General features: G+C 46.1%; 1 protein-coding gene across 1 annotated transcript; it reads right to left on the bottom strand.

Annotated features, from left to right (window-relative positions):
• Positions 1-33,486: 33,486 nt before the first annotated feature.
• LOC147706599 (cell adhesion molecule CEACAM6-like) lies at positions 33,487-245,631 on the bottom strand. The gene is made up of 11 exons (XM_086933093.1): positions 244,952-245,631; positions 208,227-208,420; positions 158,632-158,982; positions 102,293-102,568; positions 101,943-102,200; positions 74,464-74,604; positions 74,272-74,360; positions 64,695-64,727; positions 62,925-62,968; positions 34,629-35,642; positions 33,487-34,550 (listed from the first exon to the last, which is right to left on the bottom strand). The coding sequence occupies exons 2-10, from the start codon at positions 208,294-208,296 to the stop codon at positions 35,636-35,638; spliced, it is 1,269 nt and encodes a 422-aa protein (XP_086789219.1). The 5' UTR covers positions 208,297-208,420; positions 244,952-245,631; the 3' UTR covers positions 33,487-34,550; positions 34,629-35,635.
• Positions 245,632-246,047: the final 416 nt, after the last annotated feature.

Here is a 246,047-nt window from a genome sequence, read left to right as displayed (position 1 = left end):
CAACCTCGCCCTTGCCGCCATCCTACGCATCCACAGGACCTCCAACGGGGGGAGATCCTTCTCCTAACTCACGGTCAAGACAAGGAACACCCTCCCCACACAGCTGCAATTGACCCAGGACCTGCTGACTTTCAGGAGACTACTCAAGACCTGGATGTTCGAGCAGTAGCTGCACCCCCTCCCCCTCTCAGTGCCTAGAGACCCTAATGGATGATTAGTGCACTCTACAAATATATGATTTATTGATTGCAGCCGCAGCCTCACCAGCTATCTGGCTCCCCTCCTGAGACATGATGTGTGGTTTAAAGATTACTCAACAATAGAACCAACAATTCAAAACAATATGTTGTTGCATCATGGTCTGCGATCAGTTTATGATGTACACCAATTACTGTCAGTGATTTTGCACACACACATTTCAATTACGTTAGGATCATATCCCACCGCTCTGCCGCCAAATGTTGAAAGCCGGAGTCCCAGTCCTGAACCGCTGTCACCAAATGCGAGACCTGGGACTACTCACTCATTGTTAGGCCAATTAAGGACACCGTTTGAGATAGCTCTGCTCACCCCCTTAGTAGCTTGGCACGAGCAGCCAGGCCTATATCCAAGGCACGAGTGTACAGTATGTGCAACCACACTCACAACAACCCACTGGTGACATCACGAATAGACTCCAAAGAAATGTGATAAAACGAGTTGAAACTTTATATAAAAATATATACGATCAGACCACACGATACAAAAGCCAACTTATAATAAAGAGTATTATTTGTACCAGCTGGCTGGTACGTTCAAATCCCAACCACTGCTTTCCAAATGCTATGTTGATCCTAATGCTAGAATCACAAATGTTGCAATGTACAAACAATAGTGTATTGCGTAACGATACAATCCTGTGCTTGGCAAAGGAGAAATAATACAATGCGTTATGATACACCCCGGTACCTTGTAATGGGAGAAATAATGCAATGCGTACCGCTACAATCATGTACTGTGCAATGAAGGAATAATGCAATGCGTCACACCCCAATCACGTACTTTGCAATGAAGAAATAATGCAATGTGCACCGCTACAGAATTTACTTTACAATGAAGGAATAATGTAATGTGGGGCGCTACAATCCTGTACTTTGCAATTGAGAAATAATGCAATGCGTATCGCTACAATTGTGTACTTCATTATGCAGAAATAATGTCAGCCGTCATAAGACAGTCCAGCAGTTTGTTAGCAGCAATTTTGACAATGTGTGTTACGACAATTAGCCTTTTTGATAACAGTTGCCCCTACACGTATCAACAATGACATAGAGTACAGCTTCTAACTCTGGCCCCTGTACGGCCACTCCTTTGGTCAGTATGGGTCCCAATCTGAGCCGAAGCAAAGGCTCACGTCACCAGAGGGAATGAGAGGCTGAGAGAGTGTTCCTCTGAGCCCACACCCCACCCAGGTAGTGATCCACTTTTCCTGGGGGCTCGACCCCACTCTCCTCTTCTCCTAAAGTGAACTGGGCCTTCTGTGCAGAACTTTCTCAATGGGTCTCAGCGGCTCAGCCTGGCAGCTCGGCTCCACCGGGGCAACTGGTCCTGGCTGCGACTGTTAGGAAGGTCTCATGCGGCCGCATGCACACATACCCCACGCCTCTGAGATTACTTACTCTGGGTGAACATTCACCACATCACCCTCTGGGCCTCCTCTGGCACACACAATGCTGATGGGACTTCATTTATACTCTGAGTGCACGTTCACCAGGTTCTCCTTCCTGCGGTCTCAGTTGGCACCAAGACATGCCCACTTTCTTCCGGTGCACATGATGATCAGCCGATCACCTCCGCAGTCCCAGGTTGCAGCAAAGCACGCACACTGAGACTTACTCCAACTCCGGTGCTCCGATATCCAGGCTCTCTTCACCAACACCTTCAGGCACACCACGACACACACACTCACCGTGTCCAAGCCTCACTTATCCTTCGGTGCACTCAATGATCAGGTGCCCATCACCAGCGCCTCTGGTGCACCCGGATACGCACCCTGTGCGTCTGAGACTCACTCCACTTCCCAAGCACAAGTTGGCCAGGCGCTCCTCACCATTGCCTCCTGTGCACCACGAAAAGCACCCTGCGCATCCAAGACTCCCTTCACCTCCGATGAACACACTGACCAGGTGCTCTTCACCAGCACCTGCGGTGCACCACGAAACACACCCTGCGCGTCCGAGTCTCACTTCACATTTGATGCAGACATTGACTAGGCGCTCTTCACTAACGCCTCCTGTGCACCACAACACGCACCCAGCACATCCGAGTCTCACTTCTTCTTCATGTGTCCAAGATCTCAGGGCACACCTTCTGAGGGTTTCAAGCTGCCACAACACGCACCCACCGCGTGAGGCAGACAAAATATCGATTTTTAAATATTGACATACAATATTGTCGATGTTTAAATATCGAAGGGACAGAATATAGAAGGTAAGTATTATCGATATTTTTAAAATCGATGGGACAGAATTTCAAAGATAAGTAATATCGATTTTGTTAATATCGATGTTAGTAAAATCGATGTTACTAATATCGATGTTAGTAATATTGATGTTACTCATATCGATTTTTATATGATTTTTTACGATAATATTATGTATTTAATACGTATATTTTTAGGAATTATAAATGTATTTTAAATAATTGGTAATTTATTTTTATTAATTGGTAATTAATTTTAATTAATTGGTTAATTGATAATTATGTTCTGTAGCGGGTTATGGGTTTATAGGGGAATCGGCTGATTTGCTTATGGCTATGTCTGAACTGGGGTGGTGTGGAGTGCAAAAAAACGATGGATTTAGGCCCAGATCTCTGTACTGGGGTGAATGTATGACATTGTTCTGCATTCTGTCCATCAACTGTGTTTTTTGCATTTGATATTGTACGCATGCGCAACATTCCTAATTCACGGTGGTAGGCATTTACTCTAACCCTTCACATACTCTCTAACACCTATGTAGTCTTTCCGCCTTGGGTGTGTGCTGTCCCTTTCTATTTCGCTGGAGGAGGGGTTTGCTTCTTGGCTATAGCTACCTGCCTTGAATCAATAGGAAGCAGACTCGAATCTCGGCTTCAGCCCAAGATCGATATGCTCTGATTCTGGACAACTTATTGTGCCCCTCATTTGGAAATAACTTTTGTGCCCAGATTTCTTCAGGTTCCACGGAAGCCATGGAACGGGACCCTGCAGGGGTGGCGCACTCGCCGGAGCTTTTTTCACCCGACCGCACGTCCTCACGGGCGTGGTAGGTTGGGCAGCAGCTATGCACGGGCCCTACTACAGTGGGCAGAGAGCAGTAGCTCCGCCCAGAATCGGCCTGCTGGAACCAGCACGCGGATGAGGCTGTCGCATCCTGGACGTGCAGCTGGGGTATCTGAAGGTGGCAAACGGCGCTGTTTGGGAGCCCCCTCTTTCATTGGGTTTCTCTTTGTGGGCTCCAGTTCAGGTCGGGCTGATGGGTCCGCTAGGCTTTGGGGAGAGAGGGGGCGGGCCAACACAGGCGGTGGGTGCGACGGTTTCCATACGGATCTGCTTGGGTGGCTTCGGGGGTAGAGTGTTAGTGTTATGTTTATAATGGTAGGCCCGCGCCAGCAGCCATAATTCCGCACAAAGTGGGAGTCCCAGGTCTCTGCCCTCGACCAAGTTCGAAACCGTGGAATTACCCCCCACCCCCACCTTGAAAGGGTGTTACTCCAGGGGCCGCGAGTCTGGACCCAGCAGGCCTTCATTGGCCAGTCGCGCTTACATATAACTAGAGCATTCTGGGAGTTGTAGTAGTGATTAATTTCAATTGTTCTAATACAAGTGAAAACACTACTCTGTAAAGTGAATACCTGGGAGGGGGAGACACTGGTCCCGGTGACACAGAGTCAGGCCTAGATGTATCAAGCCTTTTGCGATTCGCAAAGGCCAAAATTCGCCGAAATCCGGCCTTTGCGAATCGTAAAGGTCTTTTTGCATGTTTTGAGATGCATTAAAAAATCGCAAAATAAAGAAAAGCAAACATTTGTCATTCTTTATTTTGCTATCGCATTTAAGGAATCGCAATTTTGCGATTCCTTAAATGCTATGTATGAAACTTTAAAATTTTGTGATTTTGGGTTAAGAAATCGCAAATTACCACCAACTTGAAGTTGGTGGTAATTTGCGAAATCTTAAAATAATCCCGAATGTTGCATTTTTTTAGGTTGGCATATGACGCACATACATGCCCATAGGGCATGTATGAGCGCCATATGCACACAAATGCTGATTTCAGGGGTAAAGCAGGGTGTCCTATAGACACCCCTGCACCCTTGAAATCATTCTCATTTTGCGATTAGCAAATTGCAAATCGAAAAATGAGATGTATTTCACAATAATTCCTATGGGCCTCCTGGCCCATAGTAATGAACGGGAAATTATTCCTTATTTGCGAATTCGCAAATAAAGAATATTAAGAAATCGCAAAAAAGTAGCGGTTTTAAACCTACATCCCATTTTGCGATTTCTAAATAGCGATTCGCTAAAAATCGCAATTAAGAAATCACAAATAGGAACGATGATACATCTAGGCCTCAGTCTTTACTGTGGTAGCCTGGTGTGCGTGTGTGTGTGGTTGGGATAGATCTGTGTTGTGATCCAGGGAGAGGTGGCCCTGTCAGCGGGGCACCGAGCCAGTACTAGTGCTCTTTCCAGACCTGCCCAGCCCGCGCCCCGCCGGTGGATGTTATAAATTGAAGTTGGATCCTTTCTGTGACGTGGTCGAAGACGGGTTACTCCTGGCTGGCATATCATTAGCGCCTCCGAGTCCTTGTCAGGCTCCAGGGGACGCACTTGGCAGACCCCGGCTCCAATCCTCAAACAGTAGTAGTGTAGTGCTTTCTGTCACTCCAGTGCTGGCACATGCTGCTGTGCCAGTGCGCCTCAGTACAGCCATCAAGCGCCTTCTACCGCCCCAGTACTGAGACACGCATGACCCAACTGCTACCCCCAGTGCTCGCTGCTATTACACTTCTGAGATGTACAGCTCTGTCAGTGCACCTAAGTACTCCAGCACTAACATGCAGTTGCTGCCCTGCAGTACTCACTGCTATTGCAGTACTGAGAAGCACAGGTCTGTCGATGCACCTGACCTAAGCCCTCCAGTACTGACACACAGCTTCTGCCCCGCATTACTTGCTGCTGCTTTCACGTGCTCTTCTGCTCACAAGTGCCTCCCGCGGGCTCCTTTGTTCTGGTCTGTACGCGGGATTATAGTTGTCAATGGAAATAGAAATTTTCTTTTTAGCTTGTCTTCGGTATTATTCTGTTCTGTTTGGTATTATTCTTAATTTGTGTTCATATTTTAGAAATATAAAACATTTTTGCAATATGTTAGTTCTAGCGTGTTAATGCATAGTATTTATCAACGTGTGAAATGTATTTTGAACAGATTTTCACCAGTACTCATGTTCGTACTCTCTTCAGAGGAGTGGTTTGGCTCACTGGTTAGAGGCGGCAGACCCGTAAGCAGAGGACGGCCCGGGACCAGGGTTCGATTCCCGACGCGGCAGGGTCGTGGACCATGGTCAGCGGGCTCGATAATTCTCGCCTCGGTGCCTACTCCAGTCAGGGACCACACTCGGCAACTCTGGGCATTAGCTTGCCTCATCTTCACAACGGCCCCCCCAGACCGCCGGGGATGCTTGGTCGCACCTTAGAGATACCCATTAGGGACCATCTCTCAGGGTGAGCCAGGACGGGTTCCCCAGCGGTCGAAGCGCGGAGATACTCCTCCGGGAGTCGATTCCTAGTGCTATATAAACCCACAATTCAGAGAGTTATTCACAATTTACATAAGGGCTCTACTGGCACAATCGGTTAGCGCTCAGTATTCTTACAGAGGTACTTACCAAGTTGTGAGTTCGAGTCTCACCTGCAGCATGACATTTTGCATTAAAACACGCTAAGAAATAAGAACTCTTTACTAATTTTAAAATGGATGTATATGTATATTTGTTATTCCATCAGACGGTGAAGATCATGTCTGCCAAATCTAAGCCCCCTCCGGCGCAGGGACTCTCTGCCCTGTCGAGCTATGTGGTCGGCTTTGCATACGTTCCCATTCTGCAGTTACTAAATACTGTAAATAAGAACTGCAAGCACTGTATTTGCATCTGTAATATGCAAATTAATTGAAGTAAAAAAAGAGCAGTGGCAAGTCACCAGCATGCCACAACTCTGCAACGTCATTTACTAACTGTCAGGTTTGTCAATACTTACATGGTCCCAAGGCCGAGACGATTTGCAACCTCTCTCCTGCAACACTCCTACCACTGGGGAATCCGTTTTTTCCTGAAACCGCAGGGTGTCCGCACAGCCTTGCGTGACAAGTGCAATTTAAGATAGTTTCTGACCTGGCTGGTCAGTCGTGCTGTTGGGCGATTGTTGATGCTGCCATGGTCGCGGGTTCGCACGTGGGCACTCCTCTCTCAGTGACGCATTGATTTTGCCATTAAGGTTTGAAGTTACTTCTCGTCAAGTAACTACAGGCTCCCTCAGTGTCGATTTTAGCACAGTTTCCTGTGTGTATGTTGTCAATGAACCTGTGAGGGGGCTCCAAGTTGAGAGCTGGCTGCATATAAACACCAAACGCCCTGATATTATAATGAAAATAGAGCTTTGGACTATACCATTTCCGACTAAAAGTCAATATTTCTCTCCATGTGTTCCCACACCTGGCATGTCACACAGTTTGGTGCTTACTTTCCCTCCGTGTTAAAGAACAGTAGATGTTTCAGCACCCAGGCTAGGGTACTGCATAGCTAAATACATATCAGGTCCCAAAGGCGAGACTGTTTGCATTGCAAATGCTTGTTATTAATTGGTAATTAATTTGTATTAATTGATTAATTGATAATTATGTTCTGTGGTGGGTTATGAGTTTATAGGGGAGTAGGGTGGAAAGTAATTTAAATGTAATTGAGTAATAATTTATTTTCATTAATTATTTTTGCTAATTATATTATTGTTAATTAATTATTATTTGGTAATTAATTATTATTAATTGGTATTTATTATTAATTTATTTTTTCCTAATTATTTATTGGTAATTATATTTTTAATAATTATGTATTGGTATTTGTAAATAGTTTAGATTTATTTCATAATTCATTTTTTGTAAGATTTTAAAATAGTAATTTATTTATAAGTATGTTATTTTTAACTTCTACGCTAGCCAACACTTTCCCTACTGTTGCACTCTCTGGAGTTGGAATAGTAATTTTTACCCCTACGCTATCCAACACTTTCCCTACTGTTGCACTCTCTGGAATTGGAATAGTAATTGTTACCGCTACACTATCCAACACTTTCCCTACTGTTGCACTCTCTGGAGTTGGAATAGTAGTTTTTACCCCTACGCTATCCAACACTTTCCCTACTGTTGCACTCTCTGGAGTTGGAATAGTAATTGTTACCGCTACCTTATCCAACGCTTTCCCTACTGTTGCACTCTCTGGAGTGGGAATAGTCATTTTTACCCCTATGCTATCCAACACTTTCCCTACTGTTGCACTATTGCACCATTTAGGTGGGTGCTCGTAGGAAGGCCAACGTAAGAACTCTATGGTGGCAGAAAACCAGTAAATGGTCAGAAGACAATGCCACTATTCACTGCTGACTATGTAAGAGTACCCATGAGCAATGGTTAGTCGTTCCCCTAATTTCAGCTGACAGCTGCGTATGTTGCAAATGGATTTCACCCATTTAGTCGACCAGTAATTTTCTCTTCTGATCACATGGTTTTTGCACCTTTACTCTAGGTGTGTCTCACTATCTGATTGTCGTTCACAATAATTGAAACGAGCAAGTTACCCACTGGGGTATGCCTTTGGATTTTCCGTTAGTGATTGAATGGCCTGTCTTTTCTTTTGAGTGAAGTTGGTGGTTTTAGGTTTCAGTGTTTTGAAGATTTTTATGATGTCTTTTTCCACTACTTTTTCAAAAGCGTCTATGATTTTGTGACTAGTGGGAGGTTGGTATTTGCTGGGATTTCTTAATCCTAGTAGGATATCTGATTTTTTGATGATAGGTTCCTGGGGTTCCACAACATTGGTGAAAAAGTGTTTTAATCGTAGATTCCTAAGAAATTTGTACATGCAAATTTGTGTTTCCAGTAGGTTGGAGTGAAATGTGGGAACATAGGATGTCCCTTTCTGAAGTGTTTGTATTTGAAAATCCGTAATTGGTTGTTTAGATATGTTGATAATTAGGTTCTGTGGCTCCTCATGTTTTTGGAGACCGGTTCTTGTACAGATCCTCGTCTTCTTCCCTTGCTTCCCCCTCCTGGTTCTTCCTGGGGTCCTCAACGTTTTTCTAAAAAAGGGTCCGATGTTGTACCTCTACGTTCCTCATTTGTACGTCTTTCTTCCTGTGGTTGTTTTTCACTTCTTGCTGTAGTAGGACCTTTTTTATTAGATTGTGAATCTTTGGATGATGGGTCATCAGAGGTTCTAGATTGAGGCGATTTTTGTTGTCTTCTTCGGGCATGTCTATCTGCCCAGGTGTAGACTTCTCCCGTTCGATAGTCTGTGGAATCCCTCTTGATTGAACTGCACACTGCCTGATCCTCTGAAAGCACTGGAATGCTCCGATTTGATGTATAATTTCATGTATAAATTGACAACAACAGTGTGATTGATACCATCACTCCTTACTAAAGCTTGTATATTCTGGATTAATTTGCAGAATTAAGACCCCTGAAGAAGGGCCACAGCCCGAAATGCATTGGGCGAAAAAATCGATATGTTATGAAAAATGAATAATGTATTGAAGAGATACGTATGAATATCAACATGAAAATGAAAATAAATACCAATTATTGAATGGAAAAAGAGCAATAAGAATTGTTTCATGAAATCTTTTATGAGTGCGCCAAAGGGACACTACACGCGTTACGTGTAATGCACATTTGAATCTACTTATACCTTGGGCCCAGAAGGTTCACTTTGGCAGCACCAACCACTCCAAACTTAAGTAGGAAAACAACAAACGACCGAATTTATAAACAAGAGTGCATCTACCACCAACCACTAGCTGGATTTTCACATTAATTTAAGCTTTTCATCCATCACTTTTTTGTACACTTTGGCATTTTTTATCCTTATCGGTTTGTGTCTGCATGCTGTATCCTGGGTCACATGACTAGGTGTAGATGGCAGTTGGCCTTTATGTTTATTCTCCCAGACAGTGAGACAACGGGGGACTAGAAGTTGTCAGGATGGGCCATTCTGGCAGGACGCAAGAGGTGGAGCTGTTCTGGGCCAGTTCCATTTCAAAGGAGCTGCCTCAGCGCACTTACAAAGAACTTGACACCAGGCGATTGTCACATCAAATCACTTGGAGCCTGGGAAGGGGAGGGATAGAAATATCAGAACCAGATGTGGTGAGGATGTCTAGACGTTTCTCTCACTTCAAAGCTAGCTCCAGGTATAAATATTGGACACTCAGGCCAATGATTCAGTACACACCAGCACCTGTGGACTGGACAGTAGGTGTCTGATTTCATTGTCGATGCAGGGTCAAAAATATAGTAGCATAAGTTATAAATGGAAAGAAAGAACTACTAAAATACCTTTAAAATATATTGGTAGAGGTCCTTCAAATTTGAAAACATTTCTGGAAAAATGTTTCCATTAAATTATAAAGTGAGAAGTTAGATGTATTAACACATGACACAATTCATCTCAACTTGTTAGCTAGACTCAATGTTGGGAAACAAGTATCTTACCAAAATATGCATTTTCTTTCCAGTCATTGACAATTATACCCCATGCTCTACTTAGTTTAGCTCAGTATTTATTAATCATCCGTCCAATTGTCAATTCTAGACACTGAAATAACATGAAAAAATAGTAGTGCCCTGATGCGGTCAACAGATTACAATTTATTTCTGGCATCTAATTCCTCAACACATGCATATTTACAAATATTAATGTGAATTATTCCTTAATAATCAATGTTACCCAAAGATGTAAGATAGCTACAGGTACACCTGGCAGCACTGGAGTGCTGTATTACTGGTACAGCTGGTAGCCCCAGGGTGGTACAGTCACATAAACTATCCCTTACATAACTTGCAGATCTTGCTGATCAGTTCCAGTTTCTCTTACCTATGAGGATCCATCCACGGAAGCTTTGTTTACGTCTAGGAGAGCCCTCGGATGAGAAGATGCCCAACATCTCTGATGGAAAGTCACTGTCCTTCACTGATGCAAGCCTCTCTTTCTTGAGTGAGGATGCAGTGGTGCACTCAAAGCAGAGCCTTGTGGAGCACAGGCAAGGTAAGCAGTGTCCCTCTGGGTTTCTGGAAATTCAAAATATTGGATTGGAGAAAATGGCACACTATAGGGATATTGCAAGTCACAGAGGAGTTCACTGTTGATGCAGAGATTCAAGGGCCACAGAACTGAGAGGCAACATTCAAAATCATTCCAGGTACAACTGAGGTGATTCATATCTTTGTAATTGTCAGCACTGCTGCTTCAGCTGCTGCCCTGTTATCCCACTCCTTCCACAGTTTAACCACTGCACACTGGGTTGAATTAACTTAGAATTAAACACATTTTGACTTGTGCCCTCTTGTCAGCCATGACACAGTACGTTCAGCACCTTCTTTGCATGTGCTTGTGTATGTGGTGAGCACCACATGAGAGGAGAGGTGCACATGGTCCATTTGCTCAAAGCATGTAGATGAGTTGGGACATAACTACCCCTGAGGTGCTGCTGAATGGAATAGAACTTAAATCAAGATCCAAAGCCTCCATCTAATGGCATGAGAAGGAATAGAATAAAACATTACACTCAGTGGACAACTCTTTCACATCAGTGCCTTCACCTACCATGAGAGCATCCATGTGGACCTCTAGGAAAGCTCGCATGTTAACCGGAACACTAAAATATTCAATATTATATTGCTAACAGGTGTGGGTAAAGGCAATAGGTTTTCAGTGCCTCACAACACATGCATCATGTGCATCCATGTGAGCACATAGAGGCCATATTAGACTTGTTTTGCTCTTCCAAAATAGCCACTGCGTGATCACATGTGCACAATGCAAGTGTGACTCACTGGGGGCTATCGGGTCTATTTTTTAATGTATTGTTCCAAAGTAACCGATAGCCTTTAAAGAACAGTAAAATAAAGAAAGTAGGGGCATATTTAGAACACACCTATCGCCATGGAAATGTCACTGCCTTGTAAATAAGTCCCTCTTTCATGCTATGCTTAGCATGAAAGGGGAGGGCAGTGGCTGTTGCAGTGGGGGTACCTCCGCAACACCCATTGAGTTTGACGCTTCCCCCTATTTACAAGGGCAGCGTAAATAGGAGGCAGCGCCATAATTGAGACCAGGGAAAACCTGGTCTTAACTTGGTGAAATGGGGAGAAATGCTGTATTTCTCCTCGTTTTTGCCTTTTCCTTGTTTGCTGCCTTGTGCAGCACACGTGGAAAAAGCAAAACACCTCTGATTGTTTATTTTCGGGAAGGTGATGCTTCCTGCACATAAACAATCTTTAAAAAAATGACATTTTGGATCTTCCATGTGTGCTGCATTAAGCAGCACATATAGACATGACAAAATGGCATTTCAAGATTGTTTATGTGCAGCAAGGGGGACCTTCCCCTGCATTCAGACACCCTTGCACTATGGTGGCGCTGCACTGCTAAGCTAAGCACTAGCGCAGGGGGATATGCAGGCCTGCACCATATTCTTGAAAATATGGTGCAGATCAGGGCCGGACTGAGAACCAAAACCAGCCCTGGCAAAGTGCTCGGTGGGCCCCCTGGGGGTGCCGCCGAGCGCTTTGCTAGGGTAGTTTTTTGGCCGATTTTGTTACAGGGTCGCTTTTGCCCAAAACCGGCCCCCACCCTTGCGGCGCACCGGGGGATTGCCCCGTGCCCGCAACGGCCAATCCGGGCCTGGTGCAGACTTGTGTTTCTGAAGTAGCAGAGTGAGGCCTTAAGCCATGACGGGTATTGCTTCCCTCCGCCTCTTCTTTGTAAATATCACCAAAAAAGGAAGCAAGTGGATCCCTAGCATTTAAAATATGTTAGGTCATAGAAAAATCCCAGCGTGCAGAACAGGTAGGGTACGGGCACACCAGGGAGCAACAGCGAAGCTGAGTCATAAAGGAACTTCAATAGCATACGCTCTTTGCAGACTCAACTCAAAGCTCTACCGCCCTTGCACAGATTCGATCCTGAGCATAATGAATTCATTCAATGGCCCATGGTCATCTATGTTTTCCAGGTCATGTCACCTGCATGTTAGACCTTACACAGTACAACACATTTTGAAGGATGTTTCATCTTCCTCAGAGTTGCTCCCGCTCACAAATTCAAATGCTATTTGGCCTAGTTTGACAAGACCTTGCCTCTAAGATAAACCTTTTAGCATACTGCTCCACTGCTCTCTGATTAGAAAGCAAAGTCAGTAACGTTAAAAGCTGCCATTAGGCCCCTTCTGCTAAGTGATGGCCCCTCTACAAACTCATGGGCTAAGTATCTGTGCACTTCTGTCAAGGACCGGGAGGCACAGTCAATTTGGGAAAATGATCTCCTGCATGCTGCCCTCAGATTCGCATATGATTCTTGTAGGAAAGGGCCCCTTTTTGACATGGTCACCCCCACTCTTTGCCTAGTATCTGATACAATTTTGACAGAAGTGAACTGGGTTCCTGCTAACCAGATCCAGAGTGCCAGGTCTCTTCGCCTAAACTGTGCAATTCTTCCTCCCAACTGGCAATACCTTTAGATCCCTTTGTAAGTCCCTAGTAAGTGGTACCCCTGGTATCAAGGTCATGATGTACTAAAAAGGGTTTCTGGAAATGCAAAATATAGGGCTGCAGCATGTATTGTGCCACCCTAAGAGATGCCTCAGCACCAACATACAAACTGCCATTGCAGGCTGATGCAGAGAAATGACATGGCACACCTCCCCTGTGCCATGCCTGCAGACACTGCATGCAGTATTGGTAAGCAACCCCTAAAATAGGCCATTCAGCCCTATGGCAGGGTGCACTATACTACATGTGTGGACATATCTACCTGAGCAGATAAGTCCCTGTGATATCTAAGTCCATTCTTAGCTATTGCAAATGAACAGGAAAGCCATTTTAAATACATGTGCTGGACACTGGTAATTACGAGTACCCCAGCCACACGATGGATTCACTGATAACAAAGATGCTTGGTATCAAACACCTTTTATTAATAAAGCCACACTGATCCCAGTAATGGATTTATTATTACATGCGCCTAGAGGGCACCTTAGAGGTGTCTCCTGAAAACCTACTGACTATTAGTGTGCTGGCTAACTGGTCTTGACTAGCCTGCCACCACAGATGTGTTTCTGACCCCCGGGAGGTGAGAGATGGCACTCTCTGAGGTCAGAAACAAAGTCTGCTCTGGGAGTATTATCACCTCCGCCAGAATAGGATGGTTAGTATCATCGTACCAGGTTGGGAAGTTTCAAAGGCTTCTACTGCCGTTGATATGCGGACCCTGCTTTCCACAGACAGGGTAAATACCAACACCTTCCCTGAGCCTATTTGTCTCCCTGATGGGTGGTAAAATTAGCCAGTTATGAGGCTTGTTCACTATCAAGCTATAGTACCACCCTAAGGTGGGCTATCTGATGTGAAAACCAAAAACAGGATTCCACCATCTTGATTCCTGGTGGAATTAGGCTCACTAGGCCATGGTTATGCCCACCTTCCACAGGAAGTGACCATATAGAGGGTGTAGTCACCCTAAATGTAAGTAGCCCATTGGCTGCTACCTGTCACTCCCCTTAACACCCCTAAATTCAGTAAATAGATGGCAACCCTGATACCTGGAACTCAGATTCAATGGATCAAGATGACAAGGACAAGAAAAGCTGCGAGTAAAGTGAGAACTGAAGAGTTTCAGTGTACTTCAGGCACAAAACCCTTCCTGCCTGCACAAAGTCTCGACAATCGTGTCCAGCGAATCATCCTACAGCTGACGAGCTTCCAAGAACCCTGGGAGATTTCCAGCCTTTTGTAAATTGCCAACAATCTCCCTGCAGTCCGCTGGCACCAAAGAGCAAAGTCCTGCTCAACGTGAAGCAGCACACCAGCCAGCACAATGCTGCAGCGCCCGGGAAGAGGTACCAGTGCTCCTGAAGGACAGATGTGCCCTCTAAGTGGGAGGAGACCAGGACCCACCGGAGCTGCACAAGACCAATACCCGGGGTACTGCACCCATTGCAGCAAACAAAGACCTGCTGAGGGTATCCAGATTAAAGGCATCCATGGTGCACCAAGCAAAGGTTTAGGGCACTTACATTTCGAAAAAGGGGGAAAAGCCAATAAAAAACTAAGGACGGCAAAGAGACGTAGAAATGATCCTAAAATTGCGGATGGTAGTGGACACCAAACCACTGTAAAGCACTGCACACACACAAATCCTATCCTACCACTGATCACCAATGTTAGACATTGGGGTTCTGATTGGAAGCGGTATTCACCCTGTCCAAGCAGGAACCACAATCCTAGTCGGGGTAAGTCAGATATACACCATAAATTAAACTTTACCCACCCTCTGGAAGCTTGGCACAGAGCAGGCAGGCTCAATTTAAGAGGGAATGTGTAAAGTTTTTGTGCAACACCTAATACAGTAAAACAGTGAAAAGCACTACCCAAAAATAGAGAAGTTAATTTAATGAACAAAACAAGACTGAAATAACTAATACCTGATATGTAGAACTGGAGTTACAAATGTTTAAAGGATATCTTGAGATATACAGCCTGATTCATCAAGCTTTTTTGCGCTCGCAAAGGGCCAGATTCTGAGAATCCGGCCCTTTGCGAGAGCGATTTTTGCATTTGGGATTCAGCATCCCAAATGTAAAAATCGCTAATTGCGATCTCGCAATTTTGCGAGGAATGACATTTAAGGAATCTCTATTTGAGATTCCATAAATGCAATTCAACATCCTATTTAAATTTGCGAATTCGCAATTTCCAGGCGCAATTTACCGCGAGGTCAGACCTCGCTGTAAATTGCGAAAACTCCGAAAAATGCATTTAAATGCATTTTTCTGAGTTGCATGTTACACGCACACATGTCCTTTGGACATGTGTGTGTGCAACACCTGTGTCACAGATCATTTGAGGGGTGCTACAGGGTGTCCTTTGGACACCCCTGGCACCCTCCAAATCGCTATCTTATTTCCGATTGCTAATCGCAAATAAGGAATACTCACCATTCATTCCTATGGGCCTTTTGGCCCATAGGAATGCATGGGGAGTTTTTCCTTATTTGCGATTAGCAATTTGCTAATCGCAAATAAAGAATGTGTAGGAATCGCAAAAAATATTGCGATTCCTACATGAATCCCGTTTTGCGAGTCCTTAATAGCGATTCGCTATGAATCGCTATTAGGGCCTCGCAAAACGGGAGAATGATGAATCTGGCGGATAGTGTATAGAAACATAAATCACTAGCCGGAGCTATCTGGTCATGTTGGACCGGGTCAACTCTGAATAGTTAAGCCGAGGCGATAGAGCACGGATCAGATTCAGGAACCACGCAGGGCCAGCTGCAAACACTACCTTCAATCAGAGTTGGATTGGGATAAAAATCGGCCCGGGCACGCCCAAAAAAAGTGTCCCACATTTGCATATTGCTTTTCCGCAAAACATTGCTTCAGCAAAGTTTTATGAAAAGAGAAGGGCTGGGGGGAATGTTTTATTAACTTCAGTTAGATAAAAAAAAATGCACGGATGAGTGAGACCACCTCTGCTCAGGCCCCTGCCCATGCTCAATCAGCATACATTGATGGTCTGGCATACTGAAAGAAAAGGAGTGATACCTCTGCCCATCTGCCTCTAGAAAGGCCACTCAGGCCCCCACTCTCCCGCTGGCGGCATCCAAACAGCAAAAACAGTTCCTAGGTTGCCCAAAAATGCAGTCCACAGCTGGAACTTGGCTACCGGCCCTTCAGCCATTTCCTGAGTGCCTGCATTACCAATCCAACCCTGCCTTCACAGAGGAAGTGTCAATGTCGATGAGCAAGCTGCAAGGAGTGGTCGAAGGTGGTGCATCGGTCCTAAGGATGTAGGAAATGTGATGGTTTTGACTCATGCAGTGGAGATATGCATCGTCATCAAACTCCAGATGATAAAGGCAATGCATTGCCTGTGGTGTCATTGAAGGGCTAATGGTCGGCATGAAATAAAATGCGCTGGTTCTGACTGGAACAAAGTCAGTACTGCATAAGTATGGCTGACTCCTATGCCCTTGATGGAGCAAGGTTTCATATGTAAAAAAACTTGCTCGGATTAAATCCTCTTGAAATAACATGTAACTTATTAATCAACATGTTTTGTATTAGTAACAAATGCATTACACAACATTTCTAGCATCTAGGGGAAGCTTGCGTATGTGCTTTTTCTAACAGTAACCTGAATGCATTAAAATGGCCACCGCAAACACGAGAACTCTTCTGCTCATGCGTCTACAACATCTACGTGGTGTGACGTCTTTCTGCTTTTGGTGGGAAATCTTTGCAGATGCGCACTAGTGCCACGATGGCAGCTTCATGTCTCACACATTAATGCACCTGCTACTGCTTGATTTAAACTTTGTTCATTCTGCTTAACCATTAATGCTATAGTTAAATTAAATTGATGGGAATAGAGTAGAAACAATGGGTATACAGTGAATTCATTTATTCTCGCATTTTTATGTATCTTTCTTTGACTTTATCATTAGCTCGTATTAGCGCCTGAAGAATAACTTGCAACGCCATGTTGAGAGCTGCACGGTGCATGAGTCAAAGTACCGAGAGTCCTCGAGGAGTGGTATTGAACTAATGCCAATGACAGTCTTGCCTGCGATGCGCCTGGGAACCCGACCCCCTGAACTTCCAAGAGGAAGAGACTATATGATTTGCTACAGAAATGCTGGGTGGAATAAACTCATGGGAAAGTAAATTATGGGCAAGAACATTGATCCATGTTATTGAATGGAAATTATGTCATACTGGTATGGTGTGATGACCTCTCCTCGCCTTTTTGACCAATCAAATCAAGGGAATACACAAGTTTGCAACACTGGGGGGTGGTACATGCCCTGGAAAATGGTATAACTAAGGTAGGATTAGTCAGTTAGATTGTCCTGCTTGTCAGAGACCTGTCAATGACCCAACGTATGCTGAAGGTGATCGAGAGCAGAGGTGCTAGCCGAGCACTCTGTCAGAAGAATTGGGAATTGCTGAGGGAGAAGATTCGATGACCCAGTCTCGGTCCGAGTTTTAGCCGCAGAGAGAGAGGGGTTTGACGCTGGCGTTGCACTTAGCTGAGGTCCTGTCCTGATCTGCACCTGTCCTGTCCAGATCTGCACCTGTCCTGTCCTGATTACACCTGTTCCATCCTATTGGCACTGGATTTGTCGGGAGCCTTGTCTTTGTTCCAGCCCGTGGCCATGGTTGGTCTTCACACCATTCTAGGTAAATATAATCTGTGTGGTATGTAATTGTACTGTTTCCCTTTCTCACCCTCCCCCGGTATCAATGTCTAAAAGAAATCTTGCAATATTCCTAATAATTATTTATTTAATTATCATTTTCTTACTTGAAAAGGCTTTGATTGCACTTGTACGGACTCTGACATTTAAAACTTTGCATAGATAAAGTGTTTTAAAACGTTCCAGAGTCTGTGGTTATTTTATGAAGGTAAATGTTATTATCTACCTATTATTCTAACTCCCTTTGATCCCTTTAGGACTTTAAGCACAGGTGACAAGGAATGGTAAGTCAAGGTATAGTTAAAGTCCTAAATTAATAAAAATTCTGATAGGCAGGTAGGTAAAAATAAAAAAAAGCAGGATTAGCGGTTCATTGTGTGTATGTTATGGGCAGAGGTGAGTATGATAAATTGAGCTGGTAATCCCACGCACCATCACCCTTCTTATCCATACTTGCTCCCACCTAGATCTTTCCTTCCCCAGTAGGGTCCACTATTTCCTAAAGACAGGGGTCTTCCTTAGACGTTTAAATTGGTTTGTGTACTATGTATTTCCGCATTGTATGACTTCCATGGCCTTCGCAGGAAATCTATTTTTGTCATATTGCGTCTTGGATTAGCATCAGATCACATACCTGTTTATATATTCTTTTCCATACAATTGCCTCAATAAATAGATACATGTTGCAAAAAGAAAAAAAGTCTGTAAATTAGCAAGTGGAAAATTATAATAAAACATAAAGTCAGAGAATACTCCAACACCTTTCCGGCATGTGCCAGAAGCTGACACAAAAAATGTAGTGGCATATTAGTAAGTAAAATTATCGCTGTTTTAGCGATAGGAAATTGCTGCTAAAACGGCGATAATGGGCTTGCCATTATGCATTGTAGAATTCCAATAGAAGCACAGGTAAGATGTCCTGCACATAATTTTAAGAGGTTCTTGCTAATATGCCCCGTAGTATTGTAGGGAAATCTTAAAACTTGAACATTCTATCACATTTATAAAGCACATTCGTTGACCCCCCAAAAGCTAGAGCTGGTAAGTTAGGAATTAGTTTCAGGTAAATTTATCAGCGTATCAATGGTCATTTAGAATGTGTTCTTCCAAAATGCACTATGACCCATGCTTGTCTTGGTACATTATTTATGTGATAAAGTTCTCTGTGACATATTGAAGCCAGCAAGAAGCACCGTGACCATAGGATGGGGAGGAAGGCTGAGTTCTTTTATATGGTCATGATCTCTAAGGTCACTTGAAATATCCTAAAATGTACAGCAGGGAGTGATTTATTTCTTATAATACATGTTCCTACCATATTCCTTTCCATAAACCACATAAATTCTTGGCCGCCATATTCATATGAAGGAGGTAGTGTGGTTGGAAACATAAATAATAAAAGCACGATTTGGTGTGAAATTAAACTCACCAAAACCTACTAGTAATGACGATATTAGCATTTGTTTAATGTGGAAAAGATTAAAAGTTATGTGGCTCGAAATATGCAGAAAAAAGGCAGATCTATTCTGTTATTCCTGTAATGTCTTTTAGTTTGCAAAAACTAAAGTTTGCGATAAAAATCTCCTTTCTGCTCATCACTGTTTCATTTAGAAAAACAAATCATAGGAATGAATAGTCAGTTTTCGGCCAGTGTTTGAACTGCAGCTGTAATTATGTTCCGTGGCCTGTCTTTCACATCAGCTGCTGGCTCTGGCTGAAGGCATTGTGGTGCTAGAGCTCAACTGTAATAGCTTATTACAGTTCAGCGGCTATGTCATTTCTTTATTACAGGTGACTGGGACATGGCAACTCAACTGTCGTAAGGAAATTAGCTATAGGATTTCATACGGAGATTGCAGGCTTCCATACATTATATATAGGATAAAGTAACCCCTGCCATACATTATCAGGATATTTAAAGAGGAATGAGGCCCCTGGCCAAGTTACTTTATAAGGCCAAGGAACATCGAGGTGCCTTACAATATTCTTATAATGTGCGGCAAGGGGGACTTTATTCCTTATAATACATGGTCACACTATCACCCTGTCCACAAACCTTTTGTATCCTTGGTGTGTTGCTCTTCTGTATGAAAGGGATAGGATGGTTGTGGACATGAAGAATAACAGTAGAAGCTCTGGCACGAAATAAACACAAATAGCAGCTAGAGACTAGATTCAGTTAAACAAAAGTCAGATAAAAATCACTGTAGTTCAGAATGTGTAGAAACAGGCAAAGCGAATTTACCATTCCACATGCTGCCATAAAAGTCTTCTCTCTGCTTATCACTGCTCATCTATTAAAACAGAGCAGAAGAAAAAGTCATGCTCCTTTTTTGCTGTTTAAACTGCAGCTTTAATCATGCTCATTGTCCTGCATTTCACCTTGGCTTCTGGCCCTGGCAGCAGACCTTGTGAGGTCAGAGCACAACTGTAATGTGTCAGCATATTATATATTGGGGATTGAGTCTGTCTCTGTCACTTACCAAGTCTCTGTCCCTTCTGACTGGGAGTGGCGCTGTCCCTTCTGGCCGGGAGTGGCTCTGTCCCTTCTGGCTGGGACTGGGAGTGGCTCTGTCCCTTCTGGCTGGGACTGGGAGTGGCTCTGTCTCTTCTGGCTGGGAGTGGCTCTGTCGCTTGCAGTTGATGGAAGCTCTGTCCCTTGTGTCTTGGGGGGCCTGTGTCCCTCCTGAAGCCCCTCTGATGGAGTCTCCTCTGCTCGGGGCTCTGCAGTGTCTCTGGTGAGTGTCTCTCAGGCTGCGAGGCTCTGATGACTTGTCTCGGGTGAAGGACCCCAGAGTCCTGACGGCTGCCCCCGGCTGCCACCGCTGCAGGATAGGGGAATAAAGAACCAGGGACTTCCCGGTCCTTGAGCCAAACCTGCTAGAACTATTTAAGAGGGCGGAAGCCTGTGACGACTGAGGATAAATAAGGTGAACTCAGCACTTGGAGAAGAAAGAACCCGTCTTGCTTCAGACAGAAGCAAAGGACGCCACTTCTGGCGTAATCCAGTGGTGTCTGCCGCCTCCCTCCTCCCTCCATCTTCCTCTTTTCACGTGGGAGCCTCAGGCTAGTAAGATGCGTACCCAGCACAGGCCTCCGCAAATGCTGGGTTCGCTCATTAAAAAAGTAAAGGACAGCATTGCTCGTTATATATTTATATATAAAAGTGCTTCATTCGACTGTTCCTAAGCGATGTAAATAACAGATGTTTCATTTCCTTTGGACACTTTGCGTTTTTTCCAAATATAATATAAAATGAATCTGCCTATAAACTGATTCTATAAAAAAGGTACAAAATATGTGTGGCGATGAATCGAACCAGTGAAGTGTGTTCAGGGCCTTTGTTCACCTTTGATGACAGGTTCCTCTCCCCCCCCCCCCCCCCCCCCCCGGAAGCGAACGGTTTTGTGGATTACTCGGTCAACAAAGCCAAATATAGACAGGCTGCTGTGAGCCCACGAAGCGCCGTTTACATAAACAAATAAAGTGCCGCATAAGGTGAGAAGGTTCCAAAATGAAGGTAATCCAATGAAGAGACCAAGAGGTGAGTTTAAAGTTAAAGATGTTTATTCAGACTCTGCGCAAGACTCGGGAGTGCATCTGTATCCAACGAGGCCTGGACTGGAAATCTAAGGGCTCACAGTCGGGGTGCTGCCTTGAGGGACAGAAACACGAGCGATGCACTTTCAAACATAAACTTTCATGAGGGTGCGCATGGATGAGAATGGAGAACGCATGGCAACTTGAAAGACATAAAAGAAATGTTAAACAAGGGAAAAGAATGTCAACATATCGTAATGCAGCTCTTTACATAAGGCAAGTGTGTATACAGCCCATGGCATAAATCACCTCTGAAGAACAGACACGAATAGAGCAAGGCGGGCCAACACAGACGCCAATCAATCAATCAATCAATCAGTACATTTATAGAGCGCACTACACACCTGCGCGGATCTCAAGGTGCTGAGGGGGGAGGGGGAGGGGGGGGACTAGGCCCTGCTACTTCTCAAAGAGTCAGGTCTTGAGAAGTCTCCTGAAGGCTAATAGGTCCTGAGTCTGTCGCAGGTGGAAGGGGAGGGTGTTGCAGGTCTTGGTGGCGAGGTGGGAGAACGATCTGCCCCCGATGGTTGTTCTTCGGATGCAGGGGATGGCGGCGAGGGTGAGGTTGGCAGAGCGGAGCTGGCGGTTCGGGGAGTAGAAGGTGAGACGTCTGTTGAGGTATATTGGTCCGGTGTTGTGGAGTGCCTTGTGGTCGTGGGTGAGGAGTTTGAAAGTGATCCTCTTGTTGACAGGGAGCCAGTGCAGGTCTCTCAGGTGGGATGTGATGTGGCTGTGGCGGGGTATGTCGAGGATGTGTCGAGTAGAGGCGTTCTGTATCTGGTGTAGTCGTTTCAGGAGTTTGGTCCTTCGTAGAGGGCATTGCCATAGTTCAGTCTACTGCTGACAAGGGCCTTGTGACCGTCCTTCGGGTCTTGGTGGAGATCCATCTGTAGATCTTGCGGAGCATGCAGAGGGTGTTGAAGCAGGAGGATGAGATGACGTTGACCTGCTTGGTCATGGAGAGCGATGCGTCGAGGATGAACACCAGGTTGCGTGCGTGGTCGGTGGGTGTTGGTGCAATTCCTAGTGTTGTCGGCCACCAGGAGTCATCCCAGGCAGAGGGGGTGGAGCCGAGGATGAGGACCTCCGTCTTGCTTGAGTTCAGTTTCAGACAGCTGTTCTTCATCCACTCGGCACCGGCTTTCATTTATTCGTGGATGTTGGTTCTGGCGGTGGAAGGGTCCTTGGTGAGGGAGAGGATCAACTGGGTGTCGTCGGCGTAGGAGATGATGTTGAGGTCATGTGATCGGACGATGTTGGCCAGTGGTGCCATGTAGATGTTGAAGAGGGTTGGGCTGAGGGATGATCCTTGGGGTACACCGCAGATTATCTTGGTGGGTTGGGATTGGAATGGCAGGAGGAGGAAGCTCTGGGTTCTGCCGTAGAGGAAGTAGGTGGTCCAGTCCAGGGCTTTTGTCACGGATTCCTGCGTTGTGGAGGCGTTTGCATTGGGTGTGGTGGCACACGGTGTCGAAGGCCGCTGAGCGGTCCACGACGATGAGGGCTGCGGTTTCTTTGTTGTCCGGGATGGCTCTGATGTCGGTGGCGGCGATGAGGGCAGTTTCGGTGCTGTGGTTTTTGCGTAATCCGGACTGGGATGGGTCCAGGATGTTGTCGTCCTCGAGGTAGCGGGTTAGTTGTTTGTTGACGATCTTCTCAATGACCTTTGCCGGGAACGGGAGCAGGGAGATGGGCCGGAAGTTCTTGAGGTCTCTTGGGTTTGCCTTGGATTTTTTGAGCAGGGCTTTGATCTCAGCATGCTTCCAGCTCTCTGGAAGATGGCAGTCTCGAAAGAGGTGTTTATGATCTTGTAGAGATGGGGCGCGATGGTGGGGCTGGCTTTGTTGAAGATGTGGTGTGGGCATAGGTCTGACAGAGAGCCGGAATGGATGGTGTTCATGGTTTTGATGGTGTTGTCGTCGTTCATTTGAGTCCCGGTGAGTAGGGTGTTGGTTTGGGTGGTGAGCAGTGGTTCTGAGGTATCGTTGGCCTTCTGGGAGGTCTGGTTTTTGAAGCTGTCGTGGATGTCAACGATCTTCTGATGGAAGTAGGTGGCTATGGTTTTGTATGAGTGAAATGTCCAACTAACTATAACACCTCTGAAACCTAAGGCTTTTTCTGTGAATTTCAAAGCTTTTTTAAATGCTAATTTCTAACTATAACGTCTCTGAAAGCTATGGTTTTTTCAGTGATAATCAAAGGTTTTTTAAATGCTAATAGTAATAGTAGTTATGCCTATTTTTTTGTACTGGTTTTCTACAGTTTTTTAACTGTTAATTTTTAAATATTTTATTCAATAAATAGTATTATATATTTTTCTGAAAATTGCAAAAAACATTTTTTTTAAAGTAAAACTGAAATATTGTTTAATTTTTTTGTTTCAATTTTGTATTTTAATATATTCATATAATATTTTTTTTCTATTTTTTTTTCGGAGTCCGCACCCAAAGCGTTCACATCACGGTGGGTGCGCGGATTCTAGCCACTATTTTAGAAAAGTCGTGAAGGATCCGCGTACGGTGTGCGACGGCTGCGTGTTTTTCAGTTGCAGTAAAAAGAAGGAAGGTACCCTTATAATGAATACAGGGAGGGGGTGTACGAAAGTAGAAAGGACCTAAACCTGTTTGTAAAACGCCTAATTGCACTTCAGTGCCTGCATATCACTGTTAAAAATCCCATTAGGGAATTACTATAACCCAACAGGTTCCTACAAACTCTGCACTATACCACCAGCAATAGCCAATCACAATGTTAGGGATGTCACAATATATTACACAAATGTAAATGTAAATGTATTGCGATTTATATAGCGCACGTATCACCCGAAGGCTTCAAGGCGCTTGCCTTGGGAACCCGTCCTGGTATTCCCCTGTGAGATAACCCCAGCAGGGTATCCACAAGGTGAAAGCCAGGCATCCCGCCGCGAGGGGCCGTAGTGGAGATTAAGCAAGCTATTGCCCAGAGTCGCAGAGTGTGAACCCGTGAGTCGAGTAGGCACCAGAACGAGAATTATCGAGTCCATGAAATTTTTGAGCCCAAGATCCACCGAGGCGGGGAATTGAACCCTGGTCCAGGACCGATCTCAGCTTCCGGGTCTGCCGCCTCTAACCCCTGAGCCACACTTCTCCACTGAGCCACACTTCTCCACTCCAAATGCATGTACAACAAGTAGTTTACCATAAAATAAAAAATTTTATTCATATAAAACCATGTAGGCACCTCCCCAGGGGTTACAATCTAAAAAAGAATATAGGGCTAGGTCCTTTCTACTGTTTTTCAGTTATATCATATACATTTAATATTACGTGATGTGTGCAATTGGTAAGCGACCAGTCTGCGACTCATGCTCCCGCGCATTCACGACACATGCGCTTTACAGTACGCGAAGCTTGTGCGGTGGAGGGTCCCGCGTGACATCATATGTGCTGGGGCGCGCTTGGTGCGCAACTCCCACAAATTTTTTTTATGTTCTAAAATAATATGTATGAGTCTTTAATATACATATTAGGGCAAGAGATTATCTAAGATATTCATAAAAATAATATATTTGTACTTAAAATAAACTTATATTATTTTAAATATATTTTCACGAAGTCGCGTTGGGTGTTTGCTTTGTGAGCGCAGAGTGCGCGGATCCCATGTGACCTCTAAAAAAAAGATTTAATTGGTTCATAACATTTCCCACTGTAACTATTGAAGGGCCCCACCCATTTTAATAATTCTTTGTTGGAGTATCTTTAGAGAGACATCTCTTTTCCTACAAGAACCCTTTTTGCTTGGTTTTTTTGGTGTTTTCAAAAAATATCAAACAAAATGACACCTGGACAGCAGCAGCAGCAGGAGGAAGTATCTTCTGAAGACGAATTCTTGCAGGAGGCACCACGTCCACAGAGGTCGGAATCTGTAGTGTGGAAATTCTTCACTTTTCCACCTGGAGGGAAGATAGTAAATGCGAGAAAGGTGACGTGCAAAATTTGAGCCTGAGTCCTGTCAAGAGGCAGTGAAAAAAAATGCTCTTGTGGCACTGCTTCTATGTACAAGCATCTCTGGACCACACATCCTCTCAATCTTGCTCGGGAGGAAATGAGGCGAGCTGCTTTGAACCCCGCACCTGCTGTGGCAAGTACATCTGGAGCATCCTCAGGAACACCTGCAATGGGCATTAGGACAGAATTCGCCTTTTTCGAGCAACACTGTGTGAATTGTAAGAAACCTATATGCTTCTGTGAGCAGTCGGTATATGCAGTTTGTGCTGCGCAACGCAACCATCGTTTTTTTGTTTATTTTTGGAATGATAAGTAATCCCAAAAGATTCCTGTTTTATTCGTTCTTTTTGTTGTTCATTTTTTGAAAAAAACACCCCCAAAGAAAAATTGTTCAAAAAATAAAATAAAATACAAAAGAAAAAAAGAAGAAAAAAAAGTTCTTATCAGAACTACCTCATCTGGTTAATGAAAGAACTATAATTGCAAGGTAATATGTGAAAGTTTGGTTGAATATATGTATTCAGCATGATTGACTGAAAGAATGCATTAGCAGTGTATGGTGAATTTATAGGTGAAGGATGTACTGTAGCGTGACACTGCAAGCTCTTTAGCTGCACTGCACTGTGACACTTCCGAAGCACAGGGATGTGACATATGTACATGAATATGTTGCAACTTTGTGCTTCCCTCTGCACTGCCGCACAAACTGCAGCCATGCGGTGACACTGGCACCCTTGCACCATGGTGCAATGATGTCTGTGTCGTGCGGAGATTGTTTTTGTGCAGGAAGGGACACCTTCCTTTACAAAAACAATCAGTAAAGGCATTTTCCTCTTCCAATGTATGCTGTGGAGTGCAGCACGCATTGAAAGAGGAAAGAATGAGGAGAAATCAAAACAATTCTCCTTGTTGCCCCTTGATACACCAACTCTAGGATGGCGCAGCATTCACACACATCTCCAGATTTACGATTTCTCATAAATCTGGAGATGTGTCTTGTTCTATGGGTGTTGCGTGGGAACACCTACAGGAAAACCTATGGAACGCCCCTTCAACGCAAAGTTCTGTGTATGAAGGGGTCGTATTTACAAGGAGAGGAAAAACCACGCAGGGTGGTTTTTTCGCTCCTTGTAAATATGAAGGAGTGCCAGGCACCATCACTACGTTACAAAAAGTGACATACTGGTGGCGCAGGGTGCTTGCACATCTGCCCCATAAGTGCTTAGGTATTGGCAGACTGATACAATCAGAGCATAGTGCTGGATGGGTGATTGAAGAATTGCAGTAGACTGACAGGAGGTATCCTACGCTGCATGGGTACTACTTCAGTATTTAATGGAGTGGACCAATAGTATGCATCTGCTTAGAGATTTGCAGGGATTATACACAGAATATTTCATGTGTACTTGTGTTGGTGCCTAGGTCTTTTATAAGAATACCACTAGTAACTGGAATGATGACAGTGCTGCAAACAGAGTGAACTCTTAATTTATAAGTGCTTACGTATTGGTGGAGTGATAGGATTAGTAGATAGTGGTAGATAAGTGATTAAAGAAGTGCACGGGACAGACTAGACGATTCCTATACTGCATGCGTACTAACTGGGTATTTAGAAGAGTGTATCAATAGTATGTAGCTAGTTAGAGGTCTGCTTGGATAGTGCACAGAATATTATAGCTGTACTTGTGTTAGTAGCTAGGCCATTCCATAAGTTCATGACTAGTAACTAGAATAATTATAGTATTACAAACAGAGTGTATAGTGAATTTATAAGTGCTTAGGTATTGGTGGAGTAATAGGATAAGTAGATAGTGCTGGATGGGTGATTAGAGAAATGCATGGGACAGACAGGAGGATTCCTACACTGCATAGGTACTAACTGGGTATTTAGAAGAGCATATCATTAGTATGTAGCTTATTAGAGGTTTGCATGCATAGTGTACAAAATATTGTACCTGCACTTGTGTTAGTGACTACGCCATTCCTTAAGTGTACGACTAGTAACTGGAGTAGTTTCAGTGTTGCAAAGAAAGTGCATGTTGAATTTATAAGTGCTTAGGTATTGGTGGATTGATAGGGTATGCAGATAGTGCTGATGGGTAAATGGAGAAGTGAATGGGACAGACAGAATGATTCCTATACTGCATAGGTACTAACTGGGTATTTAGAAGAGTGTATCAATAGTATGTAGCTGATTAGAGGTCTGCATGCATAGTGTACAAAATATTGTACCTGCGTTAGTGGCTAGGCCATTCCTTAAGTATATGACAAATAACTGGGGTAATTTTAATGCTGCAAAGAGAGTGGATGTTAAATTTATGTATCTCAGCCTCCCTCTCCTCCTGTAGCAGGGCCAGGTTGCTTTTCACAAACTTCTCCATAGTGGTTCTACCAGCACATTGTGTCCTTACTGCCGCATTCGCATGTCCAGAGTTATGAGCGGAACTGGGTATGGATTTCTCCTGGACGCTATCTGACAGCAGAGGCGCCCACAGAGGAGAGAGAAGGCCAGGAGCACCAGCACTGTTCAGGCTTTGTGTGCAGTTTTGGCAGCTATCGGGGATGGATTCGCCAATTATCTTTTCCATGCTAACCAAGGGATAATAAATGCTACTTTACAAAGTAAATGCCTCAAGGATCGCCGTTCTTCTAAAACAGACACCTCATACGGACTCACTGCCACATTAATATCTCTATAGCTATAACCGCCAGACCATCTCGATATGATTCTTTGTCAACGTAAACTGTAATTTCACGCTGTAGAATGAAAAGGGGAGAAACTTGTTAACGATTTTATTTGCACAGATCGCCAAAAGAGGTGCCCTTAGGGCGTGGTGTCTGTTCTCCCGAAGGCGCTGCGGGGGCCTGTGTTACGCCCCTGATGAGGACATATTTTCTGAGTTTTTAAATAGCGACAAAGCACTTTTTAATTATTTGTTATCATTATGTTTTTTTACCCATTTGACCACTTGATTAAATGTTGCCCTTAGGGGAGAGGATGTGGTGTTACTTCCAGAGCTGCAGACATTGCAACTGGGGAACCAGGTTGGAGTTTCTGCTTCAGCTCGACATTCTGTGATTCTGGTCAAATCACTTAATCTCCCTATGTCTACAACCAAAAATGAATTTGTTCTTGAGTGATGTAAGCAATGCTCATTTAAAGCACTCAATATCTGACAAGTCTGCACTATATAAAACTGCAAAAACACAAAAAATAAAGCGTGTTTTGCACACTTCTGTCATTGGGCTACATGTGGGCTACATCTGGGTGAAATTTGTGCTACATTTGGGCTCTTTTGTCTCTGGTGGCCATCTTGGGAGATTTATTTGTTATTAAGTTTGCTAATTTCCTCATTTACTGCAGTCTCCTCAGTAGGAAATGCTTTCAGTTTTTTACTTTGATTCCATCAAGAAGGTATTCAGATATGTCACACATTTGCCATAATTTCTGAATGTTAGCACTCTAGTTGCTCATTAGATCACTGTAGTAACGGTACTGCTCACCACGGAAGTCTGCTGCTGGTATTAAAAGTACATGTTTCAGTCTGCAGATCAGAATTTTTTAATGAAATAGAACAGGATTTGAGAAGTCAAAATGTGCCCTGATTTTTCTTTCTGCCGCACGAATCATAATTTCTATGGCAACATGAACCCCCTCATTTTGTAAATTAAATGTTTTAAGTGTTACCACTTTATTCCAATCAAGATGGCTTCAGGTGTTCCATACTTTTGTCATAGGTAAGACGGTTAGCGCTCCAGTTGTTCTTCAGAACACTCTGGGAAGCTGCTGTAGAACACCAAGGAATGTTTTACTGAGAATGTCAGACTTCATTCTCACATGACTGAGAAAGATAATGTGAATTTACAGAAAATATGCTCTCAGTTTAGCTTATAGATCACCTTCCAAACCTCTGTGGAAAAAGCATGAGAACATAGATTTCTCTCAAACATGATTCATGATATCCCAGCAGAAGGTAAAATCACCTTAGAACACACCACAATTCCTAAAGTGAGTATGGTACCCTCAACAAATGATTTATAATGTAACTAAAGTCTTAAAACCTTCTATTAACTGCAATGCTTTTTATTGAGGAGCTATCATGTATATTGTTCCCAAGATGGCTGCCAACACTTCTTGGATGAAGTGCTGACAGCCAATCAGATCTCACGATGAGATGTGTGTTTAGGCTCCGCCCAGATATATATATTTTGCCATTAATATTTTAAAAAACTACTGAACAGATTTACACCATTTAACAAAAAGAGTTCTTTCCGAAACAAGGGCTAAATTTTTGCCAAATTTGGTGTAATTTCGTACAGCAGTACGGGCTGTAGCCATGTCTAAAGTTTCCTATGGGAATTAACATGGAGTAAACACATTTTAGGACCCCCCCCTTTTTTTTCTCGGCTCCCGCTTGCTGAATCACCCCAAAACTTTCAACATAGGAGCAAACCAGAGCATGCCATAAATTTTGAACATTTTACGAAGATTCGTCAACCGGCGCTAAACTTATTTGGAAAAGAATGTTACGATTTTCCTATGAAAACTAGGTCCTAACTATAACTACCTACTACTATATATATATACTAGCAGCCCATCCCGACGTTGTCCGGGTATGAATTGCTGCTGGCCAGTAGTATATTGATTTGTAGGATTTCGTTTAGATAGCATTTCTTATCTGTGACAGGCCTGTGAAAACGCTCCGCTTCACAGTGCACTGCTGATGCACTTAAGAGTGCGCGTTCAGTAGTGTGTGAACTTGAGTTTCCCTACTTTATTTTTCCTTGCAATATTATATACCGCAAACTCGACAACATGGCATGAGCACTATTTACATTACAGAAGAACACATTAATTTGTGGTAGGCACGGGGAGACAAAGCGGTTTGCCTGGAATCACAGGATGTTGAGCTGATGCCGAGATTCGAACGTAGCTCCCCAGCTCTAAAGTTCGCAATTCTAGAACTTGTGGCAGGAGGTGTGTCTAAAAGTGTATGTCTGTGCTGGCCATCAATGAGAGAGACCTGTGCATTTTTCAAATGGGTGGTGAAAAAATATGAGTATGTTGCTGGAGATGTGGGCCGCAGTGCCACCAATGTACTTACCGGGGGAGGGTAAACACCCATTATTCGGCATCTTTCTTTCCGCATACCATCATTATGAAAGTACCATGACTCCGCAATGCCATTATAACGCATGGCATTACATTTTATATGCTTTTACCACGCATACATTTACAACGAAATTCGTTGTAAATGCATGAATGGTAAAAGCATGTTTTTTTTTAATGTTTGGATAAGGTAAGTATGGGTATAGGGGTATATGTTTTGGGGTACTGAGGTATATGTTTTGGGGTGTTTGGGTATTTTAAGGGTTCAGATGTAGTTCTGGGTTATGGGGTACAGGGGTAGTTTTAGGGTTTAGGGATAGGTATGGGTTTTGGGGTACAGCAGTATTTTTAGGGTTCAGGGCTAGGTTTGGGTTTTGGGGTACAGGGTATAGTTATAGGGTTAATATGGGTTAGTGTTTAAGGGTGTTGGGGTATTTTAAGGAGTAAGGGTGGGTTATGATTATGGGGTGCAGGGGTATTTAAAGGGAGCAGGGTGGGATTAGCACACGATATGAGACATGGCATGAAGGACGGAACGTACCACACGCCCCCAGCATTTTTCAAGCCCCCAGCACAAGCCCACAGCACAACGCGGACTACTTTGCTGGCACGGTTCTTTTACCTTTTAAATGTATATGGTGGGCGTCTGCATAGCCTATGTCCTTCTGCTGCAACTGCCCTTTCCAACGCTGTATTGGGTGTTGTGATTGGTGCTGTGGTTCCTGAGATTACCCGCCTCAAATGTTTTGGCTCTCTCTTTATTATATTAGTATGGATATATACTACCTACATCTATTCTTGTTTGTAATCCGAAATTCTTCTAAAAGATTGAGGCAGATACCACCAGCAGATTTCACTATCTCAATGTATTCAAGCTTTGTCCGCCATAACGCGTTTCGACCGACTCACCAGTCTTGATCTCATGAGATGCCCACGCATCAAACTTTCTTTATATGTCCTGATATTACAAGCAGAGGTAAACAAAAAAGAAAGTTTCCCATGTCGTGATTGAACGTAAATTTCATGCAAAGTTTTACATGTTGTGAATGAAAAACTTTTTTCCCCAACACAAATCAACATTAATGTATTACATTAAAAATCATTTCTTTACATGATTCTTAATACTTTCAATTTGCTCATAATGCTAAATTGTACTACATGTTCATTTGTGAATTTTCATTTTTGCCCATAATTAATACATCAGCTGACCAACAAACCAGTCATTATATCATAGTAGCTTAACTTACAATTATAATCAATTCACTGAAATACATTACATTTTTCTAAATGTATCTTTGCCTAGTGCTCCATATCATACATGAAATGTATTACACCATAGTGGTTTTCTGTGAAAAATATTTACATCTCAATAATGCAATGCATCAGTTCTTAAAGAAAATTATTTGAACTCGATTGTAACTGCAGCTTCATGTAATACACAAAAATACATTTCAAAATTTGGAAAACCACAAAAACCTTTGGGAATCATTGAGTAATCATGACAATTAAAGCACCATCTCTTATTAAAAGTTGACTGAATCCAATAACTTGTATCCATTCCTGATAACTCAAAGTTCGGAGCTAACTGATTGTTTACAAACTTGAATGTAACTCCTCATCCATGTTTAAACCTTTCAGGGCTTTACAATCCAATGTTTGATCTATTTCATTTCTAGTGCTTTCAATTGTTTCTCCTGATCCCCTCCTTGCCTATTTGGTGGTATTGCATCAATTACAAAATAAGTGATCTTAATCGGGTCTTTGTTGTGGTCTTGCATGTGCTAAGTAATTATTTTATACACTGGCAAGGTAGTGCTCCCGATGTATCTCAGTCAACATGTATAAGTAAGAACATAAACAGAATATTCTGTTCTACAATGGAATGACCCTTTGATGCAAAAATCTTGATTATATATATACATATATATATATATATATATATATATATATATATATATATATATATATATATATATATATATATATATATATATATATATATATATATGCGAGGGTTTTATTCATACAAAACCAGTACAATTCAGCAGTTATAGTTAGCTGAGCTAGCTATAAGTCATGCCCCCACAATGCACTGGTTATGACCTTGTATAGTACATCACTCATGACATGGTGAGTGACATTTGATATGTGAGGTCAAAAGCAGCGCATGCGGGGGTGCGAGTTATAATTTCACTGGTTTTGTATAAGGGAAACCTGAGTCTAACTATAACGTCCCTGTAAATATGTTTTTTTCAGTAAATTTCTAAGGTTATTTTTATTCCATGTCCTAACTGTAATGTCCCTGTAACCTCTGGTCTTTTTAGTGAATTTCTATGGTTTTTTAAGCAGTAATGGCATTTGAAGAGTGGTGAAGAAAGGGGGCAGGACCTCTGACCAGCTTTCAGGAATCCTGCTGTGTAGGACTTACAAAAAGTACAAGGAGGGCTTCTTGGCCCCCAAGGTCCTTCAGCATCCAAGAGGACTTCATTCCCCAACCAGTAGTGTGCCAGAAGACGCATTTGCAGAGTGGTAGAGAAAGGGGGCAGGCCTCTCTGCAATCCTGCAGTATGGGACTTACTGAAGGTAACAGGAGGGGTAGTTGGCCCACAAGGAAGTCCTTGGGAACTACAACTCCTCCTGTTACCTCCAGTAAGTCTGACACAGTGCAATTGCTTAGAAGAGGTCTTCGGAGGCCACACAACCTTCCTCCATCACTCTGCCAACATACCAACTGGCACTCTGATGGTTGGGGGATAAAGGTCCCTTGGCTCCAGAGGGAGTGTGGGGGCTAACAAGCCTCCTGTTACCCCCAGTAAGGCCCAAACAGTGGGAACGCTGAGACGTCTTCGGGGGCCACACCAACCTCTCATGTTCCTACCAACGTACATCTTCTGCCACCTTACAATAAATACCTGTGCCGGACTTGAAACAATAACCCAGATTTCCACCACATTAAGTGACAAAGTCTTAAATATTTTAAAGTGAAATTTGAGGGAGTGGTCAAGGGAGGGGGATAGTGGCTAGAAGAGAGCATCAAGGCATATTGAGTCACCCCACAAAGAGCACCTAGTATAAGGCAAGCCTGGTTCCATGACATGCCATAAACATCCAGCCATCCAGAGTGCTCTTAAAAGATGAAGGGTTTCAGAACACAGGTTACTTCATAAGAAGGAGACAGTATCAGCAGCACATGTCACTTTGGGATTAGAACAGCATGAAAGATATCCCAGGTTGGGTGGATTATTTGTATTTACAGTTTATGGAAAACTTCTAACTTTATTAAAACACTAAGCAACAGGACAATTCTAGAATCACACTCTGCTATCACAAAGCTGCATTGTCTTTCTGGCAGCCTGCACCCTGGGGGCTCACAGTCATTGCTGGTGATCCTCTGTGGAGTTTTTTTTAAATTTTATTTTTAAATCTTTTTATTGCAGTTCAGCAGAAAACAAGATACAATAACAAACGATTCAATCGGCACATGTTCACACTTTACATGCCTTACATACATTAGGACAGTCGTCTACTATCAATATAGTGTTGAGCTGCTTGCCCCTCATCTCTCTTATATATAATCAAAGTTTGTCTGTTTTATATTTTACATTGTCCCTAGTACTTCCCGGATGGGGGATTATTGCTGACAGGAGTACTACTGGCTCCTCACTTTCCCATGGCTGTCAAGACTTACAGAATGGCATATACATTGTAGGATAGCTATCAGGCATCATATCTCTGCTTTATGTTTTCAAACTAAAGGTGACATTTCTGCTCCATTCACTAATACATAAAAGTAACCCAAACAATATCTGTTTCACTTTTATATGCAGATTAAGAAAATAAGCAGCGCCTCATAAACTGGTCATAAAATGCTTCAGTTTTTGAAAAGACATTTTTCTTTCTAAAAAACCCTTTCCAGACTGTTTAAGAATTTGTGCACCACAGGATGCAACAGCCCTCTATTAGGCCACACCCTTCATTACTGAGGCCACACCCCTTTAAACAAGCTCTAGTTGTTTTATGGCCATGTCCCTACATTTTCCATCACACCATTAATAAGAAGACAAGTGAAGGGCCTTATGCCTTCTAATGGAGATGTCACATGATTAACAGAGGATGGGTGGGCCCTGTTTGACGGCTCATCCAATAGTGGTGGTCCGCAGTAGCATCTACTAATATGAGGGTGCTCGAAGGTCAGCACAGGCATTTCTGAGGAACTCTGCATGCTTAAAACAGGGCACAAGCTAAGGGCATCTGTGGGGCGACCAGGGAGAGATGCACACACAATGGGATTGTAGCTTTATCATGGGTTCCCTTTCACATCACTGATATCAGGGTTTAACAGAGGGTCCATATTAGGTGAAGTGTGTGGGAACCCTCCAACTGCCAGTAGGAGTGCAGTACGCCTACTCTTTTTGTTTGGCTGATCAAATTGTGTAAACATGGCTCCCAGCATGTATGTGAAGCCAAAGGCCCTCTGCTGGCAATTCTCAGAAGCTGTCTATCAAGCCAGACCATAAAAAGCTGGCAATAAAGACGCTGATATTCTTGCTGCTGGACATGAGGCTTTTTAAAACTGCGCAGTGAGTTAAAATATGGATCCTGGACGACAGGTCTATTCTTTATCAACAGGACGGATGTAGGGCGCGATGCAACACTATGGACCGGGGATTCTACCCAGTGGCATTTGGCAAACGCGGCATTAGGCAAATGGCTGTTTCTTCCTTGATGTCTGTGCTGTTTTTGATGAGGTGGAGATGGCAACACGTACGTCCAGTTGGAAAACAAGAGGAGCCAATGACATTTCCTCCACTCAGAATAGTTGGTACAGTTGGACATTGAAAGATGTGCCCTGTAACCAAACTAATCTAGTTACAGTCTTTTAAAGTACTATGTCTATGTTCTCCTCTTCTTATAATGCTTATGTCTCCATTGTTTCATCTTCTCCTTTATGTACTGCCCATGGTTTCTTTATAGGATAAATCATCATTTGTTGAAATTGTTGCAATTTTATTTCAATACACCATTAATTGTGTTTTTATTTTAGCATATTAGAATAGATCTGTTACATAAATTAAACATGTTATTTTCAGTCTTAAAAGAAAAATATATTCAATTTAATGTTTAAGTACAAAATATACCTGCTTCTGTAACAAAATTAATAATTTTTACATGTCATAGAAATTAACAGAAATTAGTCTGGATAGAAGTGGTCACATTTGAAGCACTTATCAAACAAAATCATTTGAAGCCGAAAACATTGTTACTAAAACATTTTCAATTATTAGCTACTTTGTTCTGTACATTGATGTAAGCGGTGTTCTTCTGGTTATTATTACCATTAAAGTTTCTTCTCCAGCACAGAGTCCTCTCAGCCAAAGCATCAGGGCCTAAAATGAGAAAACAATTATAGATTAACATTTTCAAATGGCAAACTTGTGATCTTCAATCTCGAGTAAGACTCCCGATGATGGAAACTGTAGTCTATCATTTCTTTCATTTCTTGACCCCATGTTAAATGCAGCTTTTCTGGACTAATAATGACTACTACTACTACTACCACTGCTACTGCTACTCCTCCTACTTCGACTCCGCTCCTCCTCCTCCTCCCCTCCCTCTCCTCCTTCTCCTCCTACTCCTACTCCCCTTTCCTCCTCCTCCTACTTTTACTCCCCTCCTCCTCCTCCTCCTCCTCCTACTATTCCTATGCCTCCTCCTCCTCCTGCCACTAATAATAATAATAATAATAATCATACTCATAACCATTATCATAATCATAACAATGCCTAAAATGGGTGGGTTGCCTGAAGCTCAATTCACAATCTGAATCAGCTTGTAATTAGCATCATTAGAGTGTTCAAGGGGTCGGCCTCCTTCAGTCATCAGCTTTGGTGCTAATACCATTCACTATTTCCATCCGTCCTTTGGCGTGTCAGGGTACATGTATAAATGAACATTTTCCTGCTGACGGGTGCTCTGCAATTTTATGAGCTCTAAGAAAGTCGCCTAAAGGATACCTCTGCAACGATAAATGCCTTGACTTGGCAATGAGATACAATGGAGATACAACTGGACCTTATCGGTACCAAGGCACAGTGCTTTCTTTGTAAAATAAAGTAAGTCCCAGGGCCCTTGTAGGGATGCCATTGCAGCTATCACTACCCATTGGCCATGCCAGCGCTGCCAATGACAGTGCCTGCACAACTTCGAACCATCACACGCCTACAAGTGTGACAATTCAGACTATGTGAGGCATGCAAAGCAATGAGAATGGCTTACTGGCAGATGCTTACTTTCATTTAATGTACATTGAATGAATACACAGCTGTTGTTCTGCTCATCTCTGAATTATACAAACAGTGCCCCGATGCGGCAGCTGTCATCAGAGTCGGAGTTGACAAATAGGTGCCAGTGCCAAGCACCGGAAACCACCGGCTCGAACTAAGCACTGACCTGGCAACATCTAAAACTAAATTGGAGTGCGAATTGGACTCGTTGGACCCAGGTGAACAACGTACCAGATCGCTTGGGAAGGGTTAACCTATCTCTTCTTGCCTCCCATTAGTAGAAAAACTGGGTATGCTATCTGAGGTCCTTACCACCATGATTTCAGAGTGGAAACAGGCCTTCCATCGGCCAGTCAAGTCAGACACTGAACCTTCACATCTAGAGTTTGATGACTCTGCAACCATGTTAGTGGCAGCCGTACCAGCGTACCACCAAGTCGAGGCAAATCCATCATCAGAGAGCTACTTATTCTGATGGGTTGCGCAAGCCCATACCCTTCGACATCGGTTTTAGACAATCAGCGTAGACATTCCCAGTGTGAATCTATTGGACTACAACCCCCTTGTAATGGAAATTAGTGGTGGCCAATCTCGGAGTGGCACTCAAGGTACCGTAAGAGAGCAGCTTGCCTCGCCACACTTGCTATATCAACCTGGTTTGATTACAACTGCTGTAATCAGGATACTCCAACAAGCTGGGAACACACTTCGACCAGTAACTGAACTAATTTCAACCATCACACAACAGCAATTAACGGCAGTGAATCCTCATGTAGCCCACAAGACCTGGCAGCACAGCAGGAACACAAATAGCCCTGGCAGCTCTAGGACAAAAACAAGGACAAGACTGAAAAAAGCTCAAAACAAAGCTATAAAACAGTCGTCAGCATACTTTACACCTAACACTCCCACTTCAGGCAAAAACATCATGTAATAACTTGGCGGCCCTGTACCCATCTTTAAGGGCATCAATGCCCCCAAAAAAGGAAACAAACACTGAGGAATCAAATTCATGACCAACAAGAAGCACAATATTGGTTTAGACATTTCTGCCAGCTTCTTCAATTGCCCAAAGGTATTAGAAGACCCTTCAGCATTGTAACCCCAGTTCAGGGATGAACAACCTAGAAATCCGCACTGTGGGCAAGGTTTGGCAACCCTTCAGCAGCCTTCAACTGTGCCCCAAACCCAGCTCAATCCCACTCATCCAACAAAGATCCAAACCAGGCCAGATCCAGGAATTCAGTTAACTCAGTCATCAATCTCAGTAGTAATACTAAGCACTCTGGTGACTCGTCCTTTTGATAACTCCAATATCAGCTCTAAGTTGCCTAAGTAAGATGCACCAGAAGCCGTTTAGGAGAACCATCATCTACAAAAGCCCACCATGAGCTAGGCTCCGAAACGTAGACATGTTCCTTAAATGTGCCATAAACCCAGCTTAGTGCCTCTCACCTCAAACCTGGTGGGGACCCGGAACTGAGTAACTGACTCCATTAGTCGTACAAAATATTAAGGGACCTCCCCTGGCCAACTCTAGTATCAGCCTCAACTGGCCCACAATAGATAACTCGCGGGGAAACCACGCTACTAATGATGACAACAGTAACAGCACTCAAATGGAGGCCAGAGCTGAACAAGTATCGACTATACTGATTTTGAACAGCCATTACCAGTCTGAGGGTCAATCTTAAATAGATCAAATTTGCCGAGGCTGCCAACAATTTCCCAAATTTACCTAATGCAAGCTTGGAAAACATTCTAGGAGTCGAATTTAAAACCTTGGTCACCATAGCGGCAGAGAATTAAAAATACTAATGCTCAAATCTTCATTATTAGCAGAACAAATCCTGACCAATGAGAAGACTTTTGAGAAGTGGGGGATTGAACTCACAATACCAGCAGCTCCCAAATATCCTCACCTACTGATGACCTCAGGAGAACAGTTAAGCTCAGAGACACACTCTTACAGTATTCTGAAAGGGGCCAGAAACGTCCAACTCAACCTGTCCTACAATAAAGAGCTAATATCATACTTCAATTCCAATGAAAAGTTTCTGCAAGGAGAAAAGCCCCAGAGACCAATGACAGTATAGAAATAATTGGATCTGGCTGTCAGCTACACTTTTGAGCAATACCAAATATTATTCCTGGCTCACGCAGTGACCTGCACCAGGTAAACCTCAAGAGGAACCCAGCCATAAGCCTGATATGAAACGTGGTGAAGTTATCAAAGCTACTTGAATCTCCAGTCGCTCATTCAGACGGCAGACCTCTGCTTTCAGGAAACATGAGCAGTACGTCCCATCACAATCCCAGCAGTCTTAGGACTGTACCAAGCCACCACATGTTAAAATATAGGTGGAAGACCCTCAGTTGGCCTCTCAACCTATGCATATTTGGGCTTGCATTTGAATATTAAACTCCCCCGAAAGCCAAGACAAAATGTTCCAGTTAGCAATTGTGGAATGTATGTGCATCAAAGGCCAGCCCTAAGAACCTTGCGGATGAATGTATATTTTAATGGTTTTGGCGCAAATCGCACAAATCGGCAGCTACAATTTTGTGACTCTCTTGAATCTGTGCTTGTGGAAATACATTTCTTGAAGTCATAACTTAAAATCGATCCAGGGTTTTATGGAAAGTCCCCCATCGGCGCCAATTTCCAGGAGTCATTTGAGGAAATCAACATTTTGGATTAACTATTCAGCATATCAAAAATCTTAGAGGCCCGGGAGAACTTTGAGATCCTGACCCGTTTTGAGAGTGATCACTTCCCTCTTGTCACATAAAGGTTAGCTCCAAAAGGTTTGGAGAACCTTAGGTCAGTTGCAGACTCAACGGGTGAAGAAAGCAGGCACTTAATTTGAAGGATAAAATGGGGTCAACTGAACTGACGGGAACTCAATATGTGTGAATCCTGGAGGAGCCTGCTTGTCAAGAACATGAATGAAGAACTCCTTGTGGCCGAGTGAGCCCTAACCCTTTATAAAATACACCAAGACCCCTATTATGAGTACGGCGATCCATAAGACCGCCCTAACTGTGGTGGCTGTCGGACGACAACCACACTGCAGGACCGCCTGCAGTATTATGACTGCGGCTGGCAGGACCGTCACTAGACCGCCAGCACCACTTGGATCAAAGATCGAGCGGGATCTGAAGTATTTCACCAGCAGGAAAATGCTGGTGGTGCTGCGGCCAGCACCGCTGAGCATATACTGAGTTGCCTTTTCACTGTTTTTTTTCATGGCGCTGAACCCACCATGAAAAGAGTGTTGAAATAGCAACAAAGGGGACCCTAACAGGGCCCCCTGCCAGTTTTGGAACTGGGGGTGCATGTGGGGGGAACATGTAGAGCCCCCTGGATGTACAACCCCCATCTTCCAATGTGTGTTATGTATGCCACACCGTGCAGGAAGATGAAGTCGGTGCTCCTGACTGTGTGGCGGTCTGCTTGATAGGCTCTTATATTAGCCAAGCAGATCGCTACCGTCAAACTGCCACAGGACCGCATGCTAGAACAGGATTTAACTCCCAATCAGGTGCGCCATCACACCACAGCTTTGGTGGTCTTACAGCAGATGGTGCGTTGCACCATCCACTGTAGGACCACCAAAGTCCTAATCAGGTCCTAAATCTTTGGAAATAATCCTCTCTCTTACAGATCAACTGCCAACATCTCACAGATAATAAAAAAAACACATATAACTGCCAGTAACATGAAGATTTGCAGACTCCAAAAAACTTGTCAAAAAGAACATGAAAAAAAAAGAGAAGCGCTAAACGGTCAATTCTATATCCTAAATAAATAGCATAAGTGTTATAATCCTTAAATTTATATATGTCATATATAGATTATTAAATAATCAGTTAATGTAGAATGTACCCTGTCAGGCACTATAACTGGTTATCATAGGTGTTATGTTATATTATATTATCCACCACTTGGTACCTTTCTCCACCCCTCCCCTTCCTTCCCCATTGCAACATTCCTTGTCCCTGAAGGCTTCTTTAGAATGTTCACAGTGAGGCAGACTGCACTTGAAGAGAGCGATGCTTTGAAGTGTCACAGAACTAATATGGCGTGTTGACTGAACCCCACTGCGAACGGACGGTATATTGCAGCTCTAATACCGGTAATAAAAGAAAAGTGACTCTGGCGATTTCCACTCCAGTCCGTTTTCTTGTGACTAGAGAAAGCGGCCATCTGTATACCTTTAGAGGCTCTTTGGACTTCACTAATCATTTTGACAGTAGGAGCCTTAAGTCCTGATTTGCTATTTAGCAGTACATCTGAACAAGCTCTTCGTTCGTTCTTTTACAAAACGGTTGGAGCACACTAATTACGACGGATTATCATTAGCCCATGTCCTGATGAGGCCCGTAGTCAATGGGCTGAAACGCGTCGACACCCACGAGAAGACACCAGTTAAAAAATCTAACGTTGTATAAATATATATTAAAAGAGTACTACAAGAAGATAGGTCAAAACAATATAGACCTTCCATGTAATTTTGATTTCTGGTTAGATCTTGTTTTAATGGAATGCTTAACTGTACATATATATAGCATCCTCTTTGCAAAAAAATTTTTGGGCTAACATACTTTAAAAAGATACAAAAAAGTCAATATAAGTGTATATATATGTGTAAAAAGTAATGTGTTGTTTATATATGTTTAGTTTGTCAATGTCTCCAAATATTGGTTTGTAAAATAACAATCCTTTGTGAGCTCAGAAGAGGCCATTAGCAAATTATACGGGTTGGCAATCCCAAGGTTTATGGAGGTGGATGCACTGCTAAACGCACCAAGAACCCCGGAATACAATGAGAAACTGGGTGACATCCACCAGGGTCTTGTAAGAGATTTGGCTGAGGTATTCCACCCGCTGGTGCCAAATAGAAAGAAAAAGACCCATGTTCCCACCTGGTATACCTCCTCTTGTAGGGCAGCAAAGTCTGAGCTCATTGCTGCAATAAAAGAGGGGTCAAACAAGGCCGAGGTGCGTGCCCATAGGAAACACTATAAAACAGTGATGGCGTCTGCCAGGACCGAGTGGGACTGGAACCACTGGCATGATCTTTGTGATGCCCTAAAAGTTAGGGACTCCCGTAAATTCTGGGCTCTTGTTAATAATGGCACAGGGGAACTCAAAAACGCAGTAGAACCCAATATTGCCCCCGAGGTCTGGGAGGCCCATTTCGGGGAACTCTATAAAGAAACCAATCCTTGTCCTGTCACAGCTCTGGATGCGCCTTCTGGCATGCAGGACCGTGAACTGGAATTATCCCTGGGGGAAGTGGAGGCAGCCCTGAAGCAACTACCAGCGGGGAAGGCGCCGGGTCTAGACAGGCTACCTGGGGATTTGTTTAGGCACCACCTGGACATCTGGGGCCCATACCTCCTTGTTCTTTTTAATGCCATCATAGGAGGTATGTCAATCCCCGGGTCGTGGCTGGGGGCAGAGATTGTTCCGATCCATAAGAAGGGATCTACTCTGCTCCCCGCCAACTACAGGCCCATTAGCCTAATAGATGTCCCCCAAAAGCTTTTTGCACGCCTCATCCTTAATCACCTCCTGGACTGGGTGGAGGAAAATGACATCATGACCCCCCTTCAGGCTGGCTTCAGAAAGAACACGTCGACCATGGATCAGATCTTCCGCCTTCTTCTCCTATATTGGAAGACTGTCACCATAGAGGGTGGAAGACTGTACATGGTCTTCGTGGATCTGAGGTCAGCCTTTGACCTAGTCCCTAGAGGGAAACTTTGGGAGGTTTTGCATCAGCTAGGAGTGCCCCCACACCTTCTTAGTACTATCATCAGGCTTCACGAGAACAACTATGCCCAAGTAAGGTGTGGGAGGGATGGTAAGCTTTCGGGCAAATTCCCTGTCCTTAGAGGAGTCAGACAGGGCTGTGTCCTGGCGCCAACCCTTTTCTGCCTGTTCATTAACAGTGTCATTCAACATCTTGACACTGTCGAGGACAATGATGCCCCGGTTTTGGCAGGCAGGAGGGTTCCGGCAATCATGTTTGCTGATGATACCCTCCTGCTTTCCAAATCCCCCATGGGGATCCAGAGGATTGTAAATGGTTTTGGCCTTTTTTGTCGGCAACACGGGTTGGAGGTCAACACAGAAAAGACTAAGTTTATGATCTTTAATCCCCCAGCCAGAACCAGACCCAACCCAAAACTGGGGGAAGTTAGCCTTGAGAGGGTCTCGACCTTTGTCTATCTGGGGGTAACATTACAAGAAAACCTGGCCTGGGACTGCCAGATAGCGAGATCAAGGTTGAAGCTATCCCAGCTAGCGGGCGCACTCCTGAAGGTGGCAAATAAATCCACCTTTAAGCCTGTAAGCCCGGCTCTTGAAACCTATAGAACTCAAGCGAAGGCAGCAGCCATGTATGGCAGCGAGCTGTGGGGGTTCAAAGCAGGGAAGGCATTGTTAGCGGTGGAAAATACATTTTTGAGACGCCTGCTTGCTCTCCCGCAGGGAACGCCACTGCTCCCCCTAAGATTGGATTTGGGCCTATACTCCATCGCTGAAGATCTTTTATCCAAACCCGTGAAGTTCTGGCATCGGATATGGTCCACTGAGGAACTGCATCATTATAGGCAGGACCTTATCCATGTACTGAGGTTGAATGGCAGTAACAAAATCCCCTGGCTGGCTTTTATTAAATCAGAATTGTCCAGTTTGAACTTGCCAGACCTCTGGGATGATCCAGTTCAGGGTTGCCAAAGGATCACACGCAAAACTCTTGCCCTGCTATACAAAAACAAAAATTTGGCTGACATGGATAAGGCTCATAGCACCGGCACCCTTACGAGTCGTTTTATGGAGTCCAAAAATTCTTACCTCTTTGAACCTTTTATGGATTTTATCTTTCCTCTTTTGGCGAGGAAATTGTTCCTGCAATGGAGGTTTGGCACACTCCCCACTAAAGTATTTACTCACAAATGGCGCACTGGGGGTGACAAACTCTGTCCTTGTTGTAAAACCAAGAATGAAGATGACTTGCACATAATGTTTGTTTGCCACGCATACCGGAATCCCAGGAAGCGTTGGATTGCTCCGCTGTGCCGGAACCTGGGTTTTCGGGAATACCTACAAGCATACAGGGTTATGAAAACCAATACCCTGGGACATATTGTCTTTGCGGTATCAAAATTCCTAATGGCAGCTTGGTTAATAAGGAAGAAAATGTCCCCCTGAATTGGTGCCATTGTGTTCCGTACCCCATGCAGATCCTCTAGCCTTTTTATATGTAAATATTCTGTAACATATGCATTCCATTTTACTGTGTATTTATGTACTGTATTTTACTGTATCTTTTATGGCCCATGCGGCCGAAATAAAGAATTTTTGGAATTGGAATTGGATTATTAAATAATCAGTTAATGTAGAATGTACCCTGTCAGGCACTATAACTGGTTATCATAGGTGTTATGTTATATTATATTATCCACCACTTGGTACCTTTCTCCACCCCTCCCCTTCCTTCCCCATTGCAACATTCCTTGTCCCTGAAGGCTTCTTTAGAATGTTCACAGTGAGGCAGACTGCACTTGAAGAGAGCGATGCTTTGAAGTGTCACAGAACTAATATGGCGTGTTGACTGAACCCCACTGCGAACGGACGGTATATTGCAGCTCTAATACCGGTAATAAAAGAAAAGTGACTCTGGCGATTTCCACTCCAGTCCGTTTTCTTGTGACTAGAGAAAGCGGCCATCTGTATACCTTTAGAGGCTCTTTGGACTTCACTAATCATTTTGACAGTAGGAGCCTTAAGTCCTGATTTGCTATTTAGCAGTACATCTGAACAAGCTCTTCGTTCGTTCTTTTACAAAACGGTTGGAGCACACTAATTACGACGGATTATCATTAGCCCATGTCCTGATGAGGCCCGTAGTCAATGGGCTGAAACGCGTCGACACCCACGAGAAGACACCAGTTAAAAAATCTAACGTTGTATAAATATATATTAAAAGAGTACTACAAGAAGATAGGTCAAAACAATATAGACCTTCCATGTAATTTTGATTTCTGGTTAGATCTTGTTTTAATGGAATGCTTAACTGTACATATATATAGCATCCTCTTTGCAAAAAAATTTTTGGGCTAACATACTTTAAAAAGATACAAAAAAGTCAATATAAGTGTATATATATGTGTAAAAAGTAATGTGTTGTTTATATATGTTTAGTTTGTCAATGTCTCCAAATATTGGTTTGTAAAATAACAATCCTTTGTGGTAAAAAAAATTCTAATTGAGGTAAAAATAAAATACCATTTAGAATTCTGTGCTATGTTCTCGATCAGGTTTGGAGGTGTATAAATGAGTTAGAATTTGCTTTGTTAATATGATTTGCATCATTTAGGAGGAGACCATTTATGTTGCTCTTTCAGAAATAGACTGTTGTAATTAGACCTAAGGCATCACTGTTTTGGACTAATATGTTACTTACCCAGATGCCAATGGCTTACCAGGTTCCCCCTTGTTTGTGTTAGTACTATTAACCAGGTGGCACTGTGGAGGCCGTGATTAAAGAAGGAGTTTACTCAGCTTCTCCTTCGCGTATTCCTTATAACACTGGCGACGACTTGTCTGCATGAGGGAGCAGAGTGGCCATCCTTCCCTCTTGTGTCATACACCAGCTAAACCTTGTGGCCCACAAGGTTAAGGTACCCTTTTTCAACATAGTCAACGGATTTCACCTTCTTCAGCTGGCTAACATAGAGGACCCAGCAGCAACAGCGCTCTCGTTTAAATTTAATGTGTAAGTTTCAGTGGCGTATTTATTGACATTGACTTTAGGGAAATTTCTTCTGTCAGTTCACTAGACAGACTTTGGGAATTCCTATTCAATCTGCCAGTGTCCTCATTATTTATTCAGGACTAACGCAATACAACCTAATTTCCCTCAAGTTATTAAGCCTGGAATGTGGGGAATGTTCACGTGAATCACGATGTAGGAAGTGTCCTCTTCCACTTATTGTCAATTAAATTCCATCAAAGCATTTCCTCAAAAGTGCTGCGGTTGAGGAGCTACGCAGCTGATCATTACCGGGCTCACTAATAAGAGAGTGCACCATCCAGTACTAACCACAGAGGGGCTGAGATCTTTCATTCCTGTCAGCCGAGGAGGGTGCGATAGCGCATCTCTCGCGCTAGAGGGCATATGCTTTCCATGTTAGATACTCTCTGCACGCTGACAGGCGAGTGTTTGACAACTATTAATCAGCTGTGGAGTCCGGAGTGACACCTATTTGATACGCCTTGCGCGCTGACTGGCACAGCATTTCCTATTACTCTCAGCCGGTCTTGTTGTTAAGCAGTGTTTGTCAACAGTAGCCAGCTGGGAGCCATTACGTGACATGCGCCATAGGGGCCAAGCGCTTCATATTCCAGTCAGCTGAGGAGAAGCTCTAGCGCACTCTTGCCCTCATAGGCATTTCCCTATCCAGAAGATTTGGCGCAGTCACGCACTTGAGGGCTGTTCTCTACTCTGAAACGTCAGCGCATTCATGCGCTTGAGGGAATTTCTCTATGCACCATTTTGACGTCCAAAGCGCTGACAGGCACAGCATTTCATTGTAAATTAAGCCTGTCTGGGTGTCTTGGCAGTCAGAATTTCGACGTCCATAACGCTGACAGGCACAGCAATTCATTCAAAATTAAGCCTGTCTGGTCATTTTAGCAGTAATTTGACTACAGATATTCATCTGTGGAGTCTGGAGTGTAATCCATGTAATCCATTCAATGTCACTAGAGGGCAGCGTTTAGTTATGATATATATGTGTATGTGATTACTACCACTGTTGGCGTTTCCAGCTCCTCCACAGCACTCTAAAGCCTTAATATTAAAGATTCCTTGTCATCTTATTCCGTTGATAGGCACAGCTATTAGGTGCCACATCATTGCGCTGATGTGCACAGCCATGATTATTGCTACCAGTTCATGGGGAGGATGTTATAAGGTCTTATAACATTGACCTAATGCCATTCACGCCATTGTTATTCTTCATTCGTGTGCTTTTTCTTATTCTAATGTTAAAGTTCTACTATAGAGCTGTATTTAAGGAGATTGTACTTTCTGTTTTTGTAACAACGTTATGGTTAAATATCTATTTAGGACAGGTTGTGTCATATTATGCTATCAGAAGTAAATTGCTGCATTACAATTATTAGGTTCCTAGAAATAATCTGGTGGTAAACGTTGTGCATTTAGTTTCATCACCATTATGGCTGCATCAAATATGTCACAACCCACACCTTTTTTAAATGATTGTGGGGAACCCAACCTACCATGGAAAGAATGGGTGAGAGTGTTTGAGTCATATCTCATTGCTATTGGGGGAGAGAAATTCAGTGTGTTTAGTGGGCAACATGTCCTCCTCCACAACCTAGGCAACCAGGGTAGGAAGATATTTGGCACATTGCCAGAACCAGAGTTGGATGAGGCATCACATATTTACGAAGTATCATTAATTAAACTGGGAATTCATTTTGGTGACAAGATTAACATTGTACTTGAACGCCACAATTTTTTTTGTAGAGTCCAGGGGAAAGATGAAAGTATTGCTAGCTATATGGCAGTTTTGAGAGGTCTAAGTATTCACTGCCAATTTTAATGATTCCCTCTTTAGAGACCAGATGGTAAGGTGCACTAGCAATAGCAGAATTCAAGAAAAATTACTCCAAAAGCAACCTGACCTCAATGAAGCTATAGATATAGCCAAGTCCATCGAACATACAGCTAAGTGCATGAAAGAAATAAGACCTACATCAAATCACGGGGAACATACCAATGCTGAAAGCAATTTAGTATCAGAAATTGAGGAACCCTCAGAGGAGGGAGAAGTACTAAAATTCAAAGGGGAGAAGCACTCCAAGGCAGACAAATCCAAACCTACTACTACTAACAAACTCAAATGTTTTCGTTGTGGTAGCAATAACCATCTGGCCAATAATCCTACATGTCCTGCAATTTCAGCTATGTGCAAGAAATGTAATAAAAAGGGCCATTTATCTAGGCTTTGCCATAGTCCTAGTCTGAGGTATTTTTCCCCTTCTAGTTCTCAGGAGAGTAAAGTGCAATCCATAAATAAAATTGTATTCCAAATAAGAGAGTCTGAAGTAATCGATCACATAGATTATCCCCAATGTGAGGTCAGTATTGAAGGGAAATTGGTCAAAATGTATGCAGACTCTTGTTCAGAGGCCGTTCTCCCATGGGGGCGTTTGGGCGCCGCCCCCCCTGCTTTCTCGCCATGCGAGAAGGCAGAACAATGGTAGTTATCATATTCTATAACTACCATTGTTTCTGCCTTCTCGCACGGCGAGAAAGCAGAACTTCCTGGTTAGAGTTACTCGACGGCAGGGGGGAGTGGCTTGGGGGAGTGGCTTGCCCATTGTTCTTAATACTGACTGTATGGGCAGCCTGAGGCTGCCCAAACAGACAGTATTACCAACAGTGGGAAAGCCACTCCCCCAAGCCACTCCCCCCTGCCCTCGAGTAACTCTCCCTGTTCTCTGTGTATGCTGCAGCAGCAGCATACACAGAGAAAATGACGTAGCCTGGGGCAGCCGGCCGCACCAATGAAAAATGCGGCAGTGGAGAGGGAGGCTGCCTGCTGCGCCGCCTTCCTAATGACGTGCTGGTGTTGCCTGCAGGACTTGAAAGCGAGGACGGCGGGAATCGGTACGAAGTCTCTGGAGTCTGCTGGACGATAAGCTAAGTTTATTTAACTTATTTATATTTGTATTAATGTATTTGTGTATTACTGTATTGTGTTAATGTCATGTTTCCAAACCCCTCCCGCCTCCCCCCTCATCCCCTCAGGTCGTCGCGACCAAAGCTGGTGCCGCCATTGGTGGGAAATTTCCACCCAGGGCCCCCGCAGGTGTGCTTGATTGATAGATGCCCCTGCCTACTGTTTTTCTCTGTGGTGTCATAGACCCTCTATTAAAGGTTCCTCGAAACTGCAAAGTGCCCATCACTTGCGCAGTTTCTTGTCTTGTTTGATCTGTTGAAGGGCTTTGTCAGCCACCGGACTGAACAAGTATTTCCCATTAAAGGCCATGTTACTCACTGATACCAGTACCTTTGGCTTGAAAGCTGACACTGAGCCAGGTGTGTAATCCTCCTTTGTATTGTGCATGTGCAAACCTGTCTGCTTCGGTGTCAGCTGCTGCATTGTCCGCCTATTTGAGGAAGGTGTTTGCAATGGTATTGCCCTTCAGAATCACTGCCTTTGTCCTATTCTGCGATTGTTTGGGAGGTGCTGCATCATCGGTTTGATCTCCTCCCACTGTTGACGGCCATAGATATTGAGGAGTGCGCTGGCATTAGTGATCCTCCACTTGGTCGCTGCCCCTCTCCATTTTTCTTCTGACCACCTTCCCCTTCTTACCTTTCCCGTCTGGGGGGTTGCCTGTGGACATGGGGTTCTCTGCGTCTCCGTGACTGTGGAGACTATTAGTGAATCAGCCTCTACGTAGTGCCTGATGAACAACTGATCTTATGTCAAGTGTTTAAGTGTATTTTCGATACGAGGGGTGATAGCCGCTGAGGAAGCAGACTCTTGAAAAGCCTCCTTTCTCTAGTACAATATACTTGGCAGCAACAGGAGAATAAAGGTTCTTTGTCGGGCTCGGTGTAATCACCTTTAGAAGGAAGCACAACCATGTCTCCTCTTCCTCGAGATATACTCCATATTTGGTTGCCAGTGGCAACCAAATATGGAGTATATGGAGGGTGCGCTATCCATGTTTGCGGTGAGGCATACCTTCAAATTTGTATGCTTGGTCCGGTACACAGACAAAATATCGATTTTTAAATATCGATATACAAAAATATCGAAGTTTAAATATTGATGGGACAAAATATCGAAGGTAAGTAATATCTACAGTCTTAATATCGATATTGGTATGATATCAGTAATATCGAAGTTGTAAATATCGATGTCAATAATATCGAAATTAATAACTTTGATGTTACTAATATCAATTTTTAAATAAATTTAGTGTATATTATATTGTATTTATTATGTTTTATTATTTATTTTTAATGTAATTTAATTAAATATTGTCTTTTACTACTGTAGCGGGTTGTGGGTTTATAGGGGAATAGGGTGGGAAGTAATTTAATTATGTTAAATTAATTATTAATTAGTAGGAATTATTAATTAATTAATTGAGAAATAATTTTTAATTATTTTTAATTAATTGATTAATTGATAAATATGTTCTGTAGCGGGTTGTGGGTTAATAAGGGAATAGGGTGGGAAGTAATTTAATAATAATTAATTAATTGATATATGTTTGTACATATTTTAATGAATAATTAATTGGTATTTAATTTCTATTAATTAGTTAATTAATTAATATAATTTTTGACATATTTATAATTATTAATTAGTTGGTAATTAATTAATACTAATTATTTAATTACATTAATTATAGGATGTTTTTATATATAATTTATTGTTTTTCTTAATTAATTAATTGGGAAAAATAATATTAATTATTCAATTAAATTAATTACAGCAAATGTGATAATATATTTACTTTATTGTTATTGTTAATTAATAATTAATTGGTAATTAAATAATATTAATTAATTTTGGGTAAAGGAGTATTTTTAGGGTTCTGGGTCAGTTTTCAGTTTTTGGGTAAAGGGGTATTTTTAGGGTTCTGGGTCAGTTTTCAGTTCATGGGTAAAGGGGTATTTTTAGGGTTCAGGGTCAGTTTTCAGTTTTTGGGTAAAGGGGTATTTTTAGGGTTTAGGGTCAGTTTTCAGTTTTTGGGTAAAGGGGTATTTTTAGGGTTCAGGGTCAGTTTTCAGTTTTTGGGTAAAGGGGTATTTTAAGGGATCAATCAATCAATCAGTGACACTTATAAAGCGCGCTACATACCCGTGGGGTCTCAAGGCGCTGGGGGGGGGGGAGCCGCTACTGCTCGAACAGCCAGGTCTTCAGCTTCTTCCTGAAGGAGAGGTGGTCTTGGGTCAGGCGCAGGTCGGTCGGGAGGGAGTTCCAGGTCTTGGCGGCCAGGTGGGAGAAGGACCTTCCTCCTGTAGTCGCTCTTCGGATGCGGGGGACGGCGGCGAGGGCGTGGTTGGCTGATCGGAGGTGGCGTTTGGGAGCGTAGAAGTTGACTCGGCTGTTGAGGTAGCTCGGGCCTTGGTCGTGTAGGGCTTTGTGTGCGTGGGTGAGGAGGCGGAAGGTGATTCTTTTGTTGACGGGGAGCCAGTGAAGGTCTCGCAGATGTCCGGAGATGTGGCTGGTTCGTGGGATGTCGAGGATGAGTCTGGCTGAGGCGTTCTGGATCCGCTGGAGTCTCTTCTGGAGCTTGGCGGTGGTCCCGGCGTAGAGGGCGTTGCCGTAGTCCAGTCGGCTGGTGACGAGGGCCTGGGTGACGGTCTTCCTGGTCTCGGTGGGGATCCACCAGAAGATCTTCCGTAGCATGCGTAGGATGTTGAAGCATGCCGAGGAGACGTTGTTGACTTGCCTGGTCATGGAGAGGGAGGAGTCCAGGATGAAGCCCAGGTTGCGTGCATGGTCTGTCGGTTTGGGTGCGGTGCCCAGGGCGGGAGGCCACCAGGAGTCGTCCCAGGCGGAGGGAGAGGGGCCCAGGATGAGGACCTCCGTCTTGTCCGAGTTCAGTTTCAGGCGGCTGGTCGTCATCCACTCGGCTACCTCTTTCATCCCTTCGTGCAGGTTGGCTCTGGCGGCGGCGGGGTCGTTGGTCAGGGAGAGGATCAGCTGGGTGTCGTCGGCGTAGGAGATTATGCTGAGGTTGTGTTTGCGTACGATGGCCGCGAGGGGGCTCATGTAGACGTTGAAGAGGGTGGGGCTCAGAGATGATCCTTGGGGGACGCCGCAGATGACTTCGGTGGCCTCTGACTTGTACGGTGGTAGGCGGACTCTCTGTGTTCTCCCGTCGAGGAAGGAGGTGATCCACTCCAGCGCCTTGTCCTGGATTCCGACGTTGCTGAGGCGCTGCACTAGGGTGCGGTGGCAGACCGTGTCGAATGCCGCGGAGAGGTCTAGGAGGATGAGGGCCGCTGTTTCTCCATTGTCCATCAGGGCTCGGATGTCGTCGGTGGCGGCGATGAGGGCGGTCTCGGTGCTGTGGTTGGCTCGGAAGCCGGACTGTGAGGGGTCGAGGGATCCGTTCGTCTCGAGGAAAGCGGCCATCTGCTTGTTGACGGTCTTCTCGATGACTTTGGCTGGAAACGGGAGGAGCGAGATGGGGCGGTAGTTCTTGAGGTCGGTGGGGTCCGCTGTTGGTTTCTTGAGTAGGGCGCTGAGTTCGGCGTGTTTCCAGCTCTCGGGGAAGATGGTGGTGTCGAGGGATGTGTTGATGATGTCTCGCAGGTGGGGTGCGATGACAGCGTCGGCTTTGTTGAAGACGTGGTGAGGGCAGGGGTCGGTCGGTGATCCGGAGTGGATGGAGTTCATCGTGCGGATGGTGTCTTCGGTGCTGATCGGGGTCCAGGCGTGGAGGGTGGTGGTGGGGGGTGGTTGTTCGGTCATGGTGTGCGTTGGTTGGTTGTTGAAGCTGTTGTGTATGTCCGCGATCTTGTTGTGGAAGTATGAAGCCAGGGAGTTGCAGAGGTCTTGCGATGGGGTGATGTCGTTGTTTCCTGCGCTGGGGTTGGAAAGCTCTTTGACGATGTTGAAGAGTTCCTTGCAGTTGTGTGCGTTGTTGTCCAACCGGTCCTTGAATGCTGTTTTCTTGGCGGCGCGGATCAGCTGGTGGTGTTTCCGGGTGGCAAGTTTGAAGGAGGTCCTGTTGTCCGGTGTCGGTTCCCTTCTCCAGACTTTCTCGAGGGCTCGGCAGTTCTTCTTGGAGCTCTTGAGTTCGTCGGTGAACCATGGGGCTTTCTTGCTGCCGGGTCTGCTGGGCGGGGTCCTCAGTGGGGCGAGTTCGTCCGCGCAGTTGCTGATCCACTTCGTGAGGTTGTCGGCGGCCTGGCTGGGGTTCGCTGAGCTGGCAGGAGGGTGCTGGCTCAGGGAGGTGGCGAGCTGGTCTCCTGTGATCTTGTTCCAGCTTCTGCGGGCGGTCTGTTGCTGGTGGTGGTGGGTCGTTGTTTTCTTGAAGGTGAAGTGGACGCAGCTGTGGTCCGTCCATTAAAGCTCTGTGGTGTGGCTGAAGTTGATGTCCTTGCTGGATGAGAAGACAGCGTCGAGTGTGTGTCCGGCGAGGTGGGTGGGGGTGGACACCAGTTGCTTGAGTCCCAGGTTGGTGAGGTTGTCGAGCAGGGTGCTGGTGTTGCGGTCGTTGTTGTTCTCCAGATGGAAGTTGAGGTCTCCCAGGAGGATGTAGTCAGCGGAGGGGAGGGCATGTGGGCTGACGAAGTCGGCGATGTCCTCGCTGAATTGTGTGCGTGGTCCAGGGGGTCGGTAGATCAGGGTGCCTCTGAGGGTGGTGTTCGGGTTGGTGTGGATCTGGAAATGCAGGTGTTCGGCGGTGGTCAGGGAGTTGTCGGTGCTGGTCGTGAGACGGATGGTGCTCCTGTGGATGATGGCGATGCCTCCTCCCATCTGGTTGGCGTTTCGGTCCCTCCGGACGATCTTGTAGCCCTCTGGGATGGCGATGGCGATGTCGGGAGCTGAAGAGGCGTTCATCCAGGTCTCCGTGAGGAAGGCAACGTCTGGAGCTGTGGTGTCGAGGAGGTTCCAGAGTTCGATGGCATGTCTGTGGATGGAGCGGGTGTTGAGCAGGATGCACTTGAGGTGGGTACTGCTGGTGTTCGGCTTGGTGGGTGCTGGTGCGAGGCAGGTCCGGATGCAGGTGAACTTGCAGGCGTGGCAGCTGAAGGGTCCGTGGGTACGTCGTGGAGAGGCTTGATGGCATTCTGGGAGTCGGCCGGTGTTGAGAGCGGTGAGGGTGGCGGCGGAGTACGTCAGGCGGGTCGGTCGGGGTCTTCGGGGGCCAGGGGTCCTGGCGCTGGTCGCGATCCGGTCGCGGACGGGCGTAGACGGGCTTACCTTTGGCGCGCCTTCGGCGCACAATCGGCGCGCCCGCTGCGCGTGACCGCTGCGCGTCCGCACGGTCGCCATTTAAGGCGAAGTGCGCGGGTGGGCGGAGCAGCTGGGAGGCGGGAGCGGGGAGGGAACAGAAGAGAAAAAGGGGCGGGGCCAATGTCGGTGGCGGGAAGCGAGAGCGGAGGGCGGCGAGGTAGGCGGCCAATCAGGAAGGAAACTGGACACGGCACAGGGGATACAAAGAAATTAACAGGCACAAATTTAGGGCAAAACAAATAAAAACGGCAAAATACGCGAGCAGACGGCAGAAACAGACAAGCACAAATTTAGGGCAAAACGAGGAAAAACAGCAAAATACGCGAGCAGACGGCAGAAACAGACAAGCACAAATTACGGGCAAAACAAGGAAAAACAGCAAAATACGCGAGCAGACGGCAGAAACAGACAAGCACAAATTTAGGGCAAAACAACTGGGAAACCAGAGGGGAGCGACCACGGCGTCAGCGAGGCCGGCGGCGAGGCAGAAGGCAGGCAGAGGGGAACACACGCAGCAGCTGGTGGCCGTGCGGCGCGGGGGTGTCCCACAAGTGGGTCAGTTTTCAGTTTTTGGGTAAAGGGGTATTTTTAGGTTTCAGGGTCAGTTTTGGGTTTTTGGGGTACAGGGATATTTTTAGGGTTCAGGGTCAGTTTTGGGTTTTTGGGGTACAGGCGTACAGGGTAAAAACAAAAAAAATTACATTAAATCAAATAAGTTACATGAAAAAAATTAAAATTACTTTAAATTATTAAGTGTTTTATTTATTTTAAATGTATATGTATTAGTTTTAATTGTGTTTTAATATTTTTATTTAATAGTTGTAAAATTATATGTATTTTAAATTTATTTTTACATTATTGTTAATACATTTTAAAAAAACGATATTTTTGATTCCGATATTTTTGTACTTCGATATTATTTTTTCGATATTTTTGTACTTACCTTAATGAAGATAGGATTCCGATATTTTTGTTGTCGATATTTTTGCTCCGATATTTTTGCATATCGATATTCTGTCTGTCGATATTATGTCAGACATTCGCTTGGTCCAAATGACAGGTGTACCTGATTTTTTACGCCCTGCCACTTTCAAATGTCACCAGCCGCCACTGCTCTTGTTCACCATTTACCTTGATGAATATCTCAGACTTTAAAAATATTAATGTATGTAACGAAAAAGATTTATTGGGAGCGGATATCAATCCCCGTAGCTACACTAAAGAACCTATTCCTATCAAGGGTATGATGAACTCCCACATCACCTTTAAAGACAATTCCATCCTAGGCAAGGTATATATTGTAGAGGAGGGCTCTAACCTACTGGGGTGGCAACACCAAAATGAACTGGGCGTAATACTTAATCCCAACGGCCTTGAGCAAGTTCTTTCCATGGACTCGCCCAGTTCTAGTGACAAGTGGGTTAAGGATTTTCCGGAAGTATTTTCATCAGAATTGGGGCTCCATAAAAACTTCCAACACAAGATTAAACCCAAGCCCAATGCTAAACCCATCACCCACAAAACTAGGCCCATACCACACGTAATGAGTGAACCTTTGAAGATAGAGCTGGACAGTCTGCAAAAGCTAGGAGTTATCAGGCCTGTAGACTGCAATGAAAGGGTTTCTCCAGTGGTTATTGCTAAGAAGGCTGATAAAAATGGGATAAGATTATGCATAGACCTCAGAGATCTCAATGACAACATTATAGTGGAAAGATTCCCACTTCCCCGCATTCACGAAGCATTAAGCACCATGGGGAGGCAAGTTGCTTTTGTGTTCTAGACTTATCAAGCGCCTATCACTAGGTGGAACTTCATCCAGAGTCTAGGGAACTCACGACTTTCACCACTCCTTTAGGATTATTCATGTTCCTCCGTATCTGTGCAACTTTGATCCCTCAAGAAAACTACAATCACCAGGGATGCCAGTAATAAAGGGTTAGGTGCTACCCTGTCCCAAGTCATCGGAGGCAAAGAAAGAATAAATGCTTTCGCCTCTCGTACCCTGAGCAGTGCAGAAAAAAACTATTCAGTAATAGAAAAGGAGGCACTTGCCTGTTTCTGGGCCGTGAGACACTTCAAATTCTACCTATGGGGCATCAAATTCACCATTCGAACTGATCACAAACCCCTGGTGTACATTTTCAGTTCGAAGGGAGCTTCCAGTTGCACACCCAGGATTGCGAAATGGGTGTTAGGATTAGAAAGTTTTATCTTCAAAGTGGAGTTCGTTGCTGGAGACCATAACAAGGCAGCAGACTTCCTATCATGAGCACCATTGGACAGAGTGGAGCAATTTGAGGTTCATGAATTTCCCATTTTACAAGTAGATTCAAGTACCATTAGCAAGGAGGAGTGGGCTGAAAGTATGAACAATCACCAAACTATCAGCAAGTTGAAGGATCTAACTATAAATGGGTGGCCTGAGAATCGCAAAGATGTCGATGATGAATTGAGCAAATTCTGGGAAGTGAAACATGAAATTAGTGTCAATGAGGATTTACTCTGGAGAAAAGACAAGATAATACCCCCAAAGACCTTAGTAGATAAACTGATCGATCTAGTCCATGAAGGACACTTAGGAAGAAGCCTTAAAAAGAACAGACTCAGAGAGCACTACTGGTTTCCTGGCATGGATTCATGGGTGAAAAGCAAAGTGAAGAACTGCTAAGCTTGCACAAACAGCGACAAATCCAAACATATTCAGAAGGCCCCATAATGCAGTTCAGTTCAAACGTCTTTATTTCGATTTTTAGACCATAAAAGACTATATAAACATTACATACATAATTCATAAAATACAATACATTATAAAATTTCCACAATTTCACCATTATCGCCAGTGTCAATTCCGAGTAAACCATGCTCAGAAGAAGGAAGCCGAGTACCACATTCTTCCCTTCATGGATAGGAGGTGGAGAATGTTCTGATCATTCGTTTGAAGAAGTTAGAGAAAGAGTAGAATCTCATCAGAACAAATATAAAGAACAGTATGTTTTAGCATCATATTGTTCTTTATATTTGTTCTGATGAGACTCTACTCTTTCTCTAACTTCTTCAAACAAATGATCAGAACATTCTCCACCTCAGCTTCTGCTTCAAGTATTCTTTATAACAATAAGCAAATGGTATGGGGAGCAAAACGGGAGCAGTTGTAAATTGAATCAATGCAAGTACATACATTGATGAGTAAACAGGGACAAGGTGAGCTAAGGAGATTCCTCAAGAATAAAACTAGCCTCCCAACAGATATAATCAATGTAATCACAGAACAGCACTAGACCCTACTTGTATAAAATCTATATGTGTTAACAAATTCTACTGACACTAAATCAGATGCATCAAATACCTGCTTAAAAGTACAAGACTGAGGGGAGGTGATCACAAAAAATATTGTTTGTAAAATCCTGAAGAAGACCAGAGCGCCACGGTCTTCAAGGGAGATCCAAACCTCTGGTCTGCCATCTTAAGATCACCCTATCAATCCTGTTTTGTGACCAAGCAAGTACTTGAGAGCTCGAGGGGCTGAAGGATAGCAGGAGCATTCCACATAAATATCACCTCATCTCGCTCCTGGGTATCGAAGCCAATGTGTACACCTCTGTCTTACTGAAAGACCTGGAACGCTTGGCCAAAGCAAACAATATAATACTGCCTAGTCTAACGGGATTCAGAGCTGACTCCTCCACGCTCGGTAATGCAATGGCCCTACCTTACCTAATCCACTTAAGAAACAACTCCCCTCTTTGTCTGCTTTGTAGAGTATTCATCAGCTTTCGACCTGGTTGACAAGAATAGGCTTTGGAGAAAGATTAGAGATTGGGACATAACTAACAACCTCCTCTAGCCCATCATATTCCTATACACCTCTACTTGGGTTTGGGTCAAGCTGACACAGACAGCGGTTAGCAAGAAAATCCAGACAGACAACAGCCTCATACAAGGCTGCGTGTTAGAACCCTTGCTATTTACCCTTTACTCTGCAGAGATGGGCGCAGATTTAAAACATGGGAATTGTATCTGTCAGAAAATTGGAAGTACTAAGGTCCCATTACTTCAATATGCTGATAACATTATCCCTCTGGACGACTCAAGAGTTGGCCTACAAAGGCCCTTAATGCCTTGCACATGTAAAGTCAGGATAACAAAATTGTGGATAATGGTAATTCAACCAAAAGTTCCAATTTTATCTGGGGCATGGGCTCACTAAAAATTAAAAAGGCGGATAGATACAACTTCCTAGATATTTGTTTTTCAGCCGAAAGAGGAGCCAGAAAGCATCTTACACACACTGTAACAAAGGCAGAAGTAATTATAATCGGAATGTGCAAACTAAACAATGCCTTAGTTAATGTGGACGAAGTATTGAGCTAAAAACATCGAGTTGAAAAAATATTAAGGGGAACATTCACAGAAAACTGACCCATCTGTAAAGATGCGTCAGTTTCCCTGCGCTCGGCTGCAAAACCCTTGCGTCACCGTGGATGCGCCGTATTTACAATATGGTGCACCATGGCGCAAGGATTAACAGATGCGTCAGAAATTCTGACACATCTGGTGGCCCAAAAGTCTCGCATTGCTGGAGTCGTGTCGCAAGCACAACGCAACTCCAGCAATGCATGTTGAGGCCTATACTTACTGTACTGCTTCACTCCTTATGCCTGCTTCGAGCAGGCATAAGGCTTTGACGCAATGGCATCCTAGAAGGGGTGCAGTGAAATCTTGTAGACTTCACGGCATCACTTTTACAAGGCTAATATGATGATACAGAAATATTGTGTGCAAGAATATTGTTGACAAAAATATTGATTTTATGAGGTAAAAACATTGCGTTTTACTTTTCTTTATGTGTTTGAATAAAATTTAAATTCTATGGGATTTATATTGTTTGTGTAATTGTTGGTAATGTTTTTAAATATAGTTTGTAATTTTAAGCTATTTTTTTTTTATTCATTGGAAAATAATAATGTATTATTTTGTAGCAAGTTGTGCGGTTTGTAGGGGTACAGGTTGGGAAGTAAATTAAGTATATTTAATGTATGTGTATTGTTAATTATTATTAATTATTTATTTGCTTATTAAAAATGTAAATTATGTCAATAATATTTTTCTTTAGTACAAACTGTAGTTGTGGTTTGTTGGGTTTGTAGGGGTACAAGGTGGGAAGTTAATTAAATAACAATTGATTAATTTATAATTATTGATACAATATTTATTCATTGTTAATTGATTTATGCAAATTATGTTACATCATTTTTATTTATACTTTAGGTGTGGGTTGTTGGGTTTGTAGGGGTATAGGGTGGGAAGGTAATTAAGTACTAGTTTATTAATTATTGATAAATTATTATTTTAATTGGTAACTTATTATGTAAATTGTGTAATTTTTATAGTTTTTTAATTTGCATTTTAGGAGCGGGTTGTTGGGTTTGCAGGGTTATATGGTTGAAAGGTAATTAAATGATAATTGAATTATTACCTGGGAATAGTGAATTTTACCCCTCATGAGTCCAACACTTTCCCTACGGTTGCACTGACTGGGGTAGTGTTAGTTAATTTTACCCCTTCCTGAGTCCAACGCTTTCGCTACTGTGGCACAACAGGAGTGGGACTAGTGAATTGTACTGTTCCTGAGTCCAACACTTTCCCTACTGTTGCACAGACTGGAGTGAGAATAGTGGATTTTACCCCTCCTGAGTCCAAAGCATTCCCTACTGTTGCAGAGACTGACGTGGGAACAGTATATGTATTAATCCTAGAAACGTATAGTAATGTTTATTTTGTTTAAAATTATATTATTATAATGTGTCTGTATATTTTAAATTATATTATCTAAATTAGTAATATTTGTAATATATATTATATTTTTTGTAAAGTATATTTTTTATGTTGTTTATTTTTAATGTGTACTTAAATTAGTATGTTTTTTTTTTAAATCCCAGTTTATTTGACATGGTGTTTCATTTATTATACATACATTTGTTACATCTATACTACTATTATAAAGAGAGAACTTGCACCTTTTGGCCAGGTAAACTCGGGAACCACAGCGCCAATCTACACACCGGATACATCTATGAAAATGTCAGGGTGTGTAGATGGACATAGGCTATATAAATAAAAATAAAAAAGTAAATAAAAAAAATTAAGTTTGTAAACAAAGTAGTCCCCTGAAAGTAGCGCCGGCCGGGACCTAGCGCTGGGCACGACGCGACGTGCGTGATGACGACAAGGAGGAGGGCGGTGCAGTGACGAGCGGCTGTGCAGTGAGGAGGCGGCACAGGTAAGGAGGAAGCAGTAAATGAAAATGTCGGGGCGGGAGGGGGGCGCGAGTGAGTCTGGGACAGAGGGGGGCAAGAGTGAATCTGGGCGGGAGGGGGGCGCGAGTGAGTCTGGGCAATGACAAACTCTGCAGAGCCGGTGCTAAATGTGGATTAAAGCAAACCCAAAGAACATGGATTCAGAAGCAAAAAAATTTAAATTGCAACGCCTTGTGGTCTGCAGGGGCTTGCTGATGACACGCTGCTGCCTGTTAATGTCGCTGTTATTCTTCAACTTGCTCCAGTTGTGCAAAACTAGACAGGTGAGGGGGGGTGAACTCAACTCAAGGATGACAGCAGTGGTTCCCTTCCTCCTTGTTCCCACATAACTCACTTGCTTCTCACTGTGCACAACCTTGTCTGGAAATAAAATGTATGTCTCGATAAATCGCTGATCTTTGAAAGCTGCGGTTGACAGAATAATAAATGTATGCATTACATCTAGACAGAACAAGCATTGGCAAATCCAACAGGCATGGTTTTTGAATATTGAAAGGTTTTTGCATTCTGCTGTAAATGCTCTTGGGGGTTGGGTGGGGCGGTAATGTGTCCTTTAGAGACGAAGGGGAGAAAGATTACATCTAATGGATATTCGGGGTGAGGCGGATAACATGCGCTCTGGAGGCTGGGATTAGGCACAGTGGAGCAAAGATGTGAAAGGATACAGGGAGCATTAAATACTGGTTCTAGGGAAGACTTAAAAACTTTTTACTCTCACAATATGCTCACTATTAGAGATATAAAGGTAAATAAAACGGGAATTTCGGTTGACAAGGAAGAAAACGAATTAAGGCTAAAAAGGCAGTGTTAAGTATTTCTTTTCGGGCTATTTCTCTGCCTTCAGTAAACAGAAAACTAGGCTGTGCTCCAAAGCACTCCAAAACAGACGCGCCCTTGAACTTTTGAATGGTTTGAATAAGAGACCAAATCGGAACACTGCCGTGCACGCGCTGGTAGGTTTCTGTAGCACTTTTGCAGTGATAGCACATTTCAGAACAACTCCCCCAAATGTGGTGCTGTCCAGCTGCGTGCGCAGTGGGTGGGAGCCAGGGGGCGCTGTGTGGCTCGTGGGAGTGGGGGTGCGCTGGGTGGGGCCAGTGAATGGGGCGCTGATAATATTTGTCAACAGAAAGAGTAGAAGTAATTGCACAGAGCAGCAGAAATGTGGAAAAAACTCATCATTTCTAAAAACGTCTGAGAAACAAAAAGAACGGTAGAAAGGATGAACCAAGTAGAACGTGTGACTTCAGAGGTGACGGACGGGTGTGGGTGATGGGTGAGTCGGGCAGTTCCTACGTAATTGTAATTGCATTTATATAGCGCTTACTACCCCTGATGAGGCGTCAAAGCACTTTTCGGCGAGTAGCACTGCTACTCCGGAAACCAAAAAGGCTTAGTGGTGAATTAGTATAGGGGTATATGAAAATATTTTGAGCAGTGAACATGTGAGTTTGTTATTTGGAGTGAAAAAGGATAGTGGGGGAATAGAGAGGGAAGGGTGTGCTTTATATGACACTTGCTACCCCTGATGAGGTCAATTGAATAGGGTTGAGTTCTGACTGCAACACCCAGAGAGGATGGAAACAAAAGAGAACATAGGAGGCCGGAGACGTCCAGCCACCCTGGCAGGCAGGAGTACCCGCCTCCAAGTAAGCTGCATTTATCAAACTAAACACTTGATCTGCCCCGGCACATCTGCTGCAGGCGAGGGCCAGGGCACGAGGAAAGTTGCAATTAGGATTTGGGAAGACATTTTATTATCTGAGATTTGAAATAAGTTTTCAGGACTAATCCTGCCTTCTTTCCACTCGGATATGTTGACAGAGCCTTCTGTCCGTGGACTTACTCCAGCTTAAGTGGTAAACGCCAAGGTCGGTGCCAAGGCTTAATGCCTTTCAGAGGGCGAGGACTGGTCAGAGGAAGGATGCCGAGGCCGACATCGGTCGCTGTAAAAAATAAAAATATATAAATTGGTGTCCCTGTTGAACTTGGAAAGATACACGCTCGGGAAATAGGCTTTGGCGCCAGGTCCCCTTTTTTTTAGGTCTCAGGAAGAAGTGAACAACATGTTTGTGTGGGAAGAAAGGGAAACCAGCCATCACCTTGCACCCTATTGATAAACACATTTCAACTGCAGCCCTCCTCCTCTGACATATACAAAGTGGCACAGGTGCAACCGGCGCGAGGCTTCTGTCTTTGGAGCACGTGTTCGTCCACCGAGGGCCTGGTTATCAAAAAGCTCTGCCGAAGATGGAAAATAGGATAGCCGTCTTGGTCAAGCTAACAGTAACTTCTCAAACTTAAGGAATATTTATTTGTTTTTCAAATAAATATTGAATGATAGCAAATATGTATTTCTTATTTGTGCGAACTCCATTGTGTTTTTTTCTGCATTTCTTACTGGCTGTTCACAGAGACATCGAGGACCCCAAAGCCATTAACTGAAGCATATGTCGGGGCGGGAGGAAGTCGGTGTGGGAGGGGGTCGGGCGGGAGCGGGTGTACTGCCCCCAGCCCCTTTATGCCCCAGGCAACGCTGGGGCGGGCTGCTAGTATATGTATATAGCCCTCCAGACGCACCCCCAGTCAGACCTTCACTGGGTCATAATGAATGCCTCCAGACTTCGCTGTCACTCAGAGGATGTGGCAGCACCAGGAAGAGAAGTGAACCAATTACCAATCAGCAGAGTCAAGGCCCCTGCATCTTTGTTTTCAAAAACGAAATCCTGCTTTTAGAGTTTATAATGGAAAGCAAAAAAAATTGTCAAGTTAAACAAAAACAACATTGTCTCTTGTTCAACAAAGCTTCACTACAACCACACCACCAACAGATGCATTGAAGGCCGTAAGAGCCCCGCTAAGCAGGCAGAGTAGGCAGTGATCTTCTAACAGCACAGCAGCCACCCTGCCCGGTCAAAGGGTTTAAATGACCCCCGGCGACCTGCTTCATTATATTAACCAGACCTTGCTTAGGATAAAGAAACAATAATACATTGAAATGGAATATTTCATCTTTTACCTTTTTATCTGCTCGTAGGTTGCTTGGTCACCATGTTTCAACTCCTGGAAATCAAAGAATCAAGTATTAGAAATTAAAATATTTGAATAGATTCCCTTTGTTCACGGCCAGCATCAGATGTTTATATAATTCATTCATAATAGAGGTCACAGTCTGGTATTAAAATGGCACAGCTAGGAAAAGCTGTATGTACTAGTAACTGGTGGATAACTCATCCACATTATTCATGGTTCCCCGTCTCATGTAGAGGCGTGAACGCAAAATCATCAGTTGGCTCAGACGTCAAAACCTTGTGTGCCAGACTCTATGGATCTGGGACAAACTATGGGGCAGATGTATCATCACCATCCTTTGCGATTCCCAAATAGCGATTTTTTAGAAATCGCTATTTGGGAATTGCAAATTGGGAGGTATGTAGAAATTCGCTATTTTTTATCGATTTCTTAAAATTCCTTAATTGCGATTAGCAAATTGCTAATCGCAATTAAAGAATAATTTCCCATTCATTTCTTTGGGCCAGGAAGCCCAAAGGAATGAATGGAAAGTTATTCTCAATTTGCGATTCGCAATTTGCTAATCGCAAATTGAGAATAATTTCAAGGAGGCAGGTGTGTCCAAAGGACACCCTGTTGCACCCCTGAAATATGCATGGGTGCACATGTGGCGCACATACATGCCCTAAGGGCATGTATGTGCGTCACATGGCACTTTGAAAAATGCAAAAATTTGCATTTTTCAAGGAATTCACAACTTACCACCATCTAGATGTTGCTTGTAATTTGCGATTCCTTAAGGGCATTTTGCTATATTTTTTTGCTACATACATTGCATTTAAGGAATCGCAAAATTTGCGATTCCTTAAATGCAATTTCAAAATAAGGAATCGCAAATTTTGCGATTCCGCATTTTGCACCAGATTTTGCTTCATACATTCCATTTAGCAAATTCACATTCGCAAAGGCCGAAATTCTGAGAATTTTGGCCTTCGTGAATGTGAATTTGCTTGATACATCTGGCCCTATGTTCCCTACGCCAGAAGCATAGCAAGGATGCCATGGACCCTGGTGCAAGCAAGGAAGTTGCGCCCTTAAACTGCTGTTAGAGTAGTAAAATACAGCATTGTCAGGGATCATTGAACCTCTTGGAGCTCTGGGCCCTGGTGCCACTGTACCTGATGCATCAGTGGTAGCTACACCCCCTGCCCTATGAATTTGTGAGAAAGCCCCCAGTGTGCCAGGAACATTCAAGTTTTTGTTTTCCAAAACTTTAAAAGAAACACCTGACACGATGACACGACGGACCGGTCCTCATTGAGCGGCGACTGTGGTGCTCACTAGCCGTCCGTCGGGTGAACACTCTCCATCAGTGTTCAGTAAATCTGATGACTATGAATTATTAGGTTTTACCTTTTTATTTACTGACTCCTACAGTTCCTGACTTTGAATTCAGAAAAGTCTACAATTTATCTTTCCTACACCCATAATTAGTTTGAATCAGCTCCTGATCTACGCTCTGCTGATGGTCTCCTCCCTGAGACTCCTCATCTCCCTCTGAAACCTTCAAAGTTGAGGACCAAGAACATCTGCCCTGCCTCTGTTTCCTGTTTCTCTGTCCCTCAGGCAGACAAGTCTCCTCCTCACAGGAAAGGCATCACCACTTCTTGTGCCAGGGATCTGCTTCCTGTCTCTAAGGTTAAATACAATAACGACTCTAAGGTATAAGTCTTGTGATGTCACAAGGTTTGATCCTTGTACTGTGTTATGTACCTACCATGTACGCTGGGTCTGCAGCGGAGCCGGGATTCTGGAACAAAGAGAAGGAAAAGACTTAGCACATTTAAAGATTTAAGTATAAAACAGGAAGAGAGCATCTGACATCAATAGAGCCTCCTGTCCTGGCGGTCCTACGGCTGGAAGGATGGTACAAGAATGACTGACCCCTGCATCATCAATTATAACTCGCTGAGGGGGAGCAGCTCTGGCTTTTGTTCTGGTACCTCACTGCATCCTTGAGACTTTTCTCTGCTTGCTGTTGTTTCCAACCCTTGTTCACACTCCACCCTCTCAACACCTTCTTATTTGCTTTCGTTCTCTTCTCACATATCCAGGCCACTGGAGAGGAAGGGAAAGCGAAAGGGTAAAGTGGAACCTGCCATTATCCTGAGGCACGGGCCCCTGCAGCCGTCTCTTCTTAAACTTTGTTCCACAGGACTGCATCCTTTAGACAGGAGCTCTATTATGAGATTGACTCACTCCCTGGTGCAGAGATGAGCACATTCTCAAATCCTCCTCTCCGTAGAGGGGGCACCTTAGAGAACGTCATCCTCTTCAGCCCCTAATTCACTTGCCACAGTGGCCTTAGCTCAAATAATAATTCAGTTTTTTTGCATTGTAGGCATTGGGAGAGAACCATTGAGCAGTGATAAAGGTGATTTTTAAAGAGTGCAAAAACATAATGACAGTGTTTACACACATAAATTAACATATGACCTTTGTGAGTTCACAAATCAGTACCAGTTCAAGCAGAGACTGTAGTGCAGTTCCTATAATACCCTTATGCAGGACCTGCACTTTTCGATAACATATACTGTGGGCTTGTTGGCAGACTGATTCTGAGCAGCCCCACCGCATATGATAGCCTGTTTGCATTAGTTAGCTCACAGTGCCACTAGAATATACTTGTTATCAGAGAGATTAGTTTCTGGCAACCTCAGAACACGACAAACCCTGATTTCTCAGACTTGTGGAAACAATGTACTACTTTTCGCTCAGTCACTCGTGCTTGTTAATTCAGTCTCAGAGAGATATATAGAAAAAACTGTTGAGCGTGCTTACAATGAGTATTTATTGCACAGTTGTTCTTCTTGTGTAAAATATATGTGCTGCGACAACTGTTAAACAGTAGCAGAGTAGCAGAGATATAAAACCAGCAGTACAGTGAATTAAAAGGGATAGTACAGTTCTACCATGTTGCCATAGTCATGAACACAAACATGAATATAAAATGCATTTATAAAATAAAGCGCATACTCCTACAATGCCTGTCTAGATGTACATAAGTGTACCTAGCATGTGAGTAGGTGCGAAAGAAGCCAAGACTCCCACTAGGATTTAGTCGAACCCCATTACCTTAGTCAAGAGAGAGTGGGACCTCGTCCTGGTCTCGAGTTGGACACCAGGCAAGGGATGGTTAGACCACTGTCAGCTGGAGCGACTGCATGCAGCGTCTCTGGCCAGTGTGCCGGCCTGGAAGTCTCGGTTCCCTCTGTCTCATGCTAGCAAGAGGTGCTGTATTTATACTAAAAGCATAGAGTCCCTTTGTCTTATGTTATCTGTTGTTGGCAGTGAGGATGACGTATGGGATGAACCGTTTATGTAGATATTAGGAAGGTGGTGTGGAGGGGGGTGTGTAGCCCATGCCAGGTTTCCAAGTATCCTTAAGAATTATTCATACTAGATGAGCGCATTGAAGATTATTACAGGAGCCCTATTGTTTGGGAAAAACCCTTCTTTTGCACCTAAGCCACAGACTCTAGAACCTTCCTTAATATCATTTACTTGGCTTCTAAGTTCAACTCCCCCTAAGCTGCCATCACTCTTGATGCTGAAAAGGGTTTCGATAGGTGAATAGGGGGTTCATTTTTGGAGCATTGAAGTGGCATGATTTCAGTCCCCATATCCTTCAATATATTCGGATACTATACTCTGAAACCTCCACTTCTATATCGGTCAATGGAATGCAATCCAGTTCCTTTTTTCTCCACACAGGGCCTAGACAAGTTTGCCCTTTATCTCCCCTTTTATTTATTTTTCTTTAGAACCCTTCTGAGGTTTTGTAAATTACGAATTCGTTCGTGCTCAGCCTCATTTTGTAGTCGCCGCCATTTTATGTTACCCTCACTCAGGCAGCGCGGCGAACGCAATGTTTTTGTCGTTTCTGCATTTACGTGTCAGGTGGCTTCCTTGCCTATGTTTACTAACGAGTGTCAGGGACTGGCCGAGTACACTAATTCCTGTCTGAGCTGATTAATCCCCGTCCGGACTATTTGTTGGTTCACACCATAGTTTCCTCTAAGTTATCTTATCTGCTGTCCTTCGCTACATGTCTCATGCATTCTCCTGTTTCACGACTGTCCTTCTACAACATGCAGCTGTGTTTTCTCTACTTGTAAATCGTTATTGTGTGGATTCATTTGTAATTTGCTTAAGGGGTCGAGTGACAAACATAACCGGGAACTTGAGTTGCTTTGGACTTAAAAAACATTGTCTATAACGTTTGCCTATAGCTCATGCTCTTGTGTGATTGTATTTTGCATTGTATTGTATCGTATATAAACCTGTGCGCCACGGAGTTAAGTGAACCTCGCTGTACTAACGACTTCTAAGACCACTGTACTAGCTGCAGCTAATAAATACCATTTCCTACCCCAGACGAAGAGTCTGTGTCTCTGTTTCTGACAAGGCAGGTGAATCCCGGGGATTTCAGGCGTACAATCCGCCGCCGGGCCTTAAGGCTGCGGTTCTCCACTTCTTAGAAAAAATCCGCCGACCCTCAAGTTTCACAGGCTTCCAATTTCAGAACATGTATATAAAATGTACTGCATATGCAGATGATATTTTGCTATAATTATCCAACCCTAGCACATCAAAACCTGAGTTGTTTTCATTATTAAACTACTAATCTTTAGTTTCTGGTTATAAGCTTAATATAGGTGAATCAGAGGTCCTGTACCTAAATAAATACTGCCTCCCAGATATGTTTAAGGATACTGGTTTCACATGGAATTCAAAAAGCATTAAGTGTCTAGCTATCCTATATTCAAACAATATCAAAGGAACCATTCAAATTAACCTCAATGAAATCATCAAAAAATGAGTCATTGATGGAACGGTGGTCTCCTCTATTTGTGTCTTGATGGGATAGGATAGCAACAATTAAAATGATGCTGTTAACAATAGCTAATTTCTATTTCTCTTTGTTGCGAATTACCCTTCCACACTAAAGACACTTGAGGGGTTAACTTTCCTAATCTTAACACATTTGGACTTCCCTTTGAACGGATCCTCATGAAATATTAACAATTTGGGGTCAACTGGAGCAGGCTCAATGTACACCTGTTTCTTTCATTGAGACGGTTTATATCTCTCAGCCCCCCAGTGCTTTTTCCTCGCCTATACTTACCCATTCTATAGCCATTGCTAAACCTTTAATTACCTCCTCTATTTCATGTGTTGACATTATTTCACAAACTCCTATTTAGCATTATAAGCATGTAAAATTGAATGATAGAGCTCTCTATTGGAAGGAGTGGATTTACAAAGGAATTATAACCATTGGTCATATACTTTCAGACAGATCTATTTTTGATTTTTCTGAGATTCAGAAAAAATATGAGATATCCTCTTATTACCTGCATCTAAATAATCCTCTTCTTCTATTTCTCTCTCAGAACTCTAATTCTGTCCCACACAATCAGACTTCCTTCTTACGTTGGACTTCTCCTATTGAATGAAGGCAGCTGAAATTGATAAGATTTTGTCTTGTTTCTCCAATATCAGAACAAAATGCAAGGTAGAGCTCTTGTGGGAGACTGATCTTCAACAGGAGTTTTCTTTTCAGATCTGGGGATCCATGTGGGCCAAGATTCATACTTCCTCTCGCTCAGCAAGCGTGACCCAAACATTATATTACTTTTATAATAGACTATACCTGACCCCTGAGGACCTGTATAGATTTAAACTTACTAATGATGCAAGGTGTTGGTCTTGTTCTAATGTTAAATGTTATATTTTACACATGTTCTTTTTTTGTCCAATTGTAAAAAAGCTTGTTACTCATATGGGATAAACTGAATAAAATATTGTCCAGGTCTATCACTTTTGATATCTCTTTTTTAAATGGCTCCTCTCCCTTATGGTGCTCTCGGGGTATGGTAGGAAGGTTTATTGATTTGACTGTTGAAATTGCTTTACAGAATATTACCACACATTGGAAAGATGCCACTAAAATTACTTTTCATAGTTGGTGGAATCTTTTATGTCACCATCACCGATTGGACCGATCATATGCAACATCTATTCCTTTAATGATCAAAAAAGATTTATTATGGTAACCACTCACCTCCATCGTATCTAAGCAATCTGTTTAATCTACATGTAATGTTACCAGTTATAATCTTACATACATTTGGGAAGATTACATAGTTGAAATCATTATTATTGCATTACAGTTAAAGTTTATTTTGCTTCCCTTCTTTTCTTTCTTTTCCTCTTCTTCTCTCTTCTCTTGTATTTCTCTTTTTTCTTAAAAATTGTTAAAATGCATATGGTTTAATAATGTATTTTTTTAATATTTCTCAATTCAGGCTCCTTGATCTCTGATCTCTGATGTTAATTTATCACTTTATGTATTATTATCTGCGGTTGGATTGTATTTGCCTTTTCTTGTTCATAAGCCCTAGCAAGTGTTCATATTTCATTCTATCGTTCCCCTTGAGTGGTTTGAATTGCTTGTGTATTACTCTTCATAATTTAATTGTATTTGTTTTTTTCACATATTATCAATAAAGCATTGTAAACATTAAAAAGGGGTCTAGGTGCTCAGATATGTCCTTTTTGTGGATGCTATGCTGTACCTATAGTGTCAAGGTACATATGTGTGTAGTTATAAATTATAAATCTATACCTACCTATATATATTTACCTTCACAATACTGTGGTAGTATTTTGGCTAAGATGTTTTTGTAGCACAATATTTTATCTATGATATTCTCTACAATAGTACTTTTGAAAGCGGAACCTCTAGCAGTTAACCCTTAGGTAATGCATACAGATGTGCCTTTGATGCCCTGAAACAAAACAACCACTTCCAATAGTTCCACATGAGTGAGGAAACTGGTTGCCTGTCTGTAGAGCCACGGTTACAGTGTTTAAATGTTCAATTTGTTCTCCCTTATTCCACAATCCGTTGCCATTTGTAACAAAGCTGGAAGGTTATGTTAGGGACGGATACACCTCTGATAGGTTCCTGGGGGGGGAGCAGCATAGCAAGAAAGGCAGAGTCAGGGTGGAAGATATGAAGGAAGATCACAGGGGCAATAAAGGCACCATTCAAAGGATGCGATGTACCTCTACTTTAAGGAGGAAAAAGGAAGAGAGCAGAGACATAAGTAAGGCCCCCACTGCCCCACAGTGTGGGGGCCCGAGCTCCAGGGGCCGCCTTTAGTACAGCACCTTGGCCGGAGCGCTCCTGAGTAGGCCAGGTGTGGGGGGACCTCCATGTAATTTGCAGAAGCAGGAAGGGGAGAGGAGAGGAGAAGAGAGGAGAGGAGAGGAGGGTAGGGGAGGGGAGGGGAGCGGAGGGGAGGGGAGGGGAGGAGAGGAGAGGAGAGGAGAGGAGAGGAGAGGAGAGGGGAGAAGAGGGGAGAGGAGAGGAGAGGAGGGGAGAGGAGAGGAGAGGAGAGGAGAGGAGAGGAGAGGAGAGGAGAGGAGAGGAGAGGAGAGGAGAGGAGAGGAGAGGAGAGCAGAGCAGAGCAGAGAAGAGCAGAGCAGAGAAGAGCAGAGCAGAGCAGAGATAGGAGCTATCATCAAGTCTGTCCAACCATTTTATGTCTTGCAAAGAAAAAGAAAATCAGGTTGATCCTACTCTGAACATTTTTTAGTGCCTGAAAAAAAACTTCAGCAGATGCACACAGCTTAGGTATCTGTCTTAGGAGCACCGTGCCCAGCTGCAGTTTACCTCTAGAGGCTTTCAAGCTTCAAAAAAAGAGACTATCTTCAGGTCTGTAGCCAGTATATTTTTAGGAAGACATGGCCCTCAGCCATAACCAAACATTACAGCTGTGCTCTGTGGATGTGTTCTTTCCCACATACTGCTTGTACTACTAAATAGCGACTCTCAGAATATCTTGGCACAAGAATATTGAGGACAGGATATTAGGTGTGAATATTGTTTATTTAAAACATTCTAGGCATGCAAAAATGGTGAAAACGAAATAGCATTTAAATGCCATTTTCCAGGGGAAGTTGAAATGGTTCCACAATATATTTCACTGTAAGATTGTGACAAAAGATGAATAGTTCAGTTGCATTTCATCAAAAGCACCAATCCCAATTGCATGGACTTGAAGCAGGCTCCGATATTGACATACACCCCTCATAGCTACAGGCAGATTCTGTGTTGTGTTGTACAAAGGAAGACCTTTGTTAGAAATCGACCAGTAAGGCAGGTAGGCATGGAAAATTATAGGTGATTCTGTGAGCCCAGGAAGGGTTCATTTGAGTACCATGGCCTGACTGAGGACACTAGTACGGATGGATGTAACTCACATAATGTCCAAAGAATTCTGTGAGATTACAATTGAATTACATGAGAAGAGTAAGTCTGCATTTAGAGCTAATTCGTAGCACAGAAATGACCCCTCATGTCCAAAATGGATAAAAGGATGATTTTGCGCTAAGAGATAATGAAAAAGGAAAGCGAGCAGCCACAAGAACTCGTTTATTGTGTTTTTGGCAAGGAATAAACCCCCAACATTTAGCAGTATTTTCTTAGTAGAAAATGCACCCTTATGTGCAAATTGGACACAAGGGTGCATTCTGTGCTTGGAAACAGCGCCAAATGCAACAAAACACGATTAACAAGTGCTAAATATGATCATGCATTTGGATTTTTCTGCCAAATTACTTCTAATTATGCAAGGAGGATTAGGCCTAACTTAGATGCAATGTGTAAAGTATGTGTGCAACTCTTCAAACCATAATAAAGTGACCGGTATCAGACAAAAGGATCCCACGCCAGATGAGAATAGTAGAGATTTCTTTAATATACAAAAACACCCTAAAAAAATCTAATCAGTAGAACTGGAGATATGCAAATGTAAATTTTTTTGTGAAAATAGTGCCAGAAAAGAACAAAGTACCAACAGTGGATATCTGGTTGCTACTGACTGAGACAAAGTCACAGTTTCAGGCCGACTGCAATGGAGCGCAGGCCAGCAGAACAAATTATATTAAATCCAGGTTTGCGGCAAAGTTGCACCGAAGATATACCACCGAAGCAATGCATTGATTAGGAGATGTAGCAAGGCTGCAATTGGAGGTCTTGCATTGTCATCGAGGATCCCGTCAACAAGGACTTGCCATGCAAAGTCTGGCATCAAGGATGCGTTGGGTTCCCGTGGAGATGAAAGGCTACAATGCGCTGCTGACATTGTGGTAAGGCTGTCGTCGATGAGGGATGCAAGGGGTGCCCCAAGGATGCGTGCTGCGGTGGTTCCAAATAGTGTGCTTGCTGCAGAAGCTATGCAGGTCTCTGTAAAGGATCCAATCCATGAAGCAGCAGGGATGTGTGGGTTCTGAACGGGACTGGCCACTATAAAGACTGGCAGAGCACCTTAGGCCCACTTCCAAGGGTCCAGGACTGGTGTGCCATCACTTGGCTGGGTAGACTTACAGATGTCAGTGTACAAGTGCTAGGGTGGAGGTTGTTGGAGCCTTCTGTTCTTGAGGCTCAAGTCTGGAGGCCAACCACCTAACCTTTGGAGTCACTCAGGTGGTCCTGGATAACACATATGCGGGTCCAGTCCTTCTAGTAAGGCAAGAGGGCAGCAGGCCGTAGGTCAGAACAGCAGGGCAACAGTCCTTAAGAGCAACATTCAAGCAGAGTTTCCGTCCTTTCAGCAGCACAGTCCTTCTTCCTGGCAGAATATCCAGAGGTCCAGAAGTGTACTGAAGAGATGGTGTCTTAAGTCCAGCTTTTTTACCCATTTGTGCCTTTGAAGTGGGAGAAGCAGGTATGGCTTTGAAGTGCACAGGGGGCCTGCCTTCCTGGCCCCGGATCCAGAATGACTATATCGGGTAGGCAGCCTTTTATGTGGAGGCACGATAAAGCCTATTCAAGTGTAAGAGGTACTGTTCCCAGCTCCTCTCTCCCATCCTGCCAGAGATGGCCCATCCAGGAACACCTAGGCTATGTATCGTGTGTGGTTGTCTAGGAGGAATAAACAAAGCCCAACTGCCAACTATACCTAGTCATGTCACCCAGAGACATGCTGCAGGTACCAAATGGCTAAGGTAGGAAAATCCTAACTTTCCAAATGTGGCATTTTCAAAAAAACAATTTTAAATCCTACTTCACCATTAATCTGGATTTTTCATTACAACTCCAAATACAACAAAAATAAACTAATTACCTGCTCCCATGTGGTAATTACTGATTATTAAATTAAATAGGGTAACTCCAATGTTATTGCGAGAGGTAGGCCTTGAAGTAGTGAAAAATTAATTGAAAGAGTTGTTCACTACTAGGACATGTAAAACTTGAAAACAGATTTCCTACTTTTTTAATACATTGCACCCTCCCCTCTGGGCTGTCCAGATTGTGGATTTATTACTTAGATAGAACTCAAATTCCCCCAACTAATAACAAACTTTCTTATGCTAATCATTCAATTTGGAGCTGTCTTACTTGCAGGATGTTCCCCTTGTGGAAGCATATGGTAAAATAGTTCTGGATTTCAAAATACAAAGGTACTCTTCTGTAAATTAAGTCTAAAATACTATTGTACATAGACTTTTTGTTCTTGAAACCCCAGCCCTCCCTTCATTTTATGATCCCCATGTCTGTTCTAAATAGGATGCAGGTCGTGTCCCACTTGTATTTGTTATTTGATCCTTTTGTTAAAACACTTATTAATGAATAAATACTGTCCGGCTGAACAAAGAACATATTGTCTATTGAGCGTATGTTAACCGAGTGCTCTTTAAAACTCTTTCCTGTCTAGGGACCACTGTCCTAAGTAAAAATCTGCTTACCCGAGGTCCCTAACTCATTGCCTTTGGGTCCCCTTGTCTTGTTTAAATAGGAGACTAGGTATGTGGGCACTGACAACGTATGTAAAGAGCTATAATGCCAGTCTCATGTAGACACCAAGGCCAGGCTGCGGTTGCACCCTCAGGCCCAGTGCAGGGAGCTCATCTACATTTTCTAAAATTACATGTACTAAAGTGATAAGAAACGCTGCCCCTAATGAAGGAAGTAAGGTTTCCTGCAGCATCTTCAGCTAACAGTACCCACTCCCAGACTGTCGCAGCAGGGCACCTCATGGTCACTCTAAAAAGTTGGAGGCAGTTTTTCTGCCAGACACAGCTTGCAGTCTATTGTGTGAAGGGATCAAAAGAACCCCCAAAAGCAATGCTCTTTCTGCAGAGAGTGAAAGGTCTATGCACTTTGTTTCATACAGTATGAAAATTAAAAACAAAAACAATACAAATACATTTGATTTGTTCATATGAGACACTATTTACATTTTTCTTGAACCGTGACTTCATCACTGCCAGCTACTCACCGCTGACTGACCATCGCGCCCTTTCTTCACGTTCTCATAGGGGGTATCAGCGTTTTTGATAACACTGGGATTCTGATACATGTTTTCATCTGAGGCAGAGAGTGATGGAAGCATTACTGTTGTGTCACATATACAGAATATAGTATATAATATACAGAGAGATACATTAAGGGCCAAGTTATGGACTTTTACCTTTGTTTGTGTCCTTTTGTTTCAGGCGTCTCTCATAATGAACCGCCATCCCAACCACAATGATTGCAGCACCGAGGACAACGCCGCAGGCCACGCCAAGAGTGGTCTGCCAGCAGGAGCCAGGAGTGGGGCAAGGACTGCCTGTGGGAGGGAGCAGAATGAAAGCAGCCAGTGAGAGCCTGGATTATATATACTGGATCTGAGCACACGCAGTGGAGCTGCAATAGCTTTTAGAGTGGGAGTGCTGGCCAATAATGCCACCTCACTAAGACTTAAGGGATGTCCTAGAAGAGGGAGTGAACTAAATGGACATACATGAGCATGAGAATATGTGTATTGCAAAGAGGTGAGAGGTACATTTTGAAATACATTTTCATAAATATATGACTATCTTGAATGGTAGGGTAATTCCAGTCTTTCTGCATCTACCAGAAACAACTACTGAGCATGCAACTGAATATTGATATGGGAAGAGTTAGTTATTAATCTCAACGCCATTACCTTTGTGCAGCCGTCCTGCAGTCACCTTTGTATCAGATGGTCTATCTCATATTATCTCAATCAGGGTTTTAACCATTAAACTATTAGTTGTAGTATGGTGTTCCCACAACATGTCTCCCAGCGCCCTGTGAACTGCCTGATGTAACCACCATTTCCCTGGTGCCCTTAACTAATCAAATTATTCTCTTCCCCTGCGCATTAACTATTGTATTGTACAAAGAGGTGTGTGTATGACAAATTCCACATCCTTCCTAAAATGTTCTTAATTTCCAAAGTGGACTAGCCATGACAGGATTCCGTCCTTACAAAAGGTTGCCCTCCATGCCCCAATGCAGATCAACAACCACTTCTGCATATCTTGAAAGATCTCGTAAGGACCATAAAAAGGATCAATAAATTGAAACATATTTTGTCTCATGACAATCGTAGATCATCTATATGTTGGTCATGATTTACAGTACCCAAACCAACCTACAAACCCTTCTCCACTCCCTCACACACCTCACACTTTAACATCCATTCCTTTGCCTGATCTGTCAACCCACTCAACCCTCTCCTTGACATGGTTGAAATTCATGGCGTTCCCAAGGTACAAATTGTTCTCCCTGCATCATCGTATTCCCATTACTCATTGTTAATGATTCCAGAATGCTGAAACAAGGTTGGTCACTCTCTGGAACTGTTGTCTCGCTTCAAGACTCTTTCTCTATGAACACAACCACTGCTTTCAAAGCATTGCCATTTTTCATAGCTACCATCCAATCCTCCCTGGATGGAGTACTTCCAACACCCTCCATTACATCACATACATTTGCTACTGCTTCTCCTTTCTCTGTCTCATAAGCACCCCTGACACATCTGGCAAGCGATACAGTCAGAGATACAGTTCTTTCATCCGGGAACATCTTCAATGATGCAAATGTAAAATTGCATCTTGGCCGCTTGTCTAGCCGAGCATTCACTCACCCCTACCGACTGCACAATGTTGAGTATTGGATTATGATCAGTCTTTAAAATCACCTTAACGCCCCAAACATATCTGCAAAAACAAAGAGTCAGAAAGTTGCTAATGTCTCCCATTCAATTACCAAGCAAATCTTAACCCTGCTAGACAAAGAGCGGCTGGCAAAAGTGACTGCTTCCTCTCTTCCCTCACATACCTGCAAGAGAGCATCCCCGTAGGCTCATGGCACTGGCATCCACTGTGCAATAACTTTTAATCTAACATCAAACATAAACTCTACACCTGGTCCAGCAGTAGCTCCTTTTACATCCTCACACAATTTGTTCATCCTCACCCCACAAATATAGATTCTCCGTTATTAATAAAAGTCTCAAACATTGAATTTTATCTGAATAACCCAACACAAATTAAGACCAATGAAAGAGCTAAACCGGTCATTATCAATTGGAATTGTTGCATTGATAATGATTTATTTCTAATTCAGATATCGGCCTCACCCCTGCTCCTGGAAATAAATCTCCTGCTCCAAAAATTGGGATTTAATTTATGGAGGGTTTATGCATAGATGAATAACCTGTCTAAAACTTGCTCAAGCCTCTCAGTAATCTGTTTAACCAACTCTCCAAAAACTAGCATTCACTGGTTTTCATACCTGATGTTATCTGATCTGATGGTAAGTACTTCTCACATATAACTTTGAGAAGTCAATACCACCTGCCAACATCAAGACCATGTTGTTCCTGCTAGGAAGAGGGAAACGGTCTGTAGTTATATCATCATTGTCAGACTCCCATTGGATTATTTTGTGAAGACTACAGCATCCAACCAATGCAGACGCAGGGATCATTATGATGTTCAATATGAGACACAAGTCAAGTCTATAACACACATCCTTTAGAAGTGAGTCAATATGGCGTGTAATGACTGGTTGGACTACATGTCCCAGCATCTACCATAGCCAGGCATTAGTGACCAATCCACATACATGAGAGATGATTACGGGACACAGATAAAAACTATAACACACCCTCAAACATATAAAGCAAAGTTAATCCTAGGGAAAGAATGTTATCTCATGAAATAGCAATAAATGTCCCCTCACTTTGCAGGTACTACAGTGGACAGCGAGGAGACAACACGTACTGAGACCCATTTCTACTTAGTATGACGTATGCTGACAAACTACACATCCTAGCAGTCATTGAATACTAAAACAGAGCGAATGACCAATGGCGAATGAGGACAACTGGAGGGAGCCGGGATGCTGCCATCGAATGGAATAGGGAGACATCGAACATGGACTAAGCAACTGGATCAGTGTCTTTGGAAAGCAGGAGGGTGTATGCAACCAACCAAAACATACTTATGCAAAAGGTCAACTAAGGAACATGGTAAAGCTGCAGTTTGAGCAAGGAGTTAACGAAAAGCAGGACGATGCTTGCTTCTACGCTTGTCACACCCATGCTACAGTGCGTCTGATAAACTAGGTCAGGCTGTACCAGTGAAGTGCCCACTTGTGGTCAGTCCAGCAGAGATCAAAACATATAGGGTTAAATGTGGAGTACATTGGTGGCATTTATGTGGGCTTTTAATTAACATAATTCAAGCTGAAGTCAACTCAATTATTTGTCACTGTGGGAGTACCCCTGCATGGCATTACAGCATGTGAACTCTTTTTCAATATACAAATGCCTATCATGGAATTCATGCACATTTAAGTCATGAGTTGATTAATTGTTTAAATGCTATCAAATATGTGCCTGTGACATTTTGTTTGTATTTCTCAAACAATTGTGCATAATTTACACGTGTTTATTGATCTGTATTTGATCTTCTTGATATATATCAATGAGTATCTCTAGTTGATAACCTGGCATTGTTTTAAGGAATGTAATTAACTGTGATCAATAAATAAGTATTAGCAACATGATGAATAAAGTCTGCATGTTGCTCACTGATATAAATCAATTTGTAATGTATGGTGAGTGAGAATGCATCATATTTTGATGACTCCGGGAGACAGCCACTTAGCTTTTTCTACTGGTCCCATGACTCCTTCAGTGACCATCTGGTCTAATGAAACTTTCACTTCGGTTCTTATGACCACTGGAATTCTCCTAACCTTGTGCCCAAAAGGCAAGGCTCTATTTTTTAAATAACATTTTGTGAACATCCTCCTGAGCCAAACCAAACCTGTCCTCAAATTCCTTAGTAAGTTTCTGAAAAACCTCTTCCAACTCTGCATCTTCTACAATAATCACCAGATCAGTTGTTCTGAGTTTATTATTGATTCCAAGTCATATTTATTTATCCATCCTAATATTGATTGGCCACTCTTAGACACAGAAGAGGCTATTCACAAAATTAGACTTACACATGAGTAAATCTATCCATGTAAGTTTACTCTACTTTCAGCAATTCACCATTTACGGGTGTAAATTAGCGGCAAACTTTAGAGTTACAAGTCTCCACACCATAAATTCAGTAGGCGGAGGCTAATTTACAAGTTTAAAGTTACTACTACTAACTAACTTTACACACGTAGGGGTAGGTTTCTGTCTGCCACCAGGGTGGAAATCTCCCTTTGGTAATGTATTTGGGAGAAGTTACAAAGCATATTAGGAATCTCATTATGATGCGGTTCAGACCGCAACCAACAGCTTGTTGGTTGCGGTTGGAACCACATATATTGTTGCGGTCTGACCTTCGCGTTAGGATGCGTGCAGTGAGAAGCAGCAGTCGGAGGGACAGAACCGACACAATCCAACAGGCTCATGGAATTCGTCAGTCAGAAGCTCGTCATAATCCCTTAAGGACAGTGTTTCCACTGTTGGGATTAGGATGTCGGTTCCATGTCGGCCTTTCTGACATGAAAAGACTATCAGAAAGCGACTTTTGGGGCCTCTAGCATGGCCCCTAGGCCCTCTGCATGTGGCCCTTGGGGTAATCTATGGTGCCCCCTTAACATCCCAGCCCTGTGTAGCAGGAACAGTGAATTCCCTGCCACACAGTGCAGGGATGTTTAAAAACGTACATTTATCAATGGGAGCTTGAGTTGTGGGCGGTTTTGGTCCACCGCACAAGCTCCCATTGAGAAATGTAAATTTGTGACCACACCATGGGGCATATTTAAAAGGGCTCTATCTCCACATTTTTGGCTTAAAAAGCCAAAAAAGCGGAGATAAAACTATCGCCCTATTTACAAGAGTGTGCTAACATGCCTAATCGCATGTTAGCACCCTTTTTCCCAACGACTCCCTTTGCATCTTTAATTAGATGCAAAGTGGGCGTCACTAGGCATACCCCGGATGGACTACCTTGCAAATATCGCTGATGTTCACATCGCGATATTTGCAAGGCAGCCCACAGGATTTTAGCACACGTTAGTTTATGGAGAAAACTGCTGTTTTCTCCATAATAATAATAATAATAATAAAGGGATCTTGTCATGCGCGGACTTAGCCCAATGGGCATCAAGGCGCCTAATTCCAAAAACAGCACATAACAAAGGAGCTCTGCAGCTCAACCTGTATAGGCTCTAGAGAAACACCATGTTTTTAGGGCCTTTTTGAACAGCGCCAGAGAGGATAGCGTCTTAATCTCTGTCGGCAGGATGTTCCAAAGCTGTGGAGCAGCGACGGAAAAGGCCCTAGCTCCCCATCTGGAGAGCTTAAAACGGGGAACGGTAAGTTGGAGTTGTCCAGAAGAGCGTAAACACCTTGAAGGGTGATAGCGGGTAAGCAGGGAGCTGATAGCGCCTTTAGGTCCATCCTCGAGAGCTCTGTAGGTCAGACACAGAATTTTAAAATAAATTCTGTGCTGGATGGGCAGCCAGTGAAGGTCTCTCCTCGCAGCAGTAGCAGAGGAAGACCTGGGAAGATCAAGGACAAAACGTGCGGCAGCGCTCTGCACTACTTGCAGTCGATGTATAAGGCCCTTGTTGGCTTCCATGTAGAGAGAGTTACAGTAATCCAACCTGGAACCAACAAGGGCAACTGCAATCTGCTTACGTGCTTGAGGAGACAAGTAGCTGCGAATTCTGTTGAGTGTCCTGATCACGCCCCAGCAGGTCGAGACAGTCCGATTCACCTGTAGAGACATCGAGAGTGATGTATCAAACACCACACCCAGATTTTTGGCGGATTGAACGGGAGTGGGGCAAGTACCAAGAGAGGGAGGCCACCACTCACTCGACCAGATATCTTGGTCCTTCCCGAAGACCAAAACCTCAGTCTTGTCGCCATTTAGCTTCAGGGAGTTGGTGACCATCCAATCTGCAACATGTTGCATACAGGACCTGAAGCTAGAGGCAGATGTTATGACAGAGGACTGGGTGAGTGATATCATAATCTGGGTGTCGTCGGCGTATGATACCACCTCCATCCCCAGCGATCTTACAAGCCTAGCAAGGGGGGCCACGTAGATGTTGAATAGGGTCGGACTTAATGCCGACCCCTGTGGCACCCCACATTGCAAAGACTTTGCTGGGGAGAGGTGGTTGCCGAGCATCACTCTCTGTTCCCTATCTAGGAGAAAGGAATTGAGGAGACTCAGGGCCGAACCAGTGACACCTGCCTCCCTAAGCCGAGATGTTAAAATGGCGGGAGACAGAGTGTCAAACGCGGCCGTGAGGTCCAGTAGCACCAGAACAGTTGTTTGTCCAACATCAACCTTGCGTCGGATGTTGTCGACTACGAAGGTGAGGGCAGATTCTGTGCTATGATGTTTTCGGAATCCATGCTGGGTAATGTCCAGGTACTCTGAAGCTTCGAGGAAGGAAGATAGGTGGCGATTCAGATGAGCTTCTAAAATTTTTGCAGGTGCAGGGAGCAGGGAAATGGGTCTAACATTTTTCAGTAGACCAGGATCAAGTGAAGGCTTCTTGAGAAGCGGCTTCACAATTGCCTTCTTCCATACTAATGGAAAAGTGCCTTGGGCAATTGCCTTATTCATCACCTCAAGTAAAAGGGGAAGGAGGCTGTTCCTACACTCCTTTAGTTTTTTAAGAGGCAGTGGGTCAAGAGGGGAGGAGGATTTGATCTTGTCTAGGAGAAGATTTAACCCCTCCAGAGATATAAGCGGGAAATCGGACAGAGAGCTGGAAGGGGCTATATCAAGTGACTCCAGGAGGCTAATGCCTAGGGGGTTGTTTTCAGTCAGGGAGAGACGTTGTACTTCTAAGGAAGTATGAATATCAAAGATCTTTTTATGAAAAAAGTCTGCAATATCGTCACACAGACGTTGAGAGCTGACTACGGGGTCTGGAAGTTGGAGGGAGCAAAATGAGTCCGCAATTTTAAAAAGCTCCCTGGAGGAAGTGAGTGAGCTAGTAAGATTGGCGAAGTATTTCTGCTTCTCCAGTATCACTTTCTGCTTATACTCCCGTAGAGCAGACTTGTGAGCCTCCCTATCAATTGGATCCCAGGATTTCCTCCACCTCCTCTCACTGCTTCTGCAACCCTGTCTTAATCATCTAAGATGGTCCGAGAACCATGGAGCTGATGGTTTCCTCCGGGCTACATACCGCAGAGATGCGGGGGCAAGTTTTTCCACAGCATTCAAGATGGAATCATGCACAGCTCGTGCTGCCACATCCGCGTCTTTTAAGGAAAGAGCCTCAGGTGTAGGGACAAAAGGAGCAAAAGCATCGTTGGTGAGATTTCTGAGATTTCTCCTAGAAACGAAAGAGGTAGTCCCCTTCTTAGTGGAATTGGAAGTGGAGAAAGCTAAATGAAGAGGAACCGCAAAATGATCAGTCCACACCAGCGGTAGAGGAGTGCCGCTGGAAAGCCTTGGGTCATTAGAGAATACCCCGTCAAGAATGTGACCTGCTGAGTGGGTAGCACTAGTGACAAGCTGGCTAAGATCGCAGGATCCAAGTGAATCAACCAGTGACTGAGTGTCCTTAGAATGTAGCTCATCAAGATGGAAATTGAGGTCACCTAGAATGGTGATAGAGGGTTTTCCAAAATAGGGTTCAAGGATTCTCAGAATGTTCGAAACGAAATTAGCTCTGGAACCAGGTGGCCTATAAATCAATATACCTGTGAAAGAGACTGAAGGGGCACAAGTAATACAAAAGTATAAGGCTTCAAAGCGATCTTGGGGTGAGGAGAGAGGGTTAACCATAAACTAACGTCTGCTAAAATGCAGACTTACCTATCCCTGACATTGGGGTGGATTATGCTGACATGACCCTGTGGGTCGTATCAGTAAGGTTATCGCCGTTTTGCAGGGAACATCGCTGCAAAACGGCAATTTTACTGCTATCTCTGAATTTTTATCGCCCTGGAGTAAAGCGTTGTTAATAACGCGTAACTAGGGCGCAAACTTCCAGAGTTAAATGGCGATAAATAACAAAGCGCTAAGCGCTGTTTGCGTTTATTTATTGCCGTCCTTGTAGATATGCCCCTAAGTCTGGTCACATTCGAATTGCGTGCTCGGAACCGCTGCTCTGAGGCCAGTCGGTTCCCAATTTGCAGCAACCGACATCGTAATTAGGGCTTAGATGTTTCAAATAAATTGAAAAATATTCTAATGTTACATTTTAATGATAATTTAAATTATATATCACTAGCAGCCTGCCCCAGCGTTGCCTGGGTCAGAAAGGGGCTGGGGGCAGCATTTCCAGATTGCCGCAGCGTTGCCCGGGGCAGAAGGGGGCTGGGGGCAACATTTCAGGCTTGGGTGCAATCCTGCCCCAACATTGCCAAGACCGCCTCCCGCCTCCCTCCCGCTTTCTGCCTCCCTCCCGCCTCCCTCCTGCCTCCCGCCTCCTGCCTCCCGCCTCCTGCCTCCCGCCTCCCTCCCGCCTCGCCTTTGCCTTACCTGAGCCGTCGCTCTTCCCCCGCGCTCCGGACTTCACCGCTCCTCCCCGCCTGTCGTCATCACGCACGTTGCGGACATCGCTAGGTCGCGGCCAGCGCTACATCGCAGCCGGCGCTACTTTTAGGGGACTACTTTGTTTTTAAAGTTTAATTTTTTAATTTACGTTTTTATTTTATTTTATGCAGCCTATATCCATCCACACACCCTGAGGATTACAACAATGTATTGGGTGTGTGGATTGGCGCTGTGGTTCCCGAGTTTACCTTGCCAAAAGGTTTCTGTTCTCTCTTTATATTAGTAGTATAGATAGATAGATATATTTCATATATTTCTATTTTTGAGCCTGGATATGAAACTTGCAGTTACATTATTTTCTCAGGTTAACCTTTTGTTCTCTTCCTCTTTTCTGGTGACATAATCACAGTTTCCTTTATTATGAAATAGATGTTTCAGTTTACCATTCTCTACCATACATGTTGACTATATTCCTACAACCATCAGTTGTTGATTTTTTCCTGGGCTTCTCTCATCATTCTTTTCTAGGAATGCAAAAGAGACTTTAGTACTATTATTCTTTCTGATGAATGTGTGCAGAGTGCTCTGGACTCCTTTCCATCCTCTGTTCCCCATGAGTTCCATTTTACCATCCTGAACACTCATCGCAGTTACGTTTGTCTGGCTGCCCCGGCCCCATTCCATCCTTTAAGCCAAGGCATTAGTGCAATGATTTCATTTTTCAGATATCTTCATCCTACATTTTAACCAATCCTCTTGCAAAAACTGCTCTATACTCTAAAGCTGCTACATCAAAACAATTCTTCCCCTTGTGAAGAATTTTTCACTTATGAGCTCTCTTGTACATTAACCCTAATGTATTTGAAGATTTATGATAGTGTACCTAGAGTTGGAGGCTAATTTTCTGGCTTTTTATCATGTGCAAGACAGATGGTTAAATTGTCAATGAACTGCACTGTAAAAAAATCTTTTTAAAATATTCTCTCCCAAGCTTGGTTGCAGCCCGCCAGGGGCTGGCAGAGTCTTTTTTGTTTGCGGCTAAGCATCATGTAGGTCTGAAGCTTTGAGGTGTTTGCGCATAATTTGTCAATGTTCCTTTTCCTAGCACTCACCCTGCCGCTCGTGCCTCAGGGCGTCCTCCGGCTGCCAGCCCTGTCACTCGGGCAGCTTCGGGGAGGAAACAGGCTCGCTCTTTCACTCCTGGTCCTGGCCTGGGACCTGAACTTCGGCAAAAGACATAACTCCGAATGGAGGCCGGTTTACTGATCTGAATGGAATTCGATCATGACATCACCCATGTTCTCAAATCTCGGCGTTATGAATTTTCGTGGACTTTCAGGTTTGGCTCCGGGGCTGCGGCAGTTACTCATGTCCGGTGTTCAGCGGTGGAAGCCGCTGGTTTTTGGCCGCATCCCCAGACTCTGAGATCAGACCGAGCCACTGCCGATGTATTGATCGCTCCAGGACTCCGGGACAAGGCTGCGGTGATTACGTATTTTGGCTTCGAGTGATCTCACGAGAAAACCATTGCATCATGGTTGCCATTAAGAAAAAAAACTTGTGTACTTTATAAAAATAGAAGCGAAACCGGATAGCCACAATGCTTTTGCTCTTAAATTTCACGTTTCAGTCCAACAGGTTGAATTATTATAGATGTAGTCACTAAGCTTCTTTGCAACACGTACAGGCACAATCTATACTGATCCTCGGACGCCGCTCCTCCCCGTGCTCCAGACGTTAGCACGCACGTCGCGGCCGGTGCTAATTTGGGGGGACTACTTTTTATAAAAAATATAAATATTGTAAATAACGTTTATTTTTTTCATTTATGCAGCCTATAACCATCTACACACTCTGAGGATTACAACAATGTATTGGGTGTGTGGATTGGCGCTGTGACTCCCGAGTTTACCTTGCCGAAAGGTTTCTGTTCTCTGTTTATAATAGTAGTATAGATTTTAAATGTAAAATACTATAATGAAAATTTTACAGTATTAAATCCATAAAGTAAATAACAAATGCAATCATTTTGATAATATTACAAAAGAGAAATGTATGTTTTTGAACTCTATACTAATATAATAAAGAGAGAGCACAAACCTTTGAGGCTGGTAATCTCAAGAACCACAGCACTAATCACAACACCCAATACAGCGTTGGAAAGGGCAGTTGCAGCTGAAGGACATAGGCTATGCAGACGCCCACCATATACATTTAAAAGGTAAAATAACCATGCCAGCAAAGTAGTCCCTTGTGGGCGTGTCTGTGTTGTGCTGTGGGCGGGTGCTGGGGGCGTGACAAACGCTGGGGCTTGTGGTACGTTCCACCCTTCAAGCCATGTCTCATATCGTGTGCTGTGGGCGTGTGCTGGGGGTGTCGGCGTGTGCGGGGCACGGGATTACAGAAAAAAAGAGAGCGTTGTGCCCAATATTTCATTGTTTTTTCTTCCCAGGTTCTGTACTTTTCAGCTCCGGGTGTCCACCCTGCTCCCTTTAAAAACCCATGCACCCCATAATCATAACCCACCTTTACTCCTTAAAATACCCCAACACCCTTAAACACTAACCCATCTTAACCCTATAAATATACCCTGTACCCCAAAACCCAAACCTATCCCTAATCCCTAAAAATACCCCTGTACCCCAAAACGCAAACTTAGCCATGAACCCTATCAATACCCCTATACCACAAAAAACAAACCTATCCCTGAACCCTAAAAATACCCCTGTACCTCAAAACCCAAACCTAGCCATGAAACCTTAAAATACCCCGGTACCCCAAAACCCAAACCTACTCCTGAACCCTAAAATACCCCTGTACCCCAAAACCCAAACCTAGCCCTGAACCCTTAAAATACCCCTGTACCCCAAAACCCAAACCTACCCCATAACCCTAAAAATACCCCTGTACCCCAAACCCAACCCTAGCCCTGAACAATCAAAATAACCCTGTACCCCAAAACCCAAACCTACCCCTGAACCCTAAAATACCCCTGTACCCCAAAGCCCAAACCTAGCCCGGAACCCTAAATATACCCCTGTACCCCAAAACCCAAACCTGGCCCTGAACCCTTAAAATACCCCTGTACCCCAAAACCCAAACCTACCCATGAACCCTAAAAATACCCCTATACCCCAAAACCCAAACCTAGCCCTGAACCCTAAAATACCCCTTTACCCCAAAACCCATACCTATCCCTAAAACTACCCCTGTACCCCATAACCCAAAACTATATCTGAACCCTTGAAATACCCAAACACCCCAAAACATATACCTCAGTACCCCAAAACATATACCCCTATACCCATACTTACTCTATCCAAACATTTTAAAAAAACATGCTTTTACCATTCATGCATTTACAACGAATTTCGTTGTAAATGTATGCGTGGTAAAAGCATATAAAATGTAATGCCATGCATTATATTGGCATTGCGGAGTCATGGTACTTTCGTAATGAAAGTATGCGGAGTGATGGTATGCGGAAAGAAAGTTGCGGAATAATGGGTGTTTACCCTCCCCCGGTAAGTACATTGGTGGCACGGCGGCCCACATCTCCAGCAACATACTCATATTTTTTCACCACTGATTTGAAAAATGCACAGGTCTCTCTCACTGATGCAGACTATACAGTTTGAGAATAAGCAATAGGTCTATGTTTTTGTGGGTGGGTGCATGTCCCTCCCTAAACCCCACCCTAAGCTACTAACTCCCTCCTTAGTCCTCTTTAAACTCTTCGTCTTTAGTCATAAGTATATCCCCTTCTCTATCCATTCCTCTCTGTCTCTCCAATATTTTCTGCGGAAATCTCCACAAATAGGGGAGAGATCTCCTCAAATGTAAGATAGGAGAGGTGGGGCCCTCCCCATATAAGCATGTGACTACCAGTTTGCAGTACGTTGGAAGTGCTGTTTCAGTAGTTCTAAATGTACTACAAAATACAGCTTTGAATAGCTTCCATAGAGTTTCTCTATTTTCTCAATCCTAAAACTGTCCTGCACAAGTATTGGGTCCATAATTGTCTCCTTAGTGGGAACTATGTACCCGATCGTAGAACTTCCCCCTCTCAGGGTAGTGAAGCACCAGAGATTATGAGGTTGTCTGTAAGATAAGCAGGGGTGTGGGTCGCCATCTCAAAACTGTCTGTGAAATATCATGTAGCTAATCTAAGCAAGTCTTATGATTCGCCCAAGTGAACTCATTCCCAAATTAACCATTTCTGACACTAATAGATTTAGAGCTGCTGATGGTCAGTTATTCAAGCTGAAATCAATATTGAGAAGTCTCTCTTTGTAGGTCACTAGAGTTCCCTCATCCCATAGAACAATGTGCTACCTTCTGCATCCCAAAACCTCAAATAAACCAGCTCTCAAATGTTCCTGTTATCATGTAAAATCCATTCACCAAAGGCATCTCACATACATCCAATACATGCAACATCATCTTAGTAATGAATATTATACTGCAGGAAATCTATCCTCAATACTGACTCTCCTGTGTGTCCAAACAGCATCACTCGCTCTTCTGAACTCTTTTTCCCTACCAGTCATATAAAATAGTTTTAAAACATACAGCTAAATCATGAGGCCAAATTGCTATCGCCATTGCTACGAATTAGCAATTGCGATCGCAATTTCTGTGGAAGCAATTCATGATAGGGAAAAAAGCTAAGTAGCGAAATCGCAAAAAAAAAATTGCGAGTTCACAAATAAATTCGCCGAATCCTAGAACAAGCCCATTTGCGATTCTGAAATAGCAAGAAACCATGGATTCTGCGAAAACATTAGCGAAGTCACAAAATAATCGCAATCGGCATTCATGAAAAATCGCAGATTGCGAAAAACCCGAAAATCGCTTTTAGCGACGCGCAATTTAAGAAGAACCCAAACCAGGTGGTAACCAGTAAAAAAAAAAAGTATTTGAAAAAAACTTTAGAAAACTACCAACAGGTGCAGGCCTGACCAAACACACTTAAGGACATGCAGCTGGAGCCTGAGGACTCTCACAAAGCCAGGACTCTACATGGTGGTCAGGTGGCAAAGGCTACAGCGAGCAGCACGGAACAGACGTCGTATCCAGGAGCGGATATTCCGTCAGCGGGTCACCCTACTGGGCCAAACCAGGGAGCAAATCTACGCCAAGTACCGCCTAAATGGGCAATGATCATCAAGCTGATCCGGGACCTAGACGCCCTCCTGCAGCACCCAACAAGGAGGACCAATGCCGTTCCCTCCCATGTGCAAGTATTGTGCAGCCTGCACCTACTGGCCTCCGGAAGCTTCCAGGGTATAGTCGCAGTTGCAGGGACGATATCCCAGCCCACCATGTCCTGCTGCCTAAGGAGTTTCCTGGAGGCCATGCTGACCCGCCTACACCACTACATCTCATTCCCCACCAGCCAACAGGACTTGAATGACACCAAGCTGCAATTTTACAATGTAGCACAATTCCCACATATAATAGGATGCATTGACTGTACCCACATCCACATCTGCCCACCAGCACAAACGAATACCTGTATCGCAACCGCAAGTCCTACCACTCCCTCAATATCCAGATGGTGTGAAATGCAAAGACAATCATCACGGACATAGTGGCACAGTACCCGGGGAGCACACATGACTCCTTCATATTCCGGCACAGTGGCATTCACACATGACTGGCCAGGGGAGACTTTGGTGAAGGACACCTACTGGGTAAGTACACATGCCACACAACAGTACCATGTGATAATGATGCTGCGCAGCACAGGCACTCACCCTCTGCTCCTATCATTCAGGTGACAGTGGCTACGCTCTCCATGAGTACCTCCTCACACCATACCTCAACACTGCAACACCACAGCAACGGCGTTACAATGCAGCACACATACGCACGAGAAATTGCATTGAGAGGACATTTGGCCTTTTGAAGAGCAGATTCCGCATACTGCACAAGACTGGTGGGGCCATCAAATACGAGCCAGAAGTCTGCTGCCACATGGTGGCCGTGTGTGCTATCCTCCACAACATTGCTACCAAGCGCAGGATACCTGTAGACATCTCTGGCAGTGAGTCGGAAGGGGACAATCGACCACCTGAACATGTGCATCACGCACGCAGTGAGAATCCTGCAGAAGGACACAGGCGACGCAACCAAATCTGCATGAACTATTTCTAGTGCATCCACTCCCCACATCCATTACTCAACTCATGCATGACAACAGAAATAATGACATGAGTCAGATTAAGTTAGTCAGAATTTTTGTAATTGTTACTGCACAACAAACTGGGCATTCTGCTAACTGGAACTTAAATGACATATTGCGTCATATGTCTGTTTGTCTGTAGGGCATGCTTGTAGCGTCAGCATGTACCCTCATGCTAATGTTCAACAGTTCAGTGGCGCCTCCGGGTAGTTGCCCCTGACCTCCTCTCAACGTCCTCCTCCTGATTTTGCCGTGAGGAGCAGAGGCCTGCTGCTGCGGCGGGGTGCTACAATCGGTGGAATGGACTGGCTGCTATGGCTTGATGTAGCCTCACTGGTGTCGTCAGCCCCCCCGCCTGGCCATGGCTGATAGCCTGCATGCCCTGCACAGCTGTTGACACCTGCTCCAGGGCTCTCGCGACGTCCTGGCAGCACTGGACCATTTGGACCTGCATGGCCAGGGAGCGTCGCGAGAGCTGGGAGGTGGCGTTCCCAATTATATAGTTGGACCACGTGTACGCTGACAGGTGGGTCAGCAGTTGGCGGTGTCTGCTGCGATTGAGATCCCGCTGGCTGAACACGGCCTGTGTGTTGGCCTCCAGAGCTGCTGTCATCCTGTCCATACGGTCTGACATGTGTGCTACATTACGTGCAGTCTTGTCCAGTTGGAGGTGGATGGCCGCAAGACGACGGGCCTGGGTTTGGTGCACAAGTAGCATTCTGCGCTCAATGGAGAGCCCACCTGGACTCACGTTTCGGCCCCTGCCAGTGCGGGAAGTGTTGTTGTACTGCTCCCTCACCAGTCCGCTTGTCTGGCTCCTCACAGCCACAGGGCGGCGGGTTGGTTGGCGAACTGCTGCTTGTATTGCAGGCCCCACTGTTGGTTGTGTGACGCGCGGTGGTACAGCAGCGCCTGTTGGCACAGGGGTGGCACTGGCCACAGGGGCAGGTGGTGGGATGACCGCTGGTGTGGCAGCTTGCCCTGATGGTCCGGGCTGTGGGGTTTGCTGTGTGTCTCCCTCTGTGTTCTCCGTGATGTCCTCAATTACCAGGGCCTCGCTGTCTGTGCTGCGGACATCAGCGCCACCTGTGATGTAAAGTGGAAGTTGATTAGTGACATGTTTCTTACACATTTAGGCTTGCTACATGCATGCAGACTACTGTTCCCTGACTCGCTGCAGGATTGACTCTCACTGAACATGTCTGGCTTAATGGTGCAGGATGGTAATTGTGGTCAGATTACATGTCCCACAATGCAATAGCGCTTTCGTGGTGTGCTTTGGCTGCATGACTGGGGTTTGATATGGGATGCACTGGAGTCATGGACATCGTTAGGGGACAGGGGGTCGCAGTCGCATGGCACTTACCTGGTGTGTCTTGGGTGGGTCGGGAGGAGTCAAGCTGGATCACACCCACGCAGGCCTGTGGATTGATGGTGTCCTGCACTCAGTCCTCCAGTGGTGTGTTTGGTGGGACAGTGAGCTCCCCTCTACCTGTTGCCACATGCTCCCCCAGCCTCTCCGCAATCTTTTCCTTTGCCCGCCCTCTGAGGTCATACCATCGCTTTTTGAGCTCGTCCACCGAGCGCTGGGTCACCCCCACGGAGTTCACTTTAGCGCGGATGCGCAACCATATGCGCCTTTTGTCGGCCTCAGGCACCCTTCGGGAGTCTTTGCCAAAAAAACGATTGTGGTCTGTGGTAAATAAAATTACCGGGACTATTTTTCTATACATACATTAAATGACAATAAGAATAGCTCAATAAATGAGAGGCAGAGTCCGTGGTATCTGAGTCATACGGGTTTTAATTAAGTGGCTCGATACACTGGACATTGGGTTCCATCACCACTAAGGTTCAGGAAGGGATATTCAACATTTTATTAACATCACACAATATATATAGTAAAACTGAACAGTTGCATTGAATACAGTAGGCGTAACAAGTGAAAAGAAGAGAGATAAGAACATATGGGCGTAAAAGAAGGCGTGTACAGGGCGTACACGGAGGTGTGTGCTAGATACGTCACAGAAGTGTCATAGATGGGTGGATGCATAGAGAAAATCTGCAGGGTCAGCAGAAACCTTTACCATATATGCGCGCGCAACTGAGCATGACGTGGTATTGACGTGTAACTGGGGAGAGCTGGGGGACTTGACTTTAGCACTAGTAGAGGAGACTGATGTCTGGGATGTCAGAACGACCTGCACCTATAGCATATCTGATATCTGGTGTTTGGAGGATGTGTTGTCTGAAGCAAAAGGTCTCTCGGGCAGAGGCCATTCATCACTGAATGCTAGTGGGTGCATACGTGTCTTCGTGCAATGCACGGGGCCATGGGCCTACTATGGCAACGGGTGCAGTAAATTACTTGTAAGGAGACAGGAAGGCCGGGCCCTTTGCTCTGCAGCCGGGAATATGTTTACCTATTTCACTAGACTGGAATGTGTTTTTGCGGAGGCTGAGCAGATAACTGTAGGCAGAATACCGTCTTGGCAGGCAGGCCAGGCTGAGCCGGGCACCGCTTGCCGGGACAGGAAGTAAGGTAGAGGTCAGGGATGCATACCTAAACTGCAGCTTTCTGCGACAGAAGAGGTTCGGAGCCAGAATTCAGGGCCTGGCTCGGCTGAGCCAGAAAACGTGTGCTTCTCGATGTTAAAACGTATGCCATGTAAGTGCATTGGCAACATAGGTTTTAAGGCTGAATTATCGTTTCATTCATGGAGGATCTGGTAGATGACATGTTAATGTTGGACGCAAATGCATATGCGTCTTCATATCGGCCATGGAGGGAAAATGCATGGATGTCATGCACATACATTGAACGTTGGGGTACACGATAGGGAACATACTTGGTCATGTAAAATTCAATTTTCCTCAGGTCCTTTGATACTCCTTCGATTAAGTATTCGAGCTCTTGCTCAGAACATTTTATTTTCCGCTTCCTCCCACTGGTAGATCCACCTGCTGCATCCTGTGACATGCTTGCCACTGTGGTGTCTCCTGCTTTACTCCTGTAGGCACACTGGAGGGGAGCTCTGATACTGCTGCTTGTACTTCAGCCTCTCACTGCTGAATGAGGGTGGAACCTGCCTACTTCCTGGTTGTGATGTCATCACTGTGCTCAGGATGCGACTTCCCATTTTTGTGATCTCGCAGTTAGCGAGATCGGTAATTGCGAGATCGCAATTTCAACATGGGTATCGGCAGATTCTGCAATTTTTTACCGATTTCTGGGGACTCGCTATCGCCGATTGCGGCCGGTTGAGAATCGCATTTTTTTCCCACAAATATTCATGAATGCCGTTCTGCGATTTCTACATTGCGATTCGCTTTTTCTCGCAATTTAGAAATCGCAGAATTTGACATTAATGAATCTGGCTGATAGAGACTACCTCTAACCATCCTGTGACCATTGCCTATTTTTCTCACAGATGTAATCAACCAACTTGCTTCAATTAGATTTTTTGCTTGTATGGTTGGATAATGAAATATTCCAGACAAAAAATTGGTTGTAAGTATATCTGCAAAAGAAATATTGAGGACTCAGATATCGATGTTAGATACTTTGGGGCTAATTTATCATGGTTTTGTGTCACCCTTTCAACATGCAAGGTGACGCAAGGGTGACACAAAACCTAGAATGTATAAACAGAGGGAAAAGGAGGTACTAAAGAGCAGGTCGTCCTCCTAAAAGGTCATATGAAGAAAATGAGCCCAGATTCTGGGTTCGGAGACCTGTCTCGTTTTTAGGCTATCTTAAACAAGTTTATTAAGTGTAGCCGAAAAAAGAAAGAAAAAATGTCTTTCTTTTAGTCCCCTCACTCACCGGAGTTTCCTCACGGTGACATGCTTCATCATTGGGGCCATCCCAGTTCTCTACGAAAAGGGGCGTGCTGCGACTTGCGAACTACATAGGAGCACTGTAGTAGTGAAGGACTATGTGTGGTGCAAAAAAAAGAAAAAGTGAGGTGGAGTGGATGAGTGTATAAATTAAAAATACCATTCTAGTGGGCCTCAATGTTTTATTTTGCTCCTAGACTGGTATGTTTTAAAAGTGGGGTTATATTGATAACCAACCAACCAAAGATGTAACCACACAAACACATTACATTAATAACATAATTGAATAATAAAACATGATATTTAAAACCATAACAACACTCTAAAATTAGTTATTGTACATAAAACCCTATAGAAAAATATTCAAATATATACAAACAATTAGTCATAGCAATCAATATCCTATGTGAATAATTAATATATATATAATTAATTAACAACTTATCTATTTCAGAATTTTAAAGATACTTCCATAATTTATTATGAAATTAACAAATTAACATGTATCATGTTAAACTCAAAGATAAACACTTTCCACCCTATTCCCCTACAAAGCCCACTACCGCCAAAATAAATTACAATCAAAGTAACCCTTAAAATGTATTACCAACTTATAACAATAAATATAAAAATAATATTTACAACGATATTTTAAAAAATATAAAATACTTAAAAAACAATATTATTGCCTTCTACATTCTGTCACATGATATTTTTTACAATACCTTTTTTGGACATGTCATGTATGGCTCACAATATTTTGGCAGAATATGTGGTGTAGTTAGATGAAACATATTTATTTTGACAATTGCTCTTTTCCTTTCTCTCAGTTTGATGCCTCACAACGCACAGGCCCTGCAGATGGAGAGATGCTGAATGAAAGGTACTTAGAGAAAGGGTTCAATGTCATATTTGGGAAACTGGAGGAGATAAAGACTATGGAGGAGGAAGGAAGTTGAAAGATGATGAATTCACATCTCCAGTTTCAGGATTGGTTTAGACCTGAACAATGTAACATTTACAATTATGGAGACAGAAGCCTTCGCAGTTATACTGGTGTCCATGTTGTGAGTCACACACACTTGTAGTTGCCAATATCTTGTTAAGATAACTTGTAGTGAGGAGGTACCCCAGGTAGGTTGTCATTAATGATGTTTTATTCATGAAGATAACAAGTAGTAAAGTTCAGAACATCAAGTTGTTGCGTTGTAAATCAGAGCCCCACCAGGAGCTGCCTGTCAGCTGCTCAGCTCATGACCAACTGTCACTCCACCTCTCTGAGTCCCAACATTCGGAGGCATCTTCAGACTCCAACATTCCAATGAGTCAGAGCACAGGGACTGGCTGAGCAGGGGTGGTAAACACCTTACAATATAAATGCAGGATACTGCACAACTTCTCAATGGTGCATCAAAAACCATGGGAGTTACAAAGAAACACCCACCACGCAACACATGTGAAACGCCTCTCTACCGCAGAGTATGACGCAACACCTGTGAAACGCCTCTCTGACCGTAGAGTATGACAAGAAAGCCATTTGCACTGCATTGCTTTATTTCAGATTTATGGAGCCACTCAGGGCCATGCAAAGTGGCCTTGTGTAGCTTCATTGATCACATTTAAGGCTTCTCTTGCACATGTACCACGTTGCATGGTACGAGAGCGACACAAACTGGCTCACAAATGTGCCTCTCAATCTCCTTGTCCTCCATAGCACTCAACGGCAGGCTCCGTGCTCATACATGACAGTATGACAAGAAGTGGGGGTGCCTTCCTTTCAGTTACGCTGCACATTTTTTTATATTTTTGTGTTCACTGTACTGATAATGCACAAACCGTGTCAAAGCAAGCCTACCTTTTGAGCTCTTATTTCCAACACAATAGAGTAACACATGAATTATAAAACAAACAAAAAATAAAAAGCAGACAAAATTTAAGTAAACAGAAAATGTATACACCAGACCTGCCTGCTGGTCTTAACATGTAGTGCCTGGTGAATGCCACAATACCTGTTCACAGTTCTTTATTAGAGATTTCAGGAGTCTGGTGCCACATCTGCCATGTGATAGACCACTGAAGGTCATATTTATGACCCCAGGTGTGTTGCTCTTGCACAACACAACATGGTGCAAGAGCGACACAATTCAATGAGATGTATGAAGCCACACAAGGCCACCCTGCCTGGCTCTGAGTGGCTTCATAGATCTCGAGTGAAGCAATGCAGTGCAAATGGCTGCGTTGTCATACTCTGCACATGAGAGGTGTTCACACACGACTCCCATGGTTTTTGGCCCATTCTAAGATTTAAAAGAACTGGTAAATCTGGGAATGCGCCACAAAGATATGCCTGCCCAGGAGAGGCGTAACGAGGAGAAATGTATTCATTTCTCCTTATTACTTCCTCTTTATATGTGTGCAGCACATCACACATAGATAGTGGAATATGCCTCTCTGGAGTGTTTATGTGCAGGAAAGTTTCCGCTTCCTGCACAACAACAATTCTGCATGCAGCACAGGTACCCATGCATCCCGGTGCAAGGGTGCCTGCATTGGCGCTAGGCAGCCACAAAGGCGTCTGAGCAGGGAAGAGGCAAGAATGTGGCGCATTCTTTTAAATACAGCGCATTCCTGCCGTTTTACTGTCACACAGTGCAACACAGCTCCGTACCTGGCTTCACTGCACTGCGTGACAATTCTCTTAAATATGCCCCTGAGGATTTTGCAAATGTAGTGCTTCTCAAAAAATATTTTATTCACATTTCATTATGTATTAATAAGTTTAATAGCACAAACTCCACCAAACCGTGTTTCAGAGCACTCAAAAGGAGGGCTGATATTTCCATAGGCTTAAGTACTGAGGGAATAACAGGGATGTAAAAAGTAGTTGTGTTCCAGTGGCTCACAGCACACATCCATATCTACAAGGCCAGGTAAAGCCATCCTGCGTAGCTTTTCATGGCCTTATAGATATGGAGTGAGGCAACACAGTGCAAGTCGCTGTGTGCCTTACTGTATGATGGGTAGGCGTGCCATGGGGATTACTGTGGGTGTTCCCACGTGACAGCCATGGCATTTGACACATTCCCAGAATTACAACAAGATTTAAACCTGGGAATGCATCAAAAGCCTTCACCTCCCCACGGGTGGCGTAGGAAAGTCGCAACGAGGAAAAATACATTATCTCGAGGAGAAATACATTATCTCTCCTCGTCTTTTCCTCATTCTATGTGTGCTGCATTCAGCAGCAGACATAGAAATATAGTGCAGGAAGGTGTCACTTGACCCACAAAAACAATCATCCCTACAATGCAGACACCCTTGCACCCTAGTGCAAGGGTGCCCGCATTTGCACATGGCAGCCATTTGTGTGCCAGGGCTGTGGAAGATGGCAAAAAACACAGTTGATGTACAGAATGCAGAACAATATCTTACATTCAACCCCAGTACAAAGATCTGGGCCTAAATCCATCGTTTTTTTGCACTCCACACCACCCTAGGTCAGACAATGGCTATATGCAAATCAGCCATGACCCTGTGCCTCATGGGAACAGTCCAGCCCGAACTACCAAGCCATGTCTTTCCTAGACCGGAATCAAGCATCCAAGGACCGGTTTCTGGCTATCAGCCTTCTTCAGCCTGGATAGCTTGACTCCAGTGATGTGGGGAGCCTGGGACTCACGTCTGAGCATCCCCAGCCCACTCGGGGTAAAAATTGCAAAAAAACACAGTTGATGGACAGAATGAGGAACAATGTCTTACATTCACCCCAGTACAAAGATCTGGGCCTAAAACCATTGTTTTCTTTTGCACTCCACACCACCCTAGGTCCTACAATGGCTATATGCAAATCAGCCTTGACCCTGTGCTTCATGGGAACAGTCCAGCCCGAACTACCAAGCCATGTCTTTCCTAGACCGGAATCAAGCATCCAAGGACCGGTTTCTGGCTATCAGCCTTCTTCAGCCTGGATAGCTTGACTCCAGTGATGTGGAGAGCCTGGGACTCACGTCTGAGCATACCCAGCCCACTCGGGGTGAAAATTGCAAAAAACACAGTTGATGGACAGAATGAGGAACAATGTCTTACATTCACCCCAGTACAAAGATCTGGGCCTAAAACCATTGTTTTCTTTTGCACTCCACACCACCCTAGGTCCTACAATGGCTATATGCAAATCAGCCTTGACCCTGTGCTTCATGGGAACAGTCCAGCCCGAACTACCAAGCCATGTCTTTCCTAGACCGGAATCAAGCATCCAAGGACCGGTTTCTGGCTATCAGCCTTCTTCAGCCTGGATAGCTTGACTCCAGTGATGTGGAGAGCCTGGGACTCACGTCTGAGCATACCCAGCCCACTCGGGGTGAAAATTGCAAAAAACACAGTTGATGGACAGAATGAGGAACAATGTCTTACATTCACCCCAGTACAAAGATCTGGGCCTAAAACCATCGTTTTCTTTTGCACTCCACACCACCCTAGGTCAGACAATGGCTATATGCAAATCAGCCTTGACCCTGTGCCTCATGGGAACAGTCCAGCCCGAACTACCAAGCCATGTCTTTCCTAGACCGGAATCAAGCATCCAAGGACCGGTTTCTCGCTATCAGCCTTCTTCAGCCTGGATAGCTTGACTCCAGTGATGTGGAGAGCCTGGGACTCACGTCTGAGCATACCCAGCCCACTCGGCTGTGGAAGACGGCAGGAATGCACCATATCTCATAAATACAGCGCCTTCCTTCCCTTTTCTTTTGACACAGAGCAGTGCAGCTGGAAGGCTTGCAGTGCTGCCCTACGCCAAAATATTGGAAATGAGGACCAATGTGTTCAATGTTCATAATATGTCATAATTACAGAGCATTGAGGAAACAACTAAAAGAGAGTTTAGAGGAAAGATCTAAACAATAGGTTAATTAATCACAACTAGACAGAGTTAAGAGTGTGGTGGAGTAACAAGAGACAAAGCAGCCAGGGCAGATAGTGGGGCATAGTCAATGCTCATCTGTCAAATTACTTATAAGTGTAGCAGGTCACAGCTCAAGGGCATCAAAGAGCTATGGCAGAGAGCAAATGTGTAGGTCACGGATAGCTACATCATCAAACATGCGTGGACATAGTTACAACAGGTAACTGAATAATTGATACAAAGCACTTGGTAGCCGACATTTAAGTGGCTAACGTTATGTAACTAGGGCCTCATTACGATGGTGTTGGACCACCACCATCAGGTCATTGGTGGCGGTCCCACCGCCATCACACCCTGCGGGGCCGCCCACTGCACTATGATTGCAGGTGAATGGAGAGCGGACAGAGAGACAGACTGCCATCCATCCGACTAGCTCAATGAGCCCATTGAAGGGACTGCGATCCCTACAACAGTGGCAGTGCCAGCTCAGGCACTGCCGTAGGGATTACAATGTCCCTTTCCGCCGGTCGTTTCATGGCGGTTAACCCGCCATGAAAAGGAAGTCGGAAATGGACTTGCTTGCCCGTAGCAGACCCCCCTAAATCCCTTGCTCTCGGATATGAGCCCTGGGGGTCCCCTATTGTGCCTCCCTATATATCCCTGCACCATGTGGCAGGCACCGCATGGCGCCTGCCACATAATGCAGGGATATATCAGATGTGTTTTTTTGCTTTGCAGCGTGTGCTGCAGTGCGCACACGGTGCAAAAAAAAAATACACAATGCGACCACCATGAAGGCGGTCGGTCACATTGTATTGCGGCAAGGGAGCTCCAACTCGTAGTCAGGGTTATGTGCTCCTACACACATTTAAAATGATCAAATAAATTCAGTAAGTATGCCAAATTGTCGGTTAGATGTCAATACAATTAATTAAAGTTTAAGGGGAATACACATACTCTATCAGCAGATAAAGTCAATGTTTAAGCCCAAATCGAGTGACATAGTACAGCTGTCAATACATCAAATACTTTATTCGGTTTCAGTTATTAAAACCATAAAATTCAAAATACAGAAAACAAAACAGGACACAAACAAATCAGTAGTACAGCAGTCACTTTCCATCTCTTGGGTGGCTGAGTAAGTCAAATCTTAACATGCATAATCTCCATGAGGCGCTTCGGCCAAAACAAACGGGCATATTATCAAGATAGCGCCTTACATTATTGCCGCTTTTATCGGCAGGAAACTGCCGATAAAGCGGCAATAATGGGCTTGATAATATGCTCTATGAATTCCTATCGATGCCCATGTTACATGTCTTCACATCTAACATGGGCTTCGATTGAAATTCATAGAGCATATTATCAAGCCCATTATCGCCGCTTTATCGGCAGTTTCCTGCCGATAAAAGCAGCGATAATGTAACTCCCTTTCTTGATAATATGCCCCATAGTCTTTCAGCGCTAAAGGCCACTTTCTTTCAAATGCCTTTCCAAACTCCTTATCGCAGCAAGTGCCTTGGTCTGAGAGAGAGAAAGTGACTGCGGTACTACTGGTTTGGTCTGTATATTGTTGTTTCTTTTTTTTCTGTATTTTGAATTGTATGGTTTTAATATCTGAAATGTACTAATCCCAGCTGATCTGGAGCCATCATCTTTTGGATGGCAGCTTGTGGTATCTGGACTTATATGTTATGCCTTCCCTCTCTGTGGTTTACTCATGTGATGTCACTTCATAGAATGTTGGGAGTCAGATAGCCACAGTTGGCGGGGCTGAGCAGCATGCTGGCAGCTCCTGGTGGGGTCTCTCTCTCTATGTCACCTGGAATAAACTATCTCTGTACTACATCATCACTTGTGGACATTTGATCATTACACAGCCACCTCTCGAATCTGAGATTGGGCTTTATTTTTATAGGCTCGGGGACCCCAACTATTTTAGGAGGGTAGGCTTTAAAATAATACGTTATATCATTTATATTTGATGGGGATTTGCGCTAAATACTCAATAGCTTTTTTGAAGAATGATACACCACTTTGGGAGAATCCCGCTTTTCCCCCAACCTTTCATGTTTCGGTCTGTAGGGTCTGGGCATGGCATGGGGTTTCAACGCTGGGACAGCTGTACACCCTGCATGTTTTGTTTTCCTTTTCAGGATTGCAAGATAAGTATGAACTCCCTCATCACATTTTTCTACAAGTATTTGCTAATTAGGGACTATCTATTCTCAGGATGTGAATTCCTGTTTGATACGGAAGGCTCAGAACTGATGTTGAATTATTATAAATCGACCTGAAAACCATTGATTAGTATGTTGTACCTAGACTTCTGGCGATATGTTTTGGATGATACTGCCTCGTTCACTATAAAAAGGAACCGTCCTCTTGCATCTGAGATTCTACTCTCAGAGATTCGGAGCGCATTAGACATACTTGATCTATCTATACACTCTACAAATTTAAAACTACAACAGCTTCAGACAATGTGTCTTCTATATTATACCCCAGGTGAAATTTCTCACTGGGGAGTGAATTCTACCTTAGGACGAAGGGTCTGATTATGATGTCAGTCGAAATTGCCTCCAACCAGCATAGTCACGGATGCTGAACCGACCTACCTGTGGTCAGCGGACCCTGCACCGCAATTAGGATGGGACCGCACATGGTACGGTCGCAAACTTCCATTTTACAATGGGAGCTTGTGCAGCAGCCCGAAACGGTCCACAGCACAAGCTTCCATTGTACAATGAAAGTTTTTGCACATCCCTGCACCATGTCGCACCACAGTGCTGGGATGTGAAGGGGCAGACTAGGTGCCCCTCAGGACCACAATCGGAGGACCAAGGAAAAAGGCAGCCCTGCTAGGAGCCCCCAAAATTGCTTTCCAAAAGGCTTTCCCTGTCAGAAATACCGACATGGAAAGGCTGTCAGAAACCGACATCATAATTCCAACGGCGGAAACACTGCACTTAAGGTATTATGAGCGTTTTCTGACGGGCTCCGACCGTCGACATTGTAATGAGGCCCTTAATGTCCTAAATGTAATCTACCAGTGGCAGGCATGGTACATATGTCTGTGTTATGCCCTATCTTACAACAATTCGGGATGGGGTAACTAAGTTTATGTCAGACAATCTGGGCCATCGAGTCTTACTATCTACTAAGGCGATAATGCTGGGCGTTAAGTCTGACAACGAGGGTGGCTTATGGTGCTTAACCACCAGTGGTGTAACAAACCTTGAGTAGGACCACTGCAAACTACATAGAGGAGGCCCCCAAGCTCCAGACACAGTAAGGATCTCTCAAGCCAGGGGCCCATGCTGTCTCGAAGGGGCCCCTGGAGCTGTGGGGGCTATTGTTATGCGACTGTTAATAACTGTAAGGTTAGTTTGTGCACAGATTTGCATAGCAAAATCTTGGGTTTCTTCGGCGCCACCAAATGTGATTGAGTGGTGTGCCCTCAGTCAACAGATTCATGATTCTGAGTTAGCTCTGGCAACAGCTAGAGGTCATCCTTCTTTGGAAACATTTTTAAAAATGTGGATTCATTTCAGCTGGGAGCCTTCTTTTTCAAATTCAAATCATGAATATTACTGTAAATCCTCTTTTCTTCTCATTCATTGTATGTACTCTGTTGGTATTTGCTTCTCCAGTTATGGTCTGTGGTTTGTCTCTATTTTTTTATGTTGAACAATCTGGCTTGAAAAAATAAAAAATAATTAATAGTAAAAAAAAGATTTGACATCTCGGCAGGCACACATGAGAGCTGGCTTCGAGGGTAAACACAGGAAAGAGCTGGCAGAAGAAGCAGAGGAACCAGAAACAAGATAGATGATATATGATGTACATTATAACAGGGGCGGCTCTAGGCTCATGGTGGCCCTGGGCAGGGAGCGTAGGTAGGGGGCCTCGGAAGACGGCCCTGGAAGAGGAGGTCCCGGAAGAGGCGCAGAGGCCAGTGAGGAGGGGGGGGGGGGGGGGGGTCAGGGTGTTTGGAAGTGAAACAGAGCCGAAGGCCACCAAATCCCTGCCACAGGGCCGCCACGCAAATATGTATCCATCCCCAGAGGATTATTATGTTAAGGATATATATTGGCGTGGTGGCCCCTGGGGTTTGGCGGCCCTGTGCAGGTGCACAGCTTGCACATGCCTAAGGCCGGCCCTGATTATAGGATCTTGAAAGAACACCTTTCACCACTAGATTGAGTGTGGTGTAAATTCTCTGATTACTAACAACTTACCCGTCACATCAACAGAGACAGACGCCTTCGCAGACAGGCCGGTGACCGTGTTCTCAGCCACACACGTGTAGATGCCGCTATCTCGAAAGGACACCAGAACTGTCAATGTGCCTTCAGTGCTCATTAGTTCCGTTCCGTTCAGACTCCACTGGTACCGCAGGTCTGGGAAAGACTCTGCGGTGCATTTTAAAGAGAGTTGTGTCCCGATCTGCACGGAGAGAGGTCCTGGGGGCACAATCTTCACGTTCTCCGGCCCATCTGGAAGGGAACAGAGGAGAGGGTCTGTGAGATCTGCGGGTCAGAGAGGAAGTGATGAGTAACAGGAGGGGGTGGGCTGTGGGGCTACTTACAGGCGACAGTCAGGGTCTGGGGGTCACTGGCGCTGCTGCTGACGGGGTTCCTGGCCTCGCACTGGTAGGTCCCTGAATCCCCCTGGGACACGTTGGCGATTCTCAGGGTTCTGTTATTTGAAGACGGAAGGATATTTGCAGGTAGATCCGGGCTGGCATTGAAGGACCAGAGGATTGTGACAGCCGCGCTCGAGGTGACACAGGCTATCTCCGCCGGACCCCGGTTCTCCACCAGCTCCGAGGGCTCAGAAGTCACTGTGGGTTTAGTCACCGGCTCTGCAACCAAAAAAAAAGAGACAGGATTATATGGTCAGCAGTGTGTTATGTATCTCTTTAAGGATAAATCAGGAGATGGACAGTAAAGAGCAAATGGGGGACGCACATCTCTCTGCCCGGGGGTTTCTCACAATCTCACAGGGGTGCTGTGCTTGTATATTAATGGCGATAGAATCTCCAGAATAGGGTGACCACCTCTCCGTAGGTTAAAAGGAGCCTTCATAGCCCAATGTATCTTATCTATAACTACACTTGTAATAGACACCTTTAATTTCAATGATGCCAGCCACGAGTCTCTGAGGTCTATTTGAACCCCTGGATTCCAGGAAATGTTTTCCCAGTTCTGCCAACATTCACCTCCTCTTTCATGTTTTCTTTTACTGTCTCATGTCCTTAATTATCATTACTCTTCATAATGTGCTTTTCTTGCCTCTTATTGTGCATGTCTCACTCTCTTCTTATTGTGCAGGTTTCACTCTCTTCTTATAGTGCATGTCTCACTCTCTTCTTACGGTGCTCGTCTCACTCTCTTCTTATTGTGCTTGTCTCACTCTCTTCTTACGGTGCTCGTCTCACTCTCTTCTTATTGTGCATGTCTCACTCTCTTCTTATTGTGCTCGTCTCACTCTCTTCTTATTGTGCACGTTTCACTCTCTTCTTATTGTGCGCGGTGCACTCTGTTTTGATTGTGCACATCGCACTCTCTTCTTATTGTGCACATCACGCTTTCTTCTTATTGTGCAGATTTTACTCTCTTCTTATTGTGCTTGTCTCACTCTCTTCTTATTGTGCACGTCTCACTCTCTTCTCATTGTGCGCGTCTCACTCTCTTCTCATTGTGCACGTCTCACTCTCTTCTTATTGTGCAGGTCTCACTCTCTTCTTATGGTGCTCGTCTCACTCTCTTCTTATTGTGCTCGTCTCACTCTCTTCTTATTGTGAAGGTCACGTCTCACTCTCTTCTCATTGTGCACGTCTCACTCTCTTCTTATTGTGCTCGTCTCACTCTCTTCTTATTGTGCAGGTCTCACTCTCTTCTTATTGTGCACGTCTCACTCTCTTCTTATTGTGCTCGTCTCACTCTCTTCTTATTGTGCTCGTCTCACTCTCTTCTCATTGTGCTTGTCTCACTCTCTTCTTATTGTGCACGTCTCACTCTCTTCTTATTGTGCTCGTCTCACTCTCTTCTTATTGTGCTCGTCTCACTCTCTTCTCATTGTGCATGTCTCACTCTCTTCTTATTGTGCAGGTCTCACTCTCTTCTTATTGTGTTCGTCTCACTCTCTTCTTATTGTGCACGTCTCACTCTTCTTATTGTGCACTTCTCACTCTCTTCTTATTGTGCACTTCTCACTCTCTTCTTATTGTGCATGCCTCACTCTCTTCTTATTGTGCAAGGCTCACTCTCTTCTCATTGTGCATGTCTCACTCTGTTTTTTATTGTGCAGGTCTCACTCTCTTCTTATTGTGCACTTCTCACTCTCTTCTTATTGTGCACTTCTCACTCTCTTCTTATTGTGCACTTCTCACTCTCTTCTTATTGTGCACGCCTCACTCTCTTCTCATTGTGCACGTCTCACTCTGTTTTTATTGTGCAGGTCTCACTCTCTTCTTATTGTGCACGTCTCACTCTCTTCTTATTGTGCACTTCTCACTCTCTTCTCATTGTGCATGTCTCACTCTCTTCTTATTGTGCAGGTCTCACTCTCTTCTTATTGTGCTCGTCTCACTCTCTTCTTATTGTGCAGGTCTCACTCTCTTCTTATTGTGCACGTCTCACTCTCTTCTTATTGTGCACTTCTCACTCTCTTCTTATTGTGCATGCCTCACTCTCTTCTTATTGTGCACTTCTCACTCTCTTCTTACTGTGCACTTCTCACTCTCTTCTTATTGTGCACTTCTCACTCTCTTCTTATTGTGCACGCCTCACTCTCTTCTCATTGTGCTTGTCTCACTCTCTTCTTATTGTGCAGGTCTCACTCTCTTCTTATGTGCACGTCTCACTCTCTTCTTATTGTGCACTTCTCACTCTCTTTTTATTGTGCACGCCTCACTCTCTTCTCATTGTGCATGTCTCACTCTCTTCTTATTGTGCAGGTCTCACTCTCTTCTTATTGTGCACGTCTCACTCTCTTCTTATTGTGCATATCTCACTCTCTTTTTATAGTGCACTTCTCACTCTCTTCTTATTGTACACGTCTCACTCTCTTCTTATTGCGCACGTCTCACTCTCTTCTTATTGTGCACGTCTCACTCTCTTCTTATTGTGCTCGTAGCACTCTCTTCTTATTGTGCACTTCTCACTCTCTTTTTATTGTACACGTTGCACTCTCTTCTTATTGTGCACTTCTCACTCTCTTCTTATTGTTCACATCTCTCTCTCTTCTAATTGTGCAGATTTTACTCTCTTCTTATTGTGCACATTGCACTCTCTTCTTATTGTGCAGGTCTCACTCTCTTCTTATTGTGCACGGTGCACTCTCTTCTTATTGTGCACGTCTCACTCTCTTCTTATTGTGCACGTCTCACTCTTCTTATTGTGCTCGTTGCACTCTCTTTTTATTGTGCACGTCTCACTCTCTTCTTATTGTGAAGGTCTCACTCTCTTCTTAATGTGCAGGTCTCACTCTCTTCTTATTGTGCACGGCTCACTCTCTTCTTATTGTGCAGGTCTCACTCTCTTCCTTTTGTGCACATATCACTCACTTCTTATTGTGCACGCCTCACTCTACTTATTGTGCAGGTCTCACTCTCTTCCTATTGTGCACATATCACTCTATTCTTATTGTGCAGGTCTCACTCTATTCCTATTGTGCACGTCTCACTCTCCTCTTAAGGTGCTCGTCTCACTATCTTCTTACTGTGCAGGTCTCACTCTCTTCTTATTGTGCACTTCTTACTCTCTTCTTATTGTGCATATCTCACTCTCTTCTTATTGTGCACATCTTACTCTCTTCTTATTGTGCATGTCTCGCTCTATTCTTATTGTGCACATCTTACTCTCTTCTTATTGTGCACGTCTCACTCTCTTCTGATTGTGCACATCTCACTCTCTTCTTATTGTGCAGGTTGCACTATTCTTATTGTGCATGTCTCACTCTCTTCTTATTGTGCACGTTGCACTGTCTACTTATTGTGCACGTCTCACTCTCTTCTTATTTTACACGTTGCACTCTCTTTTGATTGCGCACATCGCACTCTCTTCTTAGAGTGCATGTCTCACTCTATTCCTATTGTGCACGTCACACTCTCTTCCTATTGTGCAAATCACGCTCTCTTCTTATTGTTCACATCTCACTCTCTTTTTATTGTGCAGGTTTTACTCTCTTCTTATTGTGCACATTGCACTCTCTTCTTATTGTGCAGGTCTCACTCTCTTCTTATTGTGCATGTCTCACTCTCTTCTTATTGTGCTCGTCTCACTCTCTTCTTATTGTGCAGGTCTCACTCTTTTCTTATTGTGCACGTCTCACTCTCTTCTTATTGTGCACTTCTCACTCTCTTCTTATTGTGCACGTCTCACTCTCTTCTTATTGTGCACTTCTCACTCTCTTCTGATTGTGCATGCCTCACTCTCTTCTTATTGTGCACTTCTCACTCTCTTCTTATTGTGCACTTCTCACTCTCTTCTTATTGTGCACTTCTCACTCTCTTCTTATTGTGCACGCCTCACTCTCTTCTCATTGTGCATGTCTCACTCTCTTCTTATTGTGCAGGTCTCACTCTCTTCTTATTGTGCACGTCTCACTCTCTTCTTATTGTGCACTTCTCACTCTCTTCTTATTGTCCACGCCTCACTCTCTTCTCATTGTGCATGTCTCACTCTCTTCTTATTGTGCAGGTCTCACTCTCTTCTTATTGTGCACGTCTCACTCTCTTCTTATTGTGCATATCTCACTCTCTTTTTATAGTGCACTTCTCACTCTCTTCTTATTGTGCACGTCTCACTCTCTTCTTATTGCGCACGTCTCACTCTCTTCTTATTGTGCACGTCTCACTCTCTTCTTATTGTGCATATCTCACTCTCTTTTTATAGTGCACTTCTCACTCTCTTCTTATTGTGCACGTCTCACTCTCTTCTTATTGTGCACTTCTCACTCTCTTCTTATTGTACACGTTGCACTCTCTTCTTATTGTGCACTTCTCACTCTCTTCTTATTGTTCACATCTCACTCTCTTCTAATTGTACAGATTTTACTCTCTTCTTATTGTGCACATTGCACTCTCTTATTGTGCAGGTCTCACTCTCTTCTTATTGTGCACGTTGCACTCTCTTCTTATTGTGCACGTCTCACTCTCTTCTTATTGTGCACGTCTCACTCTTCTTATTGTGCTCGTTGCACTCTCTTTATATTGTGCACGTCTCACTCTCTTCTTATTGTGAAGGTCTCACTCTCTTCTTAATGTGCAGGTCACTCTCTTCTTATTGTGCACGGCTCACTCTCTTCTTATTGTGCAGGTCTCACTCTCTTCCTTTTGTGCACATATCACTCACTTCTTATTGTGCACGCCTCACTCTTTCTTATTGTGCAGGTGTCACTCTCTTCCTATTGTGCACATATCACTCTATTCTTATTTGATATTTGATATTTTTGGGTATTTGTAGAGCGCAGACATACGCTCCAGAAGGAGCATCTTGGCGCTAAGTTAGCAAGCAGCGGGAACAAAAGAGATGGAGTGTGGTGAGGAGACTAGAACTAGATGGCTGCCAATACAGAGGTATCTGATTGTTGGTAGACCCAGGTCTTTAGGAGTTTTCTGAAGGTGTTCTCCTTGTCGGTTAATCTGAGATTGACAGGAAGATTGTTCCATGCCCTAGCTGCGAGGACGGTAAAGGTCCTCCCGCCCCTGGTTTTGAATTTGAATCTTGGAATGGTGATGAGATTTGTACCTGATGATCTCAGAACTCGCGAGGGGTTGTAGCGTGTAAAACGCTTTGCAAAGTAGTGGGGCTTTGAGTTTTTCATAGTTTTAAAAACAGTAAGGAGAAGTTTAAAAAGAATCCTTTTGTGTAACGGTAGCCAATGGAGAGTGTTCAACGCCGTTGAAGCTGATGACCTTCTAGGAAGTCCCAACACCAATCTGGCGGCTGCATGTTGGACGCTCTGCAGCTTTTTAAGGGTGGACTTTTTTACTCCCGCCATTAAACCATTACAATAATCAAGTCGGGAGAGTATTAGAGCTACCGCGACTGATTTTCGGGCTGCAATGGTGAGGAAGTCAAAGAATTTTTTCAAAGACTTGATGAGTCCAAAACAGCGGCCAGCAGTGATCCTGACGTGGTCATCGAAGGAGAGGGACGAATCGAATTGCACGCCCAGGTTCCGTGCCGAGTGTACAGCGCTAGGTGGGGCCTCAGAGCCTGAGGGCCACCAATCCTTCGGGCAGAAGTATATATCTTTGCTCAGCAGTATGATTTCGGTCTTGGCACTATTGCATCTTAGATGGTTGTTGTTAAGCCACTGGAAGACATCAGAGAGACAATTTTGGAGGCGCCGATCTGCGCTCGGACACTTTTTGTCGATAGTAACGACAAGCTGTGTGTCGTCAGCGTATGACGTGACGAGGATCCCGTGGGATTCTATCACAGCGAGGAGGGGGGCCATATAGATATTGAAAAAGAGGGGACTTAATATGGACCCCTGGGGCACTCCTGATGTTATAGGTTTCTCGCTGGATAGATAGGGACCCAAGGACACAGTTTGGGACCTATTAGACAGGAAAGATTTGACCCATGCCAAAGCTGTGTCTGTCACGCCGATCTCTCGCAGTCTGTTGATCAGGATGACATGCGAGATAGTGCCGAACGCCGCTGTAAGGTCAAGCAGGATGAGGACGGCCTGCCTGCCCTCATCCTGCAGGAACTTGATAGAATCAGCTAGTTCGATCAGAGCTGTTTCTGTGGAATGGCCAGATCGAAATCCCGACTGCTGTGGATTCAGGATGTTGTTAGTCTCTACGAAGGTTTTCAACTCTTCATGTACCAGCTGTTCTGTGATTTTACCAAGGACAGGTAGTAATGAGATGGGGCGCATATTGGTAAGATCAGTGGGGGATTTGTTAGGCTTCTTCATCAGAGGCTTATTGTGCAGGTCTCACTCTATTCCTATTGTGCACGTCTCACTCTCTTCTTAAGGTGCTCGTCTCACTCTCTTCTTACTGTGCAGGTCTCACTCTCTTCTTATTGTGCACTTCTTACTCTCGTCTTATTGTGCATATCTCACTCTCTTCTTATTGTGCACATCTTACTCTCTTCTTATTGTGCATGTCTCGCTCTATTCTTATTGTGCACATCTTACTCTCTTCTTATTGTGCACGTCTCACTCTCTTCTGATTGTGCACATCTCACTCTCTTCTTATTGTGCAGGTTGCACTATTCTTATTGTGCATGTCTCACTCTCTTCTTGTTGTGCACGTTGCACTCTCTTTTGATTGTGCACATCGCACTCTCTTCTTAGAGTGCATGTCTCACTCTATTCCTATTGTGCACGTCACACTCTCTTCCTATTGTGCAAATCACGCTCTCTTCTTATTGTTCACATCTCACTCTCTTTTTATTGTGCAGGTTTTACTCTCTTCTTATTGTGCACATTGCACTCTCTTCTTATTGTGCAGGTCTCACTCTCTTCTTATTGTGCATGTCTCACTCTCTTCCTATTGTGCACGTTGCACACTCTACTTATTGTGCGCGTCTCACTCTCTTCTTATTGTACACGTTGCACTCTCTTTTGATTGTGCACATCGCACTCTCTTCTTAGAGTGCGTGTCTCACTCTATTCCTATTGCGCACGTCACACTCTCTTCTTATTGTGCACGTCACGCTCTCTTCTTATTGTTTACATCTCACTCTCTTCTTATTGTGCAGGTTTTACTCTCTTCTTATTGTGCACATTGCACTCTCTTCTTATTGTGCAGGTCTCACTCTCTTCTTATTGTGCACGTTGCACTCTCTTCTTATTGTGCACGTCTCACTCTCTTCTTATTGTGCACGTCTCACTCTCTTCTTATTGTGCACATTGCACTCTCTTCTTATTGTGCACGTCTCACTCTCTTCTTATTGTGAAGGTCTCACTGTTATGTTATGTTATGTTATGTTAAATTAATTTATTGAGCGCGCTAACACCATTAGGTTTCTTGGCGCTATACAGAGGGAGCAGGAAGGAGAGACAGAAAATAACATAACACAGAATGACGGCTAGTGATAAGCTACAGTGAAAAGGTGAGTTTTGAGGGAGGATCTGAATGTGGTGTAGGGGGAGGGCAACCTAAGAGAAAGAGGTAAGGTGTTCCAAAAAGACGGGGCTAAGAAAGAAAACCTGAGGCCACCGTGTTTCTTCCGCTTGAATCTGGGGACAGAAAGTAAGGCCAATTGAGATGACCGAAGAGTGCGGGAGGGAACATAGGGATGAAGCAAAGAAGAAATGAAGGAGGGACCATGACCAGTGAGGGATTTGAAAATGATGCAACCAAGCTTAAAGTTGCAGCGGGCAGAAACCGGAAGCCAGTGGAGACTTTTTAGGAGAGGTTGGACGTGCTGATCTCTAGGTTGATGATAAATCAAGCGGGCAGCTTGATTTTGGATCAGCTGGAGTCTCCTAAGTTGGTATGCAGGAATGCCTACGTAAAGTGCATTTGCGTAGTCAAGCCTAGACATGACTAACGCAAGCAGGGCCAAAGTAAGGGCATCGGTGGTAAGTAGGCGGGAGATTTTGCGTATTTTCCTGAGCTGGAAATGGCTGGAGGAGACTACAGCGCTGATCTGGGGTGTCATAGATAGGTCGTTGCTTATGACAACTCCCAGACTTTTTGCTGAGTTGACAGGACAAGGGGGGCTGCCAAGACTGGCAGGCCAAAAGGAAGAGTGCCAGGGATTAGAGGGCCCCCCGACAAGCACCAGCTCAGTCTTGTCGGGGTTAAGTTTCAGATGGTTTGTGCCCATCCAATCACTGATGAAGCAAAGGGTGTTTTGGAAAGTGGAGATGGATTGGTCACTGGAGTCGATAGTAAAGACCAGTTGAATGTCATCCGCGTAGTTGAACGCGGAGACATTGAACTGGCGGAGGGAACGGATAAGCGGGGCTAGGTATAAATTAAAAAGGAGAGGGGATAAGGAGGATCCCTGCGGGACACCACAGGTCAGCTCGACTTGAGAGGCAGAAAACTGGGACAGTCTGACAGCTTGATGGCGGTGAGTCAGAAAAGAGCGCACCCAATCCAGGGCAGTGCCCTGGATGCCAGCCTCTCTGACACGGTCGACCAAAATATCGTGGTCGACCGTGTCAAAGGCGGCCGACAGATCTAGAAGAACCAGGGCCAGACAGGTGTTAGAGTCGGCGCCCCTGCGTAGTTCGTCCATCACAGAGAGGATGACTGCTTCTGTGGAATGCGCAGGTCTGAACCCAGCCTGCTGGGGGTCCAAAACACAAGAGTCCTCAATAAAAGAAGTAAGGGTTTGAGTGACATGGGACTCCAGGACCTTGCTAAGGAAGGGAAGGAGGGAAATAGGGCGATAGTTGCTCATGATGGACGGATCAGCCGTGGGTTTTTTCAAGATGGCGACCACCTCTGCCCGTTTGAAGGAACCCGGGACCACCCCCGAGGTTAAAGAGTTGTTTAAGAGGGCTAAAGGGGGGTCCGGGCAAGAAGTAAAAGCTTCTCGCAGGGCAGAGGGGGGGCAACAGTCGCTAGGGGAGCCAGAAGAAACTTTGAGCAGAAGGGAGAGAAAATTCTCTTTTGGAATGAGGGGGAGCTGGGATAGAGTGTGGGTGATGGGGTGAGAGGGAGTGCTGGGGGGGAGAGAGGTGGATGAGACGTGAGCAGAAATACTGGTTTTAATTTTAACAATTTTGTCCACAAAGAACTGATTCAGGGAGTCACACAGAGGCTGGGAGGGAAGCGGGGCAATGGTGACTCTCGCCGGGTTAGATAATTCCTCAACAATAGAGAAAATGTCTTTGGACTTGTTAGTAGAGTTCAAAATCTTATTGGAGAAATAGCTGGATTTAGCCCGGGCTATAGCAGACTTGTATTCCCTCAGCTGAAAAGAGAAGACAGCTTTTGTCTCGGGAGTATATCCTCGACGCCAGCGTCTTTCGGCCTGACGGAGACTAAGTTTCAGTGCCTTGAGTTCCTCGGTGAACCACCTATGGGCGTCGTGACTGCGCCGCGTCTTAACAGGTTTTAGAGGTGCCACCGAGTCAGCGGCGGAGACAAGCCATTGGATAAGATTATCAGACTGAGAGTCCATGGAAGTGGGGGGTCCGGTAATAGAAGGGGCTGATGAGCTCAGGAGGGAAGTGAATTTGTTGAGGTCGGCCTTGTTCCAATTACGTGCCAGGAAGTTAGATTCTCGGGTAATATTGGTCGGGGGAGGCTTAGCAAGGGAGAAAGTGATAAGTAGATGATCTGACCAGGGGCAGGGGAGGACAAGGGGAGTGGAAATGTCTAAAGAGGAAGTCCATACCTGGTCCAAAATATGACCTTTAACATGTGTGGGTGTGTGTATGTGTTGGATACAATTAAGGCCCAGCATAAGGTCGGAAAAGGCGAGAGAATCCGGGGTTTCGTGAGGGTCCGATGGCCAATAATTGAAGTCGCCGAGAACCAAAACATTAGTGTTGTTGATAGTCAGCTGGGAGATAAGCTCCCCAAACTGAACTGAGAAGTTTGGCATGGGTTGAGGGGGACGGTAAACTAGAACACATACAAGAGAGGACCCAGGTTGCTCCAGCCTGAGAGCAAGACAGTCGGTCATAGGAATGCTGGGGGTAGGTATAGGGGAAAACCTAATTGAGTGGCTAATGATGGCTGCGACCCCGCTGCCCACTTTGCCAGAGGGGCGATTGGCATGCAGTATGTAATATCCTGGGGGGATGGCCGCCAGGATGTCAGGGGAGGAATCATCTGTGAGCCAGGTCTCAGACAGGAACAAGATGTCAGGCTGTTCCGATCCTAAGAGATAGAAGATGTCAGTTTTATGGCTGACCAGAGACCGAGTGTTCAGGTACATCACAGATAAGGGGGAATTAGGGGCAGGTACCGAGGTGGAAGAGCGAGGTTTGCCTGCCAGGGCCGGGGGCCTGTGAATAGGGGGTGAAAGAATGAGCTCAGGAAAGGATTTCCTGGGTACGGGCAGACCGCATACGGCATGCTTGACGAAGCCTCGGGGGTAGGGAGTACAGGTTTGTGAAGTGAGACAATGGCAGAACGGGAATAGATGATGCGGGGAGCAGAGTGACATGCCCCGTGCCCCGGCCTGCTGCGGACGGGCGCAGACGGGCTTAACTCAGGCGCAACTCCGGCGCGCCTCCGTCGCGCCCGCTGCGCTCGTCCGCTGCGCTGACACATTATGGCCGTTTAAATAGGGGTAGGACGAGGGTGGAGTCTCAGGGAAGCTTCATGGCAATTGAAGCCCAATCAAAGATGGCGCCCGCTGCCACTGGGAGCCCGAGGTAACAGACAGCCCCCAGCCAGCCACTCGCCTCTGAAAACCGGAAAATAAGGTTAGAGCCCTGCACAACAAAAGGTGAGGTTAAAAATTCAATTTAAAAGACAATGCGCTGCGTGAAAGCGCCGCCGCTCGCATACAGCGGGGCGGAATGCTAAAAGTACAGAGAGGTGCTCTCTCTCTATCTCAACTCGCTCAATGTCAGCAAACGAGCCCACTGCCACCGGGCTGTCTGTCAAACACCGAGAGAGGAGTGAAACGCGCTCCTAAATAGGGGCAGGACGAGGGTGGAGTCTCAGGGAAGCTTCATGGCAATTGAAGCCCAATCAAAGATGGCGCCCGCTGCCACTAGGAGCCCGAGGTAACAGACAGCCCCCAGCCAGCCACTCGCCTCTGAAAACCGGAAAATAAGGTTAGAGCCCTGCACAACAAAAGGTGAGGTTAAAAATTCAATTTAAAAGACAATGCGCTGCGTGAAAGCGCCGCCGCTCGCATACAGCGGGGCGGAATGCTAAAAGTACAGAGAGGTGCTCTCTCTCTCTCTCTCAACTCCCTCAATGTCAGCAAACGAGCCCACTGCCACCGGGCTGTCTGTCAAACACCGAGAGAGGAGTGAAACGCGCTCCTAAATAGGGGCAGGACGAGGGTGGATTCTCAGGGAAGCTTCATGGCAATTGAAGCCCAATCAAAGATGGCGCCCGCTGCCACTGGGAGCCCGAGGTAACAGACAGCCCCCAGCCAGCCACTCGCCTCTGAAAACCAGAAAATAAGGTTAGAGCCCTGCACAACAAAAGGTGAGGTTAAAAATTCAATTTAAAAGACAATGCGCTGCGTGAAAGCGCCGCCGCTCGCATACAGCGGGCGGAATGCTAAAAGTACAGAGAGGTGCTCTCTCTCTCTCTCAACTCCCTCAATGTCAGCAAACGAGCCCACTGCCACCGGGCTGTCTGTCAAACACCGAGAGAGGAGTGAAACGCGCTCCTAAATAGGGGCAGGACGAGGGTGGAGTCTCAGGGAAGCTTCATGGCAATTGAAGCCCAATCAAAGATGGCGCCCGCTGCCACTGGGAGCCCGAGGTAACAGACAGCCCCCAGCCAACCACTCGCCTCTGAAAACCGGAAAATAAGGTTAGAGCCCTGCACAACAAAAGGTGAGGTTAAAAATTCAATTTAAAAGACAATGCGCTGCGTGAAAGCGCCGCTGCTCGCATACAGCGGGGCGGAATGCTAAAAGTACAGAGAGGTGCTCTCTCTCTCTCAACTCCCTCAATGTCAGCAAACGAGCCCACTGCCACCGGGCTGTCTGTCAAACACTCTCTTCTTAATGTGCAGGTCTCACTCTCTTCTTATTAGAAACCAAACCATATATTAAGAAAGTGGTATAAGAACCACGACTTGACTAGACCTGACTAGACACAGTGCCTAGAGCACGTAGAATCGCTGTGACCCCAAGAAACCACCCAAGTTAGGGACACAGGGGACCCGCAGGGGACGTGTGCAGTGTGAGAACACAGCCCTGAGCTCCGTTAGCTTCTATGGGGAACGTCACGGTTGGAATTTTAAAGGTAAAGGACACTTAGGAGAGGACTTTGAGCAAACGCCTTTAGACATAAGGGGTTCAAGGGCCAACACCCACAGGAGTACTTGAGTTACCTCACCCGGTGAAGCCGGGTGCATAGGTGTCAAATGGTGTCCGGAATCATTGTTGATTTTAATGGCGATGTTCTCAAAGTGCTGCTGCCAGGAAGAGGAGAAGTGTCCGGGAGGATCCAAGCCTGGATCGAAGATGTGAAGAACCTGAAAGCAGAGGGGACAGAGTCTGAGTAACTTGCCAGTGACCAGGGGCACGATAGGCGAATGGCCACCAATGTTGGGTGCTCCAGATGCGAAGAGCTGAAGATTGACTCTGCAGCCACTAGGACCAGGAGGCGTCAACGACAACAAGGAGCTGGATTAGAGCTGTCAAGTACTGCGGTGTCGGTCCTTGGATTTAACACAAAAAGCCTTGGCAACAGCAACCAATGCAGGAAAAGAAAAGCTGCTTCGGTGTGGACCAACAAAATCCTGAGGACTCCCCAAGCAATGGAGAGTCAGGACACATCTAGAGCAACCAGGGAAGCCCAATGAAAGTTAAAGTTGCTTTCTCAACAGCCCACAGGTCGACAGGCCACGGATCACTAAGGGACGTCGAGAGAAAACACATAGGGCTGGCTCATGGATAACTCGTGGAGTGTAGGCCGGCAATCTTTGGTGGAATTGCTGCTTGGGGTTAGGGCTGCAGTAACCCAAAGCTCAGCCTCAGGGGACACCGGAAAGCTGATGCTTCTTCAAATGGACGCAGTGTCCAGGTGTACTGGTTGCACGGTCTCCACAAGGGATACAGGCCTCAGACTTCCTGAGCACACAGAGCGATCTCAGAGGTCACAGGAACCCACCTCGAGTGTTGCAAATTCTTCGGAGTCTGGCAGGAGCTTTGGAGATGGAAACCGTTCAGATGCGTCATTGGTGCCTGCCATGCAGGGGAGTAACTCCTTTACTCTAAGGGAGATTATTCAGTCATCTAGCGCCTTGTAGATCATCGAAGTTCCATGATTATGTATCAGAGTTTCGTCCATGTAAAATCTAAAGTCCTGTAGTCAGGGGTTCCTACTTTATACCAAAGGAAGGGGTGGGACAAACTCTGGGGACCCACCTATGGGAGGGTTTGGGAAGAGGGTTGGCTACACCCATTTCATTTGTCCAGTTTCATGCCAGAGTAGAGGCTGGTAGCCCCTGCAACCGGTTTGAACTGGGCTATGCACTGGGATACCAAATGTGCCCCCAGTGTAGATTTCTAAGCACTCTTGGAGTGCGCCCACCCAGCCCCAATACACTAAAGCCTGTGACAGGAAAATTATTGACCAGGCCTCACCTGCGGGAGTTTCGTCCAGCAGCAGGCGGCCAGACTTGTGTCTGTGGCTGCAGCATCCATTTTGTGATGCCGGGGTTCTGTTAAGCTGGTACCGGGTGTACCGGTGTAGACAGTTTTCTCCCTCTAGGAGGGTGGAATCATCCCTCCGCCGCCAGGACTGGCAGGGAGGTATGATTCCAAGGTGTTTGACACCAAACACGACATGTTTCCTTGCAGCCATTCCAAAGTTAGCATTTACCGCAAGGTTATAATGCACTAAAGAGTATATGGTCTGGCTGCATCACAGAACAACCCCGGATAATAGATTTCGAAGGCTGCAGAGGGGCCCTGCTTATGCATGGTCACCCTCTCACACAAATCCCAGCACCCTGCCTTCAGGATTGATAAGGCCTGCCATAGGGGTGACTGATAGGTTTATATGTGCAGTAATAAAAGGTAGATATAGGGAACCTATATCTAAGTAAGGGGTGCACAAACCACCTTACACAGGCTGTTGTAGCAGACCTGTGGTGTCATTTTGAGTGGTCTCTGAAGCGTGCATAATACATGCTGCAGCCCCTAAGAAGACTCTGGGGTACCTATGCCCTGGGTATATAGGATACCATATACTAGGGGCTTATAAGAGTAGACCAGAATCCAATCTATGGTGTACCTGAAGTACATGCAATCCTTTTAGAGAGGAAACAGCCAGGCTGGGGTTCTGGGTGGCAGGACCCCTGCCAGACTAAAGTAAAAAAACGGGGAAACATCAACAAAAAGTGGAGGTAACTATAAGAAGCAAATCCTATTCTCCTACACTCTCTTCTTATTGTGCAGGTCCCACTCTCTTCTAATTGTGCACATCTCACTCTCTTCTTATTTTGCAGGTCTCACTCTCATCTTTTAGTGCACTTCTCTCTCTTCTTATTGTGCATGCCTCACTCTCTTCTTATTGTGCACATCTCACTTTCTTCTTATTGTTCACGTTTCACTCTCTTCTTATTGTGCACATCTCACTTTCTTCTTATTGTTCACGTTTCACTTTCTTCTTATTGGGCACATCTCACTCTCTTCTTTTTGTGAATGTCTCACTCTCTTATTGTGCATGTCGCACTCTTCATATTGTGCATGTATCTTCTTATTGTGCACGTCTCACTCTCTTATTGTGCATGCCGCACTATCTTCTTATTGTGCCTCACTCTCTCCTTTTTACGCCTCTCTACGATCTTTCAGTTTTTCCTTAATGATTGAAAATATTGAACCACTTCCTGGCAGAATTCAAAGTGAGAGAGCACTTGTATAAGACTAGTTGTACCCCTGACATCTTAGTGCTTTATACTGTAAAAAGAGACAAACCATATGACTAACACAATAAAAACAAGCATTGGCATAGCCAATAGGTCTTGCTTTTGTGACCGTAGTAGTGCTTAGCCAGAGGTTTTTGTTTGGTCTTTGTAAATATGTATGATTGTTTCCAAAACATATTATTTCTAGAAGAAACCCTGGAGTCACCACTTTAGTATATATAGGGACAGAAGGGTACATAATTTGCCAGGAGAGGCATTAAGGTCAGGTTAACCCCTTCCTTGCTGTGCTGTACTGTGAGCCCAAGCAGCCACCATTGGGGAATCAAGGACATAAGATCCAGGGCTCATTGAGGGGGGCAAGGACAGACTTTTTACGTTCTGTCTGTCTGGCCGGTGCCCCGCCTAGTCCCTTTTAAGTTTTTTAGGTTGTTACTGTTCTACCCTGCCGCTTGCCATCAACTACTCCTAGGTGGCTAGGGCAATTGCTAAGGCATTTGTATTCATAGTGCTTCAGAGTGCTTCTAGGCACTCCTAGATGACGAGCCTCCAGGACCAAGAGCTCTGCAAGTGCAAGAGCTGTACTCGGATCTAGCAGAGAATGAGCCCCAGTAAGCAGTGGATGTGGCCCGGCTAGGTCAGTATGCAGCCTGCTGCTCAACCGGTTGAGCCCCACTCACCTGTGCTCCACTTGTATCTTGTTCGCTTTGTAAGCAGACTGCATCATTCTACGCTCCGCTTTACAAGGGGGCGCACCCTTGCTAGGCCAACTTCAAGTCCGTGGTCGTATTGAGTGCTGTGGGGCAAATTCACAATCAATCCTCTGTCGGGTGTGGGGGGCCCACTTTTCACAGCCAAGTATAAAGGGCTTCTTCATACAGAAAGGTGGTGCCCATTGTGCCCAATGTGTGGGTATTTGTGACGCTGAATTGATTCCAACATCACCAGCTCTGAATAAGATGTGCTAATCTAAAGCCCAGGGACTTTAGGACATATCTAAGTGTAATAAGCCCTCAAATGATTGTGATGCTTCTGTTATCTGTTTGGGGGATATGCAGCTGAACCAAGTGACTCAAAGTACTTTGATCTCTCTGTCGCCCAAGTGTGGGCCTGAGAAGATGTGTGAGAGTCTAGGATTGCCTGTTTTGGTGATAACAAATAATAAGACTATTTTAATTCCATTTGGTCCAGGGATTTGTGGTGATGTTCAGATATTAGATGATCATTCAATTTTAATCCCTTTAAAAAGGAAAACCATAAAAATCCAACTTGGTGTACAGATCATTGGTCAAGTTGATAACTCGCTGAACTCTGCAGATCTCTTGTTCCTAGATAAATATGATGTTTCACCTATCCCTAATGAGTGCCCACCAATGTATAAAAACGCGCAGATAATATTGGTGTGCGGAAATGTCTGTTAAATACAATGAATGCTGTAACTACAGCACCTCATTTCCATTCAAATAAGCTCGAAATACAGGCGGACCTTCTAAACACTTTAGCAGTCTGTGTGGCCGATATTGACACAAATGTGCACAACTTGACAGGTTTGATGGTTAAGGCCCAGACTGAGGTTCATGACCAATTAATAAGATGCACATGTTCCCACATTTTGGATAAGATGTCTGATCTCCCTGAAGTAGTAGATTCACTTGTTGACAAAGTTAAAAGAAAACAGCTGGGAATTCATTCCTGGACGGAACTCCAGTTTGTAACAAGAAATTGGGAGTTAGTGACCTAGTGTGAACATGAAGCAGCAACAACTCCAGGTAAATGTGTGTCATGATAATTCTAGGGTTCCAGAGGAGGTTGGTGGTGAGGCTGAGGCCAGTCTGGGTTTAGATGCACAAATCGATGAAGGTCATGTTCCCCAAGGAATCAAGGAATTCACGTCAGGACTGATTGCCAAATCCCCATGTTCAAGCTCCGTGATTGTCCCCCAATATCTAAAAGGGCAAGAAAATGGTTGTGGAAAATTCGGAAAAGGCTACGAAGTAAGTTGTTTCAGTGGTTACAGCAGCGAAACCTAAGGATTATGATCCCATTTTTAATCAAGCTATTAGGAAATGTCCAATTTAGGATAGTGACCAAGAAGGTGTGGAATCTTCTACAGATGTATTTATGCTTTTGAGGTGTAAGGCTCAGGCATCTGCAAATGGTAGAAAAAATGAAGTTCTCACTACCAATGGTATAATGAAGCCGGATATAGTAGGCATTGGTAAGGGAGAGGAGACTAGGTTTGACAGTAAACCTCAGAGAACTAGGCTTCTGTCCCGAGACCAAGTAGAACCACAAGTAGCAGTGATACCTAGCTGTGTATTACTGTCCCCCTGGGCACCGATTCGTGCTGAGCAACCAGCTCTAAATGTTCAATCCGAAATTAAAGTTCAAATTAATTACAATGATGCTTCTTCAAAACATGTTTTGTTATCCATAATTTCATTTATTCCTCATGAAATCCAATGCATTTCGGCAGTAATTACTGCCTTCATCAGGGATATGAGTTCTACAATAATCAAAAAATCAAAAAATCATCATCAGTGATGTCATCAAACTCATTGCATATACTGTTATTAATCATCTTAATTTATTTATATTATTGCTTGGTTATATAAAGCTCTAAATTCATTTGGTGCGCGTTACATGTTGTTCATCTCTCATTGAAAAGTGTGTAACTGAACCGTGTAAACAATTGGACTATCAAAGATACCATTGAATGGCTTTCACTGAGCGTTTACTTCACAGGGATTTTGCTATTAGCTTCTCTGGCGGGTGTCCGCCGTCTTTATGCTTACTACTAAGTCTCCGCTGATGTTCTACCCTCGTAACTAATAATGGCGTTTCAACCTCGCTCGTACGCGCTGCCCTTTCTGATTAAACAACTGGTGAGATACTGCTCAAACGTCGTATCTACAAACAATGTTGGCGTCTTGGTTGCAAAGCGGCTTACGCGCTCTCTATTTAGAGCCCCCCGGTCTTTAAGATACAATTCGCTCACCTCGGCATGAGTTACGCCCTGCTTGATAGTTCAAACGACCCGCTACCTCTCATCTCTTCCGGTAAGCGTTAAGAGAAGTTCACGCCTGCGCACTGATATCGCCTCCGCGATTTTTTTCTTTACAATGTAACTTTATTGTTCACTAAGTTAATGCAAGGGTTGCCTGTTCGATCCCCCCTGGCGCCCGCTACCACCTATGATTGGTACTGTCTAAAGCAGGTACCCAATTCACAATGGTTAAATTAAACTTTTAAATAAATAGTTTAAACAGGAACATGTGTATTTATAAGTAACATAGAAACTCAGTCCGTTCATTGAGTCCGCCTGGTTTCAGGCTGCAGAGATTATATATCCAATAATTTTCCTGTTTTAGTAGACTGGTTTTATTGGAAATTCCTTCTTTTTTGGGCAATATTTCCAAAACACACACTCTTAGTTGGCTGACGTTATGCTGCTTCTGGGTGAAATGTTCTGCAATACTGGTCTTCAAGGATTTCAACCTTATGTTGCTTTTGTGCTCATTTATACGTGTTTTCAGTTTTCTTTCGGTGTGTCCTACATAGACATCTCCACATGGCCACTTTATCATGTAGATTAAGTTAGTAGAGTCACATGTCGCATTCACTTTTAATGACATGGGATGCCCCTTTTGAGGATGTGTTATGGTGGATCCTTTAATAATGTTGTTGCATGTATTGCAGTTATAACAAGGCACTGTACCTCGAAAGGTGATTTTGCTGGTTTCTTCGCTTCTTGGTTTAAGGAAATCTGCAACGTTTTTTGCACGAGTGTGTGCAAAAATGGGTTCCTGTGCGAATATGCCTTGGAAATCAGGTTCCAACTTTAACATCGGCCAGTGTTTTTTAATGATGTGTTTAAATTATGTGCTGACTGTGGAGAATTTACTCACGCATGTGATGCGGTTACTGGATTTTTTCTCGCTGATTTCCTTAAACCAAGAAGCGTAGAAACCAGCGCTGATTTCCTTAAACCAAGAAGCGAAGAAACCAGCAAAATCACCTTTCGAGGTACAGTGCCTTGTTATGGCTACCTCTTTTTCCAAATTTTTACAGGAAATTATCAAATGCGGTGCTGCAACCTGAAGAGTGTTCACAAGGTGTTGAGGTTTGGGAGTTGACTCAGAAGGCGCTCCCACCAGAGCAACTCCGTCTACTGGTGGAGCCTGTCTTTTACCCATTGCCGGGATTTAGATCTTTTAGTACAATCTTTTACGAAATGACCAGGCTGACCACAATACATGCAAAGTTTTCCCGCTTGACGTTTTTCTCTTTCTTCCTTGAAAAGAGGTCCTCGAACAGTGCCAATCTGCATAGGTTCTTTGCCAACGCTCCCTTCGGTACTCTTAGCTGGTTCAGATTTCGCCCGATCAAAACGAGGCAAAAATGGTTTTAAATCTTTTCGCTTTTCACTTCTTCTTTCTGATAGGCGCTGATCAATTTGGAGCACTAGATCTATGAGTTCAGACAGTTCAGTAGGTCGTCTTGGAATTTGCGATAGCCCATCTTTCAATTCGTCCTTCAATCCTCTATAAAAGATGGCGGCTCTCTTTTCGGATGGCCAGTTGGTCTCCACGATCCATTTATTGAACTGAGCTAGATAAGCCACCAATTCTCGATTTCCCTGTTTCAAATCCAATAATTCATTATCGGTGGCTTGTGAAATGGTTCTTCGATCAAAGACTCTGAGAAATTCTGCCTTGAAGTCTTCAAATTTATAAAGAACAGGGTCATTAGCTGTCACCAAAGGCATGGACCAAGCTGCGGCAGCACCACTCAGGTAAGAGAGCACGAAAGCCACCTTGGACTGATCCTCCTTAAACAATATGGGCTTGCAAAGGAAATGCAGCGAGCACTGCGTCATGAAAATGTGGGCCTTATTTGGATCCCCCTGAAATCTTTCCGGAGCTGCCAAAGGAATGGTGGGAGACATGGCATGCACTACTTGGGTAGTAAGGGATGAGGAAGTAGTAGGGGAAGAATCAAAGACAGATGTTTTTTGACCCCCAAAGTTAGGACTGGGACTCTCAGACAATTGGTCTAATCTTTGTCGCAGATAACCGGCCTCTTGGTTGGACTTCCTAACCTCTTCTCTAGTTTCGCTAAGCTGCTTCTGTAACCCTTCCAAAATTGACGCTAGCGCTTTCACATCAAATCCTTCAGCCATCTTGCTCAGACGGAGGAATTTTAGGGCACTTCAATCTGTCAGAAGTGTACCTGAATTCCTGCGGTTCTCCGTGGGAGCAGACGACTTGAAGGGAGGACCCAGCCGAATATTTCCCAACTCCCTCACCTCCCTGGGCCCGGATCTCTCCGAGACCAGGAACGAAAGGGAAAGGGGAAGTGGATAGACAAACAAGAGAGACGTCCACACAGGTGTCTTCTGACTCTCTTCAGTACTGCAAGTCACACCTAAAACGTTAAGCACATCATTAATACCGTTCCAATAACTACTGGCATTCTCTAGCACTAAACTCCTTCGGGACTGGGCTCCTACCTTAAGCTTGTGTGGAATTAGCTGCTCTCTTAGATTGTCCAGTATACTCTCAAATGCTGAAGATATTTAAGCACAACAGTTCGGTGTAGGGGTTCTCCTCTTGTTGACGAATAAGATAAGGTGGTACACAGCAGTATTAATTATATGCATACAATTGAATACCCCTATCTACTGGTGTTATTGGACGCTGACTTGAGGGTTGGCAGAGGAGATGAGTAAAACCCTCGACTACCAAATGTTCCAGAAGTAGTCACTTCTTACAATTGACGAAGTTCCAGGACAGTGCTGGTCATAACCTTTACTAATAAATTGACTCACTGGAATTCTCTGTAAAGGCTTTTGGCATAACGCAAATGCAGTCTTTGCAATAGTCTCTAGAGCAGATATCACAGACTTAAACTCTCAAATTGGTACACAATGGAAACCTCCTACTTGTGGTTTTGACGAGATACTGGATACTCTCGAAAAGACGACCCTCTGGATTCCGCTCAACTAACAGAAGCGAGAAGATCTTCTGACAGGGTCAACAGGATACCGGCTCGGACTCATTTCCAGACTCAGAAGAGACGGGGAATTGGAATTGGCGCCGGAACACCTCAGGATACGGAATCCGTCACAGAATACTATGAGACGGAGGGTCTCAACAGACGGAAAAGGAGGGGGGGGGGAAGTGTAGGTCAGAACCCTGCACTAACTGGTAGGGTCAAACTCAGAATATTACAAGAAAAGGACGAACCACAGAAACGAACGTCCGTCCGCCAGAAAATGGCAGTTGAAGTGCGCAGTGCTGGAAGCGCGAGCGCACGAAATGGCCGACAGTCAGCTCGAAGCTAGAACGCTGACCGTCGGAACATAACGGCTCAACCAGGAACCAATCAACCTAAGCAGCCCTCAGTTGAGCTACTCGCTGGCGCCAACTCCACAAGGAAAGAGTAGGAAACGGACCAGAAAGCATAGGATATTTTGGTCTCCTAGACTGGTTTTGACTTGCTTCTGTTCGGAACCTGACAAACGCTTACCGGAAGAGATGAGAGGTAGCGGGTCGTTTGAACTATCAAGCAGGGCGTAACTCACGCCGAGGTGAGCGAATTGTATCTTAAAGACCGGGGGGGCTCTAAATAGAGAGCGCGTAAGCCGCTTTGCAACCAAGACGCCAACATTGTTTGTAGATACGACGTTTGAGCAGTATCTCACCAGTTGTTTAATCAGAAAGGGCAGCGCGTACGAGCGAGGTTGAAACGCCATTATTAGTTACGAGGGTAGAACATCAGCGGCGACTTAGTAGTAAGCATAAAGACGGCGGACACCCGCCAGAGAAGCTAATAGCAAAATCCCCGTGAAGTAAACGCTCAGTGAAAGCCATTCAATGTTATCTTTGATAGACCATTTGTTTACACGGTTCAGTTACACACTTTTCAATGAGAGATGAACAACATGTAACGCGCACCAAATGAATTTAGAGCTTTACATAACCAAGCACTAATATAAATAAGTTAAGATGATTAATAACAGTATATGCAATGAGTTTGATGACATCACTGATGATGATTTTTAGATTTTTTGATTATTGTAGAACTCATTTCCCTAATGAAGGCAGTAATTACTGCCGAAATGCATTGGATTTCATGAGGAATAAATGAAATTATGGACACAACACATGTTTTGAAGAAGCATCATTGTAATTAATTTGAACTTTAATTTCGGATTGAACATTTAGAGCTGGTTGCTCAGCAAGAATCGGTGCCCAGGGGGACAGCAATACCCAGCTAGGTATCACTGCTACTTGTGGTTCATAGACTCAACACTCCGGACGGGGGGTGAGCCCTGGAGGCACGAAAGTAAGAGAATATACATAGGTCTAACAGCAGTGCACGATCCTATACCTACAGCTGATAGCACTTTCCCGCCACACAGGATACGTTGCACGCCAAAGAAACAAAATGCAGTACGAAGAAATCACCGTCTCTACAGACAGTAGAGCGGAAACTTTTGCTTATACAATGGAAGCAAGTGAGAAAATATACTCTCTGATTCAATCTTCGGGAACAGAACAAGTGTACACAAAAAACAACATATAAAACATCTATTATACTTAACGAGAAAGGAGATCAACCAAAGAATGCACGCATCCACCATGATTAAGTATCATAAAGCTCAGCGTATACCAAGAGGCCTCAGGATAGCTCTCAAACCTAGCTTATGCAAAAACTCAAAAAATTTCACCGACAAATGGTTCGCCATCCTGAACAAATGCAGTTTGGACCTCATTCTATTGATCATAGAGGAGTTGTCTCATATATTAGAGGAACTTAAACAGGATATAGACCACACTAAAGAAGAACTAGGAAAAATCATTTCATCAGAAGAACTCGAAACCATTCTGGAGGATATAAACAGCCAACTAATTAAACACTCTCAAGAGGTCAATGAGCGTAAATTGCGCAAATACAGGCGCGACACATTAGACTATAAACTACATGAAGTGTACACATGGGCGGAAGTATACGCCCGGAAAAGACAAACCAAAGGATACACGTCTCACACAGACACGTCCTCTACGGACAGTGAAAGAACAACTCAAACTAAAAGCAGACCACAAAAGGAGCAACAACAGAACAAAAAATCAGCAACATCAACTGCGGTACCTTTTTTAGAGGAAGGCCGGATAGAAATGGAAGATCCCGGATGGGACGCAGAAAAAGAAAAGGGGTCAAATCAACCCCAAACCCGAACAATAACATCCAAAAAAGACAAGAAGAAGCAACAACAGACACCAAAAACTTAGTGTTGAATATTTCCGACTTTACACTCAACTCCATACAAACAGAAACGCTACAAAAGGGGTTATCATTTGTTCCTACTGCTCATAAAAACACATTGGTACTAGACGTCAGTCTATTTAAACTCACAAAGAAACTGCGTTTGCGACACTTTTTGAGAATGTAGTGGAAAAACAGAAAACAGATGAACCTGATGAACTGATGGGCCTAAGAGCCCGTAGCACGTACATGCCACCAATAAGCCACAAGACAATAGACCTTTATGAACACACTTTGTAGTAAAGAACTACAGCAATTAAACACCAAGAAAAAGGATCACAAAATGAACATGACAAAAAAAGAGTTCGGCATCTTAAGATCAATAGTGACTAATGAGAATATCATTTGCCAAAAGGCAGATAAGGGAGGAGCCCTCGTAATACTCAATAAAACATACTACCAAGAAACTATGGCAGAACACCTCAAGGACACAAACTTGTAAATGGAGATGGAGCTTAACCCTACAGAGGAGATCAAAAAAACTTTGCAAATAATAGTAGGCAAGGCCCATGATCTAGGGATCATAACGGACAAAACTAAAAAATACCTAATTCAAGAAAACTGTAAATCACCTTTGATATACCTTGTACCTAAAGTACACAAAGACCTACAAAGACCACCCTGTAGACCGATCGTGTCCACCAAACAAAGCATCCACGAACCAGTGGGCAAATATCTGGATAGATACCTTTAGCCATTAGTGTTAAAAACTCGATCATATCTGAAAGACATTACAGATTTCCTACTAAAACTATCTACCATCCGACCCGAAGAAAACTGGGAACTATTGACGTAAAAGCCCTTTATACTTCGATACCTCACCAACAAGGGCTGGAAGCCATAGAAAGAGCGCTTTTGGATAGCGAGTACCAACAAGAATTACAAGTTTTTTACTAGAACTCATGCAGTTCACTCTGTTACATAGTTACTTTGAACATGAAAATAAATGGTATATCCAAAAGAATGGTACGTCAATGGGAAATTGCGCCGCACCGGCGTATGCCAACCTGTTCATGGCAGCATTCGAGGAAGAACACGTCTACCAAAACTCCATCTGGAACCACCACATAGTCATGTATGTAAGATTCATAGATGATATCTTTGTCATATGGAGGGGCACCAAAGACTCATTGGAAGAACAAATAAAAATTTTGGATACTAGGTTGGATCGAATAGGATTTACATGGAATATTGACGAACCATGCATACAATACTTAGATGTAGAGATCACCAAACAAACGAATACATTTTCCACCAATCTGTACCGCAAAAGCACGGATAGAAACAATTTATTACAATACAACAGTCACCATCCTCCAGCCCCTAAGAAACATCTGCCATATTCTCAAATGTTACGGGTCAAGAGAGTGGTTTCAGAGGCAACACAATGCACAGAACAACTAAACAACATGGCAAAAAGATTCAGTGAGAGAGGATACCCACAGGAGGTCACTCAAATGGCACTAACCCGAGCTCAATCAAAACCGAGGCAAGACCTCCTTAAAAGGAGCGAGAAAAAATCCAGTAACCGCATCACATGCGTGAGTAAATTCTCCACAGTCAGCACACAATTTAAACACATTATTAAAAAACACTGGCCGATGTTTAAAGTTGGAACCTGATTTCCAAGGCATATTCGCACAGGAACCCATTTTTGCACACACTCGTGCAAAAAACGTCGCAGATTTCCTTAAACCAAGAAGCGAAGAAACCAGCAAAATCACCTTTCGAGGTACAGTGCCTTGTTATAACTGCAATACATGCAACAACATTATTAAAGGATCCACCATAACACATCCTCAAAAGGGGCATCACATATCATTAAAAGTGAATGCGACATGTGACTCTACTAACTTAATCTACATGATAAAGTGCCCATGTGGAGATGTCTATGTAGGACACACCGAAAGAAAACTGAAAACACGTATAAATGAGCACAAAAGCAACATAAGGTTGAAATCCTTGAAGACCAGTATTGCAGAACATTTCACCCAGAAGCAGCATAATGTCAGCCAACTAAGAGTGTGTGTTTTGGAAATATTGCCCAAAAAAGAAGGAATTTCCAATAAAACCAGTCTACTAAAACAGGAAAATTATTGGATATATAATCTCTGCACCCTGAAATCAGGCGGACTCAATGAACGGACTGAGTTTCTATGTCACTTATAAATACACATGTTCCTGTTTAAACTATTTATTTAAAAGTTTAATTTAACCATTGTGAATTGGGTACCTGCTTTAGACAGTACCAATCATAGGTGGTAGCGGGCGCCAGGGGGGATCGAACAGGCAACCCTTGCATTAACTTAGTGAACAATTAAGTTACATTGTAAAGAAAAAAATCGCGGAGGCGATATCAGTGCGCAGGCGTGAACTTCTCTTAACGCTTACCGGAAGAGATGAGAGGTAGCGGGTCGTTTGAACTATCAAGCAGGGCGTAACTCACGCCGAGGTGAGCGAATTGTATCTTAAAGACCGGGGGGCTCTAAATAGAGAGCGCGTAAGCCGCTTTGCAACCAAGACGCCAACATTGTTTGTAGATACGACGTTTGAGCAGTATCTCACCAGTTGTTTAATCAGAAAGGGCAGCGTGTACGAGCGAGGTTGAAACGCCATTATTAGTTACGAGGGTAGAACATCAGCGGCGACTTAGTAGTAAGCATAAAGACGGCGGACACCCGCCAGAGAAGCTAATAGCAAAATCCCCGTGAAGTAAACGCACAGTGAAAGCCATTCAATGTTATCTTTGATAGTCCAATTGTTTACACGGTTCAGTTACACACTTTTCAATGAGAGATGAACAACATGTAACGCGCACCAAATGAATTTAGAGCTTTATATAACCAAGCACTAATATAAATAAGTTAAGATGATTAATAACAGTATATGCAAAGAGTTTGATGACATCACTGATGATGATTTTTTGATTTTTTGATTATTGTAGAACTCATTTCCCGGATGAAGGCAGTAATTACTGCCGAAATGCATTGGATTTCATGAGGAATAAATGAAATTATGGATAACAAAACATGTTTTGAAGAAGCATCATTGTAATTAATTTGAACTTTAATTTCGGATTGAACATTTAGAGCTGGTTGCTCAGCACGAATCGGTGCCCAGGGGGACAGTAATACACAGCTAGGTATCACTGCTACTTGTGGTTCATAGACTCAACACTCCGGACGGGGGGTGAGCCCTGGACGCACGAAAGTAAGAGAATATACATAGGTCTAACAGCAGTGCACGATCCTATACCTACAGCCAAGATCAAGTAGCCCAGACCCCGTATGGGTCAAGTTTAGCAGAAATGTGAGAGCCTATTGTCATCAAGCTCCAACACCACAAAACATATTTTCAAATATTGCTTTTTCAAAAGATAGTAAATCAAGTCCACCAAGCTCCCTATGTTGCAAACAGAGTAATAGTACTAATAATTGGGATAAAAAAACTAGTAATACATCCCCTGTATGAATCTCAGGGTTCCCATGATAGTCTCAACCGGAGCCTAATTCTGTAAATAATCAATTGGCAGCCCAACTGATTAGAAAAGTTAATAACCCTTTGAAACCTCAGAACATATGGTTTACCTCTAAGGAATTTAGGATAAAGAAATCGCTAAATAGAGCTGTTCAGGAGGTGTATGCTCATTGCTCATAGATTCCATCAGTCCTTATTCTGTGTATAAAGAAAATGTGAAGGAAGTTAACAAAAATTATAAACAGGAAGTCTGGAAAGCTAAACTTAACTGTCAATCAGGGCTTTGGAACAGTTTACTATCTGCCTCCAAAGAAAACAATGCAAAATGATTTTGGGAAATAATTAACAAGCTTGAAAGGGGGGCTGTAGGGCATTTTGTGTAAATATATCGGAAACCAGTTGGAAACCAGTTGGGTAACTTTTATTACCAATTTGTATGGCACAGCGGACCAGATAGTCAATCAACCAGATATGCGCTTTGGCAATGAGGAGAATAGTATATCAGCTATTCAACTATTCATATGGAGAGTGGTGAGTGCCAGGGGTTGAATACCACAGTCCAACTTAGTGATTCTAGTTTTGATCTAAGCCTTCATTTAGAATGTATAAGTTGTAATCAAATATTGACTTTGCTACGTTGGCTCTGAGTAATTGGTGCTCCTGGACCTAATGGGCTGCCTAATTCCCTGTTCCGTGCCAATGTTGACATGTGGGCTGGAATTTTATATATATTATTCAATGAAGTATTGACATTGGATATTATGCCAGCATCACGGCAAGGTAGCATATTGCAGCCTATTTATAAAAGTGGTATGGTTGCCAATGCTGCTATTTACCGATTAATTTGACTGATGTTGATGGAAAGGGTTTTCCTCCATTTTGTTAAAAGAATTGGAAAATTGGGCAATGCAGGAAAGCCTTATTCCATTTAACCAAACTGGTTTTCGGAAGGGTCAATACATAACTACCAACCTGTTGGCACTAACGTTACTTACTGAGAGGCTGTCTTAAAAAAACAAAATTTATATATTGCTTTTATAGATTTAAAGACTTCCTTTGACTCAGTGCCTTAAAATTTTTTATGGGAAAAATTGCTTGGCTCAGGCATTCCAGGGAAACTGTTGAAGCTATTATCCTTTTCTATATGGATACTTGGGTTCAAGTCAGGTTGGGTGAAATTGTACCTGTATCTCATCATCGGCATTGGGCAGAGTGCATGTACTAGCCAACTGTTGAATCCTGGTGTAAAAAGTGTCGAATGACTATTCGGGGAGCTGCCTTGCTTGTCTCAGTAGGAACCGTTTGTAATCGGGGTTAGCGAGTGGCTCAAAATGCTCAGTCAGTGCTGCCTTTAATGTAGCATGAGTGTGAGGAGGGCTGGCCTCTGTCACAGACCATTCCAGCGTCTGGATGGCCACACCACCAAGGTGCAGTAGCATGGGACGCTGCTGCTCAGCCACCAGACCCACAGCCGCAAAGTAGGTTTCCAGTCGATCCACCCAATCCTTCCACTTGACTGCTTGCAAAGACAGTGGACCTTCCATCAGGAACGCTTTAATGGGCTGAATGGTGGCCATTTTTGCAGGGAACGTGCAGATCCTGGGGGCTGTAACCACTCAGGCAAAGACGTAGAATGGTGTGGCAGGGGAGCCGAATGCACAAGAGCAATTGCCCTTCTAATGTGCCACTGCTGGTGCGATACGCCCTATGAGGTTCCAGAGTCTCCCTCTGTATGTTCCTCCAGTTGAGTTTATTCGCTCTCTGTGAGAGAGAAAGAAAATAAAATGGCCAAGAGAATACTTTTCTTGTGGGGGCAGAGTTACCACCAAAGCAGGCAACTGGAGCACAGTTTTAGCAGGCAAAAGACAAGGTCCAGGGAGTCCACAATAGCCTTCAAGTGCAGGGAGCACAATCAACAAAAGCTCCGCCAGATCACCTTCCTAGCAGGCATGGCACAGGCAAACAGAGTTTCCTGGAGTCATTTCCCCACAGCAGCGGTAGCTCGCCAGCCCAGGACAGGCTGAAATCCGGGTGAAGTGCTCCGCGCTTTGGAAAAGAGGGGCGTGGCCTCATACGCGGGATGTCACTCACAGTCGCAGGCAGAGACCAATCATTCAATCAATCAATCAGGCATTTATAAAGCGCACTACTCACCCGGAGGGTCTCAAGGCCCTTGCGGGGGGGGTGGGGGGGCTCGCCGCTGCTGCTCGAACAGCCAGGTCTTGAGCTTCTTCCTGAAGGAGAGGTGGTCTTGGGTCAGGTGAAGGTCGGTAGGGAGGGTGTTCCAGGTCTTGGCGGCCAGGTATGAGAAGGACCTGCCTCCTGTTGTCGCTCTTCGGATGCGGGGGACGGCGGCGAGGGCGTGATTGGTCGATCGGAGGTGGCGTTTGGGAGCGTAGAAGTTGAGGCGGTTGTTGAGGTAGCTCGGGCCTTGGTCGTGTAGGGCTTTGTGTGCGTGGGTGAGGAGATGGAAGGTGATTCTCTTGTTGACGGGGAGCCAGTGCAGGTCTCTCAGATGTCCGGATATGTGGCTGCGTCTGGGGACGTCGAGGATGAGTCTGGCTGAGGCGTTCTGGATTCGCTGAAGTCTCTTCTGGAGCTTGGCGGTGGTTCCGGCGTAGAGGGCGTTGCCGTAGTCCAGTCGGCTGGTGACGAGGGCCTGGGTGACCGTCTTCCTGGTCTCGGTGGGGATCCACCGGAAGATCTTCCGTAGCATGCGCAGGATGTTGAAACAGGACGAGGAGACGGCGTTGACTTGTCTGGTCATGGAGAGGGAGGAGTCCAGGATGAAGCCCAGGTTGCGCGCGTGGTCTGTCAGTTTGGGTGCGGTGCCCAGGGCGGGGGGCCACCAGGAGTCGTCCCAGGCGGAGGGCGAGGAGCCCAGGATGAGGACTTCCGTCTTGTCTGAGTTCAGTTTCAGGCGGCTGGTCGTCATCCACTCGGCTACGTCTTTCATCCCTTCGTGGAGGTTGGTTCTGGCGGCGGCGGGGTCGTTGGTCAGGGAGAGGATCAGCTGGGTGTCGTCGGCGTAGGAGATGCTGTTGAGGTTGTGTTGGCGTGCGATGGCCGCAAGGGGGCTCATGTAGACGTTGAAGAGAGTGGGGCTGAGCGAGGAGCCCTGAGGAACGCCGCAGATGACTTTCGTGGCTGCAGATCTGAACGGTGGTAGGCGGACTCTCTGTGTCCTTCCAGCGAGGAAGGAGATGATCCACTCCAGTGCCTTCTCCTGGATTCTGATGTTGCTGAGGCGCTGCACTAGGCTGCGGTGGCAGACAGTGTCGAACGCCACAGAGAGGTCTAGGAGGATGAGGGCCGCTGTTTCTCCATTGTCCAGCAGGGCTCGGATGTCATCGGTGGCAGCGATGAGGGCGGTCTCGGTGCTGTGGTTGGCTCGGAAGCCAGACTGTGAGGGGTCGAGGGATCCATTCGTCTCGAGGAAGGCGGCCAGCTGCTTGTTGACGGTCTTCTCGATGACTTTGGCTGGAAACGGGAGGAGCGAGATGGGGCGGTAATTCTTGAGTTCGGTGGGGTCCGCTGTTGGTTTCTTTAGTAGAGCGCTGAGTTCGGCGTGCTTCCAGCTCTCAGGGAAGGTGGCGGTGTCGAAGGAGGTGTTGATGATGTCCCGCAGGTGGGGTGCGATGACCGCGTCAGCCTTGTTGAAGACGTGGTGGGGGCAGGGGTCGGTCGGAGATCCGGAGTGGATAGAGTTCATCGTGCGGGCGCAGGGTAGAGTGCCGCGGGTAAGAGCGGGGGACGAACCACTCCCTCGTCGCCAGTTGTTGAATGCTCACGCCGGGAGTGGGGCGTGAGCAGTATTTAGTCCCAGATGCTTTGGGCTGAATGAAGAGACACACACACCAGTAGCACGTTGGCGGCGATGCCGAACTGCCCCTTCCGGTTCCAGCTCCCACCTTAATTTGGCATACAACATCCGGACCCTCCTTTACATGGGCACTACCATCCCGGGACACAGTCAGTGTCCAAAACTGCAAACTACACCCCCCGGCGGACCATCAAATGGTATGGTCCACCAAACATAACAGACACATTGGTCAACTCAAAACATGAGGCCTGTCTGACAAATGCCAAATATGTGATTTACTTTCATTGCTCTTTTAGAAACGCTGGTATTCACAAATACTAATCACACTGTACTACAATGTGTTGTTTAAACTCGTCACATAAACCATGATAAAGAATGAAAGGATAGACTCGAAGATTCATACCTGCGTCACGCACCCTTTCCTATAGTTCAGAAATAATGTATTGCGGTGCTCTGAGACCCCTTGTTTCGGGCTCGTAAACGAGACAGCCATTTGCAATCCATAATGGAAAGCATGAAATTACAATGCGATCACCGTGAATAAAAGTATGTGATCCTGGCACGAGCTGCGCCAGGTCATAGCACCATTTACCTCAGGGAAGTTTCCTAACTAAATAATGGAGTCAGACGAAACTCGTGAAGAAGTCAGCGCAGATCTAGAGATCGTAAATTACTGTCCCAGACCAAGCAACGACGCATGAAGAACTGTTTGCCGGCTCTGGTTTTAAATTGAATTCACTGCCACCTATCGCCGTAAAATGACCAACTGTTCAGTTAGGTCTGAAAAAGACTGGTTACCCCTCTTTGTGACTGATGTGCTGTGTGATCGCCGTGGCTATTAGAAAGTCACAAAACAGTCAAACAAAATTCTCCCTAGGAGGGTGCACGAAGCAGAAAAATGTATTGCAAATTCACTGTAGAAACTCACATTACAACACAAAAAGAGAAAAAGGGGCATTTTGACAGGAAAGAGGACACTTTCCAAAGTCTTGTTAAATGTATCTCAGAGGTGTATGTGCTCAAAGGTGAGGTAGAAGGAATATATAAATGGCCAAACGTAGGTATTGTGTTTTGCATGTTAGTGGTTGTGGGGAACGGGGAGAGAGGGGGAGCTGTGAATCAGGTCATCACCTCACTGGTCCACCTTCAGAACCGCGCTCATCGAGCCGACCCCTGAAGGACCAGGCCAGGCTCCAGGAATTTTTAGTTGGGTGGGCCAAGGGTGCATTTGGGTAGGCCAATGCAGGCCCGATTTATCGCTTCTTGTGGTAGCCTACAAGCCTTAGATTACATTATATTAACATGCAAACAGTCGCCATGATACAACAGATCAATTATGTGTGTATACAGAGCATATAGAGACTTATTTGAAAGTAAGAGCAATGTCTGGACTTACGTGCAAACTCTCAAATTCCAACAGGCCAGGCTTCAACACAGGTACGATTTTGGAAAAGGGGGTATTGATGGACAGAGTTTCTGAATGATGCAGAATACTCCTACCCAGTCAAGAGATCAGGGCTTGATCCATCACCGTTTTTTAGCTCACTGCACCATCCCAGCTCAGAACCTAGCTACATACAAATTAGTCTGTCCCTGGCCCAGTGCATCATGGGAACAGGGCAAACCAAACTACCAAGCCAATTCTTGTACTGGGAAGGAAACAAGCTTCCGGGGACCGGTTTCAGGCATTTCAGCCATCGTCGGCCCGGCTTGCTTGAATCCTGATGGTGCAATGAGCAAGGGACTCACATCTGAGTATACCCTCCCACACTTAGTGTGGACAAAATCGATTTTGGGAAAGGGGGTGGTGATGGACAGAGTTTCTGAATGATGCAGAATACTCCTACCCAGTCAAGAGATCAGGGCTTGATCCATCACCATTTTTTAGCTCACTGCACCATCCCAGCTCAGAACCTGGCTACATGCAAATTAGTCTGTTCCTGTACCAGTGCATGATGAGAACAGGGCAAACCAAACTACCAAGCCTATTCTTATACTGGGAAGGAAACAAGCTTCCGGGGACCGGTTTCTGGCATTTCAGCCGTCGTCGGCCCAGCTTGCTTGAATCCTGATGGTGCAATGAGCAAGGGACTCACGTCTGAGTATACCCTCCCACACTTAGTGTGGACAAAAACGAGTTTGGAAAAGGGGGTGGTGATGGACAGAGTTTCTGAATGATGCAGAATACTCCTACCCAGTAAAGAGATCAGGGCTTGATCCATCACCGTTTTTTAGCTCACTGCACCATCCCAGCTCAGAACCTGGCTACATGCAAATTAGTCTGTTCCTGTCCCAGTGCATGATGGGAACAGGGCAAACCAAACTACCAAGCCAATTCTTATACTGGGAAGGAAACAAGCTTCCGGGGACCGGTTTCTGGCATTTCAGCCGTCGTCGGCCCGGCTTGCTTGAATCCTGATGGTGCAATGAGCAAGGGACTCACGTCTGAGTATACCCTCCCACACTTAGTGTGGACAAAATCGATTTTGGAAAAGGGGGTGGTGATGGACAGAGTTTCTGAATGATGCAGAATACTCCTACCCAGTCAAGAGATCTGGGCTTGATCCATCACCATTTTTTAGCTCACTGCACCATCCCAGCTCAGAACCTGGCTACATGCAAATTAGTCTGTTCCTGTCCCAGTGCATGCTGGGAACAGGGCAAACTAAAAACTACCAAGCCAATTCTTATACTGGGAAGGAAACAAGCTTCCGGAGACCAGTTTCTGGCATTTCAGCCGTCGTCGGCCCGGCTTGCTTGAATCCTGATGGTGCAATGAGCAAGGGACTCACGTCTGAGCATACCCTCCCACACTTAGTGTGGACAAAAACGATTTTGGAAAAGGGGGTGGTGATGGACAGAGTTTCTGAATGATGCAGAATACTCCTACCCAGTCAAGAGATCAGGGCTTGATCCATCACTGTTTTTTAGCTCACTGCACCATCCCAGCTCAGAACCTGGCTAAATGCAAATTAGTCTGTTCCTGTCCCAGTGCATGATGGGAACAGGGCAAACCAAACTACCAAGCCAATTCTTATACTGGGAAGGAAACAAGCTTCCGGGGACCGGTTTCCGGCATTTCAGCCGTCGTCGGCCCGGCTTGCTTGAATCCTGATGGTGCAATGAGCAAGGGACTCACGGATGAGTATACCCTCCCACACTTAGTGTGGACAAAATCGATTTTGGAAAAGGGGGTGGTGATGGACAGAGTTTCTGAATGATGCAGAATACTCCTACCCAGTCAAGAGATCAGGGCTTGATCCATCACCGTTTTTTAGCTCACTGCACCATCCCAGCTCAGAACCTGGCTACATGCAAATTAGTCTGTTCCTGTCCCAGTGCATGATGGGAACAGGGCAAACCAAACTACCAAGCCAATTCTTATACTGGGAAGGAAACAAGCTTCTGGGGACCTGTTACTGGCATTTCAGCCACTTAGTGTGGACAAAATCGATTTCCACACAGGTACTTCCAGGTCTGATTATCCACTTTTCTACCATCCCTATCTCTAACCTGTGCACCTTATCTCACAGCTGATCTTGGGCCACAGCCCCATATCAGCCAAAATCCAGCTGATATGGGATTAGTAAAATCACCTTAAACCTAAAACATTGAATATAGCAGTAAATAGTATTGCTGCCACCAGCAGAGGCGCGATGGGCAGCCAGTGAATGAATAAAGGTTTGGTAATGGCATCGCTGCTCGACGTATGTGTGCCACGGAGTGCAGGTCTGTTCCCTCTCGACACTTGCTGACATTTGTTCCACCTTTCTGGAACAGAGACCAGATCGTGAAATCAGCACGCATGCCATCTCTTTCTGCAGCATGGACTCAGGGCCGGCTTTAGCACTGGTGGCGCCCTGTGTGACAATGTTTGTTGGTACTCTCCCCATCTACTACCTTCGCCACGGATTCTCTCTTTACCACCCTTCAACAGTGCCCCTCACATCTCCATAACCACTCACTCACTGAGATACATTTAATTAGGATTATAGCACCGCTCATACCAGTGTAGGGTGTCGGAGCACTTTACATCACACACACATTACTTTGATGTCATTTATTAGTTCAGTGTTCTGTATTATGATTTTAACTTATACGCTGCAAGGAACAAAAGGATCTCTCTGCCAAAAGCACTGGTGTCTTTAAATTATATGCACTTTCTGATCTGCACGGTACACATACTTTGCAGCAGGGACCTTAACCCACTGCACTACTTTTGGTTGTGTCAAAACTTCCACTAGACGAGCGTGGCCAGGATGGCGGCCGAGTAGGACGTATCTACTCGCAGCTCCAGTCCCTCGCCTAGGGACTGGCCTTCTAGCGATGTACAGCGGACCCCGAGCCCTTGAATTGGCGCTACCTCAGCCAGGTGACAGCCGCAGCCCAATTCCAGTGGTGGAGCTGAGCAGGTACTTCCTTCCTCGGCTGACTTCCTGGCACACGCGGAAGAGCCGCGGCGTTTCCAATGGCCGGGCAGAAAGGCCCGACGAGTGTCGGCACAAGTGGCGCGAATACCAGGGGCGGCCACCGGAGAGCCTGCGGCGGGTGCGACTAGGCATTGCTCTCTCCCTGACATCGAGGCTGCGATCTCCCCAGCACAGCGGCCCCACTGACGGAGAGCTACTGCAGAGCGGATGTGCCGGACCGCGGCAGCTGCCGCCAGAGACGCTAGCCCTGCCGCTCTGCACAGGTGAGCCCGCATTTGGCATTTGAAAACCCCCTGGTGCCTGTTGTATCCGGCTGGATACATTCTAGTGTTCCACTGCTGATGTAAGACACTGTACACCCACCCACCACAGGTGCACCAGGTCAGGTGACCGTGTCAATAAAAGGGGCCACGCGCACGTGCCCTGGGCCAGTTGTAGTACCATACCAACGGTGTCCATGTCCATGATTGTAGCAGCATGTGGCCTAGGGCCCAAGACACCACAATGGCAAAGAGGCAGGTCTGACTCCGCGTGCCAGCCGCTCGGCGCTGCATCGTCCCTCCTAGGGAGGAAATGAGCCTGACTTGCGACACCGCCCCTGTCGTGCAGTTCACGGCCCCCTGCGGCTGCAGCTAGGAGTGAGCCCTGCGTGTCACAAGGCTGCCGCATCCCAGACCCTGCAGGATCAGCATCGCCTGCCAGAAGGCTCACACAGGCACATCGCCAGCACGACGGCCGAGGCCGTGCTGAGGTGGATAAAGGTGACCCGGAGCTCACACCGGCGACCCCAGCTTGGCACTGAAAACCAGCTCACCCCATTGAAAAAACAAAAGAAAAGACAGAAAGAGAAAGGGAGAGGAGAAACGCTGGCCAGACATGGACAACAGCACACACACCGGCACTCAACTCTGCACTTCTCCCCTCCCCAGGGGCTGAGGAGAATATAACGTGGTGCCACGGCCTGGGTGTGGGGTGCGCTCCAATTCACGGCCTCCCCGCGGTGGAACGCAGGCTGCAGCTGCAGCGCCCCGAGCGGCGGTTTACCGCACCGTATCGCAGCCCAGAGGAAGTGAAGGGCTTTCACCCAGCCGCGACGGCAGGATCAACTCCGGTCTCCATGCTGGATCCCGGTGACTCTAGAGAATGATAGCCTGAGCACCGGCAGGGACAAATGCGCATCTGCTCTAACAAGGAAGATAGAGCACCAGCAAGCCTACAACATAAGAGCCAGTGACACCAAGGGGGGTCGCCAAAGGAACTTGCATCCCCCGACGTCCCATTGGTGGCCATCTCTCCCCGCACATAACCATCGCCACATGCCAAGATCACACAGCCCTGCATCAACCTCCCCTAGTGACCGTCCTAAGCACCAAGAAGCGACCTGCCTTGCTCTCCTGATCTGCACCCCGCAGTTCAAGAACAAGAGGGAAAGCAGCCCCACCCGCTCGGAGCCTCATATATAATAAAGTACAGTCCACAATGAGCTGAGGACAGGTCAGCCGCCGCAGGCTCAGACATAAACCCAGCGCCAACCTCAGCAGCAAAGGTGGAACCACACTACCACCTAGTGGCCAGGGAGCAACATCGCGCCACTCACAGAGGCTCTGCCAGACAGCCCACAAGTTGAGTTCCTCAGTGACAGAGGGGCAGGTGCTGTGGCAGGAAAGGAGCCAGCAGTGCCCGGTGCGGGGGTGGGTCGGTAGCCACCAAGGAGCAGGGGTTACCACATGTGTCAATACCACAAAGCAAGGTGCAAACCAGAGCCTCTGTCACAGGACACTAGAGAAATGAAAACACCCAGCCACACTGAGACAGCTTCTGTTTGATTCACCCGCAACGCAAGACAAAGTGAACAACCCGAACCGGTGCAAGCACACAAAGCACCCTCTGGGGAAAGCCGCAAGACACTTTGCCACCCCCTGCAACTACCCTTGCCCAGCTCGCAAACAGATACACAGAGACAAAGTACCACTCTATCTCTTCAAGGAAGATTAACCACAGGAGCCCCTCAGAGCCAAAGCTGCTCCGCTAGGCAGCTAACCCTGAGAACGCAGCTATCCCCGCACAAAGTCTGCGAGGTCCGTGCACATGGCATGTAAATCCCGAAATCTGGTGCCACTACAAGCAAAGAAACAGCACCACTGCAAGCAAGAAGATTGCGCCACCCAACCTCAGTGGTGAACGGACACCACCGCAGGATCTAGTTCGGACACACCTGGGGCCTCATTTATGACTTTTTGCCGTAGGGCCTTCCTGCTGCGCTTCCCTACGGCAAAAGAAAAGGACAGAAATGCGCCGTATGTATCTATAAGATACGGCCCATTCCTGTCCTTTTCCCCTGCGCCGGCGCACAATGGGCTGCCTGCGCCATCGCAGCCACCCTTGCACAATGGTGCAAGGGTGCCCTGCGTTGCGGGGAAGATTATTTTTGTACAGGAAGGGAAACCTTTCTGTACAAAAATAATCACAAGTGGCTTTTCCTCTTTCTACGTGTGCTGCAGAATGCAGCACACATGGAAAAAGGAAATACGAGGAGAAATAATGACATTTCTCCCTGTTGCGCCTCCCTGACAAGAGATCTGGGCTCCCAGACAGCGAGGACGCCCAGACAATGAAATAACCCTCGGAGGGTACGTGAGTGACTTGGCTGTGAGTCCGTTGGCCGTTCCACAGCGACGCTTTTGTGCAGTTCACACGAAGCCCCGCACAGTCCACACAGTCCCTTGGCAGCCAGCAGGAAAGTTCCCCAAGAGGCTCCAGTGGCAGAGGAGTCCAAGCGAGAGAGGCAAGTCGAACATTGCTCAAGGGTAAAGCATGCCACCTCCAAAGGAAGGTCTCACTCATAGAAATCGTCTCCAACCGCCACAGGTTCTGTCATCCACCGAAGCCTGAGCGCCAGAGAGATCCTCCAAAGTGAATTCACCTCAGCTCCAGATGTACCAGCTTTTAACTCTATACCGAAACTTCACCACCGCGAGACCAGGCCGGTCTACAGAACATCACCAAAGAAGAGGAATGTATCCTGACCATGCTGCCCAAATCTCCAGCACTGCCTGGTTGACGGCCCGAATAGACTCATATGTGGTGCTATGTATTTTGTTTGTGTGTTTCTTTTCAGGTTGAACTTTTGTGTGTTTTTTTTTCTCATTAAAATTTGGGAGGGATGTAGTATCCGGCTGGATACATTCTAGTGTTCCACTGCTGATGTATGACACTCTACACCCACCACAGGTGTCACCAGGTCAGGTGACCCTGTCAATAAAAGGGGCCGGGAGCATGCGCCGTGGGCCAGTTGTAGTACCATACCAACGGTGTCCATGTCCATGATTGTAGCAGCATGTGGGCAGAGGGCCCATGACACCACAGTGCCCTCTGCAGCGGCGATTTGCCCCCTAGCCATCTTTGAAGCTGAGAGAGTGAATTGAGGCTTGCGCATTGGGTCTCTGGAGAGACGCCCTTCTGCTGATCGGCGCAGAGCTCTGGTGGCGGTCCTGAGGAGTGCAGCGCCGGTCTTCACACGGGCATGCAGCCCATTCAGAAGACGGGCCGGACGTGCGGCCTCTAGAGCTGGAGGGGCCGGGAGCTGACTGAACAAGGTGAGGGCGATGTGGACTGCCCTAACACCGCAGAATTTGAGCAGGCTGGCTGGGAGGTGTATTAGCATCCGGAGAAGAGCACTAACTGGAAGGGCTGCAAAGCAGTAGGATATAGCTACCTGGGACCCTCTGTGTCCTGCAGACCAAGAGACTTGCGCTGAGCTGAGAGTTCGGATCTGAGTGTTCATACATTCATCTGATGGTGGCCCTACCTTCTTCTGGTATGTGCAGGCAGCCTACCTCATGCCCATGGCTTCCACCAAAACTCGTAAGGACAGATCGGTGAGGGATCCCCTCCTCAAGGCCGGTCTACTGGGCCTGAAACACCGGCACGCAATGACCAGGATGACTCAGAGGGGCCGGTCACGCGCAGTGTCCTGGAGTCTCTCTTTGCGGACCTCGCGAGGGAGTTCAATTCCATGAAGAAAGACCTAACTATGGAGATATGAGAGGTGCGCAGGGATTTGGACTTGGTGGGTGAGAGAGTTGATGACTTAGAAAATCAGACGGCTGCACGAGATGAGGAACTGTCTCAGCTTCAGCAAGAGGTTCTGTGGCTCCAGGACCAGCACCTGGATATCCAATCCTACGCAGAGGATCTTGAGAACCGCTACCGTCGGAACTACATCAGGATCCGGGCAGTCCCTCAAGGTCTAGAGGGGCAGGGTATCAAGGCCTTTGTTATGGAGCTGTTCTGCCATATTCTGGGAGACTGTCTGGAAAAAAGGATCAAACTGGACAGCACACCTCGACTGAGAGCCAAGCGGCCCACGACAGCCCCCCTCTTGATATTCTGACTTGTGTCCATGAATTTCAACTCAAAGAACGTATCCTATGGGAGGCACAGGCTAAGCACCCCATAGACTTCAGCTCCTGCAGGCCCCTTTTCTTCCAGAACCTGGCGGCCTCAACCCTACAAAAAAGACATGAGTTCCGGCCAGTGACGGTGTTCCTGCATTCCGAGGACATTTTTCATTCATGAGGCCATCCATTCCGGCTTATTTTCAAGTGGGAGGGCAGGCTATGGCAACTTTGCTCTCTGGATGAGGCCTCGTCACTTCTTCATCTCCCGGAAGCGGACCACAGTACCCCGGAAAATGCCTCTCCTTCTGGACGCCGCTCTGACTCTGCGAAGTGGCAGTACGTTGGAAACTCTTCACAGCGGCTTCGCCCAGATCCGGAGACTATCTCCAACTAAAGAATGGCTGTGCTGCTGTCTTTGCCCGAGGACTCGAACACTGCAGACTGAACCACTACGGCCTTGGTAACACTGGTTATGTTGTTTTGGGATCCATAATGTTTGTTTGGCTGGGCTCTTGGTGGGACCGGGGTGGCCGGGGACCCCTGCTTCCATCTCACGTCTCTCCACAGGGATGATCGCCTGGGGCCTTTGTGGATTTCATCCATCATGTTCTTTGTTGTACGGTACTTGTTGGTGGTTTTGGGGTCTTCCTTCCCTCCTCTTAGTCAAGATGAGATGATAGACTTTTCTGCTGGCTCCTCACACTTACCTCCAGAAATTCAAGGGCACTCCATAACAGCTCGCTATAGGACCTTTCACTACAATGACTGATATTAAAATCCTATCATTTAACATAAAGGGGCTTAATAGCCCCGCCAAAAGGCGGGTAATTCGTCTTTTCTTGAAAATTCTGATGCCCACATTTGCTTGCTTCAAGAAACACATCTCCTCATGACTGACGCACATAAGCTTAGGTACAGGGCCTTTCCCTTCCAAGTATTCTCTTCTCATTCTTCCAAACCAGCAGGGGTGGGGATCCTGGTCTCGGCTCGGTTCCCAGGCTGGATTGGTTGTAAGTAGGCCGAGATGAAAGGCAGGCTCTTGGCCCTCTCCCTCACCCTGGGCACACAGTCTTGTTATAGCAACTGTATATGTCACCAACGGAGGCCATGAGGGATTTATCCGGGAGGTGGTACATGAACTTGCAGGTATCCCTGACAGATCGGTGCTCATAGAGGGGATTTTAATTTGGCCTTTGATGGCTTGCTTGACCGATTGGGGCAGTGATGGAGACAGACTGGGGCTCTCTCTGGGAATGGGAGGCACCTTTTGGCAGAGGCCGGTCTCACAGATATCTGGCGGCTCCGACATCCAGGTACCAAGGAACATACCTTTTACTCCCACCCCCATAAAATGTATGCCCAAATCGATACTCACTTCTGACGCACTGACTCAACAGACATGAGATGCCGAAATCCTCCCTTGCCCCTTGTCAGATCATTCGGCGGTGTGGATCTCCTTGTCCCTGCACCAACCTCTGCCCACGCGAGGCTTTTGGCACCTCCGCAAGACTATGCTACAATGTCCCTCAGTGGTACAGCAAGTACGACAGTGCATTACCGACTACTTAGCTCTCAATGATACCCCTACTACGCCCGCAACAACTCTTTGGGAGGCTCTCAAAGCTGTGGTCAGAGGGGAGTTCCTGGGCATAGCTGCGGCAGACAATAAAGACAGGAGGGAGAGGCGTGGCTAACAACATGGCAGAGTAAGACGTGAGCCTCTGCTCCTCCGGCGAGCTGCATTGATCCGACAGACATAACTGGTGCCAGCGGTCCCAAGTTTGGTGCTGAATGCACTTTTGAAAGTCCCCCCACGACTTAGGCACAGGCGGCAGTGAGTAACGAGGCGCGGAATTACCTGAACTTTGGTGGTGTCCGAGGCTGCAGCACGGGACGCGAGATGCCGTCCAAAATGGCGCAGCGACAGCCCTGAGAGAAGTGTCGGCGAGGCTGGGGACACCGGTGGCAGCGAGAGACAGACGGAGCCCGGGGAGTTGTTCTTGGCTCTCTCGACGGAGATCCGGTGAGGTGCGGGGCGGCCCCGGAGCGCGAGAGGGGCACTGACCAGCAGACCCGGTTGGGGGAGGAGCCGCAGCAGCGGGGGCCTGCCGGCTGAGTTGCGGATCCCGGCCCGGGCGGCCTAAGGGGGGCGCCTGGATGGCTGTGAAGGGCAGAGGAGGCCGCAAAGTGCGGCGCAGAGGAGTGTTTTCGCCCATTGTGCGCCGTCAGGCGGGCCGGACCGGGAGAAACTGTGGGGCTGCTGAGATCGTGCCAGACGGAGGGGAGAGTCGGGCTGGGAGAGGGCTGCAGAGTGGAGCACTGCAGGCCCATCGCCGTGGGTCAAAAAGGCAGTAATGAGCACCCTGAGAGCCCCCCCCTCCCCCTCTCACCCTGGGCCTGCAGCAAATAGCATCTCCTGGGCCTTGACGAGGGGAAGAGCACTAAGGGTCCAGGGCCGCCAAGGAGAGGACTGGAAAACAGACTGGCCTGAGGGACAGGAGTGAGCAAGAGCCTGGATCACTCTGAAGGCCTGTGTCCCCTGTGCTGCGGTTGGAGTGAGGGAGTAATCTGGGACGCTCCGACATAGGGCAGAAGTAATAGACCCACTTGTGCTGGCCTTGCTCAGGTGTGTTCTGTCCCGCTGTCTTGCCTGGCTCTGGAGGCTCCTGAGGTGAGTGGAGGAGCGGCGATGACAGCATTGGACGGTGGGCTGCAAGCCTCTGGCTGCTCTCCTTCTACAGGAAAGTGCATCATGGGCAAGAAGGATAGAGAGCCAAGACCCCGAACAGCAGGGGACATTGGATCGGTATGCTACCGTGCCCCTCCCCCAAGAGACCGACTCTCCGGGAGGACGCTCTGACAAGGCCCTACTGATGGGGCCATACAAACGTCCCGGGAGGACATACAAGCGTCCCATGCGGCCTTGGAAATCAAGATTGGGGAGGTGGGCTTAGAAGTCACGCTTTTACGACAAGATTTCCGAAATTTGACTGTGGCAGAGACCAGATTGGGGGAGGCCGAGGACACCATCCAGGACCTGAAGAAGGATGTGGCGGAGCTCCAGGCCTCGCATAAGCAACTCCAGTGGAAGGTGGATGACGCAGAAAACAGAGCCCGCCGCAACAACATTTGCTTTGTGGGCTTTAGGGAAGGAATAGAAGGGGCCAATATGGCAGAGTTCTTGCATTCTTGGCTGCTGCGAACCTTCCCGGAGGATACATTCTCCACCTGCTTCGTGATAGAAAGGGCGCACTGGGCTCTGATGTCGAAACCACCGGTGGGTGCAAAGCCGGTCATCACCCGTTTTCTGAACTTTGTGGACCGGAACATGATTCTAAGGGAAGCCAGGAAACTCGGGAATATCCGTATGGAGAACACCCAGATCATGATATTCCCGGACTATAGCCAGGAAGTGCAGAAGCAGAGACGCTCCTTGACGCGGTGAAGGCTAAACTGAGGGAGCTCCGCATCCAGTACATGCTCCTCTTCCGGGCGAAATCGAAAGTCATATACAAGGAGAAAACGTTTTTCTTCCCACACCCAGAAGACGCGTGGCAGTGGCTGGAGGAGCGTCCCCCCTGACCAGGCTGACGACTGGGATGAGGAGGGATGTGGTGGATGGGACCCGCACGGAGGCCCGAGGGGGTCTCGGAAGCCGCAGAGACTGCGCCAAACACGTGGCAGTAGAAAAGTAATGAGAACACCCTACCATGTACAAGGATCAATACGTCGGAGGCGGCGGAGCACGGCCTCCTCGGACCCTGGCGGGCTGGCGGGCTCCAGGTTTCGCGGGGAACGCACGGTCCGAGGGGGAAAAAGAGCCAGGTGGTAATTCATCAGAGGGTGAGGATGCAGGGGAGCGGTCACTACATCCACTGGTGGTGGCGATTAATGACCTGGAGCGAGAGTCGGCACAGGAGGCGGGTCCTTCATAAAGGGACATTCCGGACTCCAATTCGTGAAGCAGGGACTCGCTGGACAGACCAAACATGGACTTGATGGCCGGGGAGCATGCTAGTTGAACTACCCCCTACAATTTTGCTTTGTTCTTTTCTGGTTTACTGTTTTTTTTATTGACTGTAAATGCTTGAGAGTATACCTCTGTATGTTTCCTAGTTAGAGGTTTTGGAACGGGTTTCTGGGGGGTCAAATTTGGGAGGGCGACAGACCTTCTTCACCTGGAAGTCCTATGCTGTGTTTGGTACGGCGATGGGACTAGTTGGGAGAGGGAGGTGGGGTGGGTGGTGGGGGAAGCTGTACATTTTCTTGGGGTCACAAGGGGGGTGGGAGTACAAGAGTCCACATTCTGGTTGGGGTTCTATGTTGGGGAAGGGGGGATTGTTTAAGCATGTCATGATGAGGATTGTCATTCACACCTGGAAGCCAGGAACTCTACTTCCACTGCAATCGAGAGACTTCTATCATGATGCCCTGTACACTGACAGACGGTCATGAGGCGGCGGTCCCGGCTCAGAGGGGGATTACAATACTAACATGGAACGCCAATGGCCTGGGCAGTAAAATCAAACGAGGCCTAGTGCAAGCCTATGTGAAACAGGTGCTGCAGGAAACACACCTTACGGGCACCAAGTGTGGTTTATTGGCGAGGGGGCAGTTTAGGGTACTTGCACATGCGGGGTACACCATGGGCTCTAGGGGTGTAGCCAAACTGATTAAAAAGACTTTTCCCTTTGTGGTCCCGCAGACCTGGATATACCCCCTGGGGACTTACGTGGGGGTGTGGCGATTATGGGGGAGACAGGAATCTTCAATCATTTCCGTTTACGCACCGCCAAAACTGCAGACAGGGATACTGTCGGGAGTCACAAACTTTCTATTGAGCACATCGGAGTCACTCTATTGTTGTTTAATATTAGTTTACAGGGGGTACAAGAGTGCCTTTCTTCCCTCCCTCTCTTGTTGTTTGAAGCACATCAGAGACACTGCAAGTGGTGGTGGGGACTTTAATGATGTCATGGCCCCGGCGAGGTATAGGTCGGGAGGTAGATATAGGGACTAGGCCCCCGCTCTATTAGAAAGAACTGTCGCCACTTTGGGCTTAGTGGACGTATGGAGGTGGCTTCACCCAGATGCAAGCGCTTACTCGTACTTCTCCGGGGCGCATAGGGTGTTCTCCAGATTAGACTACATCTTTATGGCCTGACAGACGCTAAGTGTGGAGGATACGGCGGAGTATCAGGCGAGAGGTATATCAGACCACTCGCCCCTCCTGGTAAGGGTGGGAGAGCGGTGGACAGGGAGGACTGCAAAGTGGCAACTGACGATTTGGGATTTACAGAATAAGGAAATATTGAAGGGCCTAAGGGCGGATGTGAAGGTCTACTTAGCTGAAAATGAGGGCTCGGTCTCGTCGGGGGTGGTCCTCTGGGAAGCCCTTAAGGTGGTCTTGCGGGACAGGGTCCTGAACAGATTGGCATGGGAGAAGAGGAAAGTGCAGGAGGAGGTCAGAACGTTGGAAGCCCAGATTCTGGACCTGGAACGCGAACATCTGCTCACTAAAGACCCCAAGACCCTTAGACGACTTCTGGACGTGCAGAGACAATATAGAGGCTTGATGACGGGAGAGGCCAAAACACAGGCGTTGGCGACCTTGCATAGGTTGTATGATGTAGGAGACAAGTCAGGGAGGCTCCTGGCGTGGCTCAGTAGGAAAGAGAGGGATGTACGGTGGGTGGAGCAGGTACAGGGTCATCAGGGGCGTTTGTGGCGGATGGATGAGCAAATAGCCCAGACATTTGCTGACTATTACAGGGCCTTTTACGAGGCTAGGGACTTGGGTACGCAGGAAGATGCATTGCGATACATGGCCCAAATTGATATCCCAATGCTTTCAGAGGAAGACCAGCGGGACCTGGAGGGGCGGATCACAATAGATGAAATTAAGGAAGCCCTGACCAAACTTCGCACAGGGAAGTCCCATGGCCCAAACGGGTTCCCTGCTGAATTTTTTTAAAAACAGCGGATCTCCTTGCACGCCACCTCCTGGCACTGTTTGAGGGGGCGGCACAGGAGGGTATACTGCCACCAGACCTACGTATGGCCACAATTATTCCGATTTATAAGGAGGGTAAACCTGTGGAGGACTGCGCATCGTACCGCCCCATATCCCTCTTGAAAGTATAGGTAAAACTCCTAGCCACAATCTTAGCTCTTCGATTGCGGCGGGTGGTCCCGGATCTGGTCCATCTAAACCAAACTGGCTTTCTTCCAGATAGGGCCACCAGATTGAACCTTAGAAGGACCCACAAAGTGGGACCCCCACTTGTTTTTATCCCTGGACGCCGAAAAGGCATTTGATGCGGTACACTGGCCTTTTGTTGAAGGGGTGTTTTCCAGGTTTGGCTTCAGACCTAAGTTTAGGCGGGGGTGCGGTTGCTATATACAAATGCCAGAGCTAGAGTTAAAATCAACGGGGTGGTGTCTGAGGATTTCCCCATAAGAAGGGGAACCCGACAAGGGTGCCCCATGTCTCCACTGCTTTTTGCTCTTACCATAGAAATAGTAGCATGCGCAGTCCGGCAGAACGGAGATATCAGGGGTTTTAAAATAGATCAGTCTGACTCCCACGAGGAAAAAATATCGCTGTATGCGGACAATGTCCTCCTGTACACCACCCACCCCGCCACCCCGGTCCCGGCGCTGTTCTCGGAGCTGGACTGTTATGGAGCTCACGCGGGATATCGGATTAATTGACATAAGTCAATTCTATACGACCCCGGAGGGGGTGAGGATTGGTCAAACCTGCCTGGGATGCTAAGGACGATGGATGAGGGGTTTTGTACCTGGGAGTGTACTTGACAATAGACAGTAACCTCTCACATGAGAAGAACGTCCAACGGGTGTTGAATAACTTTGCCGCAGATGCGGCTAGGTGGAGGGCGCTCCCCCTCACAAACTTGGGCGGGCCGCCATGTTTAAAATTATGGCGCTGCCGCGGTTTCTGTACGCCTTACAGAACAAGTACTTCCCGCTCCCTCGTCGGGTGTTCCATGACATAAATGCAGAGCCGAGATCCTTGTTGTGGCTTGGGAAACAGCCCCGGTGGCGTTGGGTACCCTACAGCGTCATCAATATAATGGTGGAATTTCTCTGCCAAACATCAAAGCCTATTATTGGGCGGAGCATCTCGTGCCTATCAATGAATGGTTTCATGCCCTGGCAATGCATCCCACTTATGCTCTGGAGCGCAGTACTATGGCGCGGCGCACTTGCCTCTACTACCTCTACGGAGGCAAGGGGAAGGAGCGGTTGCATTCTGCTACCAGAGTGACCCTGGGGATATGGGAGAGGGCGACTAAGCGATTGGATGGACGTACACACCAATGAAACAGACGCCAATATGGCACTGCTCATGGTTAAAGGAGCTATGCAAACTACGGGGATTCCAGAGGTGGGATAGCATAGGTATCTCGGTACTGGGGGATCTAATGAACAGAGGGGACTTAAAGTCATTCCAGTCTTTTCGGGCGGAATCTGGGTTGCACCACACACAGTACTATAAATATGCACAGCTGCGACACGCCTGGCGGGCGGAGGAGGCACTGACGGGGACCATGCCAAAGTATGCGCCATTGGAGGTACGCATGTTGCAGGAACATATCACGGGTAAGGCAGTCTCCCTGACATATAAAACACTGATTAATAACACACCTGATCGTTTAGTGAAACTTAGAGGAACCTGGGAGCAGGATGTAGGGGAGATGGATATGGTGGACTGGGACACAGCCCTGATGCACCTGAGGGAAGTTGCCAATAAGTCCCGCCTATGGCTCATCCAGTGTAAAATCCTACACAGGGTCTACTATGATAGGGTATGCCTGCATCGTATGGGGAGGGTTAGTGACTCGCGGTGCCTCAGGTGCGGCCAAGAGAGGGGGGATTTCTATCACATTATTTGGCGGTGCCCTGAAATGCCGGAATACTGGAAGGTGGTCTTGAGGGAGCTCGGAGAGGTCCTAGAGTTCACACTGCCGCTGGACCCCAAACTGGTCCTGCTGCGAATAACGAATTATGTCGACCTGAGCCGCCCACTTCTGATCTTTCTAGTTTTGGCTCTGGTGGTAGCTAAGAAGGACATGTATGTGAATGTAAATGTATAGGCATTTATGTAGCGCGCTACTTACCCGGAGGGTCCCAAGGCGCTTCGACCGCTGCGAAACCCTTCCTGGCTTCCCTGAGAGATGGTCCCTTAATGGGTATCTCCAGGGTGAGACCAGGCATCCCCGGCGGTCTGGTGGGGCCGTTAGTGAAGATGAGGCAAGCTAATGCCCAGAGTTGCCGAGTGTGAACGCTGATCAGAGTGGGCACCGAGGCGAGAGAATTATCGAGTCCGCTGACCCTGGTCCAGAAACCTGCCGCGCCGGGAATCGAACCCTGGTCCCGGGCCGTCCTCTGCTCTCGGGTCTGCCGCCTCTAACCAGTGAGCCACACTACTTCACATGGCAAGGATGTGGGGGGCCTCGACTCTCCCACGGCTGGAGGAGTGAAGAAGGGGCATGGACCTATATATGGCAGCAGAGAGGGTCACATACAAGGCGAGGGGCTGTCCTAAAAAGTTTGCTAGAGTGTGGGGCAAATGGCGCCGGTACCATGGCCTGGACGGAGGTCTGTGGATTGGGGAGGTGGGGGTCCTCCTAACCTGGTTAAAGGGAAGCACTATATATGGAACTGCACCTTAATATTCTGGGGTCCGGGGAGTAACACTGTACAACCCGATAGAGCGGAGGAGTGTAGAATGATTTTAGAGGATGGGGGAAGAGGGTGGGGGACACAGGGTGGTGTTTGATGATCTATTGTGAAATGCTAGTTGTCTTTTTGCACTGTAAAAAGCAAATAAAAATATTTTTTTTAAAAATAAATAAATAAATAAAGACAGGAGGGAAAAAGGGAGCGTTTATCCGGGGAGGTTGCTGAATTTGAGCGCATCCATCAGCGGACGGGGCCCCAGAGTTTGGATGCAGCTTAAGACTGCCAGGGCACAGCTAGCGGGGCTAGATATTGACCGGGCAGAATACGCCGCCCTTCAGCTGAAGCACGCCTTTTAGGCAGGGGGATAGGTGCAGGTGGCTTCTCGCCCATAGGCTCCGTGCGCAGCCACAGCCATCCTGCGTTACTATGATCCGTGATTATCAGGGGAGAGAGTGTACGACAGACCCTGACATAGTGGAAGAAGTCCGACGCTTTTATGCCACCTTTTATTTGGCCAAAACTCTGCCTGATGAAGAGCCAGCCCATTATGTACACGGCGTTTAAACCTCTAAACTCTCACAGTGTCAGGCGGAGGAAATCTCAGCCCCTATACGTCTGGAGGAGGTTATTGCTGCTATCTCCTGCCTAAAGCCCCTCAAGTCACGGGGCCGGATGGCTTCTCCTCCATATTTTATAAAAAGTTCTGTGGCCTATGAGCCCCATTGCTGGCACGTGATTATAACTCAATTGGAACCGATCGGGCCGCCTCCCTCTCCCCATCTATGCTGGAGGCATTGATCACTGTACTACCTAAACCGGGTAAGGACAGACATTTGTGTGGCTCCTTTCGTCCCGTATCGATTTTAAATGTGGACCTCAAGATTTTCACTGGGATCTTGGCATGTAGGCTCTCTCGTCACTTGCCTGGGCTCATAGATCTGGATCAATCCGGATTGGTTCCCGGACGTCAGTGCTCTGACAATACCAAGCAGCTCCTACACCTGGTGGACCGATCCGAATGCTTTCCAGCCGAATGCATGATTTTCTCCGTTGACGCAGAGAAGGTGTTCAACAGGGTTCATTGGCCAAACCTTAAGGCGACCCTATCTCACTTTGGTTTTCCATTTCACTTTATCAATTGGGTTTTCAGCAGCTGCGCTAACCACACGGTTACTGTGTGGGTGAATGGGTTAGCTTCATTGGCATTTTTCATATGCAGGGGAACGAGGCAGGGTTGCTCCCTGTCGCCATTTCTATTCACCCTGCATATGGAACCCATGGCCCAACGGGTCCGAGACAACCCAAGCATTAGAGAGGCACACTTCGGAGGGACGGAGCACAAACTATGTCTATACACAGATGACGTGGTGGCTACGTTGGAACATCCCCGGGAATCTCTGCCAGCTTTTTGGGCTGAATTCGATAGGTTTGCCCAAGCCTCGGGGTTTAGGATTAATGTAAATAAATCTCAGGCATTACTCCTATCTCTGCAGCCTGAAACGCTGGGGCTTCTGCACTGCTCATATCTGGTCCAATGGGCCAGAGATACGATCCCTTACCTAGCTTTGCAAATCTCTGCCACCATCCGCACCACCAAGGTAACTAACTATTCGGCAATTTCTCGCCAGTTCCGAGACTCCCTCCGCAAATAGAGACCACACTCTCTCTCCTGGTTGCGATGTATAGCTGCAGTAAAATGGTGATACTACCCCAGCTCCTTTACCTATTCAATACACTGCCACTTGTACCTCCCCCAGGGGCCTTACGCTCCTTACAACGGTACATTAAACATTTTGTCTCGCACAATCAGAGGGCCCGGCTATGAAGGGAGTTCACTTATAGAGATCCTGTGGAGGGAGGCTTGGGGATCCCTGATCTCTCTGCGTACTGGCGTGTGACTCAGATGAGGACTCTGGTGGAGTGGTCCCGTCCGGAGTCCAAGAAACATTGGTTGTTTATGAATCGGTCGCTCGCTGGACAACCATTTTGGGGTATTCCCTTTCTTTCACTGGCAACTCGGCCCGCAACCTATATCTTTCTGAGACAACTAAACCTACTCTGTTGGGATGGGATAAGGTGGCTGTTCCCCGGGGGCTCACGACCTTCCCGTCACCAATTACGCCCGTAGTTCATAACCTCGACTTCACACCTGGGCTTGACCCTGAGGCTTTCTGGCATTGGATCGGAGAGTCCTGCCGCTCCATAGGGAATTTTTTTAATCTCTCTGGACACTGTTCCTTTACCGATCTTCACAGGGAGCAGGTCCTACCAGAACAAGAGTGCTACCGCTACACGCAGGTTTATCATTGGATGTCACATAAGGAGGTACGGGGCGCAGAGAGATGCCTTACTACATTTGAGAAGTGGTTGCTTACACGACATTCAGATGCACCTTTGACCTCAGATCTATATTGGTTTGCCAGGGGCACCTTAGATTCTGTGAAGACTCCTGGCCAGCTGTGCTGGACAGGGGAGCTTGGTAGAGTCCTGACGCAGAAGGAATGGAACGATATCTATTTCAGGGCCCGCCGAACAGCTTGCAACGTGTCCTCAGTGTAAAAAGCAACTAAAGTTGCTACTTATTGGGACCTTACTTCTGTACGACTACATAGGGGTAACCCTTACCGTAGCCCGCACTGTTGGCGTGAATGTGGTCAGCTGGGTACTCTAACCCACTTACTGTGGGACTGACCAATATTGGGAACATATTGTCAGAGATCCTGGACGAGGTAGATCCCATTTCGATACACAGATCCCTCGCTTCCCAATGTATGTTATGTTAGTTCTACTTTTATAATGCACAACTCACCTGGGGGCATCTCTGCGCTGCTTTGAGACCAACCTGAGACTGGGAAATCAGAAAAATTAAAACAAGTAAGCTTTTAGTTGTTTCCTAAATGCACTACAGGTGGAGATTTCACGCACAGTAATGGGTAATTATTCCAGTATCTTGGAGCAAGGTACGAAAAAGCCCTGCCCTCTGTACGACTAAGTTAAGATAAGTATGTATACAGTTGATCACTAGCGGCCGGGCAGCGCTGACGAACAGACACACGAAGTTGAAGTCCTGCGGAAATAATGCATCTGGTGGAGCCCAACAAATGGACATGAAATTATATACAGACAGACTGGAAAGCCCCGGATGTCCCAGTCACTTTTAACCATAGAGGAACCGATGATGGTCCAACCTTAAGAGGCCACTGGACGGCCCAACATTAAGCGCTCCTGTATTTTCAAAGTCCTGAAGAAGACCCCAGCATGAGGCTTCAATCAACCCTTAATCCAGGGGTCGAAAAGTAGACCGGATTACACTTACCCTCCTAGCATAGGAAGCAACCCATGGATACATACAGATCCTATGCTAAAGAGTGACTTGGAAATAATGAACACAATTAGTCTGTAAAGGTTGCATTGTGTATCACTGTGATTGTAATATAGTCACAACATCCTTTACCCAGTCCCCACCTATACCCAATCACACCCATCCCACCTAAACTATCTCCTTTTCCTGGCACTTTGAGCGCGACGGAATGTCAATTGTGTAGATAATATATGTGAATTGAACTCACAAGGTAATGCTGATACCAATTTTATTGGGATTTATGTCCGCTTGGTTTTGCTTGATCCAATGAAGTAATTGGTATCTTGCGTGATGTATTACTTGTGATACTCGTTCAGAATAATTTCGAGTACCTTGATTATTGATATGTTGGAATAATAAAACCTTTTTGTACTACTTAGAAGGAATCTCAATAATAATTCATTTAAATAAAGGTTCCCATGATGAATTCTTTGTTATAATCAATAGACCATGACCACTGTATACATACTTATCTTAACTGACCCAGGTCAGGGAGTTCTTAGGGTATACCCCGTTGTAAACTCACCACTCTGTACGACTAAGGCGTATTCGGCGCACCTGTAGAAGAGCTAGTGTACTGGATCTACGATTTCGACAGGGTGCATGGTTTGTGAGTTTCTTTTGTAGATAGCATAGACCCTTGCCTTTCAAGGCATTGTAAGTAAGACAACAAATATAAAAATACGATTGCTTCCTCACTGGTAGCCAGTGCAGCTCTTTCAACAAAGGGCCATGGGGGGAGCCTGCCGGGCGATTCAGAATCATTCTTGCCGCAGTGTTCTGAATCACCTGTAGTTTAGCAAGCAAGGTCTCCCCTACTTCGGCCAGCAGAGCTTTCCCATAATCCAATCTGCTAATCACCATGGCCTGAACCAGAGTTCTACGGCAGTTAATGGGCAGGTAGGGAAGGATCTTGCGCAGAAGACGCAAACTATAATAGCAAGAACTGGTCACTGCAGCAATATGATCTTTCATTTTAAATGTCCGATCAAGTTTTAGCCCTAGGTTTCTTACACATTGTTTGGGTACGGGTGCTGTTCCCAGCTGTTGGGGCCACCATTCATCTGACCATATAGGTGAGGCTTTCCCCATTAGCATGACCTCCGTTTTTCCAGGGTTCAATTGAAGACAATTCTCCGTCATCCAACTGAAAATTTTAAGCATTCCGGCAGTGAAACGGATTTTCTCTGTTTCTAAATTGGGGACAACAGTAAACATGAGCTGAGTATCGTCAGCATATGAAACTATCTCAAAGCCGAGCTGCTCTGCAATTTTTGCCAGAGGGGCTATATATATATATATATATATATATATATATATATATATATATATATATATATATATATATATATATATTAAATAAGGTCGGACTTAGACTAGAACCCTGAGGTAAGCCCTTATCCAGGCACATCTTTTCTGAGAAATAGGGCCCTAACATAATGGTTTGTTGTCTGTCTGACATGAAGTGCTGTAGCCATTTTAAGGCTGTGCCTTGGATACCACAGGCGTATAATCTCTCCACAAGCTTTGAGTGTGAGATGGTATCAAACGCAGCGGAGAGATCTAATAGGATCAGTACTACTGATCCTCACGCGTCCATTACCTGCCTAAGGGAGTCAGTCACGGCCAGAATAGCAGTCTCAGTACTGGAACCCGGATGAAAACATGATTGTGAGGGATCCAGAATTTTGTTGGATTCAAGATATGAACTCAGCTGCCTATTTATTATGCTTTCCAAGTGCTTATCCAATAAGGGTAGCAAGGAAATAGGACGGTAATGGCTAAGTATTTGAGAGTCAGATGTGTTTGTTTTTAGTATTGGCCGCTCATATGCGTCCTTCCATGTCGTGGGGATGATACCCGTTTGTATCGAACGATTAAAAATGTTTTGATTTTCTGAGGTGCAGCTGATGGCTAGTAGAGCCATCGTCTTATGTCCTTCTGAGCCTCCCTAACGCTATAACGTTTCCCCTCAAATCTCGAAGAGGCAAGCAGATGGCACTCACGCTGGGGGCAGCGGTCCAGAACATCCTCGCTCACTGGGGCACTAAGAATGCTCCAGCTCGGCTGGGATGGCTCCACCGAATGTGGGGCATCTTAGGCATGGAAAAGATTTCCCTGTCTCTGACTTACCCCGGGGCCTCCTTTGATGAGGTATGGGAACCTTACCTTTCCTTATATTACTAACATCCGAGTTTACGGAGCTTACCTGCCCTAAGTATTTGCTATTACTGCGACTTGCTGACCCCCCCAGAACGCCAAACTCAAATATCTCGGCTACCTAGAATATTTTAACAAATGGGTCCTTCCTGGTTTGCTCTTGTGGTTGCTACTCTTTGGGAGCATGGCCTACGATTTGCAGGAGGAGGGTAGGATGGGAGGGGGGAAGTTTTCTTCGTTATTGGTGTTGTTAATTTTTGTTTTGCCATACATGCTAACACCTGCTGGGTTGCATCCCGGTGACTAGAGAGCACATGAGCTCGTTCGTTATTTTTTCTGCATTTAAATTAATAAAATAAATTTTGAACAAAAAAAAACTTCCACTAAACAAAACTATGATCTCTCTCCAAGAAGGACCGGAGTTATCTAGACATTTTTATTGTTGTATGAAAATTGCGGGACGCAGCTAACGCGGCAGCAGGTGCTTTTAAAACGACATACTTGCAAAACACGGTGCCACCAGAAGTCAGCACCAGGTGCAGCGGCACCGGTCGCACCGCTCTAGAGCCAGTTGTGTGGTGCAAAATGACATGATCCCCTCACACAAGTACGATACCTGTCTGTCCCTAATGCCGGGGACGTGTGAATCTTTTCTTTGTGAGTGTTCTACCTGGGCTCAGTCAGCATTGGGCATGTGCGCCACCTTATTACTACATCAACCCTGGGGGCGTTTGCGGGAGGTGTTTCTATTGTATGTGTTTTCCAGTGCAGTATGTGGTATGGTATGCAGTGATAATAACTCCTCATTTGTCCACATTTTATTATCGTGATAGTAGTGTTTTTCAAGTGCGGGGCATTATGATTCCTATAACTGAAATGAGTGGTGAAAGTGCCAGACTGGCAGTCACTGCGGGTTGAAGGATGTCGGTGAAAGGCTTTTCAGCTTTTCTGTGGGTGCCGATGAGATGAACTCCTGCTGACTGGACTGGAGGGGTCTCAAGCATCTAGCAGCTGCTGGAGGCCGCCACGAGGCCTCAGTGCGGCGCTGGAGGAATGTGCAGCAAGCAGGAGCGCAGTTCGAAAGTCAGTGGGAGACATCCTGGGATACCTGATGGAAACAAGTAACCCTGGACGTAGTTCGCGTAGTAGCGCTACGCCTAGCTACGCAAAGTGCACTTCGCACTATGCGAGCTATGCGTAGCACTATGCGAACTGCGTAGTGCAGTAGTAAATGCTGTTCGCAATGATTGGACAGTGCTGGATGCTTGTCCGCACTGTGCAATCATTGCAAACGGCATCTTGCACAGTGCAAGCGATCGTTTTTCTCCTGCTCAAGTAGATTTGTACTTGAGCTGCAGTTTTCTCAAAGCGGACTTTTAGTTTCTCATCGCGAGCGGATGCGAGCATACGCGACCACTCACAATGAGAAACCTGACCTCCTTGCGTTGAGAATCTCGCTGGGAGATTTATTTTCCACTCTCGCGATCGGCAACTTGAGGTTGCTGATCGCGAACGAGGAAGAAGTCTTGCCGGGATGTCATTTTGCTTGTTGGCGGTTGGCAACTTGACGTTGAGGACCGCGAGCAAGCAAAAAATGCCTGCTACGCGACGTGTTTTTTCACTGTGCTACATGCAATTCACGTAGCGCGTAGTTGTGCAACCTACGCAAGCGTAGCTTAGTTTTCCGCCCAGGCCTAGAAACAAGTCAAATCCGTAACATTTGTGGCAGCGTTTAACAGCATAATGCTTTTAATTGTAAAGACCAGTATTAATGCCATCTTGCACTCTAAATGGCAATCATTCTGAATGCGTCACTAGTGTGCAGAGAAGAAATCTAAATGAAGCCAGAGCGTATTATATTGTAATGCTGAGAGGGGCAACAAAGTCCACTGTGGGGCTCGGCTTCCACCTGCTGCATTAATGGAGGAGGGGGGACATACTATGAGCCAAGTTGGTTTGCATTGAAAATAAATGCTAGCCACCAGAGTGACACTGTGAGGCGCAAGCTGCAGCCATAGTTTACAGCATTTCTGCCAGTGAGGTCACTGCCCGTGTGCCCAGGAACACTGGCCAAAGATGCCCTCTGCTTCAGTTTGGCACTGCAGGGAGAGCTTGCCTGTGGTGGTAAAGCCAGGTGAGTCCGCAAAAGGGAACTCACTGAAGATAACTGCAATGAGAGCAATGTCTGTGATTTTGATGGAGGGGTCAAGATACTTTTTGAAGTTCATTGCTCAAAAGGGTCTGATTTCGATTATTAATGTCTTTCGTGCACTTCATTGCTTGTTTTTACTTGCGAGGAAGTGTCACTCATAGTCACTGAATGTCACTCATAATTGCACCGAAATTATGACAATATCACGCAAAAGTAACCTGAAACTTTGGACGCTATGAAGAGAGCATTTGAAACATGTGGCATCACATCGACAGGAGTCGCATCGACACCTACTCCAGGTGCAGCTTTAAAAGCTGGAATGTTTCTGAGGTATAAAAAACGTCCAAAAGTACTTTCAAGTGGAGCGTAAAGCTGTCTGCAATGATTCTCGCCCTCAATGTGAAAGTAAAGATACTCTGCTCACTTGTCCTAAAGCTGGGATTGTGATATGCATTTGATTGGACAGTAGGGACGAGCAGAGCTACTCACCTGAAGCCTCGACGGACAGGAATCCACTCTCGGCTGTTCCCGAGAGGAAGAAGGAAGTACATGCTCCTGCCCCTGTTCAGTGTGCACTCACCGTAGAGGCTCAGCTGCCTGTAGGCTGTTGTTGTTATTGTATTAGTTCGTGTCACGGACACTGTGTAGTTGCCGGCGTCGCTCGTCTGCAGGTCTCGGATGGTCAGGGTCCCGTCGGGGCTCACACTCATCCGGTCCGTGAACAGGGGGCCATTGGTCTGTGCGGAAGTAGGCACAGTGTAACCAATGATCAGCTGTGATTGAGTTGTCCCTAACCCTCCGTACCAGGTGAAGACCAGTATATCCTCAGTGACTGGGGCTTTGAGGGTGGCCATCTGTCCCACCGCAGCTTTCACCTCATCCACCCCGGGCCCCTGCCCCGCCGTCCGCTGTGTCCAGACACCGAGCCAGGCTGGAAGGGAGGAGAAAAGAGAGAGTTAAACCTGCTGGACGACCCTCGCCTCTAGTTATTTACGATTTACAAAAGGGGGTGGTGATGAACAGAGTGTCTGAATTGAGCAGACCACTCTTACCCAGTCCAAAGATCAGGGCTTGATCCATCACCGTTATTTATCTCACTGCCCCATCCCAGCTCAGAATCTGGCTATATGCAAATCAGTCTGTCCCTGGCCCAGTGCATCATGGGAACAGGGCAGACTAAACTACCAAGCCAATTCTTTACCAGAAAGGAGACAAGCTACCGGGGACCGGTTTCTGGCATTTCAGCCTCTTCGGCCCGGCTTGCTTGAATCCTGATGGAGCAGTGAGAAAGGGACTCATGTCTGAGTATACCCTGCCACACCTATAGTGGCCAAAATCGATTTACAAAAGGGGGTGGTGATGAACAGAGTGTCTGAATTGAGCAGACCACTCTTACCCAGTCCAAAGATCAGGGCTTGATCCATCACCGTTATTTATCTCACTGCCCCATCCCAGCTCAGAATCTGGCTATATGCAAATCAGTCTGTCCCTGGCCCAGTGCATCATGGGAACAGGGCAGACTAAACTACCAAGCCAATTCTTTACCAGAAAGGAGACAAGCTACCGGGGACCGGTTTCTGGCATTTCAGCCTCTTCGGCCCGGCTTGCTTGAATCCTGATGGAGCAGTGAGAAAGGGACTCATGTCTGAGTATACCCTGCCACACCTATAGTGGCCAACATCGATTTACAAAAGGGGGTGGTGATGAACAGAGTGTCTGAATTGAGCAGACCACTCTTACCCAGTCCAAAGATCAGGGCTTGATCCATCACCGTTATTTATCTCACTGCCCCATCCCAGCTCAGAATCTGGCTATATGCAAATCAGTCTGTCCCTGGCCCAGTGCATCATGGGAACAGGGCAGACTAAACTACCAAGCCAATTCTTTACCAGAAAGGAGACAAGCTACCGGGGACCGGTTTCTGGCATTTCAGCCTCTTCGGCCCGGCTTGCTTGAATCCTGATGGAGCAGTGAGAAAGGGACTCATGTCTGAGTATACCCTGCCACACCTATAGTGGCCAAAATCGATTTACAAAAGTTATTTACAACAGCATTGGCATAGACAATAGGTCTCGCTTTTGAGACCTTATAAGTATTTAGTTATCCAGCACAATATCCTTACATCAACTGCTGCACGGCTAAACACTTATAAGGTCCCAAAGGCGAGACCTATTGGTTATGCCAATGATTGTTTCCTTTAACAGCAGCTCCGAAACAGGACTTCCAATGCATGGATAGTTATACATGCTTCCATAATTTTGACAACAAACCATTTTCAACCATCTTATGTTGCTTTTACATATCTCATTTCTTCTATATACACAACTAGCAGCCCGTCCCGACGTTGTCCGGGAGCAATTAGGCTTCAGGGCCCCCGCCCGCCCCGACGTTGTCCGTGGGTCCCCCGGAGCCTTCCTCCATATATTGCAGTATTATACCTCTATGTTTACTTTGTACACTTTTGTAACCTGCACATGTAACTTTTTCCTCCTGTAATGCACCGTTTGGATCACTTTTTTAATGCTCTGTTTGCTTCCTCTTGCTACCTGCACACGTCACTTTTTCCTCCTATACCTCTACGTTTCCTTTCTACGCTTTTCTAACCTGCACACATAACTTTTTCCTCCTGTAATGCACCGTTTGGCTCACTTTTTTAATGCTCCGTTTGCTTCCTCTTGCTACCTGCACACATCACTTTTTCCTCTTATACCTCTATGTTTACTTCCTACGCTTTTGTAACCTGCACACGTAATTTTTTCCTCCCGTAATGCACCGTTTGGCTCACTTTTGTAATGCTCCGTTTGCTTCCTCTTGCTCACGATGTACGCTTTTGTAACCTGCACACGTAACTTTTTACTCCTGTAATGCACTGTTTGGCTCACTTTTGTAATGCTCCGTTTGCTTCCTCTTGCTCACGATTTTCATTTTTGCTTTATTTTTCCGCCGCTCACTGCTCCTAAATAAATAAATAAATAACCTACTTCATCCGCCGCTCACCGCTCCTCCCCGCCTGTCCGCCGCTCCTCACCGCCTGTCCGCCGCTCCTCACCGCCTGTCCGCCGCTCCTCACTGCTCCTCCCTGCGCCATGTCCGCCGGTCCTCCTTGCGCTTCTGGACGCCGCTCCTCCCCGCGCTCCTCACGTCGGGCACGCACGTCGCGGCCGGCGCTTCTTCCAAGGGACTACTTTTTTTCGGTAAATTTTTTAAATAACGTATATTTATTATGTTTATATAGCCTATGTCCATCTGCACACCCTGACGATTCCAACGTTGTATCGGGTGTGTGGATTGGCGCTGTGGTTCCTGAGTTTACCCGCCTCAAAGGTTCAAATTTCTTCCTTTATAATAGTAGTATAGATTAATTATTGAAAAGAAATTAAAAGCCATTGTTATTTGTAATAGCAATACATGTAAGTCACGTGAATACAACACATATTGCATTACAAATGCTATAGGAGTCACATTTGCGAAAGGTATAACTATTGGCATTGTAAATGACAAAGCTGTTAATTTAGCTATTTTCAAATACAAAACATAAATACAAAATTTGTAATTTACAATACCAATAGCCCAAACTTTCCTAATGCGAGACCTATTGCATTGCAAATGCTTGTTTCTAACACTTCCCTGCCACACACACACACACAAATACCACCACTGCCTTGTATCAGCCACCACTAACCTCAACGCCTCGTCTGGGGTAGCAAGCACTTTATAAATGCTTTTACAATTACACCTCGGGTATCTGGGTGTTATGCACTCCACGTACAGCTAGCTGTCCTATGTTTTTTACCCCTACATGTTCAGCACTCTGCCTTATTAACCCTTCGCATCATACACTGCCTCTGTGTTCCTCTTCCCCAACTTGCCTCTGTCCTGTAGAGGCCTCGCATAGTTTTGTAAAATTTCTCTAAGACCCTACATTTCCACTCCCGGACGTTCCTTTAACAACATATTGTAGTTTCAAACTTAAGCCCACAGTGTGCAGATGACCTTACACAAAACTACAATTCCCAGAATGACTTCTTTTGTTCAGGGACAGAACAGGACGAACACTGTTCTGACACAGAGTCTTCTGGTAGCGGTGGCTGCGCACAGTCCTCCTGTTGCTTCTAAGCGCTGTGCAGTCCCCCCCCCGAAGCCCCCTCCTCGAGCAGCTGTGTTGCTCAGACTGGGAAGGAGAGACTTTGATGTTCTCTGCACGGGCTTATTTCCTCGGGTGTAATTGCAGCCGCTGAGCGCGGCAACAGGTGGTTTAATTAGTGAGATATAATTCAGCACTTGCCGCACTAATTGATGACAGCTATAAAGTGCTGTTAGCAGGCTGGGGGTAGGGAGAGGAGATGGGGGAAATAGACAAGGCGAGGAAAGAGGGATATGGGGAGGCAAAGAGGGAGGGGGGAGAGAAGAGCCGAGGAGAGGTAGATACAGAAAAGGAGAAAAAGGATAGAGCGAAGGGAGGCATAATGAAAGCACCGACTCTGTAACCTTGTGGATGCTGGTCTGTCCGCTGCTGCTCACGTGACAGCCCCTCCCCACGCCATGTCCGCCGGTCCTCTGACGCCGGTCTGACGCCCCTCCACTACGCACATTTTTTTTTTTTAATTAATTTTCTTAAATAAGGTTTTTTTTTAAAAGTTTATATAGCCTATAACCATCCTGCCGATTTCTACGGTGTATCGGGTGTGTAGTAAGCATGAGCGAATTTTGCGGATCTCGCGTTCGCGAATTTTGCGGATTTGCGGATTCGCAATCCGCAAAATCCGCGAATTCCCGCGAATTTGCGGATTTTTTTTTTTTTTGTGTTCGCCCGTGTTTCTGCCAGTTCGCGAGGGTTTTGTACACTTTCGCAAATTGCGAACTTACCTGTCGGGTCGCAAGTTTTGCGAACTTGTTGTTTCTACGTGTCCAGCCTGTTTGGGACACTCTTCTTCATCACTGCCACTCTCTGTCACCACTGCCACTCTCTGACTACTCATGCCACCCTCTGGCCCACCCATGCCACCCTCTGTTTCATCACCACACCCTCTGGTTGTCCAGTGTACATTATTTTCGGCAAAGCAAAGCACACCTTCCCTGCCTCAAGTGACCTGAATTAATTTGGGGCTGATTCATGTGTCACAGAATATTTTTTTAGCTGGCACCTGCTTCCTTAGTGCGCCCTGATTAGTGATCTTTTGCACTTGCTAAGTGCTTTCATTGTTGCAAAATTAGTTACAACACCTGCCCTGCCCCAACTGACAATAATGAATTAGGGGCTGATTAATGGATTTTAACTTCCAGCCTGGCTCCTGCTTGTCTCCCTTAGCTGTAATTCAGGACCTTTGTGGCATATGTGTAACTATTCTGAGGTTCAGAGCAGGGTCACATACTAGTTTCAACTGGCAACTGAACTCTGGAGGGGCCCCTCAGGAAGCACTCCAGGAAATGGCTACTAATGATGAGCCTGAACTTTTGAACCTGGTAAGTAGTTACTTTCAGTTTTGCTAAAATCGTATTTCTGCAATTTTGCACTTATTCGCGGGGCGCGAACTCACGCGAACAGTGCGAGCAGTGCGAGCAAAATCCGCTGCTCGCGGATTTGCGGATTTTGCGGGAAATTCGCAAATCTCGCGGATTGCGGATTTCCCGAAAATCCGCAAAATCCGCGAGCGGAACGGATTTTCCGCCCACGCCTAGTGTGTAGATTGGCGCAGTGGTTCCCACGTTTACTTGCCTCAAAGCCTGCAAGTTTCTCCTTTATTATAGTAGCATAGATACACCAAATGCAATTTAGATTACTAGTAAGCTTGCATAATATAGCAATATTACAATCGCTGAATTCCAGTGACATTTATAAGAAATACCTCCAGCCTTGGGTCTCAATTTCTTAGCGCAGCAGAATAACTCAATATCATTATCAGACCAGACTACGTGGTCGCCAACTTTGCACCCTCTGTATGCGTATAATACTCATATTATGAATCAAGATTATACAGTGCACATTACATACGAAATTTTCTGAGAGTGTTATTAAAAGGCACAATTAATACCAAGGTAAAGCGTTTGCTTTTATCAACTCCAGAAGGATGAGAGAGAGAGGTCAAGCTGAGATCTGTAGATCACATACTGTTCTCTCTCAGTAGCTGCATCAAATCACCATCTCGTACAATCTCTAGGCACTTGAATGATGAAGAATATTTCCTAGCTCTTACAAATATTGCTGTAATTCACCTGCAACTAAAACAAAAAATGGGATAAGGTTTTATTAACAAGGACAGTACAGTTCTTCCTCCCAAAATACCCGACCTAGTCTTATAACTGTTCTGTTCCTATGCAGGAATATTATCGTACGATATGAGCCGAACATAATGTATTCTTAACTCAGGAATTCATTGAAAGGCAGGCAGGCCTTCACTAGGTGACACGCCTCCTTATAGGCGGCACCTCTTGCTAGCAAACCAGTTGATTGGTTGGATCATCCACAGCTCTTTGATGTACGTCTTTGAGTCAATTTGGGTGTGTATAGCCTATCCTGGTCCATTACTGATTACAATTCTATCTGGTGACATTTGATTACTTTATGGATTTATAGATTTTGGAGCTCACTAGTATAGGATTAAAAAAATAACATGATGGGAAATGTGGGGAATTATGGGCCCATCCTTATCACTTTAAAGTGGTCGAAATGTTTCTGCCCATCCTTTTCTAGCCTGTTGGTCATGGGGCTTTGATCAAGGCATAAGGGGCCTCCCTCAGTATGCCTTTCAATAGCCATAACTCGTATATGTGTGAGGTGATAAGTCAAAAGGGTTAAACGAATGGAACATCTGTCTGCCACAATATATCAGGTACCATCTTTGAATCTGCTCCAAACCCTTGTGATTGGTTAATCTGTGAAGGCCAGAGACATATTGATATCCAATAATGCTCCGGAAGTCAGTTAAAACTCTTTTTGGTAGCCTTGAGTTTGCCTGACAATCCATTCATAATCATATTCCTAATTCAAAGCTGAGCTTGGATATCAAGAATAATGAGTAATTGACCACATTTTTGCATGAAGTATGATGTATGATGATTTTATACAGCACAATATTCACTGGTGGGCTTCTTAGCGCTAGACACTAGACCAAAGAACAATACAATTATGCCGATGGAGGGAATTTTCAGGTACTGATGTGAGGCTAGAGCACAGTAAAGACATTGGGCGATTATAATAGCTCTGCCACAGAGCCAGTCTCATGTCAGAGGGACCTAGTCTAGTCCTAATGGCTCTGTGGCAGTGACCTATCCAGCAATCTAATGATTTCCTTCTGGGCCAAACAAATCACACGATAACTTCCCACGGATTTAAGCTGCTCTGACGTGGCCACCCACTCTAAAAGACACAACTCTCCCGCATGACGGAGAGCCGTGAAAGATCATTATATTTCGATGACTAAATTCACAGTTTAGTTATACCATTAAATCGTTATTACACGTTTCTGGGTCAGAGGTCCTCTGGTTTAAAAAGATGGGAAGTGAAAGGGATGGAATTAAATCTGCATTATTTACAAAACAAGAGTGGCTCTGTATCTTGAACTTTTTGTTGACATCACATTACCATGAGAAAAATCAAAGCAAAGCTTGGTTCTTACTATAAAAAAAAACACACAAAAACATTTCTTTTCAGCATGAAACACTGAACAACATTCTGCATTTGAAACACTGCCAGTTCCTTACTTTTCTTACAAAAGAACGCGAGGGCTGTGAAACGCTGTCACTTCACCTTTGACTATTTAGAAGCCATAGGGATTTCGTTTTCTATAGGCGTCGCAATGAATCCTGGGATGGCCGATCTTCTCAGTGAGGAGAAAATAAAAGGATTAGCCGTATATCAGGAACGGAATCAGGCTAATATCAAATGAGGGCGCCTGGCCCATGGCCAGAGGTTGAACCGGCAGCGTGCCCCAGTCCCGCGGGTCCGCTTAGGATCACAGGCTGGAAGTCGAGCTAATCAAGGAAAAAAAGATGCACTGAACCGGGCCCGGTGGAGGCGAGCACCCTCTGCCAGCAAAAGGCTGCGTCGCATGACGCAATGTTAGGCATGTGCGATGGAACATCTTGCCGCATTGAGAGCAACTTGGGAACGGTTTTCCTCGAGACAAATGAACAATGCTCAGTCACCACGCTAGACGACTTTCAGAAATGAAGACCACGATGGCGAAAAAATGCAGGCCAAACCAAACTGTGGCAAATAAATTCGAGCAATCTGCTGCTCCCATGTTGTGTGTGAGGAGAGGGGGGCTATCATTAAATATGATGCAGCCATAAGTGAAATGCACAAAGGTGCACACAAGCATAATCTCAACCTTAAAACAAGCATTGGCCGCGCGGCTGTAAAAGTAACGCAGCGCGGCCGCAAAATGAAAAAATAAATAAAAAAATAAAACGCGAGTTGTGTGCACGCGCACAATGGGAAAAAGTGCTTTGCACGTCGCGCGCGCTTGTGCGTGTTCTAGCAAGCTGGCGCCCAGAGCTAGCGCTTTTTAAAGCAGCTACTAAATGTCTTGCCAGAGCAGCGCATGCGCTGACTCTAGCGAGACCTATAAAAGGTGAGCGGTAGGGATAGGTGCAGGTTGCTTCTCGCCCATAGGCTCCGTGTGCAGCGACAGGCATCCTGCGTTATTATGATCCGTGACCATCAGGGGAGAGAGTGTACGACAGACCCTGACATAGTGGAAGGAGTCCGACGCTTTTATGCCACCTTGTATACGGCCACAACTCTGCCTGATGAAGAGCCAGCCCATTATGTACACAGCCTTTAAACCTCTAAACTCTCACAGTGTGAGGCGGAGGAAATCGCAGCCCCTATACGTCTGGAGGAGGTTATTGCTGCTATCTCCTGCCTAAAGCCCCTCAAGTCACGGGCCGGATGGCTTCTCCTCCATATTTTATAAAAAAGTTCTGTGACCTATTAGCCCCATTGCTGGTACGTGTTTATAACTCAATTGGAACCGATCGGGCCGCCTCTTTCTCCTCCTCTATGCTGGAGGCATGGATCACTGTACTACCTAAACCGGGTAAGGACAGACATTTGTCTGGCTTCTTTCGTCCCGTATCGATTTTAAATGTGGACCTCAAGATTTTCACCGGGATCTTGGCATGTAGGCTCTCTCGTCACTTGCCTGGGCTCATAGATCTGGATCAATCCGGATTTGTTCCCGGACGTCAGTGCTCCGACAATACCAAGCAGCTCCTATACCTGGTGGACCGATCCGAATGCTTTCCAGCCGAACGCATGATTTTCTCCGTTGACGCAGAGAAGGTGTTCAACAGGGTTCATTGGCCAAACCTTAAGGCGACCCTATCTCACTTTGGTTTTCCATTTCACTTCATCGATTGGGTTTTCAGCAGCTGCGCTAACCGCACGGTTATTGCGCGGGTGAATGGGTTAGCTTCATTGGCCTTTTTCATATGCAGTGGAACGAGGCAGGGTTGCTCCCTGCCGCCATTTCTATTCACCCTGTATATGGAACCCATGGAACAACGGGTCCGAGACAACCCAAGCATTAGTGAGGCACACTTTGGAGGGATGGAGCACAAACTATGTCTATACACAGATGGCGTGGTGGCTACGTTGGAACATCACCGGGAATCTCTTCCTGCTTTTTGGGCTGAATTCGATAGGTTTGCCCAAGCCTCGGGGTTTAGGATTAATGTAAATAAATCTCAGGCATTACTCCTATCTCTGCAGCCTGAAACGCGGGGGCTTCTGCACTGCTCATATCTGGTCCAATGGGCCAGAGACATGATCCCTTACCTAGCGTTGCAAATCTCTGCCACCATCCGCACCGCCAAGGTAACTAACTATTCGGCAATTTCATGCCAGTTCCGAGACTCCCTCCGCAAATAGAGACCACACTCTCTCTCCTGGTTGTGATGTATAGCTGCAATAAAAATGGTGATACTACCCCAGCTCCTTTACCTATTCCATACACTGCCACTTGAACCTCCCCCAGGAGCCTTATGCTCCGTACAACGGTACATTAAACATGTTGTCTCGCACAATCAGAAGGCCCGGCTATGAAGGGAGTTCACTTATAGAGATCCTGTGGAGGGAGGCTTGGGGATCCCTGATCTCTCTGCGTACTGGTGTGTGACTCAGATGAGGACTCCGGTGAAGTGGTCCTGTCCGGAGTCCAAGAAACATTAGTTGTTTATGTGTGGCATCGGGTTCCCAAGGCCTAGATGCTCCGTAGATAACCCACTTACACCGAAAGAACTGTTGGCACGGAAACTGAAAAGTACAAAGAACAAGTTTATTAAGACCCCATGGGGTGGTGGTACATTCCTACAGCACCCTTCGGCAATGCAAGAAGTATCACACCGAACGTTGGTGCGAATCCTTCTTTTATACATTTTTACAGGTAATAAAAGGTAGGCGGTACAAGGTTACAGAGCTTTATGTACATTTATGGTCATTTTTGGAGCACAGCCAACTCATGGGAGGGGTTACAACTCCACTGGTCAGTTTGGCGGAACATTCCTGAGGGGTGACTAGTCAGTTGAGACTGCTCATGTACAGGCTTGACCGTTGCTAAAAATAGCCTGTTGCTGGGCAAAGTCGAGTGGTCAGTGGTACGGACAACGGACTAAAGGGCATGCTGACCACGAGGCCGCTCATTCCCTAAAATGGCAGCCGTAACATACAAAATGGCGTTTTCTAATATGGCCAAGTTAAGGGGAATAACGTGTAGCTCAGCTAAGCGCTAACCCGGCCATTGTCAAATTACGACAGACGACCCTTTTAGCGTTTAGCTGAAGCTACCTCATAGTGGACGTAGTCGGGATACTCATCTTCGATATCAATTAACATTATTTGAGCTACTTCTTTATGAAGCATCATTTCATTTTGAGCAAGAGCTCGTCTGGATGGGATACAAGCTGATAAACACATGGAACATAAAGCAGGGCCACATTGTATACATAAACATACAAAGAACAGTATCCCAACAATGATACATAAAATCGTCAGCAGTTTCCAACCCCAAGTGGTAAGCATTGACCAGAACCACCCTGAAAGAGTCCAAGTGCCATTGTCTGGGTGTATTTCAGCAGCTATCTTGTGAAGCTTTGATATTGCATCATAAACAGATGGCAAATTATCTGGCACGTACACGCTGCAGCTATTTCCGATGATTCTACATGCCCCCCCACGGTCAGCTAGAACCACATCTAGAACCATACGATTCTGGAGCGTAACAATCCTAGAAATCTGGAGTTCTTCTGTTATGTTCCCCAATGCAATAGCAGTATCATTGGCTACAGCCTCAACAACACGAGTCAGTCGTCGTATTTTCCGACTATTCAAGGCAGCCCCCACAAAGGAAAACAGTCCCAAATTAAAGTCTACATACTGTTGTAAGGCAGTATCGGTCTGGTCAATATCGTCCAAGACCACAGCACTTTTAACACGATTTAGTACAAAATCATGGTAGAGCACATAATCATTATGGTACATTGGTGGGGCAATGAATACAGGAGGCAATACAAAAGATGCGTAACATGTGCCTAACCATCCTAAAGGGAGCTGATGATAGCCTTTATTACCACAGATAAAGTAAGTATTTCGAGATGCCACAAATGATATGCCATTCGGACTGTCAAATGTAAGTGTAGTGTTACATTCACTTTTCCCCACCGGGATTGTACCTTTATTGCGGATGCAGAGATCAGCCTTGGTAGTGATAACATTAATAACATGTGAACTGGACATATTAATGTTCCTTTGATTACTGTAAACACGGGGTGCAGACACATTATCGGGGCGGTACTCTTCCCATTCAAATCGAGTACCCTCAGCTCGTGGATACCCATCCCGGTCATGGTAACAAATTTTGTTCAAACGGAAGAGCACCCCCCCTTTCGTTGGCCATCGTAAAGTGAATAGTAGAGTATACCAGGCATTGCAGGAACCATTATGCGAAAATGGAGGTGGGATGAGTGGAGTGCCCCCTTTCTTCTGATGACCAGGCAACATCCCACACACCCAACAATTTGAAGTGTTCGTCATATTGTGAGTATGATGCAAAATATGAATTAAGCTATTGTTCAAATAAGTCTGTCGGTGCCGTTCTTCATGGTAGGGCAAAGTGAAGTGAAAATGTTCAGATGGAGCCGGGGTAGTCGGCAGCAAATGTTCGCGTACAGGCACCACAAGTTCTACTACCCAGGCTATTACTGCTATCACCACAATTGTCAGTATGAACAAGATGGCACCAAGTATTCTTTTGTCTCGTGATGCAGAAGACGCCATAGTTCAAAGAGTTCACAATGTCTCAAATGTATATACCTAAAAAAGAAAAATACGGTGCTGAGCTCCGAGGTAGCCGTTGTTTTCTTCTCCGGGGTCAAGACGGGTGTCGCTACTCTTGGCAGAACTGATCCCCCCCCTTGAGATTCCCGGTTTCCGTTTCACAAACCCCAGAGCGGTAACCAACCAGTCTCGAAAAACAAAAATCTTCTTCCTATCGTGGCCGCAGATTGTAACGCTGTCGTCCAGAAACAGTGTGGTCCGGGAAGGCTCCCTCAACTTCGGCCGATGTCATAGCTGGGCTCTTTTCTTTATCCAGAATCTCCTTGTAGTCGGTCAGCACAGTAGGATTCACCAGATCCGGAGAGACACGGCGGCAGTGAGTTGAGTGCACCCACCGCTTTCTGTTGGTCACTCGCACAGCTGTTCGAGTTGCCAGGAGGACTTGCTCGGGGCCACGCCACCTCGGTTCCAAGCTATTCGCCCTCTCAAACGACTTCACCATCACAAAATCGCCAGGACGAAGATTGTGAGCCTCTCCAGTAGAATTGTCAGGGAGCGCTTCTCGAACCTGTTGATGAATAGAAAGCAAATCATTTGTTAATCGTGCCAAATAATCGTTCATCATTATGCAAGGCACATCATGTATCAATCGCGGCTTAGGCACTCCCCATATGTTCATAGGCCTTCCAAACACCACTTCATATGGTGTGAGGCCTGTTCGAAAGTGGGGCACTGATCTAAGAGAGAGCAATGCTAGCGGCAAGGCATCCGGCCACTTCAATGACGTGGACGCCACAATCTTAGCCAGTTTCAACTTCAACGTAGCATTGTACCGCTCGACAAGACCTGCTGACTGAGGGTGGAACACGGATCCCCAATCCCTTCAGTACATACTCCACAATTTTCCCAACGAAATGAGGCCCATTATCGCTCCACAAGAATTTGCAAACTCCAAATCGAGGGAAGAACTCCTTGAGCAACACCTTAGCTGTTGTCAAAGCTGTATTATCTTTCGTGGGGAAGGCCTCAACCCATTTGCTAAAGGCGCACACCACCACTAAGACATACTTAAGGTTATTGCAGCGCTCAAGCTGGATGTAATCCATTTGGAGTACCTCGAATGGTGCAGAAGGTGGAACAAATCCTCCTTTCGGAGTATGAGTCCCTTTTGCAGGATTGTGCTGTAAACATATCAGACAGGTCTGCACTACTCTCTTGGCAGTATTGGCAATCTCGGGATGCTCCCAAACTCGTGTTAACAATCGAGTGATTGCAAGAGCTCCCACATGCGCTAATCCGTGTGTCATCTGAACCATCGCCTGCAAGTAAGCTGCAGGCAATTTCCATCTCTCCATGTCCTTGCTTCTCCAACAACCCTCATCATCTAGTACCCCTTCTGCTGCCCATGCCGCAAGTTCTGATTCAGTCGCTGATTTTTGGATATCTAGTATCTCCGCTCTAGCATCATACCATCGCTCAGCCTGTGATTTTGTTACATACATGGGGGAGTCAGTTCGGGACATAGCTGTTTGTCTTGCTATGCTGTCTGCAAAAGCATTGCCTTGACCCACCTTATCAGTGATCTTTTTGTGGGCACTGCATTTAATTATCGCTACTTTCTTTGGACAAAGCAACGCGTTTAGGAGATCACGCACCAGTTCTCCGTGCATAATGTGTACTCCATGAGAAGTCAAAAACCCACGTTCCCTCCAGAGTAGCCCGAAATCATGCGCTACTCCAAAGGCGTACCGGCTGTCTGTGTATATGTTCACACATAGGCCAGCACTCAGTTCACAGGCTCTTGTCAAGGCTATCAGCTCTGCTGCTTGAGCCGATTTCTGTGGTATTCTAGCTGTTTCTATCACTGTCTTAAGTGTCGTGATCGCATATGCTGCGGAAGTTGTACCATCTGGCAGCCTCAAACACGATCCATCAACCCACAGTTCCCCATCCACATCTGGAAGTGGCATATCCTGTAAGTCGACACAACCCTTTGTTTGTTCCTCGGTTAGGAAAACACAATCGTGATGTTTTTCTTCCTGACCCTCCTCAACCGGATAGGGCAATAAAGTGGCAGGGTTCAGGGTAGCGCATCTTTTCAATGTAATGTGTGGCGCCAAAAGTGTGAGCTCATATCCTGTCAAACGTGCGCTCGTGAGATACTGTGTTTTCGTTGATTCAACAGGGCATCTACTGCGTGAGGAACTAACACCAACAATTTGTGCGTTAAAACTATTCCCTCACTCTGTCGTATAGCTACCGCTGTTGCTGCAACTGCTCGAAAACACCCAGGTAACCCTCGTGCTACAGGGTCAAGAACCACTGAAAAGTATGCACATGGCCTCTGCTTGTCCCTGTGTGCCTGCACTAACACTGATAACGCGCACCCATCTTTCTCGTGCACGTACAACGTGAAGATCTTTGTATAATCTGGTGTACCTAACACGGGTGCAGAGCAAAGGGCTTGTCTCAATTGATCGAAAGCATTTTGACATTCATCTGTCCATTCAAGGGGCATTGGTGTAGTTTTTGACAGTAATGCTAACAAAGGTTTTATAATGTGCGAAAACCCCATGATCCACTGTCTACAAAAGGACGTTAATCCTATAAAGGCACGTACATCTCTCTGAGTGCGGGGGACTGGTGTATCTAAAATCGCCTGAATTCGATCTGATGTTAATGCACGCCCCTCCTTAGACAAAAGATGACCGAGGTAGGTCACCTTGGGTCTACAGTATTGAAGCTTTTTCTTTGAAACCTTATGATTGTTCTGAGCCAAAAAGGAAAGCAAGGCGAGCGTACTCTCCTCACATTGTGCATAAGTGTCTGCAGCCAACAGGAGGTCGTCAACATATTGAATAAGGGCTACTCCAGATTGTAATTGAAAAGAATCAAGCTGTCTTTTTAAAGCCTGGCTGTAGATACTAGGACTCTCAGTGTAACCTTGAGGAACACGACAAAATCTATACGATTTATTATTTAACGTAAAGCCAAATAAATATCTGCTATCAGGATGGATGGGGATGGAAAAGAACGCATTTTTCAGGTCAATGACACTAAATGTCGTCGCCGTCGGGGGAACCAATGTGAGCAATGTTGTGATGTCGGACACCACCGGATATTAGGGAATGACAATTTTGTTTATTTCTCTCAAATCAATAATAAATCGATAGACCTTGTCGTCAGTGTCTTTCTTAAGAATCGGAAGAATAGGGCTGTTGCAAACATTATAGGGAACTTCCTCCACTACTCCTGCAATGATCAAATCTTGAACAATGTGTGTCAGGGCAATTTCACCTTCCCTGGAAATCTTATACTGTGGTACACGTGGCAAAAGTACTCCCTCCTTTACAGTAATTCGAATAGGTGGAATAAGCATCTGTCCCACATCCGTATCTGAGGTAGCCCATAACGTGTGAGGGAGAGAGGCTAATGCTTCACTTTCTAGTATAGTGCAGAATCTGTCTGAATCTGGATAATTGTCATTCAAAATAACTCGCACTCCCTCCGGAGCGCAACGTATCGTTGCTCGAAAATATTTGAGCAAATCGATGCCCAGAATGTTATCTGGGGTATGGGGTGACAACAAAAATTGACCAAAACTGAAAAATGTATCAAGACAAAGTGCAAGAGGCTTCGATAATGGGCTAGGAGAGGGTGTGCCATCAAACCCTATACATGTTATCATGTCGCCAGACAGGGGAGCCCTCGGAACCAAGTTTTTAGACAAAGCGCTACGAGTAGCTCCTGTGTCGACTAAAAACTGATCAGTAGAACCCAAAATGCCCGCTGATACATATGGACCTCTCTGATCTACTGGCACTTCAACTGATTCCGTACCCCATCCTACGCAGTCCTATGCATGCACATAATCCTGATGCTCCACATTCTCACCCTCCGATATCTGATACTGGTTCCGTCTATCAAATGTATTACGTTCATCCTGGCCACGGCCCCTCTCTTCAACCCTACCACGATCACCTCCGCCACCTCTCGCCCCCGAATAAATAACTGTTCCTTAACCTTCCACCTCCTCGACCACGCTGACTACGTTGCTCACGAAGTACCGGACAATCTTCAGCCCAATGCCCAAACACCTTACAATAGGCACATTGGTCCTCCGCTATATCCGTACGCCCGTACGACGCATTACTCCCTCCTCTTCTGCCTCTATCATTCCCTCTAGATTGCGTTCCACGAACCTGTGCCAACATCACCTTCGTTTTCAATTCCTTCGCTTTCTTATCAACACTTTCTTTAGCCTCCAATTCCTGCCGCTCATAATACTGAGCCATAGTTAACAAAGACGCAGGGGTCGCCGTGGTCCAGGAACTTTCGCTCGTTTTCAATCGCTTCGCAATCTCCGGTAGGAGATTAGCCACATACATATCAACAAACAGATGCCTACCCGTATCGTCTGTTAATGATTGCCCACTGTAATCATGAAATGCTTCTTCGAAGCGTGTAAAGAAATCAGACACCGATTCATCTGGCTTCTGCTTACATGAAGCCAACATAGTCCAATCGATCTTTTTAGGAGGCACCAGAGTTTTTAATTTAGTCAAACTAGCCGTCGGGAGATCTAGAATCAAAGCACACGGTTTACATGCAGGTTCCCTTTGTAAGTCAGCCTGTTCTAAGTCCTTCCAAGTAGCCCCAAATGTCGTTTGATCATTAGTTTTACGAATCAACCTCCACATATCAGGGGGGAGTATTAATCCAAAGAAAAGGTCTACATCGACAAGAGTCATAACGCAAGAGGAAATGGCCCCCTCCACCCCTTCATAGAATGCAGCTGGATTTTTACGAAGATCGGGCAGGGAGTTCTTTAATGCCATAACATCTGCTCTATTCCAAGGCGTATATACCCAATTATATATAAAGTACCCCTTCGCATCCTTCGACATTTTATCGTCATCCGTACCATCTCCCTTTGGGGGAACATACAAAGGTGCGGCTTCACGCATAGGCATAACATGCACTTTAGAATTCTTATCTGAACCCCGGAGAGGACACTCTTGGACTCCTCCGTCGACCCCGGCATGGACTCTTTAGCATTTCCCCTTTCATCCCGCAGTCTGGTCGCCTCATCCCGCAGATGGAGTAGTCGTTTGAAAAGGTCATCAACATCTGAAAGAGCAAATAAACCTTTATCCAAATTCTCACAATAGACCGACACAGCTTTGGGTTCTAAAGTCTCCGAATATTTACGAAAGCGAGTAACAACTTCATGTGCCAAAGTATTTATAAAACACAGTAATTCTCGTTCTGACCACATTTTCCTTTCAGCTAAAACCGTTGCTACAGTTATATGATCCATGTTTAATTTCCTAGCAAGGCTACGCAAGTCCGCGGCTTTTTCCGCAGATAACCTGACGCTCGAGTTGTCCTTTCCATCCGACTTATCCCGACCTTCATCACCGGAATCCTCGGACGGAGCCGTAGGGTGGACATACGGAGGCGGAGAGCGATCTAGTAATGAAAAATCATCAATTTCATTATTAAGGACAGGATAAAGTGGACGACGAATAGGAAATTGACCGGTCGTTTGCAAATTACGTTCCTGTGCCTCCCTCTCTTTCTTCTCCTGCGCCTCCTTTTCCTCAAGCTGTAAAGCCTTATCTCGAGCAGCCTTGCGCTGCTCTTTGTCCGCCAAGGCAACCTCACGCTTCATACGCTCACGCACCGCTTTCTCCCACATTCGCACACAATCAAACATATCTTGTCTAGACCTGCGCTGAAACAAACATTGCTCCACAAACTTAACCTTTCGTAAATCAAACGACCCATGTAGTGACCATTGCAACTCGGGATCGGTTCTGGTATATTTATGCCATAATTTACTGTACAGTATAGGGGGAAGGCCGAATTTCACATACATCTCACGATTTGGAGTTCCTTCTGGGGGAGCCGGCTGTGATTCCGCTAACCTAATTGTGGTACCATTTCCAAAACAGCACATCCCTCGGAGTGTGCTTAAAACAGGCATGTTCAAAAAGTATCACGAAAGCGTGATACCATATAAATGGCACTTACAGTACTTCACACAAATGTGCCGCTCAGAGTACAAAACCAAATTAGAGAAACATCTCTACATGCCTGCCTATGTGAAGTGCACTACACATATAATTCAAAGGTCACAAAGTCAAAAATGTTAGCTAACTCAAATCATAGACACAATCATAGAACTTCAGTAAGCGTCCGTAGACTACCTTACCGATCACAAATCATAGAACTTCAGCAAGCGTCCGTAGACTACCTTACTGATCACAAATCTTACCCAATTTCAAATATCCAGGTTCCAACTGCCAAGGTCTTTAATCGAATCAGCCAAACAGGCACTGTACAGCAACGTAGACGATCAAGATCTCAGTCGGAGACCGGCGCCACCTGGAAGGTCAGATCAGAAGGAAAGGAAGAAAACACCGTGGGTGCCAAGACTCGGGTCACTCAGTGGCAGCGTACGCGTCCATGGCGAGTTTCCAATCCTTCGTCACGACCTCTCCTTCGGGCATCCGAGTCACCGATGAGTCCCTTCGTGGTCGCCAATTTGTGGTATCGGGTTCCCAAGGCCTACATGCTCCGTAGATAACCCACTTACACCGAAAGAACTGTTGGCACGGAAACTGAAAAGTACAAAGAACAAGTTTATTAAGACCCCATGGGGTGGTGGTACATTCCTACAGCACCCTTCGGCAATGCAAGAAGTATCACACCGAACGTTGGTGCGAATCCTTCTTTTATACATTTTTACAGGTAATAAAAGGTAGGCGGTACAAGGTTACAGAGCTTTATGTACATATATGGTCATTTTTGGAGCACAGCCAACTCATGGGAGGGGTTACAACTCCACTGGTCAGTTTGGCGGAACATTCCTGAGGGGTGACTGGTCAGTTGAGACTGCGCATGTACAGGCTTGACCGTTGCTAAAAATAGCCTGTTGCTGGGCAAAGTCGAGTGGTCAGTGGTACGGACAACGGACTAAAGGGCATGCTGACCACGAGGCCGCTCATTCCCTAAAATGGCCGCCGTATCATACAAAATGGCGTTTTCTAATATGGCCAAGTTAAGGGGAATAACGTGTAGCACAGCTAAGCACTAACCCGGCCATTGTCAAATTACGACATATGAATCGGTCACTCGCTGGACAACCATTTTGGGGTATTCCCTTTCTTATGCTAGCAGCTCAGCCCCGCAACCTATATCTTTCAGAGATAACTAAACCTACTCTGTTGGCATTGAATAAGGTGGCTGTTCCCCGGGGGCTCACGACCTTCCCGTCACCAATTACGCCCGTAGTTCATAACCTCGACTTCACACCGGGGCTTGACGCTGAGGCTTTCTGACATTGGATCGGAGAGTCCTGCCGCTCCATAGGGAATTTTTTCAATCTCTCTGGACACCGTTCCTTTACCGATCTTCACAGGGAGCAGGTCCTACCAGAACAAGAGTGCTACCGCTACACGCAGGTTCATCATTGGATGTCACATAGGGAGGTACGGGGCACAGAGAGATGCCTTACTACATTTGAGAAGTGGTTGCTTACACGACATTCAGATGCACATTTGACCTCATATCTATATTGGTTTACCAGGGGTACCTTAGATTCTGTGAAGACTCCTGGCCAGCTGTGCTGGAAAGGCAAGCATGGTAGAGTCCTGACGCAGAAGGAATGGCACAATATCTATTTCAGGGCCCGCCGAACCGCTCGCAACGTGTCCTCAGTGGAAAAAGCAACTAAAGTTGCTACTTATTGGGACCTTACTTCTGTACGACTACATAGGGGTAACTCTTACCGTAGCCCGCACTGTTGGCATGAATGTGGTCAGCTGGGTACTCTAACCCACTTACTGTGGGACTGACCAATATTGGGAACATATTGGCATAAGATCCTGGACGAGGTAGATCCCATTTCGATACACAGATCGCTCGCTTTCCCAGTGTATGTTATGTTAGTTCTACTTTTATAGTGCACAACTCACCTGGGGGCATCTTGGCGCTGCTTTGAGACCAACCTGAGACTGGGAAATCAGAAAAATAAAACAATTAAGCTTTTAGTTGTTTCCTAAATGCACTACAGGTGGAGATTTCACGCAGAGCAATGGGTAATTTATTCCAGTATCTTGGAGCAAGGTACGAAAAAGCCCTGCCCCCTGTACGACTAAGGCGTATTCGGGGCACCTGCTAGTGTACTGGACCTAAGATCTCGACAGGGTACATGGTTTGTAAGTTTCTTTTTCAGATAGCATGGACCTTTGTTTTTCAAGGCATTTTTAAGTAAGACAACAAATATAAAAATATGATCGCTTCCTCACTGGTAGCCAGTGCAGCTCTTTCAACAAAGGGCCAGGGGGGGAGCCTGCCGGGCGATTCAGAATCATTCTTGCCGCAGTGTTCTGAATCACCTGTAGTTTAGCAAGCAAGGTCTCTCCTACTTCGGCCAGCAAAGCTTTCCCATAATCTAATCTGCTAATCACCATGGCCTGAACCAGAGTTCTACGACAGGTAACCCCTTCGCTGCTCATGACGAGCTCAACTCGTCATGCAGTACAATGGTCGTGCGCGTCATGAACAATGGGAATCATGCATATGCAGCACAGGAGGGGAATTGCCTTAGCAGTCATGTGGTTAATGGGCAGGTAGGGAAGGATTTTGCACAGAAGGCGCAGACTATAATAGCAAGAACTGGTCACTGCAGCAATATGATCTTTCATTGTTAATGTCCGATCAAGTTTTAGCCCTAGGTTTCTTACACATTGTTTGGGTACGGGTGCTGTTCCCAGCTGTTGGGGTCACCATTCATCTGACCATATAGTTGAGGCTTTCCACATTAGCATGACCTCCGTTTTTCCAGGGTTCAATTGAAGGCAATTCACCGTCATCCAACTGAAAAGTGTAAGCATTCTGGCAGTGAAACGGATTTTCTCTGTTTCTAAATTGGGGGGGAAGTTACGTGAGCTGAGTATCATCAGCATATGAAACTATCTCAAAGCCGAGCTGTTCTGGAATTTTTGCCAGAGGGGCCATATATATATATATATTAAATAAGGTCGGACTTAGACTAGAACCCTGAGGTAAGCCCTTATCCAGGCACATCTTTTCTGAGAAATAGGGCCCTAACATTATGGTTTGTTGTCTGTCTGCCATGAAGTGCTGTAGCCATTTTAAGGCTGTGTCTTGGATACCACAGGCGTATAATCTCTTCACAAGCTTTGAGTGCGAGATGGTATCAAACGCAGCGGAGAGATCTAATAGGATCAGTACTACTGATCTTCACGCGTCCATTACCTGCCTAAGGGAGTCAGTCGCAGCCAGGATAGCAGTCTCAGTACTGGAACCCGGATGAAAACCTGATTGTGAGGAATCAAGAATTTTGTTGGATTCAAAATATGAACTCAGCTGCCTATTTATTATGCTTTCCAAGTGCTTACCCAATAGGGGTAGCAAGGAAATAGGACGGTAATGGCTAAGTATTTGAGAGTCAGATGTGTTTGTTTTTAGTATTGGCCGCTCATATGCTTCCTTCCATGTTGTGGGGATGATACCCGTTTGTATCGAACGATTAAAAATATTTTGAATTTCTGAGGCGCAGCTGATGGCTAGGAGAGCCATCGTCTTATGTCCTTCTGAGCCTCCCTAACGCTATAACTTTTCCCCTCAAATCTCGAAGAGGCAAGCAGATGGCACTCACGCTGGGGGCAGCGGTCCAGAACATCCTCGCTCACTGGGGCACTATGAATGCTTCAACTCGGCTGGGATGGCTCCACCGAATGTGGGGCATCTTAGGCATGGAAAAGATTTCCCTGTCTCTGACTTACCCCGGGGTCTCCTTTCATGAGTTATGGGAACCTTTCCTTACGTTACTAACATCCGAGTTTACGGAGCTTACCTGCCCTAAGTATTTGCGATTACTGCGACTTGCTGACCCCCCAGAACGCCAAACTCAAGTATCTCGGCTACCTAGTATATTTTAACAAATGGGTCCTTCCTGGTTTGCTCTTGCTGTTGCTACTCTTTGGGAGCATGGCCTACGATTTGCGGGAGGAGGGTAGGATGGGAGGGGGGAAGTTTTCTTTGTTATTAGTGTTGTTAATTTTTGTTTTGCCATACATGCTAACACATCTGCTGGGTTGCATCCCGGTGACTAGAGAGCACATGAGCTTGTTCGTTATTTTTTCTGCATTTAAATCAATAAAAGAAATTTTGAACAAAAAAAAAACTTCCACTAAACAAAACTCTGATCTCTCTCCAAGAAGAACCAGAGTTATGTAGACATTTTTATTGTTGTATGAAAATTGCAAAACACGGTGCCACCAGAAGTCAGCACCAGGTGCAATGGCACCGGTCGCACCGCTCTAGAGCCAGCCGGGCGGCGCAAAATGACATGATCCCCTCACACAAGTACAATACCTGTCTGTCCTGAATGCGAGGGACGTGTCAATCTTTTCTTTGTGAGTGTTCTACCTGGGCCTAGTCAGCATTGGGCATGTGTGCCACCTTATTACTACATCAAACCTGGGGGCGTTTGCGGGAGGTGTTTCTATTGTATGTGTTTTCCAATACAGTATGTGGTATGGTATGCAGTGATAATAACTCCTCATTTGTCCACATTTTATTATCGTGATAGTAGTGTTTTTCAAGTGCGGGGCATTATGATTCCTATAACTGAAATGAGTGGTGAAAGTGCCAGACTGGCAGTCATTGCGGGGTTGAAGGATGTCGGTGAAAGGCTTTTCAGCTTTTCTGTGGGTGCCGATGAACTCTTGCTGACTGGACTGGAGGGGTCTCAAGCATGTAGCAGCTGCTGGAGGCCGCCATGAGGCCTCAGTGCGGCGCTGGAGGAATGTGCAGCAAGCAGGAGCGCAGTTCAAAAGTCAGTGGGAGACATCCTGGGATACCTGATGGAAACAAGTAACCCTGGACGTAGTTCGCGTAGTAGCGCTACGCCTAGCTACGCAAAGTGCACTTCGCACTACGCGAGATACGCGTAGCACTACGTGAACTGCGTAGTGCAGTAGGAAATGCTGTTCGCAATGATTGGACAGTGCCGGATGCTTGTCCGCACTGTGCAATCATTGCAAACGGCCTCTTGCACAGTGCAAGCGATTGTTTTCTCCTGCTCAATTAGATTTGTACTCGAGCTGCAGTTTTCTCAAAGGGGACTTTTAGTTTCGCATCGGGAGCGGATGCGAGCATACGCGACCACTCACAATGAGAAACCTGACCTCCTTGCGTTGAGAATTTCGCTGGGAGATTTATATTCCACTCTCGCGATCGGCAACTTGAGGTTGCTGATCTCAAACGAGGAAAGAGTCTCGCCGGGACGTTTATTGTGCTCGCTCGCGGTCGGCAACTTGACGTTGAGGACCGCGAGCAAGCAAAAAATGCCTGCTACGCTACGTGTTTTTTCACTGTGCTACATGCAATTCACGTAGCGCATAGTTGTGCAAATACGCAAGCGTAGCTTAGTTTTCCGCCCAGGCCTAGAAACAAGTCAAATCCGTAACATTCGTGGCAGCGTTTAACAGCATGATGCTTTTAATTGTAAAGACCAGTATTAATGCCATCTTGCACTCTAAATGGCAATCATTCTGAATGCGTCACTAGTGTGCAGAGAAGAAATCTAAATGAAGCCGGAGCGTATTATATTGTAATGCTGAGAGGGGCAACAAAGTCCACTGAGAGGCTCGGCTTTCACCTGCTGCATTAATGGAGGGGGGGGGCCACACTATGAGCCAAGTTGGTTTGCATTGAAAATAAATGCTAGCCACCAGAGTGACACTGTGAGGCCGCAAGCTGCAGCCACCGTTTACAGCATTTCTGCCAGTGAGCTCACTGGCCACAGATGCCCTCTGCTTCAGTCTTGCAAATATTATCACCTCAGAGCTTGCACCCCAAGGAGTCAAGTTTAACTTTCTAAAGGAATCACCATTACGGAGGCAGAAAGAATAACATCATAAGTGGAATGATTTAAAAGGAATGACTAAATCGACATTGGAATGAGGGGACAGTTGAACTTTGTTGCTTTGTGTAGGAAGGTGGATACCTGACTATGGTTGCCCCCAACTTTTTGCCTGGTGTTTTGCTGGTTTTCCGACTTAGTTGACCTGGGACCCTGCTATTCAGGGCCCCAGGCCTACTGCTCTCTCTATAAAATGGATTCCATGTACCTTAGGTACATATCTAATTGGATACTGAGTCACCTTATCAGTCCCAGTACAGTGTACCTTAGGTACCCAGGGCATAGGTGTACCCAGGGCCTACCAGGGGCTCCAGCATGTATTATGCCACCCCTGGCTGGCCATCCAAATCTGACACAAATGGCTGCACGACAGCTGGGGCAAGGTGGTGTAATCACCCTTTGCTTTAGATATAGTATTCCTATATCTAACCCTAAAATGGACACATATATTCCTATCAGTCACTCCTATGGCAGGCCTTATCAATCCTGAAGGCATAGTGCTTGGAATTATGTGAGATGGTGCTCTGGCATGAGCTGAGCCCATTTGCAGCTTGCGGAACCAAATCCTAATAGCTGTTCCATGATAACGCGTACCATATACTCTTAAGTGCCTTATAATCCTCGCAGTTATTTGCCAACTTTGGTATCACTTTATCAAAACATGTCGAGTAAGGTGTCATACGAATTTGGAATACTAACCCCTCGCCGAATCTGGCGACTGGGTTAGCATTCCACCCTTCTAGAGGGACACTACATGTATGTAACTGTGAACCCCGGTTAAAGCTTAACACAGTCTCAGCTCCACAAAATGGATGCTGCCACCACAGACACAAGTCTGACCTCCAGCAGCTTCCAGCGAGGAGAGCTTGGACAAAGGGTTTCCTGTCAGGGGCGGTGCTAGCACCATCCCAGACAGGGTTTTGTGTATCCCAGGTAGGCAGGGCTGAGAGGAAGGTGACTGCAAGTGGCACCCCGGTGCTCACTGTGCATATGCCGGCTTGAACCAGTTCCAGGGGCACACCAGCCCCTGAGCTGGGGAAAGTCCGAACAAGGGAGAGGGGTGTAACCACCCCCCTCCTGGTCCCACCCATGGGCAGGACCTAATCGCGTGCCAGCCCCTTTTCTAAGAATAAAGGTAGGAGCAGGCCCCCTTCCCAAATTAGATAATTCTGAATCTTGAACGACTTTCCACGAAAGGAACTCTTGACTATTTCTGAAGACTCTCCCTTTTGGCTAAGGAGTAGCCACCCTGCACCAGCGGGCACCATCTAAGCGCTTGCGGTTTGCTGTAAGTCAATCCTCCGGATCAAGACTGCCCAGCTCGACGAGACCTGGATTCACTTGCATCTCTGACCTCTACCTGCATCATCAGCCCAGCTGAGATTCGTGGGTGTGACGAGACCTGAAGGGACCGGCCATCTTCAAAACTGCACGACGCTTATCCAGCACGACCACCGAGGGATCCTCGACTGAGTGCTTTGGGGTTTGAGAAGCCCTAACCCTGAGCAGCTCCAGCACCGAAGTCCAGCCCCCCAGCATCCACGAGATCTGCGTGGGGCCCTTCTGCTCTTTTCTGCTCACCGCGTTGTCCGGTCACTTGCCTGCTGGCTAGTGGCCCTCCTGACGACGAACCACGACGATCACATCGCTGGTCTGGTTGCTCCAGACTGGCCCTTGCTCCCTTCCAAGAGAGGAGCACCCTGGACCCCCCTGGTCCACTCCAGACGCCATCTTGACTCCACCGCGTGGGCTTGACTTTGCCAAGGTTTGTTGCCCCAATCCTGGGTCCTATGTAACAAATGGGGGTTTTGGCAAGAGCACAGTAAGGCTGTGCCAGATATTCAATGAACAAAGAAATTGCCAGTACTGCGCAATAATTTGTACTATTCACTAGGTATTGAGCAGAAATTTACTCAAACCAAAGACCACTAGTTCAGTCTGAAAATTATGTAACAAAAATGATTTTATTTCATTTTGAAATTTGTTTTCTTTTTCTTTTCTTTTTACTTGTTTTTAAAAACAAGATAACCGATCAATTTGAACAAACGTGTGATTTGGTTAACTGTTGACAAAGAATTCATCTAGAGGTCAACATTTAACATATTAGTTTGACAGATTAATTGAATCCACAAAAACCAAAAGACAAAAAGGAGGTATCAAAACCTAGACCATTAATCAATGATACAACATAGAAAATGACGCTTTTTGGACAACAATCAGACAATAGACAACATATAATAGTGATACGGTTGGAACCTGTATTGTTTAAATTCACTTATGTTTTTCAGATTTTGTCTGTTGGTCCTGAAGAGAACCCCTGTAATGAAACAGGGCTTCGAAACGCGTCGACCCCCCCTCTCCCCTTCTCATTTTTGATTCATTCTAAACTGCGACCAACCCTTGCTTTTCTTGAATAATTGCAAACATAAAATCAACGTGTGGTCGTATATGAAAAAGAAATATTTACACAGGCTTGTTTTCATTTGTGTGTATAGGCTTATCTATGACCAATGCAGAACTTCTGCAATAAGCCATAGCTCAAAAGGTTTGAATTTAAACAATACAGGTTCCAACCGTATCACTATTATATGTTGTCTATTGTCTGATTGTTGTCCAAAAAGCGTCATTTTCTATGTTGTATCATTGATTAATGGTCTAGGTTTTGATACCTCCTTTTTGTCTTTTGGTTTTTGTGGATTCAATTAATCTGTCAAACTAATATGTTAAATGTTGACCTCTAGATGAATTCTTTGTCAACAGTTAACCAAATCACACGTTTGTTCAAATTGATCGGTTATCTTGTTTTTAAAAACAAGTAAAAAGAAAAGAAAAAGAAAACAAATTTCAAAATGAAATAAAATCATTTTTGTTACATAATTTTCAGACTGAACCAATCCTGGGTCCAGCATCGCCGACAGCAGACACCTTGGTGGGACAGCTCGCACCTCCATCCTGGTCGCGGACAACGCCTCCTGGTCCAAGAGACAGCATAGTCCAGCGTCGCCCACTCACCTGGTCGAGGTGACTTCATCCGGTGCCATCCTGGTGCCCACCTAATCACTGGCTAGTGATTAAGAACTGAGTCCCCTCTGCTTTCAGGTCATCTCCATCATCGATCCAGGCTTGGATCCCTCCGAATATCTTCACTGGTCGCCTGCCAGCAGCTTCTTCTTTCAGGCTCCATAGACTTCAACGAGGATTCCCGACGTCTTTTGAACCCTATGCAGCCGCAGCCCCTGGGCTAGGTAACTTGAGCATTTTGGTGCTCCAACGTAGGTTCACTATCCAAGTGTTTAGATCCTTTGTCGTTTTCAGTCTATCTAGTCGGATTCGTCCGATAACTGTATTTTTCCAAATACTAGCATCCATAGACTTTGTCCCGCATCCCGCGTGAGAGTGCACACTCTGCACCCGATCTCCCTAGGCCTCCTGCTCCTAACCTTAGGATTCAGTAGTGTAGTCCTAGCGATCCTGAAGCCTCTGGATCTTGTTACTATCCTGCTAGTATTTTGCATTCCACTTTTAGTGTATATGGTTTTTCGTGCCCCTCGGGCATTAGTGTAAATTGTGAAACTTGAAGTATTTTCTTAAGAGTTTTGTATTGTGCTTAGCTCCCTGACTCATAAAGAGTTCAGGGTAGACTTGTTATAAATAAATATCCTTTTATTCTCATAACAACTTGTGTGGTGTTCTTTCACTTGGTGTTCAAGGGGTATATGTGATGGTATAACAGCTGGCTTAACACGCCCTCTAGAGATTAGCCTAAAGACTGCTCTTGTCCATGCTACTAGGATAGCTGGTCTATAAGGTTGACTTACAACCAATCATCAATACGGGTCGTTTGGTATGATACACAGTGATCACTAGAATAGTGAGCACTATATATCAGGCCAACTTCTCACATTGATGAGCAGCAGTTGGGATTTGAGCTTGCTGTTGTTTTACCACACGTATCCTAAGAATATCATTTGAAAGATCACATAAGTACCAAGGTACATATAACTTACCTTAGAATACTCTGAGTTCTACTGAACCAGCTGTTGTAGTGTAACAGGGCTTAGCACACCCTGACTACAACTCTTAGCAAGGGATCAGTAGGCAAACAAATAGTGTAGGTAGGTGCACCACTTACACCTCACTAGAAAAGCATGTCTGACAAAGGAGAGAACTCAGAAGCTCCCCTTGAGTCAGTTGACCCTCCACAGGTCATGTCAAGATATGCAGCTCTTAGCTTCCAGGAGATGAGACAAGTGTGTACCTCCAGGAAGCTAAAACAGGGTTCTAACCCTACCATCCCATTTCTGATTGGTCTCTTAGAGACTTATGATGCCAGAAGAGCTTCTAACACAGGCCCTTCTAATCCAGATGGGAACATGCCACCCTTAGAGGGAACCCTTGGGGACCCTGACCTCAACCTCAATGGAACAGGAAGTGAAGGAGAGGAAGAGGTTCAGGAGTTGTGTGGGGATGAGGCAGACAAAGGTCAGGTAGTAGTCAGAAGGCTCACCAGGACCAACTTAAGCATGCATGAGAATGGAACTGGGGGACCCCCAGGCCCACTCTCAGGCAGGCTTAACATTGGGAGTGGACGAGTTAGGTCTCTATCCAGAGGCTCTAACATATCCATTCGTACCAATGGCTCTCAGACCTCTTCTCACAGAGGGATGACATCCCCTCAGAGAAGAGAGCATGAAGCTAAGATGAGGGAAGTCAATCTGAGGATTGAGAGGGAAGAACTTGCCCTTGCCAAGGAAAGACTTGCCTTTGCTAGAGAGCAGAAATTGAGTGGGGCATACCCCACTGGTGGCAGCATTATCCCTAGAGATAAAGACAGGAGTTTAGACACTAGACACCTGAGTAAGTTAGTGCCCCCCTTTAAACAAGGGGATGACATCCACAAATGGATGACTGTTTTGGAGAGGGCCTGCACTGTCCAGTGCATCCCCCAAAGTCAGTGGGCAGCTATACTGTGGCTCTCCTTTGAAGGTAAAGGTAGAGATAAGCTCCTCACTACCAAAGCTGAGGATGCTAACAATTACCAAGTCCTGAAGAATACACTGGTTGATGGGTTTGGCTTAACAACTGAACAGTACAGGTTGATGTTCAGGGACACCCAGAAAACTCAGTCTCAGGATTGGACTGACTTTGTTGATTGTGCCACTAAGGCTCTAGAAGGCTGGCTATTGGGTAGTAAAGTTACTGACTTCACAGGATTGTATAATCTTATTATGAGAGAGCAAGTGTTAAATAATTGTCAGAACCAGTTATTACACCAGCACCTGGTAGACTCTGATCTGACCTCTCCACAAGAATTGGGTAAGAGGGCAGACAAATGGGTCAGAACCAGGATTAGGCCTAAGAACCAGGGTGGTGACCAAAAAAAGGAATCAACCAAGCCTCAAGAGAAGGGTGGGAATAAATCTTCTGATCAAACCCCAGGGCCCCAAAAATCCTCTGAAAAGGGTGGGTCCCAAAATCCTTCCAATTCCCAAAAGAAACCTTATTGTCATACCTGCAAACAGGTAGTCCATTTCAAAACTGACAGCAGTTGCCCAAGGGCCAACGACAATAAGGAGAACATACCCCCAAGTAAAACTTCCCAGCCTCCTGTTACTACTAGTAGTAATCCCCCAGGTGGTGGGAGTGCCCTCAAGAATCTGGGTGCATTTACTTTGGGAGTTCCTGGGGACTCTGGCCTAACCAGGTCCCCAAACTTAGATACTCTTGTCTGTGAGACTGGCATGGGGTTTGCCAACTTCACAGCTTGTCCCAACACTTTCGGCAAGTACAGACAGGAGCCCCTCATCAATGGTTCAAAAGTTGAGGCCTACAGAGGCACAGGGGCTAGCATCACCATGGTGGCTTAGAGCCTAGTCCCCTCAAGGCAACTTATACCTGGAGCCACATACCAGGTAACCAACATTGATGGAGTGCAGAGAGATCATCCCATAGCAGTGGTCAATCTCAGCTGGGGAGGTGTCACTGGCCACAAGAGAGTGGCAGTGTCACCAAACTTGCCTGTAGATTGCCTACTGGGGAATGATTTAGAGATTTCAGCCTGGGCTGAGGTAGAGCAAGAAACCCATTTTAAAATGGTAAACCTCCATGGTAAGGTTAGTGGGGCAGTGATAGCCACAGCCCCAGTCCAAGATGTCCTCCCTGAACAGGTCAGGAGGGCTGTGCCAGTCACAGACCAATCTCAGACAGATTCCTTCCCTGAACAGGTTGGCAAGGCTGTGATGGTCACAGCCCATACCCAAACTGAGTCCCTTCCTGAAAAGGTTGGTGGAGTTGTGATGGCCACAGCTCAAACTCAGACAGATAATAGTGTTGTGAAGCCTGAAACTATGGATCACTCCACTCAGACAGAGAGCATTGAGGATGAAGAGAAATCTCCCTCCCACCAGACTTTAGGAAAGGATCAGCCTCCTCAGGGAACTGATCTGACCCCTTGTGAAGGAACTTCCCCAGAGGTAGTCAGGCCTAGCCTGGCAGAGCCCCTGATGTCAGTGGACCCTTCCAAGGTGGGACCCAGTCTGGAGCAGGTAACCTGCCCCTCTCTACCCTGCCTCAGTCAGCCCAGGGCTGTAGAGGTCAGAGAGGCCAGTGGTGGACCCCAAAGGGCCCCCTGTCCAAAAGAAATCCCCAATCAGCAGATTAAGGGCACTGAAGCTAGTAATCCTAGCCCAGGGAAAATAAAACAAAGTCCTGAGGGATCCCCCTTAAAATTAGGTAGGGACCTCCCACAGAAGGACACTGTTGGGCACAGCCAAACCTGGGGCCTAAAAACCCCAAACCTGACCTGTCCCTCTAGTAAGCCAAACAGAGGGACTCAGCCTCCAGCTTTAGGTAGCCAGAGGTTGACCCTGAGAGCTCACAGCAACTCAGTCCTGGAAAGAAAGGCACATATGGTGGATAGTGATTGGAGGAAGTTGAGCCCAACATTAGTGGAGTCTCACTTCAGTACTCCATTCCCACACCAGCCTCTTACTTTGCCAAAACACACCACAGGTAGAGATTACCTATGGTGGAGACCCTCAGATACCCTTAGGGTGAGGGATTGCTTAGTGGACCATGAGATGGGGGGTAACCATGCCAGTGTATATACCACCTCAGATGGCCACTCAGGCAATATAGGCTTACCTGGTCAAGCATAGCCTTATCTCCTTTCGTTGGGGGGGGGGGGGGGGGGGGGTTATGTAGGAAGGTGGATACCTGACTATGGTTGCCCCCAACTTTTTGCCTGGTGTTTTGCTGGTTTTCCGACTTAGTTGACCTGGGACCCTGCTATTCAGGGCCCCAGGCCTACTGCTCTCTCTATAAAATGGATTCCATGTACCTTAGGTACATATCTAATTGGATACTGAGTCACCTTATCAGTCCCTGTACAGTGTACCTTAGGTACCCAGGGCATAGGTGTACCAGGGCCTACCAGGGGCTGCAGCATGTATTATGCCACAGCTGGCTGGCCATCCAAATCTGACACAACTGGCTGCACGACAGCTGGGGCAAGGTGGTGTAATCACCCTTTGCTTTAGATATAGTATTCCTATATCTAACCCTAAAATGGACACATATATTCCTATCAGTCACTCCTATGGCAGGCCTTATCAATCCTGAAGGCAGAGTGCTTGGAATCGTGTGAGATGGTGCTCTGGCATGAGCTGAGCCCGTTTGCAGCTTGCGGAACCAAGTCCTAATAGCTGTTCCATGATAACGCGTACCATTTACTCTTAAGTGCCTTATAATCCTAGCGGTTATTTGCCAACTTTGGTATTGCTTTATCAAAACATGTCGAGTAAGGTGTCATACGAATTGGAATACTAACCCCTCGCCAATTCTGGCGACGGTGTTAGCATTCCACCCTTCTAGAGGGACACGACATGTATGTAACTGTGAACCCCGGTTAAAGCTTAACACAGCCTCAGCTCCACAAAATGGATGCTGCCACCACAGACACAAGTCTGACCTCCTGCTGCTGGGAGTCCTTCCAGCGAGGAGAGCTTGGACAAAGGGTTTCCTGTCAGGGGCGGTGCTAGCACCATCCCAGTCAGGGATTTGTGTATCCCAGGTAGGCAGGGCTGAGAGGAAGGTGACTGCAAGTGGCACCCCGGTGCTCACTGTGCATATGCCGGCTTGAACCAGTTCCAGGGGCACACCAGATCCCCGAGCTGGGGAAAGTCCGGACAAGGGAGAGGGGTGTAACCACCCTCCTCCTGGTCCCACCCATGGGCAGGACCTAATCGCGTGCCAGCCCCTTTTCTTAGAATAAAGGTAGGAGCAGGCCCCCTTCCCAAATTAGATCATTCTGATTCTTGAACGACTTTCCATGAAAGGAACTCTTGACTATTTCTGAAGACTCTCCCTTGTGGCTAAAGAGTAGCCACCCTGCACCAGCGGGCACCATCTAAGCGCTTGCGGTTTGCTGTAAGTCAATCCTCCGGATCAAGACTGCCCAGCTCGACGAGACCTGGATTCCCTGGCATCTCTGACCTCTACCTGCATCATCAGCCCAGATGAGATTCGTGGGTGTGACGAGACCTGAAGGGACCGGCCATCTTCAAAACTGCACTACGCTTATCCAGCATGACCGCCGAGGGATCCTCGAGTGAGTGCTTTGGGGTTTGAAAAGCCCTAACCCTGAGCATCTCCAGCACTGAAGTCCAGCCCCCCAGCATCCACGAGATCTGCGTGGGGCCCTTCTGCTCTTTGCTGCTCACCGCGTTGTCCGGTCACTTGCCTGCTGGTTAGTGGCCCTCCTGACGACGAACCACGATGATCACATCGCTGGTCTGGTTGCTCCAGACTGGCCCTTGCTCCCTTCCAAGAGAGGAGCACTCCAGACGCCATCTTGACTCCACTGCGCGGGCTTGACTTTGCCAAGGTTTGTTGCCCCAATCCTGGGTCCAGCATCGCCGACAGCAGACACCTTCGTGGGACAGCTCGCACCTCCATCCTGGTCACCGACAACGCCTCCTGGTCCGAGAGACAGCAGAGTCCAGCGTCGCCCACTCGCCTGGTCGAGGTGACTTCATCCGGTGCCATCCTGGTGCCCACCTAATCACTGGCTAGTGATTAAGAACTGAGTCCCCTCTGCTTTCAGGTCATCTCCATCATCGATGCATGCTTGGATCCCTCAGAATATCTTCACTGGTCGCCTGCCAGCAACTTCTTCTTTCAGGCTCCATAGACTTCAACGAGGATTCCCGACGTCTTTTGAACCCTAGGCAGCCGCAGCCCCTGGGCTAGGTAATCTGAGCATTTCGGTGCTCCAACGTAGGTTCACTATCCAAGTGTCCAGATCCTTTGTCGTTTTCAGTCTATCTAGTCGGATTCGGCCGATAACTGTAACTTTACAAATACTAGCATCCATAGACTTTGTCCCGCATCCCGCATGAGAGTGCACACTCTGCACCCGATCTCCCTAGGCCTCCTGCTCCTAACCTTAGAGTTTAGTAGTGTAGTCCTAGCGATCCTGAAGCCTCTGGATCTTGTTACTTACCTGCTAGTATTTCGCATTCCACTTTTAGTGTATATGGTTTTTCGTGCCCCTCGGCATTTGTGTAAATTGTGCAACTTGAAGTATTTTCTTAAGAGTTTTGTATTGTGCTTAGATCCCTGACTCATAAAGAGTTCAGGGTAGACTTGTTATAAATAAATATCCTTTATTTTCATAACAACTTGTGTGGTGTCCTTTCACTTGGTGTTCAAGGGGTATATGTGGTGGTGAAACAGCTGGCTTAACACGCCCTCTTGAGATTAGCCTAAAGACTGCTCTTGTCCATGCTACTAGGATAGCTGGTCTATAAGGTTGACTTACAACCAATCATCAATAAGGGTCGTTTGGAATGATACACAGTGATCACTAGAATAGTGAGCACTATATATCAGGCCAACTTCTCACACTTTGTACAGTTCGTTTTTAGTAAAGGTTTATCCACAGGTTTTTGTTTTAAATAGGGCACCTGTATGTTTTCATTATTTCTGAAATATGTTTTACATTTCGCTGGAGCATTCTAAGGGGTAGTTTTAATTTGGAGGGAACACGTTTTCTTTGACTGTAATGTGGGGTATCAGGGGAGATGAAGTTTACTGATCTGGTTCACGTTTACGTTTAAACTGAAAGGAGGGGCGGAGTGGATTGCAGCTTGATTGCTAAAAGGTGTGGGATTTTTCACTTTAAAAACGGCACGAGCGTGAGGGAAAAACATCAAGAGTACTTGTCATGAGGATGTGAAGCGAGGCTATGCTGCCGGTTGTGGCGCAGAGAAGGTAAATATCTGAGAAGGGTGTCTCGTAGCTTAGTGGGAACTGTGTAGCTGGGAGGGAGTTGTGATGTGTTGCACATATTGAGTACAATGGTGACTGATACTTTGGGAGATGGTAGGGTTTGAGCACGGAGGGAGTGTTATGTGTCAGTGCAAATATCGGATGTTTTTTTGTGTTTGGTTGAGGGTAGAGTTAGAGTAATTAGTTTGAGCAAACTAATAATGGTCGAGCAGCCAGCTTAACTGAGTCTTTATTTCATTTTCAGTTTAACCCCTGACGAAGAATTTTAATAATTCGAAATGCATTGGGAGCACGATGATGTCATAAAACCACTGTTGAAACATGTTTGTCTTCACATGCCTCTGTTAAAGCCTAGATAGGCAACGTTTGGTATTTGAAAATGATGAATAAAGAATTCCAAAAGCAAACATGCTGTCTCCGTAATGGCGCAATTAAGGAAGATGCACGAGTTAAAGATTTTGGATTAACATTGATAATCAGATAATGAAGATTTAATTCTGGAGGAAGAGTTTCAGAGAGGAATGTTTTGCTTTCATCGCAGTGCGACAGTCGGGTGCAGGAGAGATGTGCCCCATCGGATTTGTCTCTGCTTCAGTCTGGCACTGCAGGGAGAGCTTACCTGTGGTGGTAAAGCCAGGTGAGTCCACAAAAGGGAACTCACTGAAGATAACTGCAATGAGAGCAATGTCTGTGAGTTTGGGGAGGGGTCAAGATTCTTATTGAAGTTCATTGCTCAAAAGGTCTGATTTCGATTATTAATGCCTTTCCATGCACGTCAGTGCTTGTTTTTACCTGCGAGGAAGTGTCACTCATAGTCACTGAATGTCACTTATAATTGCAGCGAAATTATGAAAATATCACACAAAGATAACCTGAAACTTTGGACGCTATGAAGAGAGCATTTGATACATGTGGCATCGCATCGACAGGAGTCCGCATGGACACCTACTCTTGGTTCAGCTTTAGAAGCTGACATGTTTCTGAGGTGTAAAAAGACGTCCAAAAGGTACTTTCAAATGGAGCGTAAAGCTCTGTTTGCAATGATTCTCGCCCTCAATGTGAAAGTAAGATACTCCGCCCACTGACCCTAAAGCTGGGATTGTGATATGCATTTGATTGGACAGTAGGGACGAGCAGAGGTACTCACCTGAAGCCTCGTCAGACACGAATCTACTCTCTCTGCTCCCGAGAGGAAGAAGGAAGTACATGCCCCTGCCCCTGCCCAGTGTGCACTCACCGTAGACGTAGACTCTCAGCTGCCTGGTGCCTGTTATTGTTGATGCATTACTAAGTGTCACAGACACGGTGTAGTTCCCGGCGTCGCTCGTCTGCAGGTCCCGGATGGTCAGGGTCCCGTCGGGGCTCGCGCTCTCCCGGCCCGTGGACCGGGGGCCTCTGTTCTGTGAGGAGGTGGACACAAAGTAACTGATGATCAGTTGTGGGTTAGACACCGCTGTCCCTCTGTACCAGGCGAAGACCAGTATGCCCGTAGTGACCGGGGCGGTGAGGGTGGCCGTCTGTCCCTCCGCTGCAGTGACCACCTCCGCCCCGGGCACCTGCCCCGCCGTCCGCTGGGTCCAGACCCCGAGCCAGGCTGGAAGGAACGAGAGAAGAAGAGATGAACCTGCTGGACGCCCCTCACTTCTAGTTATTTACAACAAGCATTGGCATAGACAATAGGTCTCGCTTTTGACACCTTATAAGTATTTAGTTATCCAGCACAATATCCTTACATCAACTGCTGCATGGCTAAACACTTATAAGGTCCCAAAGGCGAGACCTATTGGTTATGCCAATGATTGTTTCCTTTAACAGCAGCTCCGAAACAGGACTTCCAATGCATGGATAGTTATACATGCTTCCATCATTTAGACAACAAACCATTTTCAACCATCGTATGTTGCTTTAAAATATCGGATTTCTTCTATATACACAATTCACCACTAATAAACTTTAGTTATATAAGAAATCTTGGGGCATATTACCAAGCCTGAGCGAAAAATTTCGCTCAGCTTGGTTAGCGGCCGAAATTATATCGCCGAGCATCGCCGATTTTTATCGCTTAGGAGCCTTGATATTATCAAGGTTTATCTCCTAAGCGATAAAAATCGGCCGAAATGCACGAATATCGCTGTAAAGTCAGCGATATTAATGCATTATCGAGCAAATGCTCTTAGCCATGTTATCCACCTACCATTGGATAACATGGCTAAGAACTGCTCAGGGGCAGGTGTTAGCTTTTGGAGATATTCGCGCTTCGCGCGAATATCTCCAAAAGTTGGTAATAGGAGATAGCGATGTTAGCGACTGTTTCAAGTCGCTAACATCTTGCCACGCCCACTTTGCATGTCATTAGTGATAAATATCACTGACATGCAAAGCGGGGCCCAAGATGGTCGCTATCTCCTACTAGCTGTCGCTAACTGGTGTTAGCGGCAGCTAGGTAATAGGGAGATAAACTTATCTCCGCTTTCTTGGCTTTTAAAGCCAAAAAAGCGGAGATAAACCCCCTTGATAATATGCCCCCTTCACTTTGAGAATTGTGAGCAGAAGGCTTTGCAGAGAGTGGGTGCAAGTCTTGAAGTTCGAGACCGAAAGTCACGCTCAAGCACAAAGCCGGCTGGGCACTCCAACGGCTACACGCAGGAGGTTCTGGGGGCATGGGCGTGCAAGGCGTGCCACCGAGCCTGCCAGGCACAGACTCTGTCTGTAACCTGTCAGCTCTGTGGGAGGGGGACAGGTCAGTGGGTAATTTCGGAAGCCAATTCCTACTCCCAGAGCCAACTGGGCACTGCCAAACACCGTGCCTTGCAGATTTTAGCATCTAAGGCACTGTCAAAAGGGCATTGCCAGAGGTCTCCCAAATCTTGGGTCAGAAGGGTGGGTGCATTGCAGGCTCAAAGGCCACATCCTAAGCCATGAAGGCCACAGTACAGGCACATTCCAAGTAATGTTAGACTATATAATCACAGACCTCGAAAAAGCACTGGCGTGTGTTTTCTGTTAACATTACTACAATCATAAAAAATCCTTTACAAAACTCTAATTACCTCGCCGGCCTTGTGATGTAGGCAAGCAGCTGTGTTAAATGTTATTATTTTCTGCTAGAAAGACTAATAAAAATCGATTGAATCCAAAAAACTCTAGTTAATGGTATGGTTATAATCAAAAATCGAAAACAAACATTGGCAATTCCGATAGATATAGTTTATAAAGGAAAGGGTCTATGCACGCGGAGTGCATTTATGATAATTTACTATCACTCATCCTTGCCCTCATGCATCCATCATTCATCCACCCATTCTCGAATTGACACTTACACACAGGCACAAACCCAACACGTGCAGGCTAAATTAAAGGAACAAAAGTAGAAAAAGAATGAATGCTGCTGCCTAAACACAGCAGGTACATGCTTGAAAAAACAACAACAGGAATATGCTTGAAAAAACAACAACAGGTATATGCTTGAAAAAACAACAACAGGTATATGCTTGAAAAAATAACAACAGGTATATGCTTGAAAAAACAACAACAGGTATATGCTTGAAAAAATAACAACAGGTATATGCTTGAAAAAACAACAACAGGTATATGCTCGAAATAACTCAAATTCAGCCTACCAGGTGATGGCTGACTTGCAGTTGTATTGTAGATGCATGGTTTGAAGTTGCAGCATGGTCGCAATGTTTAGAACCAACATGGTGGCCACCTTGGAATGGCAAAACAATGATACACTATGGGCAGTACCATTCATGATGGGCCCCTGGTTAATAGGCAGTGGGTGCATGTGGCACAACACACTGTAGATGAAACCAGCAGCCTGCTGGCAGCGTCCTGGGAACTGTAATGTGCTAAAGAAAATCCAGTCCTGGGACGGAAGCACATGTGCACATGTGATTAGGATAAAATGCAATCACTGGCAGGACAATGGAGCCAACGGCTAATCTGGGCTGACCCACTGCCCGTGCTGTAATAGATGGAACCAGGGTCTAAATGATTCTCATGCAGACTACTGTCACGAGTGGGCTAACCCAAAGGGTGTGCAGATGTGTACTCTCAGTCCCTTTTTGTGGGTACAATTATTTAATGAATTAAAATCACACACTAGGTGACAAGAATTTCTTAAAAAGTAAAAATATACAGTAACAAAATTAGATATCCGGTTCTATTTTAAAGGATCTATAATGGTGTTAGCCACGGATTACAGTTCATGTCATTATTAAATAAAATAACCTGCTTGCAGATTTAAGTCTCTTCTGCACCTTATCCAAAAAGTTAACAAATGTACTTATCAATAAACAGTTAAATCCTGTTACAGTGTAGAAAAGAACTTTATTACAACACCAGATGCAGGTTTTATTCATCTCATTACAAGATTCTGCTCATGCATAGGATTGCCTAGGATGGGGTAAGGAATCCGTTGAAGTTCCAGTAGATCAGACAGGTCCCTATGTTACAGCACATGTTTTGGGTTCTACTGATCAGTTTCTGGTTGATACAGAAGCTACTCCTAGAGCCTTGTCTAAACACGTGGGGGCATATTACCAAGCAATAGCGATAATTATCGCTATTGCTTGGTTAGAGAAAAAAATTTACCGCTGAGCTGCGGCGATTTTTATCGCAGATAAACCTTGGTATTACCAAGGTTTATCGCAAATGCGATAAAGATCGGCCGCAATGCATGAATATCGCTAAAAAGTCAGCGATATTCATGCATTACCGAGCCAATGCTCTTAGCCATGTTATCCACCTCCCATTGGATAACATGGCTAAGAACTGCTCAGGGCAGGTGTTAGCTTTTGGAGATGCGCAAATATCTCCATAAGTTGGTAATAGGAGATAGCAATGTTAGCGACTGTTTCCAGTTGCTAACATCTTGGCACGCCCACTTTGCATGTCATTAGTGATAAATATCACTGACATGCAAAGTGGGGCCCGAGATGGTCGCTATCTCCTACTAGCTGTCGCTAACTGGTGTTAGCGACAGCTAGGTAATAGGGAGATCATTTTATCTCTGCTTTCTTGGCTTTTAAAGCCAAAAAAGCGGAGATAAACTCCCTTGATAATATGCCCCTTGATTCCTAGGGCTCATTTGTCTGGCTTAACTATTACATCAATAGGTTTCGATAGAACATCCTCCCTTAGCCCATTATCACAGCCACTTGCACTCCATGTTGATAAGTTTACTGCTCCATGTACATTTTTGCTTTCCCCAAATACGCCAGACAACATTGTGGGTCTTGACATGCTCAAATATTTTAGGGCTAGGATACGATGTTCTCCGGAAGGAGTACGGGTTATTTTGAATGACAACTACCCCACGGTTGAGAGATCTTGTAGTATTCAAGAAGACATTGCACTAGCTTCACTCCCTAGTACTTTGTGGGCTACTTCAGACACCGATGTATGACAAATGGTTATTCCACCAGTACATATTAGTGTCAAGGAGGGTCCTATATTGCCAAGATTGCCTCAGTATAGAATTTCTCGAGAGGGAGAAGAAGCACTCACACGTATTGTACAAGACTTGATTGAAGTAGAGTTTGTGGAAGAAGTGCCTTATAATGTTTACAACAGTCCGATTCTTCCCATTCTGAAAAAAGATACTGACTCTTAGATATATAGATTTATTATTGATTTGAGCGAGATCAACAAGATTGTAGTACTGCAGTACCCTGTAGTGTCTGACATAACAACATTACTTACCTTGGTCCCTCCAACTGCCACTACATTCTCTGTAATAGACTTGAAGAATGCTTTCTTCTCGATACCTATTCATCCTGATAGCCGATATTTGTTCGGTTTCACTTTGAATAATAAATCATACAGATTTTGTAGAGTTCCTCAAGGGTACACTGAGAGTCCGAGTATTTATAGTCTGTCCTTAAAAAGACAACTTGCTTCCTTCATTTTGACCGAAGGAGTGGCTCTCATACAATATGTAGATGACATTTTGTTGGCAGCTGATACACCTGAAGAGTGTGAAAAATGTACCTTGTCCCTACTTTCTTTTTTTGCCACGCACCATCACAAAATGTCACGGAAGAAATTGCAATATTGTAGACTGAAGGTGACCTACTTGGGTCATCTTCTGTCTAAGGAGGGACGTGCACTAACATCAGATCGCAATCAAGTAATTTGGACACTCCAGTGCCTTCCACACAGAAAGATGTCTGTGCATTCATTGGTTTGACTTACTTTTGTAGGCAATGGATATTGGGTTTTTCACACATTGTTAAACCATTACTAGCACTTTTGACTAAGAACACTCCAATTCCTCTTCCTTGGTCAAATGAATGTCAAAATGCTTTTCGTCGTTTACTCTGCACCAGTGTTAGGCACACCAGATTATACGAAAGCCTGAACACTTTATGTACACGAGAAGGATGGATGTGCATTATCAGTTTTAGTTCGGACACACAGTGACAAACAACGTCCTTGTGCATATTTTTCTGCAGTTCTTGATCCTGTTGCTCGAGCATTGCCTGGATGTTTCCATGTAGTTGCAGCGACAGCTGTGTCTATCCGTCAGAGCGAAGGGACGTTTTGTCACACAAACTGTTAGTGTTAGTACCCCATGCGGTAGATGCCCTTTTGAATCAGACTAAGACTCAGCACTTAACTAGTGCTCGCTTGACAGGGTGTGAATTGACATTGTTAGCAACGCATATCACATTGAAAAGATGCGCGACATTGAATCCAGCCACTTTGCTGCCACATCCTGTGACTCAGTCTCAATCAAAGAGCCTCATGATTGTATTTTCATTACTGAGGAACAGACAAAGGGTCGTATTGACTTACAAGATACGCCCCTTCAAGATGTAGATGGGGAGCTGTGGGTTGATGGGTCCTGTTTGAAGTTACCAGATGGCACAAGCTCAGCTGCATATGCAATCACCACACTTAACACAGTAGCGGACACAGCTCGCATACTACGGAAGTCAGCTCAAGCAGCTGAACTAATAGCTTTGACGCGAGCGTGCAAGCTTAGTACTGACCCATGTGTGAACATTTACACGCATAGCCGCTATGCTTTTGGAGTGGTTCATGATTATGTCCTACTCTGGAAGGAAAGAGGCTTTCTTACATCTCACGGGATGCAGATAATGCATGGAGAGTTAGTACATAATCTTTTGACTGCACTTACATACCCAAAGAAAGTTGCCATCATGAAGTGTAGTGCACACAAGAAGATCACTGACCAAATAGGACAGGTTAATGCCTTTGCAGATCGTGTAGCTCGCGAAACTGCAATACAGCGAAGTACTACATCTATGTATGTAGTAAAATCACAAGCTGAGCGTTGGCATGACGCTAGAGAAGAAGTGCTAGAAATGCAGAGATCTGCATCTGAGAAACAACTTGAACAATGGTCTAAAGAAGGAATGCTAGACGATGATGGGTTGTTGGTGAAACAAGGAAATGAGTAGGTGGAAATTGCCTGCAGCCTATTTACAACCTTTGGTTCAAATGACACATGGGCTGGCACATGTTGGAGCTCTAGCAATAACTAAATTGCTTACACAAGTCTGGGAGCATCCTGAAATTAAGACCATAGGAAGGAGAAGTGCACAGCTCTAAAGTTTAAAGATAAATTGTACAAAAGGTTCAAAAAGATTTTTGACATTTGAGGGTGCTGCCTGGGTGGCGTCTCCTGTCAGTGGCGCCTGTAGATATATTCGTAGTAGTGATTCCAATGGGACAATGGAAGCATCCCCTGGCGCTCCACTCTAGATTATCTGGAAGCCTCCAGATTTTTTAACAGTTATCAATCATAAAGCTTGTACTCGTTTCTTCTTAGTCAGGCTTATTTTATTCATAAGTATGTCTGTGTATGGTTCTCACATATTCGTTTTAGATTTTTATAACAATAACATATCCTTTAGTCCAATGCATTTCGGCAGTAATGCCCTTCTTCGGGGACAATAAGACTAAAAAGCAAAGCAGAATAGCATCATATTGAATATGGTGTGCTCAATAAATGTTTAGATATAAATAAAAATGGTAGACGAAAAACATGCTCTAATGCATTAGTGACTTTGGCATGCGTATCAAGCGTGACACATTTGTGAATAGTGAAGTGCAAACAAAAATATTAACACTCACGTGTTATTCTAAACATTGTAGCAAAAGAGGTTAAATTGGCGAGCTGAAATAAAGTATCCTAAAGTTAGACGATACCCCTATATAGGGTTAACATTGTTATCCAAAATCGTAATGCTGATACAATCATTCAACTTACTTCGAGAATGCGTAAGCGCCTCTTCTGTAATTTCTGCTCGATCGGTGTTTGAATAATTCTTACTAACCAGTTTGTCATACCAATTAAACGTAATGTAGCAATGTGATTCTCTCAAAGTTATGGAAGGTGTGCGCGATACAGCGAAGTATTACATCTATGTATGTAGTAAAATCACAAGCTGAGCGTTGGCATGACGCTAGAGAAGAAGTGTTAGAAATACAGAGATCTGCATCTGAGAAAGAACTTGAACAATGGTCTAAAGAAGGAATGCTAGACGATGAGGGATGTTGGCGAAACAAAGAAATGAGTAGGTGGAAATTGCCTGCAGCCTATTTACAACCTTTGGTTCAAATGACACATGGGCTGGCACATGTTGGAGCTCTAGCAATAACTAAATTGCTTACACAAGTCTGGGAGCATCCTGAAATTGCCAGCACAGCTAAAAGAGTGGTACAGTCCCGTTTGATCTGTTTACAGTACAATCCTGGAAAAGGGACACGAACTCCTACAGGAGGGTTTGCTACACCAACCGCACCTTTTGAAGTATTGCAGATGGATTACATCCAACTTGAACGCTGTAATAATTTGAAATATGTCCTAGTGGTGGTATGTGCCTTCAGTAAATGGATAGAGGTGTACCCTACGAAGGATAATACTGCTCTCACCACAGCAAAGGTGCTTTTGAAGCAATATTTTCCTAGGTATGGTGTCTGTAAAATGTTATGGAGTGACAACGGACCTCATTTTATTGGGCAAGTTGTTGAAAATGTCCTGAAAGGATTAGGGATCAAACAAAAATTCCATGCAGTCTTCCATCCACAATCAGCAGGATTGGTGGAGAGATATAATGCTACCTTAAAATTAAAGCTGGCAAAAAATACTGGCTTCTACGTCCCTAAAATGGCCTGATGCATTGTCCTTGGCATTGTTATCTAAAAGATCAGTGCCACATTCACGATCAGGTCTGACACCGTATGAGGTGGCATTTGGAAGACCGATGAACATTTGGGGAGTTCCTAAACTACGCCCCATATATGATGTACCTTGTGTTCTGTTGAATTATTATTGGGCACAGTTAACTGACAGTTTGACGTCTATTCATCAGCAGGTTCGAGAACCTCTTCCTGATAGATCGACAGGTGAGGCCCATGATCTGCGTCCCAGGCACCACGTGATGGTGAAGGTCTTCAACAGATCGAACAGCTTGGAGCCGAGGTGGCGAGGTCCGAGCAGGTGTTTTTAGCTACAATGACAGCAGTTCGAGTCACGAACAAGAAAAACTGGCTCCATACTTGCAAGCGTGTATCGCCCGCCTTGGTGGAACAAGCTGCAGTGATCAACCATCAAGAGATTCTGGAAGTGGAGAAAGGCCAAGCCATCCCATCAGACGAGTGTCCGGAAGTCTTCCCGAACCACACAGTTTCTGGAAAAGCACAACATAATTTGAGACCGAGAAAAGAATGTACAGTTTTGAACGAGACTGGTTGAGCGACCGCCCTGGGTTGTAAAACGGAGAGCCAATAAGACAAGGGGGGGATCAGCCCTGCATTAGTGTAGTAACACCCGTCTTGGCCTGTGGTGAAGAAATCAACGGCAACCCACGGGAGAAGAGTTCCAACGATTGTTTTTTTTTTAGATTCTTTGAAAGATTGATCATTGTTGTTATAGAGATGAATAACGCCAAGTAAATTATTTGTGCTATAGGGTTTGTTGTTGCCTTGGTGGTTTTGGCAATAACCACTTGGTTCACTGAGTAAGCATTTCCTGCTAGACAGCTTTTTGTTGCAACAACTGCAGCTCCACTGGAACATTTCTACTATGTCTTTACAAATGTGAGAACAATTAAAAGTAATGGTCTTTTTGTGATATCTGTAACAAGAGCAAAACCAGATTTATGTATTGGTAGAGTTGGGAGAAGTCCCTTAGGACGAAGTGAATGTATTACTGTGCTAAATATTAATGTTGTAAATAATAGCAGCTTCACCTCATCACATAATACTTATTTTGTTTGCGGTAATAAAGGATATTACCAATTACCTGCTGGGTGGTCAGGGGTATGCCACATATCATTCTTATTGCCCCCTGTATTTTTGGCACCTGCATCATATCATCTTGACTTGAAACTGTACAACGATATTTCTAAAAACAGATATAAACGGACAACAAGTATTGATGACGTTGATCAGACAGACACTATACTACAAAAATATGTCGATTTCAATTTGGGTTTGTTCTTCTTTGTGGGTGCTGCATTGAATAGTAGAAAGATTAGACAATTGACTCGTGTAGTAGAAGCTGTTACCAATCAAACAGCTATGGCGCTTGGAAACATTACGGAAGAACTACAAATTGCGAGAATCGTAGCACTCCAAAATCGGATGGTGCTTGATGTGATTTTGGCTGATCGAGGTGGTGCATGCCGCATCATTGGTTGCAGTTGGTGCATTTTTATACCTGACCACTCACCTTCAGTTTATGACGCAATCTCTAAATTGCATAAGATTGCTGCAGACATTCGCCCAGAGACTGGTACTTGGACATTCTCAAATTGGATATGGACACTTTTTGCTACTTGGGGCTGGAAACTATTGACTACCTTCTGTATACTACTGGTGATCCTATTTACATGCTGTACCTGTGTACAATGTGGTCCCATGCTCTGCTTTATGTGCATTACTGCGTGTACCCCTACCAGAAAGAATGTTGTAAAAGAACAACAAATCCTAAATAAGGAAATTGCAGAGATGATGAATATCAATGTACGAGATGCAGATCTAGATTACCCCAGATAGACTAATGTCTTCAGCTGTGGTAATTTAGCAATATTTAGATTAAGCATTAGCAGAAGACATCTCGTGTTTAGAGACTATCTTGTCCATTTACGGAATCCATTTTGTATTTCCGTCGGCCATTTTGGCTGTCATGTGCTTGGTCCTACCTTCCTTTCAACTGCTCTTAAAAATCTGCCCAGAGACAAAATATCTTTATCCTCCTCTGCTTTGCGCATGCCCAATGCAGTTTGCAACTGTTGCTAATTTGTAACTGTCAAGATGTGTTCAACAGAATTAGCTAACAGATAGCACTTCCCACTTGTTGCTAGCACACTCTCTGAATGACCTTATATGTATTGTAACCAACACTCTGTGCATTGTACCGCCTTCATTTGAGCCCCTGTGTGGGTATAAAAGGGCCAAGTTCCTTCTAGTCAGTGTGCTACCTCATACTTTACCAAAGGGTGCTGTGTGAATGTAGTTCCACCTCATGAGGTTTAATAAACTCTGTCTTTTCTATTCCAGTTTCTGTGCCAACTTCTTACTATTGGTCTAAAGGACTTTACGCAGAGAGGGCGAATCTCTTGCACTAGTAGGCCTGCCTGAGGCGTGCTACCACAGTGGTGACTGTGGCAATTCCCAGCCTGGTGTCCAATGAGGTAGATCCTGTGAGACCAGACCCCAGGACAGGGCACAGAGGCCCTGTAGAGAGAGGGTGTGGAGGTGCCCACCAAGACCTAGCAAGGTGGGCGGTCAGTGCAGAGTCGTAGAGCGGACTCTGAGCAGCAATATGGAGGGAGGGAAGCATGTCTGTTAGAGATTGTCGCTCCAAGCTGTCAGAAGGACGAGCTACAGAGGGTCTTTCTATGCAGAATCCTGCCTCATGCATTTTAGGTGTACTACTCTTGATGTGCATCACTCAGGCCACTTGAAGTCCTAGCTGGCCAGAAATTGGTTTGGCTGGTGAATACAGCCATTGGCGTGATGGTACAGATGGCAGCTGTGCCCACAGTGGCACATCAAGGTGACTGGGTGGTGCCATTCTGAGTAAAGGGACCTTTTGCATGAGTACAGGTTGGTGCTAGATACTAATTGTTGGGACTGCTACTCAGAGCTGTCAGAAGGGCAGACTGCAGAGGCTCTGTTTTAGCAGACTTCTGCCTGGTGCACTTTAGGTGTACCAGTCATAGGGCTTGGCCCTAAGGCTCCTCAGAAGTCCTGGTTTGCCAGGCATGGACAAAGCAGGTAAGGGTGGCCACTCAGCTGAGTGAAGTGGAAGGAGTCAATGTGTGCTTTCAGGGTTACATTTCAAATTCCACTGGGGGATATTCATGGTCCGTTGTTGGTTTCCAGCTTAGCTGCTTAGAGGCTGGGAAGTGACCCAAAGTTGGGCATGGGTGAGGTATGGCCTATACAGTGCCCACTGGAACTTCCAGTTGACCCGGGGGAGCTTGTGAGAGCACGAGTGGGGGACATGAACCCTGTTCTCTCAAAGGACAGGTTGGCAAGGGTTACTGTGGTGGTTCTGTGGCTTGGACAACGCAGAGGTGAGAGACTCTGTCAGGGAAGTACACAGTGTTGAGTGGGCTCTTGGTTCCTTAGAAGGCACAGTTATTCTGAAAGGATGGCGGCAGCTATAGACCTTAGTGTAACTGCTGTGGGTGAGGGTCAGAGGTCCAGTGAAGGACCTGTGTCTTCATCTTTAGGGTGTAGTGACCTGGATTAGTAAGGTTATTGGGCTATGTATTCTTCTTAAGGAGAACAGCAGGTGACACAGGGGACATGTTTTAGTGAGGGCTTCAGAGTAGAGGCTCTAACGTTTGCCAGGAAGAGTGTGGTAAGAGCAGTATTTCATGACTCAGGTCAAGGGTTGGCCTAGAACTACTCAGGCCATGTAGGCTCCTAAAGTCCTGGGGATGCATCAGACATAGAACCAGGACGGTTATTAGTGCCGTCTAGGTTCCCTGTGGAGGAAGGTGTTGCTGATTTAGGTGGGTGATCTTTTTGTAGGAAGGCCAACGTAAGAACTCTATGGTAGCAGAAAACCAGCAAATGGTCAGAACCCATTGCCACTAGTCACCAATGACTAGGCAAGAGTACCCATGAGCAATGGTTAGTTATTACCCTAGTTTCAGCTGACATCTGTGTATGTTGCAAATGGATTCCACCAATTCAGTCGACTAGGAAGTTTTGCACCTTTACTCTAGGTGAGTCTCAGTATCTGATTCTCGTACACAATAATTGAAATGAGCATGTTACCCACTGGTGTCTGCCTTTTAAGATAAGGCCACTGTGGTGCAGCTAGGTTGAGGGGCACTGGGCTGGTTACACGTGAATATGTGTGCACTTGCATTTGAAACTACTGTGATGCAGAGCCTGGTAATTACACTCAGATAGCCTGACGAAAAAGGGTCTCTCCCTGGATAGCTGCTGACTTGGGCCCCATTACAGTCCATCTTTATTTTTGCACACCATGCTACCTCAAAATGCAAAGTAACAACGGACTGGGATGCGGACCGAGTGATTACCAGTGGCTCAAGCAATCCATCCATCACTTTTTGTTCACTTTAGTATGTCACCCCAAGTGGGACACGAATGCTGAGATGTGGGTGCCGTGCACACTGTCACTTGAACCAAAACTATCCCCGGCTGATGAGTTCATAACAAGGGCAAAACTGGTCCTGGGTGCTTGTGTCCTGGTTCTGGGAGGAAAAATACAAAACGGGATAGGAGGGTAGGCAGGAAATTTTAAAGACCTGCACAGATACTTTTCCTAGAGAACCACAAAACAACTGAATTAACTGTGGGTCTGAATGGTTATTTGGCACCCTAAGGAATCTTAAACATAAGTCAAGTGTACGAAGTCTCAAACAGGGAAGCCCTAATTATAGGACGGAGTCTCATCACTCACCAAGGTAACATGCTTCATCATCTGGGATCTATGCCACTATCAAGTTAAAGGGTCGGTCTACATGTTTCTGCTTTCATGACCTACAGAGTGCCTAGCATTCCTCTGGACTACGGCTCGGTGAAGCCCGGGGTACCAATGGAGAGAGTGGAGCCTCACGTCCTGAGCAGTAGCCAGGTGAGGTGAGGTTTCTTACCCAAAAATTATGGGTTTGATCACTACACCACGCACCTAGAACAGAGAGGTTTGGTGAGTTTGCTGCTTTTGGAACCTGCTGTTTCAGTCGCTACAGAAGATCTCTGCAACTCCAAGAGTCAGTGAACGTCGCTGCCATCCGCATCGCAATCGTGAGCGCTGTTCCGACTTGAACCGCAGACCGGCACCTGCTGCTGTGCCGTAACGACTCTGAGACTGACTTCTGTATGGAGCCGATCATCGACAAAGGTGACCAAGAATCCATCGACCTAGCAACATCATAAGGAACCGTAGTGTCAGCGCTGCCGCAACGTCACATCCTCTCCTGTCAGGACCTGCGCCTCACCTGCCTGCACACGCATCCAGAACAATAACGCATCACTTTCCTCCGAAGCAAGGAACTGAGGCTGCAATGCACCAACGACATCGCATCTTTCCAACGCTGTGAACGGTCTTTGTTTACTTTCTGCAGGTACTATTCTAGTCTTGACTCCGGGCCCGACGCTGAGCACCCCGTAGTCGGTGCCGTACCTTGGGAACACTTCTGCTTAGTTGTGGTGATAACTCCCATTGGGGTTATCTGTTGCTAGAGACTATTTGAATTGAAGAGCCTATTTTTAAGTACTTCTACCATCTTGAAGTATTAAATGTGAATACAGTATTGAGGATTTTTGTTGTTTATGATCTTGTGATACTTCTGTATAAAGAATACTTATTTTTATATATCCTGGTGTGGTGTCCATTTGTAGTGTTTTCACTGTATTACTGTATGTGTTCACAAATGCTTTACACACTGCCTCTGAGATAAGCCTGTTTGCTTGTGCCAAGCTACCAAGGGGGTAAGCAGGGGTTATTCAGTAGTGTAATCCCCATTCCCTGACTTAGACGCAAGGGTACCTATTTGGACAAAGGTGCATACCATTGCCAACTAGAGACCCCGAGATCTAAGAATGAGTTATAAATGGCAAGAAAGAACTACTAAAATACATTTACATTTTATTGGTGAAACTCCTTCAAATTTAAAAACATTTCTGAATTTTTTTCCCATTACATTGGAAAGTGAGAAGTTAGATGCATTAACTCATGACAAACTTCATCTTAACTTGATAGCTAGACTCAATGTATGGAAAAAAATATCTTACCAAAATATGCATTTTCTTTCCAGTCTTCGACAATTATACTACATACTCTCCTCAATGTTGCTCAATATTCATTAATCATACATTCAATTGGCAATTCTAGACGCTAAAATAACATGGAAAAATAGCAGCACCCTGATGTTGTCAACAGATTTGAATTTATTTATAGCATCTAATTCCTCAACACATACATTTTTACAAATATTAATGTGAACTATTGCTTAATAATCCATTACACCTAACAATGTAAGATAGCTACAGGTACATCTGGCAGCACTGGAGTGATGTATTACTGGTACGGCTGGTAGCACCAAGATGTTATAGTCACATAAACTATCTCTTACCCTACATGCAGATATTGCAAATCTATAGCAGTCCCTGTTTCTCTTACCTATGAGGATCCATCCTTGGAGACTTTGTTTACGCCTAGGAGAGACCTTGGATGAGAAGATGCCCAACATCTCTGATGGAAAGTCACTGTCCTTCACTGATTCAAGCTTCTCTTCTTTGAGTGAGGATGCAGTGGTGCACTCAAAGCAGAGCCATGTGTAGCACAGGCAAGGTGAACAGTGTCCCTCTGGGTTCCTGGAGATGCAAAATATAGTTGGATTAGAGAAAATGATACACTATAGGGATATTGCAAGTCACAGAGCAGTTCACTGTTGATGTAGAGGTTCAAGGGCCACAGAACTGAGAGGCAACATTCAAAATCATTCCAGGTACTCTTGAGGTGATTCATATCTTTGTAATTTTCAGCACTGCTGCTTCAGCTGCTGCCCTTCCATCCCACTCCTCCCTAGGCGTGGGCGGAAAATCCGTTCCGCTCGCGGATTTTGCGGATTTTCGGGAAATCCGCAATCAGCGAGATTTGCGAATTTCCTGCAAAATCCGCAAATCCGCGAGCAGCGGATTTTGCTCGCACTGCTCGCACTGTTCGCGTGAGTTCGCGCCCCGCGAATAAGTGCGAAATTGCAGAAATACGATCTAAGCAAAACTGAAAGTAACTACTTACCAGGTTCAAAAGTTCAGGCACATCATTAGTAGCCATTTCCTGTAGTGCTTCCTGAGGGGCCCCTCCAGAGTTCAGTTGCCAGTTGAAACTATTATGTGACCCTGCTCTGAACCTCAGAATAGTTACACATATGCCACAAAGGTCATGAATTACAGCTAAGGGAGACAAGCAGGAGCCAGGCTGGAAGTTAAAATCCATTAATCAGCCCCTAATTCATTATTGTCAGTTGGGGCAGGGCAGGTGTTGTAACTAATTTTGCAACAATGAAAGCACTTAGCAAGTGCAAAAGATCACTAATCAGGGCGCACTAAGGAAGCAGGTGCCAGCTAAAAAAATATTCTGTGACACATTAATCAGTCCCAAATTAATTCAGGTCACTTGAGGCAGGGAAGGTGTGCTTTGCTTTGCCGAAAATAATGTACACTGGACAACCAGAGGGTGTGGTGATGAAACAGAGGGTGGCATGGGTGGGCCAGAGGGTGGCATGAGTAGTCAGAGAGTGGCAGTGGTGACAGAGAGTGGCAGTGATGAAGAAGAGTGTCCCAAACAGGTTGGACACGTAGAAACAACAAGTTCGCAAAACTTGCGACCCGACAGGTAAGTTCGCAAATTGCGAAATTGTAAAAACCCTCGCGAACTGGCAGAAACACGGGCGAACACAAAAAAAAAAAATCCGCAAATTCGCGGGAATTCGCGGATTTTGCGGATTGCGAATCCGCAAATCCGCAAAATTCGCGAACGCGAGATCCGCAAAATTCGCTCATGCTTACTCCTCCCACAGATTAACCACTGCACACTGGGGTGAATTAATTTAGAATGAAACACATTTTGACTTGTGCCCTCTAGTCAGCCCTGGCACAGTACGTACAGCACCTTTTTTGCGTGTACTTGTTTATGTGGTGAGCACCACATGAGAGGAGAGGTGCAAATGGTCCATTTGCACAAAGCATGTAGCTGAGATGGGGCATAAATAACCCTGAGGTGCTGCTGAATGGAATACAACTTACACTCAAGATCCAAAGCCTCCATCTAAAGGAATGAGACAGAATAGAATAAAACATTACACTCAGTGGACCCCTCTTTCACATCAGTGCCTTCACCTACCAAGAGAGCATCCATGCGCACCCCTAGGAAAGCTCACATGTTAACAGGAACACTAAAATATTCAATATTATATTGCTAACAGGCATGGGCAAAGGCAATAGGTTTTCAGTGCCTCACGACACTTGCATCATGTGCATGCATGTGAGCACATGGAGGCGATATTTGACTTGTTCTGCTCTTCCAAAATAGCCCCTGCATGATCACATGTGCTCAATGCAAGCGTGACTCACTGGTGGCTATCGGGTCTATTATTTAATGTATTGTTCCAAAATGACCGATAGCCTTTAAAGAACAGTAAAATAAAGAAAGTAGGGGGCATATTTACAAATCCCCTATCGCCAAGAAAACGTCACTGCCTTGTAAATAAGGCCCTCTTTCATGCTATGCTTACCATGAAAGGGGAGGGCAGTTTGTGTTGCAGTGGGGGTACCTCCGCAACACCCATTGAGTTTGACGCTGCCCCCTATTTACAAGGGCAGCGTAAGTAGGAGGCAGCGCCATAATTGAGACCAGGGAAAACCTGCTCTTAAATTGGTGAAATGGGGAGAAATGCTGTATTTCTCCTCGTTTTTGCCTTTTCCTTGTTTGCTGCCTTGTGCAGCACACGTGGAAAAAGCAAAACACCTCGGATTGTTTATTTTCGGGAAGGTGATGCTTCCTGCACATAAACAATCTTTAAAAAAATGACATTTTGGATCTTCCATGTGTGCTGCATTAAGCAGCACACATGGAAGTGACAAAAGGGCATTCCAAGATTGTTTTTTTGCAGCAAGGGGGACCTTCCTGCACATAAACCTCTTCCCCTGCATGCAGACACCCTTGCACTATGGTGGCGCTACACTGCTAAGCTAAGCACTAGTGCGGGGGATACGCAGGGCTGCACCATATTCTTGTAAATATGGTGCAGCCTTGTGTTTCTGAAGTGGCGGAGTGAGGCGTTAAGCCATGACGGCTAATGCTTCCCTCCACCACCTCTTTGTAAATATCACCAAAAAAGGAAGCAAGTGGCTCCCTAGCGCTTAAAGCTGTTAGGACATAGAGAAACCCCAGCGTGCAGAACAGGTATGGTTATAGGCACACCAGGGAGTAACAGTTGAACATGGTGGTGGGGAGAAGGGAGGTAAGGTCAGGGGTTGAATCATTTTGAGTAAAAAAAATGTTAAAAAACTAAAATAAAAAGGGAACTAAAACCAATGAGTATGTGGACTACTTTTGTAGGGTGTTCACATCCGCCAAACGCCAATGCATAAATGTCGCTGAACCACAGCAGCCTGTGTCTGAAAATGTTTGTCGAAATTCACCTTTGTGTATCTGTATGTTTGTGCATGTTTTGTTGTTTGTGTGTATTGAGTAATGACAAAGTCTCTTGCCAGACATTGAAGTATGTAGGATAGTACCTATGCTCCCCCTTTAAAGATAGTCACATTGGTCAAAATAACATGTTTTGATAGGTAAGAACTCCCTTTCAAATATTAGTAAGTCACCACATGTAGGTCTTATAACCCACAAGGCAGGGTCTTTTAAAAGTAGGACAGCTAGAAAATTACTATGCTCTACATTGGCAAGGCCCAACTATGCTATTTCCACTGTGACAGGTAGAGAAATTAGAGTGCAGAACAAAAAACTAGTACTGCTAACTCTGGGACGGCACCAGCTACACAAACAATGAAACCATGATTTTTAATAGGCATTACATTCAATTCAATGGTGAAGCTGGATTTGAATAAATATTAAGGAAAATTAACTGTAAGAAAGTTACCCTTTTACCTACCTGAGATGCCTGAAGGCCAAATAGAATTAGTCTCCGCCAACTCCCAGCATGTCCTCAACAAGTAGTCAAATACCTCTCAGAAACTACACAATAGGTTTCCCCTAGTGGGGTGATATCACAGTGACAAATCCTCCCTGACCAATCTGTTTGAGCCACATGTAACACTTTAGTGGATGTGAAAGAGGGAAAACAGGACACCAGTACAATCTGTGTTGGATCGTCTGTCTTGGTGCTGTAGGACCCTGCCTTTGTCCTACCAGCCCTCTCTTTCCCTAGTTTGTTGTGGCTACAGGCCCTGCTACCAACTGAAAAAGATGTGGTAATGGGAAGACACTTCGGATTAGCATGGGGCACTTCCCTACCTATAGAGTGCAGGTTTAGTGTGGCCAAAGCCTTTCACCATCTTAAATTTGCTCTGACATTTGGCATTTTTGGCCTGTTTGCACTAAGGCAGCTGGAACTACTGAAAAGTGGTTAGGGTTGCCCCTGGGAACTTTAACACCATTGATTAAGGAGTGACCAGGAGACATTCCTATGTACTATCTAGTGCTAGGTATAAATGTGGCACCCAGAGGTACCCCATCAGAAACTTTCAAGGCTGCTGATAAACAGAAGAGGATCGGACCTGCCGTCTGTGACCTGAGAGGAGCCCTGAAGGACTGGATTGAATTGCACCTGTTTCCTGTGTGTAGAACTCTGCACCTTCAATAATGTCTCTTTCTGAGCAGGGTATTGGAAGATTTATTTATCAAAAATTGAAAAGCTTGAGAGCGTTAATGAGCCTGACCAGCTTCCAGTATCTGACCTGTGGTACATCAGTGGCTGCTACAATTTCAGCTTTGAACCGCACAGAGAAATGTTTAGCTCAAATATGATCATTTTTGAATAGGAACATTTTTGAACGTGGACTTCCATACTTTTCAACTGCACCAGTCCATTTGCAGTGCCACTAGCGAGGACTAGTGCCTGCTTCCTGCTTCACCCTGCCACTGGACTGTGCTCGTGCCCGCCCACATGGGCAGTTCCAGCTGCAACTTTTGAGGACCTCTGAAGTGGGGACTTCGTTATCTGTTGTTAGGAATTGCTTGTGTCGCTCTGAGCGTTGCTCAGCTTGGCCTTGTGTTTGCTCACTGGGTAGTTTTTGTTCATTGAACAGAGCCAGAGAGTTGAAAGCAGCGCCTGGTTTAGTGCTCTGGGCTCCACTGATCTGCAAGCGCTCCGTGACCATAACTGCAGTTGATGCACCTATGGGGAGCTGGGGAGGGCAGTGCTACCCCCGGAGCCTTGCTTGGAAGGTAGAGATCCCTGATGTGCAACTCCTGGAGCTAAACTCAGAGAGCTGGGGGCTCCATAGTTCATCAGTAGCAGGAGAGTGCAGACCTTGCAGGCAGAGAGTCACCGCGAGTGGTCATTGGGGAGGCTGCCTTGATCCTCCCTGGCCTGATCTGACTTGATTTGTGCTTTGGCCCTGACTCCATCAGGACTCCGGTTCAACTGTTATTGTTGCTTGGCTTCTGCTTTCACAGCCGTCAGTTTCCAGGCAACCTGGCACCTAGCTTACCCCCAAGGGCTTGGCCAAAAAGGATGCTAGATTCTAGAATTACTTTACGCACAATCAGATTCCTTCACTCCTGGAGAGCCCTCCTACAGCCTTCAACTTTGGTGGTGATGGTGGCAGCGGTGTCGGAGTCCCCAGGAAGGAGATAAGTCTTTATTTTTATTTTTTTTAAATTAAACTAAAGTCTCTTGAATAATATTTGTAGCTCCACCATCTGGAATTGCTCCTGTTGACAGCACCATATTTTTTCTAACTTCAAGCTACGCAGGTCTACCCTTGTACCAAAGCAGACAAATGTTTTTAGATCTAATCCTACAGTTCTGGTAGGACTCTAGGATACCTCCAGTAAAGACCCTGCCTGGGCTGACTTTAAAGACGTTGAACGTGATGACAGCATTGTTTGCCCAAAAAGAACTACGGAAGTTCTTACAACATTAAGATCTAGCGGGTCTCCAGGTGCAAACGGCATACCGACTTCTGTGTTCAAATCTGACAAAGATTTTTGGGAGCCCTGGCTGATTCCCCTGTTCAGAACTTCATTTTTAACAATTTCTGTTGTGGGCTCCTGGCCTAGGTCAATCTTATGTCCGCTCTATAAAAATAAGGGCTGCAGTTCGGATCTCTCCAGTTACTGTCAACTTTCACTGCTACAAGTCAAGGGAAAGGCTTATGAGCAGATCCTTCTCCAGGAACTTGAAACTTGGTCAACTAACAACATTATCCCTTTTTACCAAACAGGGTTTGGACCGAATTGTAGTGCTAAAGATAATATTGTTATAATTTCTTACCTAGCTTGCCCAGCAAATAATTCCTATAGCACTCACTATTTGCTTGTTTTATTGACTATACAATACAAATATTATGGCAAAAGGTGGAATCATAGGGCATTTCGTCCAATCTGCTTCAAGCTAGAATTTCCTTGAATTCCAATACTTGGGTTCAAGTGAAGGCTAAAAAGGGCTGACTGTTTCAAAAACAGGAGATGATGTTGAATTCATGCAGTCGTGCGACGTGGGTGAGCGGTGCCATGTAGATGTTGAACAACGTCGGGCTGAGGGATGGGCCTTGGGGTACGCAGCAGATGATCTTGGTGGCTTTGGAGTGGAAGGGGGAGGCGGACGCTCTGGGTTCTGCCGGAGAGGAAAGGGGTGGTCCAGTCCAGAGCCTTGTCTCAGATCCCAGCGTTGTGGAGGCGTGTGCACAGGGTGCGGTGGCAGACGGTGTTGAAGGCGTCTGACAGGTCCAGGAGGATTAGGGCTGTGGTCTCGCAGTTGTCCAGCAGGGTCCTGATGTCATCGGTGGCAGCAATGAGGGCAGTTGCGGTGCTGTGGTTGCTGCAGAACACGGACTGGGACGGGTCCAAAATTCTGTTCTCCTGGAGGTAGCGGTTCATTTGTCTGTTGACGGTTTTCTCGATGACCTTCGCCGGGAGCCGGAGCAGGGAGATGGGTCGGAAGTTCTTGAGGTCCTTAGGGTCGGCCTTGGGTTTCTTGAGTAAGGCGTTGATCTCGGCATGCTTCCAGCTCTCTGGGAAGGTAGCTGTCTCAAAGGAGATGTTGATGGCTTTCCGGAGATGGGGTGCGATGGTGCTGCTGGCTTTGTTGAAGATGTGGTGTGGGCAGGGGTCTGATGGAGAGCCGGAGTGAATGCTGTTCATGATTTTGATGGTGTTGTCGTTGTTTATGTTGGTCCAGGGGAGCAGGGGATCGGTGCTGATGGTGGTCGCGGAGGTCTCAGTGGCTGTCGGGGTGGTCGAGACTGTGAAGCTGTCATGGATGTCTGCGATATTGCGATGGAAGAAGGTGGCAAGTGAGTCGCACAGGTTTTGCGATGGTGGGATGTCGTTCGTGTTGGAGCTGGGGTTGGAGAGTTCCTTCACGATGTTGAAGAGCTCTTTGCTGTTGTGTGCATTGTTGTCTAGGTGGTCTTTGAAGGCTGTCCTTTTGGCGGATCTGATGAGCTGATGGTGTCTGCGGGTCGCATTCTTGTGGGCCGCGTAACTGTCTGGTGTCTGTTTACGGTGCCATTTCTTCTCTAGTTTTCGTCAGGCTTGCTTGAAGGCGAGGAGGTCATCGGTGAACCAGCTGGCATTCTTGCTGGTGTGTCTGTTGGAGGGTTTCTTGATCGGGGCAAGAGTGTTGGCGCAATCTTCGATCCACTATCTGAGGTTGTAGGTGGCGGTGTCGGGGCCGGTGGGATCGGCGGGTGGGCTCCGGGCGAGGTTGGTTGTAAGCTGGTCTTCGGTGACATTGCTCCAGCTGCAGCGAGGGATCTGTTGGGTGCGGTGGAGCGTGGTTGGTTTCTGGAAGGTGAAGTGGATGCAGCGATGGTTGGTCCAGTGGAGTTCAGTGATGTGGCTGAAGGTGACGAGGGAGCTTGGGGAGAAGATGGGGTTAAGCGTATGGCTGGCAGAGTGGGTGGGTTCTGTGACGAGCTGTCTGAGTCTGAGGTTGGCGAGGTTGTTGATCAAGGTGGTAGAGTTGGTGTCATTGTTGTTCTCGAAGTGGAAGTTCAGGTCCCCGAGGAGGAGGTAGTCTGTGGAGGCGAGGACATGTGTGCTGATGAAGTCGGCGATGGAGTCGCTGAACTCTGGCAGGGGCCCGGGGGGCCTGTAGACAGGGTTCCTCTGAGGGTGGTGTTGGGATCGGTGTGGATCTGGAAGTGCAGGTGTTCCGCGCTGCTGAGGGTGTTGTCCAAGCTGGTCGAAATTCTGAGAGTGTCCCTGTCGACGATGGCGATCCCTCCTCCAGTTCCGTTGGTGCGGTCCCTGCGGGTAATCTTGTATCCGTCTGGGATTGCTATGGCGATGTTGGGTGCCGAGGAGGGGTTCATCCAGGTCTCCGTCAAGAAGGCGTCGTCTGGCGAGGTGGAGTCCAGTAGGTCCCATATTTCAACGGCGTGTTAGCGGTCGGAGCGGGTGTTGAGAAGGATGCAGCTGAGGTGGTTGAGTTCTTTCACGGTTTGTTGATTGGCGGATTGGATGCTGGTGAAGCTGCAGTTCCGGCAGGTTAAGGGTTCCAGGGTGCTCTTCAGGGCAGCCCGGAAACAGGTGTGTGATCGTGCGTGTTGAGTGCGAGGAGGGTGTTGGTATCGCAGCGGAGATGGGCGTTGTGGCGTTCGCGGGGGCCAGGGGTTCTGGGGCTGGGCGCGGTCCAGGCACGGACGAGCGCAGACGGGCTTGCATTATGCGCGCAAGCGGCGCTGCCGCACAACAGCCGCCATATAAGGAGAGGTGGGAGGGAGGAGCAGCTGGGAGGTGGGAGCGAGGCGGCGAATGGGTGAGTAGGGGAGCGGCCCACATGGGACACAGCAGGGGGAAAAGAGCAAGAGGGGGTACAGAAGAAAAGGGGGATGAGAGGAAACGGAGCAACTAAGGCAACAAGGCAAATTAGGATGCCAAAAAAACCACAGGAAGCTGCAAAGTAAAAAATTAGGCACAATTTAACATTAAGGCACGGTATACAGAGAAGAACACAGGGGAAGCGAATGGGCAGGTGGGGGCCAGGTCTGCCGGGGACGCGGCGGCAGGAGAAGAGCGGGAGGGGGGTACAGAAGGAAAAAGGGGGATGAGGAGCGGAACAACTGAGGTAATAGGCAGTTAGGAAGGCAAAACACAGAGAGCTGAAATGAAAATAATAAGGCCCAATTTAACAGCAGGACAAAATTAACAGATAAGAACCCAGGGGTGGCGAACTTACAGCAGGGAGCTTGGGAGGCACGGACACACAGGTGGTGCTGTGCGGCGTGGGGAGCGGCCTAACCTGCAAGCATGGTCAAGGGTCCTGCAAAACACAAATCCTATCCTTCCACTGATCACCAATGTTAAAATTAAGTTTCTGGTTGGCAGAGGTATTCACCCTGTCCAAGCAGGAACCACAATCCTAGTCAGGGTAAGTCAGATACACACCCTAAATTAATCTTTGCCCACCCTCTGGTAGGTTGGCACAGAGCAGTAAGGCTAAATTTAAGGGGGAATGTGTAAAGTATTTGTGCAACACCTAATACAGTAAAACAGTGAAAAGCACTACCCAAAAATAGAGAAGTTAATTTAATGAACACACCTGGACTAAAATAACTAATATCTGATACGTAGAACTGGAGTTACAAATGTTTAGAGAATATCTTGTGATATAGTGCTTAGAAACATAAATCACCAGCCTGAGCTATCTGGTCATGTTGGACCAGGTCAAATCTGAAAAGTTAAGCTGAGGCGATGGAGCACGGATCAGATACAGGAGTCACGCAGGGCCAGCTGCAAAAACTACCTTCAATCAGGGTTGGATAGGGATAAAAAATCGGCCCAAACACACCAAAAAAAAGTGGCCCACATTTGCATATTGCTTTTCTGCAAAACATTGCTTCAGCAAAGTTTTATAAAAAGAAAGGGGCTGGGGGGTATGTTTTATTCAGTTACATAAAAAAAATGCACAGATTAGTTCACACTGCTGAGCCACACATGGATGCAAGTGAGACCACCTCTGCTCAGGCCCCCTGCCCCTGCTCAATCAGCATATATTAAGGGGTTCGGCCCAGCGAGACAAAGGGAGTGATACCGCTGCCCAGCTGCCTCTAGAAAGGCCACTCATTCACCCAGTAGGCCGCTGGTGGCATCCTGACAGCACAGACCACCCAAGGCTGTCCAAACAAGCATTGCAATGCAATAGGTCTCGCATTTGCAAGAGTTCAAGCTATTGGCATTGCAAATGACGATGCCTTTTATTTATCTCTTTTGCTAATTAACACATTAAGAAAAGGCATTGTCATTTACAACGCCAATAGCTCAAACTCTTGTAAATACGAGACCTATGTCTTTCGAAAGAAGCGGCCACCATTGTACCGGGCTGCTTGGAAAGTGAAAATTGCAAAAAACACAGTTGATGGACAGAATGTAGAACAATGTCATACATTCACCCCAGTACAAGGATCTGGGCCTAAATCCATCGTTTTTTTGCACTCCACACCACCCTGGGTTAGACACTGGCTATATGCAAATCAGCTCTGACCCTGTGCCTCATGGGAACAGTCCAGTCCGAACTACCAAGCCATGTCTTTCCCAGACCGGAATCAAGCATCCAAGGACCGGTTTCTGGCTATCAGCCTTCTTCAGCCTGGAACAATGTCATACATTCACCCCAGTACAAGGATCTGGAGTCAAGCTATCCAGGCTGAATGAAGGCCCAGATCCTTGTACTGGGGTGAATGTATGACATTGTTCTACATTCTGTCCAACAACTGTGTTTTTTGCAATTTTCACCCCGAGTGTGCTGGGTATGCTCAGACGTGAGTCCCAGGCTCTCCACACCACTGGAGTCAAGCTATCCAGGCTGAATGAAGGCTGATAGCCAGAAACCGGTCCTTGGATGCTTGATTCCGGTCTTGGAAATACATGGTTTGGTAGTTCGGACTGGACTGTTCCCATGGGGCACAGGGTCAGAGCTCATTTGCATATAGCCAGTGTCTAACCCAGGGTGGTGTGGAGTGCAAAGAAACAATGGATTTAGGCCCAGATCCTTGCACTGGGGTGAATGTATGACATTGTTCTACATTCTGTCCATCAACTGTGTTTTTTGCAATTTTCACCCCGAGTGTGCTGGGTATGCTCAGACGTGAGTCCCAGGCTCTCCACACCACTGGAGTCAAGCTATCCAGGCTGAATGAAGGCTGATAGCCAGAAACCGGTCCTTGGATGCTTGATTCCGGTCTGGGAAAGACATGGCTTGGTAGTTCGGACTGGACTGTTCCCATGGGGCACAGGGTCAGAGCTGATTTGCATATAGCCAGTGTCTAACCCAGGGTGGTGTGGAGTGCAAAGAAACGATGGATTTAGGCCCAGATCCTTGTACTGGGGTGAATGTATGACATTGTTCTACATTCTGTCCATCAACTGTGTTTTTTGCAATTTTCACCCCGGGTGTGCTGGGTATGCTCAGACGTGAGTCCCAGGCTCTCCACACCACTGGAGTCAAGCTATCCAAGCTGAATGAAGGCTGATAGCCAGAAACCGGTCCTTGGATGCTTGATTCCGGTCTGGGAAAGACATGGCTTGGTAGTTCGGACTGGACTGTTCCCATGGGGCACAGGGTCAGACCTGATTTGCATATAGCCAGTGTCTAACCCAGGGTGGTGTGGAGTGCAAAGAAACGATGGATTTAGGCCCAGATCCTTGTACTGGGGTGAATGTATGACATTGTTCTACATTCTGTCCATCAACTGTGTTTTTTGCAATTTTCACCCGAGTGTGCTGGGTATGCTCAGACGTGAGTCCCAGGCTCTCCACACAACTGGAGTCAAGCTATCCAGGCTGAATGAAGGCTGATAGCCAGAAACCGGTCCTTGGATGCTTGATTCCGGTCTGGGAAAGACATGGCTTGGTAGTTCGGACTGGACTGTTCCCATGGGGCACAGGGTCAGAGCTGATTTGCATATAGCCAGTGTCTAACCCAGGGTGGTGTGGAGTGCAAAGAAACGATGGATTTAGGCCCAGATCCTTGTACTGGGGTGAATGTATGACATTGTTCTACATTCTGTCCATCAACTGTGTTTTTTTTCAATTTTCACCCCGAGTGTGCTGGGTATGCTCAGACGTGAGTTCCAGGCTCTTCACACCACTGGAGTCAAGCTATCCAGGCTGAATGAAGGCTGATAGCCAGAAACCGGTCCTTGGATGCTTGATTCCGGTCTGGGAAAGACATGGCTTGGTAGTTCGGACTGGACTGTTCCCATGGGGCACTGGGTCAGAGCTGATTTGCATATAGCCAGTGTCTAACCCAGGGTGGTGTGGAGTGCAAAGAAACGATAGATTTAGGCCCAGATCCTTGTACTGGGGTGAATGTATGACATTGTTCTACATTCTGTCCATCAACTGTGTTCTTTGCAATTTTCACCCCGAGTGTGCTGGGTATGCTCAGACGTGAGTCCCAGGCTCTCCACACCACTGGAGTCAAGCTATCCAGGCTGAATGAAGGCTGATAGCCAGAAACCGGTCCTTGGATGCTTGATTCCGGTCTGGGAAAGACATGGCTTGGTAGTTTGGACTGGACTGTTCCCATGGGGCACAGGGTCAGAGCTGATTTGCATATAGCCAGTGTCTAACCCAGGGTGGTGTGGAGTGCAAAGAAACGATTGATTTAGGCCCAGATCCTTGTACTGGGGTGAATGTATGACATTGTTCTACATTCTGTCCATCAATTGTCGGGCGCGCCGTCAGCGCGCCGAAGGCGCGCCAAAGGCAAGCCCGTCTGGGCCCGTCCGGGCCTGGACCGGGCCCAGGGCCTGTCCCCCTGTCCACGCTGCTGATTCCGCACGTATATGCTGGACCAACTCCCAGCTCCACTCACTTAATCCCTCCCTCTGTGCTGTCACTACCTGCAACCCTACCCATCTTGAATCAGCTCCATTTCACTGCCCTCAATGCAACTTCACTCTCCCGCCCTTCCTTCCCCCTTCGCCACCTGATCCCACGCCGCAGCTCTCGACCTCCAATCATCGGACGCTGAAAGCAGGCTTAGTCAACTGCCGGTCTCTCCCCCGTCATGCTAATGACATCTGGTTGTTGATTTCCTCTGAGGAGTGGGATATTTTATTCCTCACTGAGTCTTGGATGACTGACTCCTCCTCCCCGGACATCTATTTAGCCATTCCATCAGGCTATGACATAAAATGTGTTAATCGGGCAGGGGGTAAATCGGGAGGCGGACTAGCAATCATCTTTAAATCTCATTTCCAGCTGACCATTACCAAACTCACCAACATTGGTATCATTGAAGCCCTCTACTTCTCAGTATCCGATTCCGCGGCTGTTATTCTAGCTGGCTCTCTAATCTACAACCCCCCCACAGCGGCCTCCCTTTCTCTTACCGCTCTCACCCACCAGTTAGCTGATCTAGCCTTGAAACATCAATATTTTTTAGCTCTAGGTGATTTTAACCTTCACGTCGATAATTCCCTTTGCGCAAAAGCGAAGAATTTACTGGAAACCACGGATAGCCTTAATTTTACTCAACTTGTCACCGGTCCTACTCATGTGGCAGGTCACACCCTGGATCTTATTTTCGCCAATTTCCCCACTGTTACTGTTTCCCCCTCCCTTCCTCTTACATGGTCGGACCATTACCTTATCCCCTTTTCTTTGGCCTTAGACCGTAAATCCATCCCTCCTGTGCCCAGGAAAGAGCTGGGTAGGAAATGGCACAAAGTCACTTGTGCTTCCCTGGACCCGATATTCCATTTCCAGACGGACCATCTATCCCCGGATATCGATTTTAATATCGCCAGACTAAACTCCGCCCTTATCAATGCTATTGACCTCATTGCCCCCCAGAAACTCATCACTTCCACTAGATCCCGTCCTTCTGCTCCCTGGTTCTCCACCTCCCTCCGCGAGGAAAAAAGCAGCTGTAAAGCACTAGAACGGAAGTGGAGGCTTAATTACGATCTTGAAGCTAAGCTTGCCTACAAGGCGGCCTTGAGAAAATTTCTCAAACATAAAAAAACAGCCATGAAAGACCACTTCTCGCTCCAAATCGCCAAGGCCAAAAACTCTTCTAAAACCCTCTTTTCCATCGTTAAAGATTTTATCACCCCTCCGGCCAGGACCAGTCAGGTCTCAGCTAGCCAGAAACTATGTGAAGGACTCTCGGACTTTTTCCTCGAAAAGATCGATAAACTTTGCGTTTCCTTCCCTAAAGGGCCAATGCCTCGGCCCTCGTCTACCGACCCCCCTGACTCTCCGTCCCTTCTTGCGTTCAATAAACTTGCCCAGGAGGATGCTATCAAACTACTCATTCACTGCAAGTCTGGTGCACCCTCTGACCCCGTTCCGGCCAAAACTATGGGTGAATTGGCCCCCCTGCTAGCCGACCCTTTCCTCTCCGTCTGGAATGCCTCTCTACACTATGGCGTTTTCCCTACCACCTGGAAGGAAGCCTTGGTGATCCCAATTCTAAAAAAGGCAGATGCCGATCCCACTGTATTCTCCAACTACCGCCCTATATCCCTCCTCCCCAAACCTGCTAAAGTTTTGGAGAAAGCCGTGCAGTTGCAACTCACGGAGTACTTGGAGAACAACTCACTACTGCACGACTCGCAATCTGGATTTCGGGCGGGATACAGTACCGAGACGGCTCTGCTGGAGGTCTCGGAGACCATTCGAGAGTGCGTGGACAGAGGCGAGGAGGCCATGTTGGTCCTCCTCGACCTGTCCGCGGCATTCGATACGGTATCCCACTCCATTCTCCTTGACCGACTACGGCATATGGGCATTGGCGGCACTGCCATCAGTTGGATCGAGTCCTTCCTCTCTGGAAGAAGTCAAAGGGTGCTGTTGCGGCCTTTCAGATCGGAGGAAAAACCCTTATCTTGCGGCGTGCCACAGGGCTCGGCCCTCAGCCCTCTGTTTTTTAACATATATCTTGCCCCACTGGCCGGCGTGGTGGAGTCCTACGGAGTCAGGGTGGTCTCTTATGCTGATGATACTCAGCTAGTGTTCTCCTTTAGAGGCCACTCTGACTCCGCGTTCTCCAACTTCCGCCGGTGTCTTAACAACATCAGCGATTGGATGTCTGAAAACCATCTAAGACTCAACGCGGACAAAACAGAGGTGCTGTTTTTTAACCAGAAGAACTCCATCCCCTCCTCCTGGTGGTGGCCCGCGGCACTCGATCCCTCCCCCTCTCCCGTCCATTCGGCCCGCAACCTGGGCTTCCATTTCAATGACTCCTTATCATGCAAGACTCAGATTCAAAAAGTTACCTCGGCCTGCTTCCTGAAGCTACGCATGATCAGGAAAATCCTCCCCTATCTCCCTTTGGATTCCCGCCGGACAGTTACCCACGCTCTCATCACGTCCCACCTGGACTATGCTAATAGCCTGTATGCCGGTGCTCCCCAATACCTTATTGACCGGCTGCAGATTGTCCAGAATGCGGCGGCGAGGCTGATTGGTAACATTTCTTATCGTCAGTCAGTCGCCGCATATCGTAGGGAACTGCACTGGCTACCTGTGGCCAGCCGAATTCAGTTTAAGATCCTCACTCTGACTCATCGAGCCATTAATGACCGCGGACCAAACTATCTAAAAAAACGAGTCTCAATATCCCGGTCCATCAGATCTTTGAGATCCAATGACCTATGCCTTCTGATCTCCCCCCGCTTTAGACTTTCCAGAATGGGTGGCAGAGGATTCAGCGTCATTGCTGCAAAACTATGGAACTCCCTGCCAGTCGATCTCAGATTCTGCCCTTCTGAATCTGTCTTCCGGGCCAGACTCAAAACCTGGCTCTTTTCTAGACTCTGATTTATCATGTCACTTCCCCTGTCCGTTCCTTCTCTCCCCTCTAAAGACTCAGGTTCCAGCGCTGGGACACCCCTCCGGGGGTAGCTGCGCGCTTTATAAGCTACATAAAATAAATAAAAAAATAAATTGTGTATATACGACGGGTTCTTCTAGATGTCACCCTGCTGACACGGAATTTCTTTCCAAAAATCGATTTGGCCGCCGGGAACCGGACTTACTCCACCTCGAAACTTCGCGGCCTACATCGATGAACAGCCCGGGACTCGAGTCCCCGAGGTACCCAGGTGGCAATTGAACAACAACGGCCAGAGGGAATCGGCCACCGCCCCTGCAGTACTTTCGGTTTCGCTTTTGGCCTTTGTCTACTGAGACTTGCTGCCTGTTGATACTGCTGGCCCGTGCCCTGATATTGGTCATACGCTTGTCTTCCACCCTCGTCCCCAGACTCTACAAGCCAGCTTTGCGGGGAGCCATTCAAACCAGTTCCCAAATGCCCCGTCGGGGCTCGCTGCTCAATATGACGGGCAAGCCAGAGAGCGAGAAGCGGGCCACCAAGGGCACGTACCGAGGGGGTACCGCCCAATTCAATACTATGGACCGCTTCACTGGCCCGAAAGGATCCCCCGGTGGTGTGGGTAAAGTTCTGGACGAGACTGGGGATGGCTCTCCCGCGACTGAAGAACTGACATTGAGGGATGTCATGGGCGCCATTGCAAGCATGAAGACGTCTATGAGCCAGCAGTATGAGACACTGGCTTTGAAGATTGACACAGTGGCAATCGACGTTAACTTAATAAGAACTGATCTCGCGAAGACCAACGAGCGGGTCAAGTCCCTGGACATTAAGACCACCAGTCTCACGACCGATGTCTCCGATCTTCAGACCGAAGTTAGCAATCTCCGATCATCTAACGACTTGTTTGCCCGTCGGCTGGATGATTTCGAAAGCCGGGCTAGGCGCAACAATGTGCTTATCATCGTGGTTCCGGAGAAGCCCACTGAATTATCTACGGATCTCCTTGTGGAGGACCTCGTATTGAATCACTTGACACCCAAGGGCCTAAGCAACTATTTCGCAGTGGAGCGTGCTCACAGAGTCCCCGGTGGGAAGCAAAAAACTGGTGCCGCTCCGCGGCCTATCATAGCCAGGATTTTTAATTTTCGGGACAGAGACGCTATTCTTCAGGCATCGCGGACCAACGGTCCCACGAAATTCGAAAATGCATCGATTGGTTTCTACCCGGATTTTACGCAGGCTGTACAAAAACAGCGGATGGGATTCATAGGGGTGAAACGGCGACTTAGGGACATGGGAATGAAGTATGCCATGCATTTCCAGGCCCGATTGAGGATTGAGTATGAGGAACGTGCGCTCTTTTTTGACCGGCCTGAGGTCGTCAGTGACGGGCTCGATAGTACTTTGCCAACACATCGAGATCACCTGGAACAATCGAGGGGCGCTGAAGGTGGCACTGAGGAGCAGGAGGAGTGAGGGCTCACCGGCGTGTATGCTCTATAGACTCACAGCAGTGGTTCAACGATTCTTTGTGTGCATATATTGGTAATTACCCGGTGGCGGTGGGGACTCGGGACTCTTCCTCCTCTCGGGGTTTCTTCTCTCTTTTTGTAGATTAGTTATCATGGGGCGACAGGCACACTGCAAGTTGGGGTGGCTTTTTGGTCTAACGCAGGGGTGCAGGGTGGAGGGGTGTGTATTGGGGATTTCTCTGGGGTGGTGGGGGGGAACGTGCTGTTTCTTTGTTTATTTCGAGGCCACACATTGCTATATACTTCGATTTCTGTGCCTGTTTCTTTTTTGGGGGGGGCGTTGTCCTCATTTCTGGGATGGGGGTAGGGGGCTGAGGGTGTTGAGTTGGAATGTCAACGGTCTGGGTGACAGAATAAAGCGGGGGATAGTTTTACAGTATTTGAAACGTCTTTCATCAGATATAGTGTTGTTGCAGGAAACACACCTGATAGGAAACACATGCCATGCATTGAATAGACGAAGCTATCGTCTAGTGGCACACTCCGGATTCACTACTGGGTCGAGGGGGGCTGGCGTTCTTGTCAGGAGCTCCTTCCCCCTGGAAATAGACGACACTGTACTAGACGATAGGGGTCGATATGCTGCTATCATGGGCAGGTGGGAGGGGAAGACGATTTCCATACTTTCTGTGTATGTCCCGCCGGGCTTGCAGTCCACTACATTCTCTGATTTGGGAAGGGTGGTATTGGGTCTTCCCGAAGGTATACTGATTGTGGGTGGTGATTTTAACTCGGTTGTCTGTGGTAGGGATGATCGTAGCCCCCCCAGGGATCTCCCGAAGTCGCAATCCTGGCTGGGTAACTTCCTGGACGCACCGGGTCTGGTGGATTGTTGGAGGCAACTGCACCCCAGACAGGTATAATATACCTTCTATTCGGGAGCACATGGATGTCGCTCGAGGCTAGACTATAATCAAGTACCGGCGGTGCAGATGGTCTCTGTGAGGGAAATTCGACACCTGGCCAGGGGAATCTCAGACCACTCCCCACCCTGGCTTACTATTGATATACAGTTGGGATCTGAGGGTCGGGTGGCTCCGATTAACCCCTGGCACCTCCGTAATCCTAAAACCAGGGCCGTGGTGGTTAAATGCATGGACTACGACTTTGCCGAGAACGTGGGGTCGGTGTCCTCCTCCATTTCACTGTGGGAGGCCTATAAGACGGTGATCCGTGGTCAAACCTTGTCCTTGATCGCCAGTGCGAAGAAAAGCAAGAATGAGGAGGTGGTACGTCTGGAGAATGAAATTACTGCTTTGGAAACAGAATTACAATATGGGGTTACACAGGAGGGGCTGCATGCTCTAGCTCTTAAACAGTCTGATTATAAGGCTCTGGTGACTGATGCGGTCAAGGCAATGAGTCGTGAGCAACAGGCGCGTTTGTATGATGTCGGTGACAAAGCTGGAAAATTGATTGCTTGGTTGGATAAGAAAGATAGATTGAATTGTGTGGTGCCTGTTGTTAAAAGAGCAGGTGGGATGCGGGTTGTGGATCCGGTTGAGATAGTTGGTGTCTTTGCCCACCACTTTCAGAAGGTTTACGCGCCGGTTTCAGACAGACCGGAGGAAGACTCACATTTGTTACTTAGAGATATATAATTGCCTAGCCTGTCGGAGTCGGACAAAGAGCTTATGGAGGCGGAATTTTCCAACGATGAAATAGCGCTCGCCATCCGCTCCATTCGCTCGGGGCCCGAATGGCATCTCGATCGAACTGTATAAGTTGTGTCCCTAAACAATGGCGCCACACCTTCGTCAAATGTTTCGAGAATCGCATGATGTCGGTTCCCTTCCCCGAGATCAGAGACTGGCGTCCATTGTTATCATTCACAAGGACGGGAAGCCCTATGACCAATGTACATCGTATAGGCCGATGTCGCTTTTAAACGCCGAGCCCAAGATCTTGGCAAAACTTTTGGCAAATCGGCTGATAAAAGTGATCAGCGATTTGATACACCTAGATCAATCCGGGTTAGTTCCCCATCGGAATACCGCGCTCAACCTGCGTCATCTTCATGGCGTATTGGCAAGGGCGGGGTCGCTGCGTGAGCTGGCCATCTTGGTTTCCTTGGATGCCTCGATGGCCTTGACACGGTGGAATGGCCGTATTTGTGGGCGGCCCTTGCAAAATTTGGTTTTGGTCCCGGTTCTATCGGGTGGGTTAGACTCCTGTATGAGCAACCGCTGGCCCAGGTGGTGGTCAACGGCAGGGTCTCGGAATCTTTTGTTCTTGGAAGAGGCACGCGACAGGGGTGCCCTTTATCTCCATTGCTCTTCGCGCTCGCTCTTGAACCTCTTGCCGCATGGCTTAGATGGGAACCGTCGCTCAAGGGTATTAGGTGGTCCCCTGATTTTGAGGATCGTATATCGTTGTACGCGGATGACATTCTGCTGTACCTCACTTCCACCCTAAAGTCGTTAGGGGTATTGTTTGACGTATTGAGTTCATTTGGGAAGAATTCTGGCCTGGTAATCAACTGGGCCAAGTCTTGTATTTATTCGCTCACTGGAGAGCTGCTCCCCTTGCCACGCGTCTGTCCGATACCGATTTCGCACGTCGGCTTCAAATACCTGGGGATTTATATATCGTTGGACCCCGCTGCACGGTATGAGAGGAATTTGCTTCCTCCGCTCCTCCGGCTTAAATCGGACGTAACGGCGTGGTGTGGCCTGCCGCTATCCCCGGTCGGGAGGGCGGCTCTTTTCAAGATGATGTTTCTTCCCCGATTCCTGTACGCCATCCAAAACACGCTTGATCTCGTGCCTGCCAGTTATTTCTGCGAGATTGAGAACCTCCAGAGGAAGCTCATATGGGGCGGGCGACCTCGCATTGCATTGGCGAAGCTGACCTTGCCCTGGTATGATGGAGGCATAGCGTTGCCCGACATCAAACAATACTATTGGGCATCCCAACTAAGTGCAGTTAATCACGCGATGTACGGCCCCGTCCGAATCCCGCATTCGAAATGGATAAGTGGCAGTTACCGGGAGGTAACTACAATAGGGCGCTTTACTCCAGATCAACTAGGAAGAATCTGACTGGGCCCACCGGGGTTGCGGTACGGGTTTGGGGTAGTGCAACCGTTGCTACAGACAGATTAACCAGAGCTACCCTGCTTTACACGGCAGAGAGACTGGGTAATCTCTGAACGACGAAAGGATTTGAAAAGTGGGACCTCATCGAAATTAGTAAGGTCGGAGATCTCTGGGTCAAGAACAGGATCAAGACTTTCGATGAACTCAAACTGGAATACGCATTAAGTGATAGGGAGCACTTCCGTTACATCCAGATCCGCCATGCGCTTGGGTCGGTTTTTCCAGTCGGAACCGTTATTCCAGAGTCCTCTCCTCTTGAAGACAGAGTGCTTGATGGACATGTCCCCGATAGCACCATTTCTCTCATATATAAAAAACTTATCAACGATCGGTCGGACCTACTTATACAGCTTCGCGATGCTTGGACCGGTGATGGACTGGAGTTGGATGATGAAGACTTGCAGGCTGCGATATCTTCCCCTAAGGAGGTCGCAATTCCGCCGCGACTCCGGCTGGTGCAACTAAAGATTCTACACTGAGTCTATGTCACGGGTCCACGCCTGCTGCGTATGGGTTATTCTTTTGACGGGTTGTGTAGGCGTGGATGCGGTAAGCTTGCTAGTTTTCTTCATATTATATGGGAGTGTCCGGATGTTGTGGTATTTTGGAACCGTGTGCATGCTGTTATGGAAGAGGTAACGGGTGTTTCGTTGTTGCCTGAGGCTAGACGTTGTTTGTTGAATGTCTGGGAGCCAAATGATTACAGCGTTGCTCAGACTCAATGGGCCACCCTTGGCAATATGATAGCGAAAAGGGACATAGCCCAACTATGGGGATCTCAGAGAGCACCTCTGGTCTCAACCTGGAAAGAAAACATGGACTGGTGCATGTTCAGGGAAAAAACTGTGTATGTCGCTCGGGGTTGGCCCAAGAAGTGGGGGAGGATATGGCACCAATGGAACTTGTATTGTGGAGAGATTTGCACCCCCCCCTTTTGTAGAAGTCCCTGACATACCTCTGTCCCTGTGACCGTACATTCCCTGAATTCTATATCCTATTGTTTATGATTTACTTGCCCGCTCCCGGCCCCCCCCCATCCCCCGAGATCTTAGATCCTTCTATCACAGATGTATTTTCAGATGGGGTTGCCCCCCTACCCCCCAGGACAGACACTTACCGTATAGTTCATTGCCTCGTTATTTTTCAGTTTGTGTTTTCTGTTTCTTATAAAATGTATAATATGAAACCTTTAATTTATCCCTCCTACCGCCACAGGATCTTTTACACTGTGGTGCACAATCGCTGCTGGGCCCTAGGGTTGTCGGCTGATGAGCTGTGTAACATTGCAACTTTGCTCTTCATTGCTAACGGCCGGCCCCTGTGGTTGTAGATCTGCAAATGTATTATTTTTATTGTAATAAAGGTTTTAAAAAAAAAAAGACATACGTGTAACAACTGAAGTAAAATGGCCAGTCCTCATGGGAGGTTACAAATGACGACAAGGCGGTACTAAAGGAGGGACTAAGAAGCCTATTAACGAATCAGAAACCATCATTTACGAAGGACAATGACAGAAGCTAATATGGGCGAAGAGTGGGCGGGGCTTCTATTCCATACTCCAATATAGCATGCCTCGCAGAACAGCGCATGCGCTGCCCAGGTTCGACCTAAAAACAGGGATAAAAAAACAAGCTTTAAGAGTGGGATAAAGAGACGGGAAGTGAAAGGTGGTGGATGAAAGAAGCATGAAGTGGAGTCAAGGCTAGACTGCCTAGATATTTGGCAATGCCAACATTCTGCAGCATCAGTGGTGGAAAAACTCCTAAAAACAACTTTGCTCACCGGCAATTCTTTTTATTTTTCATAGTAGGAACTAGTCTGGTGGCCACCATCCTGTTCATTATCTCAAGACTTCACTGACCTTCTAGTGGGTGGTCAGCATGCCTCCTACACTTACATAACAAAACATTTTATTGAGCCGGCGACACACTAGCGAGCGATCCAAGTTTCTCAGACGCAACACGTACTTCATTCACCCTGTGGAATCATGGGTCGCCTATAAGAGATCCAATGTGTCTTATTCTGGACGAATCGAGATCAGTCCTTTCAGAAAAAGCCTCGCCCACCTCCAGTTTTAAACACAAAAGGAAAATAAAGCAGCTGGCTGGAGAAGGGTCAAACTGGCATCGTCTCGTCTACTGCTAGGCAGTGTGTACCGTGTGGAGTGTTTTTGAGTGTGTTCTTTCTGTCCTTCCACATATCGGGGGCAGATGTCTTGATGTCCCTGCCTCATGGTTGGGCCACTGAGCCCCAGCCTGGGTCCTGGCCTTGTTGCTGACACTGGGAGACGGGTGTAAATGAACAGTAGAGGGCAGTGTGACACAGGGCACGCGGGTGTAACATATGATCGTTACACTCTCATCATACCGGATTCTCCGCACGGGCCGGATGCCATGTTATTGGCATTAAGCTTAATTTCAGTTGTTTCTCTGTACTTGCCATCGTGCACAACAATTCACTTGGTTTATGGAAAATCTGAAGCTACGCCTCTACTTCAGCCTCTCCTTCCAGAACTTTATTTGAAAAAAGAAAAAAAAAACTTGCCGCCAGTGCTGCCGATTATCAGGACTGGCAAGTCTTGGGGCCACCTCGTGGCTCTTTGTCTCTCTCTCTCCAATCACCTTGGACTTCCTGGCTCTTTGTCAGTATTGTAGGTTTTTGTCGTTCCTGCTTTCTTCGTCTGTTACAGTTTTCTCTGTGCCTTTTCTTCCTATTCTGCCTCTGTCTCGCTTCTCCTAGTTCAGTCTCTGACAAGAGATAATAATAATAATGACAGGATGCGGCCTAACGGCTAGAGCGGTCGACGTGGAAGCTGAGAACCGGGTCTCGGCAGGGACACTCAACTTCCTGTGTTTCTTAACAAATCACTTAATCTCCCTGCGCCCAACAAAAGTGAATGTGTCAATCTGTAACACAACTGGTGCTCGTGTAAAGAGCTCTGATACATTCGGGTAGAGTTTGCGCTATATAAAACTCCCCCCAAAAAAGAAAATGCCTCGTCCCAAAAAGTCAATGCCAGTTCCCATCAAAGGCAACCCGTTGCGCAATTTAAGAACTGATGCCAATATGCAACATTGTCAAGACCTGCAGCTGGCTCCAGTGATAGGTCGCTATTGCGGCCAGTTGAAAGTGTTGACAAGGAGCTCGTTTGTCTGCAGATAAAAGGGCCTGGAATAATAAATGTTTATGATGGGTTTTAAAGTCTATTAGAACATTGGAATGTTGGGAGCTCCATTGCAGACAATACAGTGCTCCCTGCTTCTACAGGCCGGTAAAGGCCCGCAGAGCAACATTCCAATGTTCTACAAAGGCTCCTCGAAGCTCGGGGGATGTATATCCCCTCGAGTTTCGAGAACCCTTTGTTTAATTTGTTAGAACATTCTGCCCTCTAGTGGCAGAATGTTCTAATAGCCTTATAGCCCTTCGTAGCAGGGATATACCGGCAATTAAGGTCCCGCTGTCTCGTTAAAGTCCCTCGCCTTCGGCTCGGGCCTTTAACGATTCAGCGGGCCATTAATAGCCGATATAGCCAGCTACGGCGGGCTATAAAGCTATATTAAAGCAATGAGTTGTATCGCGTTGGACTTGCTAGCGGCAAGAATGACGCTCTGAGGCGCTGGGGACTGGGAGTTTGAGATTCGCTCAGGTTCACACTGCGATTGAGATTCTTTCATGTCTTCCAGTACTCAGTTATACTACAGTTAGCGCGCTAAGCAACATAATTGACCTATTGTGGCCTCTGCCAAAACTTGCACTTTATTTGACAAATAATTGAAACTAGCTGAGGGGTGCGTGGACGTCGCAGTGAGGCTTTTCGGGCTGGGGTTGAGACACACAGTCTGGCTTGCGCTGCTTTTGAGAGTACACACCTAGTGCGTCTCAGTGTTTGTGTGTCCCTGATCGTAGCCCACAGCACTGCTTGTAAGCAGGATTGTGGGTCCTGAAGCACACGTAACCCAAGGGGCGGGACTGGGGCACAAGACGGAGGAGATGCGGGAGGGCAGGAGCGAGACACCGTGAGCGTGCACATTGGCTGGCTCTGAGGCTCGTGCCCAGTGGCGGCGCCTGTGGTCTTCGCTCGCTGAGCTTGAGGAGTGATGCTGGGAGGCGACCACGACGGAGGCGACCAAGATGGGTGAGTGGTGGCACTGCTGTGTCTGTGAGCGCTGCGCTGCTACCACAAAGTGCAGTGAAGCAAAGCGCCTCACCAGCCTGTGATTACTTTTTAGCCGCATTGCGAGCTTAACTTTAATGTACAATTACTTGCGGCTTGCAGGGAGGAGCGCCAGCTGTACATGTTTATCAATGAAAGTGAAAGTTAATGAACAGCTCACAGTGGATGCTAGCGCGTGTTCACACGTGCGTCCCGATCTGATTCGGCCTGCAGCCTGCGCATGCCCATCTCCTGTCTCCCTTTAGAGCCCTTGAAAGCATAGTCGACGACAATAGGACTCGCATTGCGACAGCGCTTTGCGCTGCATCGCAGGTGCAAGACCTAAAAAGCAGCCCACAGCTTGAACTCGGCTACTGGCCCTTCGGCCATTTCCCGAGTGCCTGCCTTACCAAGCCGACCCTGCCACAGAGGAAGTTTCAATGTCGATAAGCAAGCTGCAAGGAGTGGTCGACGGCGGAGTGTCAGTCCGAAGGATTGTAGGCAATGTGTTGGTTCCGAGCCAAGCAGTGGAGATATGCATCGTCGTCGAACTCCAGGTGATGAAGGCAATGTGTTGTCGTCGAGCTGCGCTGTCGACACTGTGGTGTTCTCGAAGGGCCAATGCATCATCGTCAAATAGAATGCACTGGTTCTGACTGGAATAAAGTCAGTACTGCGTAAGTAAGGCTGACTCCTATGCCCTTCTTCCCCATACTTGCTCCGTCCCATCTTTCCTTACCCTATAGTTCCACTATTTCCTAAAGACAGGGATCTCCCATAGAAATTTAAATTGGTTTGTGTACTATGTATTTCTGCACTGTATGACTTCCATGTTCTTCACAGGAAATCTATGTTTTTCATATTGTTTCTTGGATTAGCATCTGCTCACATACTTGTTTATATATTCATTTCCATACAATGGTCTCAATAAATAAATAAATGTTGCAAAAACAAAAAAAGTCTGTAAATTAGCAAGTGAAAAAAATGATAATTAAACAGACATGCCAAAGAATATTCCAACACTTTTCCTGCGTGTGTTAGAAGCTGACACAAAAAATGTAGTATTTTAGGGAAATGTTAAAACTTGAACATTCTATCACATTTATACAGCACATTTGTTGACCCCCAAAAAATTGAAGTAAGAGGTGGTAATTTATGAACTCGTTTCAGGTAGTTTTATCAAAGTATTAATAGTAATTTAGAATGTGTTCTTCCAAAATGCACTATGACCCATGCTTGTCTTGGTACATTATTTATGTGATACAGTCCTCCGTAATGTATTGAAGTTAGCAAGGAGCTCTGTGACCATAGGATGAGGTGGAAGGCTGAGTTCTTTTATAAGGTCATGAATCTCTAAGGTTACTTGAAATATCTTTAAAATGTACACCAGGGAGTGATTTATTTCTTATAAACAATGGTCATACCATTATCCTTCCCACAAACCACATAAGTTAATGGTGTGTAGATTTTTCATATGAAAGAGGCAGTTTACTTGGAAACATGAAGAATAAATCTGCAATCTAGTGTGAAATTAAACTCATCAAAAACTACTTAGTAATTTGTTGCAAAAAGATATTAGAATTAGTTTAATGTAGATCAGGATATAAAGGGTTGCGGCTCAACATATGCAGAAAAGGCAGATTAATTCAATTATTCCTGTAATCACTTTTAGTTTGCAAAAACTAAAGGTTGCGATAAAGATCTCATTTCTGCTCATCACTGTTTCATTTAGAAAAACAAATCATAGGAATGAATAGTCAGTTTTCGGGCATTGTTTAAACTGCAGCTGTAATTATGTTTTGTGACCTGTCTTTCACACCAGCTGCTGGCTCTGGCTGAATACAATCAATAGTTTGGGGGACCCAATTTACCCTTTGAGGCTTGGGCAGTAATGTAAATGGTAAAATGAGCCTGCAGGAGATTTAACCCCTTCCATGCTGATGACGAACCTCAGCAGTCATGCACTACGGTGCTCGTGTGCTGATGACGGCTGGGGTTCGTCACGACCCGCCCCTGTTCGTGCTGTTTACAGCACATCGGGGGAATCGCGGCCGCATCGAAGGGGTTAATATACTACAATCTTTTTGTTATTCAAAAATGAATCAGGGGGTTAGTCTGACTGGAACAAACGCCAAAGTGACATTAGACAACATCAAACAAAAATTATATATGAGCATGAAAACACACGGGAGAACCTAGTAGTTAGGAAAATATATCTTATTTTATATTTAGTTTGAAATTGGAGTACAAATGAATAAAAACAATAAGCAGCTGGTCATGAAAAGAAGTCAAATCAAATTAACCTAACAATGCATGACTGAACATCTATTCCAATTAAATCATAAGCAAAAATTCTCTAAATAAGAATGTATATTGCTCCAGAATAACAAAATTTCTGAGGAATAGAAGATGGAGTCGACGTTTTGGTCTGTTCGGTTGTCGTCCATCAGACCATCTTCAGGACGAGTAGAATTGTGGCTGAGAGAAAGGACACTTGCAAAAAAGTGACAAAGACAGCCTAGTACCATATACTGGAATTAGGGTTACTGCTACAGATGATGTACTGTGGTATAAGAATATGGATTTCCTGTACTTAATACTTTTAACACAGTCTGTGTGCATACAAATGAATGGCTGCAGAGTGCTGTACGACAGGCACAATCTTGATCAAAGTGCAACGTGTCGGAAGGAAATCAGACAGCTCTGGCTGAAGGCATTGTGATTAGGGCTCCCGGTTTAATGGTATTTATTTTTTTCACATTTCCATCCGTATTTTGATAATTTCATCTGCATGTATCCATTTTTTGGGGGGGATTTGTGGAAAAAGGAACCTGAAATTAGTATATTTCCACATTTGTTTAACCGGTATATATCCACTCATTCTTGAAAGCCTGCCAGGTTTCAATGCTGTTAACACCTGCAAAAGATAATTCAATGCACTTAAAAGGAAATATGCATATTTCATTATCAACCGTGTGCATATCTACTTCTGTTACAGCCTCTTTCCTAAATTTCCTTTCTTTTTTTAACCCCCTAACCTATCAATCCACACAGCTAGTGGCCTGGCAGGCAGTATTTAGAATTACTCAAAAAGCAACCCAATTTCCGTTTTTATCCACATTTAAAAATAAATACAGACAAGAAAATAAATGTTTTCTGTCTGTATTTATCTGTAAAAATCAGTAAAAACGGAAAACAGGGAGCCTTAATTGTGATGCCAGAACGCAACTGTTATAGCCTATTACACTTCTGTGGCTATGTCATTTCTTTATTACAGGTGACTGGGGACCTGGCAACGCGACTGTAATAAGGAAATTAGTGACAGGCTTTCATATGGAGATTGCAGGCTTCCATACATTATATGATAAAGTAACCCCTGCCATACATTATCAGGATATTTAAAGTCACTGAGGAGTTCTGTGAGCTTAGACAGGAATGAGGCCACAGGCTAAGTTACTTTATAAGGCAGTGGAACTCCGAGGTGACTTGCAATATCCTTATCATTTGCAGCAGGGGTACTTTACTCCTTATAATACATGATCACACCATCACCCTCTTCACAAATCATTTGTAACCTTGGTGTGCTGCTCTTCCATATAAAAGACATATGGGGGCTAAAAGTGGTAACCTGTATTTAATCTATGATTGTATGAGGTGAGCCCTCATACAAGGAAGCGCTGTCCCTGAGTGCTGCTGCCCGACCTTCCTGCAACGCCTCGCGGCCCCCGCTTCGCGGGAGCCGCTCGTAGGCAAGACTTCCCTGGGAGAATCACTTCCTTAATCTCTACCTGTGCATTGTGCACCAACGCGCCCTTTGGACTTTGACAGCCTGCTGACAAGGGTAGAGGCGGGACTGCGAGGACCAGCATTCCGAGCGGCGGGGATCGGCCGCAGCTGGTCCTCTTCCCGCCCCCTCCTCCTCCCTTCAAAATCTCTGTGGAGCGAGTGTGCCCTGTGAGCCCTCATACAAGGAAGCGCTGTCCCTGAGTGCTGCTGCCCGACCTTCCTGCAACGCCTCGCGGCCCCCGCTTCGCGGGAGCCGCTCGTAGGCAAGACTTCCCTGGGAGAATCACTTCCTTAATCTCTACCTGTGCATTGTGCACCAACGCGCCCTTTGGACTTTGACAGCCTGCTGACAAGGGTAGAGGCGGGACTGCGAGGACCAGCATTCTGAGCGGCGGGGATCGGCCGCAGCTGGTCCTCTTCCCGCCCCCTCCTCCTCCCTTCAAAATCTCTGTGGAGCGAGTGTGCCCTGTGAGCCCTCATACAAGGAAGCGCTGTCCCTGAGTGCTGCTGCCCGACCTTCCTGCAACGCCTCGCAGCCCCCGCTTCGCGGGAGCCGCTCGTAGGCAAGACTTCCCTGGGAGAATCACTTCCTTAATCTCTACCTGTGCATTGTGCACCAACGCGCCCTTTGGACTTTGACAGCCTGCTGACAAGGGTAGAGGCGGGACTGCGAGGACCAGCATTCCGAGCGGCGGGGATCGGCCGCAGCTGGTCCTCTTCCCGCCCCCTCCTCCTCCCTTCAAAATCTCTGTGGAGCGAGTGTGCCCTGTGAGCCCTCATACAAGGAAGCGCTGTCCCTGAGTGCTGCTGCCCGACCTTCCTGCAACGCCTCGCGGCCCCCGCTTCGCGGGAGCCGCTCGTAGGCAAGACTTCCCTGGGAGAATCACTTCCTTAATCTCTACCTGTGCATTGTGCACCAACGCGCCCTTTGGACTTTGACAGCCTGCTGACAAGGGTAGAGGCGGGACTGCGAGGACCAGCATTCCGAGCGGCGGGGATCGGCCGCAGCTGGTCCTCTTCCCGCCCCCTTCTCCTGCCCTGCCTTCAAAACTTGCGTGGGTAACGCGCACGCGGGACGCGCGCGGGGCAAGGCCGGGGCGAAGACCGGGCAAAGAGCGGGCCGTTTAAGGCCGTTCAAGGACGGCAGAGGACGGCCCAGGCCCCGAATCCCTGTCTCATCGCCCTGAAACCACCATCCAGGTAGGCCGATTGCCACTTAGCCTTCTCGAGGCCACAGCCTTTCAACACCTGGTATAGCACTTTTTATTGCCAACGCCAAGCATGCGGCACAAAACAAGAAGCTGTACCAAAAAAGCTACGGAGGTAGCGCAAGTGACTGGTCCCATTGACCTTTTCATCTCACGGGTAAATGAGACAATTGATAAGAGCATTGTACTCCTAGAGAAAAGAGTCTCCCTGGACCTCATGAACGCCAAGCGCTCCTCCCTGGGCTCCCTTGCAAATGCAAATTCACCCTCTCAGCAAGCTTCGAATAATTGCTCTTTGCCCTTGCCCTTGACCACTATAGGCACTGTTACAGTACCGAGTGCTGTTAACTTGTCGGTTACCTGTTCGGAGTTGGACCCGTCCTTTGTGGATCTGGAGGCGACCCCAGACCTAGAAGCCTGTCGGACACCCAGAGAGACGGAGCCGGGCCTGGATGGGTTAACTGCCAAGTCGACTCCTCATGTGCCTAGTGATTCCAGGGGAAAGGTCACTTTTATTCCAACAAAAGTAGTGACTAAGCCCAAAACTAAGGAGTCTAAACCCAAGGAGAAGACTAAAGCCAAAGTTAGTAACCACAATTTGATAACACCTACTCCACATACAGCGCCTGGTATTCCATGTTGGGTCGAAAACATGGTCACTGATCTCAAGCATGATCTTGAAGCCACAATAGCGGCCCAAATCAAACCCTTGATTTCTAAACTCGATAGGCTAACATCGCTCATTAATACTAAATGGCCCAACAAGTCTAATGAGCCTGGGCCTGTCCAGCAACAAGGGCACGGGGAACTACCGTCCAACCCCCAACCGCCAGCCAAGGTCATCAAGCCCATAACTGGTAAAGCGAACATCTTGCCATCTTCCAAGGACCAAGCTGCATTACATTCTCCCCATTCAGGGAACAACCCTGCTCAGCCGCCACCTATCCCCAATACAAAAGCGGTGAGCAATCCTTCATCCGTGCAGCAATCAGCCGTTGGTACCAAATCTAACACCTCCCAAACTACGGGTCCCAAAGGGAAACCTACGAATATCCTAGCCTCTCACTCTACTAGTAACTCTGAAACCCCTAAGCCAAGGCAGACCCGCTACAAGTCTATTAGTCTGCCACCAGAAGTTTCTCCTTTTGTGGTTGTGTTGACTGCTGTCCCCCCACTGAAGGAAGGAGTTAAAGAGACCTATGTAGAGTTAAGAAATACATGTGCACAGTGGCTCCAAATACATAAACCACTACCTAGTAGTATGAGTGGGGAAATTCTCACTGTACGTAGAGGGGATTGGGTGGGTTGGGGTAAGAAAACAATACCAGGGGATGTAATTACTGTTAATTTCAGGGATGTGGGGGCTGCGACTTTTATTTGTAATGCACCTAACAGCGGTCCTGCCACCCAGATCAAACCACTCCCCTTGTCCTACTTCCTCCCCAACTCGACAAGACCCAACTTCCACCGGCCAATCATCCCAAGTAATCAAGAGCCTGTACATCCCCCCCGATATGCCCCTAACCACTGGCAGCAGCCGCCCTACTTTCCACCTTTTGTCCCGCACCATGTGGGCCCCCAGTGGCAACAACCTTTCCACCCCTTACCACCTTTTTTCCAACCTACCCAGCAGTGGCAACAACCGCCTCAGCCACCACTTACTGCCAATCATCATCAATGGCAACAGCCACGGCAGGATCCATTTTCATCTCTGTCCCTTAACCCCTCCTATACACAGTTTGCCCACCCAAATAGGTACTGTGTACTGGATGAGGTTGATTGACTTTCTTCTAAGGGAGGCTCAGACACTGACCTCCCTCATGCTAATATCGCCATGAAGGATGCAGTGCTGGGCACATCTCTCCCTACAAACTTAGAGGTGTCATCATCTACACTAATTAGGGATAGTGTAGTTTCATCCAACCCCCATTGTACTGTGATTCCAGACGGAAACTCAGCACATGGCGAGTTAAAAATTCTTAGTTGGAACCTTGCTGGGATCACAAGGAAACTAGGCCTCCCGGAGTGGAATGCTCTGGTTGATGCCCATAAAATCTGTATATTTCAAGAGACATGGGCCACTGAACCACTGCACCGGGTGGGGTTTGTCACCTTTTCCACACCAGCAATAAAATCCAAGGCAGGGAAGGGGCGGCCATCGGGGGGGCTAATTATTTGGATAAGTATCCTGCTTAACTGCAGGATAACCACCAAGAAGGCAGGAACCCCGGATATCCTTGGTGTCTCCCTATTGGGCCTACGGGGAAGTATAACTGTTGACCTTTACAATGTTTACATCAGGGGAACAAAAAATGGGTGCATTTCACCCACAATGATGGAGCTTGAGGCTCAGCTGAGAGAGCAGAGTGGACATGGCCATATCCTAGTGGCTGGGGATTTTAATTGTACATATGAACCACTCCCCCTAGAAGGAATACCAGACCTAGGAGAAGAGGATAGTAGATGGGGTATCCCTACCCTCTCTATCCCACCCATCAAGCGCTGGACTCGCAGTGCAATCCATCTAAATGCACTCACACTGGAGTTTGGATTAAGAGCTGCTAATGGTCGCACTCGATCTGACCTCCTGGGTGCTCCCACATTTAACAGAGTTGGTCAATGCACACGGATTGACTATATTCTGCTGGATAGGGGCCTCTGGAGCCATGTTAACGACATGGTTATTACCAATACCATAGAGAGCGACCATAACCCACTCTCCTTATCCCTAAAAAATCCTTGGCACATTGAAGTACTGCCAGCCTCTCTAAGCCGCCCACAGGGGATTACTGTTGCCTCTTGTGGCAGGCGTCTAAAGTGGAGTAAGTTTATGTGTAACACCGACAAACTATCCACAATAGACGAAGTGGTTAAGGGCACGCAGGCTGAAATTAGCTCCATTGATCTAACCATAGCAGCAGACAAGGCTACCGCTATTTTTGAAGCTGCTGTAAAAACTATTGGGGACCTCTTTTGGGTACAACTGCCCTCAGGGAAACAGAAACCTAAACCTAAAGGCAAACACGATTGGTATTCGGCAACATGCAGGAAGGCCAAATCATGCCTAATAGAGGCAGTCAAAGGGAAGTCGTCCCTAACAATTCAAATTGCCAGAAGAAACCATAAAAAGGCCCTACAGGTAGCTAAAAGAGAGTGGGAGGATGCCTACTGGCTAACCCTTAAGGAAGCCAGTATGAAAAAAGACTCTAAATCCTTCTGGGATACCATAAGGGCACGAAATAGACCGGATAGCGACCTTATAACCTGCAGTATTTCGGGCGAGGTATGGGAGGCTCATTTTTCCAAACTTTACTCCTGCCATAACGACCTGAACGGAAGAGGGTCTTTCCAATCCTCTCCCTTCACTAATTATATTCATCTCCCTAGTGACCCTGACTTTACTTTGAAGGAAGTAGAATATGCTATTACCTCCATCATTCCACAAAAAGCCGCAGGACCAGATGGCATCCCCGGGGACCTGCTAAAATCTGATGGTGTTAATTGGGGCAAACTAATACACTCCCTCCTTCTTGCCATCTGTAGGGGTGCCCCAATTCCCGTGTCTTGGAAGGGGGCAGAGGTGGTTCCCATTCACAAGAAAGGCCCTAGGGATGATCCGTCCAATTACAGGCCGATTAGCTTACTAGATGTAAGCCAAAAAGTTGTCGGTAAAGTTATTCTACTCAGGATACTCAACTGGGTAGATGAAAACAAAATACTTACCGACTTTCAGGCCGGTTTTAGAGTAGGCACCGGTACGATAGAGCAGGCCTTCAGGCTTATGATGATTTACTGGAAGGTGGTAGTGATAGGCAAGGGCAGTCTTTATCTCGCATTCATCGACTTAAAGACTGCCTTTGACCTTGTCCCCAGGGACTTGTTGTGGAAGGTGTTGGCCAACATGGGGCTTCCAGAGTATCTTTTATCCCTATTGGTCAGGCTCCATCAGGACAGCTTTGCCCAAATTAGGTGGGGCTCTGGAGGGGAGAAAACGGGCTGTATTCCGGTCGAGAGAGGGGTACGCCAGGGATGTGTTCTGGCTCCCACCCTTTTCTCTTTGTACATTAATGGGGTGGTTGAGCACCTACTTAAATCACCATCTGACGAACCATCCCTGGCGGGGGTACGCATACCGACCCTCCTCTTCGCGGACGACACGCTCCTAATCTCCAAGACCCCAATGGGACTACAGAAACTCTTGGACAACTTCCAAACCTTTTGTACTGACCGGGGCTTGGTTATAAATACCAATAAAACAAAATACCTCGTCCTTAATCCCCCTAAACAGCAAGTGCGTCCCCCTATCCTAAACACCGAGTTCCTGGAAAGGGTTAAAGCATTCGATTATCTAGGGATACGCATCTCAGACAAAATGGATTGGACTCTCCATCTAGATAAGATGCTGCTGAACCATAAAAGGATCACAGGTGCCCTATTGAGGGAGCAACGTTCCAGTTCGTTCAAACCAATAGGAACAGTCCTAGAGATCTGTGCTGCCAAGGGTGTCAGCTCTGCACTATATGGAGCTGAACTTTGGGGCTTTGCATCTTCTCAAGCTTTACAAAAATCTGAGAACAATTTCTGTAGACAAATAATGTCCCTCCCTCAAAGCACCCCACTTTTACCCTTATTTATGGACCTTGGCTGCACCCAGATTGGCGAAATTGCGAAATTCCGTCCTCTCCTATTATGGGCTCGTATTTGGCGGGTAGAGGAACTTAATGCCTACGCCAGAGGCCTGGAAGAAATAATGGCGTCACCACACTGGGCCAGAGTCAAATGGTTAACAGACATGAAAACCTTATTGTCGAACTTGGGCCTATTGGATTTCTGGTCAAGCAGAACCTCTCCTCCTAAACAAGTACTTAAAAACCTTTACCGGGATTGGATTCGCTCCCAAAGGCACTCTAGCACATCCATTGGTAGGCTCACAGAGGATTTTTTAATGTTTAAAGACTGTCCCAGACGAGAACCCTACCTAGACATAATCGGGAAACCGTTTGCCCGATCTTTGTATTTTAAATTTAGAACGGGCACCTTGCCACTGAATACTTTCACTAAATCATGGAAATCCTGCACAGATAAAACTGATCTGTGCCCATCATGTTTAGCCCACCCAGAGACATTAGCCCACTTCTTATTCGTCTGCAAGGAATATGCCAATCCAAGAAGGGCGTGGCTGAAGAACTTGTGCCGGCAACTGGGAACCAGGAGCCATGATGTGGCAATTAGGATTCTTGTTTCGGACAGCTATGTACCCTACGCCTGTGCCCTAGCAAAATTTTTATTTTGGGCTTGGGCTATTCGAGCCAGAAAGCTTAAATACTCTGTTTAATCTCTTTTTAAATAATATTAATTCTAGTAAATGTTATACTTTTTTGCTATTAACTGGAAATGTGTTGCCAAATTTATTATTAACTACCAATTTTTTTAAAAAAAACTTGCTTTTATGATAATGGAATTTTATCGAAATAAAGCTTTTTGACTTTGACTTTGACTTTAATCTATGTCGATCTTAGAGCAGCATTTGACTGTGTCATTCACTCAAGGCTGTGGTCCATTCTCGGTGAACTGGGGGTAGATCCCCCTCTCATCCAATTTCTTTGTGAACTCTACTCAGACGCTACCGCATGTGTTAGATTCGGGATTGGCTGTGAATTATCTCCATCATTTCCCGTCAATAAAGGTGTTAGACAGGGCTGTGTCCTGGCTGCCTTCTTATTTAATCTATATACTAATGGGCTGGAAGCGGCCATGCTTGAAGGGAGTCAGGATCCTCCATCCATTAATCATCGCCCTATTCCCGCTGTGTTATACGCTGACGACTCTCTAATTTTAGCCAGAACTTTAAACCAGCTACAAAGACAGCTAAATAAATACTGTCAAATTATGCTCTCTTTAGGCCTAAAAGTGAATAAAAATAAAACCATTGTCATGCACATCGGCCCCAGGGCGAAGAATCTTAAACCAGTTTTCATTGATCAAGTTAGGCTGGAACGCACCAGGGAATATCCCTACTTAGGAATTTTAGTGGATGACAGATTATCCTGGAAACAAGCCATGATAAGTAAAAAGCTACTTTTTCAGAGAGCAACCTCTGCTCTAGTCTCCTTTTCGAGAAGACTGGGCAAACCTGCCCCAGCAGAGTTGCTAAAAATCTATCACGCAAAATACCACAGCGTAGCAACCTACGGCGCAGGGGTTTGGGGTTAAGCTCCCACAGATACCCTGCAGACGGTTCAGAACGGGTTTCTAAAATACCTACTGGCACTACCCCAAAGTGCCTCAACATACGGTTGCCACATCGAGCTGGGTATTGACTATCTGACAGATAATATTAGATGCCAGCCGATCTTGCTGTGGCACCGTATCTGGACCAAAACTCAATACCATCTAACCCGCACACTGATAACCGACTGCTTGGCCCTGGCAAACTGGAGAAAAATCCCATGGCTTCTGTACGTCTCCAATTTCCTTAAGGACTTGAACTGTACAACTTATTTCTGAGAACCTACTACAATGTTAGATACCACCAGGAAAGACCTGAAAAAATGATGTCTAACCCATCTTAGAGAACTACGTCTTTCCCAAGAAGTAAGCAAACCCTCAAACGTACAGATCTTATCGGTGCAGACTGTTTTAGGTATTCAACCATATCTAACATGCCACCTAACTAATTATGAAAAATATGTTCTGACTAGGTTCCGATTTAATTCTTTTTTTCGCTTAGTTACTTTTCCAAAAGAGCAGGACTGGTCTCATAATCTAATGAAATGCCCATGTGATGGTACATCATCCCAGTCTACAATGCATGTAACACTGTTCTGTAGATATTACGAGTTTCCTCGCAAGCGCTGGGTCACTCCCTTACTCCGAAAAATGGGCCTGAGAACATGTCGGCCCGCTTATCTGGCCCTCCAGTCTCTGGATTCCCAATACACTGCTAAGTGCGTAGCTTGTTTTTTAAAATCATGTTTGAAAATCCGCTGCAAACCTTGAGCTTCTGTTGACTCGATTTCTTGCTCAGTATCCCAATGAATTATTTTTAACAATGGTTTTAAATGATAATAGTTTTTAAATGTATTAGACATCGAGACTTTTTATATGTACTGTAAAATGTTATCTCTGTACTTTTTATGGTTTCGCTATGATGTAACCGAATAAAAGTTTTATGAACTGAACTGTAAAAGACATGATGGTTGTGAACATGAAGAATAAAAGTAGAAGCTCTGGCACGAGATTAAACACAAATATCAGTTAAATATTAACTTCAGTTGAATAAAAGTCAGATAAAAAAACTGTAGTTCAGAATGTGTAGAACACGCAGAGAGCTTTTACCGTTCCACATGCTGCCATGACAATCTTCTCTCTGCTTATCACTGCTCATCTATTAAAAGGGAGCAGAAGAAAAAAACAGGATCCTTTTTGGCTGTTTAAACTGCAGCTTTAATTATGCCCGTTGTCCTGCGTGTCACCTTGGCCTCTGGCCTTGGCAAGTTGGCAGCAGGCATTGTGAGGTCAGAATTCAACTGTAATGTGTCAGCATATTATATATTGGAGAATGAGGCTGTCTCTGTCACTTACCAAGTCTCTGTCCCTCCTGGCTGGTAGTGGCTCTGTCTCTTCTGGCTGGGAGTGGCTCTGTCTCTTCTGGCCGGGAGTGGCTCTGTCCCTTCTGGCTGGGAGTGGCTCTGTCCCTTCTGGCTGGGAGTGGCTCTGTCTCTTCTGGCCGGGAGTGGCTCTGTCCCTTCTGTCCCTCCTGGCTGGGAGTGGCTCTGTCCCTCCTGGCTGGGAGTGGCTCTGTCTCTTCTGGCTGGGAGTGGCTCTGTCCCTCCTGGCTGGGAGTGGCTCTGTCTCTTCTGGCCGGGAGTGGCTCTGTCCCTCCTGGCTGGGAGTGGCTCTGTCTCTTCTGGCTGGGAGTGGTTCTGTCTCTTCTGGCTGGAAGTGGCTGTGTCCCTTCTGTCCCTTCTGGCTGGGAGTGGCTCTGTCACTTCTGACCGGGAGTGTCTCTGTCTCTTCTGGCCGGGAGTGGCTCTGTCTCTTCTGTCTTTTCTGGCCGGCAGTGGCTCTGTCTCTTCTGGCTTGGAGTTGCTCTGTCCTTTGTGGCTGGAGTGGCTCTGTCCCTTCCGGCTGAGAGTGGCCCTGTCACTTGTGGTTGAAGGAAGCTCTGTCCCTTGTGTCTTGGGGCGCCTGCGTCCCTCCTGAAGCCCCTCAGATGGAGTCTCCTCTGCTCGGGGCTCTGAAGTGTCTCTGGTGAGTGTCTTTCAGGCTGCGAGGCTCTGATGACCTGTCTCGGGTGAAGGACCTCAGAGCCCTGACGGCCGCCGCCGGCTGTCACCGCTGCACAAGAGGGAAATAAATAACCAGGGACTTCCCGGTCCTCGAGCCAAACCTGTTTCAGAGGGCGGAAGCCTGTGACGACTGAGGATAAATAAGGTGAACTCTCAGAACTTGGAGAAGAAAGACCCTTCTTGCTTCAGACAGAAGCAAAGGACGCCTCTTCTAACGCAATCCAGTCGTGTCTGCGGGTTGGTCGCCTTCCTCCTCCCTCCATCTTCCTCTTTTCACGTGGGAGGCTCAGGCTAGGAAGAGCGCTGGAAGGGCGGGTGGAAGTAAGCCACACCAAGCATTGGCAAACCAATGCGTACCAGCACATGACTCGGCAATGCTGGGTTCCTGC

This window comes from Lissotriton vulgaris, chromosome 7 (assembly GCF_964263255.1).
Source record: "Lissotriton vulgaris chromosome 7, aLisVul1.2, whole genome shotgun sequence".
NCBI classification, from domain to species: domain Eukaryota; kingdom Metazoa; phylum Chordata; class Amphibia; order Caudata; family Salamandridae; genus Lissotriton; species Lissotriton vulgaris.
Note: the sequence above shows the minus strand (reverse complement) of the source record. Positions and strands in the feature narration are given on the sequence as shown.

Excerpts from the sequence above, each read along its gene's own strand:
- LOC147706599 (XM_086933093.1), bottom strand. The coding sequence starts at position 208,296 with ATGTTGGGCATCTTCTCATCCAAGGTCTCTCCTAGGCGTAAACAAAGT. Across the intron at positions 102,201-102,292 it reads CCAGACCCTGACTGTCGCCT|ATGGGCCGGAGAACGTGAAG; the intron begins GTAAGTAGCCCC and ends GTTCCCTTCCAG. Across the intron at positions 64,728-74,271 it reads GGCGCGATGGTCAGTCAGCG|AATCCCGGCTCCGCTGCAGA; the intron begins GTGAGTAGCTGG and ends TCTTTGTTCCAG.